The 288358-nt window shown below is 35.0% G+C and overlaps 6 protein-coding genes and 1 non-coding gene across 9 annotated transcripts in view; 4 read left to right on the top strand and 3 right to left on the bottom strand.

Annotated features, from left to right (window-relative positions):
• Window positions 1-50134, bottom strand: part of LOC136035671 (pentatricopeptide repeat-containing protein 2, mitochondrial-like) — a 52064-nt gene extending 1930 nt beyond the window's left edge. The window contains exons 1-6 of the mRNA XM_065717588.1: window positions 49979-50134; window positions 33911-34145; window positions 29994-30096; window positions 17697-17891; window positions 14519-14704; window positions 9029-9256 (exon numbers count right to left, since the gene is read on the bottom strand). Coding sequence (XP_065573660.1) covers window positions 9029-9256; window positions 14519-14704; window positions 17697-17891; window positions 29994-30096; window positions 33911-34145; window positions 49979-50033 — 1002 coding nt within the window. The 5' untranslated portion in view covers window positions 50034-50134. The remainder of the gene's footprint in view (window positions 1-9028; window positions 9257-14518; window positions 14705-17696; window positions 17892-29993; window positions 30097-33910; window positions 34146-49978) is intronic.
• A 1586-nt stretch (window positions 50135-51720) lies between these two features.
• LOC136035670 (isocitrate dehydrogenase [NADP] cytoplasmic-like) lies at window positions 51721-119407 on the top strand. Its single transcript, XM_065717587.1, has 9 exons — window positions 51721-51854; window positions 75408-75641; window positions 78449-78609; window positions 86889-87040; window positions 93404-93532; window positions 99711-99868; window positions 104936-105070; window positions 110789-110951; window positions 119144-119407. Exons 1-9 carry the CDS (start codon window positions 51839-51841, stop codon window positions 119223-119225), a joined length of 1230 nt encoding a protein of 409 aa, XP_065573659.1. The 5' UTR covers window positions 51721-51838; the 3' UTR covers window positions 119226-119407.
• Window positions 119408-128154: 8747 nt separating this feature from the next.
• On the bottom strand, window positions 128155-233486 carry LOC136035669 (conserved oligomeric Golgi complex subunit 1-like). The gene is made up of 10 exons (XM_065717586.1): window positions 233407-233486; window positions 200180-200337; window positions 182504-182659; window positions 170538-170683; window positions 159839-159975; window positions 158512-158713; window positions 147762-148827; window positions 139900-140056; window positions 135677-135994; window positions 128155-130519 (listed from the first exon to the last, which is right to left on the bottom strand). The coding sequence occupies exons 2-10, from the start codon at window positions 200323-200325 to the stop codon at window positions 130430-130432; spliced, it is 2418 nt and encodes an 805-aa protein (XP_065573658.1). The 5' UTR covers window positions 200326-200337; window positions 233407-233486; the 3' UTR covers window positions 128155-130429.
• Window positions 223696-224724, bottom strand: LOC136035798 (protein Mo25-like). The gene has a single exon (XM_065717769.1). The coding sequence runs from the start codon at window positions 224722-224724 to the stop codon at window positions 223696-223698; it is 1029 nt and encodes a 342-aa protein (XP_065573841.1).
• A 5850-nt stretch (window positions 233487-239336) lies between the features above and the next one.
• On the top strand, window positions 239337-272138 carry LOC136035676 (UDP-N-acetylglucosamine transferase subunit ALG13-like). Of its 2 annotated transcripts, XM_065717598.1 has the most exons (4): window positions 239337-239395; window positions 239459-239571; window positions 261401-261521; window positions 271693-272138. In XM_065717598.1, the coding sequence occupies exons 3-4, from the start codon at window positions 261432-261434 to the stop codon at window positions 272092-272094; spliced, it is 492 nt and encodes a 163-aa protein (XP_065573670.1). In that variant the 5' UTR covers window positions 239337-239395; window positions 239459-239571; window positions 261401-261431; the 3' UTR covers window positions 272095-272138. The 2 variants fall into 2 exon arrangements, with proteins under 2 accessions (XP_065573670.1, XP_065573669.1); XM_065717597.1 differs by having other exon boundaries at window positions 239375-239571.
• On the top strand, window positions 257787-257858 carry Trnaq-cug (transfer RNA glutamine (anticodon CUG)). Its single transcript has one exon. It is a non-coding gene; the product is annotated as a tRNA-Gln (tRNA).
• Window positions 272139-277270: 5132 nt separating the features above from the next.
• The window catches only part of LOC136035668 (cilia- and flagella-associated protein 20), a 20885-nt gene continuing 9797 nt past the window's right edge, over window positions 277271-288358 (top strand). The window contains exons 1-2 of one of the 2 annotated variants that reach the window (XM_065717582.1): window positions 277333-277351; window positions 287509-287589. The gene's annotated coding sequence lies outside the window, so the exon portion shown is untranslated. Of the gene's footprint in view, window positions 277352-287508; window positions 287590-288358 lie in introns of both variants that reach the window. The other variant, XM_065717581.1, reaches the window with a different exon arrangement.

Raw genomic sequence — 288358 nt, 5'->3', positions numbered from 1 at the left:
CTTTTTAAGTAACCAAAAAATTGGAGGGCACCTAGGCCCCCTCCCACGCTTAATTTTTCCCAAAGTCACCGGATCAAAATTCTAAGATAGCCATTTTGTTCATTATTGTCGAAAAACCTAATAGTTATGTCTTTCGGGACGACTTAATCCCTCATAGTCTCTGGGGGAGGGGATGAAAGTTACGAACTTTGACCATTGTTTCCATATAGTAATGGTTATTGGGAAGTGTAAAGACGTTTTCAGGGGGGACTTTTTCGTGTTGAGAGGGGGGGGGGGTGGAAATACGTGGGAGGATCTTTCCATGGAGGAATTTATTATGAGGGATGAGAATTTCCGCAAAGAGGATGCAGGATTTTCTAGCATTATTAAAAAAAAACAATGAGAAAATAAATAAAAACAAAATTTTCAGCTGGAAGTAAGGTGCAGCATTAAAACCTAAAAAGAACAGAATAATTACGTAAATAAGGAGGTTCATCTCCTCCACAATACCTCACTCTTTATGCTAATTTTTTTTAGTAATTTCAACTATTTATTCTACGGTCTTTGTGATTAAGGGGTCATTCTCAAAGAATTGGGACACAATTCAAGCTTTAGTGTAAAGAGCGAGGTATTGACGAGGGGGCGAACCCCTCATATACGTAATAAAAATTTACAAAAATAGAAGTTAGTTACGTAAGTTAATTCGTAAGTTACGTATATTTATTACTGATAAAAACATTCATAAAAAGAAGTTCTAGTTGCCTTTTTAAGTAACCAAAAATTGGAGGGCAACTAGACCTCCTCCCCCACCCCTTTTTTATCAAAATGGCCCGGTCAGAACTATGAGAAAGTCATTTAGCCGGAAAAATTAATATGCAAATTTCGTTTTAATTATTCATGTGCAGTGAGCCAAAATCAAAACAAAAATTAATTCAAAAAGTTCAGAAATTAAATAAAAATAAAAAGGTTTTTTTTTAACTGGAAGTAAGGGCGACATTAGAACTTAAAACGAACAGAAATTATTCCCGTATATGAAAGGGGTTGTCCCCTCCTCAACGCCTCGCTCTTTACGCTAAAGTTTCTTATTGTTTTAAGAAGTAGAGTTGTGAGAAAGAGTCAAAGTTGAGCGTAAAGAACCAGGCGTTGAGGAGGGGATAAACCCTTTCATATGCGGAACAATTTCTATTCGTTTTAAGTTTTAATGTCGCTACTTACTTGCAGTTAAATAGGTTATAACTTTTAAAAGAAAATATAATCACTAAACTGGCCGAACTTATTTTCTTTCACTTCAGGTTCAAGATTCCTGGTACATATAGAACGAAATGGAACGACCTATACGAAAAATTAAAAATCTTGAGATTTCGCGGGGTAAGGTAACTATGGACCTACAGTAATAAAATTATATACGTCACATTTAATATATTGTAAATAGAAGAATAACAAATATAAAATTTACTGTTTTCAATCAGAGTTCCGTAGAACTTTTTTTTCCTGGGGAAGGTCATAGAGGAAGGGGGGCTTGAAAACAATGATGTTCTTACAGCATTTTTTTTCAACTTATGAAAAGAACTCTGACACATATAAATTTAATACTAACTAATTTTCTTATTATATCCAATATGTTTAATTTAATGGGCCTGGTTCTTTTTTTGCGATTTACCCCCCTCCCCTAACACCACTTCCGAAAGAATTCCTGTGAACAAAACTATTGTACAGCTTTCACCATAGGCAACACTATAGCGTTGCCATTAGTAAAGGCCGTACAGCTCCAATGTTTCATTATGTTTTTTTTTTCCAGAGGCACTTCACATGGAAGGAGTCGTCACACAAGCTTCGGAAGGGGCGCAATCGACTGGAAATAGGAAGTTCTAGTGCCATTTTTAAGAGTCAAAAGTGATCGTAGGGCAACTAGCCCCCACACCCTCTTTTAACAATTGCATCCGATAAATTTTTTTAGATGGCCATAATATCATATAACAGAAAATCCAGTGTCGACACAAGCCCCCAGGACCCGCGGGCAGGCGCTGTAAGTCATACCCTCGGACATATACGGTTCTTACGAAAGGGATGCAAGTCTAAACTTCAGAGAGGGCTCATTTGATTGGAAATTCAAAGTTATAGTTCACTTTTTAAGAATCAAAAGATATCGTAGGACAACCAGCCCCCCTCCTCCGCACCCTTTTTCCTCAAACCCATCCGATAAGAACTTTGACCTAGTGATTTTTTTAAAATAGTTCAAACATCATATAACGAAAACCCCTGGGTCAACACAACCCCCCAGGGCACGGGGGTAGACGCTGTTAGTTGTGTCCTGGGGCCTTTTTTTTAAGAGTTAAAGGAGATTGGAGGGCAACTAGCCACCACACACCCTTTTTCTCCAAATGCATCCAATAAAAATTTTGAGAAAGCCATTTTGTTAAAAACATTTCGAAGGTCAGATAACAAAAAACACATGTGTCAACCCCCCCGGGCCCGGAGGAAGGCGCTCTAAATTATGCCTGGGGGCATATATGGTTCTTATGGAAGGGATGCTCGTATAAGCTTGAGAGAGGGCTAATTTGATTGGAAATTGAAAGTTATAGTTCACTTTTTAAGAAGCAAAAGAGATAAGAAGGCAACTAGCCCCGCCCCTCCACGCCATTTTTTCCTCAAACCCGTCCGATAAGAACTTTGAGATAGTTATTTCTTTAAAGGTAGTTGAAAGATCATCCGGTGTCGACAAAACCCTCAAGGGCCAAGGGGCAGGCGTCGTAGGTTATGCCCCGGGGGCATATATGGTTCTTATGAAAGGAATGCTCGTACAAACTTCAAAAAGGGCTCATTTGATCAGAAATTGAAAGTTCAAATTTGTTTATATTGTCAAAACAGGTCCAAGGGCAACTAGCCCCCCCCCACGCCTTTTCCCCCCAAACCCATCGGATAAAAAAGTTTGAGATAGCCATTTGTCAAAAATAATTAATAGGTCAGATAATAAAGCCTCCAGTGTCGATACAAACCCTCGGGGCTCGAGGGAAGGCGTTCTGAGTTATACCCTGGGGCATATATGGTTCTTATGGAAGGGATGCCCGTATAAACTGCATAGAGGGTTCATTTGATTGGAAATTGAGAGTTCTAATTAATTTTTAAAAATAAAAAAGATCGGAGGGCAACTAGCCCCCCCCAGAAATTTTTTTTGTCCCCAAACCTATCCGATAATATTTTGAGATAGCCAGTTTTTTTAAAAGCTCAAAAATCAGATAACAAACCCTCCGGTGTCAACACAACTTCCCAGGGCCGGGGGCAGGCGTGGTAAGTTATGTCCTGGGGGCGTATATGGTTCTTATGAAAGGGATACTCATAGAGACTTCAAACAGGGCTCATTTGATTGGAAATTGAAAGTTCTAGTTCAACTTTTTTAGACAAAAGAGATCCAAGGGCAACTAGCTCCTCCCAGCCTTTTTCTCCAAACCCATCCGACAAAAATTTTGAGGCAGGCATTTTGTTAAAATAGTTTAAAGGTCAAAAAAGAAAAAATTCTTTGTTGACGCAACCCCCAAGGGCTGGGGGGCAGGCGTTGTAAATTATGCTCTGGGGGTATTTATGGTTCTTATGGAAGGGATGTTCGTATAAACTTCGGAGAAGGCTTATTTGATTAGAAATTGAAATTTATAGTTAAATTTTTAAGAGTCCATAGAAATCAGAGGACAACTAGCCCCTCCCTTCAAGCCCTATTTTCCTCAAACCCATCCTATAAGAACTTCGACACAGCCATTTTTTAAACAATAACTTAAAGATTATATAACGAAAACTCCGGAGTCAACACAATCTCCCAGGACTCGGGGGCAGGCATTGTAAGTTATTTCCTAAGGGCATATGTGGTTTTTATGGAAGGGATGCTTGAATAAACTTCAGAGAGGGCTCTTTTGATTGGAAAACGAAATTTATAGTTCACTTTTTAAGAGTGAAAAGAGATCGGAGGGCAACTAGCCCCCCTCCCCTCCACGCTGTCAGAAGAGATCCAATGGCAAATAGCGCCCCCGCCCTTTTTCCCCGATAAAAATTTTGAGATAGCTATTTTTTGAAACAGTTCAAAAGTCAAGAAAAATCCGGTGTTGATACCACCCCCCGGGGTCTGGGCTGTTTTAAGTTATGTCTTAGGGATATATATGGTTCTTATGGAAGGGATGCTCGTATAAACTTCAGATGCGGCTCATTTGAATGGAAATTGAAAGTTCTAGTACACTTTTCAAGAGTCAGAATAGATTGGAAGGCAACTAGTCCCCCACAAGATCTTTTTTTCCCAAACCCATCCGATACAAATTTTTGAGGTAGCAAATTTTTTCAAGTAGTTCAAACATCAGATAACAAAAGATCGAAGTCGGCAGAACTTCCCATAACCAGGGGGCAGGTGTTTTATATTATGCCCCGGAGGTATATAAGATTTCGCACAAACGTCGAAGGTGGCTCATTTGACTAGAAATTGAAAGTCCTAATTCGCTTTTTAAGTCAAAAGAGATACGAGCGCAACTAACCACCCAGCCCTTTTTCCCCAAAATCCATCCGATACAAATTTTGAGATACTCATTTTCTAAAATGGTTCAAACATCAGATAACAAGAGTCCAGGGTCGACACAACCCCCCCAGAGCCCAGGGGCAAGTTTTTTAAGTTATGCCCCAGAGGTGTATAATGTTTTGATGTAAGGGGTAGTCGTATAAACTTCAAAGATGGCTCATTTGATCGGAACTTGCAAGTTCTAGTTACCTTCTTATGAGTCAAAAGTTAACGGAGGGCATCTACCCCCCCCCCTGACACAAAAATCCTCTTTTCCCCAAATGCGTCAAATGAAAATTTTTAGATAGCCAGTTTATTTGAAATACTTCAACGATAAGATAACATAAACTTCGTTGTTAACGTACCCTCACCCCCAGAGGCAAGGAAAGGGTTGTAACTTGTGCCGCAGGGGCATATAAGGTTTTTATGGAAAAGGTGGTCGTAAAAACTTTAGAAAGGACTAAAACGATTAGCAATTGAAAGTTCCAATTCACCTTCTAAGAGTCAAAAGTGATCTGATGGTGACAGTTCCCCCCTCCCTCCCAAACTTCTTTCCACAAATGCGTCCAATCGAATTTTTTATATAGTCATTTTGGTAAAAATAGACCAAAAATAATGTAACAAAAACTCCAGGGAGAAATAGCCCCCCCCATAATCCTGGGGCAAGTGGTGTAGAATGTGCCCTGGGGGTATACAAGATTTTTATGGAAGGGGTAGTCGTTTAAACTTCGGAGGGGGCTTATTTGATTGTAAACAAGAATTTCTAGTGCTCCTCCTAAGAGTCAAAAGTGATCGGAGGGCAACTAGCCCCCTTCCAAGGCCCTTTTTCTCCAAAGGCATCCAATCAAAATTTTGAGATAGCCATGTTGTTCAAAATACTCTAAAGATCAAATAACAAAAACTGAGGGTCGACATATACCCCTAGAGCCTGGAGGCAAGTGTTGTAAGTTATGCCTCGAGGGCACATAAAGCTATATATCAGGGGTGGTCGTATAAACTTCTGAGATGACTCGTTTGATTGGAAACTAAAATTTCTAGTTCGTAGAAAGTTCTAGTTCTTGTTCGTTTCAAGCTGGATCTGCATATTCAAATTGAGTTTCACTAGTTTTAAGATTTATTTGCTCGTTTATAATTGCAACTATTGTTTGTTTGTTTGCTATGATTGTTTATTTAATTTCTGTTCGTTTGGTTTCATTTATGCCTCAATACCAAAATATTTTTATTCGTTTTAAGCTTGATTTGCATATTCAACTTAAGCTTTATTTGTTTCGAGGCTTATTTATTCATTTATATTAGTACCTGTTGTAATTTTTTTTTTTATGGTTGTTTATTTAATTTCTGTCAGTTTTGGGTTTCATTTATTCTTCAGTAGTAAGTTCTGGTTGTCTTAGTTTGAGTTATTATAAGTTCCTGTTTATCCTGATCTTAAGTTTCATATGGCCTTTACTTTTCTTTAGAAAAGTTCTTTTACTGGCATTTTTTTTTTTTTTAAATTAATCACACAAAAAGTATATAATTGGCTATTGAGTGTGTGTATGTGTGTGTTCGTGCGTGGGTATGTGCTGTGCTTGCGTTTGTATGTGTGTTTTGCGTTCCTCAGTTTAATGCTGGTAAGTAACTCAGGTGACGAATCTTCGTAGCTTACTGCGAAAAGGAGCAGCAGTGATTTCAGAGTCGGAGTCTAAAGGCCTTTGCCCATCGTAAATGCCCCATGAACCATCGAATTGCACCATGAACCATTTCACCATGAACCATGAACCATTTCAATGCACCATTGAAAGAAAAAAGTTTGCGCATGAACAAGTAAACTACCATGAGAAAAAGTGGAATATGAAAGGGCTTTCCACTCTCAGAAATCATGTACACCAAGTTGAGCATGCCAAGCGTGGCAAAACTTTGCCAAGCGTGACTAAACTATGCCGAGAGGGGGGGGGGGGGTACGTATGCCAAACAAGGACACAAAGTTAATCATCACAGCAAATCTAGAATGTACATTACATTCTTATTGAGTTAAGTAATTAAAATTAAACAGTCATTTAAAAGTTAAGACGAACAAAAATAAAGCCTGATAGTAATCTAAACTTAAAACGATCAGAAATTACTGTCAAAGAATAATTGAAATTGAAAATAAGCCAACATTAAAATAGTAATCACATCAAAAAAAGTAACGGGTACTGATATGCACGAATAACTAAATGTAAAAATGATTAAAAACTAAAATGATTGCTGAATTTGAACCAAAAACGAGCATAAACTACTACACATAGGAGTTTAGAAACTGCCCCCCCCCCTCCTAACCGTTTTCCAAAATAATAAAAATTACCACTGAATGAAATATGAATTCTTGAATTGTTAATACTCCCTGTAATCAATATTATGATACATAAAATACTTCATGGTAAAAACTGTAAGTAGGAAGCGATGCGGCTCAATAGTAACAGAAACTCTAAAACAACAGAATTGTGATATCACTAGCATATCAAAGCAATTGGCTTATTATTCTGATTCTAAATATATAAGATTCACTAAGTTTAGTGTTACTCATCAAAGGCTTCGAGCCTAAGAAAACTTGCCTAATTTTTGAAAAAGGAGGGAGGGGCAAGAATATTAATGAAAACCAAATCATCAGATTCAGCGTATCAGAAAACCCAACTGTAGGGGCTTCGAGCTCTTATCCACAAAAATGCGGAATTTTGTATTTTGTGTCAAAAGAAAGACTACGGATGCGTCTTTATAATTTTTTTTCCAAGGATGATCGTAACGAGCAAATGGACCTGGAACATCAAGAGAGGGTTCATTCGAACGTAATTCAAAAGTTCTAGTGCCCTTTGTAAGTGGCCAAAAAGATTGGAGATAAACAACACCCCTCCTATGCCCCTTTTTCTCATAAATCGTCTGATCAAAATATTGAGATAGCCATTTTGTTCGGCACAATTGAGCACAGTTGAAAATTCCGACAACGATACATTTGGAGATAATACTCCCCATAGCCCCTGTGGAAAGGTCTTTAAGTTACAAAGTTTGCCCATTGTTTACGTATAATATTTGGTAAGCTTAAGAGTTCTGTACAGTTGGTAAACACTTATTATTGGTATTCTGAAATCTAAATGAGTGGAATAATTACTAACCCCAATTTCAATGTGTATAAATGGCATCCATCATAATCATCGCTTTTTTTTTATCCAGCCTTATTGAGAATACAAAGTCATAAAAAGCAGAGGGAAGGCTCATTTGCAAATAAATTAACTGTTCTTAAGCCCTGTTAGAGATGCCACTCATTTTGTGATACCGTACGCGTTAGTGTTAACGAATATTATTCAAAAGTATTCAGTACCCATTCCCCAAAAGTATTCTTTCAGTACCCATCCATTATAAATCTATACAAACTTTGGATGGATCCCTATCTATTTTTATAAATTATTCTACTAATCCTAAAATAACTTGCAGTAATCATTATTTTTGCATGCCATGTTTTGCAAATTTTTTTAATTTTTATGGGTAACTTTATGCACGAATCATTTTGTTTTTAATGTTTGTTCGTTGGTTTTGTTGCTTCTGTTTTTACATAATAGATGGATGGATGGATCCAATGAACAGACTAATATAGGAAAAAACAGGAAATAATGTGTTGGAAGGTACAACTATTTGTGCTGCGTCAACCTTGAATTAGCTGTGAAATAAGTTGTACATGGGCTATAGTTGTGCAGAGGAGACTGAGGTGGTTTGGCCACACAATGCGCAGACAAGATGACCATAAAAGCAAAACATGCCTCAAATGACTACCACTACCGGCATAGAAGAAGAGAACAGGTGGATAAAAGAAGACCTGGCTTGCGACAGTGAAGTTCAATCTGGTGCCAATCGGAGGGTACAGAATATACAGCCGTCGTTGGGAACGTCAGTGGCTGGAGATAGTAGAGGTAGAGCCTGCCACCCTCGAGAAAAACCTCTGGAAGGAGACACGTCATCGTCTGCTGGGCGCCGCGATGAGCCTGGATGCGGCTTTAACATGCAATAGGTACAAGTAAGTATAGCTGTGCCGTAAATGGACTATTCCAGGATCAGTAGGTCAAAATCATTTCGGTCACTCATGGGGCCAATCACGAGGGAAGACCAAAAATATGCTTTGTCGCGGCTACAACAACGACCTACAATACTGTCAGACGTCTCTGCAATTAAAACGGAAGAAATTATCGCAGCTGCAAGAAGACTGGATTCTCCTTCGAGTTCCTGGCCACAGTTCTAGTCACGTTTCTTTAACGCCAGGTTTAAATTTCTAACTATTTCTGAAAGCAGCTAATAAGGACATAATGCACTTCATCAATTAACTTTTTTGGCATTATTTGCGCATATGATAATAGGGCAAAATAATCTTAATATATGAAGAGTCTATTCCAAACTATTTCTAAGACCGAAGAAAAAGAATTCAGCACATTTTAGTAAAGAAAAAATTCCAAAATTCCAAATTCCGCCTTATGTTAATTTGATTGATTATGTCCCTTGTTTTGGGTAACATACCTTGTCTGTAATTCTATTGGCTTCTTTCATTGCTTTTTCTATTTTCTGGAGTTCACTATTCAGCTCGTCTTTGAGGACAGAATCTTCAACTCGGTTAATGGCCTCATGAAGTTCAGATAGGACATCAGAGCCTAGCTGTGTCCTTTTGTTCTGATCTTCTCGTCCCAAAGCTCTTTTTATAATCGGAAATGTATCTTCAGGACGATTTAATTTACTCAAAGCTAAAACCTAAACAAGAAAAAAAAATATATATCAAATATAAATACTAAGAGGCAAAGAATCCACATTTTGAAACGTTTAGCTAGCGGTCCAAGAAATAAGATGAATTAGAAGCACCCATCAATGGGTTAAAGGAGGTGCATCTTGTTTTTCTACCTAATGAATGGCCAGAGGTGTTTTCATGAAAACCAGTCAAATCGTTTGAATTTGGAATTGTAGTCACCTATGTGAGCTTCCTTTCCAACTAATTTTTTCGTGACTAAATCTTAAAGTACAGATAATATCAAATATCTTGAATCTTTTAATTTTGATACATCATGATAAATCTTGAAACACACGAGTGTCCAATATGGAGCAGATGAAAAGACAAAAAAAAAAAAACAGCAAAAAGAAAGAAAGAAGGTTTTTTTTTAATTATCAATCAATCAATCAGTATCTTTATTGCCCAAAAAACACACAAGGATTCAATATGGAGTAGATGAGAAGACAAAAAGAAAGAAAGAAGAAAATTTTTAATTATCAATCAATCAATCAATATCTTTTTTGCTCAAATAAAACACTCAAGGGTTCAATATGGAGTAGATGAGAAGAAGAATTTTTTCAATATGGAGGAGATGACAAAACAAAACAAAAAAAAGAAAGAAGGAAGATTTTTTTTCATTATCAATTAATCAATCAATATCTTTATTGCCCAAAATCACACGAGTGTTCAATATGGAGTAAATGAAAAGACAAAAAAAAAAAAAAAAGAAAAAAAAAACAGCAAAAAGTAAGAAAGAAGACTTTTTTAATTGTCAATCAATCAATCAATCAATATCTTTATTGCCAAAAAAACAGACAAGGGTTATATATTGAGTAGATGAAAGAAAAATAACAAAAAAAAAAGATTTTTTTAACTATCAATATCTTTATTGCCCAAAAAACACACAAGGGTTCAATATGGAGTAGATGAGAAGACAAAATCAACAAAAAGAAAGAAAGAAGAATATTTCTAATTATTAATCAATCAATCAAACAATATCTTTATTGCCCCAAAAAACACACAAGGGTTCAATATGGAGTAGATGAGAAGACAAAAATGAAAGAAGGAAGAGCACACAATTTTCAATGAATCAATCAATAAATATCTTCATTGCCCCAAAAAACACGCAAGGGTTCAATATGGAGTAAATGAGAAGACAAAAACAAAACAACAAAAAGAAACACAGAAGTTTTTTTTTTTTTATTATCAATCAATCAATCCATATCTTTATTGCCCAAAAAATACACGAGTGTTCAATATGGAGTAGATGAAAAGACAAAAAAAAAACAGCAAAAAGAAAGAAAGAAGATTTTTTTAATTATCAATCAATCAATCAATCTTTATTGCCAAAAAAAAATAAGGGTTCAATATGAAGCAGATGAAAAGACAAAAAAAAGCAAAAAGTGAGAAAGAAGACTTTTGCTAATTATTAATCAATCAATCAATAACTTTATTGCCAAAAAAAAAACAGACAAGGGTTCAAAATTGAGTAGATGAAAGACAAAACAACACCAAAAAAAGAAGAATTTTTTTAAATTATCAATATCTTTATTGCCCCAAAAACACACAAGGGTTCAATATGGAGTAGATGAGAAGACAAAAAAAAAGAAAAGAAGAACACACAAATTCAATGAATCAATCCATTAATATCTTTGTTGCCCAAAAAAAACGCAAGGGTTCACTATGGAGTAGATGAAAAGACAAAAAAAGAAAGAAAGAAGAACACCCTCACAAAGAAGACTATACTACCAAGAATAGATTCAAATATTCCTACTAGCACATAGCAGGATGGAGGCTGTTTGTCATATCAAGCCTAGAAAAATAGCGACCGCGACATTGCTCAGCCACTATTACTGGTTCACTTAACCCGTAGGCTGACACTAGTCTTTTGTATCTAGTCCACAGGGGTATAAACAAGAGAAATTTCACAAAACAAAAATATACGGATCTAATAGTATTTTTATCAGTAGCCGTAAACGCATTTCAAAATAGAGATAATGCGAGTACGTGAGGCATCGCAAAAGCGTTTTAGACACGGGAGAGAATACACCCGCCTTAGCAAGCTTTACTGTGAACTAGCAAACTAAACGCTTTTCTAAATTTCTCACTTCGATGAGAGATAAGGAGAGCCCTTGTCGTTTTTACTCTGTACCCTATCGCGAGACCGAGATACTTAATACAAGAAGATAACTGAACACTCTGATTTCCTTATTGTAAGCATCCAACATCACCGACAGATTAGCCGAAAGCAAGGACCTCGCTCTTCGAAGCATTAAAATTGAGACCTATTTTGGCATATTACCTCCTAAGCACAGAAAAATTCTCCTCAACAGATGATGCAGTACTACTTAAAGTCAGGATGTCGTCAGCATAATTGAGTATGGAGAGGTCCAAACCCTTAAAAACAGAACTAATTCTAGCTTTTTCTGGGATGTAACCACACTACGACTATACAATGGTGGCGAAACTACCCCGCCCTGGCGGATTCCTTTCCAAACTCGAGTTACACCTTTACACATCACGTGACCATGACGAGTAGGTAATTTCACGACAACACATAATCTCGCATACAGATTTTACAAATACACGCACAACTGAATGATTAAAACTTTGCTGCTGCACGCTGTGCAGCAAATGGGAATGCACACCAGAATCGAAAGCAAGAGAGACATCATGAGCCGCAAGGACGAGAAACTCGCCACTATGGTCTATATCCAACAGAACGTTGGCAAATATATAGTGCACGGTATCCCGACTATAGCCTCCTTAAATCCACACTGGTTGTCCGGAGTTAAACAAGCCTTATTTACATCGTTAATCACTAGTAACTCCAGCAATTTACATAGAACAGAAGAAACTGTTATAGCCATATAGGAACAAATTGCCAGATATCTTTATGCTTTTCGGGAGTCAATATACTAACACAAAAGGAATCGGGGACAAAACCAGAATTAAAAATGATTTGGCAAAACAAATGTACATGCTTAAGCAGCTTATCACTTGCATGTAATAAATAAAAACCACAAAATTGATCATAACCACACGAGGACTTTTTTTAAAGGTGAATGATAGCACTATAAATATCAGAGGCCGTAACTACGAAACCAACATCTATATCACTATAAATATCATCTATAGCACTATAGCACTATAGCACTATATATACATCTATAGCACTATAAATATCATCTATAGCACTATAGCACTATATATACATCTATATCACTATAAATATCATCTATAGCACTATAGCACTATAGCACTATATATACATCTATAGCACTATAAATATCAGAGGCCGTAACTACGAAACCAACATCCGATTCGGTATCAACTAGACAGTCCACTAGTAGTGATTCATAGCGGGTTTCTAAAACTGGATCTGGCGGCGAAAATTCGCTGGTGAAATAGTTGATCTAGTCACTCTCACTTGGAAGCTCTGAAGTGACACCTTTTGACCTTTTCCCCTAATGAATCTCCAGATTTCATTTGTATTAGTTGCAAGATGCTTTCTCCAGCAGTCAACAATCTCAGCTTTATGATTGGCAAGACGCTTAGCAAAACAACGTTTGGTATATAAGTGTATGTCATTAACATACGAAACGAGGCCATAATATATAAGTGCATATAATTAACATACGAGGCCATAACTACGAAATCAATATCTGATTCAGTATCAAATAGACTATCCACAAGTAGTGATTCATAGTGGGTTTCTAACACTGCATTTTGTGGCAAAAAATTCGCTGGTGAAATAGTTGATCCAGTCACTCTCACTTGGAATCTCTGAAGCAACACCTTTTGACTTTTTCCCCCCAATGAATCTCCAGATTCCGTTTGGGTTAGTTGCGAGACGCTCGCTCCTGCAGCGAAACAATGTCTTTAACGATACTTTAGGGATACCGGAAAAACTTATTTGAGCCCCATTTATAATAAAATAATTGATTCATATTTTTCTCTTCTACATTATAATATATTGCAACCTACCAATATATTAGATTATACCAGAGCTTGTCAGCGTTTTGCTTTTAAAAAATTATTAAGTAAAAGTTCTCAGAGAGGACGTCAAAATCAAGAAATATATGCACCAACAGTTAACCCTAAATAGAGAATCAGAAGACACTTATTTGGCCCCCATTTATAATGATATAATTAATTCATATTTCTCTCAACTATACTACAATATATTGCAACCTAGCAATCTGTTAGATGATACCAGACCTCGTCAGCAATTGGCTTTGAAAAAAAATTAAATAAAAGTTTTCAGAGAGACAGTCGAAATCAAGAAATATATAGACCAAAAATTAGCCCTTAATAGGGCTAATTAAAATGGTGTACTAGTAAAATGTTATACCAGACCCAAAAATTAGCCATTAATAGAGATTTGGAAGATACTTATCTGAGCTCCATTTTTAATGAACTTATTAATTAAGATTTTCCTCTCGCAACCTAGTAAAATGTTATACTAGGCGAAATGTTGTACTAGAAAAATGTTATACCAGACCCAAAAATTAGCGCTTAATAGAGTATACTTATCTGAGCCCCATTTATAACGAACTTAATAATTCAGATTTTACTCTTTTACATCATAATATTTCGCAGCCTAGTAAAATGTTATACTAGGTAAAATCTTGTACAAGCAAAATTTTATACCAGACCCAAAAATTAGCTCTTAATAGAGATTTGGAAGAAACTTATCTGAGCCCCATTTATAATGAATTTATCAATTCAGATTTTCCAAAACAAAGGCTAAAGTGGAAATAAAAATAACACGAGTAACTTCACATTTTATCACTTAAATTAGCAACAAATTCAGCTTCGTATTCACTGTTCATCTTTATCGACGGCTCCATGCTTCAGAATCCGAGTAAGTTCAAAGTAAATTCAGACCTGGCAAGAAATTGGTTTTTAAAAAAAGCATTAAGTAAAATTAACTCGAGTTTCTCGAATTCCCATTCATTGGTCGACTTTTATTTAGTAACCCTTTCATTGCTGCTCAGAATTTTTCTGCAATTGTGCTGGGAATTTTAGCTGGAAATCTGTAGCACTAAAAGATTAATTATATTTATTAGATTATTTACTTTTTTGTGCAGTCGCACAGTAACGCTAAAAGTTTTTAATCCCAATATATATCTAGTGCTTGGATAAGGTTGTTTTGTCTAATATAGGGCCTATTTAGATTTGGCCAATTTCGTCTTAAACAGGTTGAATTTATCCAATCTAATAATTACAGCATTAAAAACACTTACCTTTATATTTACAACACTATAATGAGACGATGAGTTGGTACTATATATATCTAGTGCTTGGATAGGATCATTTTGTCTAATCGCAAGGTCAGCTAAGAATGCAAAAGCCTTTTGTGACACAACACCTCCAGCATTCAGAATTTCGTCAACTATTTGCTTTCCCCTTTCGTAGCTTTCTTTTGTATCCTAAGAAGTAAACAAAACTTAGGATTTATAAAAAAAAGAACACACACACAACTGGTTCATAATGCTTGATAGTCAAAACTCAAAATTGAAGAAAACAAAATTAAAATAATCAAAATAAAAGTTTGAGATTTGAAAGTTGAAAAAATAATGGCTCTGTATACTAAATTGATAGAAATGTCCGAAGCTTCAAATAAAGCTTTAAAGAAGGCAATAAACTGAAAGAAAGCAATAAAGAAAGCAATAAACTATGCAATATTTAAGCTTTACGAAAATATAACAGTTCAAAATAGGGATGAAACCTTTTAATCGACAGCGTATTGTCCCTTTTCAGCGTATGTCCTGTTCAATTGTGCGAAGTTTCAATAAAATAATTTTTTTCTTAAAATTTGAACACTAGCATGTGGGTAGGGGAAGGAGGTGGGCTAGGGGAGGTAAAAGTGGGTTGGCTAGTTATATAAACATTCGCACGGCTGCAAACCGTTCTAAGATTTTCTCCAGCGCGAAATTGTTTGCGAATTTTTTTTATTTGATTTATGATTTTTAAAAATTTAAATTTGAATAAATGACCAAGGGATATGTGGAGTGAATTAAGAGGCAATTTAAGAAATATAGTCCTAGGTGATATTCAGTTAAAGGGGAATATTTTCAATAGTAAGTTAAGACCAGTGTTTAGTTATGAATGTGGAATTTGGGGACTTCACAAAGTGAATACGTTAGTGAGGAGCAGGGCCAAATCCAGCGATAAATTTGGGAGGGGAATAGATATTTTGGCTGAAGGATGATAGTACTGGTTGAAAAGGAAAAATATCCCATTGTATGGATAATAAGGCGAAACCATTAAGCCGTTCCTGACCTGAGGCACTCCTGGTATAAGATTTCACTCTTCTCAGGGTAGTAAAAGAACGCTCGCGCGTAGCCGTAGTGACAGGAACTGTTCTCGTCCGTGTCTACAACGATTTTGCGATGCCTCATGTCCTCTCATTATCTGTATTTTGGAATCCGTATACGGTTACTGATAAAAAGACTATTAGATCCGTATATTTTCGTTTCGTGAAATTTCTTATAACAGGCATGTTGTACAAATGACTCGGGGCTAAGTTTAAAGTGTGACTTGCACAGAGAACATAGCCTACCTGGGGAAAAATTTGACTGAGTATAGAAGCCCATCCCTGAAATCGACCACTCATAGATGAAGCTCCGTAATAACCTTGTCCCCTAAGGTATTTTTATTGCTTCCCATTCCAACTGAGGTTTGTATCAACCAAAGTCTGCTATCAACAAATTGTTTCTTTTTGAAAAAGTCTATAATTTTTTATTTCCGTTTTGAAATGATGGACGACCAATTAACAAACAGAAGCATAGACTTCTATATAAACACTGAAAAGCACAAGCGTGATTAAATTTAATTCAACGATTTTAGGAGCCCGAGGTTATAACAGCACGTGGCTTACTTGGCACCAGCCTGGCATTGCTCCCAACTGCATTTTCGTAAAACAAAAATTCTTGTGTGGAGATTGTCACATATTATCTACTTGTTGCGCATACATTAATCTACATCAACAGGAATAAAACCCATAGAGAATTTATAAGCTTTTAAGACAATTATGTTTTAAATTTTATTTTATAAAATGAACAAATCATTCAGTTTTTATCCTCATCACGATAAGATTTACAATGTACATTATCCTTTTGATCTACAAGATTATTCAAAATCTATAAGGAAGTCGACCCCACAGGAAGGATTTCCCACATTTCTGGGAGGGGGATTTATCCCCGTTATCCTCCTAGGTTCAGCCCTGGTAAGAATTCAGTTAAGCTTTTATTTAGAAATTATTAAGTCTAAGCGATAAGTTTAATAATTTGGTTTTAATGGGTGATGTGGGGCTGATTAATGCATGAGTAGATAGACTAGTTAGCATGGATAAGCATTAAGAAAAACTAGGATATCTACACATAAAGAGGCTATCAAAGGGAGCATACCAATAGTGCTTCAAAACGATACAAAGAAATTTATTAAACGAAATTACTTTTTTTTTCAAAAAAAATAAAATGTAATATAAAGAGACGTCTGTCTTTATTCGTCAGTCAAAACACAAAGAAGCTTACTTTACGGCCATTTCTAAGAGTAAGGGGGGAGGGACATCGAGACCAATGCTAGGAGAACAATGGCATTGGTGTCTAAGAAGTAAAATCATTCTCTCTTCTGAAGAATTCAAATTGGTGATTTCTTTTTTCATTAAAAAAATTACTAAAGATTTTTTTTCATTAAAAAAAGAATGAAAGAATTCAGGCAAGAATTCTTTCTTGGTAATACAGCAAGAAATTTTTTTATTCGTGGGGTAGGAGGTTGGTGGACTGCTAGAGTATGTGAATATTTTATAAGAAATTAAAAATTTAATGCTAGACAGACAAAGACAGTCGCAATGGAATGTGCACTATTACCCTCCCCCCCCCCAAATCCAGTACCAATAATAAAGGCATTGGCCAACAGTATTCCCCGAAATCAAGAAGGAATAGATATCAATTTCTACCACCCTCCTCCCAAAACTGAGAGTTAAGATAACTGGGCAACCCCTACCCCCTTTGGGCATTAAAATATACTCTCGGGTGCATAGCGAAAGAGAAGTAGATTACATACTTTTATTGAAAAGGATGTTTTTTTAATGCTTGATTTGTTTATTTAACGTTAGTTTGAGATGATTTTTACATAACTTATCCCAACCAGGGGGAAAGGAATACTAAATTTTAAATAAAGAAAACATACCTTTCTAACACTTCATTAAGAAGCATTTTTTCTTCATTTTCTTTCTTAAATCTTTTCATTTTTATTTGTTTTATTTTTACTAAAATAAGAGCACAAGAAAGTACAAAAATTGGGATATTCATTTACCGCTTTTTAGGAACCGACTATTCCCAACATATATCCAAGAGAAATATATTCAAAAATAAATTAGAAGACAAGACAGATTAAAGTAGACAAATCCAGACTCACAAGTTTATAACAAGCTGCCAAAGCCAAAGTAGAGCAGTTGGTATGATACGAGTAGCCACCGATTTTCATTTCTTTTAGCACATCAAACACTCCCAATACCTCGTTGTACATTCCATTCTCAAATAATAAATCCATTAAAATTTTAAATGATGAGAATTGTAAGAATAGACCTTCTGACTGCGCATTAGTGAATACCTGTAAAAGAAGTAAAGTAAAATGATAATAAACAGTAAACTGTGAAATAAACAGTAATAAAAAGAATAAACAGTAAAATGATGTAAAATTTTAAATGATAACTGTACGAAGACCTTCTGACTGCCCATTAGTTAATACCTGTAAAGGAAGTAAAGTAAAATGATGTAAAATGATAATAAACAGTAAAATGTCAAAAATAAACAGTAATAAAAAGAATAAATAGTAAAATGATGTAAAATCTTAAATGATGATCACTTTAAGAATAAACCTTCTGACTGCACATTAGTGAATACCTGTAAAAGAAGTAAAGTAAAATGATGTAAAATGATAATAAACAGTAAAATGTGAAATAAACAGTAATAAAAAGAATAAACAGTAAAATGATGTAAAATTTTAAATGATGATAACTGTACGAATAGACCTTCTGACTGCGCATTAGTGAATACCTGTAAAGGAAGTAAAGTAAAATGATGTAAATTGATAATAAACAGTAAACTTTGAAGTAAACAGTAATAAAAAGAATAAACAGTAAAATGATGTAACATCTTAAATGATGATAACTGTACGAATAGACCTTCTGACTGCGCATTAGTGAATACCTGTAAAGGAAGTAAAGTAAAATGATGTAAAATGATAATAAACAGTAAAATTTGAAGTAAACAGTAATAAAAGAATAAACAGTAAAATGATGTAAAATCTTTAAATGATGATCACTGTAAGAATAAACCTTCTGACTGCGCATTAGTGAATACCTGTAAAAGGAGTAAAGTAAAATGATGTAAAATAATAATAAACAGTAAAATGTGAAATAAACAGTAATAAAAAGAATAAACAGTAAAATGATGTAGAATTTTAAATGATGATAACTGTAAGAATAGACCTTCTGACTGCGCATTAGTGAATACCTGTAAAAGAAGTAAAAGTAAAAACCAGTCGTGGGGGAAAAAAAAGAAAAAAAAAGATAAAAATACGATTCTACAACATAAAAATAAATTAACTCAATTAAAAAAAAGGGCAAAGAGGGTCAAAAACACCAATCATTTGCTGAGTTTTAAGACACAGATCTGTCTCTGTAAAATCAAATGTAAACTTCATACAACCTTTAGTTTATATAACAATATAATTTGAACTATATATTTGAATATTAAGGTTGGTAAAGCAATTGGACAGCACCCCTAACCTGACCTAACCTTACCCCCACCCCCTAATGTGCAAATATATAGCCCAAATTATTAAAGCCCAATGCATTGTATCACCCATCACTTGTCTTTGTGGCTATGAAACCGTTTTCTGAGATCTAACCTAGCCGTAATTATTCAGTGTGTTTTGTTTAAATAATAATAAGTACCAAAATATATAACACCTTAGTCCTGTTATTATATTTTTCATGTATACAGGGTAGCCAGATGGACAATGTTTACATAATGAAAGAAAATTTACATTCTGATACCAAATATGTCAGATCTTGACGTAAATTAGAAGCTTTATCTGTCACTGATTAGTGCTGGGCTATATTCAATATCGATATTGATATATCGATATCGAATATCCATAAATATCGATATCGAAAATGACATTGGGAATTCTTTGGTCAATTTTCTGACATCTAACGGTGAATGTCCAGCCAAAAAGATCCAACAACAAAAAATGATTCGTAAATGGCCGAGAAGAAGGGTAATAACGCACCCAATCACTTAACTCATACACACTGATATAAAGCCTGTTCTCATACTCAGATCACGCTTAGTCACAGGGGACTCTCAAATGTGGCTGACTGAGAACCTCCGAAAGGCTTTGCTGGATAAACGCCTTCTAGGTTGTTAAGGTTGTTTAGGTTGTTAGGCTGTTTCTAGGTTGTCAGGTCACACCCGTCACACCTTGATCTAAGTTTCAAGAAAATGTATATCTCTCTTGAGTCATCGGTAGGAAAGCTTAAGCGAAGGTCCTATTTGTATGGTATACCAGATAAATATACTAAAGTGATAAGTTCTATGTACGAGAATAACATAGCTGCGGTTAAGGTAAGAAATGAGGTTAGTAGCTGGTTTCGTGTTAATTCAGGAGTTTAGCATTTAGGTTCTATCCTATTTATATGGATATTTTGATGAACTCTGCCCTGAGGAGCACAGCAAAGGTAATGGGAGAACACGGAATCAATTGGGGAAGTAAAACTTCTAGACTTAGATTTAGCTGATGATTTGAGCCTCCTAGATGAAAATGATGGCAAAATGAGTGTGTTTTCATTGTGTAAGAACAAATTTGAAAATTAATGTTAAAAAGACAGTGTTGCTAAGATTGGAAAGTGAAAGTGAAGAAGTGATGTTGACTGAAGTATAGGCACCCCGAAAGATAGAGGAGAAGTTGCTGGATGTTTTGAGAGAAATTGCCAACGGATTATTTTGGGTACCCGATTGACCGAACAAATCCCAAACAAATCCCGAACAAATCCAAAACAGAAAGTTAGATAGAGAAATATAGAGAAAAGGTAAAGATAGAGAAAGATAAGAAAAGATAGAGAAAGATAGAGGAGAATTTGCTTGATGTTTTGAGAGAAATTGCCAACGGATTATTTAGGTACCCGATTGACCGAACAAACCCCAAACAGTAGACTGTGCGAAAATGTCGCTCAATCTCGCCTTTTAGGGCTGTAATAAGGGGTGTAACGCGTTCAGCCGATGAAAAAATTGTAGGTATGATATATTTATGCTAAAAGGAAAAGAGAGTAGTATATGTTCGTGTTTCTTTTTTTGTCGCTTAGTTTGCTGGGAGGGGAGAGTAGATTTACTTTATTATATTGTGATTTGATTTTTCGTTTTCGAGTACTTTGTTGTATGGCCTTGTTCTGCTTATAATAAATCTTTTTATGGTACCTCAGAAATACCACTATGAGGTTGCCATTAAATTAACTTTCATGGCCGCCGAACATCCCTTCTGAGAGTGCTTTCAGAGGCTGGTAGGTTAATCACTCAAAGGCGGAACCAATTCAAAGCATTGACGTGTTGCTGTTTGTTTTTCTTAGTCCTGAGTAACTTATATTTTCTGTTTTCGTGTTATTCATTTATGTAGTCGAAGTTTGTTTTTATTGTTTGATTTTACATTATTCAAAGTTGGAAAAAAATAATTCGTTTTTCGTTTTTGAAAAGTAACAAAAATGGCTCTTTATTTACAATTTTTTGTTACTGAACTTTCTCATATCCATGAGTTAATCTGGGTAGAAAAACTGTTTGGAAATATCAATATCGATATATCAAATATTGAAAGTAAAAATATCGATATATCGACAAATCAGATTATCGTCCAACACTATCATTGATTTAAACAATAATCGGGGCCGTATCCGTGAGGAGGGATTCAGTTTGAATCCCGTGTAAGTTTGTGAGAATTTTACAAAAGAGACAAAATATATGTAAACAAGCTAATGTTGCGTTTTGTAAAGGTTTTTTTTTGCAAAGCCCCTCTTGAACAAAAATCTCTCATAATGCCTTGGCAACAATGTACATTTTTTCTTTAGCTTACCTCTTTTAATTTTAGCGTTCAAGCCAGTCAGAAGTACAATTTTTTTTTGTAAAATTCAAAAACGAAACCTTAAAAAGAAGAGGCAAAAATTTTATTTCACACACTAACCGGTGGTAGACTTTAAGAAATACTTCTTCTAGGAATGTACACAGTAATCCTTTGATTGCCTGCGATCTGGCAATCACGGCAATCCAATTTGCTGCTTGATTCATTCAATGTGCAACCACTTCAAAAGAGCTCCAAAATTGGGCCCTCCCTGGCAACACTGACTTGGAGAAGATGTACTAAAGTCATGTCCATCTTAAAAGTAATTTATAGGTTCCTTCTTTAATACAGGCGTTATTAACAAATGAGAAATTTGTTAATACACGAGGGAAGAAATTGTCTTAAGTAATACCTATTAATTAAAAAATTAGATTACACAGTTAAATAAAATAAACAAAAAAACTTCAGAAAAATAGGTTAAAACAGGTAAAAACAAACTATGTTAACTACTGAACGTAGGCTTTTTCAACAAAATTCCCGGCTGGCTATAATTGGAATAAAAAGTAAGAAAAAAACGCATAAAAAGTAAGAAAAAAACGCATAAAAAGGCTTGACACAAACTTCTAAAGTTATTCGCTGGATTAACAAACTGTTAAAAACCAATCGATTGCCCATGAAAAGACAAGCTTTACATATAGAGAAGGGTAGAGGTGAGAGCTTGAAATCACCTTCCCGCGCCTGATTCTGTAGACCAATTTTCCAAAGTCTCACTCGCAGAATCAAAAAACATTTTAAGCTAGTAAAATCTTCTCTTTAGCGCCTTTTCCTCAAAGAAAACTGGGAAATGAAAGGGGTTAAAGCCGACACAAGTTTCAAAAATAAAACACCAACAACGTCAAATATGTTACGTTTTTTGCTGATTTCCTAATTCTTTTGAATTAGGCAATGCCTAATTTGAATTAGGCAATATAAACACCTTATTTATATTAATAATAACAATAATAATAATAATTTATTTCTTACCCACTTTACGAAAGGGAAAAAATGGAGTACAAGGAGAAAAAATGAAAAACTACAAACAACACAAAATACAAGAAAAACAAATAACAATTTAGCAAAAGAGGCGGATAAGATTATTGTTAAGACCAAGACGGATTGGCGCTTCGTCAATTGATTTTGAACTTAGTTTTTCCACTGAGAGAACAAGATCCGTTGCCTGATATTTACTAGTTAACCTTCGGTTCCGAAATGATCGTGGTAAATAAAGAAAGAACTTGCAACACCCATAGTAATCCGTCTTGACCCTCTTTACGTCACCTTTATTCCGAACAATATAAAACCCGGCACAAAATAACCCAGAATGGTCGTAGAAAGTCGAGTACAGCTTTGTAAGTGCTTGTCGCCGGAAATGTCCACGACTTCCAATAATTTTAGAATACCCCAGTATAAGCTTAAATTGAATATCCCGAATTGTCTGAAAACGAAAAGAACTTGGAGTACAAAAATCCCAAGCCATCGAAAAGAAGTGACTTATGGTACAGAAAAGGAACTGTAATCCAAAGGATGAGACAACCCCATTAAATAACCCCTTTAAATATAAGAAATTCACATTTATCTACATTTAGCAATAATCCAATTCTTGCAAATGCATCAGCGACGGATCGGACAGAACGCGCTAACCCGGCCTCAGTTAGGCTGATAAGAAGCAAGTCGTAAGCATTAGCTAAGTATGATACGTCTGTGAATCCTGTAATACAAGAACTACGTACACTAGACAAAACATTTTCAACAGAAGCATTAAAGATATGAGGAGAGAGAACTCCCCCCTGTCTAACTCCACCCTTGACTGGTATATGTCCGAAAAAATCACCATGTTAAATAAGAATTTAAATAAGAAGAATTTAAAGAATTTAAATAAATCTTAAGAAGAATTTAAAGAATTTAAATAAATCTTAAGAAGAATTTAAATAAATCTTAAGAAGAATTTGAAGAAATTAAATAAATCTTAAGAAGAATTTAAAGAATTTAAATAAATCTTAAGAAGAATTTAAAGAAATTAAATAAATCTTAAGAAGAATTTAAAGAATTTAAATAAATCTTAGGAAGAATTTAAAGAATTTAAATAAATCTTAAACACAAGAATTTGAGTATCAAAGCTTCAAAACCAGAATCACAACGCAATCACACCTCATAATTAATATAATTAATACACATAATTATACACCTCATAATTAGCCTCATAATTAACAAGTTCATCGATATGTGGAAATAGAACATACTCAAATAAGTTACTTAGAGTATAGGCGACGGTAATCAGCCTGTACGAATTACACTGATTTAGATCTTTTCCTTTCTTTAATATAAAAGTAACACTTCCACATAAAAATGAATCAGGAACAATAGACCTTGAAAGGTACATCTGAAATAATAATTGAAGATGCGATAGAAGTTCAGCTGACTTCGGATCAAGATGAGCCGCACAAATTTCATCAAGTTCACAAGACTTTGACTTTAACCGTCGAAGAGATTTCACTAAAAAGAAGAAAATTTTTCGAGTTTCGACGCATTCAGCATATTTTGCCACTGTTTACCATTAGTCGGAAATTCAGCATCCGAAAACCGAACTGCACGAAGATGACGCTTATAAGCCGATTTTGTTCTCTGCTTGATGCTAAAAACTTGCCCACTAGAAGGTTTACCGCAAGCAATCCACATTTTCAAAAAAAAAACTGCTTGGTTCTTCACTTTTTTAAGTTCTAGATCACACTTCCAAAAGGTTTTACGGGTGTTAAGTCGCACGCGAATCAATGGAACAGCGATTGCTTCAGCTTGTTTAATTGAAGAAACGATATTTCTGTAGTAAGAGTTTAACTTACCACTAGCATCACTGACAAAATAACCAGCGCCAAGAAGATGATAAGGCACCGAAATAGTGGATAGCAGATAAACGAGAGTCGAAAAATAGAGTGACCAATTTGCATTATCCCAATCACGTTTGCAAATCCAGGAGCACTAAAACTGATTGTAGAGCTAATAGATAGATCTATATTAAGAGGGAGATGGTCATAGTCTCTTTCCTCATCGTCGACAGAGCATCAGATGAATGAAGAAGGGGCAAACACACACAATGGTCCAAATCAGAAACCGCTCCCCTATTATGGATATATGAGAAGCTGCAACTTTAATTATAATAATATGCGCAGCTGGTAGAGCATTTAGCAGGGTCTCAGATCGACTGGATGATATGCAAATGTTGCAATTTAGATCACCAGCAAGAAGTCATGAATACTCAAGAGATTGAATTCCGCTAATTAGACCTTGTAGCTTATCTCAAGACATGGCAAAACTCTTGAACGATTGCACCGACTTCTTATCATGCAGCAGGTAAGCATTAACTAGGACAGAGTCACCAAGTCTTACAGCTAGAAAATGCTCAGATGAGCGGTAGCACACCGGTGATAAATCTCCGTCTAATATAACAGAGTCCGAAAGACTCCGTCTGATATAACACGCGAGGCCACCAGAAGGCCTACCCGGAGTCCGTCTAGCATTGGTACTAAACACAATGTGATCACGATTCCTTCGTAAAAAGTTCACGCTACAGGCAGGAAGCAAGTGTTCTTGTAGGAGAAGGACATCAAAACAGCTCAACTTTTCCTACATACTTGGCATTTTTTCTTTAGTCCCGTTAATATTAAATGAGCACACCGAAATTTTGCCACAGTTTATTTATGAAGGTGCCCTGTAACGGTCATAACAAGAGCCTGGAGACGAGGACAGCGAAAACTAAATGCCAGATGATTATCACCACAGTTTGCGCATTTTATCGGATCCGTACATGCGGTGTCTTTGCAATACTCATGAGGACCAGAGCATCTAGCACATTTATAGCAGGTACTAGGACAGTTAGGAATTAGATATTCAGGAGACTGGCATTTGTTACAGCATGTCGAGCTTTTCTTAAATTCATAGACATGGATCAGTTCATATTCAATTTTCAACCACCAGGAACACACTGGGAATTTCCAATCCGGGTGGCTTCAGCAACTCCAGAACAGTTCTTGAACAGAGATAAATCGAACGAGTCGCCAATCCCTTTTGCGATTCCATAGAACTTCCTTTCCAGAACCTTCCAATCCGATCCACGCAAGACCGATCGGGCTGAATCGCAAAAGCCGCTTGCCGCAACGCTGCCAATATTCACTATTATTCTGTCTCCAGAGGCGCGAATATTCTCACATTCTTGTCTGACAATTTTATCAATCACAGCTTTTCATTTCGACGGATTGTCAAGATCACGCGACGTCTTCGTGATAACGATTGTCGCTTGATTCTTTACAACTGGAATAGAAGCAGCACCATCCCTTGTTAATCCTGGGAAGTGGAGATCATAAGCAGTCACCTTATCTTTAATTTGCAGCAAGGTCTGTTTAATTTTTTCCGAGAGCCTAGAATAGACTACTGCAGGCAAACATGGAACCTCTATAGGGGAACGTATCACGAAAAAAGGAATGATAGGAAAAGGCTCAGTTTTCATTTTCTGAAACTGTTCAAGCATGTCCTTCAGGTGATTCCTTAGAGCATTTGGTCCCGTGCGTTTAGGACAAGCATTCTGTAATCGACAGCTTTTCCCACAGCAACTTCTTCCTTTTCGTAATATCAGCCAGCTCAAAAAAGTCAACAGCTGATTTCAAAATAACTACAATTTTTTACTCCTCTCTCCAAGTTATACTGAAAAAATTCCAGAACGGGGAAAAAAACTAAATATTCCGAGGGTTCAAGATTAAAGTCCATTTTGTATGCACATTCGTCAATCCAAACAAAAAAGACCAGGAAAGAGACGAGATGGAAATTTTCAATCTGGACTTTTATCACAGTCAATTGACTGATTTTTTGGGACTCAATTGATATCAAATTCCCACAATATCAAATGCTTTTGCTGATAAAACGAATATTATTGTACAAGGAAATCTAAACATGTGGGCGCACCAGCGTTGCCGATTGACTGAATAGAATGAATAAAGGAATCTAGGAACAAGGGAAGTGCAAGGACCCCCTCAACTATTCCCCGCAATTTATGGGTAACTTAATATCGGCGGGTACAATACGTCGCTTGTGGGAGGTTTCTTCCCCTCTTCTGCTTGTTCCCCAGTACGCTTCTTAATGACATGACATCAAAAAATTATCTATGATCACTGAAAGAATTCGAGTTTAAACCACTGAATTAATGCAAGTTTAAAATAATAAAAAAATATATTCACTCTGAAACTAGATCAAGTTGAACCATAGCAAATATTACGAAACAACAACTGACGGTCACTGAATTAAATCAAGTTTACAGAACTTAATTAATATAAGTCCAAAACGGGCCTTAAAAATCCAATAAATCCAAAGAGGTGTTCGCACTTTGAAGAACAATTCATTTGAAACAGTTTAACAAAAACTAACTATGTAAGCTGCGAAGCAGCAATTTTTATTCGTTTCAAGTTCCAATTTCACTTGACAACTATTTTTAAGATTTAATGTTTTTAAGCAATAAATAATAATTTATATGGTAATTGTGTATATGCTAAGGCCCCTAAAGTCATCAGGTGGTTGGTTGACGTTTTTTCTCAGTTTTGTCGTCATTGAAACCAACGAAGCATTTTCTACCAATTTCACATATGTATTAAGATCTCGTACCTCTTCGTAAACACTTTCTGGGATTTTGTAATGATTAACTTCAATTACCACTTTCAGTTGGATCACAATTTGAAAAAAAAAACACTCGGGAATAGATTCGCGACCAGATGTGGGAGTGTTGTCCAGATATTGTGTGAGAACTTCACAAGATCTATGTGAAGCTGGACAGGCTTATTATTTTCTGTCTTTTTGGCCGCAACTGCTTGCGTTTTGAAGCCATTAAACAATCTCGATAAGCCAGAATGCTTTACCATCATTAAAAGCTCAATAAATAAATGCTTTTGCAGAGAAGACGCTTCTGAGTGAGACACTATAGCTAACATAGCTTGACTGTAACGGTCAATGTTCATTCTTTTTCAACTATAATTGCAAAGTCTTTTCTTTTCTTCAAACGCACAAGTAATATGTCAGATGCATCAAGGTTTTCAAGTATTTTTAACTCTTTATACGTAAATCTTCTATTAGGGTTTATTTCTACACCTTCAATTGTTGCTTGTGGAAAGTCACGAAGTCTGCCGAAGGTTGATTGGACATCATTTCCTACTCCTCTTGAAAGCAAGGACGATCCCTTGTGAAGCACCACATTTTGTGTGCTCATTCCTGTAGTGTGTATATAATTGTGTGGTCTGTTTTTATTAATCCATATCTGTCAATAGTCACTTTACTCTCGTAAACCAACAGAAACAGAAAAAAAAATTTCTGTTACGTTGACCGCTTTTAAGTAAAAAACATGATGTTTATATTTTTTGTCAACAAAAATCGGAGAAAAAGAGACAAGATCCGTTTCTTTTTTACCGCTTCTGTTTAGGCTGAAAACAGAAACGGTGCAAACTCCTATCCCATTGTACTAATTGTAATAACCTGAGAATCTTTCAGCAAACTACCATTTTTAGGAGAGGAGGTTCAGGATAGGTATGAAACGTCTGGGGGTGGCCCTAAACACCGAATCCCTAGCTTTCCCATAACTCAATAAAAAAGACAAAAGTTGAGAAATAATACCAATTAATTGGTGATATCACTTAATAACAATAGATTTAATACCAATGTGCCATCCAATCTGCATGATATCAAAAAAATTATGGCTCTCGAAACATAACTACGGAAACCTCTTAGATTAAAAATTCCTGAAGTATTTCAAAATTGTAATTGTCACCAAGAGTTACATAAGAAATTATCAGGATGAGGTAGAGGGGGTTAGGCGAGCCGACCAAATTCTTCAAAAGGGACTAAGGCTTTGTAGAAATCTTTTTGGGCAAGCGCTACCTTGTTTTTACAAAATGTCACACTTTTGTGCTTTTGTAATGGTCTTCTCGGAGGGGAGTGGGCTCTGAAGCCAATCTCTGTCCAGCCCTATTATTCCTATCAAACAGTTTGTGGCAACGAACTGAAGCAAGAAGCGACCAGAGCTAAGAGTGGCCAGAATTCTGAGAAAAGGAATTTTGATAACGACTTCGAAGTCAATTCGAATCAGTTTTTTGTGCTGATTATTTATTTTATTAATTTTTTTGACTTTTGGACAGTATAATCAACTTTTTGGGCACGCGTTACCTTGTTTTTACAAAATGTCACACTTTTGTGCTTTCGTAATTCTCGGAGGGGAGTGGACTCTGAAGCCAATCTCTGTTCAGCCCTATTATTCCTACCAAACATTCTGTGGCAACGAACTGTAAGTAAGAAGCGACCAGAGCTAAGAGTGGCCAGAATTCTATGAAAAGGAATTTTGATAACAATTTCAACGTAAATTCGAATCAGTTTTTTTCGCCATTTATCTATTTTATTAACTTTTTGAATTTTGGATATTATAATTAACTTTTTGGGCGCACGTTACCTTGTTTTTACAAAATATCATACTCTTGTGCTTTTGTATTTCTCGAAGGGAGTGGACTCTGAAGCCAATCTCTGTCCAGCCCTATTATTCCTACCAAACATTCTGTGGCAACGAACTGTAAGTAAGAGGCGACTAGAGCTAGGAGTGGCCAGAATTTTGAGATAAAGAATTTTGATAACAGTTTCTACGTCAATTCGAATCAGTTTTTTTTTTGTCCTAGTTCTAAATACATAAGAGCGACTAAGCTGAAGTCACCTAATTTTCAAAAAGTGCCTCCACTGCTTTAAAATGCCATTGTCTATTGCTTTGTTTTAAAATATTATACCCGTTTTCACTATATTTTCAGTTGTTACATATTGTAGATGGAAAGGCAGTGTGACCCAAGAAACTATTAAAGATACTTCGTAAATATTCAAATTAAACATTGCTCCAGTGCGCGTTCGACAAAAATGGTGAAAACAAAGAAAAAAAAAATATTGTAACGTAATATAGAATTGAAAAAAATTGACTTCGATAGAATTGAAAAAAACAAAAAAACAAACGATTATGATTCTTTGTTAGGTAAAACTGGTCTGGTCTTATAGCGTATTTACATCAAGCTTACGGAGAGCATTTGACCAAAAATCCTTTAGATTTTTTCAATTCTATGAAAAAACGCGCAAATCTCATTTGCAAATACATTATGTATAGCCAATTATTATGTGAGTTAGTTTTATGGTATTATGTGTTTTTGTAATTGTGATGTTATTTTATTGTTATTGTTATATACTATGTTTGGATATTTTTACGTTTTTTTTCCATGACCTAAAGGGGTTTTTGCTGCAATAAAAATCTATCTATATGCATGTCTTTATATAATTTCAGAACGTGCTTGTTTTAGAGCTGAAAAATTTACCTGCAGGGAGCAAATTTTAATTTAGGAGATAAGGGTTGCATATCCAATAGCAAAAGCCGGATTACAAATTGCTTTAGTGTGACAGATCTGACCTACAACTTACAAAATAAAAAAATATGACGAAATTTAATTTAATTTTAAATTTAAATTTATTTTTTTTAAAATAAAAAAATGGTCTAGACACAAATTGCAGTACCTGTAAAGCTTCAGCTGGTCGTTGAACTAAGTGGAAGTATCTCATAATCACAGGCCCTATGGCAAAATTTGAAAATCGTGCTCCTTTACCCTGTGACTGGAACCTAAAAAAATGAGGAACATTATTTAAATAAAAAAAGAAAACAAAAATATAACTCAACTTATTTAAATAAAAAATAAAATAAAAATCAATACATCAGAAAAAAAGAAGAAAAAACTTCTCTCAAAACTCATTATTGGCAAATTCCTGAAAAAAAAACTTTTTAATACGATTTGGTTTTCTGTTTCATGAACGAAATTTGGAAACGAACTACAAATTGCTGGACCAAGGTCTCTAGTCAAATGACCTGCTCTTCTTGTGCTCCATAGCTCAGATGTATGATTGGATTCATAAAGTCTGGTATAAGAACGCTATAGCACTGAAATACAAAAGCTCCTATTAGACAATCTCTTATTTCACTAACTTTTAAATATTACACTTTTCAAAAACTGATTCGGTCCTATCTGTGCCATGATCACACCTACCTATAATCTTTTAGCCTTATTCTGCAGACCTTGAATTGTCTCCTAGAATTGCGACTAAAATGAATCACTTGAATCTAGCACCCATAATTTAATAAGACACTACTAAGGAATAATACAATAAAATCTAAATTTTGAAAGGCAAAAAATGCTTAAACATTGTTCAGAGCTCCAAGGCCTCTCATCAACTTGCATCCTAAGATGACACACTGTGTTCTCAAACTCAGATTTCGATCCCGAATGATTCCCAAATACCAGACCTCTTCCACTTGTAGAAGCAGTAGGCTTATACAAAACAACATCGAGAAGAATGGGAATAGGACCAGTCCTCTTAAAAATCATAAAATTCATTTTGGATGCATTGATATTGAGTAAGCAAGTGCAAACAAATTCGTGTAGATACTCCAGAGAGCCTTTACATCCCCTTCTCTCCCCACAGAGTTCAGATTCCAAAATGGCACGATTAAGAAACTGTTGCTTATTCTCGACCACTTTTCTTTAACCTCCTGGGATTGGCCGTCCAACCCGTTATACGTTCGCTTCATAATTTTTTTCGTCCAAGCTGAGTGAAGTCCGGTCTCAGCGATAGCTCAGCTCATAAGAAGACAATTCAAGGGCCATCTGCTTTTTTTTTCTTTCTCAGTTCTAAAAGTAATGGCGGAGATTTTCCAAGCAAACTCTCATATAAAGTCTAAACGTCAAAGAAGAGACCTAGGTAAGAAAATTTCAAAAAAAATATTTTAGTACGTTTTTGGGGCTGCAAAAAATCTGGCAAGTACAGCTGAGAGTAGGCTACTGCTCTATGCCAAGAATATTGACAATTTACGCATGTAGCCCATTTAATGGACGATGCTTTTGCTTATACAACCAACTAGGCGTACGGCCTAAACGCAGGAGTCCAATCAGTTGGACTGTTTCGTCTTTTTTTTTCAAGACGTTTGAGCTTCCTGCTGGTCGAAATGAAGGGCTGGAAGGCCAAGGCAGGGTCCATAACCCATAGGCATCGCCTTAGGATTGCAATAGTTCTTTTTAGCTTAAGAACAACCACGTTAACGCCCAAATCGTTCACGCAAATCGCTAACAGCTGCCAATCAGAGTCAACAGAGCCAGATAACGTATTTACTCGAAGCATGGGTGAGCAAATGTGCAAAAGCAGTTCCAATTAAAACGCCTTCATGAGAGATCTATTTTTGGTGGCTTTTGTATTTTGACAGGGTGGATGGATGTAATTTAGCTGAACCAGTTTTTGTTCTATTTGTTTTTCCTGATCAGTAATCTGTTCAGTTTTCTATCGTCTAAATTTGCCTTTTTTTTGTAGTTTCGGTTAAAGATGCACTGTCATTACTAGATGACAGAGACTTAGAAGACTGCAAAACTTCCAGGGCATTTACTCAAAGCATAGGTGGGCGCATGCGTAAAAGTACTTTAAAACATCGTCTTGAGAGATCTATTTTTGGTAGCTTTTGTATGTTGACAGGGTGGATTTATGTCACAAAGCTGAATCAGGTTTTGTTCTTGCTGATAAGTAATCTGAATCCTCTTTTCTGTCACCTAAATTTGCTTCTTTTTTTTACAGTTTCGGTTAAAGATACACTGTCATTACTTGATGACAATGACCTCAGTGACTTAGAAGACAGCGAAGACGATGAATCTGATCCTACCTGGAGTATCCTGTTAGGACACTCCGAAAGTTGAGGACGCGCTGAACAATCCCAGCTATTCTTGTGCTTTCAAGTCGGAAGACGTACGCGAGTGTTTTACTGTGATCCACAAGTAAAAAAAGAATAACAGCCGAATATTTTTACTTTTTTCTAGTATTTTGTAACCGACGATTCTGAAGTAAAATCATGGAGCTGGAACCCATTGTCCAATGGGTTGGACAACGCCCCCTCCCCTCTGCAACCCAATTTTTTTATTGGTATTACCTTAATCTGCGATTTTTTCGCCAGAAGAATCCGAATTTCATGAAGATTGAACGTCGGGAAGTATCACAGAACTCAAGAGGTTAAGGTCTGATAACCTCTTCTTGTAACGTCCTGCTGACAAGATTTTGAAGACCACTCCCCTATTTAGGTTGGATCAGGTATGAGCTTCCAAGAAAGAGAGCTGTTCTGGTAGATGCCACGATGACAAGAATTTATCGATACACTCCTCCTATAGAGGTAAAACTGGACACGGACTCTAAAGGGCACAGCTAAGAAATCGATAGATGTCCCCAGGAAAATAATTTAAAGACCCCTTCCATTGTCGTCTCCTAAAAAGGTCACATCGGATCTTGACCAAAAACAAATAGCTAGGAAATTACCTCTTACTCCCAACCCAAATAAATAAAGATTTGATAACCCTCTATTAGCATTAAATGAAAATTTTCTTCAAATGAAAGTACAGAGCAACAGTGGAAATTAAACAAACAAAAATTATTTATCTGCCACCTTCTCAACCTCCCTCTCTGCAAACTTAAGTCTAACAATAGCATATTTGAATTGAAGTATAGGAGGGAGGCCACTTGACTTTGTGCTTCCAATGCTTTAAGAACGACTGCTGAAACATATATATTGGGATAAAAATGTTGTTTCATAATTCATTGAGGACGGAAGAGCTTATTGATGTGTGGTAATACACTTTTCTATAGAAATGAAAAAAAGGCAGTCGATAATTAAACCGTTTGGAATGACTTAATTAACTATATTTTTTACATTTATACATGATATAAAGAATATTTTTTGGTTGTTTGAAGTTTCAATGTTGCTCTTTGCTTTCATTAAATTATAAACAATAGCTAAGAGCTCATATGGCATAAGCTTTAGAAAAATTCTAAGAATCAATAGATTGATTTAAAAGAAAAATCAGAGGCTTAATAGCAGTCGGAATTTAAAATCCCTCCCCAATATTCTAGGACCATTGTTTCAATACAAAAAAAATAACACAAAATTCCACATTTTTGCAAATGGAGCTTGAAACCTCTACAGTAAAGTTCTCTGATGTGCTGAATCTGATGGTACAATTTTCATTAGGATTCTTTGACTTTTTTGGGATTTCTTCTCCTTTTTGAGAAAATCAGGCAAATTATCTCAGGCTCGTACCATCTGACAGGTAACACTAAAAAGCTCAACTGCCTGAAAAATCTCACAACTTTGATGCAATATCACAGAGGTTTCACAGGGCTGGGAAGCAAAATAAAAGACACATGAGGAGAATGGTTACCTTCCAATTACTTTCTATCTTTTAGGAATAGCACAAGAGCTGGCAAGTTTCCAATCAAACAAGCCTACTTCTATTTTTCTGTAATCACCCTTTCTATACTAAGAGGGTGGATGAAAAAAAAAATGCATAAAAGGCACCAGAATATTAACTACAAGCAATGCTACAGCATTACTCCAAAAAATTCATACTTGCCTTTTACAGAGATTGACTACAGTATCAACGTCTTCTTGAGAACTTGAAGCCAGATGTAGAAAATTCTTGAAGTCATCAACATAGACAGTTTGTTGTTCAGATGCCACTGTGTCTCTAATCCGACTCTTAAATTTGTCAATCATTGTGCCACCGCTATACTGGATAGAAGTTCTTTCACATTGTTCTTGAAAACGAGTTATACCAAGTGCTTCGGCAGTGAATAAAGGTCTTTTGACTTAAAAGAAGTAAAATTATTATTTATTATTAAAATAAGGTAATACACTTCTAACAAAAAAGCTAGTTGTCCCAGTGGCACTTGTATCAATGTGCTACCTACAGCAAAAAAAACCTAAAGTTTCTTAATGTTTCTTAAAAATATGGTTTTCAAGTTTTTTGGAAGTGTTGGTTAGTAGTTTACTGATGAAATCTACTTTGGAGAAACTTAAAGTTGACATTTTTTATATATTATTTTTATATTTATTTATTTGAAAACCCGTCAATCATACGAAATGAAAAAGACGGAGCACGAACATATAAATATAAGAAAATATATAAGAACATATGAGAAGAGACATAACTAGAAAGAGACTCAACTAATAAAAGGGCAAACAAAATAGCACTAAAATGAATAAAACGAAAACAGATCTATTGTAAAAGGAGATTATACCAAGCGTGATCTACTATTTTGATATTGTGTGTTTTGATTAAGTTTTCAACTGCAACATGAGGGACGGTTATGTGATACTTTTTAATGAGGATTGAGTTTCTGTACCAGGGAGGAAAACGTAGGAGGTATTTAGCAAAACGAAAGAAAAGCGCACGGATTTTAGACAGTTCAGCCTTCGAGAATAGTTTCCAAAATGGTGCCAGGTACAGAATAATGAGGTAAAACAGTAGCGCTGTATAGGCTGGCAAGGAGGGGGCGGCTAAAACGAAATTTAGCAGAGACTTTAGAAGCATACGAGCCGGAGATTCGTCGATTGAGATGTTTGATCAGAAGAAGACGTGTATGCCTTAGAGACGAGCCAATAGGGACTCCGAGGTAATTTATGTGATCAGCAGTATTCACGAGATTTTCACCAAAAAGCAGTGAAGGCACGTGTGGTGTTTTTTGCCAATTGAAGAGAACTATCTCGGTTTTCTCAGTGTTAAAACTGAGGCCAAATTTTAGATATTCGGTTTTAAGCGTTTCGAAAATGTTAGAAGCCTTTTGCAATGTTCTACTTAAGTTCAAGACGTCGTCGGCGTAGCATACTAAGGAGGTGTCTATAGAGGAAAGAATGCATGAGGTTGGGCATTTATCTTGTGCTTGAAGAACATAATTACTGAACAAATGAGGGGAGGAGACAGCTCCCTGGCGGGCACCTTTCAAAACGGGGATTAATTTTTCATGAGGCCGGGGAGGCAAATTTTTGTCGGGGAGAAGCTTTAGGCAAATGGAAAGCCTCGAGTACATATCACGCAGGGATCAAACTATGCAGGGATTCAGACCTCGTTGTGAAGCTTTTAATAACATTGCAGCGTGTATGAGGGAATCGAATGCATGGCTGATGTCATGACTAGCTAAGGCTATGCTCTCTCCAGAAAGATCCGCATCGAGTAGCACACTCACTACAGCCGTCAAGGCATCGGCACAACCAGTGCGGCGCTTAAATCCGAATTGACGTGGCGGGGTGTAGCATTTAGTTTCCAGTTCATTAATGAATAGAAGCTCGAATAGTTTACATAAAGATGTGGCGACTGTAATGGGGCGGAAAGACGAGCATTTGATGTCATTTTTCCCTTTCTTCGGAATGGGGGTAAGATCCCCTACGCAGAAGGAGGAGGGAACAACACCTTGCGTGAAGATCATCTGCATAAAAAGCGAAAGATGCATAGCGAGAACCGAACCACCATGTTTAATATGGATAGCGCTAACACGGTCAATTCCGCAAGAAGACTTATTTTTCAACCGACGAATTGCTTGAATAACCGACTCCAAACTGACAACAAAATCACCGTGCGGAAGCTTATCAAGGAACTCATCCAATTCTCTCTCGTACATGTCTTCAAGCTGGGGGTTAGGAGCAGCAAATTCACTCGCATGATAAGAATACCAGTCCTTGACAGGGATTTCAGACGGCGACATCAGAGTGGTAGGCTTTGCCAAAGATACAGACTTGAAAAGAAAATTTCGATCCTGTTTTGCACGGGCGGAATAGCTATCAACGAGAGATTTGCAGTGGAGGGACAGCTCCTTCGAGAATTTAGAAAGCTCCTATATAGAATCTATATTTTTATATATTGTTTATATAGATATTTTTTCATATATGGAAGTAGCAAATTCTTAAATCGCCAATCTGTGACCTTGACAATGGTATGAACTTCTTAAACTAAAAGGGTTGAAGCTTTAGTATTTAAATCTTTAATTCTTAGTTTGCCAACATTTTGCGAAAATACAAGATTATGGTGAAAGACAACTTCCTTCCACTTTTGCCAATACTGTCCAATCCATATATCTATTATTTTTTTAGTGTCAATTTCAAGAGGACTACCAAAATTAGAAAACTGAGCATACAGATGGTTGCCCATTTCCGAAATCTCCATCTTGGGAAATTATACATCCTGAATGTCATCGAAAATCACTTCTAAAGGACAAGTCGTACAATAAAGATTAATATGAAAGTCACCTTTTGCCAATAATATGTCTAAACACTTTCTTAAACATATCCAAGCTTCTGTGGATGGTTCAGTAAAAGAATAAAGGACGGAGTTTGCATCACGGATTTTTTCATAGATACATGCTCAGTTTTCCTATCCAATACATCTAATTTATAAGTAGAAATTAATTGCAATAAAAAAGCACTGGCAACCATGATCAGACTCAATCCTACTTTAAAGAAACTTTTTTTCCTGACAAATTCCGAGTCTGTAATCTAGCTAAAAAGCATAATAAATTACAAAGCTCATGGTTCGGATTTAAAATTGACAAGAGCTCTCCATCAAAGGTTAATGAAACTTGGCATTTCAATTTCCTTTCAGCATGTTCCAGTCATATCTGACTGCCAATTGCTGGTAAAAGAAGCACTAAATGTTTACCCTTCACGAGAGTTAAATCCAGGGAATCTATGAGATATTACCAAACAATATGGACAGCAAAGGTGTTTACTATGTGGAAATCTTCCATTCTTGTTATATTATGAAGATGTAGTGTGCTACTATGGATTAAAATCACAATATATTTTGTTGAATTCAGTCTGGTTCTAATGGAATTCATGCCATTTGTCAATTTGTCAGTGGTGTTCAGCAGCACCTCAAAATCTTTTTTTTTAAATCCTTTGCACCTCAGATTCTTCTTTGAATTTGTTAAGCTTGCACCACACCATACCAGGATTGAGATAAGTTGTCAAAGATTAAATACCCTGAATTGAAAAATATCTAGAATTAATTTCCGGCATAATACCTTAAACTAACACACTGCCTTTCTATTTGAACATTTATTTATTCATCTCGAATTAAATATCCCAAAGATTAAACAAGAAAATCCTGGACTATGAAATGAGACCCTTTTCATCACTAAGGAATCAATCTTCAACTTAAGAAACTTCAATCCAACCAACCTAAAGGCCTAGATAGGATAGATGTACTATGGCTTAAACAGCATGTAAAATTTATTGTAAATCCTTTGCGCTCTTTAGACAAAGGTACAATAACATCGAAGTGGTCTTAAGCCATTGTTGCCCCTATTCACGACAGAGGTGAATAACTAAAACCCTAAAATTAATTAACTATGTGCCTGATACCACTATGGTAGTCTTTAAACTTTTTAAAGAATGCACTAGGGATAGGACAGTGAATCCCATATTGTAAAGCAATACTCATAATTCCTAACCAATGTAGGTTCCTACTTAACAAAAACTGCACAACACAACTCCTAGAAACTATTAACAACTGGACAAAAAACACTGTAAGAGGGTCACAAAATCTTAGGAGTATTATTCAATATGGATTAATCTTCAAAAGCGTATCACAAGCAAAGGTAATGGATATTTCACTTGTTGAAAGGTGAAATAACTATATCAATTGGAATGAAATAGACCCCCAGAGCTTTTTAGAGCTGCCAAACACACACTGCATGCATGCTGGTTGTCAAAAGGCCATCAGTAATATCTTAGGAACAGCTGAGGGTATTCAGTTTAACTCATCAGGGCATATCGAGATGGATGTTGAAGAGTAATTTGAGGGCAACCAGCCTCCCCCTCCCTTGCCCTTTTACGTCTCCTTCCTCCAGACTGATTACTACTACTACTACTACTACTAATAACACACTGCAGCACCAAGCCGCCTGAGGCCAACACAGCTACGCACGCTCCTCCTCCAACCTAATCTATTTCAAGCCTCCCTCTTTACACCCTCCCAGGAGGTTCCCATTTCCTTTAAATCTTTATTTATGACATCCTCCCAACCCAGACAAGGACGACCTGCTTTCCGTGTAGCCCCAGACGGTTGGCCAAAAAGGACAATCTTCGGTAATCTGTCATCCTTCATCCGTAGAACGTGGCCTAGCCATCTCAACCTTTCTTTCATTATAGCCCTAGAAAGTGGGATTGAACCACATTTTTCGTACAGCCTACTGTTTGAAATACAGTCAGTCAGCCGGGTGCCCGGGTCCAGACTGATTATAATTTTGCAAAAGCGATTTTGTTCATAATAGTGAAAAGATCTAGTAACTATGCCGCTGAGGATGCAATGCCACACACAGCCTCAGTACAATGACTGTCAATTATTAAATTTGCCCATTTTCCATGCAGGATTTATCATTAAGAAAAGAGAAAATGTTTGATTCTGGGTGTGTTTGAGAAGGATAACGGTATCAAGGTGAAATTTTGAGGAATGTTGAGAGGCATGTTATACTAAATGAAAAGATAGTATGTGTATCCTGTTTATAAAACAATATATCTACAATATCTCAAGAACAGCTGAGGGAATTCACTTAAAACTTCCAGGGCATGTTGGGGGGGGATACTGAAAAGTGGTATGAGGATAATTAATCCTCCTCCCATTTACTTTTTAGCTCCACTCCCCATAAAGATATTTGATCAGAATTTTAGAAAATCCATCTTGTTCAAAATAGTTGAGAGGTAGAGTAACTACGTCTCTAGGAATAACATAACCCCTACAGCCCCCCGGCATGCGTTGCAAGCTATATATGTTGAGCATTGCTGATATATAAGGTAAGTTATTGGGAAAAGCAGCAAGTTTGATCCTGAATCTCTGAAAGGCTAAGGGTAATAAGGTAGACCTTTAGAAAATGCTGAGAGACGTCAAGCAAAATCAAGCACCTTATATGTGGGAGGGTTGTCAAAAGGGCACAATAACAATTTCTAAGGAATAGCTAAGGGTATTAAGTAGAAACTTTATAGGCATCTTTTAGAAGTATGCTAAAAAAAAGCTTTGGGGGAACTCCCCCCTCTTGCCCTTTCAGATGCCCCCCCTTAACACTGATAGAAATCACGAAAAACCATTTTATTCAAAATAGTCACAAAGTCTAAGAGCAATGCCTGTGAGGATGCAATGTCCACACAGCCCCCAGGGCAAGGAATGTATATTATGCTATAGGTCAATTTTTTACATACGGGGTTTATCATTGGCACAGGGGGTAATATTTGATCTTGGGTTAGTCCAAAAAGACTAAAGGTCTTAAAATGAAAATTATGGGGAATGTAGAGCAACATCAAAAGAAAATATCTGCATCCAAATTATCCAACAAACATATCTGTAATGTCCAGCTTGTAACTGCTACTACATCTGCTTGTGACTACTTTCAGGGAATGTAGAATCTGATTTTAAACAAAATCAAAACACAGTGTCTATGTTGATTGTTAAAGGGCACGTCAGTAATATCTCATGAACAGCTGAGCCAACTCTGTTGAAACTTTCAGGACATGTTAGACATTGCTTGTGCTTGTTAATAGTGCTTGTCAGACAGTGTTAGCTTACGTAGTTCTTGTCGACGATTTATTTTACCAAAAGGATCTTCTACAGCAGCCCAGAGGTCTCCTGTATATCAATCAATTCTATTATGGAACTCTATCCCTTCGGATGTCCCTCTATTTCTTTCTGCAAAGGCTTTATTTCGTCAGATTTTTCCTGTTTAGTAATTTCTTCCCCGCCCCGCTCTCTCTCTCCTTTGTTTTTATTTTTCTGTTTCCTCTTTTCCTATTGTTTCTCTTTTTTTGGAATTCTTCCTTAACTCATATATCTCTCTCCCTTTGTTTTCAGGAATCTTCTTAACTTTTAAAGTCCTTGTTTATCTCTCTTGATGTCCCTCAATTTCTTTCTGGAAAGGTAGTTTCTTGTTGGGTCTTACCAGTTCAATAATTTTTCCCTCTCTTTTTTTTTTTTAATTCTCTCGTAATCTGTATGTCTCTCTTCTCTTCTTTTAAAATCATTTTCAGCTTTATGTTTAAATCTCCTTGTAAATCTTCTATCTGTTAAATATCCTATCTGTTAAATATCCTTGTCTTGTTCCAGTGTTTTTTTTTGTTGTTTTTTTTTCTGTATATATTTTATAAAAGTGTTTTATTCTTGCTTTCTGTGGTCCATTACAAGCAATGCTTCTTGGGCCTAGTAACCGCTTTACTTTGTAATAGTTTTTCTTTTAGTATTAATAAATTGATTGATTGAGGTTCTCAAAGCAGCATATATGCAATATCTCAGCACCCGCAAAGGGTATTAAGTTGAAACTTTCAGATAATTTTAAGGGAGATATTAAATTTAACTGATAGAAAACTATGTACATCCTGGCTGTCAAAAGGGCACAGGTAAAATATATCAGGACTGGCTAATGGAATTTAGTTATAACTTTCAGGGGATGCTGGACTCAATTAAAAGATATCATGTATATCCATCTTGTTAAAATAATGTGTGCAATAGGCCTATATGAAATTTCTCAGGAAGAGTTAAGGGCATCAAGTTGAAACATTCAGGTAATGTTGAGGGGGGGTATTGAAATAAATCAAAAGAAACTAATTACAACTAATAAATTAGGTTCAAATATTTTAATTCTTAAACAAGTAAAAATTAAATTGAATATTCATGTTGAACTTAAGAAAACAAAAATTCATTAAAGCAGGAGTTTAGCTTATGCTCTTCCTTCTCTGTTTTCACAATTCCAAGGCTTATTGTATCATCTTTACTTTATTGAAAACAAATCATATGAAACACATATTTTATATATTAATAATTTTGAAAATTAAAAAAATTTAAGTACAAAAAAAAATCCTGAAGTACTAAGCTTCTAGAGATGAATATCAGTATACATTCCATATTCATTTATTTTAATTAGTTCTTTCCAGTCACCTTGATAATTAAAGTGATAAGTTTGTATTTGTTATCAATATATTGAAAAACAAAGCATGGTTTTCAAAATATAAATACTTTTCAATAAAATGCAAATGATTTAATAGGCTTTAGAACTTTTATGATTAGAGGAGGGCAGAAGCTAAACTCCTGCTTAAAGTAATGTGTTTGTTTTAAGTTTGAATTAAATTTTCAATTTGATTTTTGCTTGTTTTAAGATTTACTTATTCATCTATATCATTATCTGTTATCTTTATATTTGATATGATCTTTTATTTTAATTGCTGTTTCTTTTTGGTTTCATTTATTCTTTAATTGCAACTCCTGGTTGTTTTGAGTTTGGATTATTATAGGACTTTATGTTTTTGTTATTCTTAACTTTGATATGACTCTTTACTTTTTTTGAAAAAAAAAACAAAACAAAAATAAACAATAAAACTCAAATCTTAACAATGTCCAATATAATAAAGACAAGGTAAATAAATACATATCTTCATATAATTTAGCTAGGAAAAAGTGAATGATTCACGTTTTTATGCTCTTTCTAAATTCAATAATTGCTTCTGGGGCAAATTCCATGTCGAGCCCTCAAAACAGCCCATAGCAACCAAAAACTTAAAAACGTGTTTGTAAAGACACTGTAAGTGAGAAAAAAATGCCATTTGTAGCTGGATTAGGAATTCTAATTATTATTTTCTTTGGTCTTAATAGTAAATGTTATTTCAAAAACAAATTTGAAGGAATTTTAAGGAGAGTCTGATGCCCCTTAAAATTACATCATAGCAAAACAAAAGTACATGACTAGAATCACCATTATGAAAACATAGAATAGGAAACTTACAGATCTCACCTTGAATGGCAAGGAAAAACACATGCATGCCACCACCACAACCACACAGACACAATGTGGTGTCCACCACATGGACACCACACAACCACTCTGCATGGACAGCACTAATGTATCCCTTTTTTTCTTTCTTTAATTCTAGCATGGCACTGAAGCATCACACAAAGTTGTTTAAGGCCTTGTTTAAAAACTGGTTTTTATATTTAGCCAGTTTGTAAATAATTTTTTACTTTATATCATAGCCTACTTTAAAACTAGAGACTTGTTACTTTATGGGACCCAACTAAGGGCTCAAAATGGAACTTGCCCCAGAAGAAATCATTCAATTTGGGAATCAAGTGAAGTATTCAAGTATATTGTACCTTAATTATGCAAATATGTATATATTTACCAATGTTCACAGGATAATGAGCTGAAATTACACAGTCATACACAAACCCACGCCCAAGGTACTTCAAAATACCTTCCCAGGGGATGGTTAATGCTCTAGATTTATTCCTGGGAGTGTCATTCACCTAGCTGAATTTTCTAAGAGGAATAAAAATAGAATCCCCTATCTAGAATCTTACCAATGCTTAGGCTGCATTTGTATATCAATGAAAGATGGGTTATTTTATAATATTCTTACCTTTCTGTTCTAGATGACCAGGGTTTCTATGTCTATAGAATAAACGTTCAGACTTTCTACATGGTGTCAGAAATCCTCTAAAACAACATGGAAACCAATGTCCCATACCTGGCAATGAATTGGACCAGGGTTAAATCTCAAAGAAGCATGGACAAGATTCAAGAGTCATACAGAGCTGATGTTCCAAGGAGCCCTTAGTGGAGAGACAGAAAAAGTGCAATGCACCTTACTGCTAATCTGGCTTGGAGATAAAGGGTGAGACACTTTTGGCAACTTTACACTCACAGCTAAAGAACAGGACAAAATTGAACTCTACATGGACAAGTTTGGTAAATATTTCCTTGCACAGTGCAATACAATGTTTGCAAGATATCTCTTTCATGAACATGATCAACAAGATGGTGAACCAGTGGATCAATAACTGATCTGAATCTTTTGGCTTGCGAATGTGCATATTCCACAACAGCCATGAGAGATGAAAAGGTAATAAACCAACTCGTACAGGGCTCCTTTTCAGCAAAAGTTCCAACCCAACTCTGTCACAAGCAATTACTACTGTGGGCACATATGGAAACCTAGGCGCAGCTCAGTACAATGTCCAGCCTGATATATGTGGCAGCCAAGCTTATCAAGAAACACACATAAAGCATGAAGTGGGTTTTGTCAGGAGGGCAAAGAAATCAAACCATGCCCCACCAGTAAGACAATACTATTTCTGTGGAGAAGAGTATTAACCTTCCCAAAAATGTCCTGCAAAGGAAAAAATATGTAGTTACTGTAACAAACCCAATCAATTTGCAAAGGTAGGCATAAGGAGCAAAAAGGAGGTGAACATCATTACCTTACCTTAAATTACCTTAAATCGCAGCTTGGAGCAATATAAGGATTATCCATCCTTGTGATGCTCCATGAGAAAAAAGAATTCGTTTGGTGTAGATTGTGGCTGTTAGATTAGACTCTTGTGGAGGACTCTGCAGCTTCCCAATTGTAAAGCAACTCCTGGCAGAGCCATTCCCTATCAAGGTGGGACTTGAACATGTCAGTTGAAGTAGCAGAAACTGTTTCTTCAGAGAGCTGGATCCACATATTGATGATTCTTTGGCTGAAGAAGTGGCTTCTATGTCTACTCGTGGAACGCTGCATGGAGAGCTTCAAAGAATGTCCTCTAGTACCAGAATGCAAGGGCAGTGCAAAGAGACTGGGAAGGGTATTTTTAGAGAGGATTTTTTTGGTTAAAATAATGTCACCCCTTTTCCGTCGGTATGTCAGCGTCAGCAGCTTCAAACGACGTAGCCTTTCTTTGTATGGAAATTTATTCATGTTGGTAACCATCTTAGTGGCATGACGCTGGACATCCTCAAGTAACTTCCTATCTTTTTTGAGGAAAGGGGCTGCCAATGACATTCCAACCTCCAGGCGTGGACGTACAAGCGCCTTATATAACTTCATAAGAACTCTAGGGTGTCGGCTGGAGATGGTTCTTTTTATGATACCGAGGGTTTTATTTGCAGGAAATGAAACAGACTTAGCATGGATGCTAAACTTAAATAGGTGATCTACAATAACCCCAAGATCTCTTTCATTGGAAACAGCAGAAAGGAAGTTGTCTTGAAGGAAATATTTATGATGCTTGTTATTTTTGCCAAAATGGATTACATGGCATTCGTCAACATTGAAAGTCAGAAGCCAAATGTTAGCCCATCTTTCTAGACTATCAAGATCTGTTTGAACTGATTGCTGGTCAGAGGAAGTAGCCGCTTTTCCAACTAGTTTTGAGTCATCAGCATAAAGGGTAATAAGATTTGAAAGAAGGGTGGGTAGTTTGTTAACATAGAAGTTGAAAAGTGTTGGTCCAAGAATAGTGCCCTGGGGCACACCACTTAATACAGTTGTGGGAGAAGAGAAATAAGGAGTTCCTTGCAAATCAAAAACTCTGACACTCTGTGATCTTTCAGAAAGGAAGCCCATAATCCACTGTACAACACCATCATTGACACCTGCAGCCCTCAATTTGATTATGAGGAATTCATGACAAACTTTGTCAAATACTTTGGACAGATCAAGAAGAATCATGTCGACAGGAAAACCCTCATCAAGCAGTGTAGTCACTAATTCATATGTTTGGATAAGGTTAGTGTCCACAGATCTACCAGATCTGAATCCATGTTGTGATGTGAAAAGGATATTATTGACCTCAAGATGTTCAATTAAGAGTTTTATTAACAAATCTCTCAAGCACCTTAACAACTGCAGAGGTGATGCTTATAGGACGGTAATTTTCTGCTGAGTCTCTTCGTCCCTTTTTATGGATCAGGGTATCATAAATCAACCACATCAAGCATACAAACATCAACCTGACAGCAATGATGAGCTCTTCATTGACACTATAAACATAGACAAAGGTGATGATCAGCCATATGTGAACCTCAAAATCAATGAACACGTCAGTTTCACTTTCAAAATTGGCACTGGTGCCAAAGCAAACAACATACCTGAAAGACTTTTTAATACTCTCAAACCATGGCCCAAAATCAATAAGATGCTACAAATCCTTACTAGTTTTGGGGACAGAAGATCCCAATGCTTGGTGTTAGCAGGCTTAACTGTACATACACCAACAGATGCACTGAGACACAGCCCTTCTTTATAGTGAAAGATACCTGTCCTAATCCTAGGCTTCAAAACCAGCCAGAAACTGAAATTAATTAAACTGATACTGACAGTTGAAAACTCAAAAATCTCAAAATCAACCCCAGTCATAGTGGAATTCCAAGACATATTCTGAGGTATTAGACAGCTTGAAGGTGAGTGTCACATAACACACAAAGAAGGAATCAAACCTAAGGCTACACCAGCCAGGTGCATCCCAATATACCTCCAAGACAGGTTCAAGAAGGAACTAGATAGGATGGAAGCACTCGGGGTCATTGAAAAGGTTGCTTACCACAACAATTGGATAAATGCTGCACTTACAAGCCTACAGGTCTGCATTGACCCACACGACCTGAACAAGGCCATAAAAAGACCCCACCACCTGATACCCACATTTGACAAAACAATACTGAAACACTCCAGTGCTAAATTTTTCACAAAGCTGGACACCCATCATGGATACTGGTTTCTTGCCCTTGACAACAAATCATGTCAGCTAACAACATTCAACACTCTATACAACCAGTAGAAGTTCAAATGCATGCTGTTTGAGTTGATTTCAGTGCAGGATGAATTTCAATGCTGCCTGGAAGAGGCATTTGAAGTCATCAAGGTTTTTATATTTGGGGAAACCATAGAAGAACATGACAACAATGTTTGCAGTGCATTAACCAGATCACGTGCAAAGGCTGTGAAATTCAACCTGAAAAAAAATGCATGTTTGGGTGCAATAACATACCATATTTCAGACACATAATATTGGAAGGTGGCATCCATCCAGACCCACGAAAGGTCCATGCACTGAAAGAAATGAGAGTCCTATCTACCAAGGATGAACTACAGACTATACTGGGAATGATGACATACTTAGCATCACTAAATCAGCCACTACATCATCTGGCAAAACAATGACAGCTCAAGTGGGAGCCACAACACAATACATCATTCAACAACATCAAAGAATCAATTTGCAGCTCATTGGCATTCTTTGATCCAAAAGCAGGGAACATCAAGCTACAAACTGACGCTCCAAAGTTTGGCCTGGGAGCCACCCTTCTTCAAAATGGGAAGCTAATCTCCTTTGCATTGCCCTTGTCAAACGTCACCAAGCAGAACTACTTGCAGATAGAAAAGGAACTATATGCTATCCTCTTTGGCTGCATAACTACCACCAGTACCTCTATGGCCAGAAGGTAATAATTTTATCTGATCACAAGCCTCTCAAAGTTACCCTAAATAGGCCAATGTCAAAGTTGTCACTAAGACTCTAGGAAATGCTATTGAGAATCCAACCATACAACTTCACAATAACATTCCACCCAGGTAATGGAATTCCAGTTGCCAATGCCCTGCCACACATGCATCTCCCTGAAGAAGATGGAGAGATGCATTCTGTGCAATATGTGCATTCTGTTATGTTGATCCAATCAATCAGCAATGGCAGACTTAAAAGGCTCAAATAAGAGACAGCAGCCAACACTCGATTGGTTGAGCTGCTTAGATAATCAAAAGTGGTTGGCCAGCATCTAGAAGAAATCTCCTAGCAACCCTCACTCCATACTAGAATTTTGGGCATGACCTAATGGTCATAGATCAAATTATACTAAAAGAAGATCTCCTGGTCATTTACAAAAACTCTTGCAAGGACATCCTCAACTGTATACATACATCATATCTGAGTATAAAAAAAACTAAACAGCAAGCTTGGTCAGTCATTTTTAGGCCAGGAAAGACAAAACATATGAAAGGATATTTCAAAGACTGCTATACATGCACCAGACTCCAGAATTCCAACCAGAAAGAGCCCTTGATGCTGCATGACATCCCTCACTTACCATGGAAGAAAATCAGTTGTAACCTCTTCTACAAAAACAGAGAATACTTCCTCATTACCATTTACTATTATAGTTGATTTTTTTTTAAGTTGATAGAGTGGGAAGCAGTGTATGTGCATACCAATTCATACCCTGTCTGAAAAAGCACTTTGCACATTATGGAATTCCTGGTGTGCTCATTTCCTGCAACAGACCACAATTCTCATCATATTTCTTCCAAAAATTCATATCACAGTGGGAAACATCTCACACTACATTTCTCCTAATCCCAGCCACACTCAGGCTCAGGTTGCAAAAGCTAATCAAGCTCTCTGCCTCATTAAGCACTCTTTTGTAACCAGAAAGTCATGTGTGGTTACAAAACTTTATAAATCCCTTGTCTGTCCCCACCTTGAGTTTGGCTTGACTTTGGCCTTTCCCCAAAATAAAATGGACACAAGAGCCCTTGAAAGTGTCCAAAAGAGAGCAACCAAATTGGTCCGTGGCTTAAATAATGTCTCTTACCAGGATCACCTAAGGTCTTTGAGACTTCCAACCCTTACATATTGAAGATATAGAGGAGTTGTGATCATGGCATGCAAAATTTTCAAATCCAGTCACCTGAACCAGATCTTCACCCCCTCCCTAGCTAACAATTCAAAAGGTCACAGTCTAAAGCTTCACCTGCCTGGATGTTGGAGAAGAGAACAACATGGCTTCTTTTCCATTCAGGTGGTCCCCCTCTGGAATAGCCTATCTGAGTCTACCATCCAAGCTGAGACTCCCCACTCCTTCAAGGCTGGAGTTGACAGGGCCTGGGAAAGGGCTGAGTGAAGGCTGGACTGGGAAGTTAAGCCAACATAATTACATCACTCACCACCAGCAAGAACTACAGGAGGACCTACCACCCTATCTTGCTGGCAAATGCAATTTAAGGTAAAGGGATTAGCAGAAAAGTCTGTACAGATGGACAAAGATATCCTAAGGAAAACCAATATTGCTGTAAACAATTTTGAGCTGATGCTGCTAGAGTACAGGGACACCCAAGTTGATGGTCTGGCTTCCCTATTCCAATTGCTAATGAGCAGAAACTTCAGATCAATAGTCCTATGCACCAAAGACCCTTCACCCCAAGCATTTTTGACAGAATCAAATGAAGCAAGAGTCATGCCAGAGCAAGTAATATGATTGATAGTCAAAGCAACTGAAACCCCTACGAATTGGAAAACCAGTACAGGTCAAAAGCCATAGCAAACTCTGGCAGGCAGGCATCATCATAATAGCAGATTTGAATTCAAGTTCCTACAAAGTAAAGACAAACAACAGAGCAACCTACAGAAGAAACATGGTATAAATATTGAGCTGCCAGACACTACTGAAATTCCTCATGCAGAAACACTAGCCTCAGACTAAGTCTATAAGAAACTCCCCCTGTAAAAATCTACAACTCCTTACTCATGTTCACAGCCTAACATTTCACATGCCCATACCTGTACCAAGTATCAATCACATGACCCATACAGAACTCCATGATACCCCCTATATACCCATATTGGTTGCTCTGTGAAGCCAGTCCAGAGGCTGAATCTGTGAAAAGAAAATCAGTGAAATAGAGGAGTAAGTCTAGCCTCTCCCTCCTTTTATAGCAAAGTAAATATTGTGAATTATTAGTAAAAAAAAAAGAAGAAGAGCAAGCCTAGCACCTCCTCATAAAGAGATACAACAATATATTATGGCAGTGTGTTTAGTAGTTTAAAAGGGACTTTGTTTTCCATTAATTTTTGTACTAGATTGCTAGTTCAGAAAAGTGGAAGGATGTAATATTCTTACCTTTCTGTTCTACATGACCTGGGTTTCTGTGTCTAAAGAAAAACATATAAACTTTCTATAGTTGTAATCATTACCTCAAAGATGATATGCTCTGGGGTAGTGAAGGATCTATTTCTCCCTTCTTTCTCAGACCATATGAGCCTAGAGTCAAAAGATAAAACTCAAACTCCTTTTCTTTAAAAGATAATTTTTATGTCCAATTAGTCTAACTAATTTTTTAACATTATTTTAGTTTAAAAACTAGAGACTAAGTTGCTTTATGGGACCCTATTAAGGGCTCAAAATGGAATTTGCCTTAGAAGCCATTATTGGATCTGGAGAGATCATAAAAAGGCCTCAAAATGTATTCAATTATATTATAGTTAAATCATCTGAGATTTATATCCTATTTAGCCTATAGTATAATGAGTTGAATTACATAACCACACACAAACCCAAGCCAAAGGTACTTCAATTTACCTTCCTGGAGAAGATTAATGAATCTATTCCTACAAATTTTATTCATCTAGGCTAATTTAATTGTCTAAGATTAATAAAATACATAACTAGAATTTTACCAAAGCTTAGCCTGTCCTCGTATATCCATGAAAGATGGGTAATTGTAATTGAAATCTGACAGCTGATAGACTCTGGGGTATTGATGCATCTATTTCTTCCTTCTTTCTCAGACCTTAGCCTACTAGGCTAGAGTCCACAGAAAAAAAAAACCTTGTCACAAAGACAAAAGTAGCAAATCTTTCTCTGTCAGAACAAGGTGACATAGTTCCTCTCTATCCATATAAAGTGGTATTCAGCAAAGATAGGGTCAATAGGCCTAAAGACTGTAAGCTAAACTGGAACTCAGCAATCAACTGAAGTTGACTAAGCAATTCCACTCAGAATCTTTAGCAGGTTGAAAAACAGCTTATCTAACTGTAGATTAGCGTAGGCCTAATATGAATACAGCTAAATCTTACCAAGTGAATTAAATCTACAGCAGAGTCTGAAGACCAAGTTAACTTTTCCAGACATTTTCGTTTTGAAAATTTTCGCCTAATTTTCACTTCAGTATGCTCTTCGTGAGTTTGAACAGAACTGCCGTGGGTGCCTTCGTCGTTCCAATCATTAGGACTGACTTAACTTTTCTGCCAAAATGTTCAAACAGATCCTGGACTTTGAAAAAATAGGCCACTGCCATCAGGAATTTATTTCTATGTTTTTAAACTAATCAGCTATTTTTAACTGCCAAAATATACTTTTATAAATATACTAAAATATTCAAACACATCCTGGACTTTCAAAAAAATAGGCCACTGCCATCAGGAATTATTTCTATATTTGTAAAATAATTACATATTTTTATTTATAGTCAAGATTCGCATTAAAATTAAGAGAATACTAACAATTTGTAGCTGAATAAAAATTTGATAGAATTTTATTCTCTTAATATATTTGATATTTTTGAGATCATTGTTTAAAAACATAACTAATCATATGTTTTGCTTGATATTTCTTACTTATTGACGAGAATTAAAATTGAATGCAGATATCTACTATAGGGATATCTCCAAAACAAACCCCATTACTTGACTCAAAGTAAGTTTATTAGCTTATCACAATAAATATTTTCTGATGTTAGCCAACTTGAGACCAACGGTGGTTTGAAGTATGAAGACCTTCATTCATTGAGGTAATCAATAAGTTTTGGGGGCATTTAATATAGTATTTTAAATGAGGAGCTCACTGTTAAACTTACAGCTATCTTGGAAAAAAATTGGATGAAGGTAGGCTACTTGGTAAGCCTAATATAGTGAATTTTTAGTATATTACACAGTATCTAGAATAGTACAAGGTTATCACACCACTTAGTATGTGGATTGCTTAAATTGGTTTTTGGCTACTTTTTATCATAGGTGTCATTTTGACTCTGAGGGGGCAAAGTGGATACGTGCTCCCGCAACAATTTTGAAGATGTAATTTATTCATTAGGTAAACCTAAATATTAGCCAATTTGTCACTAAAGTTTGTTTGAAATAAGAAAACACTCAATAGCTACCAAATCAACATTTGCATTTATCAAAAAAGGGTGGGAACACAAAATCATAAAATATAAAAAGGTAAAGGTAAAGGATACGGCATTAGACTTTACAGTCCCTACCGGCGGTGCTGATCTCCTAAAAAAAAAGAAAAAAAAAATCAACATTTACATTTGTCAAAAAAGGGCGGGAACACAAAATCATAAAATATATATCTCCTCAATTATTTTTAGTGGATTGTGAGCTTCGTCATACTTCTATTGATAGCTTGCTGTTAAAATAGTCCAGTATACTGCTCACCACATCCTATCGGGCAAATTTATCTCTCTCCAGATTTTCTTAAATTACCTTAGATCGCAGCTGGGAGCGACATAAGGATTATCCATCCTTGTGATGCTCCATGAAAAAAAAGAATTCGTTTGGTGTAGATTGTGGCTCCCGAACCTTCCTCCCAAAATCTTCTAAATTAAATAGAATCTTTTATACTTAGTATTTGATGTATTTAAAGCTGTATTAAAAGCTGAAGTCTGCCTTTTAACTACTTCCATGATCTTCCCTTTCACAATCTCCAGGCGTTTTAACCGTTTTGCTTTGGATTTTTTTCATCGCATGCGTCTTGTGAAAAATCGCAAGGATGATTGGTAAGAGTCTCATGTGTTCCTCCGCAAAATGCAACCCGCAGAGGTTTTTGCAGATCCCTGTTCTGTGTGAATAGTAGATTACAGTTTTTTCGAAGCAGGAAAGGAACGTACTAAAACTTTTCATGTAAAAGAAGAAGCACAAGAAAGACAGGCTTTTCAAATGGAAAAAATAAAAGGTTTGGACCTATGTAAAAGAAAGCTATTGTTACTTACTCATTTACTAATAATGTCTCTATGAGGACTGCTATTGAAGTCTTAAAAAAAGGACTTCCAACTCGTGCAAAATATGTTCCCATGGTAGCCTACATTCAGACTCTTTCTATCCACTGACTCCTTATCAACCTCCAGTTGAGGAACTATTTCCTTGGACGAAACCTCCAGTCCAAGGAAATACATTACCATGTTTGAAGGTGTTGCAAAACAGATCTCTGATCTAATCCTGTTTGTAATATCTACTTGCAAATTGATTTCTCAGAACTAGACATTTTTGGCAAAATTCTAGTTTAGCTACTTTTTGCTATCTTGGAAAGTGGTTAGGTTAGGAAAATGGGTATAATTGTAGTTGAGTGACTTCTTGCTGTCTCAGAAAGGCTTTAGGTTAGGAAAATGAAACTTTCAGGGATGGGTCTACAGGCCAAAGTATATCCTTGGAAGGTATTTTAAAGTACCCACCTCTACTCCTTATCCATTTAGAGAGGCCTGAAATTCACCTACATGACAGGTCTATACCTGTTAATATTTTGACAAAACAACATTTACCTTAATTTTCAGTTACCAGTTGCTTTTTCTGTGCCTTTAGTTCTGACAAGGCAATTCCTGTTATTTGAGCAGAATTCTGAGCCACCTCAATGTTTTTTTCAAAATTTAGGAAATATATTTGTATATCTTTAAAACCTTATAAATTGGGATTGAGCAAAGTTTTGAAGCTGAAAACAATTTTGTTGTACTTCATGCAAGCAGAAGATCTATTTTGCTAGATTTCACTTTTATAACACACATATTTTTCAAGGTCATCAAAGGTCAAGGCCATCTAGAGGGAGAAGGAGTAGAGGTAGGTACTTGAAAATACCTTCCTGGGACATACTTTAGCCTATTTTTAGTTCTGAAAAATGCAATTCTTGTTATTTTGACTAGAATTTTAAGCTATAGCCTACCAATATTTTTTTTACTAAATCTAGGAAATGTATGTATAGAACTGTGAAACCTCATAAATTGGGATTGAGGAAAGTTGTGAAGGTGAAAACAATTTTGTTGTACTCTGAAAGGTCTCACTTTCATAAAACAAAGATTTAAAGGTCATCAAAGGCCAGGGCCCTCTAGAGAGAGAAAGAGTAGAGGTGGTTCCTTCAAAATATCTTCCCAGGACATACTTTAGTCTGTAGACCCATCTCTGAAAGTTTCATTTTCTTAACTTGACCCCTCTCCAAGATAGCAAAAGTAACTAAACTAGAATTTTACCACATTTTCAAATGCAGTATGTTGCCATAATGACTCAGTTGAAAACTAAAATAGACAAGGTTCAAGCCTTCCTGCAATGTCATCAGTTCCCAGCAACCTTGGCAAAACAGAAAAGAAATCTAAACAAAAGGGGTCTATACCTAGCCAAGAAGGTGCTAAAACTTACAACTGAGACCTAGGTTAGCCCATTCTCAGACAAATGACTAGATCTCTCTCCACTATTTTTCCATGAATTGGGGCTGGATGACTAAGCACAAACTTATTAAGTAATTTGGTTAAGACTACTGATTGGTTCATTCTGTATTTTCTGTTCTCTCTGTATGTTTATTTTTGTGTTCTTGTTTGTATTTTATTTGTTTATATTTTTATATCTGGATTTAGGTGACAGACTACAAGTTATTTGTATTATTTATTACAATCAAGTTGTATACACATTATAATTGATTTTTGATAAAGCAAAATTACATTATTTTGGTTCCTGTTTATTAATGCTGGCACTTGTTGCTGGTGAATAAACCATACAAATAGCAAGATAAGCAGTAAGTGGTTACATAGCATTTTAATCTTGCTGGCCCTGACACCCCGTCTTTCATTATTCTATTTTAGAGTTATCCTATGTACTGTTTTGTTTTTATTATCCCTAATTTATCTACTTAAATTTTTACATCTGGAAGTGTATGAAAGGTTATATTGTAAAACTTTTATTATTTATTAAAATTGTGTTGTATATACATTTTAATTGCTGTATGATGAAGCATAGTTACATTATTTTGATTCCTGTTTTTCAATGTAGGTAATTACTGCAGGTGATTAACCCCCTACCAATAGCAAGTTAAGTGATACATGATCTAGTTCAATGAATATTAACTGAATTGAAACCCAAGCAAGCAAGTGGTTACAGAAGGCACAGATAACTCAAGTAATACAAATGCATATGACCTATTGGTCAAACCCAAACAATAACAACACCATCAGGCCAAAAAATGAAAAAAATTCTAAATTGTTGTAATTTCTAATTGTCTTTCTAATCTGTCTAAATTTCAGATTAGAGGCTTTTGTTAGTCTTGAAAGGTTAAATTTCTAGGAAAGTGCCTCTCCCAAAGGGGACATGCTAGAATGAAAAGAGGGACATTTAGATGGCTTATTTGGTAAATTTGAAGTTTTCAACATAATTTAGCAAAGATGAAAGTGGATGTATGACCTGATGTCTCTTCTTATGCTATTTTGTTATTCAACAAAGGTTTCTGGGGCAAATTTCATTTTGAGTCCTTCATTGGGCCCCAGAAGGTAAAACAGTCCATAGTAACACACAATTTTAAAACACTTTTCTTAAAATATGTGGAAAAATTGTCATTTGTAGCTGATTGAGGAATGGTTATTATTATTTTTACTAGTATTAATAGTAAAATGCAATTTGGAAACAAATTTGTAGGAATCAGAGGCAACACTAAAGTGTTGCCTATAGTAAAGGCCATATGGCTCCAATGTTTTATTTTTTTCCCCAGAGGCACATTGTATAAAAATCATTGTATAAACATTGCAGTGGGCTCATTTGATTGGAATTAGAAAGTTCTAGTGCACTTTTAAGCATTAAAAGTGATCAGAGGGCAACTAATGCCCATCCCATCTTCCTCCAAAACCTATTCAATAAAGATTTAGGTATTTTGTTAAAATTAGTTCAAACATCAGATAATAAAAACTCCAGGGTTGACAAAACCCCTGGGACCTAAGGGCAGGCATTGTAAGTTATGGCCTGGGGGCATATTGGTTCTTATAGAAGGGATAATTGTATAAACTTCAGAGAGGGCTCACTTGTTCAGAAATTGAAAGTTCTATTTAACTTTTTAAGAATCAAAAGAGATCAGAGGGCAACTAGCCCCTACCCTTCCCAAGCCCTTTTTTCCTCTAATACATCTGATAAAAGTTTTGAGATAGTCATATTGTTAAAAATAGTTTGAAAATCATATAACAAAAACTCCAGGGTCAACACACCCCCCAGGGGGGGAGACATTGTAAGTTATGCCCTGGGGGCATACTGCCCCAAAAATCAACTAGCTCTTTCCCCCCACACACCCTTTTTTCCCCACACCCATCTGATAAAAATTTTGAGGTAGCTATTTTGTTAATTTAGTTCAAACATTGGATGATAAAAACTCTGGGTTGACAAAACCCCCCAGGGGCAGGGATTGTAAGTTATGGCCTGGGGCATATATGGTTCTTATAGAAGGGATGCTTGCATAAACTTTAGAGAGGGTTTATTTGATTGGGACTTGAAAGTTGTAGTTCATTTTTAAGAGTCAAAAGAGATCAGGGGACAACTAGCCCCTCCTCCATGCCCTTTATTCTCCAAATATATCCAATATAAATTTTGACATAGCTATTTTGTTAAAAATAGTTCAAAGATCCTATAACAAAAACTTCAGGGTTGACACAACACCCCAGGGCCTTAAGACAGGTGCTGTAAATTATGCCCTGGAGCATATATGGTTTTTATAGAAAGGATGATTGTATAAACTTCAGAGAGGGCTCATTTGATTTGAAATTAAAATTATCTAGTTCACTTTTTTAGAATCAAAAGAGATCAGAGGGCAACTCCCACCCCCATATGCCCTTTTTTCCCCAAATACATCAGGTAAAAGTTTTGAGATGGCCATATTATTAAAAACAATTCAAAGATTGTAGAACAAAAACTCCTGGGTCAACACAAGCCCCAGGGCATGGGGGCAGGCATTGTAAGTTATATCCTAGGGTCATATATGGTTCTTATAGAAAGGATGCTTGTATAAACTTCAGAGATGATTCATTTGATTGGAAATAGAATGTTCTAGTTTACTTTTGAGAGTTGAAAGATATCAGAGGGCAACTACCCCCTCCACACATCCTCCCCCCAAACCCATCTGATGAAAATTTTGGGATAGTCATTTATTACAAATAGTTCAAACATCAGATAATAAAAACTCCAGGTTGGCAAAACCCCCCAGGGGCAGGCATTGTAAGTTATGCCCTGAGGGTGTATATGGTTCTCATAGAAGGGGTGCATGTATAAACTTTGATTGGAACTTGAAAGTTCTAGTTTGCTTTTAAGAGTCAGATTGATCAGAGGACAACTAGCCCCCCCCCACACCCTTTTTCTCTAAACTCATCTGATAAAAATTTTAAGATAGCTGTTTTGTTAAAAATAGTTGAAACATTGGATAATAAAAACTCTGGGCTGACAAAATCCCCAAGGGGCAGGCATTGTAAGTTATTCCCTGGGGGTATATATGGTTCTTTTAGAAGGGACTCTTATATTAACTTCAGAGAGGGTTCATTTGATTGGAAATCTAGATCTAGTTCACTTTTTAAGAGTCAAGAGAAATCAGAGGGCAACTAGCTCCATCCCCCGTTGTGCCCCTTTTTCCCCAAATATATCCAATAAAATGTTTAGATAGCGATTCTATTAAAAATAGTTCAAATATTGGTCAATATTCCTATTACCTGAACAATTGTTTAGGATCATGAAACTATTGTTAATAGATGCATTTTGACTTTTTAAACATCTTTTCTCTCTTGCAAAATTACTGCAAACTCACCGTTATGGAGTTATTATATATTTGCACATTAGGGGGGGGGGGGGTAGTAAAGCATAGCATATATTAAATACAGCAATGGTTAGTTTATGTATTTAATTTATGCTATGCTTTACCCCAACCCCCCTAATGTGCAAATATATTGCCCAAATTTGTTTCTAAACTATTACAGATTCATGATTTCAAATATCCAATCAACAAAAACAGAAATGATTACAATTCTATATGTGTAAGTACAGGATATTTGGGCTGGAATAACTCCATAATGGTGAGTTTGTGGTAGTTTTGCAAGAGAGAAAAGATGTTCAAAAAGTCAAAATGTATCTACTAACAATAGTTTCATAACCCTAAACAATTGTTCAGGTAATAGGAACATTGACCAATATTTGAACTATTTTTAATAGAATGGCTATCTAAACATTTTTATTGGACATATTTGGGGAAAAGGGGCCACAAGGGGGGAGGAAGCTAGTTGAAACTTTTTGCAATGAAAAACGAAAAAAAGTTAACTTAAAAAAAACTTCCAGAAAAAGAAGTTTTTCAAAAAAAAACAAAGATCATATTAAACTTCAGATCAGCAGGTTCAAATACCTGTTAAAGTTCAAACTAGAAACAACAAGAAATTACTATTAAAGAATAAATAAAACCCAAACCAACAGAAATTAAACAAATAATCATAGCAAGAAAACATACAAGAAGTACTAATATAAATGAATAAATTATAAGAAATTACTATTAAAGAAGAAATGAAACCGGAAAACGAACAGAAATTAAATAAACAATCATAGCAATCAAACATATAATAGCTACTAATATAAATGAATAAATAAATCTTAAAAGGAGTGAAACTTAAATTGAATATTCAAATCAAGATTTAAACAAACAAAAATCAGTGCAAACAAGAGTTTGGCTTTTACCTCCTTTTCTCACTGTAAATTTCTAAAACCTACTGCATCATTGGTGCTTTACTGAAAACTATATGTGTCTTGAACATTCTTAGAAAGTACAAATAAAATTAAACTGAACATTTGATATATAATGATATAAATTGTTGAAAGATAATCAGCTCAAGATTTTTTTTGTTGTAATTTTATTTTCATTTCCAATGTTGTAATAAGTACAAAAAAATATTTGTAATATAATTCGTTTTCAGTAAAGCGCCAATGATGCAGTAGGTTTTAGACTTTTATAGTGAGAGAAGGAGGCAAAACCCAAACTTTTGTTTGCACTGATTTTTGTTCGTTTCAAGCTTGATTTGAAAACTCAATTTAAGTTTTACTCGTTTTAAGATTTATTTATTCGTTTATATTAGTAGCCTACCTATTGAGTGTTTGTTTGCTATGATTGTTTATTTGCTTACTGTTTGTTTGGGTTTCACTACTCTTTAATAGAAACTTTTTGTAATTTATTCATGTATATTAGTACTTTTTGTATGTTTTTTTGCTATGATCATTGTGTTGCTAGAGCAACATATTGGTTTTGTCCTGTTTTTTTTTTTTTTTTTTTTTTTATGCCGCCGATCTCGGCTTATTCCTGGAAACTGGTAAGGGTCTAACCTGTGCGGTTTTTACGGAAAGTGTGGACCTCAAGCTGGATTGATGAATATGACATTACAGCTTGGAAAGGTCCACAGAACTCTTGCCTGGGGCCAAAAAGGATGGGTTTTGCTTGTCCATGAGCCAGAGCCTATGGTGTGCGAAGTGAAGTGGAGTTGTATAGCCTATGTCAGAGAGAAGTGTCTGAATTTTTGCAGCCAAGCTTTTGTTTCATCAAACCATGTTTCTGCTTTCAAGTGGAAAGTGCTGTTCTAGCAGGCAAGCAGGCAGTCACTACTTTCAAATTGAAAATGGACTAAAATCTATAAGTGTTAAATATATGCGGCAGTTACTCGGCCCCACAGCCAATATATCTTCTTTGAGTGATAAATAGAAAAATTAACAGAAGCAAAAAAGTGGCATTTTCTCACAGGTCCAAAAGTGCTGCCGTGATTTTGGCTGGGTTTATCATTTGTTTTTTTTTTGGACTTGGGATTGAGGTAGAGAAATATTATCAGATGTACCTCTTGAACTTTAAAAGTTCTGTCATTGCTAAAGAAATTGGAGCTTATCCTTTGCTCCTTTCTAAGTGGTGATGTTAAAAAGTTGGCCTATGGCAAAAAAAATCAACTTTTGAAATAAGACAGATAATTTTTTTTTTCGACGGCAATTGATAGCTCTTGATGAGCTGATCAAAGTATATGTCATCCATTTTTTTGTACAAAAACTCCTTCATGAGAATTACTAGTTTGAAAGTTTCAAGGCCAATACCAATTGTGAGACAAGTAGAGGACTTGTAAGCAACAGTCGGCTGTTAGACCATAATCATCTTTGGCAATAAGGGGTTTGCAACTTTGGCTAGTTGGTGTACCTATTATTTGTTTCCAGTGTATTTGATGGTAAGACCAATTTGGTTCCAGTGGTAAGACGTGCAGGGGACTTGTAAGTAATAATCGTCTGTTAGGCTACAATCAGCTTCAGTGAAGGAGGGTCTCTAACTTTTGCTAGTTAGTGTAACCTACCCATACTCACTGTAACCTAGAATTAAGTGTTTGCACAATGAGTACAAACAATAATGTAAAACAATGAGGTAGTTTCGTAATAATTAGTGTCACCTATGGTATTTTAATCCTGAAAAGTTACGGATAGCTTTATAATACCAACTAGGTTATATAAGATATTGTTCCAAGTTTTCATCCATCACGATGTCTACAATTGAAAAGGATAAATTTCAACTGGCTACAAAGTCAATTTAGTCCCTTCTTTCGATATTCTTTTTTATTGTTTTTTTTTTCAATGCTGAGGAATAGCCTTTGATCATGTGATTACTGATTGTGTTCTTCTTTGAACATAACGTTTTAATTCTTTGATAGGCTGACAACTTCAGCGTTTAACCGATAGCAAAGAAACAAAACCAAAGTGTTGCTCTTGCAACACTTTCTTTGGCGAAGCCGGAGAAAGGTTGCTGCAACACTTCACGTTGCTCATGCAACATAGGTCTAATTTATTTTATTTCTGTTCGTTTTGGGTTTCATTTGTTCTTTAAAAGTAATTTCTTGTCGTTACTAGTTTGAATTTTAACAGGTATTTGTATATGCTGATCTGAAGTTTAATATGGCCTTAACTTTCCTTTGAAAAACTTTTGTTTTTGGAAAGGTTTTTTAAATTAATTTTTAAAAGGGGCTTGTTACTCCTTGAAAATAACATCACAGCAAAACTGACATCATTTTTGAGGGTTTGTTTTTAAAATACCCTTTTACTATTAAGACCAATGGAAATAAAATTACTGTTCCCAAATCATCTACAAATGACAATTCTTTTTCACAAGCCAGTTTTTTTTAATATGTTTTAACCTTCTGGTTACTGTGGGCTGTTTTGAGCCCTTTAAGGTCACAAAATGTAATTTCCCCACAAAGCAATTTTTGAATTATGAATGAGCATAAAAAAGGCAACAAGGAATGTATTTAATCCTAGCTAAATTATGCAGTAAACTGCAAATTTGCCAATAGCCTTACACTATATAGCCAATCAAACTAAAAAAAATAAAATAATAGGCAGACTATGCATTAGTGTAGAGTTAGACCCACTCAAAAGAAAACGCTAACAAGTTGTAGAAACAACTTTAAGAAATTTTAAAATACTTACATATATCATTCCTAGATGTCCTTCATTTTACTTTATCCTTCCCCTCTTTGCAAATATATATCCCAAATTATATATATTCTATGAATTTTACCATAGGTCTCCTGTCTCCCTTTTCTTCAAATTGATTAAATGGTAAACTCGCCCAGTAGGGGGGGGGGGGGGGGTAAAGTGAAGTACCTTACCTTAGTTCTTCCAGAGGCACACTGGGCATCAGTGAGTAGTCTCAAATTTTCCCTCAAGTGGGATGCTGTATAGATGTTCTTCCGCTTTTGGATATTACTCATCTGGAGGGTTCCTCCTGTCCTGTTTACATGTTCTTCAGAGCACGTTCTTTGGTCTTTCTTGATGACGATGCATTCTAGTTGCCAGTAGTGGAGTATTTTAGGAAGTCCATGATCTGGTATACAGAGTATATATCCAAGGTGTCATCATCTTTGTTGCCTCACAAGAGAGGTGATGTCTGGTTGGCATATGCAAGTACAGATCTTGATGTGGCTGACATGGTCCTTCCAGTTGATCCTTAGAATTCGACTTGATCCTCAGGAATGAGTTCTGAGCCTGCATGATCCATTGGGAAGGTATTTTGTATTAGGGTAAGATGCCCTGTAGTCAGACAGCTAAGTACTATTTTATGACACTTGGTATTAACCAAGTGACATATAGCAATCATAAATTCTGTTGGTCTGTCGGTCTGTCTGTCGGTCGTGGTTTTGCTACTTTAGGCACTTCCAGGTAAGCTAGGACGATCAAATTTGGCAAGCGTTTCAGGGACCAGACCAAATTAAATTAGAAATAGTCGTTTTCCTGATTTGACCATCTGGGGGGGGGGAGTGGGGGGCCGGTTAATTCGAAAAAAATAGAAAAAATGAAGTATTCTTGACTTATGAGCGGGTGATGGGATCTTAATGAAATTTGATGTTTGGAATGATATTGGGTCTCAGAGCTCTTTATTTTAAATCTCGACAGGATCTGATGACATTGGGGGGAGTTGGGGGGGGACCTAAAATCTTGGAAAACACAGAGTGGAGGGATCAGGATGAAACTTGATGGGCAAAATAAGCACAAGTCCCAGATACATGATTGACATAATCGGAACGGATCCGCTCTCTTTGGGGTAGTTTGGAGGGGGGGGGGTTACTTCTGAAAAATTAGAAAAAATTAGGTATTTTTTAACTTACGAATGCGTGATCAAATCTCAATGAAATTTGATATTTAGAAGGATATCGTGTCTCAGAGCTCTTATTTTAAATCCGGACCGGATCTGGTGACATTGGGGGGGAATTGGGAGGGAATTGGGAGGGGGGAACCTAAAACTTGGAAAACACTTAGAGTGGAGGGATCAGGATGAAACTTGGTGGGAAAAATAAAGACAAGTCCTAGATACATGATTGACATACCGGAACGGATCTGCTCTCTTTGGGGTAGTTGGGGGTGGGGTTAATTCTGAAAAATTAGAAAAAGTGATTTTTAACTTACGAACGGGTGATCGGATCTCAATGAAATTTGATATTTAGAAGGATATCGTGTCTCAAAGCTCTTATTTTAAATCCTGACCGGATCTGGTGACATTGGGGGAAGTTAGGGGTGGGGGAACCTAAAATCACGGAAAACGCTTAGATTGGAGGGATCGGGATGAAATTTGGTGGGAAAAATAAGCAGAAGTCTTACATACGTGATTTACATAATTGTAACGGATTCGCTCTATTGGGGGGGGGGGGGGTTAATTCTGAAAAATAAGAAAAAATTACGTATTTTTAACTTACGAAGGAGTGATTGGATCTTCATGAAACTTCATATTTAGAAGGACCTCAAAACTCAGATCTCTTATTTTAAATCTCAACCGGATCAAGCGTAATTGGGGGGGGGGGGCAGTTGGGGGGACCAGAAATCTTAGAAAATACTTAAAGCGGTGAGATCTGGATGAAACTGGATGGGAAGAATAGAAACCTGTCTAAGATACGTGACTGACATAACCGGACCGGATCTACTCTCTTTGGTGGAATTGGGGGGGGGGTAATTTTGAAAATTGAAGTATTTGTAACTTACAAAAGGGTGACTAGATCTTAATGAAATTTGATATTTAGAAGGATCTTGTGCTTTAAGTTCTAATTTTAAATTCCGAGCAGATCCTGTGACATTGGGGGGAGTTGGAGGGGAAACCGGAATTCTTGGAAAATGTGAAAATATGGGGTATTTTTATCTTACGAATAGATGATCGGATCTTAATGAAATTTGATTTTTAGAAGGGATTCATGTCTCAGAGCTCTTATTTCAAATCCCGACCAGATCTCTTGACATTGGGGGAAGTAGGAGGGGGAAATCTTGGAAAAACACTTGGATTGGAGGAATTGGGATGAAGCTTGGTGGATAGAATAAACAAATGTCCTTGATACGTCATTGACAGAATCGTACTGGACTCGCTGCCTTTGGGGGAGTTGGGGGAGGGGTTCAGTGATTTGGCGAGTTTGGTGCTTCCGGACGTGCTAGGACGATGAAAATTGGTAGGCGTGTCAGGGAGGTGCACAATTTGACTTGATGAAGTCGTTTTCCCAGATTTGACCATCTGGGGGGCTAAAGGGAGAGGAAAAACTAGAAAAAATGAGGCATTTATATCTTACGAGTGGGTGATCGGATCTTAATGAATTTTTATATTTAGAAGGACATCGTGACTCAGAGCTCTTATTTTAAATCCTGACCGGCATTAAGCCTCTTATTTTTCTTTTTAAATCAATCTATTGATTCATAAAATTTTGTTAGAGCTCATACCATATGATCTCTTGGCTCTTAGCTCTTCTCGCCTCGTCACAAGTGCCATATGAGCTCTTAGCTCTTGAAAGTTTTAGTTTTAATGTTTCTATCTTTATGGTATTTAAAATTTCTGTTACAAACTTTTATTTTGAAGTTTTGGTTTTGCAGTTTTAGTTTAAGGCTTTACAAATATTTTTTTGCATTAAGTTTTCAGTTTTAAGGTTTTGATTTTACAGTTGCAATTTTAAAGTTATTTTTATAAGTTCTAGTTGGAAATTGTCAGTTTTAAAGTTTTTGTTTTACAATAGCTTTAAAAAATAAAACTGTTAAAACTAAACCTTTAAAAGTATAACTCACATTAAATCTGAAAAAATTTAAATTCAAAATTTTTACATTAAGAAAAAAGAACTAAGGCCTAAACTTTAAAACTGATAATTTACAACTTTTAAAACTAAACTTTTAATACTGAAACTTTTGTAAATAATTTCAAAGTTACAACTTCTAAAATGAAAAACATTAAGACCTAAACTTTAAAACTTGTAATTTGAATCCAGGACTTTTTTTTTACTAAAACCTTAAAACCAACACTTTTAAAACTAAACCTTTGTAACTAAAATTTCATAACTGAACTTGAAAAGTAAAACTTCAAAGATAAAAGTTTAAAATTAATACTTCAGAACAAGAAAACATTAGCATTAAAGCTGTCTTTAAAACGAAAACCTTCAAACCAAAAACTTTTTAAAACTTAAAAAGTTAAAATTTAAGTTTGAACCTTTAAAAGTAAAACCTTAGAAAAAACCTTTAAAACAAAAACTTTAAAATTCAAAGAAACCTTAAGATCCAAATTTTATTACTAAAATCTTTAAAGCAATAAGCTTTAAAATAAAAAAAAACTATTAAAATAAAACTTTATAAATAAAAACGAACTTTTAAAACTACCTTTTGAAACGGAAAATTTAAAACAAAAGATTGAAACGGAAAATTTAAAACAAAAGATTGAAACATTAAAACTGACAACTTAAAACTAAAACTTCTAAAAATAAGTTTAAAATTAAAACTTCAAAACAAAGTTTATAAAAGAAAGTTTAAATGCCGGAAAAAAATTAAAACCTTAAAACTAAAACATTAAAGGTAAAACCGAAAACTTTAAAACAATAGCTTCAAAAATAAAACTTTTAAAACCCAAACTTTAAAACTGTAACTTTCATATTAAATCTGAAAAAAATTTAATTCAAAATTTTTACATTAAAAAGGGAACAGCTTTAAAACTTATAATTAAAAAAATTTTAAACTGAACTTTTAATACTGAAACTTTTGGAAAAATTTTCAAATTTTAAACTTCTAAAATAAAAAACATTAAGACCTAAACTTTAAAACTTGTAATTTGAATCCAGAAAACTTTGTGACTAAAACCTTAAAACTAATGCTTTTAAAACTGGAATCTTTGAAACTAAAATTGTATAACCAAACTTTAAAACTAAAACTTGAAATTAAAATTTTAAATCTAATACTTAAGAACAAGAAAACTACAACATTAAAGTTGACTTTAAAACGAAAGCCTTCAAACCAAAACCTTTTTAAACTATTACTTTAAAACTAAAAACTTTTAAAAGTAAATATTGAAATTCAAATCTTTAAAGGTAAAACCTTAGAAAAAACAAAAACTTTAAAATTCAAAGAAATTTTAAGATCTAAACTTTAAAACTAAAATCTTTAAAACGATAAGCTTTAAAATAAAATCTTTTAAAACCAGAATTTTAAGAATAAAATAACTAAGATTTAAACTTGAAATCTGACAGTTTGAAAACAAAAACTTTATGCCTAAAACCATTAAACAAAAATTTTAAAACAAAACCTTTATAAAAATAAACATAGAAATTAAACTTTAAAACGAAAAATTTAAAACAAATATTGAAATTTTAGAAATGACAATTTATCACTAAAATTTATAAAAATAGTTAAACAATTGAAACTTTGTAATTAAAGTTTAAAACTGAAAATTTAATGTAAAGAAATTTTGTAAAACCTTAAAACCAAAACTTAAAAATGGAAGTTTACAACAAGAATTTTAAAGGATAAAAAAGTAACTTTAGGACCTAACCCCTAAAGTTAAAATCTGTAAGACTATAAAGTGTAAAATAAAAAATAAAAACTACTTTTTTAAGTTAAAATCTAAAAAGCTATAACTTTTCGAAACTAATCAATGACAAGTATCCGCTGTCCAAATAAAAATAATGGTAATTTTTAGTTTACAAAGTTATTTTTATGGGAAAAAGGTTGAAAACCCCTTAAGTTTGATAATATGCGCCAAAGGATGTCGTCCAGCTGGTGCATCGTGCCACGCTGACTTTAATTGCCTGGAGTCGTTAGAAGAATCGCTATCGGGGGTTTTTTCATTAGGTTTAAACGATCGATTCTTATGTAAACGGATATTCTTGCAGAAAAATACCCAAAAAGTGTCATATGTATGATAGTGTGTGCCAGAGGGTCAGGCATACTCTGGCACGTTGATGTGAAATGTCACGGTGTATCACGGAGGATTCTCTGTAAAAAATGAACTACTTAAAAAGATGGATTTAAGGTATGATTTATAACGAGAAAATATTTGGAACATGTCTTAGGAAGGATGAGGGGTGCCAGAGGGCTAGTCATAGTGTTGCACGTTGACGTAAAATGGCATAGCGGATCACGGAGGGCTGGCTTGCAAAAACACGAACAAATGGATTTAAACCATATTTTTAACAGGAAAAAACCTGAAAAGAATGTCGTAGGAATAGGGGTGCGAGTGGGTGTCGTGTGCCATCCATATTTTACCACGGTGGCGTGAGTGTTCATTGGGGGCATCACGTTGGGGGTGGAGTGCTCACAAATGAATGGACTTAAGGCATATTTTTATCATGAAAATATCTGAAAAATGCCTTAGGAGTGATGAAGTGTGCCAGAGGGTGCCGTGTATGATTCATAGTTTGCCATGGTGACCTGAAACGCTTGGACATGGTGACCTGACTCGGCGCACACCCACGTTTGCGCCGTCATTACGTAACACCCACGTGTGCATTGTCATTATGTAACATCATACGTATCCGCCGCCATTACGCAACACCCATTATGTCCTCCTCAGTTACAAGCGGGAAATCCCCACGGGTCCTAAAGAAATAAGTCACGCGAGAATACCTCATCCTTAACACAGTAAACATTTCCTTTAAATAACATACAGGTGTACTATAGTATTGCATAACATCCCATGTGTTCCCTGTCATTACGTAACAGTCATGTATGTGCCACCATTACATAACACTCAAGTGTGTGCTGCCATTATATAGCACCAACGTGTGCATCGTCATAATGTAATACCTACTTGTGCGCTATCATTGCATAACACCCACGTTTGCGTCTTCATTACGTGATATCCCACATTTGTATTGTTGTTACGTAACATCCCACGTGTGCACCACCATTACGTAACATCCAAAGTGTGCGCTTTTATTACGTAATAGTCACGTGTGCGCTGCTGTTACGTAATGTCCCAGTGGTGCACCGTCATTACGTAACAGTTACGTGTGGGCCATCATTACATTACAACCATGTGTTTGCTGCCATTACTTAACACCCACATGCCCCTGAAGTCTAGCATGTCACGCGAGATTACGTCATCTATATATATAAAAATAAGTTGTCTGTGTGTGTGTGTGTGTCTGTCGAGTGACGTCATGTTTTTGTGTCGACTGACGTCATGTTTTCGACTGACGAAATTACAGACCGGGACATCGGGACACAAATAACGACCGGGACACCGGCACATAGGGAATATAAATGACGACCGGGACAATCAAAGAGAAAGCAACCGGGACACAAGGAATGTTCGATTAGCAATCACCATCAACAAAGCACCGGGACACAAATGACGACCGGGACACAGGGAATATAAATGACAACCAGGACATAAGTAAAAAAAAACTAAAAAAACTAAAAAAAAGGTAAAAACTACAAAAAAATTAAATAGAAAAAAGAAACTAAAAACTAATAAAAAAAAAAACTAAAAAAGCTAAAAAGCTAAAAAAACTAAAAAAGAAAAAAAAATAAAAAAGAAAAAAAAATAAAAAAAGGAGAAAAATGAAAAATAAAGGAGAAAAACAAAACTAAAAACATAAAAATAAAAAAACTAAGAAGAAAAAAAAACTAAAAAAAAAAGTAAAAACCAAAAAAAAACTAAAAAGAAAAAAAGGCGAAAAGTAAAAAAAAATATTTCATCATATACCATTTCAAAAACGAATATATATACAGACCGGGACACCGGGATACAAATGACGACCGGGACAGGGAATATAAATGACGACCGGGACACAGGGCCACAACTACAACGGGGACGCCGGGGGGCACAGGGGGATATATAAACGACGACGGGGACACAGGGAATGTTCGATTAGCAATCATCATCAACAAAGCTCAAGGGCTGGTACTTCTTGGTACTGAAACTTGGTGCTGGTACTCAAACATGCTGGTATTTCTTTCTTCGCAAGTTTTTTTAGTAACCTATTATATCCCCCCCCCCCGCTAGGAAAAAATCCTGGATCTGCCCCTGCTTAGAGGGATCCTTTTGTAACCGTGTCTTTTAAGGTAAAGAATCACATTTCATAAAGAAGCTCTAAGATTTCAAAAAACAGTTGTTTTTAAGTTTTAAGTCTTACAAAAACAAATTTCTCGTACTTTGTTCTGCATCTAAAAAGCATCATGAATTTCAAAGTCTATACATGCTATATATTGCATAGATTGATACCACTTTTTTATTAATGTGTCAGACTTTTTTTTTCACCCGTGAAATTTCAGATTCTGTTGTGTCTAATGGTTGTTTACGAGCTTTTATTAAGGAAAGGAAACTTTTTTATGATTTTTTAATTTATTCGTATTTTTTTTTAATCATACCATACATTCAATTGTAATTTTTGTAAGGGTGACATAGCCTTTGTTTTGCCTCTGATAGATTGTTCAAATTATAACTAGATTCCTGGCAATTAACACTTAATTTGGTGAATAAAGGTTAATTCTCAAAAAGCAAAAACCACCAGAAAAACCTAAAATTCGGTCACAGAACATATCTATATTAAGTACTATATCTTGATGATTCCTACTATAACGTTATTTTGTTTCTTACTCAATAACAGTTTTTATTAATTGTAGTAATTTTGCAATTGCTTGTTACACTAATTTTCCTTTGACAAGTGCTTTAATTAAAATTCTAATGGGCAATTTTTATATTTGATTTTCAGTGGAACGTGTTGACGGTCTCTTTATAATTTACTGTTTTTTTTTTTTTTCATCTCTCAGTTTCATTCCTCAGCCTTTTTGGCTTTTTGTGTATGTGTGTGTGGGGGGGGGGGGGTTCCTCATTTCAGTTTCATTAGATTGGCACCTTTTAAACGGTTTTAAATTAGCCTAATAGCCGACTGGCTGTTGCTAACTTAAAAGCTAACATCTTAACTTATGTATAAGTAACTGGAAATTCTATCATTTTAGGTTTTTTTTTCTGATGAATCATTGACTCTGTCAATTCGATGGACTTTTTTCCAATTACTAATTGACCCTGGTAAACCAAAAATAAAAATAAAAACATCTGAAAATAAACGTTTATTTTATAATTTTTAAACAAAGTCAGAATTTTCTGTGTTTTATATATAACACAACAGTTGTCCAAATCAGATTTATGACTCATGTTTTGTGCTTTCGAATGTGAAATTTCCAGGGGTAAACTTCCTTCTGTTCAACGAAACCTATGAAAACCTTTTTGAGGTGTCCTTGTTATTTGAAATTCGTCGCTGACCCTCGTTTTTTCTTAAGTGATAAGATGTACGTGATCCCGTTTTCTGTGCAGGGTTATGATAGTATCTACATTTATCTCCATACTGACAGCAGCCTTTTTCGTAATACCGACAAAATACTCTTTTTTCATCTGACGATTGTTTCAACTGGATCTTGGATTTTTCTATATTCTGCTGAATTTGAGTCTGCTTTAAGTCGTCTCCGGTTTCTCTTCTTAAGTGAGGCGGGGTATACGCTTTTGATGGTGCTCCACTTCTCACAGAAGTCTCATCTTTAGGAATTCCGCAGATATAATTGAGTTTAAGAGTAACAATTTCTTTTGCATCAGTTTGTGCCTCAACGAAAATATTAAAGGACACTTTTTTGTCTTGTTTTTGAGTTGGCTTTGTTTTTGGGTTCTTCATAGCTGATTTCAATTGTCCTTTCTCGCTATCAGCTGATGCAGTCGGTTGTTTACTACAACACATACAGTTGTCATCTTTCTGGCAATTCCCTTCTTCACACTGGTGACAGTGTCCTTGTTTTGCCTCTGATTGATTATTCAAAAGAATTTTAGATTCCCTGCAATTAAAATCTGGTTTTGCTGCAGAAGTTTCTTCTTCTTCTTCTCTGAGGGCATTTACAACAGGTTGAGATGGCTGCTTCGTGTCTGAAATCTCGGTAGAATCGTTTTTTGATTCCTTTGTAGGTTGGCTTAGTGTTAGTATTTTACTTGAATCTATTGTCGCGGCTGGCTTGAGTCCGCTGTTTTGCTGTTTGCTATCGTCTTGGTCAGTACCGTTTCTGTGTAAAGATGCATGTTTTTCTTCGATTGATTTTGTTTCTTTTTCATTTGTACGCACATCTCGGCTACTATATCCAGTGCTTCTCAAAAATTTCTTTACCGGCATTATAAGGATATTGTTGCTTTTAAGATCTGGCACAGTATTAACAAATGGCCTCACTTGTGGCACTATTTTAGCTAATTTCTTCGTCCACACTGCCTTTCCGTTGCAGAATTTAATAACTGGTTTCAGTGCCGCTGAAGACTCATAGAAGTACCCATCTTGCTGGTATTCATCTAGATAATATTCTGATTCCTCAGGATAATAGCAATTTTGATAGCTCATTTCTGTAAGCATTTTGTCAAATGTTGTACATGTAATACTTTTATTCATTCTGATACCATTCCCTTTAGTGCAAGTATATTTATACCAAAGATGACGTCATACTTAGTCTCATTGTATGTTCTATTTGAGTGACGTCATTAATGATGTGACGTCATGTATCATGATCCAAGGACTTTTGATGGGGGCACCGTCATCCATGGCCGATACTGTCTCTATTTTATCATATCGTTAAGGATCTCGAACCTTATAACTTACCATTGAAAAATTATCTTTCCGGACAGCGCTCAAATCTAGAATTTGGTTTCGCTTATCTTCTTCCTTTTTTATTGTTTTCTATTGAGTTTGTCTGTAGTTTTTTGTTATTTTTTAAAAAAGAATGTGAAACTTTACAAACAACTAGTTTTGAAAATGTTCCCCAATAAGCCTGACAAAAGAAATTTGTTGTAGTATTTGTAGCTCAAAGATGAGAACTGGTAGCTAGATGATATTTGTAGCTAGATGATAGCTAGCAGTGGACACTGTTTAGAGTTAGTGGTGGATCCAGTCAAGGGTGCAACCCCCCCCCCTCCACTAACGTAGTAATGGATTTGGGGTTGGGACTGCTTACTCTGGTTGGGGTTGAGACGATGTAATACTTTGGCGTTATTTGTTGTAGTTGGTTTTTAGTAGTGGAGTTATAAATAAGTTTTTAATTGTTAAGAGCGTTTCTTTTTCCAATTAAGTATGAAACAAAGTTTCAGATACTTTATGTAGTATCTGTTAGATTTTACTGATGACGCATACTGCCTAAAAGTATTTAATTAAGTTTAGGTTTATCAGGGGAAGTCAGAAAATCTTCATTTCTTATTAAAAAGGAGGGAAAACTTAAAATCATAAATTTTTTAAACTGTTGAAAAAGTATTTCAGGACTGAATTGTCACAACAGGGCTGAAAAAACTTAATATTGAAACTTCTTTTTCCCGTCAAAGATTTCTTTTCGAGTCTTGGTATGGCACAGAAGCAAAGAAATTGATATCATTACTTTTTCGGGCTCTCATAAAATTTGGGTTTGCTTTTTTTTTGCGAAGCGGGGTGGTTTTTACAATACTGTTGTTCTCTTGAGGGTTTGTATAATAGAAATTAAATATGTGAGAATTGCAAAGATATTATTGATTCGCATTTTGAATTCCGATTAGCAAATAGTGGCCACTTTGCTGTGTATTTTCACTTAATTAATGCTTTGTGTTATATCACCGCCTGTGTTCATCATAAACATTTAAAAAAGGCCAAACTCTTTAGAAATATCTGGCCTTTAATAAGAGTTCGTATGCACTTAGAACTAAGTATACGAGTCAAAAAATATCCCTTCAAAGGTCGGAGTAATCAGTTAAGAAAAATTGATTTTCAAGAAATCGTTTATAAAAAGAAGGCAAATAATTATGTGTTTATTTTTTTTTTTAGCTAGCTATAGATGGGTGTCTGAATTATCAGTTTAAGTCAGTGGAATGGTATTGATTTTTTTCAAACATTCTCTAATAAAATGGATGAAAAAGGGGAAAATCACACCATTTGAACTAACCACATATTGCTTCACCAATATGTAATATTGAGGATTTTTGTACTAATTTTGATGAATGCAATCTCATCATATTTCCACGATTAGTTGTTTATAAATCAAATTTTTTCAGGACAATTCTCTTACTTAATAATGATTCTAAGCTGAATATCAAATTTTTATGGCACTTGGTATTTGCCAAGTGACATACAGCGATCGCAAATTCTGTCGGTCTGTCTGTCCCGGTTTTGCTAGTTTGGGCACTTCCAGATAAGCTACGACGATGAAATTTTGCAGGCGTATCCGGGATCAGACCAGATTAAATTAGAAATAGTCGTTTCCCCAATTCGGCCATCCTGGGGGAGTGGGAGGACGGTTAATTCGGAAAAATGAGAAAAATGATGTATTTTTAACTTACGAACGGGTGATCAGATCCTAATGAAATTTGATATTTAGAAGGATATTGTGTCTCAGAGCTCTTCTTTAAAATCCCGACCGGATCCGGTGACATTGGGGTGAGTTGGAGGGGGAAACCTAAAATCTTGGAAAACGCTTAGAGTGGAGGGATTGGGATTAGGCTTAGTGGGAAAAATAAGCACAAGTCCTAGATACGTGATTGACATAACTAGAACGGATCGCTCTCTTTGGGTTAGTTGGGGGGGGGGGGGGTTAATTCTGAAAAATTAGAAAAAAAGGTATATTTAACTTACGAAGGAGCGATCGGATCTTAATGAAATTTCATATTTAGAAGGAATCTCTTATCTTAAATCCTGACCGGAAACAGTGTCATTGGGGGAGTTGGGGGGGGGGGGGCGGAAATCTTGGAAAACGCTTAGAGTGGAGAGATCAGGATGAAACTTGGTAGGAAGGATAAGCACAAGTCCAAGATACGTGACTGACATAACCGGGCGGGATCTGCTCTCTTTGGGGGAGTTGGGGGGGAGTATTTCGGAAAAATTGGAAAATTGAGGTATTTGGAACTTACGAACGGGGGGATCACATCTTAATGAAATTTGATATTTAGAAGGATATTGTGCTTCAGAGCTCTTGTCAATCCTCAGGATCTGGTCAATCCCGATCAGATCCGGTGACATTTGGGGGAGTTGATAGGGGGAAACCGGAAACGTTGGAAAACGTGAAAATTGAGGTATCTTTATCTTACGAATTGGTGATCGGATCTTAATGAAAATTGATATATAGAAAGAACTTATGTCTCAGATGTTCCATTTTCAATTCGAATCGGATCCGGAGACATAGGGGGTTGGAGGGGGACAGAAATCTTGGAAACCGGAAATCTTGGAAAACGTTTCGTTTAGAGTGGAGAGATCGGGATGAAACTTGGTGGGAAGAATAAGCACATGTCCTACATACGTGATTTACATAGCTGGAATGAATCTGCTCTCTTTGGGGGATTCGGGGAGGGGGGGTGTTAATTCGAAAAAGATTAGAAAAATTGAGGTATTTTTAACTTAAGAACGAGTGACCGGATCTTAATGAAATTTGATATTTAGAAGGAACTCATGTCTCAGAGCCCTTACTTGCTTTAAATCCCGACCAGATCTGGTAACATTGGGGGGGGGGGGGTTGGAGGGGAAACCGGAAATCTTGGAAAACGCCTAGAGTGGAGAGATCGAGATGAAACTTGGTGGGTAGAATTAGCAAACGTCATAGATACGTGACTGACGTGACCGGACTGGATCTGCTCTCTTTGGGGGAGTTAGGGGCGGCCCAGTGCTTTGGCGAGTTCGGTTCTTCTGGACGTGCTAGGACGATGAAAACTGGTAGGCGTTTCAGGGACCTGCACAAATTGACTTGATAAAGTCGTTTTTCCCGATTAGACCATCTGGAGGCTGAAGGGAGGGAATTTTTTTTTTTTTAATTAGGTATTTTTAACTTACGAGTTGGTGATCGGATCTTGATGACTTTGGATATTTAGAAGGATCTCTTGTCTCAGAGCTCTTATTTTAAATCCCGATCGGCATTAAGCCTCTGATTTTCCTTTTAAATCAATTTATCGATTCTTAGAATTTTGCTCTTAGAGCCTTAGAATTAGTTGCTCTTAAAGACTCTTAGAATTTTGCTAGAGCTCATGCCATATGAGCTCTTGGCTCTTCCGACCTCGTCACAAGTGCCATATGAGCTCTTAGCTCTTGTTCTTAAAATGTTGATGATAATGCAAGTTGCGAATTTGGGAGGGGGTTGGGGACCCCCCCCTCTCAAGATTTTTCTGGTACCCTCTTTCCTCGTTTTTATCTTTTTTACTCTTTTTTAGTATGAATTTGTCAGTATGGTCAATTATTGGCATCTTTGTCACATTGCCCCCCTCCCGCTAAGATTTTCCTCATTGACGCCTTTGTCACATTGGGCCTCTCCCAAGATTTTGTTCTGGGTCCATCCCTGGATTAGTGTAGATTTGTCCAGAAACAAGTGGTGATTTTGTTATTTTTAAGCATCCCAATGATTGACTTTTTTTTGCTTTGACAATGTCAATGATCTCAGTGTTGGTCCAGTTTGCTCTTCTTATAATGTTAAGCAAGAAATTCCTGGCTAAGGAATATCCTGACAGATGCAAATCTTTTGATGAACTTGATTGAAGCTTGCCATAGAAATTTAATGAGCAACCCTGTGAGCATCATAAATGACATTGCACAAGATGTCCTAAACTTGCTCTCCCCACTGGGGGTCAATTCTACTTGTTCAAATAATGTTTTTTACCTGATAGCCTTAGGTCTGTCAATGATAGTCACTAATTTGATCCAGGAACTCTTAACAAAAGAACATAGTATAGTGACAATATTTGATCAATCATTATTTATTTAGAGGTTTTGTATTTAGTTAAAGTATAAAGTCATTGTTTGCTAGAATTCCAAGGTTAGATAGTCTTTACACAAAGTTGTTTTAGGGAAGTTAAAGGGGAAAACCTGTTAGAAAAAGATTATCATTTTATTAGGAAGCTAAATGGTTGTAATTAAATCCTGAATGACCAAAATATGATTTAGTCTTGATAATAAGCTTAAACAAAATAAGAAGCAAAAATCCTGGATATTTTCATCCTTGGAGATTAGTGCTTCATCCCCATGTTCTTGGGAGAAAAAAATGATGTGTGATGCATCCCATTTGGAACCTCATTAATGAATAACTTATCCTTTTTTTTTAATGTTGAATAAAATGGAATGGATAGTTTCTTTTTAGAAATTGCAAAGTAATTTGTTTATCCTTCCCATACTTTTGAGTATTTTTTATACAATTAATTTTGTTTGGATCCCCCTCCTCTTCTCCCAGTAGGTTTAGGTTTCTTAAACAAAAAAACAAACATTTTTTTACAAATTACATATATTGCGTGTTTACAAATTATAAATGCTGCACTTGCAAAGAAACTACGTTTTTGAAAGCTTGTAGCAGATACCAAAATTAATCAAAAAATTAAAAAAAGCAGACAAACAACGAACCAGACTCTTTTAAAAACATTGTTTCTATATTTACAACCCTCCTACCACCCTTCCTTATCACTCACCTTCCTCCCTGCCACCCCAGCTCTCTTCCTTCTTGCTACTCCTCCTCCCTGTCATCCCACTGCCGCTCTTTATCCCTACTACCCTCAGTCATATCAAACCATCCAAATCAATACTCGAAAAAATGAGCTTGCACATACACACCTGATTCTCTGAGTATGTTTAACTTGCTTGCAGTTTTTTTTTGCAATCTTTGTTCAGAATAAATGCTTTAATACCCCTAGTTTTAGATTGGGAGAGGTTGAGGTGGTGTACTGGTATCTGCATGTCACTGTTTAATGGTATTATTCATTTATTTGTAGCTGGTCCAGTTGTTGACATCCTTGGGGATGAAATGACACGTATCATTTGGGATCTCATAAAGGACAAGCTTATATTGCCATTTTTAGATATTGAGTTACATGTCTATGATCTTGGTATAGAGAATAGGGATGCCACAGATGATCAGGTTACAATTGATTGTGCTGCAGCAGTTAAAAAGTACAATGTTGGAATCAAGTGTGCAACAATTACTCCTGATGAGAAGAGAGTTGAAGGTAATGTTTTTTTTCTTTTTATTGTAGTGTGATTTTATTTCTTCATGGTACTCTATAGCTATTTAAAACGTTATAGCTATTATTTCTTTTGTCTTTTCCTCTGTAATGTTTGTCTTATTTTTCTATTAATCAAGGTTTCTATGAGTGATGGCATAATATTTGGCCTTCTATTAGTTTCAGAAGACAGTAAATAAGAAATCTACTTATTGTTGGCCCACACAGATACAACTGCCCTCTTCAACCAACCGCATCCCCATTCAACAAACAATAGAAGGTAACTTTGTAGCATAATTTATCCATCAACGTTGAGAACTAGTATCCACTACTACTACTGCTAACAACTCACCATAGCACCAAGCTGCCTGAGGCCAACAGCTATACTCGCTCCCCCTCCATCGCAATCTATTCAAAACCTCCCTCATTACACCCTTCCAGGAAGTTTCCATTTCTCTAAAATCTTTCCTTATAACATTCTCCCGCCTCAATCAAGGATGACCTGTTTTCTGTTTAGCCCTAAACGATTGGCCAAAAAGAACAATCTTTGGCAATATGTCATCCTTCACGGAACCTGCCCTACCCATCTCAACCTTTCTATCATTATAGCACTAGAAAGCAGATTGATCCACACTTTTCAAAAAGGCTTCTGTTTAAAATGCAGTCAGTCAGTTAGGTACCCAAAACAACCTGAAGAAAATTTCTCTGGAAAGCATCTATCAAGTCTTGGATTGCCCATGCTTCAGAACCATATTTGACCACTGTCATCACTGTAGCTTCCAATATTTTGATCTTGATTTGCAAGAAGTCCCTTGGACTTCCAGTTGAATGGAGGTTTTGTGCATCCTAGGCCCATCTTGGTCAGAACATGGTTTTCAGCAATGCTCTTCAATTAACAAGAGATGAAATCCTGTACAGATGATCTCAAGCCTATTACCTCCGATTCATTGTATATCCATGCCTATAAATATTATGCTAGAAGATAAATCAGAAGAGGTTTAAGGATAAATTAGAAGAGGTTATTCAGCCCAAAAACGTCCACCAAAACAGACGAAGTCCAGAAAATCTGTATAAATTGAATCTCCTTGAACAGTCAGAGGCTTGCCGAATATCCTAAAATTATAAAAAAAAATTTTTAATTGTATTTACTGACAAAATGCTCTAACTTAAAAATACATTTAAATTTATATACATTTTAATCTATTCAAACTTTTCAATAACAAACCAGCAGTAGACTTGCTAAGCACAGTTGTAGCAGTATCATCAGTAAAAATCATGACTAAACACTCAGATGAGTAAAAACGCATCAAAACAACATACACAAGGTACAGAGGTGGTCCAAAAACGGACCCCTGAGGTACTCCACACTTAAATTGAAAAGGAGAGGGAAAAGTATATTTGTTGCAGCTTGAATTGGTCCACCACTTAGACAAATATCAAACCACTACAGATGGTTGCTTTGAATTCCAATAGACTAGAGGTTTGGTATAATTTTACAGTCTTTTTAGATGCTTCCTAAAATCAATAAAAATCTTCAAAGGAGTTCAACCGCGTTCAAACCATTTATTAACATCATCCCAAAAGCACTGCAGGGCCAATGACGTCGAGCGTCCTTTTTTAAAGCTAAAGTGGGTATCAGTTAGCATGACTGTTTTCATAAGGTAATCATAAAGCCTTTATGTACAACTTCACAAGTATTTTTGAAAACTGGGGAAGTATTAATTTTAGCCTGTAATTTTATTATTTAGATTAGACCCACCCTTATGAAGGGGAGTGACTTCACCTTTTAGGTGCATTAGGTAGTACACCAGTTTGAAGTGTCAGATCAATTATGTGGGTGAGATGTGGCTCTAAAAGCACATCACTGATTTAAGAGACTTTAGATTGTCTCTTGATTCTTGCTGTGCCTGAGTCTTGCCTTTGCTCCACTCCTTATGACGAAGTCCGTCAAAATGGTCCATTTAAGTGAGATAGAACGCAACCCCGTTTAACTCCTGATCTAATACAAAATCAGCTACTAATCATACTTTCTACCTTAACCGCAGCAATTTTATTCTCGTAACTAGTACTAATCACTTCAATGTATATATCTGGTATGCTATACAAGAATAGTACCTCTTCTAAAGCTATTCTATCAGCTGAATCAAACACCTGCTCATAATCTATAAAACTGAGTTATAAAGGGTATTGACGACCCTGGTAGGTCAAATCAAACGCCGGATTCAATTAATTTTCTTTTATTTTGGACCCAAAAGGAAAAAAATGTCAGCATTCTTGTCATCAGGGAAAATCTTTTGATGTATCCAAAATCGATACATAGCTAACTAGAGGCCAGAATGCTTTTTTTTTCTTGAAACATTACTCAACAGGTTATACTCCATATTTTTTCAGATTCTTGTATAATACTTCAGTATTATCATGTCGAAACTTGTCCTGTTAGAGTGACTTAGGTAATAAGAGTAGATCCAAGGAGAGAGGACCTTACACTCTAGGCTAGTTAAAGTTCCTTTTCTGCAGTTTTTACTGACATTTGGGACGATTACCTATCCATGCTTGATCTATCCTCTTATGGATTCATCTTATCGATAAGAAACTTGATTTTTTAGGCTACTGTCTTTTCCAATGAAAGAAAAAAAAACAAAAAAACAATGCGTTAAATCTTTACTTGGATTAGTCAGTCAGAAATTTTCAGCTTGAAGTAAACATGGTTCAACTCGACATGGGGTATCAGGCTGAATGTGTACTTGTGCCATCTGTATCTTATATATTTTATTCACTAAAGGTGCTATTTTTGAACCATATTTTTGTTTTAGAATTTAAATTAAAGAAAATGTGGAAATCGCCTAATGGAACCATAAGAAACATTCTCGGAGGAACAGTATTTAGAGAGCCAATTATTTGCAATAACATTCCTCGACTAGTTCCTGGCTGGACAAAACCTATCATAATTGGTCGTCATGCCCATGCTGATCAGGTAAGCAATTTGAGCCAATTAAAGAAAGTTATTTGTGTACCGACTAGCCAAACCAGTTTAGTTTCCGTCAGATATTCTCGACTTGCGCAAAGTTGCCAGAGTAATACCTTGAGAGAATTGGTTAGGATAGAAAGTAAATTAATGCCGTTTTTAGAAAGGCTTTCTGATTTTTAGAGCCAAATTTAAAATTGTAATCATTTAAAAATGTATAAACATCAGTCACCAATTTTTTTCCTTTACTTTCTTTTGTGAATCAATGACTTCTTGAAATAAATAGTATTTTAGAAAATATTGGGAAAAATCGTAACTGAGACACAATGAGTGTTGTGGATTTATTAAGATAAGTCGATTGGGATAATCAAAGCACACAGGAATGTCAATTTACAAAAATCTAAGGGGGAAATGTATTTTTCAAAACAGAGGGGGGTGGGGTGTTTTTTTTTTTTTTTCTCATGATAAAGCTCTGATAAAGATCCTGACCGTTAGCAAAAAGGGTTTCTGACTGTTAGCGCCAAATATAAAATTGTACTAATGGTTTCAAAACTTACAAGCACCAGCCAACAAATTTTATTTTTATATGAATCGATAATTTCGTGAAATGCCGTCCTGGCCGAGTGGGTTGGTGCGCTGGATTCGGGATCCTTTGTCTGAGAGGAGGCGGGTTCGAATCCTAGTGTACCCAATTCTTCAGTTTGGGATGGGGGTCAGTGGCGTGACTCTGTAAGCTTAGCCAGAGTCGACCCAGCTCTAAATGGGTACCTGGAGAAATCTGGGAAAGGTAAACAGGAAGGGTGTGCGCAAGCACAGGATGGCTTGCCCCCAACCCCCCATTGCACTTCCTGGCTGAAGGGCCAAGAAAAGGAGATCAGCACCGCCGGTACGGACTCTAAAGTCTAATGCCGTATCCTTTACCTACCTTTTTTTTAATTTCGTGAAATATATAGTATTTTTGCAAATATTGGGAAATTCGTAATTGAGACACAATTACTATTACGGATTTATGGGAAAAAGGTTGATTAGGTCAATCAATGTATGCAGGGGTACCAATTCACGAAAATGGGGGAATGTACTTAGGAAGGAGCATCGTCAGTTATCAAAATGCTTGGTGGTTTTCGCTATTTGTACTATTTTTCACTTATTGGTTTTATAAACCAGCTTTACTTTCTGTCCTATATTGGACCATTTTAGGTGCCGAAACATGGCTTGCTGAGACAATCATCCTTAAAGGTAATGTGGTATGAACATAAATGCTTCAGCGACAAATCTAACTAAAAAACTCCAATGTGATGCATGAATGTGTAATTCTTTACGATTTTCGAAAATAATTGGAGTTTTAGTGGAATAATTTGAATTTTCTTATTTTTTCGGTTGGGGACCCTCTTCTTCCTCCTTGAATAAAAAATTCTATGATTCTTCCTAAGGATGGGGCCTGTTTTCAAATATAATTGGAAATATTGATCGTATTAAGATTTTTCTGACCATTACTTAATAAAGCCGTCCTATGTTAAGTTATCTATCTCAGGTTGCAACTATCTATTTTTTCCTCAACTTCAATGTTTTTGTCTTCACTTGTAAATGAGGGGATTAATTCAGGAGTGATTTTGAGTTATAATTCCCTTGAAAATATTGAAAATATTGCGTACTTGGTTCAAATTTATCCATATGAAACTGCAGGAGGGTTCTGGTGTAAATTACCTGCCCCTCTTTATCAAAGAGAAGGATATTTTCCAAAATGCTGAAAATCTGTTACTATAAATACAATTTTGAGGCTTCAGTCATTCTCATGTTGTAACCGGGTAAGGTTTGGTAGTTTCGGTTTTTTAGGTTGTATTAGACGACCTCGGTAAACGGGTGTCAAAATTTTTTGTAACTGTATCCACACCTGCGTTGTCAGGTGATCCAAATAACCCGATCCGATCAATTTGATCCATGAGTTCGGGTACAATTTCTCTGAATCAAATGCTGGTTATCTGTATGCAAGGCTGTTTAGAGGGGAGGCTAACACTTCTCTTTTCCTCTCGGAAAATACGAAGAAAATGGGAGAAAAATTGGTAACCATGGTAACCAAGCGGTAACCATGCGCTCTCCCAACTTACTATCCAATATATTTCTCAACTATCAAATATTTTAGAAAATTATCCGTTATGACGGAAATTTCCCATTATAATGGAAGAACCGAGCATGCTGAACCTGAAAGAACCTCAACAGATTGACTCTAGTTCGGCATTGTGGAGTGACATGAGAGGTGTAGCATAAGTGGAAGATGGTAACGTCGGCAATGAAGGGGAGGGATTAATGCCAGGTTTTCTTCTCTCTCAATTGAACTATCTGTCTCGGCTTTTTCTACAATTAGCCATGAATTGACGCCCACAACTACTCCATTTTAATTCAAAATTTACGAAATTTACGAAGAAAAATTGTCTCTACATCCTGGGAAAAGCTTGCACTCTTTGAATTTTTTTTATCAAACTTAGTTCCCTCCTCCGCCTCCCACCTGAAAAATTTAGACTTTTAGTGATATTTAAGTTTCGATCTGCTCCTTTTTGTGCTTTTACAGAATAAAATTATCTTCTTTTTTTACATGATTCTTGTAAATATTCCAACTTTTGTCTCAAGGTTTACTTTTGCTAATCTAGATTCCTTATCGGGTGTATAATAAAAGGTATTAAGATTGAGCAGTTGCCAAGCTGGAAATGATAAGTCTTTCCGTAAAACATTTCTTAGAAGTTATGAAAGGTTCTTTTCTAACTGAAACTTTGACATTTTTTCGTTATATTTTACGAAGTCTAATTTTGTTGGACACCCGCAGAATACCTAAAATTTTCTCTCCCTACGCTTTTCTGGTTTATTTGGAATGCGCTGTGGACGGTGTGATCCTTTAGGATTCTAAGATTTTTAAACCAAATCCAAGAACAATACAAAATATGGAAAAGTTTGTATGCCAGACTCTTGACTTTTTTTTTTTTTTTAATTACATGAAAAATCTATATTTGAGCATCGTGCTAGTCTTTTAGACCAAACAATATCTAGGTATGTTGTGAGACTGTAAGTTTTTCTTTTTTTTTTTACATATATTTGATTACATGAAAAATCTATATTTGAGCATCGTGCTAGTCTTTTAGACCAAACAATATCTAGGTATGTTGTGAGACTGTAAGTTTTTCTTTTTTTTTTACATATATTTGATTACATGAAAAATCTATATTTGAGCATCGTGCTAGTCTTTTAGACCAAACAATATCTAGGTATGGTGTGAGACTGTAAGTTTTTCTTTTTTTTTTACATATATTTGATTACATGAAAAATCTATATTTGAGCATCGTGCTAGTCTTTTAGACCAAACAATATCTAGGTATGTTGTGAGACTGTAAGTTTTTCTTTTTTTTTTTTTACATATATTTGATTACATGAAAAATCTATATTTGAGCATCGTGCTAGTCTTTTAGATCAAACAATATCTAGGTATGTTGTGAGACTGTAAGTTTTTCTTTTTTTTACATATATTTGATTACATGAAAAATCTATATTTGAGCATCGTGCTAGTCTTTTAGACCAAACAATATCTAGGTATGTTGTGAGACTGTAAGTTTTTCTTTTTTTTTTTTTACATATATTTGATTACATGAAAAATCTATATTTGAGCATCGTGCTAGTCTTTTAGACCAAACAATATCTAGGTATGTTGTGAGACTGTAAGTTTTTCTTTTTTTTACATATATTTGATTACATGAAAAATCTATATTTGAGCATCGTGCTAGTCTTTTAGACCAAACAATATCTAGGTATGTTGTGAGACTGTAAGTTTTTCTTTTTTTTTTTACATATATTTGATTACACGAAAAATCTATATTTGAGCATCGTGCTAGTCTTTTAGACCAAACAATATCTAGGTATGTTGTGAGACTGTAAGTTTTTCTTTTTTTTTTACATATATTTGATTACATGAAAAATCTATATTTGAGCATCGTGCTAGTCTTTTAGACCAAACAATATCTAGGTATGTTGTGAGACTGTTCTTTTTTTTTACATATATTTGATTACATGAAAAATATATATTTGAGCATCGTGCCAGTTTTTTTAAATCAAACAATATCTAGGTATGCTGCGCCACTTTGTATGTTGAAGCACATTTGTCGTGGGACATTTTTCAAGTGACTATTTCATTGATTCCTATCCTTCCTGTTGTATTAAACAAAGAAATTTTTTTACTAAATAAGTTTTTCAAAGAAGAGCAGAGAGCCCTGCTAAACAAAAAATGAGCAAAAATTAAGCGAAATAATTTCCCAAGTGTAAAACTACCACAAATTACCATCAATAAATAAAAGAAACACAAAACGAACAGAAATTAGAATTAAGAACGAGTAGGGTTGACAACCCCCATACTTTCGGAAGACCAGAACATAATTTGCAATTTACCGAAAACAAAATATATTTTAAATGTTTACACTTTTTTAGCTTTAATAAATCCGAAATTATTCAGACTCTAAGGAAAAACATCAGTATATGTAATTAATCTGTCAATCCGTTCTTTTTTTAAGTAAAGTGCAAATTATGTTCTGGTCTTCAGAAGGCATGGGGGTGTCAACCAGCCACCTTTCGTAATATCGGGAATTTAATAACAGAAGCTGTATTCTTAGTATCCTATGTTAGTTTAAAATCGCCGCTAAAAAGAATGATATTTGATGTGGGAGTTGAATGCCAGTTTGATCCCTTAGTTTGGTAACATCCTCTGGAGTTCTCAGAGTTCAGAATTTTTTTTATTGAATAAATTTTCACAAAAAACACCCACCCCTCCCCCTAACGGCTTCATGGCGAGGAAAATAGGAAAAAGAACCCCCAGCCAATAATCCCATCCTTATAACACCAAAATATAATTAATAATAATTAAAATACACCACACAATAACAATAATAACATCAGCATTTATATATGAGTACATCTATACATCAACATCTATATAACATCAACAAAATTATATCAACAATAATAACAATAATTTTTTTTCATTTACTATTAGACTTAAATTTTCATTTTCATACAGTAAATTAAACTCTTCTGAAAGAAAATCCAACACCATGTTTTTCAATCAAACAGTTCGTGGTAACGAACTGTAGTAAGGAGTGACCCGGCTCAATAGTAACCAAAACTCTAAAAATGGAATTTTGATTTTTTTTCATTTACTATTAGACTTAAATTTTCATTTTCATACAGTAAATTAAACTCTTCTGAAAGAAAATCCAACACCATGTTTTTCAATCAAACAGTTCGTGGTAACGAACTGTAGTAAGGAGTGACCCGGCTCAATAGTAACCAAAACTCTAAAAATGGAATTTTGATTTTTTTCATTTACTATTAGACTTAAATTTTCATTTTCATACAGTAAATTAAACTCTTCTGAAAGAAAATCCAACACCATGTTTTTCAATCAAACAGTTCGTGGTAACGAACTGTAGTAAGGAGTGGCCCGGCTCAATAGTAACCAAAACTCTAAAAATGGAATTTTGATACCAATAGCTACATCAAAAGAATTGCATTTTAATGCTGATTTTAAATCTATAAGTTTCATCAAGTTCAGTCTTACCCATCAAAAGTTACGAGTCTGAGAAAACTTGTTTTATTTTAGAAAACAGGGGTAACACCTCCTGAAAGTCATACAATCTTAATGAAAATCACACCCATCAGATTCAGCGTATCAGAGAACCCTAATGTAGAAGTTTCAAGCTCCTATCTACAAAAATGTGGAATTTTGTATTTTTTGCCAGAAGGCAGATCACGGATGCGTGTTTGTTTGTTTGTTTTTTTCCCAGGGGTGATCGTATCGACCCAGTGGTCCTATAATGTTGCAAGAGGGCTCATTCTAACGGAAATGAAAAGTTCTAGTGTCCTTTTTAAGTGACCAAAAAAATTGGAGGGCATCTCGGCCCCCTCCCACGATTATTATTTCCCCAAAGTCAACGGATCAAAATTCTGAGATAGCCATTTTATTCAGTGTAGTCAAAAAACCTTGTAACTATGTCTTTGGGGATGATTTACTCCCCCACAGTCCCCGTGGGAGGGGCTACAAGTTACAAACTTTGACCAATGCTTACATGTAGTAATGGTTATTGGGAAGTGTACAGACGTTTTCAGGGGGGTTTTTCGGTTGGGGGAGGGGCTGACAAAGGGGGGATATTTTGGGGGAACTGTCCATCGAGGAATTTGTCACGGGGAAGAAAATTTCCATGAAGGGAGCGCAAGATTTTCTAGCATTATTTAAAAAAAGAAAACAATGAAAAAATAAATATGAAAATTTTTTCAACTGGAAGTAAGGAGCAGCATTAAAACTTAAAACGAACTGAAATTATTACGCGTATGAGGGGCTCACCTCCTCCTAATACCTTGCTCTTTACGCTAAAGTATTTTGGTAATTTCAACTATTTATTATACGGCTTTTGTGATTCAGGGGTCATTCTTAATGGACTGGGACAAAACTTAAGCTATAGTGTAAAGAGCGAGTTACTGACGAGGGGATGAACCCCCTCATATATGTAATAAAAACATGAGAATACAAAAATTCTTTACGTAAGCTAATTTATAAGTTACGTATATTTTTTACTAATAAAAAATTAGTCAAAAATTAAAAGTTCTAGTTGCCTTTTTAATTAACCAAAAAATTGGAGGGCAACTAGGCTTCCTCCCCCGCTCCTTTTTTTCTCAAAATCATTCGATCAAAACTATGAGAAAGCCATTTAGCCAAAAAAAATGAACATGCAAATTTCATTTTAATTATTCCTCTGCGGAGAGCCAAAATCAAAACACGCATTGATTCAAAAACGTTCAGAAATTAAATAAAAAAAAACAAGTTTTTTTTAGCGGAAAGTAAGGAGCGACATTAAAACTTAAAACGTACAGAAATTACTTCGTATATGAAAGGGGCTGCTTCCTCATCAACGACCCGCTCTTTACGCTCAAGTTTTTTACTGTTTTAAAAAGCAGAGTTGAGAGAAAGAGTCAAACTTTAACGTAAAGAGCGGGGCGCTGATGAGGAAGCAGCCCCTTTCATATATGAAGTAATTTCTGTTCGTTTTAAGTTTTAATGTCACTCCTTACTTTCCGCTAAAAAAAACTTGTTTTTTTATTTAATATCTCAAAATAATGACTTACCTCATGTCGTGGTTGCTAGTGAGTTATTTTCTTTTACCAGTTACCGGATTTTGGTTTGCGCTTTGCGGTTACAGGATTAAAGTCGCATCGAACGAGTCGTCTCACTCTCAAGCTGGACGAATCTAAAGGGAAATATTATTAAATTTGGTTTGAACATAGTTCGTAAGCATCTTTATTATTGAGTAATTGTGAGATATTTAAGAAATAAAGAAAGATACAAAGAATAATTGCACCGAAGTTTGGAAGAATGTAAGAAAAAGCGCATGAAATATCCTAAGAGTATAAGCAATTTCCTCAATTGCTGTGTCCAACATCAAACAGCACAGAAATACGTCTTAGAAAAACAAGAAAGAAGAAAAGAAAATAAATTAAAATAGTAGATTGGGACAAAAAGCTTCACGACAACCGAATAATTACCATCATTTAAAAGTTTTTCAACTCTCAACATCATGTTCAAGTTCAAGTTCCTTTTAATACCAATATACTTCCATTTGTCAACAAAAATAACCCCAAGCGCTCAATGTCCCGTTATTTGGAAAAAACATAAATAAATATTAAGTATATTCCTACTTAAATATTTTTAGATTCTACTCACCAATCTCCACCCGAGTACAACCGTTCTCCGCACCACCTACATTAAAAAAAATGCTAAAAAAAATCAATACTGAAACATCATAGACCACAATCTTTTTTAGTTTGTCATAGGGGTCTATTGTAAAAAGTGAAGCGGTCTCCATATATTACTCTTCTCCCTGACCACTTCATAGGAACATGGGGGTGGGTTTGCTTGATTCGTAATTAAACGTTCGAGTTCCCTATTTGAGATTCGAAAATACTTTGCATCACTAAAATAAGATAAAATATTTCGGAAACTTGCATCTTTTTTTTTTTTAGATCAGCCATTATTCATAATATGAATCATTCTTTACAAGACTCGAGCTAAAAAAAAAATAGTAGACGGGTTTTTCCCTTAACATCATAAAAATATCACTGGCATATAAGAAGGAAATTTGTCTCCCAGGTTAAACTTGTTAGAAAAAACATGGCCAATATAGTGAATTTAATTTCTTGGAGTGTATAATTAATAGATCTAACTGGGAGTCCACCACAGGAACTAACATCTGATTTGATTTCAGTATAGAGCCACTGATTTCCTTGTGCCAGGTGCTGGAACTTTAGAAATAAAATGGCGAGCTGCTGATGGGAGTGAAACTATATCTCATGTTGTCAACGAATTTGAAGGTCCTGGCATAGCTATGGGAATGTACAACACAGATTCTTCTATTAGGTAATTTGCTGGCTTATATTTATTAACTTGTTTAAGCTGTGGGAATGTACCACAAATTGTTTAAGCTGTGGGAATGTACAACACAGATCCTTCTATTAAGTAATTTGCTGGCTTATATTTATTAACTTGTTTAAGTTGTGGGAATGTACTACACAGATTCTTCTATTAGGTAATTTGCTGGCTTATATTTATTAACTTGTTTAAGCTGTGGGAATGTACCACAAATTGTTTAAGCTGTGGGAATGTACCACACAGGTTCTTCTATTAAGTAATTTGCTGGCTTATATTTATTAACTTGTTTAAGTTGTGGGAATGTACTACACAGATTCTTCTATTAGGTAATTTGCTGGCTTATATTTATTAACTTGTTTAAGCTGTGGGAATGTACCACAAATTGTTTAAGCTGTGGGAATGTACCACACAGATTCTTCTATTAAGTAATTTGCTGGCTTATATTTATTAACTTTTTTAAGCTATGGGAATGTACAACACAGATTCTTCTATTAGGTAATTTGCTGGCTTATATTTATTAACTTTTTTAAGCTATGGGAATTTACCACACAGATTCTTCTATTAGGTAATTTGCTGGCTTATATTTATTAACTTGTTTAAGTTGTGGGAATGTACAACACAGATTCTTCTATTAGGTAATTTGCTGGCTTATATTTATTAACTTTTTTAAGCTATGGGAATGTACCACACAGATTCTTCTATTAGGTAATTTGCTGGCTTATATTTATTAACTTGTTTAAGCTGTGGGAATGTACAACACAGATTCTTCTATTGGGTAATTTGCTGGCTTATATTTATTAACTTTTTTAAGCTATGGGAATTTTCCACACAGATTCTTCTATAAGGTAATTTGCTGGCTTGTATTTATTAACTTGTTTAAGTTATGGGAATGTACAACACAGATTCTTCTATTAGGTAATTTGATGGCTTATATTTTTTGACTTGTTTAAGCTGTGGGAATGTACCACAAATTGTTTAAGCTGTGGGAATGTACCACACAGATTCTTCTATTAAGTAATTTGCTGGCTTATATTTATTAACTTTTTTAAGCTATGGGAATGTACCACACAGATTCTTCTATTAGGTAATTTGCTGGCTTATATTTATTAACTCGTTTAAGTTGTGGGAATGTACTACACAGATTCTTCTATTAAGTAATTTGCTGGCTTATATTTATTAACTTTTTTAAGCTATGGGAATGTACCACACAGATTCTTCTATTAGGTAATTTGCTGGCTTATATTTATTAACTTGTTTAAGCTGTGGGAATGTACCACAAATTGTTTAAGCTGTGGGAATGTACCACACAGATTCTTCTATTAAGTAATTTGCTGGCTTATATTTATTAACTTTTTTAAGCTATGGGAATGTACCACACAGATTCTTCTATTAGGTAATTTGCTGGCTTATATTTATTAACTTGTTTAAGTTGTGGGAATGTACTACACAGATTCTTCTATTAGGTAATTTGCTGGCTTATATTTATTAACTTGTTTAAGCTGTGGGAATGTACCACAAATTGTTTAAGCTGTGGAATGTACCACACAGATTCTTCTATTAAGTAATTTGCTGGCTTATATTTATTAACTTGTTTAAGTTGTGGGAATGTACAACACAGATTCTTCTATTAGGTAATTTGCTGGCTTATATTTATTAACTTGTTTAAGTTGTGGGAATGTACAACACAGATTCTTCTATTAATTAATTTGCTGGCTTATATTAACTTTTTTAAGCTATAGAAATGCACCACACAGATTCTTCTATTAGGTAATTTGCTGGCTTATATTTATTAACTTGTTTAAGTCCCAGCCGAGTGGTTAACGTGCTAGACTGGAGGCCCTTTGTCCGTGAGGACAGGGGTTTGAGTCCTGGTGTCGCTGGTTATTTGGTTTGAACGGGAATGAGTGACGTGACTCTTTAAGCTCAGCCAGAGTCGAACCAGCTTTAAATGGAGAAGTCTGGAGTAAGTAAACAGGAAGTGAGTTGAAAGTAAAGAATGGCTCCCCCCCCCATTGCACTTCCTGTCTGAAGATCCATCAGCACCGCTGGTAGGGGCCTTAAAATCCAAGGCTGTATTGTTTTTACCTTAATTTTTTTTGCCTGTTAAGTGTATTTTATGCAAAGGTATTCTGTACTCAATGATGTCTGACCTATGATGACATGTATCTGTTTTTAGGGCTATGTAAGAAAAATGGACGAGAGGGGTAATGGATTTCCTCCAATCATTTTTGACTCTCAAAAAGGGACAAAAAGCAAATGAGCCCCCTTCGACGACTCTCTCTTCTATACCAGAAAAAAAGAATACATAGGAACCATATAGCTTTTTAATGAATGATCTTTACTTGATAATCTTCTTCTTTTATTATTTTATGTTGTTTTTTTAGTTCAAATTTTTGTGCATTAGTTACTGCTGTACCTAAACTAGCGCTAAACAGCGTTGCCAACGCTTTGAGATAAATTGTAGTGGTTACCTTGCCAAACTGTACCCAAAAGTTTCTTTATAGTACAGTTATACCATTCTAAGTCAGTTTTCATTTAACGAAAAAAATATATACTAGAATAAACTGAAAGGGAAGCAATTCTTTTCAATAATTTTCTTCCTCTTCAAAAAAACTAATTTTAAGGACTGTTTTTCGTGAGATAGTTGAAGTTCGCGGATTGTTTCCTTTTATATCCTGTTGACAGAAATTCCTTTTTTTCTTTTTCTTTTTTTTCAAAAATCTCTTAGAGAAGGAGCGTCGAAAATTTGGAAAAGATAAAACTTGACACCGCAAATACAAAAATGTATTAAAAACTTTGAATTGTACCTTGAAATGTCCAATGTACCACATTGTACCGGTACTTCACAATTGTACCTAAAACGGTACAGTTGTACCTTGTTGGCAACGCTGATACTGAAACTATGTTTTGAACTAACTTTACACTGGCAGAAGTCCAATTTGAATGCCCTGACTAAGCATGTTTGTGTTTTGACAACTGAGGCTGCTATTATATAGCAGCCTCTATGAATAGCAGCCTATATAGCAGCCTCTTGAAATATCTTGAAAAGATATTTCAAGATAGCTGAAATATCTTGGTATTAATGTTGCAGTTTTGCCAATGTCAAAAATGCACTGTTTTAGCAACAACAATCTTAATTTGTTTATAAATTGGCTAAGAAAAGGTTGTTGTGATTATTTCAACACCATCGGCTCTCCCCTCTTCCTCATAACAATCGTGTGTACTTTCCTACTCTTGGTTTGATTTTGGCTGAAATTTTATGACGAATGTATTGAAACTCCAGAAATTCAGAAACCGGAAATGGAGTTTGTTATTGACGATTTTTTTTGAAAAATTCAGATTGTTTCATCACCTGTAACGAAGATCCATCTAATGCTCCATTACCTGTAACGAACAGTTGCGTAATTTCGTCAAAATCCCGGTGGGGGCAAAATTGGAACCAATTTTCCCAAACCAATTGAAAATGACAGTGAAAACTTTAAAAAATGAGCCATTTAGTAACATAAAGGTGAAGATATCCTAAAGAAAACCGAACCGTTTCTATGGATGCTTGAATTATGCTGGCTCATCTTAGTTTTGACAAGAATTTTGAAGAAACTTAAGTTTCAGCTGGGGAGGGGGCAAACTGGGGTCTTGGGGGGATCGAGTTCTGAGAGAGGCAGTTGCCCCTCCCCCTTGCCTCATAGCAACTTACGCCCCTGGTAGCGAAGGGTGCGGAAACTTATGAGAGAGAAGACTCTGGGTTTACGTACATACGGAAAACATGGTTTTAGCAGAAAAAAAGAATCGCGGTCTCACTGACAATACAAGTCTAGCCAGAAGAACTAAAACAGGTCTTGTTGCATTAATGGCTTTCTTGGAGAAAGAAACGGTTTACATGAACGGAAGGCTGGAAACACTTATTGGTTTCTTACAGTGTTTGGAAAGTTACGCATATGGACAAACAGCTTTTTTACAAAATAGATAGTAATTTTTTTTACTATCAATAGTCCAAGGAAATTATAAAAGTTGTTGCCCTTACTTAGTAAGCGTTTTGTATTTATGTTTAGTAAATTTTCAATACTGAAAAGAGATAACGTTAGTTACTGAATCTACCAATAAAAAGAAGGGCAGTCAAATGCAGGGGAATGACATCTGGCATGAAGGTCATTGAAGCTCCCTTGGGGTGTTCCTCTCTTATCCGTAAAAGGGGTATACTACCATCAGTGTTTTAAATTTGCACAAGATTGATGCTCTACAATAAAAAACTGAAGGCGTCAGTAAGCATTATCAGTATGACTAGAGAAATTTAAACCTCTGCACAAAGCACTAAAACTAGTCCTGTTCATCTAATTTTATTTAAATTTAATTATTTTATTTAATTTTATTTAGGTTTGATTATTTAAATTGTATTACTTGTAAGGTTTCTGGTCACACCAGTTACAGCGTAAAGTGTCCGTTCAATCTAGATAGTGAAAAAGAATTTGTAATGCACCCACCAGGGCTCTCTACTAAATATTACTTGAATAAAATATCAGTATTGATTGGTATGCTGCTGAATGATGATTTAATCTGTATTTTTTTGTGAGTTTGTATATTTTAATGTAGATTTAATTTTTTTACCTGCTAGACCAGGTATAAAAGAGTTTAGTTGCCAACAAAAATGACTATAAACTTCTTGTTTTCACGTGTTTTAATCATTATAACATTTTAGGGATTTCGCCCACTCATCCTTTCAAGTTGCGTTGGTAAAATACTAATTTTGAATCTATTAATTTGAATACATTAATTTTGAATCTATTTTTTAACCAAAAAAATTTGCTCTTGACCGGATCGAACCAAAGACCTTCGCGTTATTAACACTACGCTCCACTTAGCTGAGCTTACGGATATTGTTAATGTGAATAATTATTATTATTTGTAGATAATAATAGTTTCAGTTAGATTTTGAGTCTATTTTTCAACCAAAAAAAAAAAAAACATTTTAGAGATTTCGCCCACTCATCCTTTCAAGTTGCGTTGGTAAAATGCTAATTTTGAATCTACTAATTTGAATACATTAATTTTGAATCTATTTTTTAACCAAAAAAATTTGCTCTTGACCGGATCGAACCAAAGACCTTCGCGTTATTAACACTACGCTCCACTTAGCTGAGCTTACGAATATTGTTAATGTGAATAATTATTATTATTTGTAGATAATAATAGTTTCGGTTAGATTTTGAGTCTATTTTTCAACCAAAAAAAAAAAAAAAAACATTTTAGAGATTTCGCCCACTCATCCTTTCAAGTTGCATTGCTAAAATGCTAATTTTGAATCTATTAATTTGAATACATTAATTTTGAATCTATTTTTTAACCAAAAAAATTTGCTCTTGACCGGATCGAACCAAAGACCTTCGCGTTATTAACACTACGCTCCACTTAGCTGAGCTCACGAATATCGTTAATGCGAATAATTATTATTATTTGTAGGTAATAATAGTTTCAGTTAGATTTTGAGTCTATTTTTTCAACCAAAAAAAAAAAAAAAACATTTTAGAGATTTCGCCCACTCATCCTTTCAAGTTGCGTTGGTAAAATGCTAATTTTGAATCTATTAATTTGAATACATTAATTTTGAATCTATTTTTTAACCAAAAAAATTTGCTCTTGACCGGATCGAACCAAAGACCTTCGCGTTATTAACACTACGCTCCACTTAGCTGAGCTTACGGATATTGTTAATGTGAATAATTATTATTATTTGTAGATAATAATAGTTTCAGTTAGATTTTGAGTCTATTTTTCAACCAAAAAAAAAAAAAAAAACATTTTAGAGATTTCGCCCACTCATCCTTTCAAGTTGCGTTGGTAAAATGCTAATTTTGAATCTACTAATTTGAATACATTAATTTTGAATCTATTTTTTAACCAAAAAAATTTGCTCTTGACCGGATCGAACCAAAGACCTTCGCGTTATTAACACTACGCTCCACTTAGCTGAGCTTACGAATATTGTTAATGTGAATAATTATTATTATTTGTAGATAATAATAGTTTCGGTTAGATTTTGAGTCTATTTTTCAACCAAAAAAAAAAAAAAAAAACATTTTAGAGATTTCGCCCACTCATCCTTTCAAGTTGCATTGCTAAAATGCTAATTTTGAATCTATTAATTTGAATACATTAATTTTGAATCTATTTTTTAACCAAAAAAATTTGCTCTTGACCGGATCGAACCAAAGACCTTCGCGTTATTAACACTACGCTCCACTTAGCTGAGCTCACGAATATCGTTAATGTGAATAATTATTATTATTTGTAGGTAATAATAGTTTCAGTTAGATTTTGAGTCTATTTTTTCAACCAAAAAAAAAAAAAACATTTTAGAGATTTCGCCCACTCATCCTTTCAAGTTGCGTTGGCAAAATGCTACCCACTTTACCTCTCGACCAAGAATACAATTTTGAAGAAATATGACGGAAGATTCAAGGATATTTTTCAGGAGATTTATGACAGGTAATGCTCGTCTTTCTTTTTTAATTTATTGGCCTTATAAGGATTGTGAAATATTGACATATAGGAAATTTTTAAGGAAACAATTTGTACAGTTAAATCTTTGGATACAGTTTTTATTTTTGGGGAGAGGGGCTGATGCAGTAAATTAGTGCATGAACTTAAACGTAATTTAATTTGGTGTATGAGCTAACGAAAGAATTATGGAGGGGGGCATTGTATTGATTCGTGATTTCTGAATTCTGGCGTAAGTATCCCTTTCCAAATGAATTTCAACTTGTCTTTCAAATATTTCACCTTCAAGCTTGAACTTTTCGATTTATCCATATTACAACTTTACAATACAAATATTACAACTTTACAAATATTACAACTAACTTTACAAATATTACAACTTTACAATTATAATTTACAACAATTACAATTACAACTTTACAATTAATATTACAACTTTACAAATATTACAAATATTATAAATTATTACAACTTTGTGAGGTACTGCCTGTGTATTTAGTTACTAATTAATAAAAATTAATACTAATTAATAAAATATTTAATTACGTTGATTCTGATTAATTTTAATAGTAAAAGTTTATTTTGAAAACATATTTATGGGAAGTTTGGAAAAATTACCTAAAACCCCATAAAAAGTATGTCAGATCGGAATAAAACTGCACCATCGGAATCACCATAGCCAAAAACCTTATATTGGAGAATTACAGTCCTCATTTTGACTTACAGTCCCCAAATAGGCCCTTAAACATTGAAAGCAAATTGTTGTATCTAGTGCCTTATGTAAGTAATAAAAGAAAACATTAAAATAAAATGCAAATTTTGCCAAGAACTGTATATTTATAGATTAATTTTAAATCTTTTTTTTTTACAAAAAAAAGCTCTTGGCCAGATCGAACCAAAGACCTTCGAATTATTAACACCACGCTCTATCTAGCTGAGCTCACAATTATTTTTAATGCGAATAATTTGACTAATTAACACTATAATTGACTAATAAATTGGCGAATAATTTGACTAATTAACACTACGCTCTATCTAGCTGAGCTCACAATATTGTAAATGCGAATAATTCGTAGATGATAATAGTTTCAATTAAATTCTGAATCTATTTCTTGAACCAAATAAAATTGGCTCTTGACTGGAGCGAACCCAATTCCTTCGCGCTATTAACACTACACACTACCAAGCTGAGCTATGAAAATTGGGAATTCAATTATTAAGGAAGAAAACTTTCCTCGCAGTTTGGCAGGTCTGGTAGTGGCGGGTAAAAAAAAGAAAAATGGGGGTGATTATTCATTTAAAAATAAAAAATAAATTAAAAACATACAGCACGAAACAGCTTGAGAAGGTGTAGTCGTTTTTGGAAATTAATTAAAAAATGTTTTCCACAAAATATGTTTTTCAAAGAAAAGTAGAGAACTTTATTAAACCAAAACATGAGCAAAAATAAAATCAAATAGTCTACCAAGCGTACAACTCACAAATCAGCATCGATAAATAAAAGAAACCCAAAATGAACAAAAATTACAATAAATAACCGAGTCAAACTCGAAACGAGCAGAAAGTAATATTTTTAAGGTTCAAAAACCTCTAAGCCTTCCCAAGGCCAGAACATAATTTGCATTTTACTGAAAAAATACAAATGGATGTGCATTGTCAGTTTAATGTACATATGCCGGTATTTATTCCTTAGAACATTAATAATATTTGATTTATTAAAGTTATAAAAATGAAAACATTTAAAACTGATTTTTTTCAGTAATATCTTTTGTTAGTTCGAATTTGCCATCAATATTCTCTCAAATTTTACCTTCGTAAAAATTTAGCCTTAAAAGTACTATTATTACACTAGTTTCGGTGGTAGTAAAAGTAGTTGCAATGTTAATGTTGTGTTAGTAGTGGTAGTAGTAACAGGAATAATAGCGGTAGTAGCATGTGCGTATTGCCTTTTGGTCAGTTGAACATCGCTTTCATGATGCCCCGGAAGTTTCACCTTGACACGTTAAGCAATTCCAAAAATATTGTTGAAATGTTTTTTCAACAATAATTTTACTATTGTTGATATTTTTTCAATATTTCAATTTTTCAATATTATCAACAATTTTTTTTCAATATTACAACAATATTACAACAATTTTTTCAACAAGGGTGCTTTTGACACCTTTTTCACCTTAATACTCTAAGCCTTACAAGTTGTTGCGATTGAAGAAGTAATTAAAGTAGTTTAGTAGCAGTAGTAGGATAAGGAAAAATAGCAGTGGTATTAGTGTTATTAGTGGCATGCATATATTACCTTTTTGTCAAGTGATCTTCCGCTTTAAGTATTCTTCGAAAGTTTCAACTTAATACCGAATCCAATTCCTGAGATACCCCCTTTTGACAATCTGCATGCGCAAAGTGTGTTTTGATTTAGTTCCAATTCACCCTCAATATTCTGTCAAAGTTTCACCTTCATACGTATAGCCTTTACTGGTATCATAGTAGTAGTGGTAGTAGTAGGACGGTAGTAACAGTAATAGTGTATAATTATTAGCAGTAACAGTAGTAGCAGCAATAAAAATAGCTGTAGTTACAGGTATATTTTGCCTTTTGATCAATTGAACATCCCACTCATGATGGTCAACTGAACATCCCACTCATGAAAACCTTATATGCCCTCGCGGAATTACTTACAATCCCATCTCCAGGGCGCTGGGGGGTTTTGTCAACCGTAGGGGCATTATTATATGTTCTTTGGATTATTTTGAACAAAATCGCTATTAATCAATCACAGTTTCAATCAGATGCGTTTGATGAAAAGAAAGGTTGTCGAGGGGGAGGGAGGCTCAATACCCTCCATCACTGTTGAAGCTTAAAAAGGAACTAGAACTTCCAATTTTCAACCAAATGAGCCTCTTCTGAAGTTAAACAACCATCCCTTCAATAAAACTTTAAATGCCCCGCAGCATAACTTACAACCCTCACCCTTAGGCTCTGGTGGTTTGCATCAACCCCAAAAGCCTTGTTATATGATCTATACTCTATTTTGAATAAAATGTCAGTCTCAAATTTTTTTATTCGATGTATTTCAGGAAAAAACGACGTGCTGGGGTGGGGGTGGGGGGATAAAATGACAGTCTCAAAATTTTTAATTCGATGTATTTCGGGATAAAATGACGTGCCGGGGTGGGGGGGATCAGTAGCTGCCTTCTGATCACTTTGACTCATAAAAAGGGCACTAGAAATTCAGGTTACCAATCCAATGAGTCCCCTCCGAAGTATATACAACCACCCTTTATATAAAAACCTTATATGTCCCTGGGGCATAACTTATAACCCTTTGCTTGAGAGCTGTTGGGGGGGGGGGTCTTTCTCAAAGATATAATTTTCGGATCCTTCAACTACAATGAACAAAATGCTATCTCCAAATTTCGATTGGATGTCTTTGGGGAAATGATGAGCTTACGGGGGAATGGTTGCTCTTAAATCACTTTTGACTCTTAAAATTGCACTATAACTTTCAACTTCGAATCAAATGAGCCCTGTCTGAAGTTTATGCGACCACCCATTCTATAAAAACCTTACATGACCCCACGGCATGACTTACAACCCTATTCACAGGGCACTGGGTTTTTATTTTGACCCTAAAGGTTGAAATTGTTATAAGTTATTTTGTTCTTTGCACTATTTTGAGCAAAATTGTTATCTCACAGTTGTAGTCAGATTCGTTTGGTGAAGAGTTGTAGTCGGGGGTTGAAGGGGGGGGGGTAGCTACCCTTCATCACTTTTGATTCTTAAAGGGAACTAGAACTTCCAATTCTTAACCAAATAAGCCTCCTCTAAACTTTATATAACCATTCTTTCCATAAAAACCTTAAATACCTCTTGGGCATAACTTACAACCCTTCACCCCAGGCTCTGGGGTTTGTTTCAATCCCAAACGCCCTGTTATATGATATTTATATTATTTTGAAATAAAATGACAATCTCAAAATTTCTATTAGATGCATTTCGGGACAATACGACGAATGTGTGGGGGAAGGAGGGTTAGCTACCCTCTGATCACTTTGACTCTTGAAAAGAGCATTAGAGCTTCTGATTAATAATCCAATGAGCCGTCTCCGAAGTTTATATGACAGCGTTTTCTATAAAAAAAAACTTATATGCCCCCAGGGCATAACGTATAACTCTTGCCCTGAGGCCTGGAGGATTTTTTATCCTCAAAGTCATAATTTCTGGGCCTTTCAAACACGTTTTACAAAATTGTTATCTCAAAATTTTGATTGGGAATGTTATGGGAAATGACGGTTGTGGGGGGGTCACTTGCCCCCCCCCCCGATCACTTTCGATTAATAAAAAGAGCACTAGTCCTTTCAATTTCCAATCGAATGAGCCCTTTTTGAAGTTTCTACGACAACGCTTTCTGTAAAAACCTTATATGCCTCAAGGACATAACTTATAACCCTTGTCCTGAGAGCCGTAGGGCTGGGGGGTTTCATCCTTAAAGACATAATTTCCAGACTTTTCAACTACGTTGAAAAAATGGCTATATCAAAATGTTGATCGGAAGTTTTGGGGGAAATGATCGGCGTGGGGGGGGGTATCCACCCTCTGATGACTTTCGACTATTAAAAAGGTCACTAGTCCCCTCAGTTTCCAATCGAATGAGTCATTTTTGAAGTTTCTACGCCAACGCTTTCTATAAAAACCTTATATGCCCGAGCGGCATAATTTACAACCCTCGTCTTGAGGGCTGTGGGTGGGGGGACATCCTCAAAGTTATAATTTCCGGACCTTTCAACTTCGTTGAACAAAATGGCCATCTCAAAATTTTGATTAGATGTGTTTAGGGAATAGTGGACGAGGGAGGGGGGTTAGTTGCCTTCCAATCACTTTTGATTATTAAAAACGGCACTAGGCCTTTCAATTTCCAATCGAATGAACCCTCAATTTCCAATCGAATGAACCCATTTTAGAGGTTTTAGAATTATCTTTAGATACAAAGTGCCCTGGTCGAAGACAAACCAAATAAACATATAATGGCATTGTGCCAACATCGTTCTTGACATAAGCAGCTCTGTTGTGCTAGTTTGCATGGACAAAAAGCGTTGGCAAATTTAACAAATTAACTTTACATTGCTTTTTTAATTATATGTATTTTTGATTAATTATATATATTTAATGGCATTAATTTCAAATAATGGCAAAACTAATAATGGCAAATAATTTTATTTTAATTACATTTAATGGCAAATAATGGCATTGTGCCAACATCATTCTTGACATAAGCAGCTCTGTTGTGCTAGTTTGGCAAATTTAACAAATTAACTTTGCATTGATTGAGCTTTTTTAATTATATGTATTTTTGATTTAATGGCAAATAATGGCATTGTGCCAACATCGTTCTTGACATAAGCAGCTCTGTTGTGCTAGTTTGGCAAATTTAACAAATTAACTTTGCATTGATTGAGCTTTTTTAATTATATGTATTTTTGATTAATTATATATATATTTAATGGCATTAATGGCAAAACTAATAATGGCAAATAATTTTATTTTAATTACATTTAATGGCAAATAATGGCATTGTGCCAACATCATTCTTGACATAAGTAGCTCTGTTGTGCTAGTTTGGCAAATTTAACAAATTAACTTTGCATTGATTGAGCTTTTTTAATTATATGTATTTTTGATTAATTATACATATATTTAATGGCATTAATGGCAAATAATGGCAAAACTAATAATGGCAAATAATTTTATTTTAATTACATTTAATGGCAAATAATGGCATTGTGCCAACATCGTTCTCGACATAAGCAGCTCTGTTGTGCTAGTTTGCATGGACAAAAAGCGTTGGCAAATTTAACAAATTAACTTTGCATTGATTGAGCTTTTTTAATTATATGTATTTTTGATTAATTATATATATTTATATTATATTTAATACACCAATACATATAATTTAATTTTTAATATAATTACATATTAATTTAACAAATTAATTTTATTTTCATGATCTAGCAATTTGTAGGTGGATACGTCCCGTATTTTGGCCTCCCTCTTGAGTTTATGTGTTTGTTTATTTTGTTTGTTCTTTACATACTGGAAAAAAGGTCTAAATGTTTTATAACATAAAAACAAGGTTTTAATAGAGTTTTAATGCACAATTTTTTTTTTTTGCAAGGGATTACAAAGATCAGTTTGAAGCCAAGAAAATTTGGTATGAGCACCGTCTTATTGACGATATGGTTGCCTATTGCATGAAAGCCGAAGGTGGTTTTGTTTGGGCCTGTAAAAACTATGACGGGGATGTTCAATCTGACACCGTTGCCCAAGGATTTGGTAATTATTCTAATTTTTTCCCCCCATTTTATGCAGATCACAATCAATTTTTTAAGAGGTAAATACTGATGGTATTGGTAATGGAAATACCCGGTAATGGTAAACGGTAAATACTGATGGTAATTGGTACTTTCTTATTTTTTAAGAGGTAAATAGTGAAAGTTCCTAATAACAACGAACCTTTCCATCATAAGAAAAACACGTTAGTGAGGATTTTTTTTTAAAACATTTGTTACGAAGAAAATGTTTCGACTGCATGACTGATGGCCGTCTTCAGCAAAATTTAATACAAGACTGAAGCAAAGAAACCAGAAAAAAAAAACCAACTCACTCAAAAACTCTTTCTAGGTAAAATTACTATTATATTAACAATTAGAAAATAGAAAATTTGAATGAGCGTCAGCTTCATAACCTGTTGAGTTTTCAGCTGAAGGTGACAAAAATATTGTTGATTCATGCTACACAGTTTTGCAAATAATTAAATCGTTTGAAATTTAATATTTATTTAATGTATCTAAAAATTATTAAATTTAAGTCTAAATATTTTTATTGCTTAAGTAAGCTTAATCTGTTATGCGATTGGCCTCCACGTTTTTTTGTAATGTTACTAAGGAACTTTAGTACCTCTAACAAGTGCTGATAGAAATAAATTCAAAAGTTTTGCCATCGAAGTTTTCTCCTCTCTCTACGGGGTTTCTTTTATGTTGTTTGCATGATTGCACACGGGTTTGACACTTAGGGGAGGTGGCGAGGGGTAAGAGACTTTCTTCGGGGTGGGGGGGTTGAAGCATAGAAAGCGTGCATGTTTCAACTTTTGTCAAGGCTAAAAGGATCAATCTTTATAAAGAGGGGGAAATTACTTCTACTCTGTCCTACCCTTCTGCAGGTATGGTTGTGTCACGGAAACTATTGCAAAACATTATATACAATTATGTTTTTTTTTTCTGTGTAACATAAAGAGACTGGGAAATCTTTTTTTATTTCTTCTTAGATCATTTGAAAAAATTGATCTAAATCTCATAATTACATCTGTTAAACTTTTAAAGTTGTATTATTCAGGTTTTACCAAAGATTTTGTCGTAATTCAATTATGCCAAAGACTTTTTTTTAATTAAAAACTTTTAAACTTTTTTTTTTATTTGAAAAATTTGAAAACTTTTTTTTTAATTAGATGAACTTTTATCAGACAATGAAGCTAAGGCTCTGTCAATTTTTTTCGTATCTACTGAAGAGCTGTGTGAGTTGAATTTTTTGTTTCTTTTTTATTTTATTATTTTATTATTCTTTATTCTTCTTATTATTATTCTTTATTTATTTTCTTTATTTTTGTTTCTTTTAATTGTCTTTTTCCTCGAGACGGCTATTAGCCATAGAGCCGAAATATTTTCTTAGCTTGTGTTTTGGCAACTTTTTTTTTACAGATTTAATTATTAAATTTTTGTTTGTTCAGTGGTTTCCTTGGTAAGGAGCCCCTGATAAATAAGAATATAAGAAGTCACACTGTTTGTGAAGTTGTGTTTTCGATAGGCTTTTTTTTAGATTTTTTTTTTTTGCAGTAAAAATTTTGGTTTATTATTAACTTCTTGTTTTTTTAATGATTTTCTTATTAAAGCATTGATGAAACATTGATAAATGACAATATAAGAAGTCACATTATTTGTAAATTTGCGCCTTTGATGGGCTTTTTTCGTCAAAAGTAGCAAAATTTCGTTTTTTTAGTATTTTTTTTTTTTTGTAGTGCTGATTTTGCTGTGCATATAATATAATTATTATATAATAAATAGTATAATTTTTACCTTGTGTCGTTAACTTTAGATTGATTTTCTTGGCTTTTGAAATTTAGTAAGGAAATGGTTTCCTTCGTAAGGAGACCATTGATAAATAACAATATAAGAAGTCACATTGTGTGTGAATTTGCGCCTTCGATAGGCTTTTTTTTGCAGTGCAGATTTTATATATGGATAATATTATTTTTTCCTTTGTCGTTAATTTTTTACTGGCTTTCATGGCTTTCCAAATTTTAGTTTTTTGACTTGTCAAGGATTTATCCGGGGTTTCATTGGTAAGGAAACCATTGATTAACTATTGATAAATAACAATGTATTAAGCCACATCTTTTGTGATCTTCGCCTTCGATAGGCTTTTTTCATCAAAACTAGAAAAATCTCGTATCTTAAGATATTTTTTTTTTTGGAGTGCAGATTTTACTGTGTAATTTTAGCTTTTTGAAACATTTCTCTATGGAAAATATAATTTTCTTCCTTGTGTTGTTAATTTTAGATTGGTTTTCTTGGCTTTTCGAATTTTAGTGTTTTGACCTGTCAACGGTTCAACAATGGTATCCTGGGTAAGGAAACCATTGATAAACCACTGATAAATAAAAATATAAGAAGTCAAATTGTTTGTGAATTTGTGCCTTCGATAGGCTGTTTTTCTACAAAAATAGATTTTTTTTTTTTTTTTTTTTTTTTTTTTTTTTTTTTTTTTTTTTTTTTTTTCATTTTTTTTGCAGTGCAGATTGACTGTGTATTTTTAGTTTTTTGAAAGATTTCTCTATGGATAATATAATTTTTTCCTTGTGTCGTTAATTCTAGATTGGCTTTCTTGGCTTTTCGAATTTTAGTTTTTTGAGTTGTCAATGGTTCATCAATGGTTTCCTTGGTAAGGAAGTCATTGATAAATAATAATATATGAAGTCACATTGTTTGTGAATTTGCGCCTTCTGTAGGCTTTTTTCGTCAAAACTAGCAAAATTTTGTTTTTTTAAGATTCTTTTGATTTGCATTGCAGATTTTATTGTGCAATTTAGTTTTTAGAAAGATTTCCCAATGGATAATACAATTTTGTCCTTATGTCGTTAATTTTAGATTGATTTTCTTAGTTTTCCGAATATTAGTTTTTTAACTTGTCAGTGGTTCATCAATGGTGTCCTTGGTAAGGAAACTGTTGATGAACCATTAATAAATAACAATATATGAAGTCACATTGTTTGTGAATTTGCGCTTTTGGTAGGCTCTTTTTTCATCAAAACTTGCAAAATTTCGTTTTTTTAAGACTCTTCTTTTTAGCAGTGCAGATTTTACTGTGCACTTTTGTTTTTTCGAAAGATTTTTCTATGGATAGTATAATTTTTTTCCTTGGCTTTTGGCTTTCCAAATTTTTCGAATTTTTTTTTCACTTGTTGAAAAAGGTCAATTACTTGCTAAAAAATACTTATATCTGTGAAAATCGTAGATTTATGTGCTGTATGCATGGGGTCTGCGTATTTTTAAGTGTATCTTTCAGACCAGCACTTCGAATCGCTGTTAAAGAAATTAGGTTTAAATATTCTGCCATTGTATTGAAGTTTCCTATGTTCTCTCTCCTATTAATTTATGTCAGCTGTATCTATGTACATCGATCCGGCCCTTGGAATAGAGGCTGGGTGTTAAGAGGATATTTTCTGGGAAGATGGGTAAACGTTGAAAAAGCGATTTTTTGTTAAATTTTTGTTGGGGTTCTTTGGATGGATTTTCAGAAAAGGGTGGGTAAAGCCACCACCCTCTCTTTCCCTCTGTGGGTAGTTATGCCTATGTAACATAAATAGCAGCAAAATGGTACGCTCGTTTTTTCTATTTAACATATGAAAGATATACCAAATTTAACATATTACCAAATATTACCAATATTTATACAATATTTATAAATATTTATAAATATTTATAAATATATAATATTTTTATTACCAATATTTAACATATACCAAAATGGTCTCGTTTTTTCTATTTAACATATGAAAGCTGTTTATATGTCATTCTTTTTTTTGTGTTTCTTGTTTCACCTTTTGAAAAAATTAATCGCGTAATTGTAAATGTTTTACATTTGTAGAGCTTTATTGTTCAAATTTTCAACAAAACTATTTGACATGAATCAATATTCTTTTTTTATATATATAGATGAACTTTTATGGGGTAACGAAGCAGTGTCAGTTTTTTTCCTTTTGTTTAGTTTTTAGTTCATCTTTGAGTTGGATTATTTTTTGGTTTCTTTGGTTCTGATTTTTAGTTTTATTATAATGGATGTATTCAAACCCTAGATGGCTTTGGTAATTTTTGTCAACACTAACGCCTTTTTTAACTCTTATAAGTTATCCCTTTGAAATGATATTATGATTTCTTCTCTTCAGGTTCCCTAACATTTCTTTTATTTTTTCTAGCGCAATAATAAGAAAAATTAATATAATTAGTTGTGTAGTAATCGTCTGATCTTAGTTTCTGATAGAAAAGTTAAATAAAAAAACAAGTTTTTTAACTGAAAGTAAGGAGCGACATTAAAACTTAAAACGCATAGAAATCATTCCAAATATGAAAGGGGCTGTCCTCTTCTCAACGCCCCGCTCTTTAAGCTAAAGTTTGACTCTTTCTCACAACTTTACTTTTTAAAACAATAAAAAACTTTAGCGTATAGAGCGGGGCGTTGAGGAGGGGACAGCCCCTTTCATATACGGAATAGTTTCTGTTCTTTTTAAGTTTTAATGTCGCTCCTGACATCTTTTGATACCAAAAATTAGTATCAAAAATTCCATTTTTTGGAGTTTTGCTTACTATTGAGCCGGGTCGCTCCTTACTTTCAATTCCTTACCACGAACTGTTTGATGATTACAAAGCTTGAAGAAAATGCCAAGAGGTGTCAAACGCTAGTTGGTGTCTGGAGTTTTTATTGAAACTAACACTAATTTTCACTCATATAATTTAACCATACCCTCTGTAATGATCTCTTATAACTCTTAACTCCTATAAATTAACCATACCCTCTGTAATGATCTCATATAACTCTTAACTCCTACAAGTTAACCATACCCTCTGTAATGATCTCTTATAACTCTTAACTCCTATAAGTTAACCATACCCTCTGTAATGATCTCTTATAACTCTTAACTCCTATAAATTAACCATACACTCTGTAATGATCTCATATAACTCTTAACTCCTACAAGTTAACCATACCCTCTGTAATGATCTCTTATAACTCTTAACTCCTATAAGTTAACCATACCCTCTGTAATGATCTTCGATTTCTTCTATATAGGTTCATTGGGAATGATGACTTCAGTTTTGGTTTGTCCCGATGGTAAAACAGTAGAATCTGAAGCAGCTCACGGAACTGTCACCAGACACTACCGAATGCATCAACAGGGCAAAGAAACATCAACTAATCCTATCGGTATTTTTTCAATTTCATTATCTTCTATTTTGAAGTTACCCCTATACCCAGGCCTATTTAACTACAATTATTCTGCTTCGCAACAGTTGTGTTAGATTAAATCCGTTCAAGGTTTAATCTAACACGGCTGTGTTAGACGCATTCACAGCACATTTTAGACCGTGCTGCAACACGGCGGTTTTGTAATTATTCTGCTTTACAACGGCCGTTTTTGATTAAAAAACAGTCGTTTTTTTTAACATTAAAAAACATTAAACACAGCTTCAAAAACAGATTAAAAAACAGCTTCGCAACAGTCATGTATTAAATCCGTTCAAGGTTTAATCTAACACGGCTCTGTTAGACGCATTCACAGCACGTTTTAGACTGTGCTGCAACACGGCGGTTTTGTAATTATTCTGCTTTACAACGGCCGTTTTTGATTAAAAAACAGTCGTTTTTTTTAACATTAAAAAATATTAAACACAGCTTCAAAAACAGATTAAAAAACAGCTTCGCAACAGTCATGTATTAAATCCGTTCAAGGTTTAATCTAACACGGCTCTGTTAGACGCATTCACAGCACGTTTTAGACTGTGCTGCAACACGGCGGTTTTGTAATTATTCTGCTTTACAACGGCCGTTTTTGATTAAAAAACAGTCGTTTTTTTAACATTAAAAAACATTAAACACAGCTTCAAAAACAGATTAAAAAACAGCTTCGCAACAGTCATGTATTAAATCCGTTCAAGGTTTAATCTAACACGGCTGTGTTAGACGCATTCACAGCACGTTTTAGACTGTGCTGCAACACGGCGGTTTTGTAATTATTCTGCTTTACAACGGCCGTTTTTGATTAAAAAACAGTCGTTTTTTTTAACATTAAAAAACATTAAACACAGCTTCAAAAACAGATTAAAAAACAGCTTCGCAACAGTCATGTATTAAATCCGTTCAAGGTTTAATCTAACACGGCTCTGTTAGACGCATTCACAGCACGTTTTAGACTGTGCTGCAACACGGCGGTTTTGTAATTATTCTGCTTTACAACGGCCGTTTTTGATTAAAAAACAGTCGTTTTTTTTTAACATTAAAAAATATTAAACACAGCTTCAAAAACAGATTAAAAAACAGCTTCGCAACAGTCATGTATTAAATCCGTTCAAGGTTTAATCTAACACGGCTGTGTTAGACGCATTCACAGCACGTTTTAGACTGTGCTGCAACACGGCGGTTTTGTAATTATTCTGCTTTACAACGGCCGTTTTTGATTAAAAAACAGTCGTTTTTTTTAACATTAAAAAACATTAAACACAGCTTCAAAAACAGATTAAAAAACAGCTTCGCAACAGTCATGTATTAAATCCGTTCAGGGCTTAATCTAACACGGCCGTGTCAGACACGTTTTAAACCGTGTTACAACACGGCGGTGTTGCAATTATTCTGCTTCACAATGGCCGTTTTTGATTAAATCTGTTCAAGATTGAGTCTGCCTGGGATTTAGATAATTTGATCTAACTTTAAGATCCTGTATCCAAGATTGGACTGTATTCGTGTAATCTGTAATCTTGGCTCTTTTTCACATTCAGGGTTTGAAGAGAAACGCCCTTGTTTACAGGGAAGGGGTGTTAAAACATGATTTAAAAGCCTCTTTTAGGCCCCACCAAATTACCCTACAAAGTTTGATAGGTTTTTATGTTGCCTCTTTTTGAAGACACCGATAAAACAGTGTCTTTACTGTGATCGAATTTTCTGGGTTTTCTTCAGATGCCCCTCAGCCCTCTTTAAAAAATAACTGTGAAATTTCTCCAACAATTAATGTTCGTAAGTACACGAAAATTAACAGTAAATATAATTCGTTAATTTTTGTTGATAATTATGAGAGATATAGGAGAATCCAATTACCTTTCGGGAAAACTTGCGAGTAGTAGTAGCTTTATTAATAAATTCAGTTTTCCAGAGATTTTAATGCGGTACTCGAGTGCTCTGGTCCTGTAGTAACAGCGGTATAATACCTAATAATTTTTGAATTCTTCCAATTTTGTTTTCTATCAGATACATTGCAATTCCCTCTCTTCATTGGGCGATCTTGATAGTATAATTAATCAATACCGTTGGTAATGTTAAATATGCTAGAAGTTAGATTTGAAATAAAGAAGGACACCAAACTGGTGCAGATACCAAATCTCCATTGAAGATTTATAATGGAAGAATTGTAATCTCAGTCCAATGTATTACTGCAAAATACATCCCTACATTGAGTGAAAAACAAAAATCTTATAGCCTAATAGCCTTTTATGGTCTCCATGAAAAGACCTAGCCCACAAGGTTTACAAAAAAGGCCTTTAATGGTAAGTAACAAGAAAGACCCTGTCCACAAGGTCCTCAAGAAAGTCCTTTTATTGTGTGGAGCAAGAAAGACATAGTTTACAAGGTCCACAAGAAAGGCCTTTCATGGTGTGGAACAAGAAAGACCTAGTTTACAAGGTCCACAAAAAAGGCATTTTATTTTGTGGAACAAGAAAGACCTAGTTTACAAGGTCCACAATAAAGCATTTTATGGTGCTAAAAAAGAAAGACCTATTCCACAAGGTCCATAAAAAAGCCCTTTTTTGGTGATGAACAAGAAGGACCTAATCCACAAGGTCCACAGAAAAGGCATTTTATGGTGTGGAACAAGAAACTAGTTTATAAGGTCCACACAAAAAAGACATTTATACTGTGGAACAAGACAGACTTATTCCACAAGGTCCACAAGAAAGGCCTTTCATGGCGTGGAACAAGAAAGACCTAGTTCACAAGCCCACAAAAAAGTATTTTATGGTGCGGCATAAGAATGAACAAGTCCAGTAGACTCGTCCTGTTAGCAAAGTGTCATACGGCACTTTTGTGCCATTTCTGTAGCTGATTAAATAAAAAAACAAGTTTTTTTTAACTGAAAGTAAGGAGCGACATTAAAACTTAAAACGATCAGGAATGATCCCGACCCGGAATCATTACCCTAGACACTACTAGATGGTGATCCTTACTTTTAACGTCAGTAAGAGCACTCCTATTACCTTAGTATCTTGTATTGACCCTGCCAGTCTTTGGTTTACAATAACATAATCAGTAGGATTATCTGTCTTACTTGTCTTACAAGTCCATCTTATGATCAATTTTAGAGTTAACATTTTGTCCCAGTTCTTTAAGGATGACTCCTGAATCACAAAAGCTGTTTAATTAGAATAAATAGCTCTTTTAAAAGTATTAGAAAAGCTTTAGCGTAAAGAGCGAGGTATTGACGAGGGGGCAACCCCCCTCATACGCGTAATAATTTCTTCTCGTTTTAAGTTTTAATATTGCTCCTTACTTACAATTGAAAAAACTTGCTTTTTTATTTAATTTCTGATCATTTTTTTAAATAATGCTAGGAAATCCAGCTCCCCCTCTATAGAAAATTCCCTTCCGCCATGAAAAATCCACTTCTTCATGAAACATTCTTCCATGGAAAGATCCTCCCACGTAAAATGCCTAATAAGCCCTCTTCCGAACTTCTGCGATCACTGATTCGATATATATATATATATATATATATATATATATATATATATATATATATATATATATATATATATATATATATATATATATATATATATATATATACACGCATCCGTGATCTGGCTTCTGGCAGAAAAATGCAAATTTCCACATTTTTGTACACAGGGGCTTGATACCTCTACATTAAGGTTCTCTGGTATGTTAAATCTGACGGAGTGATTTTTATTAAGATTACTTGATGTTTTGGGAGCAAAGGTGAAAAAGGTAAAGAATACGGCATTGGACTTTGCAGTCCCTACCGGCGGTGCTGATCTCCGTTTCTCGGCCCTTCAGCCAGGAAGTGCAGTGGGGGTTCAACTATTCTGTGCTTTCGTACACCCTTCCTGTTTACCTTCCCCAGATTTCTCCAGGTACCCGTTTAGAGCTGGCTCAACTCTGGCTGAGCTTACAGAGTCACGTCACTGACCCCCGTTCCAAACCAAATAATTGAGTACACTAGAATTTGAATCCTCGTCCTGTTGGACAAAGGATCATAAAACAGCGTACCAATCCACTCGGCTACGACGGCTTGGGAGTGTTTCCCCTTTTTTAAAAATTGGGCAAAGTTTCCCAGACTCGTAACTTTTAATGGGTAGCATTAAATTTGATGAATTTTATATCTTTGAATAAGCATGAAAATTTGATTTTTTGGATTTATCAAGAGTCTGTTTTTTAAAGGTTCGGTTACTATTGAGCCGCATCGCTCCTTATTTAGAGCTTGTTACCTTCGAAAACTAAATGAGACTTCGCAACTTCCTTATTCATCATTAGCCCTACTGCATGTCTATGTACCCTATCCTTCCTGAGTAAATAAATTCTATGAAATCTAATTTATTGTTTCCTACCCAGGGATATGAGTTTGTGAAACTCGAAGAATTTGAACTTGTCAGTAAAAATTTCGACATAATATTTTTTTTTTTTTTTTTTTTTTTTTTTTTTTTTTTTTTTTTTTTTTTTTTTTTTTTTTTAATGTTGTACCATTCCATAATGCAATTTTATATTTTTAATTCAGTAATTCTTTAATTAACAATTTTGGTGTCGGGAAATGCAATGGCCTCAAAACCTATGCATGACTTGGACTAAATATCTTCTCAAGTCTTCACGAAGTTAAGCCGGCTTAGAACTGGACAGCAAGGAGTCCCTGGGACCTCTAGTTGGATGAGACTTTGCAATCCGTGGCCCATCTTGGTCACAGCATGGTTTTCTACATTTGGCGATGCTCTTCTATCAACAAGAGTCGAAATCCTGCACAGACAATCTCAAGCATATTACCTTCGACTTATTATATAATCATGGCTACATATATTATGCTATTACGAGGAGTCAAACCATGTAGATAAATTAGCCAGTCTGCCAAAAAAAGCCCACCAAAACAAAACAACCCCTAAAGAATCATCCAATAATCAGATATAGAATTGAAAAAAAAATAGTGCTTTACGGAGAACTAAGTTTGCTTAGTTTGTAGAGAATTAAGATTGCGCAGTTAGATTAAAATTTTTCGATTTTTGTCTGGTAAAAGACTATTGAAAGTTTTATAAATTAGTTTTTTTTTTTCCCTTTAGGCCGCTTAACAATTTTGTGCTTCTATTCCTGTTTTTCTGCGTCAGTTTTGTGTTTTCACTAAAGTATAGTTTTTCAGAATTGCACGAATAAATGGGAATATCACGACCCATTTTATTTGCCACTATTTTTTCTTTTCTTTTTTAAAATGTTGCATAAACTGCGAAGCAGCATTTTTTTGTTCTTTTAAGTTTCAACTTCGCTATCTACTTTTATCAGAAAAATATATTTTTAGAAATAAATTTAATAATCAAAAGTATTCAAAATACTGGCATAAACACCACCCAAACCAAATATATAAGCTAAACATGAGTAGAGCAAACTTTAAAAACAAAATTAACGATTTGGAACAAAAAAAAAAGAATAAGGATTATAGACTATTTTACTCATTGTCAGTGACAATTGGTTTTAAAATGGGAGTCGCACTAAGTAGCCTCTACTTATGTTGAATTTAGGTCGTGTCCGGGATTTTTTGATTTGTCGTTCTGTTTTGTTTGTTTTTTTTCTATTTAATTGTTTGACTCGAGTAATCAAACGGGATTTTTGCAAAGATAATTTGTCTCTGTTCCCTGTTTTTAATTCACTTATCATTTTTAGCCTCTATTTTTGCCTGGACTCGTGGTTTAGAGCATCGAGCCAAGCTAGATAAGAATGAAGAATTAAAGCGTTTCTGTTTAACCCTTGAACGCGTTTGCATCGAAACAATTGAATCTGGATTTATGACCAAAGATTTGGCCATTTGTATCAAAGGAATGAATGAGTAAGTTTTTCGCTGGTTTGGTTATATTTTGTTCGTTTATTCTTTTAATTTATTTATTCTTTTTTTATGTGTAATATCACTACCGCTACTAATAAATCATTTTCTTTCAAAGCTTAACTTTTTACTCTGTGCCGCGAAGTCCGAATTTCCTTTCAATTCTTTTGTTTTATCCTTTTATATTTTTAGATAACTTCGAAGATCACACTGCCTTTCCATGACGAAAGTAAAACAGTTCAAAATAGGGATGATACCTTTTTATTGACAGTGAATAGATATAAAATTATTTAACTGGATAGTTTTACTGCTAGTGATGAACACTGTATATGTGTTCGAAATATCCAGTTAAATAATTTTATATCTATTCACTGTCAATAAAATGGTATCATCCCTATTTTAAACTGTTTTACTTTATATTTTTATTTTATATTTTTATCCTTCTATATTTTCAATCTTCTTCCGACTTCCTTCTTCCCTATTCATTTGGCCCCAGATTGATCACCATAAAGCTCGATTTTGGCAATCGATCATCCTTCATCCCTAAAATATATCCTAACAACGTTAGATCCTCTATAACGTTATCCTAGCAACGTTATTCACGTCATAGTTTTTATTTATCTTAGGTTTTATTTTACTTATTCCTTTTGTGTTATTTATTTATTCATACTGTTTTTCTTTTTCTTTTATGAATTGATTTTATTTATTCTTTTGTTTTGATGTGATGCTACTGATACTTGATGGTATCAGCTACTGATGGCCAAATCTGATTGCCAATCAGATTGGCCATGATTGGCTGATTGGCCCCAGATGGCTGATTGACTAATTGACCTATGAGGCCAACACAGCTAATTATGTTTCTCCACTTTAATCTCTTCAAAAATTAACTCTTGACCTTGCCCCTCTCCCATTACCTTCTAATTTTATTTGAATGGTTTATTATGACCTCATCCTTTCCCATTCAAGGACAAACTGCTATTCATTGGGCTTCAAATTAATGGTCAAAAATCATCTTTCATGATTTTTGACCTGTAATCTTTTTCTCTTTTTTTAATGAGGCAGTGTATTATGCTTCATCCATTGAATATGGCTTCGTCATATTAGTATTGTTTCCATCCTGTCCATCATAGCCATCACGAAGTGGGATTGAACCACTTTTTTCGTATGCTTTTTTTATATATATGGTCAGTCAACTGAGTACCTAAAATTATCTTTAGACTTGTTATTATATAAAATTATATATTTAAGGCAGGGCTTCTTAAACTATGGGTCGCGACCCCATTTGGGGTTGCTTAGCAAAATTATGGGGTCGCGAGTGATAAAAATACAATTTAACAAAAAATGTTTTTTAACTTGTAAAATTATTGTTATCAAGAAAAATAACGGTCATCGTAGATAAATACATCATAAAATCTTCTGGTTCGGAAAGACTGCTTATACCAGCATTTCTATTCCGATCATTATAATATCTTGTATAAATTTACTATGAATCAGAAGATGTTATAGAAATTTATAAAAAATGTAGATTTATTTTTGTCAATCTCTTAAAACCGAAATAATCCTGATAAATATTATCAACAAAATTTCTAAGTGTTATTTCGAAGAAACTATAATCATTTCGTGTTATTTTCATTTAGCCATTGTATGACTGTGAACGAAGTGCATGTTATTCCGAATTAGTCAGTTTAACCCTTTCGCGACCGACGGGACCTTACAGTCCCGGCATGTAAAAATCCTTTGGGCGCTTCTTAATTGATTGATAGCACCAGAATTGAACGATGTGCTTCAGGATGCTGTTAAGGTCATACATTTTATTAACAGCCATGCCCTTAACAGTCGCTTATTTTCAAATCTCTGTAAGGACACAGATTCCAACAACACAACTTTGTTATTACATGCCAAAGTAAGATGGTTGTCAAGAGGTCAAAGTTTAAAAAGATTATTGTTATTAAAGGACGAGATCGAAATATTTTTAACTGAACGAAAATGTGAATTTGCTGTTTTTTTTAAAAAATGACTTGTGGCTATCCAAGCTGTGTTATTTGTCAGATATTTTTGCGAATTTAAACGATCTTAACTTGTCTCTTTAAGGAAAAAATTGTGATATATTTACTTCAAAGACAAAATTGAAAGGTTTGTTAAAAAGATCAGCATTTGGAAAAGTAGGGTTGGAAAAAAATTCGATCGAAATGTTTTCCAGTGTCGACAATTTTGTAATTGAGAAAATTCATCGTAAAGTTTTTATTGCAAAAACTATTGTAGATCACTTAAAAGCGCTAGAAATACAGTTCCGGACATATTTTATATTAAACATTGATTTATAAAAAATAGTTTGGATTCAAAAGCCGTTTCGGATTGGCTTAAGTGAGATTGATCATCTGCCACTTAAAGCTCAAGAGGAATTTGCTGAGCTTTTGTGTGACTCAAACTTAAAACTACAATTACAAAAAAAGTCCTTGACTGAATTCTGGATCGGAACTAGAACTGAATTTCCCACAATCGCCGATATGGCGTTAAATGTACTTCTGCCATTCAACACTACATATTTATGTGAAGTTACTTTATCAGCTATAACACACATTAAATCCCAATATCGTTCAGCGATAAAAAATGTCGAAGAGGTCTTACGTCCAGCAGTTTCAAACATTACACCAAGATTTGATTTGTTATGCAATAAAAAACAGGCACATCCATCTCATTAAATTTTTAACGTAAACTTTAATTTAATATTTACTTCTACTTGGATATATTCGAGAGAATTAAGACGGTCAGAATCCACTTTTGTTTTTGAAACTATAATAAAAACATTTCTATAACATTTTGTGCAAATTTCAATTTCAGATTTTTCTGTGTTTCAAAACGAATTCTAAATTGATATATTTTCATATGCATATGTATATTGTTACCTAATAAATATATCATCAGAAAATATTAATTTATTTTTCTTTTATATTTGTTGGGATCGTTAAGAAACTCGCAATCATAAATGGGGTCGGGAATCACAAAAGTTTAAGAAGCCCTGATTTAAGGTATTATTTTTTGCTTTTTTTTGCTCACAGTTTTTATTATTTTGCTCACAGTTTTGCTCACAGTTTGATATTATTTTGCTATGTTTCAGAGCTATACTTACTATTATACTTTTATACAGTATTTACTACTTACTACATAATACTTTACTCTACATTACGTTCTTCACTCTAGTGCTCTAGTTACTTAAGTACACTTACTATTATACTTCTGCACAGTATTTACTTTCTTACTACATGCTATTTTACTCTACTTCACTTTTTTCACTCTAGTGCTCTACCTACATAAGCACACTTACTATTATACTTTTATACTGTATTTACTACATAATACTTTACTCCACATTACTTTTTTCACTCTAGTGCTCTAGTTACTTAAGTACACTTACTATTATACTTTTATACTGTATTTACTACATAATACTTTACTTCACATTACTTTTTTCACTCTAGTGCTCTAGTTACTTAAGTACACTTACTATTATACTTTTGCACAGTATTTACTTTCTTACTACATGCTATTTTACTCTACTTCACTTTTTACACTCTAGTGCTCTACCTACATAAGCACACTTACTATTATACTTTTATACTGTATTTACTACATAATACTTTACTTCACATTACTTTTTTCACTCTAGTGCTCTAGTTACTTAAGTACACTTACTATTATACTTTTATACTGTATTTACTACATAATACTTTACTTCACATTACTTTTTTCACTCTAGTGCTCTAGTTATTTAAGTACACTTACTATTATACTTCTGCACAGTATTTACTTTCTTACTACATGCTATTTTACTCTACTTCACTTTTTTCACTCTAGTGCTCTACCTACATAAGCACACTTACTATTATACTTTTATACTGTATTTACTACTTAATACTTTACTCCACATTACTTTTTTCACTCTAGTGCTCTAGTTACTTAAGTAAACTTACTATTATACTTCTGCACAGTATTTACTACTTACTTTATGCTACTTTACTCCACTTTAACTTTTTCACTCTAGTGCTCTACCTATATAAGCACACTTACTATTATACTTTTATACTGTATTTACTACATAATACTTTACTTCACATTACTTTTTTCACTCTAGTGCTCTAGTTACTTAAGTAAACTTACTATTATACTTCTGCACAGTATTTACTACTTACTATATGCTACTTTACTCTACTTTAACTTTTTTCACTCTAGTGCTCTACCTACATAAGCACACTTACTATTATACTTTTATACTGTATTTACTACTTAATACTTTACTCCACATTACTTTTTTCACTCTAGTGCTCTAGTTACTTAAGTAAACTTACTATTATACTTCTGCACAGTATTTACTACTTACTATATGCTACTTTACTCTACTTTAATTTTTTCACTCTAGTGCTCTACCTATATAAGCACACTTACTATTATACTTTTATACTGTATTTACTACTTACTACATAATACTCTACATATTGCTCAACTTATATATTCACACTTACTATTATACTTTTATACAGTATTTACTACAATACTCACTACTCTTACTACTTTCTATACAGTACTTACTACATACTACTTTAATTTTTGAGCTCTTCTTTCGTAACATCTCTTTAAAGGTATTATAATTGATAATTGTCTATCTTGCTAGTAGATCTGCTTGAAGTCTGATGGCGGGGGGTTTGAGTTTTTGGAACCGTTTCAAACAAAAATCGATCATGAAACAGTCCCTTTTTAGTCTTTTATTAGGTTGCAAAATAGATAAGCTTTTTCTAGTTCACAAAATAAACCTTACCCAAGGCACTTCAATAGAAATTGCTATATAGCAATTAAAAGACATAGACCCACTGGATGGCCCTCAAGGGCACTATACCTGCTGAAAAAGAGCGCTTTTTATTTTAAAGAAAATTTTATTTTTAGAGAAATTTTTAATTTTAAAGAAAATTTTAATTTTATTTTTGAAGAAAATATAATGCACTATTTTCAACTTACTATCAAACAATCCCCTTCTTTTGTCTGAGAAAAAATGATGGGGAGTGCATAAAATGAGAATGGGGCTTTCAGGAAGGATACTTTCTTTTTATATACAGAAGAGGGCAGAAATGGGCCAAAAAGAAGGGCCTCCAGGTGTCTTTAATTTAATTTACAGGAACATTTAAGCATTTCCTTCTGGACGAATACGGAAAGTAAATGCAATTCACTGTCAGAATCTGCTCTGTATGAAAAAAATATTTATTTTAACTATAAACCGAATTTGGTGGTCCATTTAGACCCAATATTGCTATTTTAGCATTAATGCTATGTTACTTCTCTTAGAAAAAATCGCCAGACGACATACGCAAAACCATTAGGATTTACTCGTTTGAAAAGGAAAATTTATTGATCCTCAACTCAGTATGTTAATTTGGCCTCCCCCCCCCCAAAAAAAAACAAACAAACAACTTTACCTTGAAAGTTTTTGCTATTTTACTCTACTTCACTTTTACAAACTTTGTCTCATGATTTTTTTTTTTTTTTTTTTTTTTTTTTTTTTTTTTTTTTTTTTTTTTTTTTTTTTAAGGTAATATTCGAAAAGATCAGGAATTTTTTGCTTTGAGTTGCACATTTGAGTAATCAAATGTGCAACTTTTGATTAAAGTTGCACATTTCAAATTTTTCAAAAATTATTCAAATTTTTGAATATTCTAAATAACTTAGCGGGAAGAGCGAGGTATTTTGGATTGGGTATCCTCCCCACATCGTAATAAGTTCGTTTAAGTTTTAATGTTGATCCCTACTTTCAGTTGAAAAAAAAACCGCTTTTTGTTTAATCACTCAAAGACACAAACAATTCTCAGGGTAAAAACTTACCCTGACAAGGTAAAAACTTACCTTGAAAGTTTTTGCTCAGTCATCCAGCTGTAAAATAAAACAGGACAACGACTCACCTCTTGAATCTTCATTTAGGAAGAGAAATGTTCCCTCCTCTATCCCCTCCCGTCTCCTGGGAGGGGCTCGAGTTCTTATCAGAAAATCGAATTCTTTATCAATCTGTACCCGCAAAATGCTCTATGATTAATATATTACTTCGCAAATTTAATTTTTACCTAAAAAATATATTCACAACATTTCTACCTTTTATCAAACAGTTTGTCGTAGCGAACTGTAAGTAAGGAGCGACCTAGCTCAATAGTAACCGAAACTCTAAGAAAGTGGATATTTTATACCAATACATATATCAAAAGGATTGGATTTTTATGCTGACTCCAAAAATATAAGTTTCATCAAGTTTAGTCTTACCCATTAAAAGTAAAGAGCCTGAGAATATTTGCCCTATTTTCGAATAAAGGGGGAAACAGCCGCTAAAAGTCATAGAATTTTAATGAAAATTATACCATCAGATTCTGTGTATCAGAGAACCATAGTGTAGAGGTTTCAAGCTCCTATCTGCAAAAATGTGGAATTTTGTAATTTTTTTTGCCAGAAGAAAGATCACGGATGCGTGTTTATCTGGTTTTTTTCCAGGGGTGATTTCATCGACCCAGTGATTCTAGAATATCGTGAGAGGGCTCATTCGAACGGAAATTAAAAAATCTAGCGCCCTTTTTAAGGCACCAAAAAATTGGAGGGCAACTAGGCTCCCTCCCACGCTCATTTTTTTTTACCGAAGTCACCCAGTCAACATTTTGAAATAGCCATTTTGTTCAGCATAGTCAAAAATTCTAATAAATATGCTTTTGAGGATGACTTAGTCCCCCACAGTCCCTAGGGGAAGAACTGCAAGTTGTGAGCTTTGCCCATCATTTACATATAGTGTTGGCTATTAGGAAATATATAAACGTTTTCAGAGGGAATTTTTTTAGTTGGAAGGGGGGGGGGAAAGGTTACATGGGAAGATCTTTCCGTTGAGGAATTTTTCATGGGGGAAGGGAATATTCCATGAAGGGGACGTTGGATTTTCCTGCATTGAAAGAACAAGTTTTTTCAGCTGAAAGTAAGGAGCAAAGTAAGGAAAACGAACAGAAAGTATTATGTTATGAGGGGGTTCGCCCCCTCGTCAGTGCCTCGCTCTTTACGTTAAAGTTTTTTAGTACTTTCAAAAAAGATACTTGTTCTAATTAAGCCCTTTGTGATGCAGGGGTCATTCTTAAAGAATTGGAACAAAATTCGAACTGTAAGGCAAAACCTGTAACTGTATATGGTAAGGTGAAAGTAAAACCTATATGAGTGTTGTACCCTGGAGTGGTTCCTTAATATAAAGGATGTCCATATATAACGTCTTTCTGATTTTCCAAGAGCGCTGCTGAAAGCATTCAGTTTTTAACAGAGTTAGTATTTTCTGTTTATATCGAGGTTTTTAATTTATCTGATATGCTCGCAAGCTTTTAATGTATTCAATATATTTATCGGTTTTCTTCCATATTGTTCAATTTCTTAATTAACCTATTAATCCTTTTTTAATGTTGCTCACCCTTTTCGTAGTTGTGCAAAGGTTGTATGTAGTTGTGTGCAAGTCGGTAATGTTTCAATTGAAAGCCATTTTAAAAATAGATCTTCGTTTTGTCAACTGAAAGTGCTTTATGAGGACGCAACAAAGTTTTTTTTTAAATTAGTCTGCTATCAAACAATCACGCCGGCTCGATGAGATAGTATTTGTAAAATTTCTGAAATTACCAAAGTTTTGTGTTTTTAAGTAAATGTTGATAAATGAAGGAACCGCGAGACTTTTACGTCCCCTTGCATATTCTTACACATCTAAAATATCTACAATGATTAAATATCATTACACATATTTTGGCCGGTTTGGTACTCGTTAACAATCAAAAATTCGTTCAACTAGAAAATTTCAAATAAAAATCAGTTTGTGGTAGTCCCTCATCCCTCCCTCCCCCCTCCTTTCTCTCTCTCTCTCTCTCTCTCTCTTTCTTTCTTTCTTTCTTTCTTTCTTTCTCTGTTTGTGAGGATTTGTTGGAATTCCTTCTTTTTTCAGGCCAAAAGTTTTGTCAGCGAATTTTATATAAATTTAAGTGAAGTTTTTCAACAATAACTTGCAGTCAAAGCTGGGGGAGATCTTCCCCTCCCTTTGGATTAGCTACTTTTCCAATTAATTTTAACTGAACAATTCATTTTTCCTAATTTAACTTCCCTGTATCTTCCTTTCTGTTGAAATCGATTTATAAATTTATGCTTTTCTTTTTCAGGGTGAAAAGGGGTGATTATTTAAACACATTCGAATTCTTGGACAAAATTGCCGAAAATCTCAAAACGAAGTTGTCTCTTTGACTGAAGAAGTACATTTTTAATGAATATGCCAAATTATGATATTTTCTTCTCTCTGATCACGATTTGTTCTTATGTCTTAAGTAATTTTGTTTTCTTTTCTTAGTGTGGTTATTAATACATTCCACGGGATTTTTGGTTTATTTTGTTTTGTTACAGGGTTCTAAATAAATTTTGAAAATCGTTATTTTTTACATTTGGACACATGCAGTATAGTATAATATTTTCATATTTAAATTAACTATGGTCAAACCACAGTGACTTGGCACGAGTAGCCTACTATTTCCATAAAGGGTTATGAAGAGATGTGTCCTTTTCCTTAAATTTCAAAAAAGTCGAAAAACAAAAAATGCTCTGCCATAAAACATACACTTGACTACCCAATCCCCTTTTCTGTCTCGATAACAGTTAAACAGAGGACAACTCTGTTAGCACAATTTTAATTTCTAATGCTTTCATTTCATTTTCAACCAATTTAATTCATTCATTTCAACCATTTAATTCATTTCATTTTCAACCAAAGTGGCTGTCCTATCTTATTTTTCAGAGTGGAGAGAGGCTGTTTGGATAAAACTCGTTCTTAAGGGAGACTCCCCCAAAGCTCAGAAACTGAACGCTTTGTCAAAATAAATTTTTTTAAATAAAGGGTGGTTTCGAGGCAAAAAGGGCCTCCGTTTAATATTGACCCTGTGGTTTATTGTTGGCCGTCTTTTCTTGGTGTTTCTCATTTGCTTATATTTCTCTGGGGCTCCCTAGACGTTACAAAGGTAAGCTACTAACTGGTCTGTCTGAAATGTTGCTTCTTTTTACTTTGGGTAGAAACAAGTCTTCGCCTAATGATAAATGAAAAAATTAGATGAAGAGCACAATTCGAGGTTTGATTAAATTTACGCCTGCCGCCCCCCCCCCCCGGATACGGCCTATGCTCTAGCGGCAGCTGCAAGCTACCAAAGAGTGGACCATGGTTCATATTAACCAAAATAAAAAAAAAACACATGAAAGAAAAGTCTAGTTAGAAAAAATTTACTACACCGATTTTGCAAAAAAAAAAAAACTGCCAAGAAACGTCCCTTGTATCCCATTATTGTCCAGAAGATCTAAAAATAATCAAACAGTAAACAAAGTTAAACAGTAAACAAGTAAAAGTAAACAAGAAACAGGAGGCAGAAGCCCTATTGAAAAAGATCAATATTAATTGTTCATTGGATGATAGGCACGTCATTGCTGAAGGTGGTCGTACGCTCTGCTTCAGATGACAACCATTTATTTACTATCGCCCGTCACAGCGCAGAAGTACCGTATGGAAATGATTTCTGAGGGTCCACTTGATGATGAAGCTGCTACGGGTGTTAAGGGAAGCATACGAGAATATGGTCCTAATAATGTGTGTAGCAAATAAGAATAGAAACTGGTCATCTATCAACGCAAACATTTTGGACGCCAAATTACAACGCCATCTAATATTTGACGTTTCTTCGCAGATTTTTTTGCAAAATCAGTTTAGTAAATAGTAGCTGATGTCAGTTTTTGAATAAAAAAAAAGTTATATGAGTTTAAAATAATTCCAAGAACCACACAATGCTAGGTGACATTGCTAATTTTTTAAGGGTATAGTAAAGTATGGAGTCAAATTGGAAGGTAAAACTGTACGAGACTTAGAATAGGCAGATAATTTAAGCAATCGAAAGAAGAATGTTTTCATAATGAGCGAGTTTTTGGAGGTTTTGAAAATTCAGTGTGTAAGATTTAGCTGTTTTTTCACGGTTGAAAAATGTTTGGAAGAATTGGCAGATAAGGTGGTGAACCGAGATTATAGTATTTTAAGCTATGGTAATGACAGTGGTCAAGTATAGTTCTGATATTTGGATACTTCAAAAGACAGAGGAAGATGTTTTAGATATTATTCAGAGGGACTATCTACGAATAGGTTGCCGAAAATTGTTAATTCTAAAGATTATAGATCCATCCGCGGCCTAGACTTAGTCTTCTTAACATTAATTTTCAAACTTATTCTAGTACCCTAAACTCATAAAACCTCCAAAAACTCATTCGTTTTGCTCACACTTTCATCTAGGATATAAAGGGGGATAGAACACAACCCTGATTAACTCGTGATTTAATAAAAAAAACAGCTACCTAACCTCATTTCCTACCTTGACCACAGCAGCGTTATTTTCGTATAATGAACTAGTCACTAATAACTCTAATGTATTTATCTGGTATACAATAAAAGGATAAGACTCTACAAGGATAAAGCTCTTCTATCAACAGAATCGAACGCTTGCTCATAATCTATAAAACTGAGGCCCGAAAGTGCTTGACAACTCAAGCACTTTCCAATTATTAACCTAAGAGCGAAAATTTGGTCGACACATCCTCTACCTTTTCTAAAACCGCACTGTTCTTCTCTTAAACTTTGTCTACAGCATCTCTCAGTCTAATAAGTACCATATTACCAACTAATTTGCTACCTACAGAGACCAGACTAATGCCTCGATAATTACGACATTCACTCTTATCACCTCTGTTATACAGTGGTTTAATTAAGGTTTTTCTAAAATCATTAGGTACTTCCCCTTTTTCAAAAATCGTATTAAAATCATATTCAATCATCTTCAGTAACTTTTTTCTAGCCTCACAGCCGCTACATTTAAGAAACTCATTTACCACGCTGTCAGCACCTGGAGCCTTATTATTTTCTAATCCTTTGAGTACTGTCGCTAATTCTTCCTCACAAAAAAAAATCTTCCTTCACATCCAAGGTATCACAGCCTTTTTCATTTTCCTCTATATATTTTCCTGCAACTCTATCTCAGTTTAGCACATTCTCAAAGTGTTCTGCCCATCTCTGTTTAACTTTTTCCTTATCACTGATTGTGGCCCCGTTCCTGTATTTAACTGGGACAAATCGGGATCGACTACTCCCGCTCAATTATTAATTGAATTGAAATTAATGAATTGAAACTCAATTCATCCATGGCCTCCGCTACACACCTCCTTAGTTCATATTTTAATGTTTTCTCCACTTTCTTTACATTCATTTTTTTTCTTGTGATCTATCATTCAGATAATTCTTGCATAAGCCTCTTCTCCTTTCTATTAAACGTAAAGCTTTTTCACTAATATTCCTTGCTGCAGTCCTGACCTTCTTCCCTAAGAGACCATCAGCAACTTCACAAATTGTTTTTATAAAATTATTCAAACCATCTTCCACATTGTCAAATTTTAGACTCTCAAGCTAAGTATACAACCGTTCCTGGAAAGTTTCTCTCAAATCACATCCTGGAGTCTAACAACATCATAACTTCCCGGGAGGTAGTTACACTTCTGAAATTTCAGCTTTAAATTAACCCTAGAACAACTATATGGCGATCTTTACTTCTAACATGAATAACAGCACTCCTATATACCCTAGTATCTTGTATTGATCCTGCCAGTCTTCGGTTTACTATAATATAATCAATAAGGTTTGCTGTCTTACTATTACGTGAATACCCTGTTAACTTATGGGCCATTTTTTAACCAAACACTGTACCGGTTATAGCTAAATTGTAATACCTAAAAAATTACAAAAGCCTTTAGCCATTACTGTTGACTGTTCCTACACCATATTTACCTAGGCGAGGATACCCTCTGTACCTGGGCTTTAAAATCTCTTAATGATAACACCATATTTCTACCTGGGACCCTGTCTATTTGCCCCTGTAAACTGTAAGTAAAATTCATTGGAGTCACTGGTATCTCCGTCAGTCTGTAAAGGAATAAAGCCGGGACAGAATTCTGGGCACGAGTGGAAACACTTCTCGTTATTACTAAAACTGATTTATGGTGGCGTTGGTAAATGACGCATTTAAATTATAGTATTATCCAGGAAGCGATTATCAACAACAATTGGCAGTAATGGCGTTATTTGGGAGGGGCAAGGGAGGGGGGCAGTTTCCCTCCCAATAATTTGAAGAAGAATTGTTATATAGTCCATGCCCCTCTTGCCCCTCCCCCAACAAATTTCTGGAACTATGCCCCTGGTTGGCAATGTTGGCTCCTTTGGTAAGAATAGCCCCAGCTAAGAGATCTCGCTTAGAGAATAATCCTTGTTGCAATATGATAGGAAAATATCCTTTTAAACGCAACTACCTTACAGGCTGCACACTGTTTCATTCCAATTCTGGGATAAATCAATTTTAATGCGTACTAGATTGTTTTCTACATTTTGTTTCCTGGTTGACTCCCCGTGGGCTTCTAGTTCATTCCAGATGCTACAATGAAGGTCGTTTTCCTCTTCAGTACTGTTTCTCGACCTTTAAGGCAGCGTTGTTCGGGGAAGGTTTTTGTTCGATTCAAACTTGCGACAAAAGTGTAAAGTGCAAATTCCTCTATTTTACTTGGACTTGGTAATAGTAGTAGTAGTAGACAGGTTTAATAGCAAAAACTTGACAGCTGTCGCTGATTTGTGTTTTTTTTTTTGCAACATATACAAAATCAAGCTACACTTGTAAATATAAATAAAACTATAAATATTAACTCTTATTATACATTTTGACGAAAGCCTGGACGAAAGAATTACCATATCGGTTTGTTCTTGCTTTAACGGGAACTAACTTATCTTGCTTTCTCGTTCTTGATGGTAGAGGTTGATCAGGTAGAATGTCACAGTGCTGAGATTTAGAAAGCAAGTACTTTCCAAAACTCATTATCAGAGTTTCGTACCGGTTTTGGAGTGACGGCAGTCCTAGCACTTCCAGAGCCTTTTCATAGGGGACGTCACGGCGGCCCAAGATGATCGATACCGCTCGCTTCTGAACCGATTCAAGCTCCTGACAAAGATACACTGTTTTCAGTGCTGAAGGCACCCAAACAGGACACGCATATTCCAGAATGGGACGGACATACGCTATGTATGCATACTTAATACTCTCTGTGTTTGCACTGAACCTACGCATACCGTTTAAAGTCTGTAGACTAGCGTTTGCACTTTTAACCACGTTTTCAACATGTGTGGCAAAGCTGAAGTCATTGGAAAAAGTAACTCCAAGGATCTTGATACTGTTTGCTAGAGGGAATGGAACATTTGGCTCCATAATATCAGTTTTTAGCGGGTTAAAGCGCACTATCTTCAACTTGTTCACATTAATCTCAAGATTTAGCTCCGCGCACTCTTTTGTGAAAACACTGAAAAAATTTGAACTGAACTGTGGCGTCACAACTCCTTTTTGTACTAAATATTTCAGGATAAATGACAGGTCATCCACGAACTTGTAGCGGTCGTCATAGTCAGCTATGAGGAAGTTAATTACAGACAAGAATACAATAGCTGCAAGCTTAGTGCCCTGAGGGGCTCCACAGGTGGATGAGGACCATTCGGAATTGGTGTCACCTTCGTAGAGAGCAAACACATGATGCATCCTCTGACTGAGAAAGTCCAACACGAGCGTAAGAGTCTTTTTCTTAGCCCCCATTAGCTTGAGATTAAGGGCAGCTACAATATGTTTGATTAGATCAATTGCCTTTCGGAAATCAATGGCACCAAGGTCTACAAAACTGTGACCTTTTTCGACCCACTTAAGGAGACTATCATACATCCTCACTAGGTAAACTGAGGTATTACAGTCTTTCAGTGCGCCGTATTTTCTCTGGTCGATAGATCCCTGGATTTGATCAAGTAAGACCCTCATGATAAAGGTCTCGGCCACTTTCGCCAGGCATGGTGTTTGCGAAATAAGTCTAAGTTCGTCACAGCTCTTAGGGTTGGTAACCTTCGGAATTACTCTAACGTAAGCTTTCTTCCAAACAGCTGGAAAGATCCCTATACGAAAGCAAAGGTTTATCAGCACTGAGAGTGGTTTCGCAATGAAAGGGGCGTATTCTCGAATCAGTTTGGGTGGAAGTTCGTCTGGATAAGCTGAACAGTTTACTTTCACCTTCATCAGTGTCTTATAGGTTGTCATCTCATCGATAACAACTTCACCTTCATCTGCACAGGAGTGCAGAGTATTTCAGACTTCTGGGCTTGTGAGGGAGAAGGAAATGAGGTCCAGATGCGGGTGAAATATTGATTAACCTCATCAGCAGTTGTGTAAGTTCCGTCAGGGTGGCTTATTTTTATGCTGTTATGAATGGACTTGCCAGTGATCTGCTTGACCGCTCTGTGCCATTTCCTGGGATTAGTGTGCCTAAGACTGTCCGAAAATTTCTCACGCCCGTAATCTTTCTTCGCACTTCTCGTGAGAGAGGTAATGTGATTTCGCAGTTTTTTCGCATTTTGCAAATCTCCTTCTTGGAAAAGCTTGCACTTTTTTCGGATTAGTTTCTTGATTTGGGTATTGATACATTCCAAAACTAACATAGGCGATTTTTGTGAGTGAAATTTGTTCTGTGTTCCAGCGAAAGAAAAATCGAGTAAGCCGATCAATACAATTGAACGATTTTTTTGATTTGAATTGTTGTTTTTTCATATTTAATATCGTTTTGTATGTATTTCTTTTGTATGTTTTCTTTTTATTTCTTTCGTTACTTCACCTTATTATAATGTAAATGGGTGAAAAATAAATTATTGTTATACGCAAGGAATCTTTACAACCAAGTATTAATAATACTTAGGCTAATGGGATTAAGGTGAAACTGTCGGATATTATTGGGGGGATATTGGACTAAATGAAAACATGCTGTATGCATGCAGCCTATCAAGTAGTCACAGTCGGAAGCAGTCGCATCAATAAATAATTAGCAGTCGCAATTATTTTAAACTTGTTTGCTAAGAACTTTGTTAATTTTTTGGATTCATTAAGGGCTCAAAATGCAATTTTCTCCAAAAATATTATTGAATTCTGGAAGAGCATAAAAAAGGTATCAAGAGAAGTATTCATTTTTTAGCCTTGCTAAATTATCGTGGAAACTGTAAATTTACCGAAATGGCAATTTTTATCCCTAGATAGTTTTTTTATAAAATTGTGGTTACTATGCGTTATTTTGAGCCCCTTTGTTCCCTTTAAGAGCTCTAAATGTAATTCTCCAAGGAAAAAATTACTAAATTAAAAAAGAGCATCAAAAACGGGATCGATTGGTGTATTCAACTTCATTCTAGCTAATTTATGTTACAACTGCATACATACCACAATGTCATCCTTTGTTGGTATGATAGCCTAGAAAAAGAACATCACTCCCGAAATAACCTTCCACGAAGTAACTGAATAACTGAAATAACGGCAATATGCAGCAAAGGAGCCTAATACTGACTATATTATAGAGACATGACGATATGAGCGCGTAGGTCGCCTAAAACTTCATTCTATTCAACTTCATTCTAGCTAATTTATGTTACGACTGCATACATACCAGAATGTCATCCCTTTGCTGGTATGATAGCCTAGTAAAAAGATAATCATTCCCGAAATAACCTTCCACAAAATAACCGGTTTACATGTAAAATCTTTATCTCTTTTCCCAGGAACCAAAATGATATTTCACTTTAACCGTTTATTTAACAATTTCATTCATAAATTCAGCTTTATTTTACATAAATTGAGTTTAGTCTTATTAAATTCAGTTGAGCAGCAAAGGAGCCTAATACTGACTATATTATAGAGACATAACGATACCAGGCGTAGTTCGCCTTAAACTTCATTCTATTCAACTTCATTCTAGCTAATTTATGTTACAACTGCATACATACCGGAATGTCATCCCTTTGCTGGTATGATAGTCTAGTAAAAAGAACATCATTCCCCCAATTTTAATTGTCGTACAAAGCTCAAAGTTTACAATCACATAACAACTAAGACTGACATAGCTTTCACGTACTAGTAGTACTTAGCTTGTAGCCTACTAGAATTTTTTATCCAAAGCTTAAAAAAAACTTTTCTAAACATTCTTGTCTCTCTTCTTTTGTTGATACTTACTTCGTTCCATGATTAAACACAAGATTAGGACGAAATTCACTGCGGATTACTTAATCTCAATTTCAAACTTTCAGGTAATTTCTTTTTGGCGAGGATTCTTTGTTCTTCACCAGTTGATCAACGTGCTTGAACTTTCATACCGTCAACAAATTAGAAGTGACGCTATATTCTAGCCACAGTGCAAACACAGAAAGGTCACTGTTGCCAAATTGTTGTTTTTTTTCTTTCAAATGTTAAAATTAAATTCAAATAGACAAGGAAATTGTTCCACTTTTGTGCGACACTTTCTGGCTTTCTAAGGGAAAGTGCGGATTTCTGTGTCATACGCACTACAGAACGAAAATGACCGAAAAAGTGTGACAGTTGGCAACCTTGGATTACTATGACATTTTTTACAATACAATCTTATTTTATATTAAATCATTATAGCTGTAGGCATGGCCAGCTCGAAGTCTTAACAGCATTGCTTCGTAAACAACCTTCAAAGATGTTATTGACCAACTTAGGCATGTCCTGCCCAGAATTATAATAGTTCAATCTTTCAACCGAATAAGCTGTTTTTTTCATTCAGTATTCAAATTTTCAAATGAATAAACGATTTTCAACTGATAATGTTTTTGTTTATTCAGTATTCAAATTTTCAGCTGGATAAACAATTTTCTACTGAATAAACTGAATTTTTCAACTGAATAAACTGTTTTTTTTTATTCAGTATTCAACTGAATAAACAATTTTCAACTGGATTTTTCAACTGATAATGTTCTTGTTTACTCAGTATTCAACTGCTTGACTAAGCAGTTCAAATTTAAGTCGACAACTTAAGTCCCATAAGTAAACATTGCTCCTGTGGGAACGTCCGTGTGATTACAAAGTCATTCCCATCGCAGGAACACTTGTAGGTATGTTCTTAAATGATTTCTAAGAGGAAGGGTATACTTTGGAAATACTTTTTTTCTGACACACTGGATATCAAACAAAAAATTTCTAAGCAGATTTCCTGCCAAATAACACCCATTTTAAACACTAAAATTAGCAAATTGAAGTATAAGTATCAAATTTATTTGAATATTATAATGTGGTTACTTCAAAGCGTTAGTTAAAAAGACAATTATAAAAGACAAGAAACTCCCTATTAGAAGACATTTATCAATTTCCATCTATAGGAATATCATTGAATATGAGGTTGAACTTATAAGCTGAACAAAGTCTTGACCAAGTAACATTCTAGAAAGCGGTTTCTAAAGCTATAAGACTGAAACAGATTTTAAACTTTCTGCTATAACGTTTAAATATTATCTACACCAATTTTTTTTAAGCCGAGTAAATACTTGTAAACCCAAAGTTCTACAAGGGTTAGGAAAAAAACTCCAATAAAGCCGCGAATCCAAACTGAATCAAAAAGGATTTTATTCAGTACGGCTATGAAAAGAAAACCAGAAATTCTTGGGTTTAAAAAACCTTAATAATATAGCTAAGGTAAAATCTCAAAAATAAAGAATAATTCCAATAGTAAAGTCCCCAAAATCCCAATAACAAAGAATAAGCCCAAAAATCCTAACGATAAAAATCCAAATAATATAAAAGAGGTAAAATCCCCAAAATAAAGATAAATCCATAAAAAGAAAAATAATTCCGATAATAAGGTCCAAAAATGCCAATAAGTAAGAATAATCCCAAAAATCCCAAAGATAAAAACCTTGCAAAGATAAAAATCCCCACACATAGTCGTAATAGAGTCAAGTCTTCATGAAATGAATCGAAAAGAAAACAAAATGAAAAGAATGAGGAAAGACAGAATGGAAAGATATTAGGACCTATTAGTATTTGCCCCTTTAGCAAATCCCCTAGTATTCACCGCTGTTCTCACCTTACCCGTTCTTATTAAAGTTCTTATTAATTCTTATTATTAATTTATTATTATTAATTCTTATTATTAATCCGTTCTTATTAATTTCTAATTATTAGTTACGAGGAAACTTAGTCTCCTTATAAAATTCTAAGAAATACGTGACTGCTGTAAGATTTGAACTTGAGATCCCATGATCAAAAGGATGGGATTAGCTAATCCCCTGGTATTCACCGCTGTTCCCGTTACCCGTTCTTACCCGTTTTTATTAAAGACTCAAGCCTGGAAATGTCTTTCCAAATAACATTATGGATGCCACTTGTCATTACATTTTGGTATGGACATTAATAAGCAATATTTCAGGTCAAGGGTATTAAAATTATAAGAAACTAAGGCATACAGTAACTTATTGGGTAAATGTTCAAAGTGCTAAACAGTAGCCTATATTTTATTTTAAATTCATTTTGGTGTTGTAAGGGGGAGGGAGCTTCAGAAGGGCGTAAAAAAGATAAACATATGAAACTGCATAAAATGCACAAATGAGCAGAGGTAAAATCTCAAACGCAACGAGGCAACTCAGACCTTAAAACTCCAGTAAATTATAAAGCATCTTGACTCATTAATTACGTAAATAAACTCAGTCCAAAACAAGCGAATTTCTGAAAGTAAGCCTCCAAGGTCAAGGGACTGAAAGCTAATTTGAACTTTCTTACAATTTTTCAAGACCCAATCAATACTTGTATGGCCATATGAAGAGCATATGTCCAAATACCTAAGAGAAGTGTGACAGTACAACTGGGAACAATAAGAGCATGTAAAGACATGTGATTTTGATTCAGTGGGGTTTCTTTTCAAAAAATTTCTTAGAATATACTTCAGCAAGTGCTAAATATCTTATCTCACGGATGAACAGAAACTTATATAAAAAATAGACAGACAAATTGAAGAATTCCAGATTGTTTGGCTAATAGTAAACGATGGATAAAACAGATTTTGTCAAATTAAAAAAATTCTCTTCAAGATTATCAACATTAATTACCACACTAATGGGTTTTGTTTAAAACAAAACCCATGATTGTAAAATACAAATCGTTTGGTATTGCAGAAAAATATAATCAGAAATATATCCTGTGTTTTAAGAATGGAAGTTTAACAAACCCACAGTCATGCAAATTATGTTTGAAAAAGAAAAAATATTGTCATTGATTGGTCATAATTTACCCCGATTTTCATGCTAAGACCCGAAAAAGAAGTTTCAAGACAATGCTATCCCCCAAGAGCTTCAATTTTCCGTCAAAGTGGAGATAAAACGTTCAATCAGTTTTTAATTCCACAATCAGTTTTCAGTTCCGCTATCAGTTTTCACTACCTAAAATTTTAGACTACGTTTTGTTTGTCTTTCGAATTTTGGGAGTTTCTTTTCATTCTATCATTCAATATATATGATAAAAACACAACTGCACAGTTTACTTCCCAAACCAGCTTGAACTCATTGCACCAAGAAAAGAACGGTTGGATAGAGCCACAGGTGATTGTTCCATCTTCGGTTTGGTGGCCTAAAAATTAAAAAGAATAAATTTCAAAGGTAAAAAAACTTGTATAAGAGACAGCAGGAATATAGAGAGAATCAAAGAGTATGTCAAACTAATGAAGGTGTAAACTGCTAAGAAAAAACAACGAGCGGCCATCTAGCGTTATCCAGAAAAAACCGTCGAGCTAATAATAACCCTCTAAACGAACAAAATATAAATACAAATAATAGAATAAAATAGAATAATAATTGAAAATAAAATGGAAAAAGAAAATAATAAATCCTATAAAAGAACATTAAGGTTGATTCAGACGCATGGGAAAACCAATCAGAAAAAGCGATCGAAACAAAAGGGAGATTTTCCCTAAAAGCTCAGATAAAATGTGCCTGTGTGCAAACATTATAAAAAAAAAACATTTCCATCGTTTCAGGTGTCTCTTTTTGTGTTGTTGCTTCAGCTAGTTCATCTAGTAAACCTTCATCTATCAGTGACCGCCAAATCTTGCGCTTTAAAATGCTTTACAATTGATATGCTTTCAACTATCAAAATAATCTGCTCATTTTTGGCTGAAGACGAACAAAAAACCTATTGGTACCACAAAAGAACTAGAAAAAAGAAATCCCTAGCACCAAACACGACCGGTGGCCATGGGAAAAACAGATTGGTTTTATCTGTATTGATCTGTTGCCAGCAACTATTTTTAGCAACAAGAAGGTCGTATAACATGCATTAGACAAATAATGAAAACATAATTATAACCCATTAAAAAAAATATAAGGACTGTTTTTCAAAAAAAATTTAATTTTTTTTAAAAATTAAAAAAAATTTAAATGATTTATAAAAATAAAATAAATATAAAATATAAATATAAAATATAAATAAATTATAAAATAACATTAAAAATAAAAATAATATATATATATATATATATATATATATATATATATATATATATATATATATATATATATATATATAGCCTATATATATATATATATATATATATATATATATATATATATATATGAAAAAAACATATAAATAAATATAATATTTAAAAAAAATAAGGAAAAAAATGGGTATCTGGGTTTGGAGCCAAATGCATCATTTAGTCTATTGGTCTTGTTTGCCGATTGATGACGTGTGATAAACTGGCTGTCATCTCCATTTCGGATTTTAATGGGTGAAACATTATATGAGCACTACAGTCCATTTAACCTACAAATTTTAGCCTAGAATCGCTCGTTTTTTTTTCGTTTTTTTTTCTTAACGTAGTACAAGTTAGTACACGTAGTAACGTAGTATTTAGACTATTATTTGACCTTATTTTTTGCCGTACACCAACTGCCCTAATGATACATCTAGCCCTAATCCCAGATAAATATATATTAATAAAATATTTTTCGTGCGTTTCATGTGTTTTTTCTACTATTCTGAACGGGTCGTCGTGAATTAGTTAATTTTATTTTGTTGTATATTCTGCCAAAGAAAACAGAGCCACTTTTGCTGAAAGTGCATAATAGATATATCTGCAGACACATTCTTTACTGTCACATCACTAGAACAAGTCTAGACTTAAATACAGAGAGCACCTTTAGGAAAGAAAGCTGCTGTTCTTAAACCCAGCTTCACAGAAGAGTTTACCACGAGGAAATATTTGATGAAAATATTTGAAATCTGCTTTGACTGTCGAATATATTTCTTCTAAAAGTAAATGATACTATTCTGTGAGTATATATTAAGAAACACAATAATATCTTTTTAGGGCAGCACTTCTCCTTTTCTTTATTACATTTCTTTATTACTTTTTTTTATTACTTTATTATTACATTTTTTTATTACATTTCTTTATTACTTTTTACTTTTTTTTATTACTTTATTACTTTTCTTTATTACTCACAGCAACCCTTGGACTTTTTTTTATTACTTTATTATTACATTTTTTTATTACATTTCTTTATTACTTTTTTACTTTTTTTTATTACTTTATTACTTTTCTTTATTACTCACAGTAACCCTTGGACTTTTTTTTATTACTTTATTATTACATTTTTTTATTACATTTCTTTATTACTTTTTTACTTTTTTTTATTACTTTATTACTTTTCTTTATTACTCACAGCAACCCTTGGACTTTTTTTTATTACTTTATTATTACATTTTTTTATTACTTTTTTACTTTTTTTTATTACTTTATTACTTTTCTTTATTACTCACAGTAACCCTTGGAATTTTTTTTATTACTTTATTATTACATTTTTTTATTACATTTCTTTATTACTTTTTTACATTTTTTTATTAGTTTATTACTTTTCTTTATTACTCACAGCAACCCTTGGACTTTTTTTATTACTTTATTATTACTTTTTTTTATTACTTTATTACTTTTCTTTATTACTCACAGCAACCCTTGGACTTGATAAACTAGAAAGTTTCGGTAGAAATGCTGGTTGGTGATTAACTTTAAAAAAATTATGATTGACAGTGTTTTTTCAATAATTTAGGTTGCCACATTGTTATAACAAGTGCACCACCATGACTGAACAAGACATCTACTGCGCCAAAAGCCACAGAGGCAGGTGGTACATCCCTGACGAGCCATGATTGAAATTACATTATCTTTTTCTTCTTGTTTTTTTAGCCGAACAAATAAAAGTTCAAATAGGGAATAAAAAGTTACTTCCGGGTCAATTTCCGGGATAATTACATGGAAGTAATTATTTTCTGTATAAATAGAGCTAGTTTAATTGTAATATTTTAGTTAATCTACTGATCACGATCACTGATGTATGTGGTCGGCATATCCAGTACTTTTGTATTTGTTTTTCAATGTCTAATAAAAGGACTTATCCCTATTTGAACTTTCATTTGTTTGTCATAAAAAGGCAGTGTGGTCTTCGAAAAACACCTATGTCGTATCTATTTTATCTCTCGGTAGTGGTTTTTTAAGGAATTTTTTTTTTTTATTGGTGCTGGATAATAAGCGTAAACCTTCATTTAAGAGCATGCTCAGTAAATCACTATCAGCAGAGCCATGTTTATTAGCAGTGTGTTCTAGGTTTAAAAAAAAGTTTAGAATATTTAAAAAAATATATTTAAAAATATTTAAAAAAATATTAGATATTCCGTTCCAGGTAAAAGAAAATTGACAGCTGAAACGATTGGAAATAAACTCTTTGTTAAAAATTTGTGAATATGATTAACTATCATCTTAGGATATTAACTTCTTCACAATCATCATCAAATTGGTAAAATGGAGGCCAATTTCCAATCTCATGAAAAATTAATGAATATTAAGGCATCAACAATCATTCTTGTCATATTTCACTCATTACTCATTAAAATCACTTAAACTACTTAAATCATTAAAAATCATTAAATCACTTAAAAATACTTGTCATATTTCACTCATTACTCATTAAAATCACTTAAACCTAATAATCAAATATAATGCGTATTAAGGTGCGTAATTCATCTTGAATTCAAAACCCAATTAAATCACAGTTAATACACCTTGAATTTGCAGTAAATACGAATTAAAGTGCAATTTTCGCCAGGAACGCAATAAAGTAAAAAGAGAAGCCTCTCCTACGTATTTTCGGCCACGTCGTATAGAAGAAACAGAAACTTGGAAAGGGGACTGTTTCATTCACATGTTAAAAGTTCTTGTATTATAATTAAAAGGCGAAAGGAATTGGATGGTAAACAGCCGCCTTTCCATTCCCCCTTTTCATCTCGAGCGCTCTCAACATCCAATGACTTCAGATCATGGTACTAAGATAGCCATTTTACTCAGAATAATTAAACAGGAGTGAAAATGCATCTCCAGAGAGTAATTTCAGATGTAGGTCCAAAGAAAAAGCCAAAGTTTATATGAAATTTCACTCAAGACCAAATCCAGAGGGTTAGGGGGCTTGAATCCCCCCCCCCCCCAAAAAAAAATGTTTATCCGACTAATAAAAACGCATAAAAAATTAATAAAAACCAATTTTTGATACATTTTTAAAGTTATTTTGTAAGGCTTCCCCCCTTAAAAAATCCTGGATACATCCCTGGTTTTACTATTTTTCACGAGTGCATTTCACAACAAAAAGGCAAGCATGTTGCACTTTGTAAAACAAAGAGTCGGGATCGGTTGGACTGGAGCTTCATATTTAACCAGTGACCACATTTTACCAGACAGGTTTGAAACGCAGGGTTGAAAATATATATTGTTTAAGCTAGAATTACACTCTAGCTTTAGGGGATTTGAGAAGGTCGTAGCTCCTTTAACTTCCCACAAGTAATATATAGTTTTTGGAAGGCAATAAGATAAAACTTACGGAAGGTAAGTACTGCTACTAATAAGAACTCACTGCAGCAACAAGCCACGTAAAACTAATACAGCAACGCACGCTCCTCCTCCATCGAAAGTTTCAAAGTTTTGGACCAAGTGGCTATCTCAAGATTTGGAACCGTTGTCATTGGATTTACAGGGAGAAGGCGTGGCTGGCAGTAAAGGAAATATGAGCAATTTTAAGTTAGGATTGGAGATTAATATTCATTGTATTAATATTGTATTAATTGTAATATTGTAATAATATTAATTGCATTAATTAATCCATTAATTGTAGTTGATTCTTGTTGTATACAAGCTGTATGCATAATTTACAGCACAACGATAACCTTAAAGAAGGTACTTCACAGCTATATTAGCTTGTACTAACAGGATCGTAAGAAGTTAAAAGAGGGATCAGTTGATAGCAAAATAAGGGATCTATCAGATTTCTTACGTGAATCTCCTAGTAAAGAGCAATACAACTACTTCTAATGATAAATCACTACAGCATCAAGCCTCCGGGGGGGCCAACACAGCTACGCACGCTCCTCCTCCATCCCAATCTACTCAAAGCCTTCCTCTTTATACCCTCACATTAAGAACTCTTTTCCCTTAAATGTTCCCCTACGACATCCTTGCAACATATTCAGGGACAACCAACATTTGGAGGAGGGGAAGATAAGTAGAAAGCTAAAAATCAAAGATATGAAAATTCTGAAGTAATAATTAATTTAAAATAAATAAAATTAATTAAATGAAATAAAATAATCAGATAAATTAACTAAATTAAATTGTAAAATAATTAATAGAAGCAATTAACCAAATTCAATTAATTGAATAAATTAATAATTAAAAAGGCTTACGGAAACCATTTGTTCTTCAGTTGTTTTCATCTTATCTGGGACAACAGACACTGCCTTGCCAGGTTTCGGCATTAAGGTCAGGGGCTTAAAAGCAGGACGCGTTGTACAAGTAGCAATCCTTGAATAATGACCTGAAGCTATTTTGAATTCTTGAATACCAGCTTTTTCAAATGGTGTTAAACAATGATAAAGAAGTTTCATACTGTTCACTGCAATGCTAACTTGGGACTGCCAGTGTGGAGAAAGAATTTCAAGGTCGATTGGGTCAATCCAGCACTCTAACTGCTTGAAAAGGTCAGTAGCCCTTGCTTGGAGTTCCTAAGAAAGTATTTAAAGAGTAAATACATCTTTAATTATTTCATTATCATTAATCGTTCACAAATCTAGGTTAAAAAGAATCCATAAAAACATCATGTTTTGTTTTTTAACTCACACACAGGAAACTAAAATGGCAACACATTACTCAAATTTAATTTGTTGTCAAAATTACCCTACATTCTAGCTACATAAAGAGGTTAAAACTTTTGCTTTGACCTCCTAAAACACAGAAAAATACAAATTTTTATTGACCTTAGACTAGTTCAGCGCTAGTGAAGATTAGCTCTCCACCAGCTTTTTCACCGAGAGCTAGGCATATTATTACACCTTTTTTTTTAAATTGGAATATTTTAAGGATTTTAAGTTGGCTAAGATGGATAAAAACGTCTTCCAGGACCCTTTAACACATCCTTCCCCAGCCACGACCCTCCAACGTTTTAGGATAAAGATGGGTATTATATACTCTATTTGAACAATTATCACACAATAAATTTTAGTTCGCATGATTTAATAGCCGAAGTCGTTCAGCGACACATTGAATACCCTCTCTGCCACTTTCACCACCAGCTTTTTAGCTCAAAGGTGGAAATGCTGCACCTTGACTGAATCAGAAAAACGCAGTGATTTTCAATTGTGGGGTTGCATAATATACAGCATTCAGAGGCCCCTTGAGTACTCTCTCACCCCTACCACCATCAGCCCACCAGAGTAGCCCCACCTTTGGTTGCATTTTGTTTGGACCCAAATCACACAAGAACTTCACATTCGTGTGATTGGAGGATAAAAGTAACTCATTTTAATTTATGCTAGTTCTCTGTTCGATTACTAACAGCAAATGCTGTAAAACACCTGTAATAAAACGTTACGCTTTGATGCAAGCAATTTGAAGGAAATTCGTAAAATTCGTGACAAAAGAGCTATAAAAACATTGTGCAAGTGAAAATAAAAAGGAGAACAAAGGAAGTAAAAATAATGATAAAGAGAGTAGGGTTGGGGCGTCATCAAGGTTGTTCCATCCTTCAACTATTTTCTACCATAAGTTACAAAATGTACTAAATTCTTCCCGACCTTCGATTTGCGGATGTTTGACCGGACCTTTCTTCCTATTTTTGTTTCAACCTTCTTACTATAGAACCATAACTGTTGTTGGTACCATAACCATATGATGTTAACAGTAGCCTACCATACAGTCAATTACAACTAACCCTAATAATAACTGATATTACTATTGATATCACAATGATCTTTTTTCCGTAGTGCCTTTTTTCAGTATTCTTTAGTGCCTTTTCAGTATGCCTTTTGAGTAATGCCTTTTTTCAGTATTTACAAATGCCTCTTTTTTCAGCATTCTTTAGTGCCTTTTCAGTAATACCGTTTTCCAGTATTTACCAGTGCCTTTTTTCAGTATTCTTTAGTGCCTTTTCAGTAATGCTGTTTTCCAGTATTTACCAGTGCCTTTTTTTCAGTCTTCTTTAGTGCCTTTTCAGTATGCCTTTTTTCAGTATTTACCAGTGCCCTTTTTTTCAGTATTCTTTAGTGCGTTTCAAGAAGTGCCGTTTTCCAGTATTTACCAGTGCCTTTTTTCAATATTCTTTAGTGCCTTTTCAGTAATGCCTTTTTTCAGTATTTACCAGAGCCTTTTTTTCAGTATTCTTTAGTGCCTTTTCAGTAATGCCGTTTTCCAGTATTTACCAGTGCCTTTTTTTCAATGTTTTTTAGGGCCTTTACAGTATACCTTTTCAGTAATACCCTTTATCCGTTTTTACCAGTGCCTTTTTTTTAGTATTCTTTAGTGCTTTTTCAGTAATACCTTTTTTCAGTATTTACCACTGCCTTTTTTTCAGTACTCTTTAGTGCTTTTTCAATATGACTTTTCAATAATGCCGTTTTCCAGTATTTACCAGTGCTTTTTTTTCAGCTTTCTTCAGTGCCTTTTCAGCAATGCCTTTTTTCAGTATTTACCAGTGTCTTTTTTTCAGTATTCTGTAGTGCCTTTTCGGTATGCCTTTTCAGTAGTGCCTTTTTCCAGTAATTACCAGTGTCTTTTCAGTATGCCTTTTCAGTAGTGCTTTTTTTCTGTATTTACCAGTGCATTTCTTTCAGTATTCTTTAGTGCCTTTTCAGTATGCCTTTTCAGTAATGCCGTTTTTTTGGTATTTACCAGTGCCGTTTTTTTCAATATTCTTTAGTGCCTTTTCAGTAATACCGTTTTCCAGTATTTACCAGTGCCTTTTTTCTAGTATTCTTTAGTGCCTATTCATTAGTGCCTTTTCCCAGTATTTACCACAACCTTTTTCTCAGTATTATTTAGTGCCTTTTCAGTATACCTATTCAGCAATGCCTTTTTCCAGTGCCTTTTTCCAGTATTTTTTCTGTATCTAAGTTTAACCCTTCGTTTTTCTGTAAATAATCAGTGATATATTAATATGAATACTCGACTTTCTCCAGGGGCAACATTTAGGCCTTAAGGATCATTGATCAGCCCCTGGAGTTGTGTTTTATTTGTGTGTTTATATTCAATAAAGTCAAAGTCAAAAATATTACCCGGATACTGATATTACCATTAGCTACTGGTGTATACCCAAAAGTTGAAAAGAAACTACAAACTAGCTGTTAATTTGTGTTAGATTATTTAAACTTACTTGTCCTGAGATGAAAAGCTGGAACAACCCCATTTCCAAAAATAAAACAAAAATGTTAACATTAAATGCAGTACCACCTTAATTTGTAATACCATCTATCATGGTAGCCTAAGTTCACGAGCTAAAGATGAAAAACAACTACGTTACAACATAAAAAAAGGGGATGTTAACATTAAATGGACTACCACCTAAATTCGCAGCACCACCTTCTTGGTAACCTAAATTCATGTGGTAATAATAAGAAATAGCCTCGTTACAGTATGCAGTATAAAAAAAGGAAAAAAAAACATTAAAAATAGTAAAAATTAGGGCAGTGACAGTGGTAGTGACAGTACTATTATTAGGAAATTAGGACATTAGTAATAACAGAATTAGGAGAATATTAAGGACATTGTTTTTTGGTTTTTTTTTGGTTACATGGAAACTTACTCCACCATATATATCTAATAAAATACTAAAACCAGGAATTGAATTAAAAAAAAAACTTATATAAGCAGACAGGTAGTTTGGGGCAGAAGGGGGATCCAAATTTAAAGAAAGATACGGGGTTGAAAAAATCAGCAAGAAAAATAAGCTGAAAACATGTAACACCAAATAACTTAAGAAGGTGTAGCTCTCTTTTGGAGAAATAATATCTTTGGACATCAGCAGATTGTTAACATTTCAATTTTTATGAACTAAAAAGCATCTTGCTTATTTATTTTCACAATTCAACTTGGCAACATCGACGAAAATATAATACTGCCCTAAAAATTTTAAAATGTCGAAATAACCAAAAGAAAATCCCTGTTTTCAGGCATGAATGTACCTAAGATCGGTTCGAAGGCAAAAAAAATATTTTGGATTCCTTGGTGCTATAAAAATAAATCAACTAACAGACTACCTTCCCTTGACGTTAAAATTTAACGCTACCATAGGCGTTCCATCCATATAGTAGCTCGTGGCGTGACTTACTATGGTAATTTGTAATTGGAATCTGTAGCGCGGTGTACCTAACTGGATCGAGGCTCAGACCTCAAAGGCCCATTGATTTCACATTCCAGACGTTAGTCACACCACTGACTCCCAATCTATGACAGAACTCGATATTAGCGACACCAGGACTCAAACACACGCCCCAATGTACTTGGGAATTCAAGCCCAGTGTGCCATCCACTCAACTATAGTTACTCACTAACTTACCATGGTAACAAAAAACCAATGAGAGGTTAGAACAGCCACATACAAATATAGAAGAAATATTATCATTAAATGGACTATTACCTTATCTTCTCTTCCTAGTAGCAAGGTAACAACAAATTGAATATCAAAATAGAATTGCAAAGCCAAAGTCTGGCTTAAATTAGCATCGGAAATGCACTCAGCATAGGCAGTGGTTACAGAATCACCAGTCTGGGAAGTGATTTTGTGCACAGCAGCCCTAGAAAACGAAAATAAATTATGGATTATTAAATAGCATTAAGTTATCCGGGTTGCAGTGGTAAGAATATATATTATACTTATTATTATTATTATGTAAATTTAGTTGAATTTATTTAGTTATTTAGTGAATTGAAGTTATTTAGTTTAATTTATGGATAGTAATTGTTGTAGTCGTTAGTCCTCAGAACTTCGTTTCTTCTTGGACTAATAATAAACTTAATTATTAATTAATTATTAATAATAAACTTATAATATAATATATAATATAAAATATAATATAACAAGCCCCCCCGCGCGCGTATGTCATTACGCGCCATATTAGTTACGCGCCATTGTAGTTTTGTCCCTGTGTCCCACCTGTGAATATAGATAGATATATATATATTGATGTTTTTAACTACGTAAAACTTGCGAATATACAACATTCTTCGCTGTCCCATTGTCTGTACATATAAATAGATTGTCAGCTTTACCGACTCTTGAACATGCAACATATAATTGTCCAAGGGAAAAACAATCCGTATTCAGGTCTATACTTCATTATTCTAATGATTGAACTTGAGCTTTGTTGATTGCTAATCAAACATTCCCTGTGTCCCCATCGTCATTTATATATCCCCCTTTGCCCCCCGGCGTCCCCGTTGTAGTTGTGTCCCTGCTAAAGCCAAGGTTCGAGCCTGGAGCCTCTCGGACCTAGAACCTGGAACATAACGCTTTACCAACTGAGCTACTCTATTTGTATCGGATTAACGACGCTTCTTGACTACTAAGGTCCCTGCGTCGGCCCTTTAGTGCATTCCTGCAGCATGGTTCGATCTCTGGGTCCCGTATTACCACGCTAAGGTCAAACCCACTGCGCCAACACTGGTAGTTATATAACTGAGCTACTTCGGCTTGAATACATTCGTTTTTGAATTGGTATGTGATGAAATAATTCAGACGTCATATGCGGACAGTGACGTCACTCGACACACCGACAACTTATTTTTATATATCTATATGTGTTTTACAATATACTAAGCATCGTCATAACAAAAATGACGACAACTAATTTCATGACGTCAGCCGACACAGAAACATGACGTCACCTGATCCACAGATCCACAGACAGACAACTTATTTTTATATAGATAGATATATTATATATAATAATATATAATATATAATAATATAATATAATATATATAATATACTTATGATTTAGATTTAGTTATATTTATAATTTAGTTATTCTTAGAATAACTTAATATAATATATAATATAATATAATATATATAATAAATTAATAATAAACTAAATTAAACTTAATTATTATGTGATTAAATTGTGCATTGTTTTTTTTTTCTAAATAAAGTTTAATTTAAATTCAAATTCAAGGGTCGTTGATTTAATCATCCACAAAATCCGCTTTGGCAGAAAATGTTTCAGTATATGCAGCATCCCAACTCCTCAGGTAGTTTTGCAGAAACAACATCACTATCACGCTTTCATGAAAGATTAAAATCTATGAAAATCCAAAGTACCCCACGATCTGAATTTTTGGGGCCCTATAAAATTCTAGCGTAACAAACAACAAGTTGAAGAGATGCAACCTAGTAAAAGACAATCACGTCCCATGCTAAGATTAAAAACAAAAACTCTAAATATTATGACAAATAACCGCTTTCTTACACAAGGCAGCTAAAATTGTAACACTCACATAACATTCAAATCAGTAATATTAAGAAAATGTACAATACAGAAATCAACAATACAGAATCAACAAAATACAGAAATCAACAAAATACAAGAATCAACAAATACAGAAATCAACAAAGCCGTCAAAAACAAAGAAAGAATTATGTCATAATGATCAATGACATTAAAGAAACGAATATTTAACAAAATACAAAGAAACTAGATAGTATCCTAAAAATAAATAAACAGCGAAACAAAATACCACCCATAAGTTAGCATAGTGCGATTTATCTTAGAAACTGAATATTAGCATGCAGAACATACATTACTATAAAGTAGAATGTAAAGTAGTATACGATAATCGAAATAAAGAACATATAAAGTAGAACAGAGCATATAAATTAGAAAATAAATTGCTATAAATTAGTATAGGATAAGGGAAATAAAGGACATGTAAAGTAGAAGAGAACGGTAGAATAGCATATAAAATTACATGCTGTGAATTGAAATTTGACTAGGATAATTAAATGCTTTGAGCAATGGACACCCATAGTCATTCACCCCATATTTCCAATTAAATAATCAAATAAAATAAACAAAGTCGACCAAACAATTAAAGAGTAATAGGGGCTAAATTTTAATCTATTGAGTAAAGTAAATATTTTAATCAATCAGATAGATTGATTTGGCAGTAAGGAATTATGAGCAACGTCATATAAGAGCTCTTAGTTTCACTGACCGTCAGTTTTACCTTTTCTAATTTAGCTTTTAGATCATGATAGATTTCGATAAAGTCAGACTGTTCAGTAGTCGGAGGGCTTAGTCGCAGTGATAAAACAGTTAAATCATCAGCAAATTTCAAACGCTCACGAATTGTTGTTGAAATACGGTTAAAAACAATAAGCAAGGAAAGCGGGCCTAATCTAGTCCCTTTTGACGAACCACAAAAAATATTTACAAATTCAGATGGCTAAGGATCAGGAAGTTGGACACACTGAGATCTGGCACCATAATGGACGGGCACCCATAGCCTTTGCTTCTTCCACAACTACATATGATCAAGACTATCAAAAGCCTTAACTATGTCTGCAAATAATGCATCGACATAGGCCTCATTATTTTCTCCACAACTACATATGATTAAGACTATCAAAAGCCTTAACTATGTCTGCAAATAATGCATCAACATAGGCCCCATTATTTTCTAAGTGCTAAAGGATAGTATCCAACAATGCAACCAAATAATAAACAGTACTATGCCCAGATCTAAACCCCAATTGTTGGGAATCAGTATTATCATTTATGTCCTCAAATAAACAATCAAAAATAAAACTTTCAAATACTTTTGAAAGAGCTGATGTTTTCAAAATCGGCCTCATATCGGTAATATATTTAAGTGCCTTGCATTTGGGGATTGGCGTTACATACGCCTGTTTAAAAATACATGGGAAAACACCGTCAATAAAACGTTGGTTAAAAATTGCCGTTAAAGGAGTAGATAAAAAATTAGCACACACAAATCAATTCAATCGGTTTCTCACTAGAATAACTAGATTTACGAGAATCAAGTGCCTTCAACTTTTTAGCAACTGAACAAATGTCTAGAATAGGGATATTTGAACCTGAATCATTCGGTGGTAATTTTCTTAGTTGCGGATGAATTTTACAAATTGATGCAAAAAAGTCATTAATTTCACTAGGTAACAGAGGTTTACCATTGACATCTCTCACTTCAATTTTGGTTACTTTTTGCCGATAATGTTCTGAACTAAGTCATGGAACTTCCTTGGGTTCGATTTATATATTTTGCTTATTATTTTAGACCCATACTGCTTACGTGAACTTATTATTTTATATACAATTAAATTTCTTGCTCTTTTGAAATCTTTTACGGGTCCAGTTAAATGAAATTCATTTCTCACTTTTATCAGGTTCCGAATCTCTTGAGTAAACCATGGTTTATCATTAGATTTCACATATATTTTTTTTTGTGGGAAAACTTCACAGTATTTTTCGAACAGTTCCTTACAGAATAAACTTGCCATTTTGTCACCGTCAGACAATTGGAGAATATCACGCCAGTCACGATCTGTGAGCCATTTCTTGTAGAAATTTACTAGTTCAGTTGTGAAAGGCCTGTACAACACACTATTTTTTGTCAATTTGGATAAAATCATTGGGTGCCCAAGCAACACACAGGTGATCACTCAAATTTAATGAGGGTAATGTAACTGTAATATTATAATATTCAGGACAGTTGCTAAAAATGAGATCCAACATACGGTTACCACTTGTTGGCACATTGACAACCTGCTTAAGTGATAGCGAATTGCTTAGCCATTTGGTATCTAAGTCATTAAAGTCACCACACATTATTGTACCAGCGTTAGGATACAAAGATCGTAAATTGTCAGTGCAATTTTGCAAGTAATTCACAAGGTCTTTACGATAGGGGCCATGGGGCGGATAGTAAACAACACATATCACCAGTGATGCCACTTCCTTGGAAAGCTTCTTAGGCCTGCACCACAGCCATAATACTTCACAACCATGCTTATTTGGTATATTACTGAAGGTGAGAACTCGATTTCTTATAGACGATCGACAAATAATACCAACACCACCACCATGTGTTACTGTAATGTCATTGGGTGTCATTCTAGGTTTGAAATAGGTAGCATATCCCTCAAATACTACATTCTCTTCAGTCGCGGACCATGATTCACAGATACAAGCAATACCAACCAGTTCATTCTTCAAGCAAAGTTCAACCTCTTCTAATTTGTTCATAAGTGACCGGACATTTGATAATAGTATTTTTGGAAATATATAGGGATGAAAGAAGGGCTTTACACTGCGGTCTCGAATCTCCTTGCCAGCACATTGAATCGGTTCCAAGTTGGGATACTCGGAAGACATGGTTTGAGGGGTGGGTGAATCTTTGATTTCTTTGAAATTCCAAACTGGTTGGTTGTTAGTACCGGATATATTGTCGGAAGGCTGGCAGATATTGGTTCTTGCCAGTGTCTCCAAGGTTTCACAAGGAGTGGTTGGTATAAGGGGGGAGGGATCTGCATTGGCTGATTTAAGACAGGTGGTTTGAGCTTCAAGCTCATAAGCGGGACTGTAAATTGTTGTCTTTGGCAACCATGTTTTAACAGAGGTGGAATTTTTCGCTCCCCGTTTTTTGAACTTCGCAATTCAGTATTGGAACGTAGCTTTTTCCTTCTGTGGGAAGTGAGGTGCACATTAGGACAACAGTTCATGAAACAAAGGCCATGAGTAAATTTTTTACACAGAGATCTGTGAGGCAGAATACAACACTCATCACGGCAGATGCCTTTGAAATAATCCACGCAAACATGGAGAAACTTGCAATTCTCCGCCTTTCTACAGCCTCGCCTTATGTGAAATCTGCAGACACGTCGTTCAGGAATATGATCTGTTGTATGACCCTCTTCATCTGTATGCGGAAACTGAGAATACCATAGGTCGGTTTGTGCGGTTTGACTAGTGTCAAAGCTACTGCGTTGAACAGGTAAATTATTACTGAGAACTTTAGAGCTGGATATATTACCCTGGTTTAAGCATTTCTCAAAAATTAAAAGAAAGAAACGTCCCGAGGGTTTCTGTAGAGCAAGGACTATGTATGCATCAATTGCAGCGCAGGCCACATGCATGCGGTGTAAGCAAAGATGACAATCGAACGAAGGGCTGTCTTTTGTCGGTTCGTCACATATGAGGCAGCTAAGATCAGGACCTGAGCAGTCATTTCTTTCCACGGTGATATTTTCTATAGCACCCATAAATCTCAGTGCACCGCCAGGACTGCCTGGAGATTTAGATGACAAGTTGTCTATGGGGAAGATAGTGCTCTTTTTAAGTTGATCCTGGATTTTTTGTTGTTACTTTGCTGTTTCGGACTATTATTATTTTTCGACCCCAGTTTTTTCAGAGTAAAGGTTTTTGGGGAATCTTTTTGTGTACAAATTACGCACACAAAGGTCTTCTTCAAGTCATTAGAGTACTTAGTTTTTCCGCAACTAAAATGAGACCATTTATTACATTTGATACACTGCACGCCACCTGTTTTGCTTGTAATTCTTTGGAACAGATACCGCACTGTTCCCAATTCATAATAAATATCGTTACTGAGTACACCGAGTTCAAATTGCAAAAATGTCAAAAGCAAATAAATCTAAACAATCAGATATTAAATGACTCTAGGGAAATCACTCAGTTTAAGTCTTAATAAAAGTTCCCAAGGGAATTTTCACTCAAGAAGATTAATAATCCGCTTATTCAAATTAATGGTTATTAATAGGTTACATCGAAAAAAGGTCCTCACATCATGAACTCTGAATGAAGACTGACTAAAAAAGGCGCCTCGCTTTTATATTCATTTTCCAACCTAAAAAGATTTGGTATGCCAACTGAGGTTTTAAAGTCTGTATTCTGCAGCTATGTTAACCTTCTCTTGAGTATGCATGCCCTGCTTGGCATCCGGGATTGACAAAAGATCAAACAGATAGATTTGAGACGATACAAAAAAGGAGCTGTAAAAATTATACTTGGACAGAACTACTCAACTTACGAGGATGCACTGAAACAACTCAATTTGGACTCACTTGATAGTCGTAGACATGGGTTAACATTTAGATTTGGACTAAATTGTTTGAATTCCCCAATTCATTGTCGTCTACTATCCAGCCTTGAGAGCCCCCCAACTGAAGGACCAGTTACTAGACTCCGACAAATAAAGAAGAATTGTCCACAGCTACATTTGTCCCATATTTTACCCGTCATTTTAATAATAATGACATGACTAATATTTAATGTTTGATTAATATGTGTTTGATTAATGTAATGTTTGATTAAATACTCCTGTGAGTGTTTTTGAAGGTACAAATTATTTTTGTCATGACATGCTAATGTCATGTCTCCGGCTATTGTAGTGAAAAAATATATTCTTTTCTATAGATGGAGCACCGAAAGTAATTAAATTGTGAAGGTAGATTAAACATACAGAGTAATTAAATTAAATGTGTCAATTAGACATTCGAATATGAGCAGCATTATCAAATAAATGATTAAATAGTAATTAAATTAAATCTTAAATTTTATGGTAAGTTAATTCAATAAAGTAACTATTTTGCATTGTCGAGATAAATGGAACATCCAAAGAACTTGAATTAAATGTTGTCAATCAGGTAATCGAATACATTGAGTATTGTAAATTAAATAATGAAATAGTAACTAAATGAAATCTAATGGTAAATCAATTAAATAAACACCTAAAGTAATTAAATTAATTTTTTTCAATTGGATAATCGGACACATTAGTATTGTCAATTAGTTAATTAAATAGTAAGTAAATTAATCCTAAAATCTAATGGTAAAGTAATTAACGTAAAATTAAATCAAGTAAGTATTTTCCATTGTCAAGATACATGAAATATACAAACTAATTAAATTAAATATTTTCAATAAGACAATCGAGCATGAGGAGCATTATCAATTAAATACCTAATAGTAATTAAATTAAATCTTAGTTATAATAGTGAGTTAACAGAATAAAGTAGCTATTTTGTACTTTCAAGATAAATGTAGCATCCAAAGTACTTGAATTAAATGTTGTCAATCAGATAATCGGAAACAATTAGTATTGTTAATTAAAAATCACACAGTAATTAAATTATATCTTAAATATAATAGAATGTAAATTAAATATAGTAGGTATGTTGCATAGTCAAGATAAATGGAGCATCCAAAGTAATTAAATTAAATCTTGTCAGTTAGATAATCAAATATATGTATTGCCAATTAAATAAATAAATTAAGTATATTAAATACGATCAATGAAGTATAGTAAATATTTACCTCTGTCAAGACAAATGGACACCCATAGTAGTAATAAATTTTGTCGATTATATAATCAATTAACTTGAATAAAATCGATTGAATAAGCAATAAAGTTAAAATTAGTAGATATTTGTTGTACTATAAGAATAGAAAAAGATATATACCTTCCTAGGGTATGCCCCCCAGCTTTCGACAACTTCTCTTCAAGGTTTAAAAGTGATTCGAGCAAAGGAATGCATATCCCACATGGGATCCTAGCAGAAACATCATTTAATTCAATGGTATTCCATCGAAGACCTAAGCTGGAAGAGCCATCTTTAATCAAACTCGAGAGTCTATCTTTTAAATTCTTCTTAAAATCTGAAGATACAAGGTCTATCCAGACGTTTAACTGTGCTTCGTGAGATTTGTATAATTCGATTTTTAATTCTTTCCAGTCATGAGGACCATAAAAAAGAGCTTGTTGTATATTTCCATTGAGCTCAGCGACAGAAAACAGGAATTTTCCGTAGCTCAGGCTTTTAATTGAGGCTGATTTTTTCAATAGCTCACCAATGAGTGCGAAGGCAGCATTAGAGACAATTTCTTTTACTTTGCTCAATTCAGCATCATTTTCTTCGAGTTGTTTAACATAATAGCTTGCATCGTTTAATAGTTTTCCAAGTGCCTCGTCCATTGATTGATACACATTACGGACAGATGTAGGTATGCCACGTGATTTCAAGGCTAAGTCATTGGTATGAGAAAGCACTGCCACTTGATAAGCAGTTTCGGCACTTTCTTGCCACAACCACTCGTCAAAATCGTTTTTGTCATCCAAGTTCTGTTCAAATGAACTAAAGCAAGCATATAATATTTCTGAAATACTTTTAGCAACTAAATTTTCAATGCAGTTTTGGACCACAGTAAATAAATAGTCTTGCCAAAATTGACAACACTTTCCCTTAACAGACAGTTTTTGGAAAGCTAATATTCTCAATTTTGCACAACTTTTTACAGAAGTCACATTTTTGAAAAAGTTTTCCAGCACAGCAGCAACAGAGCTTTTGGCTTCACGTTCCCAAGAATCAATTATTTCCTCAACTTCCTCTGGGGATAGATCAGTAGCAATATTCAATGGTAATGAATAGTTTTGTACAGCAACAGGAAAATACTTCTTCATCTTAGTATCTAAAGTAGATTCTTCTATTTGTCTTAGATGCCCAAAAATACTGGCTGGATCATTATTACCTATTAGGAGAAAAATATTAGTGGTTGACTTATATGACCTGGCAAATGGTAGAAAAATATGAAAAACAGATGAACTGATAAAACATGATAAAGCATGTACTTTTACAAAGGGTCATTTGAAAACGTAGGCCACTGAGGCAAGCTGTCCCGGGTGCTGGGGCAAAGGGGGACGGCCAAGACTTTTTTTGAAACGATTGTGCTAGTCATTTGCAAGTTCATATATTGATTATTCAGAATACCTTTAGCTGTGATCATTGATCAATGGAACTTTCTGTATATTAAAATGTGTCTCTCATAAAGTAATAAGTATAGTTGTTTATACATTTAATTTTGAATATTGATTAAAAGTGAATTATTTGATAGGGATGGTCAACTTCAATCCTTGAAAAATAAGGAATTGCTCATCTAAAACTTAAAAGTATCTCATATGTACCCCAACATGAGCTTCACGAACTAAGCTACAAACAGAGTCGACAAGCTTTTTTTCCCCCTGCGCATACCTTTCTTGGAGCACACATAGAAAAGAATCTGTGTTCTTGCAAGATATGAAAATGTGTAAGAAAACTGGAGATCAGCAACCTTTTCCAATGGAATAAAGTCTTATAATAGATACTTAAAAAAAAAGCACAGAAAACCTAATAATCTGACTTGTATTGCTACTCAAAAAATGAAACTACTAAATGTTTTTCTAAAAATTCTTATTTTTCCAAATCGATACATCTAGGTATCTGTAGCACCAAAAAGTGAATATGGGGTAAAGAGAGAAATTAAATAAATAAATGCTCGAGACAAAGACAAAACTAACCAAAAATTTCAAAATTCACAGATGACGCAACGTCACACCTATTGGAAAACATGCGGAATAGAGAAAACAGACATCGCATACACTCTAATAGGCCTCTTATATTCACATGCCTATCCTATGCAATCCCCATCGAGATCAGCAGTTGCCTTAAGCATATTATGAAAACAGCTTGCAGAAATAGTATAAATAATATCACCCATCAACTGGAGGTCATAAAACAAGAGTAAGAGTCCCAAACACGGGTTATATATCATTAAAATGATAACTCAATAATCTAATAAAACTCTCAAATGATAACCCCTTTGACCTTCAGCGCCTTCTCTTCTTCCCTTCTTATAGGAATAGACTACTGAAGAATAGAAAAAAAATATATAAGCCGATAATGAGCTAATAAGCAGACAAACCCCCAGACTCATCTCTCAAGCAAATTTACCACCAAACGGTCCATTAACAAAAAAACACAAAGAGCACCACAACTCAACAAGTAGACTTTTATAAATATAATAAATTTATGTTTTATCATTTCTTTTTCTTTTATTTTATATTTATTTTATATTGATTTATTTTTGGCATATAGTTTATATTCATATAAATTTTTTATTTATTTAACATAAATAATCTATTTAATAATAATATTTTATTTATAATTTATTTAATAAATAATGTATTAAATAATTTTTATTTATTTACATTAAAAAAATGACACCAAGGAGCACCACGTTTCGACAAGTAGGCTTTATTCATGTGTATTCATTAACGAAAATTTATAAGTTTATATTTTCCATTTCTTCTTATTTTATTTTTTATTTATTTTATATTAATTTATTTTTTAGCATATAGTTTATATTCATATAATTTTTTATTTATTTAACATAAATAATCTATTTAATAATACTATTTTATTTATAATTTATTTAATAAATAATGTATTAAATAATTTTTATTTATTTACATTAAAAAAATGACACCAAGGAGCACCACGTTTCGACAAGTAGGCTTTATCCATGTGTATTCATTAACGAAAATTTATAAATTTATGTTTTATCATTTCTTCTTATTTTATTTTTTATTTATTTTATATTAATTTATTTTTTAGCATATAGTTTATATTCATATAAATTTTTTATTTATTTAACATAAATAATCTATTTAGTAATAATAATTTATTTATAATTTATTTAATAAATAATGTATTAAATAATTTTTATTTATTTACATTAAAAAAATGACACCAAGGAGCACCACGTTTCGACAAGTAGGCTTTATCCATGTGTATTCATTAACGAAAATTTATAAACTTATGTTTTTGATTTCTTCTTATTTTATTTTTTTTTTATTTTATATTAATTTATTTTTTAGCATATAGTTTATATTCATATAAATTTTTTATTTATTTAACATAAATAATCTATTTAATAATAATAATTTATTTATAATTTATTTAATAAATAATGTATTAAATAATTTTTATTTATTTACATTAAAAAAATGACACCAAGGAGCACCACGTTTCGACAAGTAGGCTTTATCCATGTGTATTCATTAACGAAAATTTATGAATTTATGTTTTATCATTTCTTCTTATTTTATTTTTTATTTATTTTTTATTTATTTTATATTAATTTATTTTTTAGCATATAGTTTATATTCATATAAATTTTTTATTTATTTAACATAAATAATCTATGTAATAATGACAATTTATTTATAATTTATTTAATAAATAATGTATTAAATAATTGTTATTTATTTACATTAAAACAATGACACCAAGGAGCACCACGTTTCGACAAGTAGGCTTTATCCACGTGTATTCATTAACGAAAATTTATAAATTTATGTTTTATCATTTCTTCTTATTTTATTTTTTATTTATTTTATATTAGTTTATTTTTTAGCATATAGTTTATATTCATATAAATTTTATTTATTTAACATAAATAATCTATTTAATAATAATAATTTATTTATAATTTATTTAATAAATAATGTATTAAATAATTTTTATTTATTTACATTAAAAAAATGACACCAAGGAGCATCACTTTTCGACAAGTAGGCTTTATCCATGTGTATTCATTAACGAAAATTTATAAATTTATGTTTTATCATTTCTTCTTATTTTATTTTTTATTTATTTTATATTAATTTATTTTTTAGTATGTAATTTGTATTCATATGATTTTTTTATTTATTTAATTAAACAATCTTTATTTTATTTCTTTTTATTTTCTATTTTATCAATTTTATCTACTCTTTGTCTATTCTTCGATTAATCTATTATTTTTCTTCTTGATTCTTTTGATTTTAAAATGTAGTTTGTTCATCATTGAGTAAACATAGCGTGACAGTTCTAAAATATTCTAACTTCAAATCTCAACTGAGTACAAATTTTTCCCCAAAAGAAGAACTATCAAGAACTAGGCAATATTCAAGAAGACAATATTTTCAATGTTCAAGCAGCAATCTGAACAGCAGACAACGATCTTTTTCTCTTCTAGAGTCCGGCAATATCGGTATTCACCATAGATTTATTACCTGAATAGATACCAGATAAAGTAGAAACAATATTGCAATACGCGTGTAGGTAAATAACCACCAATCACCGATCACGAGCAGATGCAATGAAAGGTGGCAAGACAGAGGAAGACAAAAAAAACTAGTTTTGGCTGCTCGATACATCTTAGGAAACCTTACCTGGCGGCATGGGAGAAAAGGTTTCAGTGAGCAAAAAGCTCGCGAAAACCAATGGTACATGCAGTTAATTACAATTTATAAAACTATAGCACCTACCCTGTGGTAGCCAAGTGGAATCATCTCCGCCTGGCAATCCAGGGCGCGTGGTTCGATCCCAGCTTCCACAACGATGGATGACAGGCTTGCTATCAGTCCCAGTAAACGAAAACCAGCAACGTAAAAGTCAACAAATACATGCGCCACTCCATGTGCCACGGGGGACCTTGTTGTGAACCTTTTCCCAAAGAAACATCCAGCAAAGACGATGATAAATGCGATGCAGAGTAAAAAAAGTGTGGCTACAGCATCCCCGTTTTTTCGCGATTTGAAGAGAAAAGTGAGCCAGCTATCATTATATTTAAAAGACAAGGCTTAGAAATTGGTTGCTAGAATCTATATTCCATAGAATTCCCTCTGACAAGAGCAGCATAATTTCATACTTATGATCGGGATATCCTGTGCATTTTTGATTAGAGGCTTTATAGACAAAACACCGTTACCCTAGAAGCACCGTCCGGGAAGAAGGTTATATAATACAACTGAGGACCCCATCAGGAGTAGGTCGTTCCCTGAATCTACCACTAAGCTCCTCTAATATGAAACAGCATTTATGAGAATTTTGTAGGCAAATATCATTTGCTACAACAACAGCACAACTATCGTTAGCGTATTCACTTCAAGCTGAAGTCTTTAACTAGAGATGCATCTGAACAGCAAAAATACCACTTTCGTAGTACAATTAAGACTGTCATTAACAAGATTCTCCCCCAAAGAACTTTTGATTGGAGGCAATTTTAATGCAAGTATCAGTTGCAAGTTAAATAGCTATGAGCAATCATAGCCTCTATGGAAGATGTTACAATGGAGACAAACTGCTCTTGTTCGTATTGACAAACAGTCTTGCTACCTGGTTTAGACATAAGCCCTGCCACATACATCATACCAGGGCGGCCTATGATGGGTTCACACAGACGTTGGCAAAATGGCTCAAAAAAAAAGATCCGACCGATTCTTTTTAAAGACAAGGGTAAGATACAGACTCAGTGCAATGAAAGCGTCCATGCCAAGTCAGAAAATGAGATAGAGAAAGCCATGTCGTGCAATGATACGAGGCAAATTTACCATATTCTAGGAGAATATACCAAGAAGAAGAATCCATCATCCCTTTGATCAAAGTCAAAGACAAGAAACTGCTTTCAAGTAGCGAGGAACGCATGGAGAGGTGGCGGGTACAATTCCAAGAGTTGCTGACGAGAGGGGTTATTAATGGAATAAACCAATACCCCATACCCTCCAGAGAACTTTTCTTATGAAAATGCATGTAAAGGACCCACCGACTAGAGAGGAAGTCGTCCAAGAATTCCAACTCCCCAAATATCACAAGAATCCTGGAATAGATGACGCCCCTGATGAAAGCTCTACCAGACGTGGCCTGGAAGCGGAATTGCCGCATTAGGCAATTTTAAGCGAAATCGAGTTACCAGTACCAACTAGTGTGAAATTTTGTGCTCTTTCTGAATATAGACTCCGTTTTAACATATCGCACTCCTGCGAAATACTACGAGTCGAAACTGTTTTGACGTAACTTGCATTATTTACAATCTGTTGAAAGCGTAATTGACGCATCAGAGGACTTTTTGACGTTTCTCTACATTCGCCTTTGCTTTTTAGAAGAAAAGATTTAGAAAACGTACACAAACAAAAATGAGCAACAGAAGATTAAATGGAAAATTGTTTGTTACTGTTGCAAATGTGGAGAAACTTCTTGAAGGTAAGTATGATATAGGAGGCTTCAAGTTTGGGCTAAATAGGCCGGAGAACTCCCCAGCCTGACCATTCACATTACGAAAGTAATGAAACTGGGGCAGACATGCCCTTAGACAAAAGTAATTCCAGTCTGTCAAGCTCAGAATTGTCAGAGGACGTGTCATCCTTTCAACAGTGCCTTCAGGCAGCTGAAAAAAAAACGAAAGGCATAATTATGACACTTAACTGTCACCGTTTCTTAACATTCTTCTGTATCCATTTGTTAATATATTATATCTGAATTTCTTTAAAAGGTTTACTCAGTTTTCACTCACGCCTTAGAGGTTAGTTTTACCGTCAGTCGCATGTCTGGTGCTGAAAACGCTCCAACCGGTATTGACGTATCTGACAAGTTGACCAACTGTTAAAACCCAATTGACATAACAGTATTTTCCCATCCAAAATGCTAAGTGCCCCCAGTGACTCTTGCCATGAAGTACTCTGGGCTGAATGTAAGCCTTCCCAATGCTGAAGAAGTTTTCGTGCCTGATAGTGGCATCAGAAGGGAGCTTGTGATTTACTTGCAATCCTACCTTGATAAGTTTCAAGGTACATATACCTTTCGACGTGCGGCTCCTGCCTTTATTGTTGGAGGTGACTTCAACCAGACCAACAAAAAGTGGCTATCCAATGCACCTTGATCTGACATAAGTAGTGAGCACTCCCACCCATCAAAGCGGCAGTACCTTAGACCTGATATTTACCAATGCCAGTGAACTTTACCGTCCTCCCCTCTCAAAGGGCCCATTGTAAACTGCCGATCATTTTGTAATCTTGTTAAAAGCGAAGAACAACATGCCGAAACAGAAAATAAGCAAAGTGACAGTTCGTCCACTGAACCGGGACTCTATATGTGCCTTTGGTCAGTGGATTCGTAATTTGCTCATTCGAAGAAATATGCCAAATCACTGACTTGAACCTTAAGGTTGATACTTACAATGCCCTGCTGCTCGAAAAGTCCCATGAATTTTCCCCGACTAAAGTAGTGCCAGTTTTTGAATCTGACAAGTCGTGTATCATGAAAGACCTGAAGCGATTGATCCAACTTAGATGCCAACTACATAGTTCCGGGTGTATTTCAGCTGCGAAAAAGTTACAGAACTGCATTGTCAGTGTAAGTAAACATGCTAAAAAGAAGTTTGTTATTGATATAATTGCCCCCCCCCCCCCTGCTTGAAAGTGATTCAAGTAAGTGGCATTCGGCAGTCAAAAAGATGACCAGAAAATCTGTTAGTAGTGAGCTACGGATGCTGAAAACAGATGGGACTTTGATATCAGCACAAGAAGTCCATTCTTTCTTTACCGAAATCTGTACCACGTACCCATCATTGAGTGAAGTCGAGTTGAATACTCTGATAGAAGACTACGAATGCGATAAAATCAAGCAAGTTTTTGAATACGAAGTTTACATGAAGATGCGGAAACTGAGAAATAACTGTTTTTCCTATCATGGCGAGTTGCCAATAAATCTTTTGCGTGAAATCGCTACATTTCTTGCGAAACCTCTAACTCCCGTCTATTATCAATACTTCAATAATCAGTCGTTCCTCTTGGAAACAAGGTTATGTACGTGTCGTTCCAAAGGTGAAGCATCCCAAAAGCTATGATCAGTTATGACTCATTTCAATAACGCCGATCCTTGTCAAACTCACTGAGTCTTTCATTTACCGTGAATTTATGCCGCAAGTCGCAGATTCACTTGATCCGTACCGATATGGTTGTTTTAATGGGTGCGGTGCGGTACCACAGTGAATTTAGTTAGGCTTTATCACCTGACAGTAAAATGGCTCGCATCTGGAGTCACTTTCGTTGATTTGCCATTCGTTGGTTACAGGAAAGCATTTGATTTGATTAAGCACGTCGTGGCTGCTACGAATCTTAAAAAAATGGGCGCACGTAAACATATCTTACCGCTTGTCATTGATTTCCTACGTTCCCGGTACCAGCGAGTCTACACCCTCTTTCCCGGTGATCTCGACACTGACTGGGAAGAGATTACATGTGGAGTCCCTCAAGGCACCAAATTGTCCACTCTACTTTTCCATGCGGTAATTAGTTATGTTATAATTAATATACAACCCAAGCTATGCCCCAATTCAGCCCTGATCTTTTCACCGAATTCAAAGAAGAATTTAGTACAAATAGTTTGCAGATCAACAAAAGCAAAAACAAAATCGTAAGATTTAATCCGCTGAAACGAGACCTTGTTTGCCCAGCTCCCTGGTTGGTATCGTCAGCTACAATCCTGGGAGTTAGTTTCAGTGCCGTTTACTCATTTAGTACTCTTCTTCAAGGGCTAGTCCAGAAAGGCAACTGTGCACTATGTTCTTTGATTTCAATGAGCCGCTTGGGATTCCCAGTAAATCAGCCAAAAACGGCATATCTAACATACATACGTCCCGTATTAGAATATGCCTGTCCCGTTTGGGGGACTCAGATTCATAAAATTGAAGTGATGATGTGGAAGGAGTCCACAAAAGAGCAGTTAAAATCATCCTTGGAGAAAAATTCGTAGATTATAAATCTGCTCTTGAGTCTTTAAAGATTGAAACTCTTAGAGATCGAGGGTTTCAGCAGATAATGTGTTACGGGCAATGTCTCCTTGCTAGCCCCTAGCACCGACATTATCTAACCCCTGATGCCGAATCTTTAGTTAATGCCAGAAAGAAGACCAAATTAGTGCCAGTGTTTTGTAGAACTAATCGATTCAACAATTCATTCGGTCTGATTTTTACCAATGCCTACAACAACAAAAAAATCCCTTAGGACTAGGTTTGTAAATGACATTTAGTTTGAGATTTTTATCTACGACAATAAATGATTTCTTACAATGCCATGGTTTTCAGTATGCAATTTTTTGGCTTTTTTTACACCAACCATTCTGTTCTGCAAGATTACAAACATTCAACCGCGTTTTTCTCGAGATTTTACTTTCTTCACTTAAGCCCATTCCTCTTCCAGGCGACACAGAGTCGGCCGTAGATGAGCCCTAAGAACCTTTTAGATGTCAAGAACAATGAATGCATTCCCAATAAGTGGAAGACATCAACCCTTGTCCTTATCTTCATTAAAAAGAGACCGAATAGAACAAAAAACTACCAAGGCGCATCTCCCATACCTCATTGATACTAATATCTTCACAATCATACTTTTAAATAGGTTCCAAGACACTAGAAACTCTCTAACGTGACTCAATCAAGCAGGATTTATATCACGCATTGACTACTATGATTAGATTATTAGCCTACGACAAATCCAAGAATATTGTTTCAAACTCCAACATGAGACTATTCCGATCTTCATTAATTCCATCGCTGCTTTTGATCTAGTCAATCTGGATGCCATTTAGCAACATGAGGAGGGCGTCTCTGAAAACATCATCAAGTCAGAGTCGATGGCAAGCTTTTGAATACGGTCGTGACTGAGGAGAGTAAGTGTCAAGGGTGCGTCGTCTCACCACTCTAACTCAACTTCGTCACCGATTGGATTCTCACAGCTTTTGCCAAGTATAAAGGCACAGTAGTGTGCCCGTCCTTCTCTGTTAATGAACTGGACTATGCTGATTATGTGAACATACATTCTGAGCCTGCTACAGATACCTAAGAGAAAAACAATGTGGACAGCTGGAATGGATAACACCCCCCGTGAAACTAAATGGTAGTGAAATTGAGGAAGTAAAGTTATTTAAAGCCTTCGCTTAATGATAAACTCAATTAGGAAATCTCAGGTGAGATCCAGAGTCAAATATCTTCTGACAGGAGAGTGCAAAGCTTTTTAAGGTTTTCTGTCCCTTAGAAAGGTTCTGATTCACAGGAAATTGTTTACACAATTCTAGTTTTACAACAGATCATAAAACAGATCTGTTTTCACTGATTTCAGGACAGTTGATAATTATCATTGACTGTAAATGGGAAGTTTTGTTTGCTGCATTTTAAAATTTCGACAGAACGGGGAGGTTGCTAATGAGACGTATTTTACAGATACCTCACCGCGGCTCTGTTACTCAGTAGATAAAGTTACTGAGACATAGCTCAGAACTATTTATAAACAACAAGTTTCTGTCTTTGTTAAAAAAAGTAATACAATTTCGGAGGGACTCGTGTTTGAACGATAGTGAGGAGCGACCTACAAGTGTTCCCAGATAAAGACCCAAGCATACAGATAAGCCCCAGGGATCCAACCTCACTCATAATTAATTAATTTTTACGAATGTTTTTACATTCAGTACAGACTTTCCTGTTTATTTCCGTTTCAAAAACTTTGCCCGATCCCCGATGCAAATTCACGCGTACGTGACTGTAGCTAAAGCCCTGTATCTGCCATAAAAGAAAGCTTACCAAAAATGCTCCGAGCACAATCCAGCGTTGTCATAACGTAGTTTTCCCATTCTGAAAGTATGTTCTTGAAAACAGAAAAAGTAACAGTCTGTGCACAAAGTTTCTGAAATCCTTTAAGTCTCAGTGACAAAAAATCTTCAAACATTTTCCTCAAAGAATTTTCCTTGAGCACTAACAAAACGAAAACACTTTCAGTGGCAACCTATAAATAAAACAATATTAAAAAGCTCAGTGGACCATAAATAGTTACACTTTTCAAAACCATTATTAGTTCGATTGATTGTAACCATATCACCGACAGAGAATTTCACCTTCTCTTTTTTCCACTTTTATAATCCAATGTCATCGAAGCTTCCAGACGTATTGTTTTAAAGCGCTGGCAAGTACTAAGACGTTTATCCACGCTTCATACTCTACACCGCGTCCTCAAATTCCCCCAAATTCCCCTCGATAGGCATAACTATGAATTTTTTTAAGATTTTTAATCACCCAAAGAGTTTCATTTAGAATACTTTATTATCGCAATATCGTACAATTCTGGATGTCCTTAACCGACTTTAAGACAAGACACGAAACTGTACCCAAAAAGAAATGAAAATCTTCCACTCTCTCTTTTCTTCTCGTTCCTCCCTCTCTCTCTCTCTCACTATCTTCTACCGTCTTCACGAAATGACTATTTTTCATAAGATATAAACGAAGAAGAAGAAACATACTTACCTTTATTTATTACCATTATTTCACGAATTAACTCCCCTCCTGCTTTCTCTCTCTCTCTCTCTCATTCTCTCTCTCTCTTTCTCATTCTCTGTCGTTCTCTCTCATTTTCTCTCATTCTCTCTAATTTTCTCTGTGTCCGTCTGAGTACAGTTTTCCACCTGTGTCTGTCTATGTATATCTGTGTGTGTCTGTTTTTGTGTCTGTGTTAAGCAATCTTACCATCAACTATTAACGATTGCTGCATTTCTTTTCCAACTGTCATATGGGTTTGACTGCTTACGACCGTGACTACTTTGGAATGCAACCATGACTGCGACCATTTCCAACTACGACTGCTTACGACTGCGACTACTTGTGATAGCGACTACATGCCACAGTGACTACTTGTGACTGTTATCGAGTACCATTTTTCTAACTGTTTATACTACCATATTCTAACTATATTCGCCTCTTTTTTTTAAACACGACTCATCCAAACTGTGGAGCTAAAGAGACCTGAAGGTAAGCAATACTCAATCTCAGTAGATCTATGTCTATTTTCTATCGTTATTAAGCAGTCACATTCTTTGATAAAACAAAAAAGAAGAAGAAGAAGAACATAGGCACTTACCTCTTTTTTCAAACTGCATTCATTCAGGGATTCAATAGCAGAAGTAATAAGAGCCGACGGTACGCAGTCTAAAGTCAAACGTAATTTACTGGCAAAGGTTTTTACCTTTTCTGAGCGGATACTTTGAAAAAACGAACCTAAAAGAGATATGATAAATCTGCAGAAGAAGAAGAAGAGATACATCAGTCTCAGTTTTCTACCTACAGTGTCCTCGTCCTCTAGCAACTGCCTCACATTTCCCTCGTAAGAGTAATTTCGCAAGAGTAATGCTGGGAAACCCGGCACCCCTTTCATGGAAAAATTATCTATCGTCCCCAATGAAAATGCCTCCATGAAGAGATCTTCCCATTTCTAACTTTTCATTTTCCTAAGTTATTACTTAGTACAACTACAGCCACCAGTCAAGGCCAGAATCACCTCTGCTGTGATTGACCTCTGTGAATCACAGGCCAGAATCACCTCTGTTTCTGCTGGTAGAAGTAGACCCACTTGATTCTTTTGCGTCGCTAATTTGCAGACTATTTGCATACTATTTACATAGATGCGGTGCAGATGACAAGAATGTAGCGCTTATCTAAAAAAAAAGTTCGATGAAGCACATACACCCGATACCATAACACTATGACACTGACATCGATCATTGTTGGCCCAGTTTTAATGAATAAATTCTATCATCCTTTTGCAAATTGCGAAAATTGATTTAGTGTTCCAAACTGTTCAAACTCCTACGCCAAAATTCCCCCTTTCCTTGCATATTAATAACGATCGTATTTTTAAATTTAAAAGCATTTGAAAATTCTCCCCGGTAAATGCGTCGTGATCAATTTCCCCCTCTCCTCGGAAAACTCCTACCTGGAAAACTATTCCCTGCCCTCCACTGAAAATTGGAAGCTTTTGCTTCAACTTGAAACGGGTCAGTTTTCTTCAGTTTATTTGGTAATTTATGGTACTATATGGCTCACTTCTCAGTCTTCACTGTCATTTTCACTTGATTTGGGAAATCAATTGGTTGCGATTTTCCCCCCCCCCCTTCCTGGCTAATATTTTGACGAAATTACGCCATTACTGTTCTAGATTTTTTTTTTTCTGTAAAACCTTTATGTCGGACCTTAAGCCACCTTGATCGGTCTTAAAAACCAGAGTAGGGGCTTAAGTTACCAGAACACATTACGACAGAGGGAGGGGGTCCCTAAGCCCTTATTATGGAGAAATATATCAGAAGGAATTATTGGATCTCATCTAAACTCGATGATATAAAAGACGCAGTACCAAAGCTATTTATTTTATTAATTATTTCTTAATTTAATTAATTTATTATTTAATTTTAGTTATCTGTTAATTCCAACTTTTTAAAGTATAAAAGGGGTCTGAACCTATGAAATATCTAAAGGGTCATCTTCTTTCTAAATAGAGGCAACATTGAAAGGTAATAAGGGACCTTAGTCTACTCCGTAATTTGACTGAGGCGGTGAGTTTAAGCGAAAGTGTCTCCATAACAACCCAAACAAGAAGAAGAAGAAGAATTAGTCTATCTTTAAGTGAATGTAAAGGTATTAAGTTATTAAGCCCTTGAATGTCTTGTCTCAATAGGAAGTCAAATGGTTAATTAGGTCAAATAGCTTAATTTGACTATAATTTGACATTTGACTTAATTAATTAAGTCGAATAGGCTAATTAAGTCAAATGGTAATTTAAGTCAAATAGCTCATGGTAGGATAGAACACGGTATTGAGCTTTACAGTCCTTACCAGTCACGCTGATCACCAGTTCATGCCCTTCAACCCGGATATGCAATGGGGGCTTACGGTAGCTCCTGGTAATAAACTGTAATTAAAAAGGGACACGATCGAATAATAAAAGAACTAAATAATAATAATTAGTGTTGATACTAATGTTGATGTGTTGATATTAATTTGTATGCATAAAATGAGTCAGCTTTTCACGGTACCACAGAAATGTTAAAATTTACAATAAAAAAAAAGAATAATCAGAATAGGATAATTTTGGGAAAATGTGGAAATGACCTCGAAAATGGGGAAGGGACGAATCTAATGAGAACCACGCCAACAAATTAAATTTGGTAAGCTTTCAAGTTCATATTTACAAAATCAAGTTCATATCTACAAAATACCAATATCTTTTAATCCAATGCTAAAAAGACGTGTTTATCTCTAAATTACTAAAAAGAAAGAGAGAGAGAGACTTTTATTATAAATATCATCAATATGCAAAAGAACCACATCAGCCACTTTAGAAAGTCAAAGACTTGTTAGTAGTGGCTGATACAAATTCAATGAACAACAACACCGACAACAATAACAAAACAAAAAAAAACGAAATGAGACAAAAAAGTGGGAAAAAGAAAACAAAAGTAAAATAAAGAAGAAGAAGAGAGAGAAAGGGAGAGAGAAAAAATAAATCCCCAAAACTGAAAATAAACCAAAAATAAAACATGAAGTAGTCGTGATATAAGATATTTGGATGAGTTTCAACATCATTACATTCACATGCTTTCACCTTTAGTTTTGAAAGTTCCGTTTTTGAATTTGCATTCAAATTTGTATTATTCACGGTACCACTACTTAATAACTAAATAAATAGAACTTAATATTAAGTACTTAATAACTATTAATTAATTATAAAATACTTAGTAACTAAAATTCTTTTTATGCAATATTTTTTTCTAAAAAAATATTGGTATTTTGTAAATATGAACTTGATTTTGAAAATATGAAACAGAATAATCAGAATAGGATAATTTTGGAAAAACGTGGAAACGACCTCAAACATGGGTTGAATCAAATAAAAAATACTTATAAATCCATCTTTTTCAACCCTTCTCCTAGGGGGAGTTCTTTGATCTGCCCCTAAGGATAGTAATTGCGCTTAATTCAGGGTACAAGCTTCTAAGGCAAATAAAATTGGGTGAGCTTTCAAGTTCATATTTACAAAATCACTGAAGTTTCGCGTTTTCCCCTGAAGGATTACCAAGAATTTGCTAATATTTTGGTTGATTTTTTTGAAGGTGTGATCGTAATATTCAATACCATAAAAGACGACACCCCCACAAAAAGAGGGAGATTATGACCCTAAATAACCCTCCTCCCCTTAATATTTCTTCAAGAAACATTTTAAGTGGTGGAAATTTGAGGGACAATTATAATCATTCTTGAAACACTGTCTTAACAAAAAATAAAATAAAGGTAAACAGTACGGATCGAAAAGGGTGGAAGGCCAAAAGACATTTCAGAGAGCTCTTTATAAAACAATCGGTAGTTATGAAAGACTCTTCTTTGTTAAACACCTCCAAAAGGGCTTCAATCTTGGTGAGAATTATTTCATGTAATCTTCGTCTTCTTCTTAAGATATGAGGTCCATGAATTCCAATGAAGGGTTCTTACACCTCTTTATTGAACTGGCTACAGTAATCAGACCTGATTAGACCTTATACTTAATTCAGATACCACAAATTTGAATAAAATTTGAAGAATAGTAGATTAGTTCCTTCATTAGTATAAACAGAAAAATTCTAAAATATTTCTTCAAAATAGAGAGAGGAGGGGCTTCACAATCTGTAAATTAGACTTACATTCTGTTGGATGGTTCTTTGAAGACGGTCAGTACCTCTACCTGAATTCCAGATAATCAACATAAAAACCAATGTGAATGTGATACGTGAAGTTCAAATTCATATATATATTGAATAGGAGAATGCTCAAGATAGCTCCCTGGGGAAGCCCGTGGTAATGGGAATAAACTCCCCTTTCGATTATAGAATAAAAACTTCCTTCGGTTAAAAAGATAAGATAAGATCAATTTTATTTTAAAAATATATACAAAACACCTTGCAGTACCTGCTAAAGCCCCAAGGGGTTTGTTAGCAGCAGGTGGCAGTCTTCTTTACTCTACATTAAATAAAAAAACAAGTTTTTTTTTTAAATGAAAGTAAGGAGCAGCATTAATACTTAAAACGAACAGACATTACTCCGTATATGAAAGGGGCTTTTCCTCTTCAGCGCCTTGCTCTTTACGCTAAAGTTTGACTCTTTCTCTTAACTCTATTTTTAAAACTGTAAGAAACTTTGTGTAAAGAGCGGGGCGTTGAGGAGGAAAAGCCGCTTTCATATACGGAGTAATTTCTGTTCGTTTTAAGTTTTAATGTTGCTCCTTACTTTCATTTAAAAAAACTTCTTTTTTTATTTAATTTCTGGACATTTTTGAACTAATGCATGTTTTGATCTTGGCTCTCCGCACATAAATATTTAAAACGAAATTTGCATATTAATTGATTGCAATTAATCGGAAGATTCTGAGAAAAAAGGAGCGAGGGAGGAGGCTTAGTTCCCCTCCAACTTTTTGATTACTTAAAAAGCAACTATAACTTTTAATTTTTTACCAACGTTTTCATTGGTAAAAAAAATATACGTAACTTACGATTTAATTTACATAACGAACTTCTATATTCGTATGTTTTTATTGCGTGTATGAGGGGGTTCAACCCTTGTCGATACCTCGCTCTTTACCCTAAAGCTTAAATTTTGTCCCAATTCCTTAAGAATGAGCTCTGAATCACAAAGGTCGTAGAATAAATAGTTGAAATTATTAAAAATACTTTAGCGTAAAGAGTGAGGTATAACGAGGAGGTAAATCCCTCATATGCGTAATAATTTTTGTTCGTTTTAAGTTTTAATGCTGCTCCTTACTTTCAGTAGAAAAAACTTTTCATATTTATTTTTTCATTGTTTTTTCAAATAACGCTAGAAAATCCTGCGCCCCCTTCATTGAAATTCTCTTCCCCCATGACAAGTTTCTCCATGGAAATATCCTCCCACGTACCCCCCCCCCCTCAAATCTCCCCCTAAACAAAAAAATCCCCCTGAAAACGTCTGTACACTTCCCAGTAACCATTACTATATGTAGACACAGGTCAGAGTTTGTAACTTGCAACTCCTCCCACGGGGACTGCGGGGGAGTAAGTCGTCCCCAAAGACATAGTTATTAGTTTTTTGACTATGGTGAATAAAATGGCTATCTCAGAATTTTGATCCGGTGACTTTTGGGAAAAATGACCGTGGGAGGGGGCCTAAGTGCCCTCCAATTTTTATGTCACTTAAAAAGGGCACTAGAACTTTTAATTTCCGTTAAAATGAGCCCTCTCGCGACATTCTAGGACCACTCATTCGACCGATCACCCCTGGGGAAAAAACAAACAAAAAAGCAAAAAAAAACAACAAATAAACACGCATCCGTGATCCGTCTTCTGGCAAAAAATGCGAAATTCCTCATTTTTGTAGATAGGAGCTTGAAATTTTTAAAATAGGTTCTCTGATTCGCTGAATCTGATGGTGTGATTTTCGTTAAGATTGTGTGACTTTTAGAGGGTGTTTCCCCCTATTTTCTGAAATGAGGCAAATTTTCTCAGGCTCGTAACTTTTGATAGGTATAACTGATCTTGATGAACCTTATATATTTAAAATCAGCATTAAAATGCGATTCTTTTGAAGTAACTATTGGTATCAAAATTTCATTTTTTAGAGTTTCGATCACTATTGAGCCGGGTCGCTCCTTACTAAAGTTCGTTACCACGAACTGTTTGATAGTACTAAATACGAACATATAAACTACATATATATTCATACAAATATAATCTTCTTTTGCAAGGAAAAACATCTTAACTGCAGCCTTGAAGGATGTCAGACAACTCGAATTTCTTATGACTTTAGAAAGAATTTAGGACATCATAAAATAAAGAAAAAATATGGAAAGTCTAGGCTATTTAAAATTTCAAGTAGTTTATCATGAAGAACAGGTACTTAACCAATCAAAAAAGACAGGCATTGTGATATTGACGCTTTTCAAAGGAGTGCTATAAATTGAAGAAGGGATTGAATACAGAGTGATTGAAGAAGTGTAATCCTTAAAAGAAGTAAAATAAGGTTAAGATTCAGTTTCATGTGGCTTAGCTGGTCTTGTCCAGGTTTCAATTGTCAGAGACAACATAAAAAAAAAAAATAAAAAAAAAATGTGTAAGAACTGACCAAGACAAAAATCTTTATCAACCGGATATCCTATAGTGACAGTTCAATCTTACCCGTCTAAGATGTCAAAGCTTAGAGGTGCACAGACAGAGAAACTTGACATTATATTTGAGAAGGTAAGTGGAGAAACTTGTTATATTTTGATATATTTTGATACTTGTTATATTTGAGGTATATTTGAAGGTAAGTGGATGTAAAATAGTGCTAGCTCCAGTTTCCAGGCGAGTATTTTTAGTAATTTCAACTATTTATTACGTAACGAACACCCCAACAGCTAGTATATATATATATATATATATATATATATATATATATATATATATATATATATATATATATATATATATATATATATATATATATATATATATATATATATATATATATATATATATATATATATATATGTATAACAACAGTTCGTGGTAACGTAATAATTTCCGTTCATTTTAAGTTTTAATGTTGCTCATTACTTTTAGTTGAAAAAACTTGTTTTCTTATTTAATTGGCTCAAAAGCCGTCTGGGTACTTGTTAATTACCCCCACCATTTAAAAAAAACAAGTTTTTTTTAAATGAAAGTAAGGAGCAGCATTAATACTTAAAACGAACAGAAATTATTCCGTATATGAAAGGGGCTTTTCCTCTTCAACGCCTTGCTCTTTACGCAGAAGTTTGACTCTTTCTCTTAACTCTATTTTTAAAACAGTAAGAAACTTTGTGTAAAGAGCGGGGCGTTGAGGAGGAAAAGCCCCTTTCATATACGGAGTAATTTCTGTTCGTTTTAAGTTTTAATGTTGCTCCTTACTTTCATCAAAAAAAAAACTTCTTTTTTTATTTAATTTCTGGACATTTTTGAACTAATGCAGGTTTTGATCTTGGCTCTCCGCACATAAATAATTAAAACGAAATTTGTATATTAATTAATTGCAATTAATCGGAAGATTCTGAGAAAAAAGGAGCGAGGGAGGAGGCCTAGTTCCCCTCCAACTTTTTGATTACTTAAAAAGCAACTAGAACTTTTAATTTTTTACCAACGTTTTCATTGGTAAAAAAATATACGTAACTTACGATTTAATTTACGTAACGAACTTCTATATTCGTATGTTTTTATTGCGTGTATGAGGGGGTTCAACCCTTGTCGATACCTCGCTCTTTACCCTAAAGCTTAAGTTTTGTCCCAATTCCTTAAGAATGAGCTCTGAATCACAAAGGTCGTAGAATAAATAGTTGAAATTATTAAAAATACTTTAGCGTAAAGAGTGAGGTATAACGAGGAGGTAAATCCCTCATATGCGTAATAATTTTTGTTCGTTTTAAGTTTTAATGCTGCTCCTTACTTTCAGTAGAAAAAAATTTTCATATTTATTTTTTCATTGTTTTTTCAAATAACGCTAGAAAATCCTGCGCCCCCTTCATTGAAATTCTCTTCCCCCATGACAAGTTTCTCCATGGAAACATCCTCCCACGTCCCCCCCTCAAATCTCCCCCTAAACAAAAAATCCCCCTGAAAACGCCTGTACACTTCCCAGTAACCATTACTATATGTAGACACAGGTCAGAGTTTGTAACCTGCAACCCCTCCCACGGCCGGACTGCGGGGGAGTAAGTCGTCCCCAAAGACATAGTTATTAGGTTTTTTGACTATGGTGAATAAAATGGCTATCTCAGAATTTTGATCCGGTGACTTTTGGGAAAAAATTACCGTGGGAGGGGGCCTAAGTGCCCTCCAATTTTTATGTCACTTAAAAAGGGCACTAGAACTTTTAATTTCCGTTAAAATGAGCCCTCTCGCGACATTCTAGGACCACTCATTCGACACGATCACCCCTGGGGAAAAAACAACAAAAAAACAAACAAAAAAGCAAAAAAAAAAAAATAAACACGCATCCGTGATCTGTCATCTGGCAAAAAATGCGAAATTCCTCATTTTTGTAGATAGGAGCTTGAAATTTTTAAAATAGGTTCTCTGATTCGCTGAATCTGATGGTGTGATTTTCGTTAAGATTGTGTGACTTTTAGAGGGTGTTTCCCCCTATTTTCTGAAATGAGGCAAATTTTCTCAGGCTCGTAACTTTTGATAGGTATAACTGATCTTGATGAACCTTATATATTTAAAATCAGCATTAAAATGCGATTCTTTTGAAGTAACTATTGGTATCAAAATTTTATTTTTTAGAGTTTCGATCACTATTGAGCCGGGTCGCTCCTTACTAAAGTTCGTTACCACGAACTGTTTGATAGTACTACATACGAACATATAAACTACATACATATTCATACAAATATAATCTTCTTTTGCAAGGAAAAACATCTTAACTGCAGCCTTGAAGGATGTCAGACAACTCGAATTTCTTATGACTTTAGAAAGAATTTAGGAAATCATAAAATAAAGAAAAAATATGGAAAGTCTAGGCTATTTAAATTTCAAGTAGTTTATCATGAAGAACAGGTACACTTAACCAATCAAAAAAGACAGGCATTGTGATATTGACGCTTTTCAAAGGAGTGCCATAAATTGAAGAAGTGATTGAATACAGAGTGATTGAAGAAGTGTAATCCTTAAAAGAAGTGAAATAAGGTTAAGATTCAGTTTCATGTGGCTTAGCTGGTCTTGTCCAGGTTTCAATTGTCAGAGACAACATCAAAAAAAAAAAAAAGAAATATGTGTAAGAACTGACCAAGACAAAAATCTTTATCAACCGGATGTCCTATAGTGAAAGTTCAATCTTACCCGTCTAAGATGTCAAAGCCTAGAGGTGCACAGACAGAGAAACTTGGCATTATATTTGACTAGGTAAGTGGAGAAACTTGTTATATTTTGATATATTTTGATACTTGTTATATTTGAGAAGGTAAGTGGATGTAAAATAGTGCTAGCTCCAGTTTCCAGGCGAGTAATGTTGTCTAAGGCCTTTTAGGCAATTTGCTATTTTAGAAGAATATTATTGATTCCCACAAACCATTCAATCTTAGATAAAAAAAATCCTTTCTGGGAATTTACTGAGGGAAGGTAGGACAGGAATGGGTCGGTAAGAACTAGGACCACTGGAGGGCTTGGAGGGTTTTAAGACAATCTCTCAATCATCTGGAAGCAAAGCATTCCGTAAAATCAATAAAGTAATGTAAATAAAATTATAGTGCTTACATCTGATTGGTACTGATGGGATAATTGCTTGCAGATTTATATATAGTGTGAAGTGGTTATAACTACTTCCAAAATCCGTTTTGACAGGCAAAACATAAGTTTATATATAAAGTAAGGTTTAGTTTTAATTGTGCATAGATTAAGGCTTAATATTTAATTTTTCTAAAACTAAGGTTTATGTATAGAGAGAGCAAGTATAGAGTACAGAGTAATATAGAGTAAGGTTTGGTTTCGAGTGTGCATAGACTAAGGCTTAATTTTTCAAAGAATAAAATTTATATATAGACTTAAGCAGGTATAGTTACTTACAGAATCAGTTTTGATAGGCAAAACGTAAGTCAAAATCTAGAAGAAAGTAAACTGTAAACAAATATTCATTGGTTTAATACACCCCCCCCCCCTCCCAAGAACCAAAAATAACACAAGGACATAAAATACGTCTACTTCAATGTATCCATGAGTGCTCTAGCAATGGGAAATACAAGAAAAGTTTCACAAGACCTCTACCCTAAGAAATGAAGTTCAAAAATATCTGAACTGAAATCCTAAAATCTAATCTAATTAAAATCTAATTTATTAGAATACTAGCACTAGTACTAATACTAGCAATCTGCTGTCCCGTTTATTATATTTATTTTTGTCTTTGGGTTCTGAGATTAGAAAACTGCAATCCCAGGATTTAGACCCCAAAGAGCACTAGCCTGGGTACCGAAGACCTAATGTTATAGAGAAACTTTTTGCTTTTTGCAGATGAATTAATTTTATATCGTTATATTAACAAAAAAAATATATTAAAACTGTTTACCAACAAAACCTCATTAGGCTAAAATTTAATTAACAGGATAATGAGCGTTGCGGAAGATGAAGATGTATTTACTTTACTTTATATATTTTTTTGCATTTTTTTTTGAAGTGAAAAATTACTCAATAGATTGTTTCAATTAGTAAAAATACAGTATATCTACTTATCCCATGGGTAACTTGATCCATATAAACTTCATGTTAAATTCTAAATATTTAACAGATAAAAATAAAAAAAAACCACGGATAAGTAAAACGAACCTAAAAACAAATATACAATAGTTGCATATAAAATTTAACAATTTAATTTACCTGTCACATGTAAAACCATTGTATATTTATTTATTGCTATATCTTACTCACCTTTAGCTTTCTATTTCTGAACTTTTCTTTTTACTGTCCATTTTGATCCACTTTTTTAGTCTCTTCTTGTTGCTGCTTCCGTTTCTTTTTATTTTCATCCAAGTCCAAGGCACCTTGTCTGGTACATTTGAAATATTTACATTTTTTCTCTTTTTTTGTGTCTGTATCTAGCCTCAGAACTTTTTTTTCCAATACTTGTTTTTTGTTTTTTTTTTCCTTTCTTCTCATGGTTGGGTTTAACCTAACATTGATTACCACATCATAGTATCATTTACTGATACCTCATTACATCCTAAAGCAGTTCCATTGCTTCTATACTAAATCTTTCAGGCAATAGTAAATATATCGTACCTTCAATTACTTCGCAACACTGTTTATACTTCTTAACAGCACCTGGTAATTCCTGTGCTTCTATACTTTGCCAAATTTGAGGAATGACTTCAACCAGCCATATCACTGTGTTTACTGCCATCTTCAAATTGTCATCGCAGATTCTCCTGAGAAACAAATCGTTATATAGAAGAAATTATAGAAGTATAAGACAGAGCTTCTACCTCAAGAATGCACACAGAGTTTTGCTTTCAGGTCCCAGGGTTTGAAGCGTGTTTTGACAAAAATCGGTTTCAGGTTCTGCGTGTTCAACCCAGCGAAATTTTAATGGCGTTTTCATCTTGCGAGTTCCAAGCGTGTTGGACATGGGTTCCGCAAAATTGTAACGCACCAGAATAGCATGGTTGAACACGGGTTCTGAGAAGAGATTCGCCCGTATTGAACACGGCACTGAAAACTATAAGATGCACAACCCGAGTTGAACTCCATGTTGGATGTGAGTGGGCTGAAAACAGAGCTCAGGGTATGAAAGCGTCCAGTTTTCCCCCATATTTTTAGACTTCATTTATTAAGGGTCTTCCACAAATTTCTCTTTCTTCCCCAGCCCAAAAAGAAAATTCTGCAGAAAATATGAAACTTTGTCTTAAAACAACCACAGTTTACCACAGACATGCCACTGTCAGTTCATCTTCCATTTTGGAATTGACTTTCCAGTCTAGTGTCCAAAAGTGCTCAACATAAAACTCATCGACTGCTGTCAGCTGCACTTCCTCCGTTTTATAAGTGAGAGCACGATCACGTACTCAACATAAAACTCATCGACTGCTGTCAGCTGCACTTCCTCCGTTTTATAAGTGAGAGCACGATCACGTACTCAACATAAAACTCATCGACTGCTGTCAGCTGCACTTCCTCCGTTTTATAAGTGAGAGCACGATCACGTACTCAACATAAAACTCATCGACTGCTGTCAGCTGCACTTCCTCCGTTTTATAAGTGAGAGCACGATCACGTACTCAACATAAAACTCATCGACTGCTGTCAGCTGCACTTCCTCCGTTTTATAAGTGAGAGCACGATCACGTACTGCAGGCATGTAAAATAAAAATTCCTCGATTGCACAGTTTTCAGTTTGTTATTATTCCAGTGGCGTAATCTTCCATTTTGGACACTAGACATTTCTTTAAATTCCAGTAAGCCACTATTCCAGTGGCGTAATCTTCCATTTTGGACACTAGACATTTCTTTAAATTCCAGTAAGCCACTATTCTAGTGGCGTAATTTTGTCAAAATCCTGGGAGGAGGGGGCAAAGCTGAAGCCAATTTCTCAAAACCAAGTGAAAACGATAGTGCAAACTGAAAATGAGCCACACAGTATCAAAAAAGGTAAAGATATACTAAAGAAAACTGAGTCGTTTTTGTTGATGCTTGAATTATGCAGGCTTATCTTAGTTTTCACGGGATTCTTGGAGAAACTAAATTTCATCTGGGGGAGGGCAAACTAGGGTCTGGAGGGAGCCGTGGTCTGGGGGCATATATGCCCTTCCCCCTGCTCCACTGCAAATTATACTGCTGCAGTGTTCATATTTATTATTAACTAGCTAGCCTCCATACCTCTGTACGCGTCTTACACGTCTGGGCAGACTTTCCAGACAGCTCCTGTTCACATGTCAATGTACTGTAGCATGTTAAAGCCAAGAACTTAGCTCAAAACTCAAAAACTTTGTGTGACACATTTAAATTTAGTTACTCAGGATATCTCTTCTGTCACCCTGCTGACAGGGTAACTAAGTTTAGAAATTTTCAGTTGGGTGTGTTTCCAGACAAACTTTCCAGCTGGGCAAATTTATAACTGATTTAAAACATTTGTAGGAAAAATATGAGGAAGGGAACTTAGGTAAACAGAGGGATCTTGGAGCGAGTTAAAAAAAAATTGTTTTGAATTTTTGCCATTTTGGTGCAAACGTGGAACAGTTGCCTTGTGACAGAAAAACAGCCTGCAAAACAACTGGCCAGATAGTTGGCAAAAGTAATTGAATGCAAAATCCCCTAAAATTGAATCTCTTCAACTGCTCACATTTAAACACTAATTACAGAGACTTTAACTCGCAAAATTACAGAAAGGGTGGGGCAAAGTATATTTTTACAAAATGTAGGGGGGATACATTGTTGCTTTTTCGATTTTATTCAATAGGAATACCAAAAAAGGGATTTTTTAATAAAATATCAAAGAGTATTTTAAAAATCTAGCAAGGGGTTAAAAAATCTAGGGAGACAATGTACGCATTCACAGAAGTCTCCCATGGAAGCCTAGCTGGACTTCTGTACTGAGCTAGACTTGAAGCTCTAGCTAAACTTGAATGTTAAGTCAGCTTTCAAGTCTATATTGGTTTCTTTAGAGTAATTTGGATCTTTTAGGTGGCAGCCGAATCAAGTATTTTTTTATGGCGACTAAATTCCATTACCCATAGAAACGAATTAGGATATTAAATGGAGTAGGTAAGGTAAACCTTTAATATCACATCGGCTATGCCAATTTTTTTCCTACTTTAGCTAACAGAGAGCGACGTTCGAATTGTTAGCTTAATAAACTGAATATAAAGGTCAATTTAACATTTTAAAGTAATACATATTCAGACAAAAATAAGAATAGATCAAGAAAACAAGCAACAAGAGGCAAAAAAAAACAAGATAACGAAAGAACGGAAAAAAGAGTAGAGCCCAACCCAGCACGAGTTTAAACTAAACTTAGATTAAAATGAATCCAGCATTGTCAAGTCCCCACATTTCGACGAAGAATAATCGTCAAAACAAACGTTTTTATTGATAAACGATTCTTAGGAATTACTTCATCCAGGTTAAACTTATTTGCAATATAGGGCATCTGGTACCTTAAGGAAGATATAGCCCTTTCTGAGTTAACTAGAGGAAGATGAGTAAACAGGAAAAACAAGAAAACAAGAGAAAAAATACAAAATACAGAAAAAAGCGCAAATAAATGATAAGCTAGATAGTTATTACTATCTACTCAATAACTATCGGGGAATATTTGCGAGACTTATCAGGGATTTTCCAAAGATTTTGCGCAGGGACTCTCAGGTGGAACCAGGGGTTAAGCTAAACCCTAAGTGGCGACCAGCTGCCTATTTCTGGATCAGAGAGGGACTCATAATAGAAACTTTGCAAATCTAAAATCCATACCGAATTTTTAGATTACTAAAATTTCACGGAAACTGAGTTTTCGGTTTATTTAAACAGAAATTAAGAGGTGCAACTTGTTTTGTTTGATAGTGAATGTAGTATTTTGGGCATAGCAATAGACGGTCTTTGAAACCGTCCCACTAAATCAGTTTCATCAAAATTTAATCCAATTTTAAACCAGATTGAACGTGAATTGAAAGCATACTTCGCAAACTTTGAATCTCTAGGACCAAATCAAAAGAGAATGGAATGCGCGTGCAGGGGGAGGGGATCCTTGCCCCCTCACAAAATCAAGCTATATACAAAATTTTCCGAATAATTTCCAAAAAAACTGTTTTTTGTGTATTTTCCAATTTGTATCCCCTTCCCCTTAGAAACAGGTTTATGCAAATGTACCTAGTTGACCTACACACCTCTTTGCAAGATACTCATAAAGAGAATATAATCTACTCTCCAGATTACTTTGAAATGGTAATATTTAATCCCACCCTCCCAATAGAACAGGAAATTAAATGTGTTTACTACCTGGATCGACTGCCTCAATTTTGAGGAAAATCCCAGATTTCAGATAATTTTTAGGCCAACAGTACTTATTTTCCCATAACAAAGCAATCAAGATTATTATATCCTTACTAATCCTAGGGAATACTTAACCTGTGTTTAACTCAAAATTTAACTAGAAATAGCAAATTGAAAAGCTTGAAATCAAACTTGACAATATCATCAAAGAAAAATTGCAAGATTGTCAAATGTTCAGCGGCCAAACAGCACGGCCAAACGGCTAACATTTTCAGAGGTTATTTAAAAGCATGTGTTCTCACTATTTTATCCTCAAAGATGGGTATTACTGGTGTATACCAAGTGATACTTCTAGCATTTTACACTCCAAACTGAACGGGTATCCTAATAGCTCTAGAGATAAAGCTGCCCAGTGATGGATAGCTTTCGTGGTAAAGAAATAGATGGAGAGTTTTTGCACACAAGGCTAAGTTATCTGGATTAGGTATATTTGTGTGATAATCACTTTTAAAACGACGTAGAAATGTTTTGGACGCAGCGAGGGATCCGTTTGAAATTGAACATGTATGAACAGACTGCGGAAACACGCTTTTGGAACTACCTGGAGAAACGTCTGCAAGAAAAATAAGATGTCTAGTATAATACGTGTAGCCTACAATTTTATTGTTGTTATTTGTTTTTGTCTAATATTTTTTTTCTCTCTTTATTCTTAGTACACTTTATTTTCCTACTAAATTGTTTTTTAGTTATTTTGTTTCTTTTTCTCCCTTTTTTCTTTCGCATAATTTTTCCGCGTGGGATTTTATTTGCTTTAATTTTTCTTAATTTTTATTCGGCTTCTCTGCCTTTCATTGATCCTTGTTGAATTAACGCGCCGACCTTTCTATCTTGGAAAGTTCTGTCAGCAAACACAGCAAGAGATAAACAGCCTGATTCGTCTCAAAAGCCTTCGACAACTTCTTAGTAGTGCATATGTTGCTTTCGCATAGTTTTCCCGGGTGGGATTTTTTTTGCTTTTATTTTTCTCTTTCAGGGATGTCAATCATTGAAGTTTGTTCGGCTTCTCTGGCTTTCATTGATCCCCAGATGAATTAACACGCCGACCTTTCTATCTTGAAAAGTTCTGTCAGCAAACAAAGCAAGAGATAAACACCCTGCTTCGCCTCAAATAAGCCTTCGGCAACTTCTTAGTAGTGCATATGTTGCTTTTGCATAGTTTTCCCGGGTGGGATTTTTTTTTGCTTTTATTTTTGTCTTTCAGGGATGTCAATCATTGAAGTTTGTTCGGCTTCTCTGGCTTTCATTGATCCCAGATGAATTAACACGCCGACCTTACTATCTTGAAAAGTTCTGTCAGCAAACACAGCAAGAGATAAACAGCCTGATTCGTCTCAAAAGCCTTCGACAACTTCTTTGTAGTGCATATGTTGCTTTTGCATAGTTTTCCCGGGTGAGATTTTTTTTTGCTTTTATTTTTCTCTTTCAGGGATGTCAATCATTTAAGTTTGTTCGGCTTCTCTGGCTTTCATTGATCCCAGATGAATTAACACGCCGACCTTACTATCTTGAAAAGTTCTGTCAGCAAACAAAGCAAGAGATAAACACCCTGATTCGTCTCAAATAAGCCTTCGGCAACTTCTTAGTAGTGCATATGTTGCTTTCGCATAATTTTTCCGGGTGGGAGTTTTTTTGCTTTTATTTTTCTCTTTCAGGGATGTCAATCATTTAAGTTTGTTCGGCTTCTCTGGCTTTCATTGATCCCAGATGAATTAACACGCCGACCTTACTATCTTGAAAAGTTCTGTCAGCAAACAAAGCAAGAGATAAACACCCTGATTCGTCTCAAATAAGCCTTCGGCAACTTCTTAGTAGTGCATATGTTGCTTTCGCATAATTTTCCCGGGTGGGAGTTTTTTTGCTTTTATTTTTCTCTTTCAGGGATGTCAATCATTTAAGTTTGTTCGGCTTCTCTGGCTTTCATTGATCCCAGATGAATTAACACGCCGACCTTACTATCTTGAAAAGTTCTGTCAGCAAACAAAGCAAGAGATAAACACCCTGATTCGTCTCAAATAAGCCTTCGGCAACTTCTTAGTAGTGCATATGTTGCTTTCGCATAATTTTCCCGGGTGGGAGTTTTTTTGCTTTTATTTTTCTCTTTCAGGGATGTCAATCATTTAAGTTTGTTCGGCTTCTCTGGCTTTCATTGATCCCAGATGAATTAACACGCCGACCTTACTATCTTGAAAAGTTCTGTCAGCAAACAAAGCAAGAGATAAACACCCTGATTCGTCTCAAATAAGCCTTCGGCAACTTCTTAGTAGTGCATATGTTGCTTTCGCATAATTTTCCCGGGTGGGAGTTTTTTTGCTTTTATTTTTCTCTTTCAGGGGTGTCAATCATTTAAGTTTGTTCGGCTTCTCTGGCTTTCATTGATCCCAGATGAATTAACACGCCGACCTTACTATCTTGAAAAGTTCTGTCAGCAAACAAACCAAGAGATAAACACCCTGATTCGCCTCAAATAAGCCTTCGGCAACTTCTTAGTAGTGCATAGGCTGCTTTCGCATAATTTTCCCGGGTGGGAGTTTTTTTTGCTTTTATTTTTCTCTTTCAGGGATGTCAATCATTTAAGTTTGTTCGGCTTCTCTGGCTTTCATTGATCCCAGATGAATTAACACGCGGACCTTACTATCTTGAAAAGTTCTGTCAGCAAACAAAGCAAGAGATAAACACCCTGATTCGCCTCAAATAAGCCTTCGGCAACTTCTTAGTAGTACATATGTTGCTTTCGCATAATTTTCCCGGGTGGGAGTTTTTTTGCTTTTATTTTTCTCTTTCAGGGATGTCAATCATTTAAGTTTGTTCGGCTTCTCTGGCTTTCACTGATCCCAGATGAATTAACACGCCGACCTTACTATCTTGAAAAGTTCTGTCAGCAAACAAAGCAAGAGATAAACACCCTGATTCGCCTCAAATAAGCCTTCGGCAATTTCTTAGTAGTGCATATGTTGCTTTCGCATAATTTTCCCGGGTGGGAGTTTTTTTGCTTTTATTTTTCTCTTTCAGGGATGTCAATCATTTAAGTTTGTTCTGCTTCTCTGGCTTTCATTGATCCCAGATGAATTAACACGCCGACCTTTCTATCTTGAAAAGTTCTGTCAGCAAACAAAGCAAGAGATAAACACCCTGATTCGTCTCAAATAAGCCTTCGGAAACTTCTTAGTAGAGCATATTTTGCTTTCGCATAATTTTCCCGGGTGGGAGTTTTTCTGCTTTTATTTTTCTCTTTCAGGGATGTCAATCATTTAAGTTTGTTCGGTTTCTCTGGCTTTCATTGATCCCAGATGAATTAACACGCCGACCTTACTATCTTGAAAACTTCTGTCAGCAAACAAAGCAAGAGATAAACACCCTGATTCGTCTCAAATAAGCCTTCGGCAACTTCTTAGTAGTGCATATGTTGCTTTCGCATAATTTTCCCGGGTGGGAGTTTTTTTGCTTTTATTTTTCTCTTTCAGGGATGTCAATCATTCAAGTTTGTTCGGCTTCTCTGGCTTTCATTGATCCCAGATGAATTAACACGCCGACATTACTATCTTGAAAAGTTCTGTCAGCAAACAAAGCAAGAGATAAACACCCTGATTCGCCTAAAATAAGCCTTCGGCAACTTCTTAGTAGTGCATATGTTGCTTTCGCATAATTTTCCCGGGCGGGAGTTTTTTTGCTTTTTTTTTCTCTTTCAGGGATGTCAATCATTTAAGTTTGTTCTGCTTCTCTGGCTTTCATTGATCCCAGATGAATTAACGCGCCGACCTTACTATCTTGAAAAGTTCTGTCAGCAAACAAAGCAAGAGATAAACACCCTGATTCGTCTCAAATAAGCCTTCGGCAACTTCTTAGTAGTGCATATGGTGCTTTCGCATAATTTTCCAGAGTGAAATTCCATGCTTTTATTTTTCTCTAGTAGGGATGTTAGTCATTAAATTTTGACCTTTTTATCTTGAAAAAGCTCTGTCAGCAAACACAGCAAGGGATGAACACCCTGATTCGTCTCAAATAAGCCTTCGTCAACTTCTTAGTAGTGCATATGTTCAAGCTTCTAACGTAAACCTTGGAGAAATTGAGCCATTGTTCTGTTGCGCGTTGAATTGTCATCTGACAGATGGATATGACGATGTACAGTGATTATATATTTAAATATAATCTAATTATAATTTAAATATCTTATATATAATTATATATTTAAAAAAACAGGTTTTGTTACTATATGTGAAAATCTTGGTCACGAAAGCTCTCTCTCGGTGTATTCTTTTCCTGATTGTAATTTCAGCAAATTCAGAGAGGGAGATTCTATGTTTGATAAAGGAATCTCTGAGTGTCTCGTGCAAGATTTGATTTCAACTGCATGGGTGATTCTAATCTTCATTTGTTTGATTTGGGGAAGGTAATTTGGAAATTTCACGTTGAGGGTAGATGACCAGTGTCAACTCGCAGCGTTTGGAACTAAATGTCTCCCCTGCATTGCTGGTATTATCTACCTTCATCAGACCTCAAAAATCTAACTCATTGAGCGCCTTAATATCCAATCTACAATCCTCACCAAGATTCAACTCCAGCAACTTCAGTTGCTCGGTCACGTACAAGAGACTGATCAGTTCCGTCTCCCGAAAATCATCTTTGCAGGCTAAATTCTCTATTCTCATCCTCACTAAGATCAACAATCCTCACCAAGATCCAGCTGCAACAACTTCAGTGGCTCAGTCATGTTAAGCGGATTAATTAGTTCCGTTTCCCGAAAATCATCTTTGAAGGCTAAATTCTGTATTCTCGACCTCACCAAGATCAACAATCCTCACCAAGATCCAACTCCGGCAACTTTAGTGGCTCGGTCAGGTAAAACGGATTAATCAGTTCGTCTCTCGAAAATCGTGTTTGAAGGCTAAATTCTCTATTTTCGTCCTCACCAAGATCAACAATGCTCACCAGGATCCAACTCCAGCAACTTCAGTCGCTCGATCACGTACAACGGATTAATCAGTTTTGCACCTCATCGTTTTTCCAACTTTCTTCACCTATCAGAAGACCATGAGGCTTGCAGAAGACATATTGCCAAAACGAAGAAAGAGGCCCCAAGACGACCTCCAGGGACGGGTTAGACTTAAGTCAAGTAAGTCAATTTGGACTGTTACTAAAACTTGATTGTTGCTAATAATTTTTTCCCTATAACATCTATTCCTTCGCGTCTAACGTGTCTTTCAGCAAGTTTAATCAACAATATATTTCTTCATTCGAAGTTTTGAGTCAGAAATTTGATGATGTAGCTCTGTCCTGCTTAAGTCATTATTAGCTGTAGGTGCCGTCCATGTTGGGTTGAAAAAACTGAACTTGACAAAAAAGACAATAACTTGTGAGCTAAAAGAAAGGATAATCTACGAAAGTCGGGGTATGAGTTAAAATACATTTGTTTCGATGATGTTTTGAGTATAGCGGATGATGTCTCCAGTGCATTGGACTACCTGATGGAAATCATTCAGTCAGTGTACTGCAATACATGCCCAAGCGAATATGTAAATCTCAAAAATAGCAAGTTGAGGAAGCCTTGGATCACCAAGGAAATATTTGAAGCGTCTTCTTTAACAAGCAGGCTTCATGAGGAATATCTAAGTGCGGAATATAAAAGTAAGTTTGGGAGTTTAAAGCAACTCGAACTCATATCAACTCAATGAGAAGAGAAAGAAACAACAAGGAAATTAAATTAAAAAAAAAAATTCTGAGAAGAAAAGAACAACAAGAAAATTTTGCCAATAGACTGAGCCAAAATGATGACAATACCAGAGAGTATTGGAAGCTATGCCTCCGCTCACGCAGATACAACATTTTTACGATTAGAGGAAGGCGTCAATGCGCCATCTGTTACCCGAGTCATAAAGATTGAAAATCATTGTACGCTCTAAATTGAAACAAGGAGCAACAAGCCAACTTTCCACTTCAAAGCTGGTGGTTTGAGGGATTTGGTATTTTGAAGGATCAGCTGGCCAGCTTTAGCTCTTGGGGTCAATCTACGAAAATTTAGGGGGAAGGGGGCAAAATATACTTTACAAAATCTAGGGTGGGGTTATTTTCTTTTTTAATTCAAATTTTACCAATGAAAATTAAAAAAAAAATTAAATTTTAAAACGGAAATACCCCAAAAATGTTATTTCAAATGTATTGGGGAGGGGGGGTACAATTTTTCCAGCTCTTCGAAATATGACACTGTTACTTATATTAGAGACTGAAAATCCTTTCAAAACTTTTTTAAGAAAATATGCAATATAGGTACCATTCGGCAATAAAGTTGGTATTGCAAGTGGCAAAGTAAGCTTGGACACAGCTAGAAATTTTAATTTTTCCTCCCAGCGCTTTTGCAGGTGTCCCAAGGCCTTGTCTTCCGCTGCTGATTCAATGAGCTCATGGAAAAAAATAGCAACATTATTTATCAATCGTGAGAATATGAATGACGGGACTTCAATCACGAACCACTTCGATAAGCATTCTGCTAAAATTACAAGGCACATCCCTGCTAAAGGGGTGCCAAGCCCTTGATGACGATTTATTAGATTTGGAATTTGTTAGCAATCGTAAGACTGTCTGTGAAATGAAATTTCGCTTCTGCATCAGCAAAGGAGTTCTAAAGATGGTAAAAAAATCAAGTCTGACTCGGCAGGCATTGACAGTATCAATTGAAAGTCCTTAAAAGTCGTCAAGTTTTTTTTCTTGACTTGTAGCACCATCAATTTGTCACTTAGAGTCCCATAAAGAAGGTCCCAAGTCAGATATTGAGAATAACACAACCATATCTATTCTTCCTCTTTTTTCATATGATCACCTTATGAATCCGGGACTCGGGACTACTAAGCGAAATTAAATCTGACTTTAGAAATTGCCATTTAACGTTACAGGCCGTATGTGATAGTGTGAATATGTGCTTTCTATGCCGTGGAATTCCCCTTATTTATTGTAGTATATTTTGATACAGTTGGATTAGTATTTTAATACTACATATATGCATACATACGAAAGGCATTGAAAAATACAAGGATACTGTGTCGTCAGTGTTATGACAACCGTTTTGTGGGACCCTGAAGGGACCCGTTTGTAAATGCAGACTTTACTGGAGGTAAAAGAAACTGTCCCAGAAGTCAATTATGTCGAAATCCTGAGAAAACAGAGAGCAGATCTAGCTAACAGTTTCCAGGAAAACACCGTTGTGGAATTCTATAGGCCCATGACGACGCTCAAGCGTATTCGTCCCGCGTCACGAAAGAAGTTCTGACAGAATTTTAGTCAGAACTGTAGACGCATCTCGGCAACAGAAATACAACAGGCGTTACATGGACATTTTCCAAGATGTTAAAGAGAAGCGAAAACTGTTGTTGACGGTTTGATGGTTTAAAAGGCATTATGTTTGACTACGGAAGGGTCATACATTTAACACTTTTTGGTATGCAAACTGGTCGAAATTTGGGTATAACGCATTTTGAGTGGACTTTAAATTGAAAAAATCTCGAGAACGAAATAGGATATGCGCATTTAACCAATGGATCGGGTGTGTCTGATTTTAGTATGATCGATACATAACTCATTTTTGACCGAATCACACCTTAATACCTTTCGTATTTCCACGGCCAATCCGTCTTATAGCAGAAACCTACTCTCATCTGACTTTTTTATTCCGGATACCCAAGAAACAGTTGAAAGGCATCCATTTTGATGGCACTGATGAAGCAGAAGCTTTATCAAAAACGGCTCATAAGGAAGTCACCAGATTTTCAAAAATAGCTTAAAGGCATGAAAGCACCATGAGGCAGAAGCTTTATCAAAAACGACTCATAAGGAAGCAAAAACGGCTCATTAGGAAGTCACCAGATTTTCAAAAATAGCTTAAAGGCATGAAAGCACCACCTTCAGAACTTCAAGAAGTACAGAACTTAAGAAATGCATTGAGCTTGAAAGGGATTGCGTTGAAAAAATATTCGTTGCAATGGAATAAATAATAAAGAATTAAGAAGTTCCTTGTATTTTCTGCGGCAGGATATTTGTAAGATAGAGGCCTGCTCTCAGCAATGTAAATTTACTAATGTATTCATTTTTAACATCTGCTTTCTTTTAATTTTTTCCTTTTGATTTCTCCCTCTGTTTTATCATTCCTCGTTTTCTGTTGTAATTACATTGTCCTCACTCTAATAAATTCGGCACTCTCCTTTATTAGCAGGATTTCTTACCTCGTGGAGTTGATGTTCTGAATGCTATTGGCAGAATCGGATATTATCTTCAACGAGAGCTTCCTACAATTTTCTAATCCATTAAACACATTGAAGCTGCTCTCCTTCATCATTTCAAAAGTATCTGCAGCCTCAATTAGCTCATGGTACTTCTCCCTGCAATAAAAGCAGTAAAATGTTAACGAATAACCAATAAACTCATGTATAAATTGGTACAAATTGGTATCGATCGTGCTTATTCGTCATACCCATATTCTCGTGTACCATGATCCCTTTGTCGTCGTGCACCACAAACACATATGATATGCACCATTTCATTATACCCAAAACAAAAAGGCGTGTACCATGTACCGTGGTACCATGTACCATATGTACCCATACCGTGTACTATGTGCCCTTTGCCGCCGTGCACCATATACGCATACGATATGCACCATTTTATTATACCCAAAACAAAAAGGCGTTTACCATGTACCATACCGTGTGCTATGTGCCCTTTGCCGTCGTTCGCCACATACACATACGATATGCACCATTTTATTATACCCAAGACAAAAAGGCGTTAACCATGTACCATACCGTGAGCCATGTGCCCTTTGCCGTCGTTCACCATATACACATACGATATACACAATTTTATTATTCCCAAAACAAAAAGGCGTTTACCATGTACCATACCGTATCCCATGTGCGCTTTGCCGTCGTTCACCATATACACATAAGATATACACCATTTTATTATTCCCAAAACAAAAAGGTGTTTACCATGTACCATACCGTGTACCATGTGCCCTTTGCCCTCGTACACCATATACATATGCGATATGCACCATTTTGTTATACCCAGAACAAAAAGACGTGTACCATTTCCAATGGTACAACGTACTATATGTGCCATGCCGTGTACCATGTGCCCTTTGCCGTCGTGCACCATATAAACATAAAATATGCACCATTTTGTTAGACTCAAAACAAAAAGGCGGATCTATAAAGTTAACGTAGATGTATCAGAAAACATCTTAAAAGGAAATAAAAACTTTAAAGGTCTTCATTTGAAAAACCGCTTCGAAAAAAACTAGAAATTTTATCAATTTTAAACATTGTTTTCCCGACCGGAAAGATCAGATTTGAGAATCTGATCTTTCCGGTCGGGAAAACAATGTTTAAAATTAATAAAATTAAAAAAAAAAAAAACAGGTCGAAGTTACAAGCTGTAAGTAAGGAGCGGCTTACAATTATTACTTAAAGAAATTCTTTAAAAAAAGGTACTTTTATAGCAATTAATTTAAAAAAACTTTTTCCACCAGACATGTTTTTCAGAAAAGTAAAGAGCTCCATTAGGCCAAGAATGAGCAAAACTAAAGTCAAATAATCTTCCAGGCATAAAACTACCTTAAATCACTGTCAATAAATAAATGAGACTCAAACTGAACAGAAGTTACAGTAAATTGCCTAGTCAAACTCAAAACGAGCAAAAATTAACATGAGTAGGGATGATAACCCCAATGACTTTTCAAGATAAGAACACAATTTGTAAATTTACTGAAAAAAAAAAACAACAAACAAACAAATTACCATGGATTGTCAGTTAAATTGACATAGTAAGAAAGGTGAAAACATTTCAAGCGTATTTTGTTTTCAGTAAAGCACAATTTGTGTTCTGATCCCTCCGATCACTATGAGTCGTAAAAAGTGCATTAGAGATTCTGACTAAAAATCAAATGAGCCCCCTCCGAAGTTTATACAGGCGCCCTTTCTATATATACCTTATATGCCCCCAGGACATAACATACAAATCTTGGCATGAAGGCTGTGGGGAGGGGGTTGCCATCCTTAAAGACATAATATCCAGACCGGATCTTTCAATTACGTTGAACAAAATGGAAATCTAAAAATTTATATTGGATGTGTTTGGGGAAATGTTGAATGTGGGAGGGGGGTTAGTTGCCCTGCAATCACTTTCGACTATTAGAAAAGGCACTAGCCCTTTCAATTTCCAAGCAAATGAGTTGTTTTTCAAGTTTCTTTGACAACAAATGACCTTCTTAAATTATTTATCAGACGCATTCGAGAAAATACGAGGTGTTGAGGGTGGGGGTTATCACGCTTTGATCACTTTGAATCTTAAAAAAGGGCACTAGAACATCCAGCTACCAATCCAATTATCCCCCTCCGAAGTTTATACGATCACCCTTTCTATATATATATATATATATATATACTCGCTGTTGGGGTGGCGCTTCGTGCCAACCCAACACCTAGTTGGTGGGGCGCTTCACACACCCCCAAGCCCCCCCCGCGCGCGTAAGTCGTTACGCGCCATATTAGTTATGCGCCATTGTAGTTGTGTCCCTGTGTCCCACCTGTGAATAGAGATAGATAGATAGATAATATATATATATATATATATATATATATATATATATATATATATATATATATATATATATATATATATATATCTATATATACATATATGCATATATATACATATATATATATATACATATTTATATATATGTATATATACATATATACATATGCTATATATACATATATATATATATATATATACATATATATAGTATATATATATATATATATATATATATATATATATATATATATATATATATATATATATATGTTTTTAACTACGTAAAACGTGCGAATATACAACATTCTTCGCTGTCCCATTGTCTGCGCATATAAATAGATTGTCAGGTTTACTGACTCTTGAACATGCAACATATAATTGTCCATGGGAAAAACAATCCGTATTCAGATCTATGCCTCATTATTCTAATGGTGTGTCCCTGTGTCCCGGTCGTCATTTATATTCCCTGTGTCCCGGTCGTCATTTGTGTCCCGGTATCCCAGTTTGTAATTTCTCTTTGAGTGTCCCGGTCGTCATTTATATTCCCTGTGTCCCGGTCGTCATTTGTGTTCCGGTCTGTAATTTCTATTCGAACAATCCCTGAGTCCTGGTCGTCATTTATATATCCCGCCTGTGCCCCCAGCGTCCCCGTTGTAGTTGTGTCCCTATGTCCCGGTCGTCATTTATATTCCCTGTGTCTCGGTCGTGATTTGTGTCCGGGTATCCCATTCTGTAATTTCTCTTTGAGGTTCCCGGTCGTCATTTATATTCCCAGTGGCCCGGTCGTCAATTGTGTCCCGGGGTCCCGGTATGTAATTTCATCAGTTGACAAACATGACGTCAGTCGACAAACAACTTCATGACGCATAAAGCTCAATCCTTATAATGACGTCAGTCGACAAACATGACGTCAGTCGACACAAAAGCATGACGTCACTCGACACACACCATTTATATATATATATATCTTATATGCCCCCAGGACATAACATACAAACCATGCCCTGAATGCTTTGGGGGTGGTTGTCACCCTCAAAGACATAATTTCCAGATCTTTCAATTACATTGAACAAATTGGCTATCTAAAAATTTGGATTGGATGGATTTGAGGAAAGGGTGGGCGTGGGGAGGGGGGAGAGTTCTCTTAAATCACTTTCGAATAGTAAAAAAGGCACTAGCCCTTTCAATTTCCAATCATAAGAGCTCTTTTTGAAGTTTCTAAGACGATAAATGGCCATCTCAAAAATTTTATCAGATGTATTTCAGGAAAATGAGGCGTGGTGGGGGGGGGGTATTCACCCTTCGATAGCTCTGAATCGTAAAAATGGCACTAAAATTTGATTACCAATCCAATGATTCCGTTCCGAAGTTTATACGGTCACCCTTTCTATATATACCTTATATGCCCCCAGGGCGTCAGTTACAACCCTTACCCTGAGGGCTGTGGAAGTTGTTATCCTCAAATACATAATTGCCGGCCCTTTCAACTACGCTGAACAAAATGGCTATCTCAAAATATTAATTGGATATGTTTGAGGAAATAATGGGCTTGGGAGGGGGGTTGGTTTCTCTCCAATCACTTTCGACTATTAAAAAGAGCACTAGCCCTTTCAGTTTCCAATCGAATGAGTTATTTTGAAGCTTCTACAACAACAAATGGCCATATCAGAATTTCTATCAGATACATTACGGGAAAATACGAGGTGTGTGGGGAGGGTATCCACACTCTGATCACTATGAATCTTGAAAAGGGCACTAGAACATCTGATATACAATCCAATGAGCCCATTCTGAAGTTTCTGCGACTACCTTTTCTATAAAAACTTTATAAGCCCCCAGGGCATAACTTACAACACTTGCCCTGAGGGCTGTGGGGTTGTCATCCTCAAAGACACAATTTCCGGACTTGTTAACTGTGCTGAATAAAATGGCTATCTCAATATTTTGTATTGGGTGTGTTTGGGAAATGGTTGGCGTAAGAGGGACTATTAAAAGGGGCACTAGCCACTTCAATTTGCAATCTAATAAATCCTGTTAGAAGTTTCTACGACAAGAAATGGCCATCTCGAAATTTTATCAGATGCATTTCGGAAAAATACGAGGTGTTTGGGAATATCCACCCTTAGATGACTCTGAATCTTAAAGAGGGCACTAGAACTTTTGATTACCAATCCACAGTTCATACGATCAACCTTTCTATATAAACCTTAAATATCCCCCGGTCATAGCTTACAACCCTTGTCCTGAGGACTGTGGGAGAGGGGTTGTCATCCTCAAAGACATAATTTCCGGATCTTCCAACTATATTGAACAAAATGGCAATCTCATAATTTGGATTGAATGTGTTTGGGGAAATGGTGGGCGTGAGTAGGGGATTAGTTTCCCTTCTATCACTTTTGACTATTAAAAAGGGCACTACTCCTTTGAATTTCCACTCAAATGAGCCCTTTTCGAAGTTTCTACGACAACTCCTTCGATACGAAATGCCCTGGTCTAAAATAAATAAATAAATATATAAATAATATATTGTGCCCACATAGCTCTTTACTTAGACAGCGGTATTGCGCTGCCTATTATATATAGAAGAAAAGATTAGGTTATTATGATTATTTTAGGCATATAAAATTCATTAAGTTTAAAGCAGCCCACATGAGGTTCTGAGCTAGAATCTTGATGAAAACTGCACCATAAATTTTAAAATTAACTGAGAAAGATTTTTAAGTCCCTTTGAAAAAAAATCTAGATTTTGTGTTTGTTTCCAAGTAGGATGGTTGTGGATACTTTTTCTTCTCTCTCTCTCTCTCTCTCTCTCTCTCTCTCTCTCTCTCTCTCTCTCTCTCTCTCTCTCTCTCTCTCTCTCTCTCTCTCTCTCTCTCTCTCTCTCTCTCTCTCTCTCTCCTCTCTCGCTCTCTCTCTCTCTCTCGCTTTGTTTTTCCAGGGGTGGTAGTTTCGAATAGCTAGTTCTAAAATATTGAGAGAAGGTGCACTCAAACTGAAATTGATAATTTTGGATCCTTTTCAAGTGGCATTTCCAGTTTATTTTGTGGCACAAAACAACAATTTCTTGCCCATGGATGGCCAAAATACAATAGAGTCAAAATTTCGCAATAGCCAAACGATTCAGGATTGCTAAAGAAATATATTTTCAAAGACCATTTTTTCCCCCAAAGACCTCCATATTTTCAAAGACCATAACGCTGCGCAGTTGAACGTAAAGCACATATGGCTGATCCTTCTGGCACAAATCAACAATTTTGGTCCGTGGAGGGCCAAAATACTACGGAGTGAAAATAGTCAAGCAATTCAAGATAGCCGAAGAGCTACAACACTGCGTGGGGGTGGTCCTAAAGACACGCCCAGTCAATTCAGACAATCCGTTAATGTAAACAATTAAATATTTGCTTCATTTAACCGAGCTGCTTATTTCCAGGCTTCATGGGAGCTGAATTGAGGTACTTTAAATGAATCAAATCAATAATTATATAATCATGTATCTCCCTTCCCTGGAAGAATATACATATATATATATATATATATATATATATATATATATATATATATATATATATATATATATATATATATATATATATATATATACATATATATATATATATATATATATATATATATATATATATGTATATATATATATATAATGAAGCATGGTGCAGTAGTCGTTTGGAAGGGTTGAAAGCTCTTACTCTAGAAACTATAGTTTATTTTGGAAAGTTATTATTTGTTTTGAAAAGCAAATGCACCAAATAGCCTACGCCAATTTTTCTCAAAGAATTAATAAACAAAAATTGAAACTTAAGGCCGTTTGATACCATAAAAAATCACCCTACTTCGTCCATTGTATACTTCTTTAGCTTGTGCGGTCAACCTATTCAGAACTGATTGGGCGGTTTTGCCACAACTTGTAAAGCTTTGAAAAGAGATCCGAAAAAACGACATAAAACTAAAAAGCGACGCGTATTTTCCGGATTCCTTCCATTTTATGCCGGAGATAGAGATATTCAGATTTCTTGAAACTTGTATCATTAGAAAGCGTGAATTTCTTTTTTCTGAACGGAGCAGAATCTTCTTTTTAAAGTTCAGGAAAGGACAGTCCTTTTCACGAAAAATTCACGAAATATTCAGATTTCATGAAACTTATATAATTAGAAAGCGTGAGTTTTTTTTTTTTTTTTTTTTAACTGAACGGAACAGAATCTTCTTTTTAAAGTTCAGGGAAGGACACTCCCTAAAAATTTACTAGTATACCTGGTCGGAAAAAATCAAAAATGAGCTGAAAAGAAGCATCATTGAATAATTTCACGGATTTAGATGTTTCCTTTTGTGCAAACTGCTTTGATTATGATCTCCTCACGACTTAGGATGCATATTATTTATGCTGTTCGTACATTAAAAAGAAAGCATTTTGCACAACAATTAGCAAGAGATTATAGATTTTTGTTTTGTTTTAAACTAGCCTTTCGTTAACTTTTCATACTGTTGACAATTTAAGATCCCCTATTTTTTTTTTACCAAAATTGCTTCAGAAGGTCCCAGTGGTGCTAGAAAAATTTCCTAATAGACCCCTTTGTCTTTGAGACTGTCAGCCGACACTGAGACTTGCAAAATGAGATGTACTATTTCGAACCTAACGCGATGAGCGGCAATCCCGTGATGGGATCAGTGATCAAGGGGCAACAATCCCCCTCATATTTAGGGTAGTACAGAATATAGTATTAACAAAATTATGAAAAAGTAAACAAATTTAACATGAAGTTAATTTCTAATAATTAATAATTTCTAATATTCTTTTCAAATGAAACTAAGAGCAACATTAAAATTTTAAAGAACTTGTTGTGACATTTCAGTCAGTAAAACTGCAGTCGGTATAAGTAGTGACAACCCAATTACTTCAAGCGGGGCCCTATCCCTTCAAATCCCGATCAAGACGCAGGCGTTTGTTAAGACATAGAGAATGTTTTCTAAGAGAGGCAAATGTTCATTACCTAGAAAACCTACAAGGGCCAGGACTTTTTTAGTTCAAGATTTATTTGGATGTTATGTAATAGGGTTTAGTGGTTAATAAAACAGTTTTTTCTTAAAAACCTGTGAGGGGTAGGAAAAACCTTCACGGCTCGCCAGTGGGTGACCTTCAAGACGCCAGACCTTTAGCTAGCAATTCCACCAGCCGCTCCGATTCCAATTCCAATAGAACCCTAGCAAGCAATTCCTACAGGGCCCTAGCATCCGATTCCATTGCAGGGCCTAGCATCCAATTTGACCAGGTCCCCTAACCTAACCACTGGGGCCCCTAGCATAACCTAACCACTGGGGCCCCTAGCATCCAATTTCACTGGGGGCCCTATTCCAAGTATCCAATTCCATCGGGGGCCCTAACTTCGATTTTCATTGGGCCCCTAACCTACCCACCCACGGGCCCCACTCAACCAATTCCAATGGGGCCCCTAGCATCCAATTCCATTGGACCACTAACATTCAATTTCGTCGGAGCCATAACCTAACCACCGGGGGCCCTGTCATCCAAATCCAATGGACCCTAGCATCCAATTTCATCGGACCCCTAGCATTCAATCTAATCGGAGGCCATAGCATACAATTCCAACGGGGGACCTCCACCAACCCATTTCACCGACAAGAAGTTTCAAAATTTCTTTGGTTGTTACGTAATGAGGAAATGTTTGCATAAGTTAAGGATGACACATACACTCGTGACATGTTTTTTCGGGCCCCGTGGGGATCCCCGCTTGTAACTGCAGAGGACACCCACGTGGGTGCTGCGTAATGACTATGTAAAAGGGGGATGTTACATAATACTTTAAGAAATTTCATTTTCTTTCAATGAGTGTTTCTCAGGGAACCTTTACTAACCAAAGATTTTTTGTCCATATTGGGATTAAAAAGGGATTCCCTCTCAATGGAATGGAGCGCTAACCAGTTAGAATATGACAGTCTTTCTAATATTTTGATTCGGGTAATATATTCCACATGATAACCTATTGCACGCAAGAAGAATCCCCTGTTCGCGCAGTCTAGAATGGTTAAACGAATTACGTTTTCCCATTTTGCTGCAATAATTGACACGCAGAAGGGAAAATCGATTACTAGAAATAGCTTACATTTGGTATGACCTGCCTATTAAGTAATACTTTGGAGAGTATTATCAGATAATATTGCGGCGGGTCCATACCATATTTTTTAGTAAAAGAGTCTTTAACTCAATTGAAACTTGAAAGTGCTATCAGAGATGAAATAAAAGAGAGAGTACCATTATGGCTAAAATATGCTTCACCTTCATACGTGATCAAAAGTTTTTCCTCTTCCTCTTTACTACGCACAACTTTACACTTATTTTAAGGACATTCTTGAATGAGCATACCTATGTGCATAGGCTACAAGATGCTTGAATTGCAATAGTGAAATATATTTAAGTTTTATACTGGATCAATAAGTCTAAAGGATACAAACTTCTGTACATACAAATTTTACAAATAAAAAGAAATTTACAAAGCATTATTAAAACACAGAAGAAGTAGTTAAAACTAAGCAACAAAAAACAAAACGTGGAAAAACCTGACATAGGATAAAATTATAAGCAAAAAAACACGAATTAAAGAAAGGTGGTGGTCCTAGCAATCAATTCCAGAGGGGAGGGTTGATATTAGAGGTAAATTTAAGCCCCATTAAGAGCTATTTATGAAATCTTTTAATGAAAATGCCACGTTTCTTTGGGCCAAGACTATGGACACCCGGTTGACAAGTGCACATTTGGATAATTTTCTTCAATTTTCACGAGGTCTCGTTAGATGTAAATTTAAGCCACATTAAGATACTTTTGAGGGATTTTAATGAAAATACCCCGTTTCCTTGAGCCGAGACTATTCACCCCCGGTGGACAAGCGCACATTTGAATAATATTTTCTCTTCAAATTTCGCATAACCTCGTAAGAGGTAAATTTAAGCCACATTAAGATGTTTTCGAGGGCTTTTAATGAAAATACCCCGTTTCTCTGACTGAGCATTAGATTTCACCCCCCCCCCGGTCAAACCAAATTCTTTTAACACTCCTCAGCTTTTAGAAAATGTTAGTTCGAACAATTCACGCAACCGTGAAAATATATGGTTAGTCCATCCTATCAGCCAATTCCAGAGGGGGGTGGGATTGCTATTAGAGATGAATTTAAACCTTATTAAGAGTTACGTCTGAGGGGTCTTAATAAAAAGCCCTCATTTCTTTGACTGACTGTTATACTTTAGTCACCCCACCAACGAAAAGTTCATTTTAACACCTCCCACTTAACTTTAAGCTGTAGAACATGTTACTCAAAGCAATTCGCACTACAGTGGCAATATGTGGCTGCCCCATGCCCCCCCCCATGTTAAATCCTAAGACATATTATGATTCCTAAGACATTTTCAGATGTTTTCATGATAAAAACATAATCTCACTGATTCATGTTTTTCGCAAGCCAACCCTCCGTGACACACCATGTCTATTCACGCCACCGTGTCACACTATAACTGGTGCCTGGCACCCCCTCATCATCCTAAGACATTTTCCAGATATTTTCATGGTAAAAAATAAGATTTAAATCCAATGGCTTATATTTTTAAAGCCAGCCCTCCGTTATGCACCATGTAAATTCACACCACCGTGTCACACTATGACTGGCCCACTGTCACCCTTCATTATTCCTAAGATATTTTGCAGATATTTTCTTTTTAATAAGCATGCTCTAAATTCATTGTATCGTGTTTTCGAAAGCCAATCCTCCTTGCATTTTAGATGTTCCTCTTAAGTTTTTAACATCTCTCCTTACCCTTAGCAAAACATTTGATCTATTGCAATCGTCTTTACTTTTATATTTGCTTATTGTCTAAAAAAGAAATAGAATATAAAATATTTGTTTAATGAGCCTGCCCCTTGATATTCCTAAGGGATTCTCAGATATTTACTGGCAAAAATATTCAATGGCTAAGGACTACTAAGAATCTTTATATCTACCATAAAATATACTTCACTCTTAAACAAAACGCAGGTACAAGAAGAATTGTAGCCCCTTAACTTACGGAATCTGGCTGTTTTGTAATGGCGAAGGACTGCTAAAATCTTTATTTCTACCTTAAAATACACTTCATTCTAAACAAATAGTAAGTACAAAAAGATTTATAGGCCCCTAAATTTAGGGGTTTGGCTGTCTCGTGATGGCTAATGACTGCTAAAACTCTTTATCTCTATATTAAAATACACCTAATTCTAAACAAAATGTAGGTACAAAAAATATACATGCCCTTAATTTAGGGGTATGGCTATCTCCCTTGTAGAAATGCACAACAATCATTAGAAATCAAGACCAACACACAAAAATCAAGACCAAACCATAGAGATCAACAACAAACTGTAGAAATCAAGACTAACACATCGTTAAAACATAATCCAAAATAATTCCAAAAAAAATGTTCTTAAGAAATACAAAAGTACTTTACAGAATTCTAAAATAGCTCTAACAGAATAAAAAATACTTGTTATTGAAAACAAAATACTTGCTGCAAAACATGAAAATTCTAACAAAATCCCAAATACTTCTTTCTACAAAACTACGAACACAAAATAATTGCTACAAAACACAAAAATTCTAACACAATCCCAAATACTTCTTATAGAATACAAAAAGTTCAAAACTAACCCAAATAATTCCTAAAAAACAGAAATAATTCTTACAAAATACAAGAATACTTTACACAATTCTAAAATAATTCTTACAGAATGAATAATAGTTGGTGCAGAAGACAAAATACTTACTACAAACAGAAAAATTCTGACAACAGCCCAAATGCTTCTTACCGAATACAAAAAGTTTATACATAAGTCAAATAATTCCTACAAGACAGAAAATTATTCTTACAAAATTCAAAAATACTTTGCATAATTCTGAAATAATTCTACCAGAAAGAAGAACTGTTGGTCCAGAACACAAAAAATTGAAATAAAATCCCAAATACCTCTTAAAGAATACAAATAACTCAAACATACCCCAAAACGATCCTATAAAACAGAAAAAATTCTTACAAAATACAAAAATTTTACTCAGTAAAACTATTTTAGGATTGTGCAAAGTATTTTTATATTTTGTAAGAATTATTTCTTTGTAGTAATTATTTTTGATTATGTTTGAATTTATTGTATTATATAAGAAGTATTTGGGATGTTGTTCGAAATTCTATGTGTTGTAGCAAGTAATATTGCGTTCTGCTCCAATTATTTTTCATTCTGTTAGAACTATTTTAGAATCGTGCAAAGTATTTCATAAAAATGCTTGTTTTGTAGGAATTATTTGAATTATGTATGAACTTTTTTTTTATACGAAGTATATGGGGTGTGGTTAGAATTTTTGTGCTTTGTAGCAAGTATTTTGTATTTTACACCAGCATTTTGTGTTTTGCACCACCATTTTGTGTTTTCCTTCTGTTAGAACTATTTTAGAATTGAGTAAAGTATTTTTGTATTTTGTGTGAATTATTTATGTTTTGTACGAATTATTTTTGGGTACGTTTGAAATTTTTATATTCTATAAGAAGTATTTGGGATTTTGTTAGAATTTTTGTGCTTTGTAGCAATTATTTTTCATTCTGTTAGAACTATTTTAGAATTGTGTAAAGTATTTTTGTACTTTGTAAGAATTATTTCTGTTTCGTAGGAATTATTTTGGATTAAGTTTCAATTTTTTGTATTCTATGAAGTATTAAGTAATGAGAAGTATTTGGGATGTTTTTATAATTTTTTTGTGTTTTTTAAAAAGGATTTTGTGTTTTGCACCAACTAGTTTTCATTCTGTTATAACTATTAGAATTATGCAAAAAAAATTTTATATTTTGTAAGAATATTTGTTTTTTGTTTTGTGGGAATTATTTGGATTATGTACGAGCTTTTTGTATTCTATAAGAAGTATTTGGGGTGTTAATAGAATTTTTCTGTTATGTAAAAAGTATTTTGTGTTCTGCACCAACTATTTTTCATTCTGTTAGAACTATTTTAGAACTGTGTAAAATATTTTTGTACTGTGTAAAAATTATTCCTGTTTTGTAGAAAATATTTGGGATGTTGTTAGAATCTTTCTGTTTTGTAACAAGTATTTTGTGTTCTCCACCAACTATTTTTCATTCTGTTAGAACTATTTTAGAATTGTGTACAGTATTTTTGTATTGTGTAAGGATTATTTCTGTTATGTAAGAATTATTTTGGGTTTTGTTTGAACTGTTTGTATTCTATAAGAAGTATGTGGATGTTGATAGAATTTTTATGTTTTGTAGCAAATATTTTGTGTTCTACAACAACTATTTTTCATTCTGTTGGAACTATTTTAAAACTGTATAATTTTTTGGAATCTCCTAAGAATTTTTTTGTAGGAATTATTTTGGATTACGTTTAAATTATGTATTAATCTTGATTTCTACAGTTTTATGCTGATTTCAATGGTTTGGTCTTGATTTCTACGTATTGGTCTTGATTTCTAAAGATTGTTCTTGATTTCTACAAGCAAGATAGCCCGACCCCTAAATTAATGGCCTATAAATTTTTTTTGTACCTACAATTTGTTTAAATGAGGCCTATTTTAAGGTAGACATGAAGATTTTTAGCAGTCATTAGCCATTACTAGATAGCCAATTCCCTAAATTAATGAGCCTATAAATCTTTTTGCACCTAGTATTTGTTTAGAATGAAGTTTATTTTAAGGTGGAAATAAGGACCTTTTGCAGTCGTTAGCCATTAAGAGACATCCAGATTCCATAAATTAAGGCACTAAAATTCTTCTTCTACCGACGATTTGTTTAGAGTGAAGTTTATTTTATAGTAGATATAAAGATTCTTAGCAGTCTTCAGCCATAGGTTGTTTTTGCCGAAAAATATCCGAGAATCCCTTAGGAATGTCAAGAGGCGAGTTCATTTAAGGAATATTTTAAATTCTATGTCCTTTTTAAAAAATAAGGAAGTATAAAATTAAAGACGGAACATATTGCAGTAGATCAAATGTTCCGCTAAAACTAAGGAGCGATGTTAAAAACTTAAGAGGCATATCTTAAATGCAAGGAAGATTGTCTTACAAAAGCACGATCCAAAGGTTTTAAAGCACGATTGAAGAATGATGAGGGGTCCCAGGGGGCCAGTCACAGTGTGACACGGTGGTGTGAATTGACATGGTGTATCATGAAGGGTTGGTTTGCGAAAAACATGAACTATTGGATTTAAATCATATTTCAATAGCGGCAATATCTAGAAAATGTCTTAAGAATGATGAGGGGGTTCCAAGGGGCTAGTCATAGTGTATAACTGTGGTGTGCATTGACATGGTGTATCACGCAGAGTTCGCTTGTGAAAAACATGAATCAATGGATTTAATGCAGGATTTTTAACAGGAATATATCTGTGAAATGTCTTAGGAATTTTGAGAGGTTGCCAGGGTGCCAGTCAAAGTGTGACACGGTGGCACCAATTGATATGGTGCATCAGGGAGGGTTGGCTTACGAAAAAAATGAATCAATGGATTTAAATCATCTTTTATCATGATAATATCTGAAAAATGTCTTAGGAATGATAATATATAACATCAGGGTGCCTGGGGCAGCCATATATTGCCAAGGTGTCGTAAATTGCTTTGACTATCATGTTCTAAAACTTAGAGTCAAGGTGGGAATTGTTAAATGAATTTTTTGGTGGTGAGGTGACTGAAAACCCAGCCAAAGAAATGGGGGATTTTTATTAAGACCCTTTAGAAACAACTATTAATAAGGTTAAAATTTATCTCTAGTAGCAACTCCCCCATTTTCTAGAGCTTAAAGTTAAGCTGAGAGGCGTTAAAAGAATTTTGTTCGACAGAGGCGGCGAATGAAGTCAAAGAAACAAGTGTATTTTCATTAAAAGCCCTAAAAATATCTTAATGTGGCTTAAATTTACTTCTGACGAGATTTTGTGAAATTTAAAGAGAAAATATTATTCAAATATGCGCTTGTCAACCGGGGCTGCATAGTCTTGGCTCAAAGAAACGAGCCATTATCATTAAAAGCCTTAAAAAAATTTATTGTGGCTTAAATTTACATCTAACGAGATTAGGTGAAATTTGAAGTGAAAATATTATTCAAATTTGCGCTTGTCAACCGGGTGTGCATAACCTTGGCCAAAAAAACGTGGCATTTTCAAAGCTCTCAGAAACAGCTCTTAATAGGGCTTAGATTTACCTCTAATATCAAATCACCCCTCTGGAATTGGTTGCTATGACCCCAACATCTATTTAATTCATGGTTCTTTTTACTTATATTCTAACCTATGTCATGTTTTTTCACGTTTTCTTTTTACCGTTGTTGGATTTTAACTGCTTTTTCTGTGTTTTAATGATGCTTTATAAATTTGTTTTTATTCATAAAATGTGTATGTATAAAAGTTTGTATACTTTAGACTTATTGATCCAGGATAAAATTTCAATATATTTCACAAATGCAATTTAAGCACCTTTTAGCCTATGCACATAGGTATGCTCATTCAAGAATGTCCTTACTATATATGTAAAATTATGTGTAGTAAAAAGGAAAAGCAAAAACTTTTGATCATTTACGAAGGAGCAGCATATTCTAGCCATAATGGTACTCTCGCTTTTATTTCATCTCTGACAGTACATTCAAGTTCCAAAAGAGTAAAAGACTATTTTACTAAAAAATATCTTAGGAACAAGCCGCAACATAATCTGATAACACCCTCTTAAGCCTTACTTTACATGCAGTTGAGTGCCAAGTGTAAGGAATATTTAATAATCGATTTTCCCCTCTGCGTGCCAATTATTGCAGCCATATGGGAACACGCAACTTATTTAATCATTGTAGTATTCGTCTTGCGTGCAATAGGTAATCATGTAGAATGCATCAGCCGAATTAGAATATTAGAAAAACTTTCATAGTCCAAGTGGTTAGCGCTCCATTCCATTGAAAAAGAATCTCTTTCGAATCCTAATGTGGACAAAAAAAATCTTAAGTTAATAAAGGTTTCCTGAGAAAAACGTATTGAAAGAAAATGAAATCTCTTTAAGTATCATGTAATATCCCGCGTGTAAATCATCATTACGTAAGACCCACGTGTGCATCCTCCCCAGTTACAAGCGGGGGTTCCCCATTGGGCCTGAAGAAACTAGTCATGCGTGAATGTGTCATCCTTAACATAACATTTCCCTGTTACGTAACAACCGAAGAAATCTTGAAGTCTTGTCGGTGAAATTGGTTGCTAGGGGCCTCCCCAATCGAGCGTACATCCCATGTATCCTTTCTCTGAAGAAGACGCGTGGCGGATAATAAAGAAAGAAAAGTCAGGGTTGCCACTCCTAGAGATAAATCATTATTTCTAGTGAGTTTTTATATTGTGTAAACAAAAAAATCAGCACATGAATCAATAGATTATTGAACAAAATCACTAAATCAATCAAAAGATCACCAGAATCTAGTGTTTTTTTTCACCGGTTGGAAACCCTGACAAAAGTGTAATTTGTGTTCTTTTTAGGCAACTTTAATGGATATACATGGGTCGAATAGGATACATTTGGCCCAGACAAGAGAACTGGGATGGTTGTACCATTTGATGGTTTAAGGAATTTCGAGATTTAGGGGATTCCACAGGGGACAAGTAAGATCGTCTCCAACAGTTTTTCAGGTATGTCTCCAAGTGTGATTCATTATTTGGCTGCGAGTAATAAGATGTTCCTAATATGATAGGATTGTAAAGTTCTGGATACGCAGGGGCTCAGACCGTTCGGGGCTCAGACCTGCTATTTTCATCCTGACCTGCTGCGAAACGAGCTAAGACCAAGCTGCAGACTTACTTGGTGCAAATACAGGGCAAGTCTCAACTTGTCGCAAAGGTAAGCTGTCTTGATTTATACAAAAATAAGGATTCTATTGAATCTGATTCATTATCAACGGGGATGAAGGGGGTGCAGCCCCCTCATTTCTCACTCTTTGCACTTAGCTCTGATCTTTTCGCAATATTTCAAGAGTGAATGCTCTATCAAAAAGAGTTACTTGGCAAAGGGTTTTACTTTTTTCTTCTTCACTATATTTTTTTTAAAAAGGAGGGATTATGTTCATTCGTATTCGGGGTAAACAATGAAATTTTCAGTTGAGATGAATTGAAAAGAGAACCGGAAAACAAACTTTCGTTCATGCAAATTTCCAAAACTTTCAATGACGTAAAGCATAAACAAGACTTATAAAACTTGAGTGGAAAATTTAAAATCCATATAAAATACGAATGAACAAGGATTTTCATAATGAAGGCATTCTCATAAATTCTTTAAGCTTTGTATGGCATTGCTCTTAATTAGACCAAACATTTTTCACGAATAGAATCAGAAAACTGAAACTTTAGTGTCAACTGCAAGATTTGATACGAATAAACAAGGATTGCATCAAGGGCAAATCCTTATTTGTCCTTTGCTTGCTTGCTCTGACACCTGCAGTGTCAGAGCTGACACTGCAGATGTCAGCTCTCTCCGAACTGAATGATTACCATTAGTTTTAAGCTTTGATGTCACTTCTTATTTTCTTTTGAGAGAAGACCACTTTCTTTTTTTTTTCTTTTTTTTTTTATTCAAATTATAGGATTAGCCATACAGAGGGGCCTCAAGGCCCCTGTGAAAATATTAGGAATATACTTCTTATTCTACAAGTTCTTAAAATTATCATATGGTTCTTGTATTTGGAAAAAAAACCTCTTAAACACAAAAATAATCCTCAAATGTATATATAGATTAACTTCCTAAAGTAGTTTTAATTAATAAATCGCAAGATGTCTAAGAATAGGCACGGGTAATATTGAACACAAAAAGAGTTGCATGACATTTTTGGGATCTTGTCGGAGATGACCAGTCTGACTTTTTAAACAATAGATAGGTATTCGACTGTTTCGGCCCGAGTACAATATATATAAGTAGGCTATATATGAATAGTAGAAAAAAATTCTGTCAAAAATAACACACATCATAGCGCGCTGACTGGGAAGTTCCCAACAAGTCACAGCAATTATTACAGTTGCTTATTGGCATTCTGAGAGATCACAGCTTATGTAATGCACTAAAAATTTGTCATTGCGCGTGTTTGAAGAGGCGGAATCATGAAGAGATGGTCTAGACTGATATGTGTCAAAAGTCTTTAATGGAGAGTATAGAACTTTCATTACTATTCATATATACTTATACTGTGGGCCCCAATCAGCTTAAAACTACAGCGAGTTAGCATTTGTGTCTTACCCAACAACCAATCGTAATTCTTCTCTATGCCTCTCTGCGTCTTTACAGAGCTTTTGTCTTACAGTTTGGATGTCGGCAAGTGATTTTGCTCTGAACAAACTTGCAGCAAAATTTACACAATCGTCGTCAGACGTCTTGACATCCATGGGTAGGTAAACCTGTAAAAAAAGAAGAAATTCTTGGTGTTAGATCATGTTCAGACCGTCAATGATCAAAATAGGCTGTGTACATTTAGATCAATCTCATGGGACACATCCCGGCTTTGGACAAACGGTTTCATCAATATAACCTATGTTAGCACAAGAACACAGCAAAAATATACATAAACAGCAGCGAAAAGTTTCTTCAGAAATGAGACAAATTAAAGGGCACGGAATCCATCTGCGTCACAGCACTTGGCATTCAATGCACTAAACATTTGCCATTGCGCGTGCACAAAGGCGGAGTCGTGCAAAGAAGTCTAGACTGATGTGTGCCAAAAATCTTTAATGAAAAGTATAGGATTTTTCGCTACTGTTTGTATATATTTATACTGTACATAGGAGCCAAAACTCACCGTATCACAGAATCTTAATAAAAATCACACCAGCATATAAGATCACATTCAGATTCAGCATATCATCAGCAATATCAAATCAAATCACAGAAATCAAATCAAATCAGCATATCAAATCACATTCAGCATATAAGCGTATAAGAGTTTCTAGCTTCCATCTGAAAAAAATGTGAAATTTCGTAATTTTTGCCAGAGGAAAGATCATGTATGCATGTTTATTTTTATCAGGGTGATCACGTCGAACTAATCGTCATATAAGATCGGGAGAGGGCTTGCTCAAGCGGAGGTTACAGTTCTAGTTCCCTATTTTATGACCAAAACGATTGGGGGGATAGCTAGATCCCCTTCAAACGCCCATTCTTTCCCAAAGTCGTCCGATCAGAATTTTGAGACAGCAGTAGTGATCAGCATAGTTGAAAAGTCAAGTAATCATGTCTTTGGGGATGACATAGCCCTGAAAATACCGGGGGAAAGGGTTGTAAGTTAGGAAATATGTCTAGTGTCTACATTTAGTATTGGGGAAGTAAACAGACATTTTAGGAGGTTGAATTTTCTTTGGGGGGAACTTTCTGCAGTGGGAATTTTTCAAGAGGAGATTTATCCATAAGAAGGGAAGTTTCCGGGATGAACTTATTTTATCATCGGATGATTTTTTTTTAGATAGGCATAGCAGATATATGCAACCAATATAGTTCCAAACAATGAAAGCGCTGTAATGAAAAATCTTTTGAGATGGCTAGGCCATGTTTTCCAGATGAAGGATGACAGATTGTCCAGGAGTATGCTTCATGCCGATCGATCTGAGGCTAATCGAAAAACAAGTAGACCCAAACACGTTGAGAGGAATTCACAAGCTAGGATTTAAAGAAGGATCAAAAGGAAGTTCAACGAGTGAAGCTTTAAACACATTAGGGTGGAGACGGCGCATGCACAGCTTTTTCTGCCTCAGGTGCCTTGGTGCTCCAATTATTTGCTAACAGTAATAGTAGTAGAAGCATTTATACAGTCTAATATGCAATAAATTTGTATCAATGGTTAGGAGGAATAAGAACCCAAATCTCAGAAAGAAAAATTGGGATATTACAAGGCATGATGCTGATCTTTCGCGAAAGCTTTCGCTTTTGAAAGGTCAGAGATGATATGCAAGATGCTTTCCAGAGGAGCCGCATAAGATAGCTAACTGGAATGCTGGAATGCAACTTGCTGGAATGACCGTATATAAAACAGTCAATTGTATAAAAGATATTATTGAGCTGACTTTTCTTTGCTTAGCTGAAAGAAATGTAGAGAGCCTAAAGTACTGCGTAAGGATAAAGAACGATCAGTTGCGAAGAATAAATTGATATGGCTATCCAGCAGGGACGAAACAGAAAGCGTACTGTTCTCAATTGGAATGCGAAGCGGCACCGAGGCATTTAGAACCTGTGGAAACTTCTGGATGGCAGCAAATAGTCTTCCAAAATTTCAGCTTTAAATTTACCATTAACACTATCAGATGGTGGTCTTAACTTTTTTGGTCTTTAACATTAATAGCAGCACTTTTATATATCCTAGTATCTTGTATTGATCCTACAAATATTCGGTTTACAATAACATAATCAATAAGACTTGCTGTCTTACCATCATGTGAACACCATATTAACATATGGGCCATTTTATGACCAAACACTGCATTGGTTATAACTAGGTTGTTATACCTACAAAATTGCAATAGTCTATACCCATTGCTGTTTTCTTTTCCTACACCAAATTGACCTAGGCTAGGATACCATCTATCCCTACTTTTACCAAAATGGGTGTTAGAATCTCCTAATAAAAACACTATATTTCCGCATGGGGCCCTGTCTGTTTGCACCTGTAACTGTAATTAAAACTAGACTTACGTTGCCCCGGAAACGTGAAGTGTTGCGGCAACCTTTGTCCGGCTTCATCGGCTAAAGTGTTGCTAGAGCAACACTTTGGTTTTGCTTCTTCGCTATCGATAAATAATCACATGATCAAAGGCTATTCCTCAGCGTTGACAAAAACAACAGCAAAATAGTATCGAAAGAATAGACTAAATTGACTTTGCAGCCAGTTGAACTTTATCCTTTTCAATCATAGACATCGTGACGGACGAAAACTCAGAACAATATCTTATACAATATAGTTGGTATTACAAAGCTATCCCTAACTTTTCAGGATCAAAATACCATAGATGACATTCTATTAATTATTACGAAACTATCTCATTGTTTTACATTCTCGTTTGTGCTTGTTTTTCACTATCGGTTAAATGATGAAGTTGTCAGCCTATCGAAGTTTTTAAAACGGTATATTTAAACAAGAACGCAATCAGTTATCACATGACCAAAGGCTATTCCTCAGCATTGAAAAAAAAACAACTGCAAAATAGTATCAAAAGAAGCGACTAAATTGACTTTGCAGCCAGTTGAACTGTATCCTTTTCAATCGTAGACATCGTGACGGATGAAAACTTGGAACGACATTTTATATAATCTAGTTGGTGTTATAAAGCTATCCGTAACTTTTCAGGATTAAAATACCATAGGTGACACTAATTATTACGAAAGTACCTCATTGTTTTACGTTATCGTTTCTACCCGTTATGTAAACACTTAATTCTGTCAGATTTAAAGAGATCGAATACAATGTGCACCAATTTACACAAATTTCTAGTCCAAAGTGAACAGATTCTTGCTTACAAGTCCCTCTCCCGTGATAGACATCAGGTTCACCGGAAACAAATAAATGGGTACACCAACTAGCAAAAGTTGAAAAACCCTAATCGCTGAAGATGACTGTAGCCCAACAGCCGATTATTAGGCTACTTACAAGTCCCCTACATATCTTACCACTGGAACCAAATTGGTTTAACCATCAAATACACCGAAAACGAATAATAAGTACACCAACTAGTAAAAGTGACAAACCCCTAATTGCCAAAGATGATTATGAGCTAACAGCCCTGTCTCGCCCAATGTGAACCGATTCTTACTTATAAGTCCCTCTCCCGTGATAGGCATCAAGTTCACTGGAAATAAATAAATGGGTACACCAACTAGCATAGTTACAAACCCCTCATCGCTGAAGTTGATTGTAGCCTAACAGCAGATTATTACTTACAAGTCCCCTACATGTCTTACCACTGGAACCAAATTGGTTTTACCATCAAATATACTGGAAACAAATAATAAATACACAAACTAGCAAAAGTTCCTAGCCCCTTATTGTCTAAGGTGATTATTACCTAACAGACAACTGTTGCTTACAAGTCCTCTATATGTCTCACAATTTGTATCGGCCTAGATTTCGTTTCAGTGTGTACCTTACTACTGAAGTTGTCAACCCCTTGAAATTTTCAAACTGGTATACCTCATGAAGGAATTATTGTATCAAAAAATCGATGTCATATACTTTGATCAGCTCATCAAGAGCTATCGGTTGCCGTCGAAAAAAAATTCTATCTGTCTTAGTTCAAAAGTTGATTTTTTTGCCGTAGGCCAAATTTCTAACGTCACCACTTAGAAAAGGAGCAAAGGATAAGCTCCAATTTCTTTAGCAATGAGAGAACTTTTAAGGTTTATGAGGCACATCCGATACCATTTCTCTACCACAATTCCAAGTCCGAAAAACCGAAGGATAAACTCAGCTGAAATCATGAACAGAAATGGATAGAAACAATAGATGGCAGCATTTTCGGGACCCGTGTGTAAATGCCACATTTTTGCTTCTGTAAATTTTTCTATTTATCACTCAAAGAAGATATATTGGCTGTGGGGCCGGGTAACTGCCGCATATATTTAACACTTATAGATTTTAGTCCATCTTTCATTTGAAAGTGATGCCTGCCTGCTTGCCTGCTAGAACGGAGCTTTCCACTCGAAAGCAGAAACATGCTTTGATGAAACGAAAGCTTGGCTGCACAACTTCAGATACTCCTTTCCGACATAGGCTATATAACTCCACTTCACTTCGCACACCATAGGCTCTAGCTCGTGGACAAGCAAAAACCATCCTTTTTGGCCCCAGGCAAGAGTTCTGCGGAGCTTTCCAAAATGTAATGTCATATTCATCAGTCTGGCCTGAGGTCCACACTTTCCGTAAAAACCGCAAAGGTTAGACCCTTACCAGTTTCCAGGAATAAGCTAAGATCGGACACATAGGAAAAAAAAGGGACAAAACCAAAGTGTTGCTCTCGCAACACAATTCATCTGAGTCACTAGTATCTCCATCATTCTGTTCTACAGGGGCATATACTACTATAACTGATACCCTGAACTTTTTTGTCATATAATGAGCGACTAGTATTCTATTATTAATGCCCTTCCAGCCTAAACTAGACTTAGCAGCTTCCTTTTTCATCATGAGCCCTACTCCCTGTCTATGTACCCCATCCTTCCTGCCAGAGTAAACAAATTCTACATCACCTAGTTTCATCCTACCTATCCCTGGGATATGAGTTTCTGAAACCCCTAACAAGTCCAGTTCAAATTATCTGAATTCGTCGGTCAAAATGTCGATACGATAGTCATTTTTAAACGTTGTATATTCTAAGTCCTGATTTTAAAATTCTTTAAATCATTGAAATTATTTTGGCCTCAGGAAAAGGAATAGTTCCGGATACCAGTGCAGGATGGGGGCCAACACATCTTCGTAAGTCTACACCGAAGCACTTAAGCCGGTTTAGAACCGGAAAGCAAGAAGTCCCTGGGACCCCCGGTAAAAATAGAGGTTTTGTGCAATCCTGGGTCCATCTTGGTCACAACATGGTTTTCAGCAACAGGCGGTGATCTTCTGTCAACAAGAATCGAAATTCTGCACAGATAGTTTCAAGCTTATTACCTCCGACTCATTATATATTCATGCCTACAAATATTATGCTACTACGGGCAGGCAGCCCATAGTATATAAATTATCCAGGAAGAGATTTTTCAGCTCGAAAACGCCCACCAAAACAGAAAACACAAACAAATATCAATTAATAAAAATTATGTGCGAATGCTGCGTCGTTTACTAGGCTAAAATTTCCTCGAGAGGCACCACTCCTCACGTGGAAATAGAGTTGGCCGCAAGATCCCTAGTCTTGCAGGTACCCAGAAAGGGTCGAGGAAGCCCTTTGCAGAAGTCAGTGTCCATAGATCTGGATCAAAGTTGGAGTTGTCCTCCTAGAGAGGATCCTCCCACAATAGTGCTCTGAATCACCATGCAATTTAATCCATCACTCGAAGAAGATTTGTAACTCAATCGACGTTTGCCCACGCCGGCAATAAGTGCACATATGAGGGACTTTCGTCCTCCTCCAACTTTATTTACTCTCCAGGGAGGGGTACTCACGTTTGTGTTGCGGATAAATTTCCATTAAATTCTTGAAAATGATCTAGCGTTGCCAAGGATATCAGACACATTTTGACCATATACATCCTTATTTCTCAAAATTAAACGCTAAGTTCCTCAAAATGATCCAACATTGCTAAGGATATCAGATGTATTTCGACCATATGCATCCCTGTTTCTCAAAACTAAAAGCTAAGTTTTAAAAACAAATTGATGAACAAAATTTTATTACGAATACTATAGCAGCTGACCACCGCTCCTCTCTCCATGCCCCCCCCCCAAAAAAAAATAATAATACCCGGGAACATATAAGGCTTTTTATGGAAGGATAGGTCGTACAAACTTCGGAGGGGGCTCATTCGATTGGGAATTGGAAATTCTTCCAATTAGATAGGAAGTTCTTTCTATTTAAGAGTCAAAAGTAATGTTGGGCGATAATGAATATCGATATGCATGTATCGATATATCTCACCAAATATCGATATAGACATATAAATATCAATATCGAAAACGATATTATTTCGGCTTTTTTTTTTTGTATCTACCGGTGAACATAAAGCAGAAAAGAACCAACAGAGAAATTTGTTTCGTAAATAGTCGAGAAGAAGAATAATGAATTCGATCCGTTGACTCATCTATCGTGATACACAGCATGCACGGCTGTATCCAGAAGTTGGCAAAGCCTGTCCGAAAACTATGCTTAGTGAGGAGTCTCAAATGTTGCTGAGAACCTCCGAAAGGCTTGGCTAGATAAAATACGTTCTAGGCTTATAGGCCTTGTTCAGATCGCAATCGACACGATTGCCACATACTTCAATATACGTTTCAAAAAATTATATTTTACCCCTGACGATCTTCTCCAAGTTGAGAGTAAAATAGCAAGTGACATGGAGTGACGTAGATTAGACCTTTCTGGAATCTGTATCAACAGATGTGTGCCACGACAGACCCTGCTATTCAGCCACTACAAAATCAAGGCAGTTACTGCGGATTGCATGACCAAATTTCAGTAGTCAATGCAAGGCAAGATTCGTCAGCAGTTGCATCTGTCACGGCGATTTTCAGTAGACATTCTTTAGTTCCAAGAAAAACTAATCCACTCAAGTCACAAAAGTCTTGTAATATGGATATCTATATAAATTGGCCATAAAATTAATGTCTATACCAGCCACCAATGCCCTTTCTAAGAGTGAATTCAAAGCCCGATCAATTAATCATATAGTTCGTCGCAGCAAACTGTAAGTAAGAAGCAGCTCGGCCAAATAACAACCGAAATTCTAAAGCACGAAGTTCTAATAGCAATAGGTACATCAAGTGAATTGGCTTTTACACCGCCCTCCTGACATATAAGTCTCAATACCCATCACAAGCCATGCAAGTCAGAGAAAAGTTGTACAACTTTTGAGAAAGGGCGATAACGCCCCTAAAAAGTCAAAGAATCTTAATAAAAATCACACTATCAGATTCAGCATATCAGCATATAAGAATTTCTAGCATCCATTTGAAAAAATGTGGAAGTTTGTAATTTTTGCCAAAAGAAAAATCACGTATGCGTGTTTTTTTGTCAGGGTGATTGTATCCAACCATTCGTCATATAAGATCAGCGGAGAGCTTGCTCGAACGGAAGTTACAGTTCTAGTTCCCAGTTTTATTACCAAAATGATCGGGGACGGCTAGATCCCCCTCCCACGCCCGTTTTTTCCCTAAGTCATCCGACCAAAATTTTGAGACAGCCATATTGATCAGCATAGTAGAAACGTCGAGTAATCATGCCTTTGGGGATGACACGGCCCTGCAAATACCGGGAGAAAAGGTTGTAAGTTATGAAACATGTCTAGTGTCTACTTTTTGTATTTGTTTTGGGGAAGTAAGCAGACATTTTTTGGGAGGGTGTATTGTCTATGGGGGGGGGGGAAATTCTCCGCAGTGGGGAATTTTCAAGAGGAGATTTATCCATGAGGAGGGAAGTTTCCAGGATGAAGTTTCAAAGGGAAATTATACACGGGGAATTTACCTGAACTCTTTATGTTAAATTCTTTTTACTTGACTTATTTTCTCTTTGCAAATTTAATGTTACACGTGGAAATATATAGAGGAAATTCGCCAGGGAAAAATTTTCAAAAGAGTTGAAATTGTCTGGTGTATTTTTGTGTGGATGGGGGGGTATCTTTTACGATAGGGATTCTCTAAAGGGGAATTTTACGCGGGAGAAACTATTCATTGAGACATTGAGAGAGGAGAATTTCCAGGAAACATTTTCCATGGAGGGAGGATTTCCAGTATGATTTGAAAAACGATTAAATAAAAAGCAATTTTTTTCTACTAAAAGTAAGGAGCAACATCCAAAATTAAAATGAAACGAAATTATCTCGTGTAGGAGGAGCGGGCCCCTCTCCTCAATACCTGGTTTTTTACACCAATTGTAACTTTTTTCCCAATTATTTAAGAACAGCTCCTGATAAAAGAGGCGCTTAATTAGAGTAAGGAAATTTTTAAAATACAGGAGAGGTTATCCCCCTCATGCACAGAACAATTTCTCTTTTTTTAGTTTTAACGTTGCTCCATACTTTCAGTGGAAAGAAAAAAAACAATTAAATGGCTGAAAGGCAGGGCTAACTCTTCGAAAAAAACTATTAACATGCGGCTGATTTTGAATAACCAAAAATAGCCAGTATCTTATTTTTCTTTATTCCGAGTCAGAGTAATTCCGAATCAGGTTTTTGGAATATTCATTCATATAATGAAAGTTTTTTGAATTTTATTCAAAATTTGGAAAACAATGCAGAAAATACTCTTTAATTACAGTTTTTACTATTGAATTCTGGCAAAACCTAAAGTTAATCTGAGCAGAAAAAAAAAATGATCAGAAATATCGAAATCAATTTATCTATTATCAAATATTGAAAATAAAAATATCAATATATCGATATGTCGTTTATTCGAATTATCAACCAAAGCTAGTCAAAAGGACTGTAGGAAAACTAGCCCCCCCCCCCCCCCACGCTCTTTTCTCTAAATTTATTTGATCGAATTTTTTAAAACCTATTTTGTTAAATTAAGTTCAAAAATTAGACAACAAAAACTCCGGGGATAAACACAACCTCCCAAGAACCTGGGGTCAGGTGTTGTAAGTTATGCCCTGGTGGCATATCGGTTTTTATGGGAGGGTTTTTTAAATAATTCAAAGATTATATAAGCCCAGCGCCACTAAAAAAACTTATTAACAATATTTTATCCCAAAACATCGTTATACATCAAATATTCAATTTAATTTTATTAGTTCTTTCCAAGAATATTCAAGACACATATAGTTCTCAGTAAAGCACCAATAATGCAGTCGGTTTTAGACTTTTACAGTCAGAGAAGGAGGCAAAACCCAGATATGTTTTGTAGGGATTTTTGTTCATTTCAAGCTTGATTTGCATATTCAATTTAAGTTTCGCTCGTTTTAAGATTTATTTTCTCATTTTTATTAGTACCTAATAAAATGTTTTATTATAATTTTAGTACCTAAAAGTTTGTTATGATTGTTTATTTAATTTATGTTCGTTTTTGGTTTCATTTGTAATTCAATAGCAAAAAATTTATGTTCATTTTAAGCTTGATTTGAATAATGAATTTAAGTTTTACCTCTCTCAGATTTATTTATTAATTTATATTAGTACCTGTTCTATGTTTTTGGCTACGATTATGTCTGGCACGTACTCAGGGGGGGGGGGCTTCGGGCCCGGTGCCGAAATGTGAAATGTTTAATTTCACCCTGGTTTCTTGGGATTTCTGGCAAAAATAGGACATTTATTAAGAATCTAGATACATTTGTGAAGCCTTTTTTGAGGGATTTTACAGCATGCAATTATCCGGTCAAGTCACTGCTCAATTATTAACCCATTTTCTGTCTAACTTTTTACCCGATTTGAAGTAATTAGCAATTGTACTGTTATTTTTTTTATAAAGAGAGTTTGCTTTCCACAGCAAAATAAAATTATCCTTGATATTAGGGCGTTTATCCCCCCTTTTCTGGATAAAGTACAGCTTTTAATGGATCAATTTTGGAAACTATCATTTTTCATTAAAATCAACGTTTTTGCAATTGAAGAACTACCCCCCACAGCACCCATATTGCGCTGCTAACCCCAAAATTTCCCTTTCACTGGGATATAATAGATTAATCACAGGTTCTAAATCGCTATGAATATAACCTGAGCCTAAAACGTACTTTTGAGGCTTCAGTTTTCTTCCCCCCATCCGCTACAATATTACAGATTAAAGTTAATCTGTATTTTCCGATACACGTACTTTTTGCATTACTAAATAAAAAAGGTGCCACTTTTTATCTACTGTTTCGAAGGTTTTGCCCCCTCCCCCCGAAAAAAATTCCTGCGTATGTGCCTGGATTGTGTATTTAATTTCTGTTCATTTTGGATTTCATCTATTCTTTATTAGTATTTCTGGTCGTTTCGAGTTTGAGTTATTGTCAGGGGCGGATCCAGGATTTTCTTTAGAGGGGGGAGCATAATAGGTTCCTTAGATAAACTTGCAAACAAAGAAATACCCGTAATTAAAAGGGAACCTCGACAATTGTGTCGTAGGTAGCTAGTGGAAATGGTCGTAAATTTAATCTAAAATCTGGTGAGGGTTTAAGTTCTAATAAATCTGAAGAAATTAAAATGGTATAAAAATATTGATACAAAAAATATTAAGTTTAAGAGCTCATATGGCACTTGTGACGAGGCAAGAAGAGCTAAGAGCCAAGAGCTCGTATGGTATGAGCTCTAACAAAATTCTAAGAATCAATAGATTGATTTAAAAGGAAGATCAGAGGCTTAATGCCGGTCAGGATTTAAAATAACAGCTCTGAGTCACGATGTCCTTCTAAATATCAAAATTCATTAAGATCCGATCACCCACTCGTAAGTTATGAATACCTAATTTTTTCTAATTTTTCCTCTCCCTTTAGCTTCCCAGATGGTTGAATCTGGGAAAACGACTTTATCAAGTCAATTTGTGCAGCTCCCTGACATGCCTACCAATTTTCATCGTCCTAGCACGTCCAGAAGCACCAAACTCGCCAAATCACTGAACGCCTCCCCCCAACTCCCCCAAAGAGAGTGAATCCAGTACGGTTACGTCAATCACGTATCAAGAACATTTGCTTATTCTATTCACCAAGCTTCATCCCGATTCCTCCACTCCAAGCGTTTTCCACGATTTCCGATTTCCGAATAGATCTGAGACATGAAATCCTTCTAAATATCAAACTTCATTAAGATCCGGCCACCTGTTCTTAAGTTAAAAATACCTCAAGTTTTCTAATTGTTCCAAATTAACACCCCCCAGCTCCTCCGAAGAGAACCGATCCGTTCCAATTATGTCAATCACGTATCTAGAACTTGTGCTTATTCTTTCCGTCAAGTTTTATCCCGATCTCTCCACTCTAAGTGTTTTCCAAGATTTCTGTTTCCCTCCTTCAACCCTATGTCCCCGGGTCCAATTCGAGTCGAAAATGGAGCACCTGAGACATAAGATCCGTCTATATATATCAAGTTACTTTAAGATCCGATCACCTATTCGTAAAACAAAAATACCCCAATTTTTACGTTTTCCAAGAATTCCGACTTCTCCCTCCAACTCCCCCCAATGTCACAGAATCTGATCGGAATTTAAAATTAGAGCTTTAAAGCACAAGATCCTTCTAAATATCAAATTTCATTAAGATCTGAACACCCGTTCGTAAGTTACAAATACCTCATTTTTCCGAATTACCCCCCCCCCCCCCCAACTCCACTAAAGAGAGCAGATCCGGTCCGGTTATTTCAGTCATGTATCTTAGACAAGTTTTTATTCTTTTCATCCAGCTTCATCCTAATCTCTCCGCTTTAAGTATTTTCTAAGATTTCCGCCCCGCCCCGCCCCCCAACTACCCTCCCCTCAATGACGCTGGATCGGTTGAGACTTAAAATATGAGATCTGAGTTTCTAGGTCCTTCTAAATATGAAGATCCGATCACTCCTTCGTAAGTTAAAAATACGTAATTTTTTCTAATTTTTCAGAATTAAGCTCCCCCCCCCCCCCAATAGAGCAGATCCGTTCCAATTATGTCAATCACGTATCTAAGACTTCTGCTTATTTTCCCACCAAATCTCATCCCGACCTCTCCAATCTAAGCGTTTTCCATGATTTTAGGTTCCCCCCAAACTCCCCCCAATGTCACCAGATCCAGTCAGGATTTAAAATGAGAGCTTTGAGACACGATATCCTTCTAGATATCAAATTTCACTGAGATCCGATCACCCGTTCGTAACTTAAAAGTACTTCATTTTTCTAATTTTTCAGAATTAACCCCCCTCTCCCACTACCCCAAAGAGAGCGGATCTGATCCGGTTATATCAATCATGTATCTAGGACTTGTGCTTATTTTTCCCACCAAGTTTCATTCCGATCCCTCCACTCTCAGTGTTTTTCAAGATTTTAGGTTTCCCCCTCCCAACTCCCCGCCCCCCATGTCACCAGATCCGGTCAGGATTTAAAATAACAGCTCTCAGACACGATATCCTTCCAAACATCAAATTTCATTAAGATCTGATCAACCATTCGTAAGTTAAAACTACTTCATTTTTCTATTTTTTCCGAATTAACCGGCCCCCACTCCCCCCCCCAGATGGTCAAATCGGAAAAACGACTATTTCTAATTTAATCTGGTCCGGTCCCTGATACGCCTGCCAAATTTCATCGTCCTAGCTTACCTGGAAGTACCTAAAGTAGCAAAACCGGGACCGACAGACCGACAGAATTTGTGATTGCTATATGTCACTTGGTTAATACCAAGTGCCATAAAAACCAGCCCGCCGTAAAAAAAAAAAAAAAATAAAAAGCTGTTCACCGTCTATAAAAAAACATTATATCTAATAATTTCTGTATAATTTTTTGCCTTTGCACTTCTGACCACTATAGCGAGTGAGTTAAGCTTTTTATTGTATATATATATATATATATATATATATATATATATATATATATATATATATATATATATATATATATATATATATATATATATATATATATATATATATATATATATATATATATATATATATATATATGTTTATATATATATATATATATATATATATATTTATATATATATATATTATATATATATATATATATATATATATATATATATATATATATATATATATATATATATATATATATATATATATATATATATATATATATATATATATATTATATATATATATATATATATATATATATATATATATATATATATATATATATATATATATATATATATATATATATAGAAAAAATGGTCTTGAACCATCTTTTGGGGTCATGCACTCTTTGTGACAATTTGTATAAAAAACGGTTTAGTATGTCGCCCAACTTTAAGGCATCGCTTAGTAACTATGATAGTAATGAAGAGTGGAAAATGAGGATAAAGACGCAACTCGTATATTCGTAAAATATATATTAACGTTAATTACTATTAATGTTGAAATAGGCAGTAAAGTAGCCACCATTCGCTCATCGAAATCGAACCAAAACAGAGAGCCAAAAATAGTAATGATATCAATTTATTTGCATCGGTGCCATAGCAACGCTCGAAAAACAAATTTTTGACAGTAAAAAGAATTAAATATTTTGCTTTTCAGCCCCATTGTGATAGCATAATCCTGAAATATCATTTCGACAGCCTAAAGTAGTTAGGATTTTAAATTTCCCCACCTTGTTATTACGAAATGAAGATGTTTGCCTCTCAGTTGCCTTTTGTGGACTGATTCCCATGATAAACCTATATTTAATTGAATACTTTTTGGTATAATACGTCATTAGTTAAATCTAACAGAGACCGCACAAAGTAGCTAAAACCTTGTTTCAAATTTTTCTGCAAAAAGAAACAGTCTTAATAATTAAAAACTTATTAAAAACAAAACTATTAAAAACCGATTACAAAAAAAAAAAAATCGTCCCAAACCAAACCAGAGAAAGCGGACCCAACCACAAATCCACTACGTCAGGGAGGGCAGGCACCCCCCTCCTCGCGCCTCCCCTCTTGGATCCACCACTGATTATTGTACGTTTTCATTTCTTCTGATCCTAAGTTTAATATGGCCTTTGCTTTTCTTTGAAAAACTTCTTTTTCGGAAAGTTTTTTTTTAATTAATTTTGAAAATGAGGTAGTATCTGTAACGCAATATTACTTTGATATTCTTAGACTATTCTGAAAGTACAAAATAACTACAGAAAGAGGGACAGAGCAACTCACCACGCTTGATCCAAAAGGTTTTCCACAAAAAGTCTCAGCTAAACTGCATCTATTTTAGGCATCAGATAGCCCATTTCCCTATTCCCTGTTTTTTCATCTCCTTGTTCACTATTCACTATTTCTCCATTTCCCTTTCCTATTCCCATTTCCCTAACCTGCGTAACCTGGATAGGTGTTCACCTTGAAGGTGATCACATGACTGAACACAAACACATGAACAAATGATCAAAAAGGTTTTCCACGAAAAAGTATCAGCTAAACTTCGTCTATTTTAAGGATCAGATCACCCATTTCCCTATTCCCTGTTTTTCAATTTCTCTGTTTTTCCATCTCCTTATTCCCAATTTTTCTATTTCCTATTCCCTATTTTTCCATTTCCCTATTTCCTATTTTTCCATTTCCCTAGCCTGTGTAACCTGGATAGATGTTCGCCTTGAATGTGATCACATGACTGAACACAATCACATCTATTTTAGGCATCAGATCACCCATTTCCCTATTCCCTGTTTTTCCGTCTCCTTATTCCTTGACCTTCCCTATTCCTATTTCCCTAACCTGTGTAACCTGGATAGGTCTTCGCTTTGAAGGCGATCACATGGCTGAACACAAACACATGAACAAAACTTAAAGCTATGATATCAACAAACTTTATTGAATCAAATTTTTGAACTTCACATACATCTTCCTATACCAAATAATGACACGTTTTTAATAGGACACAGTGCATATACCATTACTTTAAAAAGCGGATGGACTAATAACCAAGTGCAATGACAAATGATAATATAGAGTGTTTCACAAGGATCTTCAAACAGCAAGCTGAATCAAGGCCAAAAAATCTCGACAGAGACCAGGGTATCGCTGGTCTCTAGACCAGAGCATCAACATTCAGTTTAAAAACAAATACTGAGCAATTCATAATATTTTAGCATTTAGTGTTTCTCGTATTTGATTTATTTCATTCTTTATGTAGTCAAGTTTAAGTGGCCTGACATGAGTTCCAGTCAAATAGCTTCTCCAGAGCGTCTTCGGACGGCAGGCTGGATCAAGGCCAAAAAAATCTCGACAAAGAGAACAGGGTGTCGCTAGTCTCTAGACCAAGGCTTCGACATTCTGTCTAAACATAACAAATGGGTAATTTACAATGTCTTAGCGTTTAGTATTCCTGGCATTTAATTCATTTTATCCTGTATATAAGTAACCTTAAGTGACTAGTTTCAATTAAATGGTCTTTCACAAGGGTCTTCAAAATACAAGCTGGATAAAGGCCAAAAATCTTGGCAGAGACCAGGGTAGCCCTGGTCTCTAGACCAGGACATCGACATTCAGTTTAAAAACAAATACTGAGCAATTTATAATGTTTTAGCATTTAGTGTTTCTGGTATTTGATTCATTTCATTCTTTATATAGTCGAGTTTAAGTGACCTGACATGAGTTCCAGTCAAATAGCTTTTCCCAAGCGTCTTCGGAAGGCAGGCTGGATCAAGGCCAAAAAAATCTCGACAAAGAGACCAGTGTGTCGCTAGTCTCAAGACCAAGGCTTCGACATTTTGTCAAAAAAAAAACAACTGGATAACTTACAGTGTCTTAGCGTTTAGTATTCCTGGCATTTAATTCATTTTAACCTGTATATAAGTAACCTTAAGTGACTAGTTTCAATTAAATGGTCTTTCACAAGGGTCTTCAAAAGACAAGCTGGATAAAGGCCAAAAGTCTTGGCAGAGACCAGGGTATCGCTGGTCTCTAGACCAGGGCATCAACATTCAGTTTAAAAACAAATACTGAGCAATTCATAATGTTTTAGCATTTAGTGTTTCTGGTATTTGATTCATTTCATTCTTTATATAGTCGAGTTTAAGTGGCCTGACATGAGTTCCATTCAAATAGCTTTTCCCAAGCGTCTTCGGACGGCAGGCTGGATCAAGGCAAAAAAAAAAATTCGACAAAGAGACCAGGGTGTCGCTAGTCTCAAGACCAAGGCTTCGACATTCTGTCTAAACAAAACAACTGGGTAATTTACAGTGTCTTAGCGTTTAGTATTCCTGGCATTTAATTCATTTTAACCTGTATATAAGTAACCTTAAGTGACTAGTTTCAATTAAATGGTCTTTCACAAGGGTCTTCAAAAGACAAGCTGGATAAATGCCAAAAATCTTGGCAGAGACCAGGGTAGCCCTGGTCTCTAGACTAGGACATCGACATTCAGTTTAAACAAAACTATGAGTAATTTACAGTGTCTCAGCGTTTTGTATTTCTGGCATTGAATTCAATTTAATTTATACAAGCAATCTTAAGTGGTTAGTTTCAATTAAATGGTCTTTCACGAGGGTCTTCAAAAGGCAAGCTGAGTCAAGGCCAAGAGACCAGGGTGGGCTTGGTTCCTACACCAGGACATCTACATTCAGTTTAAACAAAACTACTCAGTAATTTATAATGTCTTGACTGTTAGTGCTTCAGGTATTTAATTCTTTAAAATCTTTATATAAACAACTTTTAGTGGCTAGACGTAAGTTTAATTTACGATGAATCATATTTATGTCTTTTTATAAGAATCTACCCGGCCATAGTGGCCTACTCGTTTGCTTTAGTTTCTTGTTCTTTCTGTTTTGTGAAGTATTTGTTTTGTTTCTTTTATTGGTACTCCGCTTTGATTTTTTGTAGCGGGTCAAAAATAAATTATTATTGTTATTATATTTTAGGGTGTAACACTTATAAGGCCGAATTACCCAGAAAGTACTTCAGCCATTACTTATAAGGCCGAATTACCCAGAAAGTACTTCAGCCATTACTTATAAGGCCAAATTGCCCAGAAAGTACTTCAGCCATTACTTAATCACATTTTTGCTCTGATACTTAAGTACAAATCTGAAGTTTCGTACTTGTGTGACACACAAATCTTAAAAAGACTAACACATATTTTGATACCCTACAGTAGGGATAAATACCCCAGTGAAAAAATGAAAACATAAGAATCTGTTGGCAAAGATGTATAATATAAAGAAAGTATCAATTTAATTTCTTTATTGTGATTAGTTGTTATACAGAATTTTGTTGTTTTTTTGTGAAATATTTTTTCCTATCTTAATAGTGGAATGTTATATTCAAGATTTTTGAAGAATGTGTGATATCCCAGCCCGATGGTGGAGTTTAGATATCCCTGGCCTAACACATTTTTTTATATTGCATTTTCTAGTGTCTCGAATTATTTGAAAAAAAAAGCTAAAATTATCAAAACGTTCCAGCTGGCCAAGTTGAAGTACGTTGACAGCAAGACACAACAACTAGGATATAGTTTGTATATGCGTGGTCCAACACATCTTTAAACATCAGTTTTAAAAAATAACTAATTTTTTCAATCTATCTGAAGCTAAATAACAGAGTTAGAACAGCACTAAAACAAAAACAGCAGAATCAAGGAAACAAAATGTAAATCAAATATTCTACATTTCTACAACAAAAACCACACATAAAATCCATGGACGTTAAAAATTACAATTTGGAAAACTGCAACAATCCCAACAAAAGATCTTAAGGCTCATTCGCACCAAGATTAACTAAAGCCAAAATTTACCTCAGATTGAGACTTTGCTAACGTCAAACCCACTCACAATATGATTTACTATTCCAAACTAGCTAAGATAAAAAATATTCCTGTTCCTATATGGTTTCCTTCTATATACTTAAGGATTGATAATAATTTTGCTAGCCCTTGCTAAATTCCACAGAAGTTTCAGATAAACTGGACTTTAACACTGGCTTCAAAGAGTCTAGAGGAGTGGAAAATAGTACTAGCGCCGAAAATAAAAATAACCAGTCCCATCTATCAGACGGTTTTGTTTCATTTTTTAGTCTATCTTAAACTGATGCATATTTGTCCCTTCTGGTGTTTCAAAATGAAAGAAAGCAGATTTTTTTACTAGTGGGCCTACTTGCTTAAAATAAACTTCTCTGCTTAACCTCCCAGGTTTATGTCAAGCTAATCTTGACTTATTCTGTGCAGTCAAGATTTGAATTTAAAATAAACTTGGGAACAAAAGCGATTAGTTATCAATAATAGAGGAATTTCAGCTTTAATCCCCAAACATTTAACATCAATTATCCAGTTATGTAATTTTTTATTGAAGTGGCCAGACGCAAAATATCAATGGCACTAATAGTTTTTAACCCCTATTTTCCGTAATAAATCGCCAAAGACACAACTAATGTACATTTCCCTTCCGGGCGCCTCTAGCCAGCTCCAAAATTTTACTAAATCTTAATTTGAACGGGTCCAAGGTAAGCTAAATCTCGGCGTTTAGCCAATTTTCATTGCGAATCATTTTACGTAAATCATTCTCCTTATAGAGAAAAATGCTGCATTTTAAAGAATGCCATCCCTAACATCTACGTTTCTACTGATACCGGGGACTTTGGCAGAAGAGAAGGAAGGGGCTGGAGTTCAAGGCCCCAAACCCTAAATTAACTTGAATTCCTGAGCACCTTTTATTCAAATTACAAAATGAGTTGTTTTTATTATTCCCCTCTCCCAACTTTTTGTTATTGTCCTCTCCCCCATCCCTAATAAATCCTGAGTATGTACCTGACTGTTATATTTCATTTTTGATTCCATTTCAGTTCAAGCGTGAAAACCTCTCTTTTTTAAAATTAACCTTTATGTCACCAATTTGTTGAAATTCTAAAACGAATGTTCAGTTTGTAGGAATACCCAGTAACAAATTGGGAAGTTTGACCAGTGCAAATTGGGATAATTCGAACATAGCAAAATCAGAAAATTATATTTTGGATTTCTTAAATAAAAGGAAAAACGACTTTTTAAAAGGGATCTGAAAAACAAAATAATTTTAGCGAAGGAATTGGGAAAAGTACTGCTCCTTGCTGGTTTAGATGTACAGGGAAACAGCTAAATTTCATTTTTTTAGAAATATGATTTTACATATGTTCAACAACAAAAAAGAAACAGATATTTGCTTGCTATTTGGTTTATTGGACTAAATGCATAAATATATCTGCAGCGCATGTGCATTTTACAGTGCTATTTAGCAGAAGCAGGACAATTTTAATATATCTGCAGCGCATGTGCATTTTACAGTGCTATTTTGCAGAAGCAGCACAATTTTAATATATCTGCAGCGCATGTACATTTTACAGTGTTATTTAGCAGAAGTAGCACAATTTTAATATAGCTGCAGGACATGTGCATTTTACAGTGCTATTTTGCAGAAGCAGCACAATTTTAATATATATACAGCACATGTGCATTTTTCAGTGCTATTTTGCAGAAGCAGCACAATTATATCTGCAGCACATGTACATTTTACAGAGCTATTTTGTTACTATGGAATGTGACTGACATCACCATGTCCACTAATTCTCCTTCAAGCACAAAAATGTGCTAAAAAAGAGGTTATTTTACATATTAGGTTATTTATTTATATGAAACATAACATGTAGTACTATTATCCTTAGTTATTTGTAATGCTTTAGTACGCAAGGAGACTAAATTCAAAAGTGGTCACTCCAAAGTTTTCGCCCACGTTATTTAGTTGCTTTGAAGATAATATTCGGCTTTTTTTCCAGAGAGCGACGGTAAATTACGGGAAGTGGCAGGAGAAGGTTGAGACAGAAAATTGGTTGAAGAGGGGGATGGGATGGACAAAAGTATATTTTTTTGAGCTCACTAACTTTATTTGAATAATTTTTTGTAATTTTAGTGTTCAATAGGCAATTGCAATTACAGAGTTGTGTTCAAAAGAATTAATTGAAAACCTATTTCGACTTTTTGTGGCCAATATTCGGCTTTTGTGGCAGAGAGCGGCGAAATATAATGGAAAATAGCAGGATAAGGTTGAGAAAGGGAAGGGAAAACTTTGTTGAAGGACGAGGGTATTTTGTGGCAGGGAATGGCAAGAAACAATGGGAAATGGCAGGGGGCAGTCGAGGGAGAGAGACAGAGAGAGAGAGAGAGAGAGAGAGAGAGAGAGAGAGAGAGAGAGAGAGAGAGAGAGAGAGAGAGAGAGAGAGAGGGGGGGGGACAAACTTGTTGAAGAATGAAGGATTTTGTGGTAGAGATCAGCGGGAAATAGAGGGGAATGGCAGGAGAGGATTGAAAGAGGGAGAGGAAAAGTTTATTAAAGGCAAGGGGGGTGGCTTTGTGTCAAAGAGCGAGTTGGAACAGAGATAAATGGCAGGAAAAGGTCAAGAGGGAGAGGAAAGCGGGATAAGGTTGGGAAAAGGAAGGAAAAACTTTGCTGAAGGGGGGGGGGTTGTGGCAGGGATCAACGGGAAACAATTGGAAATGGCAGGGGATGGTCGTGAGAGAAAGAGAGGAAAAGCTTGTTGAAGCAGGAGGATTTTGTGGCAGAGAGTGGAGGGAAATGGCAGAAGATGATCGGGAGAGGGAGAAGAAAATTTTGTTGAAGGCGAGAAGGGGAGAGGGTAAAAATACATTTTTTCTGCATCCAATAAGCTGATGGTAATTTATTTTTTTCTAAATTGGCATTCAATAGGCAATTGCAGTTGTTAAATTGTAATTCACAGACAGTTATTGAAACCTACTGCAATTAATCATATGTGTTTAGCATTATTATTCAACTCCCGCATCAGCTGTATACTACAAGAGTGGAGATTCGAAATATTAAGAAATTGGTAAGAAAAGCTATTATTGACACTAATTTTTCCCAAGTACTGCCTACTAGTACTTTGTGTTGCTATCTTCTACCAGATTCACTGTGAGATATGATTCGTAAAATACGAAAGCTACGAACCATAAGATACGAAGCTACTACCTCAGATATGAATCTACCAGATTCCTAAGATATAAAAGCTACTGGTCCAAGTTTTCATCTTTATCTTGTCTTAAAAACATTGCGTCTTCAATCTGAACTTTTAGTGGCCAGTTAAAAATTTTAGGTTTGAACATCATTATACTCTAAAAATTCCAAACAACGTACCGACTTCCAACTTGGCACTGTAGTCGTACTTAGTTTAAATCGTATCAAAGAGTATGGCTATAAAATGGGCCAAAGAGTACTGGCGACTTAAAAGAGTGGAAACTATCGCCAATGCTGGTTTTTTAAAAACACCATCAACGCCATCGAGCATTGGCACCTTTTGCCACTTTTTTAAGCTTCTTAATTTGGTTTTTTACAAAAACTGATTTCAGAGATTTATTACTACAATAAATTTGCCAGTTATACTCATCACACTGATTTACTTTAATACTGCACTGGAAAAATGCCAAGAAATAATAGATGGTGCTGGTGGTTTTTATCGACACTAGCACCAATATCTAATCTCATAGACTAAACATATTCTTTGATATTGGCATTAAACTTATCCTTATTAAAGAAAAATTTATCTGTTCCGTATCCTTACTTTAAGCAGTTAAAAATGCTCAATGGAAAGGTTATTTCATCTTAAGAATCGAATCACGTGCACAGCAGTGGCATATAGTATGGAAACTATATCCAATAATTAAGGTAATGAAGAGAATCAGACTTTGCTACCCAAAAAACAATTTTATTGAAAAAAAAAGTGTAAAGTCAAAATATACAATCTACCCCAAACCGAGCCTACCCGGAAATTATATTTAAACTTCCACAGTAAAACAAATATAGCTAAAATTTGGAGCAATGAAAAATAAGTGATGGATTTGCCCCTCTCCAATTATTATGAAAAATACCACCACATAAAGGTTTTAATGACACTTTTGGCCTGTGTATGAGTACACAGAATAAGACAAAAAATACACAAACACAAGGCGTAACCAGGGGGGTTAGCGGGTTCAAACCCACTCTTCCTGAAATAATTCTCCTGCTTGTAAATTGGTCGTAAATTTGCAGATAGAAAACACACCCATCCCCTTCCAAAAGATAATTTCTGTCAATCTCTGCCTATATTTTGAAAAAATACCTCTTTTTGTAGGAATTTCATGGGAAAACACTTTTTTGATTTTGTCATTGAAAAGAAACACCAAAATTACCCCCCAGATTTTAACCCCCCCCCCCCCCCTACTGCCTCACCTACGCTAGATTAATAGTGCTTTTACGAAAAAGCCAAAAACGATTTAGGGCTCATTTAAACTGTACAATTAGAATCTTGCAAATGCCTTCATTTCTCCTTAAAAGAGAAAAACACACCAAAAACAACCATCCCTCAAACACAAAATCAATAATAGTACTTCTGTCTACTATCATACAAATACAAAAAATAGTCACTCAGAAAAATTACTTTATAGTAACAGAAAGGCTACTCTACTCTAACACTTTTGAAGAGCAAATCCTCAATTTAATCAATCAAAATCAGAGCCAACTAAAAATTATAGAGCCTACCTAAGCACGTTGTGATTTTATTTAACCTCCTCCTAAGTAGCCTATGCACTAATTACCCCAATGAAACAATGAATGGAAATAAGACACAAAGTAGGCCTTGCTAGCCCCTTCTAAATTTATAACAGTTATGTGAATGGAATAATAGACCAAAAAAGATAACAAGTAAATGTATCTTTACCTTGCTTAACTGAGAGAAAAGATCTTAGTTGTAGGTTATTAAGAAAAACACACAAATAGGCTTCAGTGGTAGTTCTACCATACGTACACAAGGAGGAACAGAATATCCCCCAAAACCTGTCCATATAACCCTCCCTCCCAGAAGTATTTGTTAACTCTTCCACTCCTTAGTAGGCCTACAGGTTTATATCTAATATGGGTATACTGATTTCTTGGCAATGATCAGGCAAAGGAAACACAAGTCTATTTGAAAGAATATAAGTATTAGCTTTTTGGCTTGCTTACTTTTGCATACAGCCACACAGGGCCTTATCCAGGATTTTTTTTTGGGGGGGGGAGCGGGAACAAAAGCAAACTTTAAAAAACGCATCAAAAATCTGTTTATATTCATTTCTGTTATGTTTTCACGAATCAGACAGACATTTCGGGGGGGGAGGTTCGAGCCCCCCAACCATTCCCTCCTGGATAGGACCTTGCAGCTACATGACCATCATCTAACAAAATGTAGGACGGAGGGAGGGAGGAGATTTTTTAATGGTCTAATGAAGTTACAAAGTATTTTCCAAAATCAAGAAGGGATGGGTAATTTTGTTATCTTTTTCAATATTCTAGAATGAAAATTTCAAAATCTTAAGGGGGATGCATATAATTACGCCTGACCACCTCTCTTCCTATTGACACTCCTGAAAGCCTATCAATCTTTGTTTATAATAACAGATTTAATTTAGTGAATGCTTTTCCCTCTTTAATAGCAAGGTGAAGCGGTGAAGACATTAAACCCTAAGGACATGACTACAAGATAAACCTATTAAATAGTACACTAATTATCACTGGGACGCAGATCGCGAATCTGGCGGATAAGGTATGATTTCTCATCATTAAACTGCTCATCATCAGAACGATCAGTGTGGAAGTTGGACAGGAAGTCGACAAGCTTCTCTTGGTTGCGCAACAAGATATCCAATATTGGCTTTGGCTTATTTGGATTAGCAACAAACACCTTAAACACGTGAAACGCTTCAAATTGTATATTTCTTGACTTATCTCTCAAAATATTCATCATCAATTTTAGATTATCTGGGTTTGATATATAGCGAGTCATAACTGAAAAATTGTGGCGATCAAGCAACAGTTCCCCCAGCAGCTTCAAACTCTGTCGGCGTGTTGCATAATTTTCTGAATGCAACAAGTGTTGATAAGAATCAAAAAATTTGTCATAATTATTTTCAAGATAATCAGCAGACAATATCTTGTGCTTAGTGATCAATTCTTTGAAAGTCATAAAGGCGTCAGTTGCCATTTCAAAATTCGAAACTTCAACAAATTGAAAAAAGGTATAAAACTCATCTGAAGTAATAATTATACGAGTAAGTGCTTCATGACGAGCACACTCACGTAGCATGGATCCACAAATAAGGGATATCTCTTGGTATTTATAGCCGTTAACAAGTGTAAATAGAATCTGTGGCTTTGAGACAAGATAGTCAACAGTGGGGTGTCTAGACCCAATTTGTCTTCTCAATAAATTGTTGAAGATTGTACAAACGTCCTTTTTTGATTCAAAGTCTACTTTTGGCAAATTATTTACAAGCATTATAAGCAAATCCGAAGTATACATCTCCTGTGCCAAGTTTGAAAGCATTATATCATTTGAATCATTATAATCAGCTCCCATGAGCAAGTTTTTCAAAGCAGTCAGGTGTTTTGCAACATCTTCTTGTGCTTTATCAACTCGTTTCTCACCCTTTTCAAGGGCAACTACAGCATCTTTTAGCCCTTTGACTACCTCTCCTGGACTTTTCTGTGATTTGGCAAAAAGTGGCATTCTAATTTTCATGAATTCGTTCATTCCTTCCGTAAGAGTCGTTCAAGGCATCAATCGCATTGATATACTATAAAATACAGCATTTTTAGTTTCAAGAAATCGTCTCCTAGCTTTTTAGACTTGACTTAAAAGAAAATTATTTTGCAGTCCCAAAAAAATGTAACCTTTTTAAAATCAAAATGGAAAGGTAGTTTCTCAAGAAAGAACTAATTTGATCAAGGGTGTATCATGTTTTTTTTTCCGGGGGAGAAAACATATTTACAAAACGCATCAAAAACTCGTTTATATGCATTTTTGTTAATTTTTAAACAGGTCAAAAAATTTTTGGAGGAGAAAGGTTCAAATCCGACACCCCCCTTTGGATATGGCCTTGATCTTAATACTATTTTTCTCAAAAGTGACTGTTTTAAATCTTAGAAATAATTTAAACAAATTTCCGCCTATGTTTCAGAATTGAATAGAATAGAAAATTGTTTGGCAGGTTATATAAGAAGTAACCTTTTTTAAAATCAACTACTTATATGCCTTTGTATACATATGGCGTTTTGCAGGTTTTTAATGGTGACCCATTGGAAATAGTATCAAAGTTTACCATTTTAAATTAAAAAAAAAAAAAGTGAATTGGTTTTGACAATGCCTAGGCCTTCAGACAAAGGGACTATTTCTTTAATTATGATCTATTCCAAAGTAGGGTTCAGATAGCACCCCTTAAAAATGCTAAGTATTTGAGATAAACAATGAAAAAAAACGTTTCGTCTCCTTTTATTTTTAATTTCTCTCATTTCAATTCTGCTCAGAGAAAGCAGCCTCATTCACCTGCACGCCGCAGTTTAACATGCATTCTTCTTAATCAAACAAGTAAAGGGGGAAAACCTGCGAAAATCTATTGTTTATCGTTTTAAAAATGTTAATATACGCTTTCCAGTATTGTAAAATAGTGAAATAATAATATGGAAATTTTTCATTCATGCCAGAGGTGGGGAAGGAGAGGGGTCGCATATTAATTATCCAGCAAAACCTGCACATTGTTTTGCTTTCTATTCTTTTAATACACTTTAGCAAACAAACATTTCTAAATGTCAAAAACAAAAACCTCAATTATGCACATTTTTTTAACATCAGGCAAAAAAACTTCCCCCCCCCAAAAATCTCCCTCAAAAAGTTTCGTTTCTTGCTGCTCTTCTCTGAATATTTGATTTCAATGGCGTACCAAGGATTTTTGTTCAGGGAGGGGGGGAGGGGGTTTAAAAAATTACAAAAGCATCAAAAACTGGTTTGAATATATCTTTACTACTTTTTCACTGTCGGACAAAGAATTAGAAAGGGGCTCAAATCAGCACCCCCACCCAAGATACAGCCCTGTTTTGACTGGCACAGATTTTATGTTACTTCCTTCAAGTTGGAATATTATACATTTTAAGCCCATAGCAAACATTATGGCCAAAAATTAAAAACCTATGCATTAAAAAAGAAACTACTGATTAGTCTTCTATGTTTTATTATTTTTTAATTCTCCTTTAATAAACGTAAAGTGGAACTCTAAAAGGCAATACAGGGATAGAGAAAAGTGAAATCTCCTTCAAAATCATATTCTTACTGTTACTTCATTGGCAAGGTGCTGCCCAAGGAGTAGTCTTAGTTCGAGGGGCTCATTTGATTGGAAATGAAAAGTTCTTGAATTCAGAAGTGATTGGCAGGGCAAGCAACCCCCCATGCCACGCCCCTTTCTGCACTATAGAATCTCATCAAATTTTGAGATAGCCATTTTGCTCAGCATAGTTTAAAGATCCAATAAGTACGCCTTTGGAGTCGAAATGACCCTCCAAAGCCCTTGGGGCAAGAGTTGTAAGTTATTGTTTACACATAACATTTGTTATTGAGAGAAGGGAGTATGTTTGATCCCTAGTATCAAAAAGGCTAGGGGGATTGCAGTGATTTCCTTTTTTTCTTTTTCCTTTTTTTTCTACATCAGTTGACATTTCATAAGAATTCCAAATATTAGAACCAGCTAAATAGCTTCACAACTGGGTATGATTGCGATCATGAGATAAAAAATAACTAAAAGTAATACCAAAAAACATGTTTGCATACAGGATGGAAGCACTAAGGGAAAATCATTCCTTTCTTATTGGTCTTAGAAAAACTAAATATCTGAAAAACTAAAATATCTGGCAAAAAATATAATTTATTTATGTCATAACTCTTAAGGAACATATCAACATACTTTATCATTCAGCAATGGATATAGGTGCAAAAATGACCAATCCTTAAGAAGGGTATCAGACTAGGGGGTTGGCAAAAAATGTAATTTATTTGTGTTATAATTCTTCAGGCACACATCAACATACTTTATCATTCAGCAATGGATATAGGTGCAAAAATGACCAATCCTTAAGGAGGGTATCAAAGTATTTCTACTAGGGGGTTGGCAAAAAATGTAGTTTATTCGTGGGGCTAAAGGGGCGTTTGATCTGAGATAAGAAGTTCTAATGAAAAATTAAATCATCAATAGCAATAAGAAAGGGTCTAGTCAATTTGTAAAAAGAGACTTACTTTTGGACAAAAAGACAGTCATTACTGAAAAATCATCTACAAACATATCCAAGATGAAAACTAATGACTGATTATCTTTACACTTACAGAACCTCAATAACAGATATACACTTTGTTTTAAGAAAATTCCAACATCTACTCCAGCAGAAAAAGGAAACTTTATTAAAGCACAAGCAAATACAATACACTGGAAACAAACTTTATATCACAACCATAATCAAACTATTCACGTTGATGTCACAATCAAAGCCACAGAGACAGAAAGTTTATTTAAAAAAACTTCCTCTTATTGGCTCTAAACTTTATGCATAAATTATTTAGTTTATAATAATTTCCTGTCAATCAAAAAAATGTAATTGGCTTGAAAAAATACCACAGAAATAAAACAATGGAAATAAACAAAACTGTATAGCAAAGAAGTCTAGGATGGATCTCTCCTCTTCTCTATCCCAAAACCATATGAAAACAAAGATAGAAGTACTATATATTTTACCCTATGTACTTACAACTAAAGAAATTTACACTCATCAGTAAGGAGAAATGAAAGCTATTAAAACATTAAATCCAAACTGTAAAAAATATAGGAGCATCCAATCTAGAGCCCATACATGCTGATGCTTCTGACTTCATTTAGCCATTAATTAGGCTGTCCCATTTTAAATTAAACCATCAGAAAACTCCATTTCACATACATCCTTAGCTAGACATAAATATCTAGGCATAATCATTGCTGAATGATTTTTGTGAAAAATATATATGTTGAATAAATAGGTAATATATATATATAATAAATAAATATATCTTAATAAATAATATATAAATATATAAACAAAGTAAACAAATAAAAAACATATATATACAAACATATATATATATATATGTAAATATATATATATATATATATATATATATATATATATATATATATATATATATATATATATATATATATATATACATATACATATATACTAGCTGTTGGTGTGGCGCTTCACAAAACCCAACCCCCCAAGCTCCCCTGTGCGCGTAAGTTGTTACGCGCAATATTAGTTACGCGCCATTGTAGTATATATATATATATATATATATATATATATATATATATATATATATATATATATATATATATATATATATATATATATATATATATATATATATATATATGTGTGTGTTTTCAACTACATAAAACTTGCAAATATACAACATTCTTTGCTGTCCCATTGTCTGTGCATATAAATAGAATGTCAGGTTTACTGACTCTTGAACATGCAACATATAATTGTCCAAGGGAAAAACAATCCGTATTCAGATCTATACTACATTTTTCTAATGATTGCCCTTGAGCTTTGTTGATGGTGATTGCTAATTGAATATTCCCTGTGTCCCTGTTGTCATTTATATATCCCCTCTGTGCCTCCCCTGGTGTACCCGTTGTAGTTGTGTCCCTGTGTCCCGGTCGTCATTTATATTCCCTGTGTCCTGGTTGTCATTTGTGTCCTGGTGTACTGGTCTGTAATTTCTCTTTGAGTGTCCTGGTTGTCATTTATATTCCCTGTGTCCTGGTATATTGACCTTGATTCTCGATTTGGGCACATATACAAAGCCTTATATACTTATAATGATGTCATATGTGTACAAACAAACATATATATATATATATATATATATATATATATATATATATATATATATATATATATATATATGTATATATATATATATATTTATAAATATGTTGTATAATAATTTGCTTCCTCTTTAATCAGAAGCCCTGATTTGTCTGAAGCAAATATGATTTTAAGTCAAAAATGATGATGGCTAGCTAAGCAGACATGTCAACAGGGCTCAAGTCTACCCTAGCAGATGCTCATCTGTAATTGTAGTAAAATAAACTTTCCAGAGAAACACTAAAAATTATTGTAAAGTAGTGCTCATATGTAAGTCCAACTATGCACTTTCTGAAGCATGGAAGTTTGCCAAGATATACGTATGAATGCCACTATGCAGGCTTGTTCAGGGGGGGGGGGCAAACTTCCCTTGCTGTGGCTTTTTATGCTTGAGTTGGCAGGGATGTTGCAATTAATTTTGCTCTAGTTGCCACCAACCCTGGGAACAGCCCAGCCAGTATTAAGAGCAGATGATAAACATAATGCAAATGAGGTGGCCTTATTGAGATTAAATAAAAAAAAACAAATTTTTCTAACTGAAAGTAAGGAGCAACATTAAAACTTAAAACAGAAATTACTCCATATATGTAAGGGACTGTTCCCTACTCAACGCCCTGCTCTTTATGCTAAAGTTTGACTCTTTCTCTCAACTCTACTATTCAAAACAATAAAAAACTTTAGCATAAAGAGCAGGGCACTGAGGAGGGAACAGCTTCTTTCATATATGGAGTAGTTTCTGTTCATGTTAAGTTCTAATGTTGCTCCTTACTTTCAGTTAAAAAAAACATTTGTTTTTTTATTTAATTTCTGAACGTTTTTGAATTAATGCATATTTTGATTTTGGCTCTTGGTACATGAATAATTAAAACGAAAATTGCATATTAATTTTTTTGGCTAATTGGCTTTCTCATAGTTTTGATTGGACAATTTTGAGAAAAAAGGAGGAGGGGAGGAGGGCTAGTTTCCCTCCAATTTTTCAGTTACTTAAAAAGGCAACTAGAACCTTTGATTTTTTATGAAATTTTTTATTAGTAAAAAATATACATAACTTACAAACTAACTTAAATAACAAGCTTCTATATTCATATAATTTTATTACATATATGAGGGGGTTTGCCCCCTTGTCAATACCTCACTATTTACAACAAAGCTAAAATTTTGTCCCAATTTCTTAAGAATGACCCCTGAATCCCAAAGGCTACAGAATAAATAGTTAAAATTACTAAAAAAAATACTTTAGTGTGAAGAGTAAGGTATTAGGAGGAGGTGAACCCCACATATGCATAATCATTTCTGTTTGTTTTAAGTTTTGATACTGCTCTTTACTTTCGTTTGAAAAAAAAATTACATTTATTTTTGAAAATAAATAAATCACTAAAAACACTAAAAATGAAAAAACACTAAAAATGTATTCATGATCTGGCACTTAATACAAAATTTCACATTTCTGTATATAAGAGCTTGAAGCTTCTACAGTAGGGTTCCCTGAATCTGCTGAATGTGATGGTGTGATTTTTTTAAGATTGCAGGATTTTTAGGGGGTTCTTCCCCCTATCTTCTAGAACAAGGCAAATTTTCTCAGACTTGTAACTTTTGATGGGTAGGACTAAACTTAATGAAACTTTTATATTTAAAGTCAGAATTAAAATCCAATTCTTTTGATATAACTATTGGTATCAAAATTCTGTTTTTTAGAGTTTTGGTTTCTATTAAGCCAGGTTGCTCCTTAATACAGACCATTTTAAGGATTTCATTAATGACAATTGATTAAAAAAGATGGTTGAAAATCCAAAAAAAAAAAATATGATTATTTGATATGAAATGAATGCTGTAAAGATTTCTCAGCATTTTTTATATTACTTTTTTGTATAACCTAGAATTATATATGAGACAACTGGGGAAGGTTTGGAGAATATTGTCAAAATGTAACAAAAACTACAAAAACAGGCATAAAATTAGCAATCTATAAGTGTCTCCATTTTTTAGCATGCCTCCTTCTGGAGGGCCATTATTCTACAAATTTATCTAACCAGATATAGCTTAGGGCTATTGGTTTAGATAGGTCATGGAACTTATTGAAAAAAAAAACAAAGCACTGGCAAATGCCAAACCAAAGAGAGTAAATTAGCAGTTTACAACACATTTTAGGTGGGATGAAAGTTAATATGTCAGTATGGTATGTTAATAGTAATAGTATATTAATAATCATTATATATTAATAATATAATTATAAATAATTATATTAATAATAATTATATTAATATATAATTAATAATATCAATAATAATAACAATAATAATAATAATATCAATAATATCAATATCAACAATATCAATATCAATAATATCAATATCAATAATAATTATATTAACAATTAATAATAATAATAATTATACATAGTAATACGTTAATAGTATGTTAATAGTAATATGTCAATAGTATGTTAATATAATCAGTTAAGGTGGGATGAAAGTTAATATGAAAGTTAATATGTCACTTGATGCTTTTTTATGCTATTTCATAATCCAATAATCCCTTCTGGGGGAAATTACATTTTGAGACCTTAAAGGGCTTAAAACAGTCCATAGTAACCAAAAGTTTAAAACATATATAATTCCTGACATACAAAAGCATACAATTCCTGAATCAGTTGTAAATGGTAATTTTTTTGGTAAAATTCTAGAGAAGCTACTTTTTGCTGTCTTAGATAAGGGATAGGTTAGGAGGATGAAACTTTCAGAGATGGATCTATATACTAACATATGTCCCAGGAAGGTATTTTAAAATACCTACCTCTACTCCTTCTTTCTCTAGATTGCACTGGCCTTTAAAAATCTTGTATTTTGTGCAAAATGAAACTTTTATGTAAACAAAGTGAAATCTTTGTGTGTTTTGTATATAAGTGGAACCTTGTATCTTCTGCTTAAGTGAAGTACAATAAAGTTTTTCAGCTTTGCTTAATCCCAATTTATGAGGTTTCTAAGATCTACAAATATAATTCCTAAATTTAGAAAAACTCATTCATATGGCTTAATATTTTGTCAAAGATAGCAAAAATTAGGATGTCTAGCATTTTAAAATTTTTTCACTAGACAGTTTTTATTTTTTTAGACATGATTTTAACTTTTTATTAGCCTACTATGGACTGTTTCCTCTTTTGGGACCTCATTAAGGGATCAAAATGGAATTTCCCTAAGAAACAAATATTAAACTATGAAAGAGCATAAGAAAGGGTATCAAGTACTGTATTCACTTTCATACTACCTAAATTATTTTCAAAACTGAATATTTACCCAAAAGAGAAATAGGCCTAATTAGCTGAAATTAGGGCAATAGGACCATCAGGGAGAGGGTGCATTTGTAAGTGAAACAATTAGCCTATTGTATCTAAAAGTTGGTAAAATTCTAGTTAATTGACTTCTTGCTATTTCAGAAAGGGTTTGGGTTAAGAAAACAAAACTTTCAGGGATGAATCTACAGACTAAAGTAAGTTATGGGAAGGTATTTTGAAGCAACTATGTCCCCTCCTTCTCCCTCTAGAGGGCCCTGACCTTTGACAACCTTTAAAAATATGTGTGTTATAAAAGTGAAACCTTGCAAAATAGATCTTCTGCTTAATTGAAGTACAAAAAAATTGTTTTCAGCTTCATAACTTTGCTCAATTCAATTTTATAAGGTTTTAAAGATATGCAAATACATTTCCTGAATTTTGAAAAAAAAACATTGATATGGCTCAAAATTCTACTCAAATAACAGGAATTGCATTTTCAGAACTAAAGGCAGAGAAAAAGCAACTAATAACTGAAAATTATGGTAAAATGTTGTTTTATCAAAATTTCAATAGGTATAGACCTAAAATTTCAATTTTTAAATAGACTTTAAAATAGGCTACCTTCCTGGGACATATTTCAGCCTGTAGAGTCATCCCTGAAAGTTTCATTTTCCTAACCTAAACCCTTTCCGAGATAGCAAGGAGTCAACTAACTAGAATTTTACCTGAAAGTTCTACATTCAAGAATGACATAGCCTAGGCCTAAGTAAGTAGCCTAGGCTAGCCAATTTCAGTTTGTCTTAGTAATTTCCAGGATTTTAGTCTTTCTTAATGAAGTGGAATTACCATATGAATTTTGAATAATCATGGACAATTATTAGATTTTCATTTATGGGTCCATCAAGGGAATGGGGTGCATTATTGGGTGAGAAGTAATAGGCTATACTCAAAAGCAGTGACAAATAGTACATTTAAGGGTATAATCTTCATTTTAATAAAATGTTTTATTCAAATGGATAGTGTTACAAAAATGCTACTGTTTAAAATACCTTTCCAAGGCATGATTGAGGCTCAAGATCCATTCCTGAATGTTTGTTCTAGGCTACCATCTGTGATAGACATAAAGCAACTAGACTAGAATATAGCAACAAAAATCATTAAGCCTTAGGATAAAAAATTGCCTAAAAATATACAAACAAAGGAGTAGGCTACCTGTTATGCCAAAAGAATATTCAGAAAATGACAGTAACCAATCCTCTAAAAGACTGCAATTTTTACCCTTTTTCTATTTGAGAAAGGATTGTTAGATATATGCTTTGCATTTTAATATGAGACAGATAGCGCTGAGTACAACTTTTCGAACCAATAGATTTATTACTTGAATAGCAATCACTTGTGAGCAGGTGAGCCCCACCTTCTATTTAAACAGAAAAAACAACCAATCTCATCCACAAAAATTGAGGGGAAATTTATGCATTTTACTAGATAATCAGACTTTTTTATTCCTTTCAATGTCTTCACACATATTAGGCAATCTTGGCAAGTGGCATGGAAACAATAACGCAATAAAATCACAAAAGCATTTATTGTATTCAAAAGCAAAACAACAAACTTTGGTGTACCAATTTAAGAAACCCAATTAGATTAAATGCTGGTTTTTGTTGCTTTGACCTTGGTCCTGATTATTGTGCGTGGTGGGGGACAAAACATCCCAGGCCTCTCGTGTTCTTATCTGAATTTCTCTGGGTAACCATTAAAGGCTACATGGACATTTGACTACTCTTGCAGGGAAACACAACAAGCCCTCATCCTAACAAAATAATAATCATCATACTCCAATCAGCAATCCTTCTCTTGTGAGCCTATCGTTCTAACAATTCGGCCAAGACAGTTTGTCTGTATTTGAACTATGGAGATAGTATAGGTAATAGTACAGGTAATTTATGTTAGACCCAAAGTAGTTGGTGTCAATGAGGCAAACTATAACTGACAAGACTGATGGTGTGACTTATAAAAGACTATTTGGTTGAAATTTTCTTGTTTTTTTCTATTTGAATTTCTGGATATCCCAGTCAAAACTATTTCGCCCCTTTTCTGTTTTTTTGCTCCGCTGCATTGAAATTAATGTTTCATCTTATTTTTTACGCTTTAGGTCAATTTAGTCACACAAAAAGCAACTTTATAATGTGGCTTATTTATTCCGACTATATAGTTTGCTTAACTCCGGGGTAAAAAATACTTCACTACAAATTTTGGAAGACTTTGGCCCTTATTTTTCTCGCTACCACCTGACATATTACGGAGGACAAATCTGCAATTTCAAATGACAGTTATCATGTACTCTTTGCCCTTTTATAGAAAAAGCTCCTGTTCATGTTTCAAATGAGAACAAAATAGAAATAGAAAGGGGCATTTTTTTTTCCTCAACAAAACGACGCAAATAAAACTGTTTTTATGAACGATAGTTATTTTATTATTAGATTCCATTCCTTTTAATCCTAACTACAACGAATTATTTCTGAGACCACACTTGCTAATCAAGACAAAACAATAAAAACCGTAAAGAAGAAAGAAACAAAGATAATAACAACCAGTGAAAAAAAGCAGATTGTAACGCAAATATTTCGGTCAAGACCTCCGCTTGATCGTGTTTAGTGCAAAATTATATAAAAAAACACCGATAAAAATCCAAAGGATAATATAAAAATCGGACTTTAAAATATACGCTAAAACTAAAATAGGATAACCCTCTCCAAGAAACGATGAAAGGATAAATGAATAAAAAATACAATACTGAATGGCAGCTCAATCTTCTTCTTTTTTGGCAGAAGGCACTTGGACTCCATGCTCCGGGGAAAAACTGTCACGTGACCTTTAACGGGGGCCACAATGTATATGTTATCAGATAAAATGAAATTGTGTGGGTCGTTATAGAGGTGTTGAGCCAAGGTGGAATGAAAAGTCTCAGGCCTTTGGTGTAGCCCCATGGCTTTGCCGATTGACGACCTCTGCAACCCCTTCCCCAATTCTTATTGGGTTCTTCCAACATGGAAACAACCGCAAGAGCAGGGAACCCTATAAAGACCAATTCCAAAAATGGGGCTGGTATTACCTTTGCTGCGTTTGAAAAGGCTCTGTATTCTATTAGAATTTTTAAATTATGTTTTTTTAAGATTTTATTAAGATTATGTTTTTTGGACTCTTTTCAGTCTGTCACTCAATTTGGGAATGTAGAGTAAAACAGTAAAAATTTTCTTATCAGCCACCAAAGAGATTACATTTGTTGGGGGTTTTGGATTTGATACATCCCTGTCTACCTTTTTTTTTGTTGTTTTTCTACGGTGGATTCCAGTATTTTTATGGTATATCTATTGCAAAATAAAATTTCCGTAAGATAATTCAGTTCTGGCTCTATATGAGCTTCTGACAAAATTCTTAGTACACGGTCAGCCAAAGATAAAACTACTCCTCTTTTTTTTTAAAGAGAATGGTTGGAAAAGATATGCTAATACCTATAATTATGTGTACGTTTTCTTTAAATCGAAAATTCAAGACTGAGAGGTTTATTGAAGATTAAGACGTCTAGAAAAGGCGGTTTACGATTATCTTGTAATTCTAAAGTGAACTGAAGGTTAGAATCCAAAGCGTTAAGATGAGTTAAAAGGAGTAAAGTGACAACTCTCCATTATCCCACACAGAAATGATATCATCCATAATCAGGCCCCAGAAACGGTGTTTCAGAGAAAAGTTTTCAAAGCGGAGGTTTCAATAAATTCAATTTAAAAAGTAGCCAAAAAGGGTGAAAGGCTCGTATTCATAGGTAAATCCATAATTCGGAAATATAAGGAGGGCCTATTGCAAACGCGGATAAAATGCATAATAGTTTCAATATCTAGTATTTTGTCGTCCATTTGGTCAATATTATCTTCTAGTTTCCAATGAAGACCAAGTTCACGCTTTCTAATATCACAAGAAGTATGCATAGAAAAAGCATTGAAACTGGCCAAAATTGTATCTTTTTCACATCAAGGTCTTTTAATTTTTCAACAAGGGTAAATTGTTTGCCTCAAGCACGAGAAAATTTCATAGAGACAGTCTCTAGTGTTGAGAAGGGTATATTTAGTTCAACATTTATTGGGTAAAATGTAGATTTACTTCACGGACAGTTATTTAAGATTTTTTTTGGCTTTACTCCGTGTTCCTCAAGCTCAAAATATCAGCAAACACAAATTCTCGAAAATTTAAGAAATGACCCAGACATCATTATCACCAGGCCTGATAAAGGGAATGAAATTATTATTTTTGATAAATTTCTTAAAATAAAAAAGTTACGAATATTTTATCAGACACTCACACTTATAAGCCTAGAGATTCAGAACCCAACAACAAGTTCAACCGTTAAGTATGAAAAGAGCTAGGAATTTCACAAACTGAAAGACTCATTACTCCACAAATGTAGAAAATATTTCATCCTAAAGAGTGCTCCACTCCTAAGTTCTTTAGCTCCCAAAAAAATCCACAAAGATGGAGTTCCTCTACGCCCAATTGTGGCTTCTTGTAGTTCTGCTTTTACCAAATTGGGAAAACGGTAATCTAAAATTTTTCATCCTCTTGTGTTTACGCAAGCTTTTCACAATAAAAATTCAGTTCATCTTGTTGAAAAATTAAAACACCTTGATGTAAAAAAAGATACAAATTTTGGGTAACAATTTAGAGATGTCAAGTTTTCAAGGAGGCAGTTGAAATTAAAAAAGCGCATTCACCAATGGCTAGCTCTCAATAGAGATACTGGTGAAACCTATCTCAGCCCAATTTATATTAACGAGTCAAAGGCATGTTTGACGCCATGACTAGCAAGAGCAAGACATTTCCCCGCAGATTCTGCATCAATTAGAGAATTTCAAAAATCGTCTCTGAAGAGAAGTTCAAAAAGTTTGCAGAGAGATGTCGCAACAGCAATTGGTCAAAAGGGGAAACATTGAGGGTCAAAAAGGATCATTGAGAGTTGTTGTCATCTTTTGTTAAGTTCGATGTAAGAATTTGTTGCTATAGGCTATGCACTGATATCTGCCCCTTAGATCAGGGGGGAGACTGTTATTTTTATGTTTGTATTACGTGGGAGTTTTAGGGAGGAGATGTAACTTAGTCTGTAGGTAGCTTTAAAGTCTAGTTTTGAGATTACTGTGCTGATGTTGTAAGGTAGAGTGTACCAAAATAGAGGATCCAATTCAGAGTTGACAGGTCCTGATGGAGTTTTGTTACTTTTATCTTACTACGTTGCTTCTAAATTTGTTGAGGGGGTGAGGTAATCTCGCGGTCTTCTATTTATTAGCTAAGACTCCCACCAATTGATAAGAATTCAGACGGGTAAAGTTGTTGGAATTGCAAGTATACTCATAAAAGTTTCCTTTTTTAGGTATTTTCTGCCTCTCATATTACTGTTTATGCCAATGCAGATTAGAAACATTAAAAAAAAGCAAAGGGACGTCGGTGCACAGACAAGGAGAAAGCACTAGCTTTAACTCTGTACCTAAAATCCCCAAAAGTGTACACTTTTTACTGGAATCTTTTAATTCTCCCAAGTCAAAGCCTGCTGCTAAAATGGTGCCAGTTGATGAAAATAAATGCAGGACTGTGTGATGAGTTACTAAAGATTTTAGAAACAGTAACTAAAGACCTACCTGAAAATGAGAAAATTTTTTATTGTGTTTAGACGGAATGGCATTCAGAGAAACCTTTTATTACAATAGGTATATGAATAAAGTTCAAGGATATGAAGACTTTGAAGAGGAAAAAGGAGACAGTATACCTACAAATACAGCGCTTGTTGCCATGGTCTGTTCAATATGTGGTGACTGGAGTGTCCCAGTAGCTTACTTACTGAGCCAACACTCATGCAAAGCAAATAAGCTTAAAACATTTGTTAAAAATTTCATGATTAAGCTCCATTCCATTGGATTAACTGCCCAATTACTGACAACAGACCAAAGATAAAATTTTGTGAAATTGACAAAAATCCTGGTTGCTAGTAAAGAGAAACCATTTTCTCAGCTAATAATGATCTCAACACATGCTTCATGTTTGACACCGCACACTTATTGAGAAGCACCAGGAACAACCTTTCAAAATACAATTTTAAGTTCACTTATGGAACAGAAGCTAGTTTGAGTCATGTGTGTCAGACTTACAATTACACCTCCAAAAATAATATCAATATGATGCATAGGCTCCATAGAGGACATTTAGTGTTGAACAATATAAAAAAAAATCTTAGTCTTACTGTCCAGGCTCTGAGTCACTTTGTTACTAGTGCTATGATATGCTTATATGCCACTAATGTTCTGGGCAAGGGGCTCCTGGGGACCATAAAATTTATAAAGAACACAGACAAACTGTTTATTTAATTCATCTTCCCCATTAGATAAAAAGCGGTTTATTTGACCTTTGCATCTTTCGAGAGGAATGGAAAGGTCTGAAATGTTTTGTTTTTTAGATAACGTTTCAAAAGAACTGTCAACTAGGCATGTCTACAGACAAACATCACTATGCTAATACATCTTATCTGTGGGTGATACTTAACTCTTAGCTGTCATTCTTGGAAACATCTGATAGTTTAAAAGTGGCCACGGAGCCCATGCGTTTTTTTAAAATTACTTTTCTGTGAATAGTCAGCGCCGCGTTGGAGTGCATCTGGCACTTTGACGATAAACCACATGAGTTCAATTTTTGTTAAGAAAAAAATTATTCAGTGATACATTATTGTACCCCTTTGCTAGGACCTAATGAGACAATTGATGAATCCAGGTGTTCACCTGAGCTAACTTGAGGTCTGACCATAGACAAGAAATACTTCTTGTCGACGGGCTTAAAATCTGGCATCGGAAAGACTATTTCTATTCGCCGCATACGTATTCAGTTTTGTTCAGAAACAAATTATTCAGCGATAACTCACTGCACCCCTATTCTTGGAGTTAGTGGGACTATTGGTAAATCCAGGTGTTCACTTAAACTAACTTGAGGTCTGACCATAGACAAGAAGTGCTTCTTGTCCACGGGCTTGGAATCGGGCATCGGAATGACGAATTCTAGTCGCCGTTTGCGTCATCTCTTCGAGTTTATATTGACAGCCTTATGATTGTAGCAGCGGATTTAAAATGAAATATCGAGTTTCGGCAGAGTAAATGTTAATTTGAAGCCCAAAGAGGACCTGAGTGACCATGTAGTCAAGAGGAGTCCGAAATTCATCTCATCTTTGAAGCCCAAAATAAGTTTGGGTCGACTCAGTCCTAGAACGAAAATTTAAGAGAAACATTGAGGCTGTAGAATATTTTCTAGTTAGTTTTGAAAGAGCTATCTGAAGGAAGAAATGAAATCACGGTAAATTTTCTGATTAACCCACTAATGAAATAGGAAAGCTAAGAAAAAGACATGGCTTATCTTTAGAATCAGAATATTATCCTGAATCTAGATTTAACATTCATTTCTGTTGGAAATGACTTTTCCAATGCCTGCCTCCCCTAATGTGCAAATATAGTCTATGCCCTGAGTTGAGTTGGCTATATGCACTGAGTTTTCCATAGGTCACTTTCTTTCAAACTGATTTAACAGCTTGTCAAAATAATGGAAATTTCATTGCATTTATACAGTTCAGTGTGTATATTTGCACATTAAGGCAGAGCATGGGGTAAAGTCCATTTCTGACAGAAATCAGGTAGGCTAATGCTTAAATTTAACGAGTAGCCTATTCAGATAGCTTAGAAGTAAACTTGGTAAAATTCCAGTTAATTGACTTCTTGCTATCTTGGAAGGGGTTTAGGTTAGGAAAACAAAACTTTCAGGGATGGGTCTACAGGCTAAAGTATGTCCTGGGAAGGTGTTTTGAAGTACCTACCTCCACTCCTTCTCCCTCTAGAGGGCCCAGACCTTTAAAAATATGTGTGTTATAAAAGTGAAACCTTGCAAAATAGATCTTCTGCTTAATTAAAGTACAACAAAATTTCTTTCAGCTTCATAATTTTGCTCAATCCCATTTTATAAGATTTTAAAGATATGCAAATACATTTCCTAAAGTTTAAAAAAAAACATTGATATGGCTCAAAATTCTACTCAAATAACAGGAATTGTATTTTTGGAACTAATGGCAGAGAAAAAACAACTAGTAGCTAACTGAAAATTAAGGTAAAATGTTGTTTTGTCAAAATTTCAATAGGTATAGACCTGTCATATAGACAAATTTCAGGGCCCTCTAGAGGAAGAAGGAGTAGAGATGGGTACATTAAAATACCTTCCCAGGACATACTTTAGCCTGTAGACCCATCTCTGAAAGTTTCATTTTCCTAACCTAAACCCTTTCCAAGATAACAAGAAGTCAATTAACTAGAATTTTACTGTAAACTTACCTCTAGTTAAAATTGTACTCTGAATCAAAATGCAACATTCATTTGTGGGTCAGTGTTCCTATTGCCTGAACAATTGTTTAGGGTCATGAAACTATTGTTAGTAGATACATTTTGACTTTTTCAACATCTTTTCTCTCTTGCAAAACTACCACAAACTCACCATTATGAAGTTATTCCAGCCCAAATATCCTGTATTTACACATATAGAATTGCAATCATTTCTGTTTTCATTGATTGGATATTTGAAATCATGAATCTATAATAGTTTAGAAACAAATTTGGGCTATATATTTACACATCAGGGGGGTGGGGGTAAAGCATAGCATATATTAAATACATAAACTAACCATTGCTGTATTTAATATATGCTATGCTTTAACCCCCCCCCCTAATGTGCAAATATATAAGAACTCCATAATGGTGAGTTTGCAGTAATTTTGCAAGAGAGATAAGATGTTCAAAAAGTCAAAATGCATCTATTAACAATAGTTTCATGACCCTAAACAATTGTTCAGGTAATAAGAACATTGACCCATTTGTGTTGGAAGTGACCTTTATCCCCACCCCTATATATACCAATCCAGGGTATATATTTGCACATTTGGGGGTGGGAGGTTAAAGTTCATTTCTGACAAAAAAAACCATTAAATTCAGATTCAGGATGCAGTTCTGACTACAGAGGTAAGTTGAACTTTACCCCCAACTAACCCCTAATATGCAAATATATACTCTGAATTGGTACTTTAAGAGGTGAGGGTGAAGTTCCTTTCCAATACAAAAGAGTGTTAAATTTGAATTCATTGTACAATTCTGACAATAGAGGTAAGTTTGTTTCTTAGCTACCTGAATAGTCCATTGATATAAAACATTACCCCAGAGATCAATGTTGTCTCCAGATTCAAGATGAATCTGATTCTAAACATATGTATAGCAAACATATGTTCTGAAAAGGCAATTCCTATCATTTGAGTAGAAATTTAACCTAAGGTTTTTTTTTCTAAATTTAGGAAATGTATTTGCTGATCTTTGAAACCTTGTAAATTGGGATTGAGCAAAGTTGTGAAGCTGAAAATAGTTTCTTGTGCTTCATTCAAGCAGAAGATCTGTTTTGCAAGGTTTTACTTTCATAACAGAAAGATTTTAAAGGTTATCAAAGGTCACTGCCCTCTAGAGAGAGAAGGAGTGGAGATAGGTACCTTGAAATACCTTCTTAGGACATACTTTAGTCTCTAGACCCATTCCTGAAAGTTTTATTGTCATAGCTTAACCCCTTTCCAAGATAGCAAAATGTAGCTAAACTAGAACTTCACCAGAAAATCTACCAAAATCACAGTTGTTGATTGAAAAAAAACAAAAACAAAAACAATGCAAGGGAGATTTTCAAAAGGCGTTGGCTTTAAAAGTGAAATTAGAAAAATATTAAGCCTAAATGCTTCAGTTCTAGTTTAATGGTTTGCCTACTCAAAAGAAAACATTATAAAATTCAAAAAAATACTTTGAAAATTCTAAAATACTTACTGAGCTCATCTATATCATTCCTAAAAGCAGTTTACTTTACTTCAACTCCTCCCCCTCCCACTGATGATCCAATATATAGGCTAACCCAAATTAAATATTCTTCATGCATTTTTCTGCTGCTTGGTTTTGGTATTACCTTAATTACCTTGATTTGCACTTTGGAATTGCATGAACTGTTGCTCCATAGTTGATGATGGCAATCAATCTGGTTGCTCTGTTAAGGTTAAGCAACACAGCTTCAGGACTAGATGCAATTTCAGCCCACTTGGTAACAGTGATCAAATGGTAGGAATGGTTCAAGAGCCATTCTCCAGCAATTTAGAGTTAGCACCACCACACAAGAGCAACTTCAGATTGAGTGTGCAAGATGGTTGGGTATAACAAGCCACATCATTCTCCAAGCTGATTCTCTATTGTCTTCCAAGAATGTTATGGTAGTGAGGGCTGGGAGGAGTTTTCCCATTAGAATATCCATGGTTTGGCCTCCCATTCCTTGTTGAGCCTCTTTTTGAATTCATCAGGTAAGGTTGCAGAGAATGTCTCTTGGCTTAGTTGGTTCCAGTCATTTACCACTCAGTGGCTTAAAAAATCTAGTCAGACCTTGGTGTTAACAGTGGATTTGAATAGCTTTTTGGAAAGTCATTCTGCTCTCTTTGGTGGGGAGAGAAGGTGAACAGCTTCTGGTCTGCTTGATGGAGGTACCTGTAGGTGAGCATCATGTTGTTATGCCTATGCTGAAAAAGGATTGTTGGGAGGTTAGCAGATTGTAATCTACTGCAGTAGGTGTGACTGTGTAATCCATTGATGTATTTGGTGGCTCTCCTTTGTACACCTTCAACATGCTGAATTTCATTCTTGTAGAAAGGACCAGCAAGACATGTTTTGAAATCCAGGATCGGCCTGACCAGAGCTTTGTATAATTTCAGGAAAACTCTGGAAGATTGAATATTGATGGTTCTTTTCAGGAGCCCCAAATTTGTGTTTGCTTTCAAAACTGCTTTGAAAGTGTGCTCATGGAATTTTAAACTGTCATCCAACAGGACTCCTAGGTCTCTACCACTACTAGAAGTAGGAAGCAAGACTGTTGATGATGTTTTGCTGGTGTACATGATGTACTGGTGCTGCAGATTGCCATAGCTGAAAGGAAGAGTGCTGCATTTTGAGATGCTGAAGATGTTGAGAGACACTTTGAATTGCAAACATGCTATATTGCTTGTTTGCCAATTAATTCATTTTTAGAAAAGAATGACATATAGAAAAATGCATAGAGAATAGCCAATGTATTTTGGGCTTTATATTTTACCATTAGAAGGGGAGCAATAGTAACTGGTAAAGAATCTACTCTTAGAAATGAATTTAAGGACTAAAATATGCCCCAGAAAGGTGTTACCAAGCTCTTACATCTACACTTTTCTAGCACTTAGAGGTTTGCATTGATGACAGGTTACACCCATCCAAATTTTGACAAAAAATTCTATAGCTTAATTTTCAGGTTTCAATCTCTTTTTCAGTGGCTTTAGTTTTTGAAAATGTAATTATATTTCAGCTGGATTTTAAGATATATCAAGGGTTTTCCCTAAATTTATAGGCTAAAATATATTTTCAGACCCTTGAAAAATTCTAAATCAGGATGGAGCAAAGACATGAGGAAAACATTTTTCTTGCACCTCATTTGGGCAGTACATTTGTTTCTCAAGGTTTCACTTTTAAAAAACACAGATTATAAAAGGTCACAAAAGGACAGTGTCCTTTGGAGAGGGATGGGGGGAGGTTGGTACTTTTAGACACTTTCCCAGGGCGCTATTGAGACTCTGGATTCATTGTAGCTAGTGCAATAGTGCTGCCTAAGTAAAGAATGATGTTGGAATTTGAAGGAATTGGAAGGATATTGAAGGAGTTGTAATAGAAACTTCAAAAATGGTTCATTGTATTGGACATTGAAAAGATTAGTGCTCTTTTTAATAATAAAAAGGGATTGGAGGGCAAATAATCCCTTTCCCATAGCCACCCTTTCCCAAAACACATCCAATAAAAATTTTGAGATAGCCATTTTGTTCAACATGGTTGAAAGGTTCAGAAATAATGTATTTGAGGATGACACCCCAGGGGCCCTCAGGGCAAAGGTTGTTAGGTATGCTCTGGGGCTTATAAGGTTTTTATAGAAAGTATTATCATAGAAACTTCAAAGAGGGCTAATTTGTTTGGGAATTGAGAGAGCTATTGCCATTTTTGATAGTTGAAGGTAATTTAGTAATTATTATTAAATAATTAGTAATTAAAAAAAGGGGGACTCATTTGATTGGAAATTGAGAGGTCTAGTGCTTTTTTATTAGACAAAAGTGGTTGGAGGGATAATGTCTTTAAAAACTAGGAATACAATTTTAATTAAAAGGATCTCCAATTTTTAATTCATTTTTTTTTTACACTTGCATACACTAAGTTAAAAAACAAATATATGTGCGAAAAATTAGCAGAAAGTTAACAAAAAGATGGAGAATAAGGAAAATAAGCAAAAAGATATCATTATGGGGCTTTAGAAGTATAACTTTCATGATTGCTTTTGCAAAAGGAAATCACTTCTGTAAATCTAAGCAGTGAATTAATGTGAATATTGTTATCATTATTCAAGATTATAAACTTCAAATTATTAGTTATTTGTTTTACCAATAAAACCATCTTTTTAGAAACATCATTAGGATATTCTATTATATGTATCCCTTTGATTTACTCTTGACGCAGGGATAGAATCCTTATTTTCTGCTCCAAAAAATTACTTTTATTGCTTAATTGTTAAATGTTCCCTACTAACCAATGTTTATTCAACAGCCCAACTAAGCAGAATAGGTGTTTCATCATATTGATGTTGTATTAGTTGGCAATTATCTGCAGACAAAATGGGCATTACAAAGGTTGATAGTTTCTACAAGAGGAGTTTCTGCTTAAAATTGAATTGAACTTAAAATTGAATTGTGGCAACAACAGAGAGGACACAGCAACAATAATTTTTGTAGGTGTATAACATATATAAAAAAAAGGTTAAAAATCTTGATTTTCATGAATGAATAGACCAAAGATGGAGCCAAGGGAAAAAATGTTTTCATTTTGAGTACTTGATACTTTAACAAAATAAAGATAGCACCATTACATTCCTTATTTTATTCTGTGTTGAATTACCATATTCATGCTTCTGAAAATGCCCTCACCCCAACCCTCTTGATGGTCCCAGATGTAGCCATATGATATGTACGCAACTAAAAAAAAACTACTCTGAAAGGTGTGGATTTAGAGCTTCCACTCTTCCTAAAAAAACAGATTAAAACAAAAAGAGTAGTGCTAGTGGCATTAGGTTCCATTTACCCACTTTTAAATTACACTTTTTCCAATATTGTGGCTGCTTTTCTGAGAATACTCCCCACCCCCTTGATGGTCCCATTGTCAGAAAAGCAACCAGGATATTTGGAAAGAACATAAAATGAAGAATCTAATGATATCACTTTTATTTTTGTAGAGTATTTCTTTATGGAGAGTGAAACCACTAAACCGATACCAACTAAGACAATGAAATTACTATCAGATTCAAAATCCGAAAATCAATTCAAATCAAATCAAAATCAGATTCAAAAATTATTTATCAGATTCAAAATCCTGTGTCTGAGAGGACGTGGCTTCGAATCCCAGTGTACACAATTATTCAGATTGGGACGGGGTCAGTGGCGTGACTCTGTAAGCTTAGCCAGAGTCGACACAGCTCTAAATGGGTACCTGGAGAAATCTGGGGAAGGTAAACAGGAAGGGTGTGCGAAAATACAGGATGGTTGGCCCCCAACCCCCCATTGCACTACCTGGCTGAAGGGCTAAGAAACGGAGATCAGCACCGCCGGTAGGGACTGTAAAGTCTAATGCCGTATCCTTTACCTTTACCTTCTTTGTTTTCCAGATTTCAAACCATTTTTAACTATTATCTTGCCCAACAATCCCTTTGAAATCACTGTGGAAAAACAGGATTTCGTCAAGCACAAGCTACCTGCTCTGTGCTGCATCACAAGATGAAAAACAACAATGCAATAATGTTATTAGGGCTATATATGACGCCATTGGGTGAGGGGGAACGTGAACTAAGGTGAATTGTCGAAAATGCAAAAATGGTATTCACAAAGAGCATAAAATAATGAATCTAATGGTACTATTTTTATATTATTACGAACTTTTCCTCTGAGAAAGGAAACCTATAATTTATATAGGCTTATGATTTTATGAGAATCTTGGTCAATATAGCATCAACTATGAAACAATGCAGCAGAAACTAGATTAGAATTGCTATTGCTGACTGAATAATAAATTTCATATTGTGTTTGTAATAGTCAACAGCTGCTCTAGATATGGGAAAAACCAAGTCCTTTTGAAACGAAGGTGCCTGAAGAAAGCAGTGACCACTATGCTTTATTGGTATTGAGAGAAATTAAATAAAAAACAAGTTTTTTTAACGGAAAGTAAAGAGCGACATTAAAACTTAAAACGAACAGAAATTACTCCGTATATGAAAGGGGCTTTTCCTCCTCTACGCTTCGCTCTTTACGCTAAAGTTTGACCCTTTCTCTTAACTCTACTTTTTAAAACAGTAAGAAACTTTAGCGTAAAGAGCGGGGCGTTGAGGAGGAAAAGCCCCTTTCATATACAGAGTAATTTCTGTTCGTTTTAAGTTTTAATGTCGCTCTTTACTTTTCGTTAAAAAAACTTGTTTTTTTTATTTAATTTCTGGACATTTTTGAATTAATGCACGTTTTGATCTTGGCTCTCCACACATAAATAATTAATACGAAATTTGCATATTAATTAATTGCAATTAATCGGAAGATTTTGAGAAACAAGAAGCGAGGGAGGAGGCCTAGTTGCCCTCAAAGTTTTTGATTACTTAAAAAAGCAACTAGAACTTTTATTTTTTTTACAAACGTTTTCATTGGTAAAAAATACACGTAACTTACGAGTTAACTTACGTAACGAACTTCTATATTCGTCTGTTTTTATTGCGCATATGAGGGGGTTCAACCCTCGTCGATACCTCGCTCTTTACACCAAAGCTTAGATTTTAATTGATTAGATTTTAGATTTTAATTAATAAATAGTTGAAATTACTAAAAATACTTTAGCATTAAGAGTGAGGTATAACGGAGAGGTAAACCCCTCATATGCGTAATAATTTTTTTTTCGTTTTAAGTTTTAATGCTGCTCCTCACTTTCAGTAGAAAAAACTATTTGTATTAATTTTTTTCATTGTTTTTTCAATTAAAGCTAGAAAATCTTGCGCCCCCTTCATTGAAATTCTCTTCCCCCATGAGAAATCTCTCCATGGAAATATCCTCCCACATAACCCCCCCCCCCCCCTCAACTCTCCCCCTAAGCCAAAATAAATCCCCCTGAAAACGTCTGTACACTTCCCAGTAACCATTACTATATGTAAACACAGGTCAAAGTTTGTAACTTGCAGCGCCTCCAACGGGGACTGCGGGGGAGTAAGTCGTTCCAAAAGACATAGTTATTAGGTTTTTCGAATATGGTGAATAAAATGGCTATCTCAGAATTTTGATCTGGTGACTTTGGGGAAAAATGAGCATGGGAGGGGGCCTAGGTGCCCTCCAATTTTTTGGTCACTTAAAGAGGGCACTAGAACTTTTAATTTCCGTTAGAATGAGCCCTCTCGTAAGATTCTAGGACCACTCAGTCGATACGATTGCCCCTGGGGAAAAACACAAAACAAATAAACACACATTCGTGATGTGTCTTCTGGCAAAAAGTGCGAAATTCCACATTTTTGTAGATAGGAGCTTAAAACTTCTACAACAAGGTTCTTTGATACGCTGAATCTGATGGTGTGATTTTCGTTAAGATTGTATGACTTTTAGGGGGTGTTTCCCCCTATTTTCTAAAATGAGGCAAATTTTCTCAGGCTCGTAACTTTTGATGGGTATAACTGATCTTGATCAAACTTGTATATTTAAAATCAGCATTAAAATGCGATTCTTCTGATGTAACTATTGGTATCAAAATTCCAGTTTTTAGAGTTTTGGTTACTATTGAGTTGGGTCGCTCCTTACTACAGTTCGTTACTACGAACTGTTTGATCTGCATTGAACTCTCCTAGTTGTTTAGGCGACTTACATAGTTGGCTAACCTTACCAACTTACCTAGATTAACGTGTTTTAGCAGGCAAGTAGATCCAATTTTTTTTTCTGTTGAGAAACAGAAGTTGAAAGTAAAACTGAACTTGTTTTGTTTACAATGATCAAGGAGAAAATGAAGCTGAACTTGTTTGTGACTCCTACCAAGGAGTTGACTTTTGCTATTAGATCTGGATTAGACTTGTTATTGTAAAAAGTTTGTCAAAAATGTGGAAAGAAAATCCTTCTGCTGTGGTGTAAATCCTGTTTATCAGGCTCAAAGAACGATCTAGATAGAGCTTGGTTATATATTGATAATAAAGAAACCTAATTTGTTTTTCATTTATTAATGTACACACTGACTGGAAGCTCTGTAGTTACTGGGCAAATCAAGGACAAGGATGTGAAATGGGTATGAGGCATCACACCAAAACAAAATTTTGACTCTGCAATGACAGACATAGTAGCCGTGAGTTTGGAGTGACCAAGTCAATGACCCCCCCCCCCAAGAAAAAAAATCAGATGAAAAGTGAAAAGCACAAAATAAAAAAAAACTGGCTTGAGTTTAATAAAGATATATTCAGAAGTCATTTAAAAACTTCTGTTAAAAAATAAATTTGTTTCTTTGGTTCCTTGCTTTGATTTGAAACTGGAGTATCACTCAATCCTTATGCTGAAACCTCCATCAGATACAATATTCTATCATAGCCCATAATATAAAGCCAGAAGGCTTCAATGTATTCTCTTTTTTTTATACGGAGCCACTTCATATAGAAGGGAGGCCGTATAAAATTTGGAGGGGGCCCATTCATCTGAAAATTGAAAATTCCAGTGCCCTTTTTAAAAGTCAAAAGTACTTGGAGGGCAACCAGCCTTCAGAGACCCCCCCCCCCCAAAGACATCAAACCAACATTTCGAGATTGCTGTTTTTTAGAAAAAAATAGTCTTAAGACAAAATAACTATGTCTGTGGAGATGACATAACCCTCCACAGCCCCTGGGGCAAGGGTTATAAATTATACATGTTGCATACTGTTCTCATATAAATTTTATAATTGGTACTAGTGGGCATGTTGATCTTAGGTTCCTAAAATGGCTTAGGGTATTAAGGTGGAACTTTTATAGGAAATTGACAGGGATGTTAAAAAAAATCACCACAACATAATTTATCGTTAAGAAATAGGGGAATGTAAAATGCTAGGTGTTGGTATGAATATGTATGCTAGGTATGGTAATTTATACATGCATACACTACATTGAGGGTGGCTGTCAAATGGTCACAACAGTAATATATAAATAACAGGAGATGCTATTAAATTGAAGCTTACAGGGCATATTGACGGAGATGTTGAAGATTGACCAGGGGTTAATCCGCCTCCCTCCTTTCTCGGTTTAGATGCCCTTTCCCTCCCTACATATTGAAATTTTGAAAAAAGCCATTTTATTGTATAACTTTTGTTTAATAATCATTATGTTGAATAAAAGAGGTCTAATAACTGTTCTTCTGGGGATGCCATGGCCCCCACAAGGAAAAAAACTCCCCAGTTTTTTGCAGATCCTTTCTTTTTATCAGTCTTTAAGAACAACCCAGTAGTTCTTGTCTATATGACGAACATTTTGAAATATTTATTTTGTTCAAAATAATAAAAAGGTCAAATAACTATTCCTCTGGGATAATAACTTGTCTGGGAACTCCCATGACAAGGTTTGCAAATAATGTTTTTTTTTTTTAACTGTTTGCATACAGAATTTATCATTGAGAAATTACAGATAGCCACATCCTGCAGGTCGGTTAGAAATCGAGAAATTATGCTATTTGGAACATTCATAAGCAACAAAGTTCCTGATAGCCCCCCCCCCTCTTTGGAAATGTCTTGGCGGTGTTCACATCTCTATATATGCCTAGGGCTTTCTTTAGTATAAGGCTGCCTGACTCATTAATATTTCTAAAAAGAAAAAAAAACTTAGGAAAAGTTTGATGGGCCTACATCTTTTTCTGAGTCTTGCATACACAATTGCTCTTCTGGTCCCAGAAGATATGATGGGCCTAACCAGCGTTTTTACCTTTTTCAGGACAACAGAAAAACAAAAAATAATTCTATTTGCTGGTTGACATTTGAGAACGTCCTCCTATCTAGAAATTAATTTTAAAAATAATTCCACAAAATAAGTTTTTCAAAGAAAATTAAACTAACAATGAGTAGAATTAAAATCCAATTATCTACTAAGCGTAAAACTACCACAAACCGTTATCAGTAAATAAATGAAACCAAAACGAGCAGAAATCACAATAGATAACCGTGTCAGAATTAAAACAAGCAGAATTAACATGAGTAGACAACCCCAAGCCTCCTCAAGGGCAGTATGATATTTGTAATCTACTAAAAAAAAATACAAATGAATGTACATTGTCAGTTTAATATACATACACTGGTGTTTATTCCTTAGAGTCTTAATAATTTATTCTTTATTAAATTAAAAAAAATGTAAAATTTAAATCGTATTTTTTTTCAGTAAAGTGCAAGTTATTTTTCGGCCTTGAGAAGGCATGGGGGTTGTCAACCCTATTCTTGTTAATCTTTGCTTGTTTTGAATTCTCTCAGTTATCGCAATTTCTGTTCATTTTGGGTCTCAGTTACTTATTGATGGTGATTTATGGTAGCTTTGCGTCTGGTAGATTATTTGATTTTATTTCTGCTCATTTAGGTTTAATGGAGTTCTTTACTTTTTTCGAAAAACTCATTGTGTAGAAAATGTTTTTAAACTAATTTTTGTTCATTTTTATTAAAATAGTCTTTTTTACGGAAAAGCAAAATGATATTTTATATCTTTTCGATTTTTTCTGTAAGAATCCATAATTTATCTTGCTATTTGTATGCTGAAGAGACTTCTTCAACGATTTTCAATAATATGCGCCCTTTTGAAAATCTTAACACAAATAGTGTTGTTTACTTTTGTTTTACACCTCCTCTAAATGATCTAAAAAATTAACTTAATACCATTCCCAAAAAATTCTATGTATGTTTTTTGGCCATCTGGATTCACTCACTCTTTTGATTTAGTTAAACAGTAAGAGCAGAAGTAGTATTAGTAGTATCTTTGAGAGTTTCAACTTAATGCCCTCATTGTTCTTGGGATATTGCTGAGATGACTTATTGGCAATCTGCATAGATACAGTGCCTTTTGATTTAGCTTTAAAGCGACATTTAGTTTTAAAGTATAATGGGCAAATTGCGTAACTGTGGAGGTTTGCATACCCAATAACCCTAGAGACATAGTTACTGGACTGTTTAACTATGCTGAACAAAATGGCTGTCTCAAATTTTGATTGGAAGTATTTGGAAAATGGACCCCCCCTTTAAGATTTTTTTCTGGCGCCCTCGTATCCTTTTTTTTTCTTTTATTTTTTTTTACTCTTTTTCTTAGAATAAATTTGTCAATTTGATCAGTTATTGGTACCTTTGTCGCATTGCCCCCCCCAAGATTTGTTCATAGGCGCCCTTGTCACCTTGGGCCTGCCCGAAGATTTAGGTCTAGATACACCCGTGCATACAGATGGCATTGTGATTCAGTTCACCTTTCTCCCTACAAACTCCCTGAAAATTTCACCTTCATACCCTTAGATCTAAGTGTAATAGCAGTCACAGGAGTAGCATTAGTATTTTTTTAGTACTAGTTGAAGTATTAATAGTAATAACGCAAGTACTAGTAGCAGCAGTAGTATTAAAATATTTCTTTTTGGTCAATTGAACATGCCTCTCATCAAGTCCTGGAAGTTTCGACTTAATACAATTAGCCATTGCTATGACATTGCTGATATGTCCTTTTGATAACCTGTATATTCATAAGCTTTTTGAAGTAAGGTTCTTGGCTTTACATGTAGTTTCAATAGAAGTAGTACTTGGTAACACTAATAATACTAGTAATAATACTACTATAATAACAATAATAATAATAATAATAATATATATATATATATATATATATATATATATATATATATATATTATATATATATATATGTATGTATATGTATATATATATATATATATACATATATATATATATATATATATATATATATATATATATATATATATATATATATATATATATATATATATATATATATATGTATATATATAATATATATATATATATAATAGTAGTAATAAGGTAATAACATTAGTAGTAGTACAAACAGTAAATGTAGTATTAGTAGTAGTGTGCACATATTGCCTTTTGGTCAATTGATCTTCCCCTTGAAGCATTCTCTGAAAGTTCCAGCTTAATTCCCAGATCAGTTCTTGAAATACGCCCTTTTGACAATGCGAATGCATATAATGTCTTTTTATTTATTTGAAATTTGCCCTCAATATTCTCTCAAAGTTTCACCTTCATATGCTAGCCTTAATAGTACACAGTGATAGTGGGGGTAGTAGGAGAAGTAGTAGCAGTACGGGTGTTGTATTTGTAGTTGTAGTAGGAGCAATAGCAGCAGTATTAATAACAGCAGTAGTATGTGCATGTTGCCTTTTTTGGTCAGTTGACCAACCCCTCAGTATGCCGTGGAAGTATCCCCTTGATGCGGTAAGCCGTTCCAAAAATATTGATGATGTGCTTTTTCGACCCCCTTTTACGTCTTTTTCGTCTAAAAACTCTAAGCTTTACAAGCTGTTGCAATTGGAGTAGTAGTAGTAGTGGCAGTAGTAGTGGTAAATGTAGCAGAGGTAATAGTGTTGGTAGTAGCATGCACATGTTACCTTTTTGTCAATTGTTCTTCCCTTTAAGCATTCCCTTGGAACTCTAACTTGATACCCAAATCCATTCTTGAAGTACGCTCTTTTAACAGTCTGCGTGCACAAACTGTGTTTCGATCTAGTTCAAATTCCCCCTCAAAATTACCTCAAATTTCCGCCTTCATGCACGTAGTCTTAGTTGTACTAGTGTAATAGTAGTAGCGGTAGTAGTCGGGACAGTAGTAGCAATAACAATGTTGTACTAGTTGTAGCAGTAACAGTTGTGGCAGCTCTATTAATAGCAATAGTAGCAGGTACGTGCTGCCTTTGCTGAGTTGAACATCCCATTCATGATGCCCCAGAACTTTCCTCCTAATATGGTAAGCTGTTCCAGCTTATTGCTGATGCGCCTATATCAGCGATCTGTATACACATAGTATGTTTTGATTTAGTTCAAATTTCCCCTCAATCTCTCCTCGGATGATCATTTCAGTGTCCTCAGTCTTGGTAGTACTCGCTAGAGAAGCAGCAGTTTTTGCGCTAGTAGTAGTATCAGTAGTATTAGTTGCAGATGTAGTAGTAGCATATAAATATAATCTTTTTGGTTAATTGATCATCTCCCTTATCAGTTCCTGAAAGTTCCAAATTGGTGTGCTCATTCATCCCTGAATTACCGCCGTACATAATGGGTTTTGATTTAGTTTAATACTCCCCTCAACATTCTCTGAAAGGCGCACCTGAATGCCCTTCTTCATTTTGGAAAGTAAAGGTCAAACGCGCCCACCTTTTTCATCAATATATACGCCATATGTAATCCCATGGATCTAATTATTGGACCTTTCAGCAATGCTAAAAAAAAGAAGCTGTCTCAGCATTTTGATTGAATTTGTTTTTTAATGATGAGCGTGGGGGGGGGGGTGTGTGCTGTCTTCCAATCATGTTTGACTCTTAAAAAGGGCACTAGAGCTTTTGATGCTTTTTATCAAATATGCCCTATCTGAAGCTAATATAACTACCCATTCCATATAAACCTTATATGCCCCAGGGCATAACTTACAACTCTTGCCCTTTGGCTCTGGAGGGTTGTGCCAACCCTAGAGGTATTATTATATATTCGTTGAACTATTTTTGACAATGGCTATCTCGCGATCTCGATCAGATGGGTTTGCAGAAAAAAGGGCTTCGGGGGGGGGTTAGTTGCCCTCATTCACTTTTGACTTTTATATGGAAGTTAGAAACTTTCCTTTTCTAATCAAATGAGCCTCTAAAGTTAATACGATCATCCCTTCCATAAAAACCATGTAGGTCCCAGGGCATAACTTATAACCCTTACCCCCAGGCTCTCAGTGTTTGTTTCAACCCAGAAGGCCTTGTTGTATGATGTTTGGACTATTTTAAATAAATGGCTACCTCAAAATTTCTATTGGATGCATTTAGGAAAAAAGGATATGGGGAGAGGCTAGTTGCACTCCGATTCTGACAATGCCCCCTACCCCCTCCCCGAATGGTCCAGATATAATCCTGGACTGTCCACAAAACCTCGTACAAAGCTAAAATAAAACATACAACAATAAAATTCTTACTGTATAATATTCAGAGTATTTCTATTAATCAGATTATTATTTTTCTCTCAATCGTTATCCACATTTTCAAATCATTTTTAAATAATACGTTTATCCACCTTATCTGAAATATTTTGCTATGAAATATTTGCTATGCCACTAATTTTTTTTAGTGGCTCCTTTTCAAATTTTTTGTTTTGGGGAGAGGAGGTACAGTGTATTTTTCAAAATATAGGCGGCGATAGCGCTCATTTTCGATTTTTTCAAGAATATTCCAAAACGGTAGTTTTCAACAAAAATACCCCCCAAAAGGGGAAATTTTGAAATCTAAGGTTTGGGTGAGCTAACGATCCAGTGAGGGCAAGCTTCTCCTTTCCCTACCTATTGAGAAAGAATTGTGATTTTGAGTCCAAAATGAGGGGCTGCACAGCTTTCTAGAAACCCACAGCTTTCTAGTGAACTTGGCAACAAAATTGATTCGGTCCAGAAGCGTTTGCCTAGTAACGCTAGCACGGAAGTACTTCCATAGTATGGAAGAGGAGTATGGGCCAGAGGTTCGGAGGTGCAATTTTAAGGCCATATTTTTCAAAACATCCTGGACATTAGTGGAAGGGATAAGATACTTTCATTAACAGATATCTAATTACTTAATAAATGGGCCTCGCTTGATGTTAAAAGAGAAAACCCGAAATTGAGCGATTCATTCAAGGGGAAAGGAGACTTCGAACTTTCTCTTGGGGGTGTTAATCCTTTTAGTCCAATCCTCACAAAAGAATATGCTTTAAATATTTTTCTTGTTTACGCTTATTTTACGCCATGCCTCGCTAATAGTATTTTATATAAAGGTTCAATAGCTTGATGTTCAAGTTCTTTATTATTCTTTAACTATACATATTTAAAACTATTCACACAACATCCCCGGCAGGGAGACCACCCTCAAAATCCACCCTTATCTTGTAAACTTACTTACCGATCTATCCTTTAATTGAGACCCGAAAAATTTTCATCCCCTTTATCATGGAGTACAAAACCGTATCCACTGGGGGGGGGGTTGTGAGTAGTTTACCTCCCCCCAAAAAATTTCTGACTCGTGAAAACATAACAAAATTACATATAAAAATTGATTTTTGTGTTTTAATCTTACATTTGCCCTCCCCCCGGAAAACTTTTGGCTATGGCCTTGATGAAACACCTTAATAATTCTTGACATACGTCCTGAGCCAATTAGGCTTTTTGGACTTTAAATTAGACTTTTGGTGTGTGTATTAAAGCAATAAGTATTGCCGCTTTTTGTGTCGGCATTTTCTTTCCTTTTTTGCTGCTTTTGTGATGCATTTTTAACCCTAGCTTTATTTTGTTTTCAAGTTTTCAGTTGTATTTTTATTTTTATTTTTGACTAAAGTCTTGTTTTCCAGTTAACAATTGTTTCTGATTGTTTCTCTTGTTATTAGATTTTTGACCTGCAGTATGATTGTGGTTCTTTTCTGGTTTTGATGCTTTTTGACTTGAAATTTGAAATTGTTTTACGAAATATTTAATTTGTTAGTTTTTTGAGACAACATTTTTCTACGTTTTGTTTTACTAATTGATTTTTCACCGCTATTTGATGTACTAAGTTCTTTTAATTAGTTTTCAATATTATAGTACTGCTCTGGTGGTTTTTAATGTTTTTTTCTGGTTCTCCTTTACTTGACAACACACTGACGGATCCTGGGGGCGGCAAGAGGGACTCTGCCCTGCCCCCTATATTTTCCTCTGTTTTTCACTCTTTTTTAAAAATAAATTCGAAAATTTTGTCAAATTTTGATGCCCTTGTCACATTGGCCCCCAAAGATTTGCTTATTGCTGCCCTTGTCATATCTCCCCCTCCCAAGATTTTATACTAGATCCGCCCATGTGACTTCAGGAGCAAATTTGCCTGCATTCGATTTTATGACGGTCTTTTGAAAAAAAAAGATATTATCTTTCCTTTATCCTAGAACAGGGACGTAATTTGCTATGGGGTAGGGGGCAACTGCCCCTCCCAGAAATCGGTTTGCCTCCTCTGACCACAGTTTGCCCCTCCCCAGCTGAAATAAATCTGCATAATTTAATCATGAATAGAAGCAGATCAGTTTTTTAGTACATATTTACCTTTATAGTACTATAAGGCACCTTTGTTGTACTTTTATAGGACTAATCTTAATGGTACCAAATGGCTAATTTTTTAGTTTTTACCTTCATTTTCCCTTGATTTGGGAAAATCGGCTGTCCTAGAATAGTTTTACTTCTTCAGGTTTTACCATAAATTCTGCCCCATCCCCAACGTTTTTGAGAAATGGGACCGCTGCCAAAAATCTATCACAAGCTCTAATCTGTATTGTTAGTTCATGAAAATTGGAGGGGAAGGGTCAATGCATTTTTTCTGCAAAAATCAAAACCGACTCGTTACTTACGTCAAGAAAAAAGAACGGTAAAATTCTAGTTAATTGACTTCTTGCTATCTCAGAAAGAGTTTAGGTTATGAAAATGAAACTTTTAGGGATGAATCTACAGACTAATGTTTGTCCTGGGAAGGTATTTTGAAGTACCCACCTCCACTCCTTCTCCCTCTAGAGGGTCTTGGCCTTTGATGACCTTTAAAAATATGTGTGTTATAAAAGTGAAACCTTGCAAAATAGATCTTCTGCTTAATTGAAGTACAACAAAATTGTTTTCAGCTTCATAACTTTGCTAAATTCCATTTTATAAGGTTTTAAAGATATGCAAATACATTTCCTAAATTAAAAAAAAAAAAAACATTGATATGGCTAAAAATTCTACTCAAATAACAGGAATTGCATTTTCAGAACTAAAGGCAGAGAAAAAGCAACTAGTAACTGAAAATTAAGGTAAAATTTTGTTTTGTCAAACCTATCATGTAGGCAAATTTCAGGGCCCTCTAGAGGGAGAACGAGTGGAGGTAGTTGATTCAAAATACCTTCCCGGGACATACTTTAGCCTGTAGACCCATCCCTGAATGTTTCATTTTCCTAACCTAAACCCTTTCCGAGATAGCAAGAAGTCAATTAACTAGAATTATACCAAAAGAACAAAGAGCAAAGCAGAAATAGAACCGAAACCGAAATAAGAGAAAAATGAACCTTAAAAACTAATTAAAATGAAAAAAAAATTATATCTTGCTTGCGTTCATATTATTCGAAATTTCTTCAAGTTAATTTTATTTATGTTAATATTGCAAGGTCCCATGGTGTAATGGTTAGCACTCAGGACTCTGAATCCTGCGATCCGAGTTCAAATCTCGGTGGGACCTTTTTTTACAGTAGTAATTGTGTGAAGAAAATGTTGTGATGCGAAGAATATTGTAGCTCTTGGTCTTTGAAACTTTAAACTAAAGTTCATTAGAAAAGCAGCTTAAAAAAAAACTCCCACATTAACGGAAAGGATACCAAACAAGTTTTCTTAGGAAAAGTAAAGAGTTTTAATAAGTCTAAAATGAGCAAAAATAGAATCATATAATCTACCAAGTGTAAAACTACCAAAAATCTGCATCAATAAATAAATGAAACCCAAAACGAAGAGAAATTACAATAAATAATCGAGTCAAACTCGAAACGAGTAGAAATTAACACTATCAAGGCACACAACTATGTCTTCTCGAGGCAAGAACATAATTTACATTTTACTAAAAAAAAAATTCCAAACACTTTCAGCTTTATAACTTTAATAAATAAAATATTATTAACATTGTAAAGAATAAGTATCACCATATGTATATTAAACTGACAATGCACATTTATTTGAATTTGTTTCAGTAAAGTACAAATTATGTTTTGACCTTAAGAAAACATAGTGGTTGTGAGCCCCTGTCATGTTAATTTCTGCTCTTTTTTTGTTTCATTTATTTATTGGTGCTGATTTGTGTTAGTTTTACGCTTGGTAGATTATATGATTCTATTTTTGCTCATTTTGGTTGAGTAGAGTTATTTTCTTTTCCTTGAAAAACATATGTCGTGGAAAAAGTTTTTTAAATAATTTCTGTCCGTTTTATATTCATAGTCTTTTCAGGTATAGTCTATACCTGATATAGACTATACAATAAAAACGATATAGTCTATATCGTTTTTAGTCTTTTCAGTCTTCAGTCTTTTCATAGGAAAACAGGATTGGAAAGATTCAATCATTTTTTACTCATAAAAAGGGCACTGGAACTTTTAATTTCCAATCAAATTAGCTCCTTTAAAATATTAATGATATTATTAGTTATGGTAGAGCAGTGGTCCATATGATATTGTCTATATGCCCTTTTGATACCGACATGTATTATAGATATTTTGTTTAATTGAAACTCCCCCTGAATATTCCGCAGAAGTAGTATCAAAAGTATACGTAGTGTTTTCTGGGTAGTTTGAAATCTGCCGCGACTTAACCTTAATTATGTTAATAATTAACTTAATAATTATTAATAATTAACCTTAATAATGTAAGCCATTATTGTGATGTTTCTTTGTCACCCTTTTGACAATCACCCTTTTTGACGTGATCATAATTTGTTTCGGTTCAGTTCAACATCTGCCTAAATATTCCTTGACAGTTTCACTTTAATACCCTTGGCTTTGTAGTAGCAATAGTTGTAGTAGCAGTAGAAGCATTAGTGGTAGTATGCACACATCATTTTTCCTTTTTTTTCAACATCCCCTTCAACTCGCGATGTTCCTACTTAATACACAAATAAATTCTTAAGATACGCTCTTTTGACCGTCTTAATGCACATAATGTCTTTTGTGAGTTCGAATTTGCCATCAGTATTCTCTCAAATTTTACCTTCATAGTCTTAGCCTTAATAGTACTAATATATTAGCTGTTGCGGTGGTAGTAGGAGAAGTAGTTGCAGTGTTAGTGCTGCATTAGTAGTAGCAGGAGTATTAATAGCAGTGGTAGCATGCATATCTTGCCTTTTGATCAGTTCCCTGATCAAAATCCCTTTCGATGATGGCTTATTGAAACTTTTGGCATAAAAAAGTTTGACTATCTCTAAATTTTCATGAGGATTCGATACTTCAAACAGCATCTTGTGAACTTCAACGTCGGCTGACTGTTTGAAGGGCGAAGGAACCATTAGCAAACTCTCCCAGGGAACTATTTATCAGGAAACTTATCATTGAAACAATTTTCTGGTTAGAAGTCTAATTCCTAGGTGACCGAAAGAGGGCTTATTCGAACGGAAATCAAAAGTTCTAGTGCATTTTTAAGTAACCAAAAATATGTGAGCGTAACAAGTCCCTCTCCCACGCCTGTTTTTTCTTCAAAGACATCAGATCAATTCTTTGAAACAGTCATACGATTCAGCATAGTTAAAATGTTCAATAACTGTGCCTTATGAGGATGACAAGATCCCACATAGCCCATTGGAAAAGGGCTGTAAGTGACGCAATTTGCCCTTTGTTCAAATATAATATTTGTTATTGGGAGATGTTTGAAAAGAATTTGAAGGGAATTTTCTGCAAGGGTTTGTTCCCATCAGAAAAAAAGGTTTTAGGGGGAATTTTACACCTTGGAGGGAGGGAAGAGAATTTCCCGGTAGTATCTGAGAAACTGTCAGAAACTAAATAAAAAACAACGTTTTTGAAGTGAAATAATGAAGCAACGTTATAACTTCAAATGGACCCATGTTGTTCTGTATATGACGGAGCTGCCTTTTCCTCGACTCTCACTCTGTACGCTAAAGTTTGACTTCTTGTCATAACTCTTTAAGAGATGCTCCGGAAACATAAGGACTGATAAATTTGAACGAGAATTTTTTTTTAAGAACTTGAAGACTGTAGCGTAAAGACTGACGGTTGAGGAAGAGGCAGTCCCTCCTCAGATACGGAATAATTCTGTTCGTTTTAAGCTATAATGTTGCTCCTTACTTTCAGTTTAAAAACCTGTTTTATTTCAGTTTAGTATCAGAGAAAACAAAGCATTTTTTTATTATACAAAATACCAATTTCATGTAGCACAACTTACAAAGTTTGCTTAATGTCGTCTTATTCCTTATAGTTAGAAATATAATTCGTTAAAGGTTTCGTTTGTAACCTTCCAAGATATTGGCTAGTGAACTCTGGATGGTATTTCGACTTGTCAAATGTTAGTCCAACCTTCTAAATTTTCTAATTTCAAAAAATTATCCCCTAAATCTTTACTGTTTTTGGTCAGTTTGAACTTTACGCTTGAAAGTTGAGCATTGCTCAACTAAAAACAATACGAAAGGGACACAGTATTAGCGCTTTGTAATCGTCTGTAATTTTGATTTTTCCAAAAATCAAAGCATGATTTTTTCAAATTTTTTTGATTTTTCAAAAATCAAAGTATTAGCGCTTTGTAATCGTCTGTAATTTTGATTTTTCCAAAAATCAAAGCATTTTCAAGCATGACTGAAATATGACACAAATATTAAACAAAAAAAATTATTTTGGAGTTTGATGAACCTAAATTACGGGCAATCGTTACCAACTTTGCAGTCTCTCATTATTAAAAAGACAGTAAATATAAACAAAAGAGGGGAACAGATTTAATGAGGGGCACTTCTCACACTGAGTGAGGGGCACACTCAGATCAGGCACTTATTTGATGTTTATTCTTACAACTAATTGTCTCAATAGAATGTGGCCACAAACTGTGTTATCAAATACTTAGGTGTACAAAAAGGTATAAGGGGGTATTCTAAAGGTATAAGGGAGCATTCCTCTCCGATCAATTTTTGTCTGGAGGATCCCCACCCACCCCTCCTCTGAAAATCAGACAGAATATACTTTCTCTATGCAGAGTTTATGTGGAAACTATCTTTGTTTTTCAAATATAAGCTTTTTTTAGGTAGCACTGATACGACTTCAATGATTTTCCAATGGCAATGAAACAAGTTGTTTTTGTGACGGTTGGTACCACCAAGTTCGACAAACTTATCCAAGTTGTTGAGTCCGAAGAATTCAAAAAGGTGAATTTGATTTTGTTTTAGATATGTTTTCATTTATAATAAGACTGATAAGGTAAGCAAGCGTGTGAGAATGGTCTGGGTAATTCCCCCTCCCCACCGCGGAGTATTTTCGCCGCGGACAATTTCGTCCCTCCACCAAAAAAACACGAAAAAAATAAAAAAGACAAAATTATAAAAATTAATAAATAAAATTCATAATAATAAAAATAAAAGTAATTAATATTGGATATTTTATACCAACACCCTACATATATGTTGGCATATAGACCCTATCGACAATGTTAAAAAGGACTAGGCCTAGAACCCCCTTTATGCTTCCAATAATACAGACTGAAAATCCCTTGTCAGCTTTAAATAAGGTGCAGTGCACCCGCCTTTTAGCAAATGATTTGGTTGTGAGCACGCAAGGCTGTATCCAGGCGGGTAGGGGGTTTGAACCCCCCCCCCCTAAAATGTTTGTCCAACTAGTGAAAACGTAACAAAATGAATAAAAACGATGCGTTTTTTGAAGTTTTTTGTGCCCCCTCCCCTGAAAACAAATCCTGGATACGGCCTTGTGGGGATGAAATGAACTACCTCCGAGACAATTCGGTTCTTCGGTAATACTTATTGAAAATCTTTGTGTGATTCTATTTCCTTCTTAGGTCCTACCTGTCTACCTAAAATTTTGGTGGTTGTAGAGGAGGTATGTTGGAGGATCCAAGAGGCCACTCAATAAATTCACTAATATTCATCAAAAGTCCTCTTTGTAGATTAAAAAAAAATAGGCTGACTGTTCCAAAATTTCTTTTTTGCTTCACTCTTTTTATTTGTCATACTTTCCCTTTGGCTGCTCAATTTTACACGTGAGGGGGATTACCCGGGGGTAATCGTCTATAGGTGAGAGTTGTTGTTTTTTCAGCGGGAGTACTAGCCTAGAACCAATCTGAGGGGTGCTGGGGTAGCCATTACCTCCCCACTCAAGGTAAATCTATTACCATAAAATAAATTAGGATTCTCTTACATATTGTAGAATTTGTGCTATTTCTGTTAGAATCTAAAACATTGCCCCTGCAGCTTTACATGTGAAGGAATTCTTCGGGGGTAATCGTCTCTGGTTGGGAATTATCTTTTTCTGGGGGGGGGAGTGGTTTAACCTTGAACCATTTTAGGGGCTCTAGGTTTGCCACCACCATCCCCACTCGAGTTAAATCTGTCACAATAGAATAAATTAGACGTTTTATACATATTACTAGAATTTGTGCTACTGCCGTTAGAGTCTAAAAGTTGCCCCGCAATTTTAAATGCGAGGGGGATTCTCTGGGGAGGGGGATAATTGTTTCTGGGTGGAAATTGTCTTTTTCAGAGGGGGGTTATTAGCCTTGAACTCATGTTACGGTCTCCAGATTAGCCATCAGCATCCCAATCAAGGTAAATCTATCACCCTGGAAAATTAGAAGTTTTCAACATATTGTTAGTAATTGTGCTACTGCCGTTAGAATCTAAAAATTGTCCCCACAATGTGTTGTGCGAGGGGATTCTCTGTGGGGTAATCTTCTCTGGGTGGGAGTTGCTGAATTAGCATCGATCCCATATGAGGGACGGCTTTAGGGGAATGTCCACCACCCTGAACAATTGTTTTCTTTGTTCATTTTTTTTTGAGATGATCTGCTCTTCTTTCGTGTCTATTTCGTGTTCTATCTAAATATTCCATCTTCTCACTTTGTGACAGCTTAGTGGATAGAGCCAAGCCCTGAAACTTCTGGAACCACGGTTCGATCCTCAGTGTCGCAAAGAAAGGTTTCCCTTAATTTCTTGAATACAAATTTAAAAAAAAAATAATGAAAATTATGGTATATTCAAAAAAAATATGAAGGCAATGTCTATGTTTAGGTCTGTAGACTATAGGCCCTACTTGGCACTATGATTTTGCTTGGTAAGAGACCATTAGTCGAAATTTTTTTTTACTAAACGCGTCAAAATTCGCCTATACACAGTTAGATTTTTTGCGAGTCGGGCAAATTCCCCAAACGCATCCGATAAAAATTTTGGGATAATCATTTTGTTCAAAATAGTACAAAGATCAAACAACCCTGTGTCTGGGTCTGACCACCCCCCTTCTAGCCCCTTGGGCAGGGACTAAGCTCTGCAAGTTGCCCATTGTTAAGATTTAAGTTTTTTATGGGAAAGCTTCAATAAAATCAAGCAATCAATTTATGACTCACAAATACTTGTATATATTTGAACAGGCCCATGGGGAGAGGAGCTAGAAAAAATAGGCCTATACAAAGATTATATTACAAACAACACTGCAATACAAGTTGGTCGTATAAACTTTGGAAGGGGGCAATTCAATTGGAAGTCGAAAGTTCTAGTGTCTTTTTTAAGACTAAAATTGACCAGAGGGTAACCAACCCCCTCTCACATTCTTTTTCACCCAAATGCATTCTAAGATCTTTCTTTGGTAAAAATTATGACAAACATTTATTGACGTGAGCTTTAAACCTCTACAATATGGTTCTCTGATTGTTTCGTTGTTAGGGAGGGGAACTGATGCCTAACAGGGTACATTTTAATGGTGAAATATCCTAACTCTCATTTAGACTTCAGGTAAATACATAATTAGCTCTAAGGAAGTGGTAGGGGGATCGGTGGTGAAAATTTTATTTAATCTCTTCTTATTTCCGGGAATATTTTTGGTCCATTTATTATGAAAGTAAAGAGCAACAATCAATCCCAAAATTAGCAGAATTATCATGGAAAATTGAAAAATCCATATAGGAGGGGACTGCCCCTTAATCATAAACACCAAAAACAAGAAGAACAATAGGGAATTTCTCAAGACAGTGGAAAACAAATTAGAATGAAGATTTCGGCCCTATGTCCAAGGGCCGTCCTCAGCAATACAAAAATATATAAGAAGAAACAACTTATAACAGGATAAAATCAGTAAAACTAAAATGAAAAATTTTTCAAAACAATCCCAGTATCCTTACCTCAGCAAAGTTCAACCAGGACTGATAAATAAATTGTGACGAAACGAGGCAATTCATTGAAATGAAAGGGAATGATTTGAAAACACGTTTTTAATGCCAGCCTTGCTTTTTTGGCTGCGGATCTCATAGGTCTATTTGTGACTGGTTCTGTGTTAATATTCATCGGCTTTTTATAATATTTCGTAAGGTCATTTGTAATTAAATTTGTGTATAGAGCATTTAGTGAATATGTTTCCCACTGTCTTGAGAAATTTCCTATTTTTCTTCTTGATTTTTGTGTTTGTGATGGAAAGGCAGTGTGTTTTTCGTCGCTATTCGTCGCTATTTACTCCTTAATCATCCATCACCTCTCCTTTGTGGTCCTAGAAACTTCAAGGATTCTCATTCGATGGGAAACTGAGAGGTTAGTCCTTCTTTATAAGTCCTTTGTTACCTATTTTGAATTTGAACGTGGGGGAATTTTCTGGGGGGGGGGATGCTGGCTCCCAAATTAAGGAGATGTGAAAGGGATATCACTGTAATAAATTTGCAAAGGATTTGGAAGATTCAGCTATCCTAAGAGCAAAATGCTGGCATGTTAAGATTTTGAAAGAAAATGCTCAACCTGGCAGCCAAATGCTGGCATGTTAAGATTTTGAAAGAAAGTGCTCAACCTGGCAGCCAAATGCTGGCATGTTAAGATTTTGAAAGAAAGTGCTCAACCTGGCAGCCAAATGCTGGCATGTTAAGATTTTGAAAGAAAGTGCTCAACCTGGCAGCCAAATGCTGGCATGTTAAGATTTTGAAAGAAAGTGCTCAACCTGGCAGCCAAATGCTGGCATGTTAAGATTTTGAAAGAAAGTGCTCAACCTGGCAGCCAAATGCTGGCATGTTAAGATTTTGAAAGAAAGTGCTCAACCTGGCAGCCAAATGCTGGCATGTTAAGATTTTGAAAGAAAGTGCTCAACCTGGCAGCCAAATGCTGGCATGTTAAGATTTTGAAAGAAAGTGCTCAACCTGGCAGCCTGGGCTTGTATTAAAGATAGGAGTGGGACCTAGATTACTACTACTACTAACTCACCGCAGCACCAAGATGCCTGAGGCCAACACATCTACGCACGCTTTCCCCCATCCCAATCTATTGTGACAATATGATTCCAATCTATTATGGTAATTGCCTAATAATGAAAACCATTACTAGGTCATCCCAATAATGACCAAACAACTGACGACGGCATAGCCTAATAACGACAACCATTACTAGGTCATTCTAATAATGACCAAACAACTGACGACGGCATAGCCTAATAATGACAACCATTGCTAAGTCATCCTAATAATGTCCAAACAACTGACGATGGCATAGCATAATAATGACAACCATTACTAGGTCATCCTAATAATGACCAAACAACTGGCGACGGCATAGCCTAATAACGACAACCATTACTAGGTCATTCTAATAATGACCAAACAACTGACGACGGCATGGCCCTCAAAGGGAAATTGCAGAGCAATGTAAAATCATTGCGGGGGTACAATTGGACAGCGGGGGTAGGATGTTTTTTCCTACCCCCGCTGTCCAAAAAAGAATTTCGTCTTCAAGAGGACAAGGTACAAAAAGCACCTAAACATTCACTTCTTTACAAGTGAGAAAAGCTATACCCCTTTTTGAGTAACATCAGTAAGCTTTCCGAAATTAAAACTGAGTATTGCTGCAGCTCACGCTATTTTGATGATACTACTACTACTACTGTCAACTCACCGCAGTACCAGGCCGCCTGAGTCCAACACAGTTACGCACGCTCCTCCTCAATCCCAATGTATTCAAAGCCTCACTCTTTACATCCTCCCACCCCGACCGCGGACGACCTGTTTTCTATTTAGCCCTAGACGGTTGACCAAAAAGACTAGCTGATGCTGGGAAAGATTTGCGGTAGATACAGAGGTAAATTTGGGGTACAAGAATTAACAAGAAATTTGCCGATTAAAACTAGAATAATGTCTGAGAATTTTAACAGAATCGCTAAAGTTATTATGTAAAGTATAAAAAATATTTATGAGTCATATATTTAATTTTTTAATTCAAACTAGAAAAATACCAACATTTTAAAATTAGTTAACTGGCAAAGGTTTGATGCTGATGCTGGTAAAGGTTTGCGGCAGAAATAGAGGTAAATTTGAGTTACACGAATTAACAAAATATCTGATTTGTCAATTGAAACTAGAATAATTCCTGAAAATTTTAAGTTTAGCTATTATGTTATTAAATTTAGAAGAAAATTAATTTAATAAAAAGAAAATCAAAAAGATTAAAAAGATTAATTTAATAAAAAGATAAATTTAAAAGAAAATTTAGTTATTATGTAAACTGCAAAAATATTTATGGTGTCTGATTGATAATTTTATGTTGTCTAAGTGATAATCTTAGTGGTAAATTCATTAAAGTGATTTGTGCTATGTACGAGAATAATACTGCTGCGGTTAAAGTAGGAAATGAGATTAGCAACCGGTTTTGTATTAAATCAGGAGTTAATGAGGATTGTGTTCTATCCCCCTTCATATGGATCATTTTGATGGACTTTGTCTTAAAGAGCGCAGGAAAGGCAATTGGAGACCACGGAATAAATTGGGGAGCAAAAACTCTCCTTGACTTAGATTATGCTGATAATCTAAGCATATTAGATGAAAGTGTGAGCAAAATGAATGAAATTTTAAAGGTTTTGCGAGTTCAGGGTGCTAAAATAGGTTTAAAAATTAATGTTAGGAAGACTAAGTCACTAAGGCTAGGAATAAGTGAAGATGAAAAGGTGACGCTGAGTATCGAAAAGATTGATCAGGTGGGTACCTTCACTTACCTTGGTAGTATTATTAGTAAAGACGGTGGGAGCAGTGAAGGAGTTTTAAAAGTAGAATAGCTAAGGCTCAGGGTGTTTTTCGTTTTTTTTTCACAGTTAAAAAGAAGTTTGGAAGAATAGGAAGATAAGTCTGCAAAGCAAGATTAGAATATCAGAAGCTACAGTGATGACAGTGAAATATGGCTCTGAAGCATGGGCGCTCCGAAAAGCGGACGAAAATTTACTAGATGTTTTCCAGAGAAATTGCCTAAGGATTGTTCTGGGTATCCGGCTGATTGACTGTATTTCAAACAGTAGGTAGTACGAAAAATGTCATAAATAAAGATCTAAAGGAAATGGGAACTTCCTGGGAGGGTGTAAAGAGGGAGGCCTTGAATAGATTAGGTTGGAGGAGGAGCGTGTGTACCTGTGTTGGCCTCAGGCGGCTTGGTGCTGCAGTGAGTTATTATTATTATTATTAGTAGTACTAGTAGTAGTTAGTAATTGGAACTAGAAAAATACCTGAAAATTTAAAATTTGTTTGGTTTTCCTTTCACTTAAAGTGAATCGTTACGTCATTTCATGTGCTGGAATTCTAGTCTAGAATGATGATTAGTTTAATCTATAGGAAAGAAATACTCGAAGCGGACGAGAAAGTTGCTGTGACTAAAGTAGGAGCAAGAACCATAAACGAATCAAGTAAAAAGTGAAAACGAACTGATGTGACGGCTGTTGTGTTGGATTGTTTTCACCAGTCATGCCGATGTTCTTACACAAATGCAAGGGCCATTGACCGCACTTGCGATTCTTACTCAAGCAAAACGAGTCCCAGAGGAGGAGTTCAAATCGCCTGATTGAACAATTCGAGGTCAAAATTCGATTCGTTTACTTCGATTCGATGTCAAAATTCGATCCGTTTACCGAACAATTCGATCGTTTACTTTCTTCGCGCTGAGTGGTTTTTGAGAAGACTCACAAGAAGGACAATAGCTTTCCTGTGCGCACAACAGAGTTCAGTGAGACACTAGTTTGACTTTGTCAAAAGCGAAATGATCGCTGGTCTGAGAAAGTTTACGGCCAAATTCTTGCAGCGAATTTGGATCTGCATGCAGCAGATGTTGTATATCACAATACATGTTACTGCAATTTTGTATCTGGCAAGAACCTCCCTTTGAAACATTCAGGAAATTCGACTGACACACTCGAAAAAAGGGGGCTAGGAAAGTAAACATGGATCAAAAGCAAGCATTTGAAGAGGTGATGCGGTTCTTTGAAGCGAATGATGACGAACAGTTCACAGTTCGTGATTTGTTCAACATGATGAGTGAGTTTCTCAGTGATTCGGAAGAGCCTGTGTATAGCCAATGTTACATGAAGAAGCTCGTCGAAGAGAGGTTTGGTTATGGAGTAGTGGTTGCAAAAATCTTGAAGAAAATTTGAACTACCTGCCACAGATTCTGAAGTTCTTCCCGGAGAACTTGTTCGTGGGCAAAAATACTAAACTGAAAATAGCTGTCATTGGCCAAAGCATCATGTAAGCCACTCGACCCAGGGCTATTAAATCTCCTCTTCCAGTAGGACTCGCAGTAAAGGTTCATCATCAGCAAGGAAGCCGCAGTCTAGTTGATAGTCTCAGCGCTATGGAATTCCGTTCATCTTACTACGAGACCAGTTTATTTTAGCGAAATATGAGCTTCGCCAGGGAGGCACCGCCTTCCCTTCTCTCAGTGTATAACTGTAATTGCAAGAGTGAGTGTTCGACGCTGCGATGTTCTTATAAAAAGCATGGCTTAAAATGTACCTGGGCTTGTGGCAATCGTAAAGGAACTAACTGCGAAACCGTTGATGCAAGAAACCTTAAAGACGATGGTAGCGAAGAAGAAGACCAAGTTTTTGAATAGCTTTGCCACTATCCAATGAATCTCTGTGTTACTGGGATTTTTATCTGCCTTCTATAATTGATTTATGTGTTGCACTATATCTGAGTATATTGATCCCTTTTTCGGAAATAGTGTTTTGTCTCGAGAAGCTCTTTGACAGAATGTTTTTTGTTGTTGCCAAATATGCGTTTCAACTTCCTCTCCTTCTCCTCACTCTTACTCACTTTCACAAAACATGGACCCAGTCTTGGTTGTTACCAAGGCGCGAGGCTGCAAATGTTTTGCCATAGGCCAAGTTTAATACACACCTGCAGACTGAACCTCTCCCTCCACCTCACTCTCTCTCAAAGCTTTAAGCCCCAAACAACTCTTTTGACTTTAAATATTTAGTTTCATGTTCATCAGCAAAAAAGAGCATAAAAATGACATATCTAATCACATTTGCTGGTATTTATTTTATCAAAATATTTGCCTCAAATTCAAAACACTCAAATTTGTGAAAAAGATAGTGCGGCAAACTTTCCGGATCCGGAATCAGCACCTATTTTTGGTCGGGTAGTGAAAGAACCATTTGTATAGCAATTTTGTTGAGGTTGACCCCTTCTTTGCAATTTTCTTAGAACCTCTGCCCCAACCTTACTCTCTCTCAAGGCTCAAGCCACAAACAATTCTTTTCACTTTAAACATTTAGTTTTATGTTGATCAGCGAAAAACGAGCGTAGAAATGACATATCTAATCACATTCGCTGGTATTTACTCAATCAACATTTTTTGCCTCAACCTCAAATTCAACCACCAAAAACTCAAATTTGTGAAATAGCGGTAAACTTTTTGGATTCGGAATCAGCACATATTTTTGGTCGGGTAGTGAACGAATCATTTGTATAGCAATTTGTTTAAGGTTGACCCCTTTTTTTCACAGTTTTCCTAGACTGCTTCTGTAAGTTCACTTTTCATTCCTGCTACGGCGAGTCATATTTTGTCAAATATAAAGCCTGAATCAGCTCGATTCATCACACTCGATGGCATCCGATTAACTGATTCGTAAAAACATTAGACAACTTTGTGTCTTCTTAAATGTTTTTCTTCTTCTCTTTGCTTTTCTATTTTTATAGCACTTATCCGTTGGCCAAGTGCCATGTAGCTATCGCAATTTCTGTCCCTCCCTCGGTCTATCGGTCCCGGTTTTGCTAGTTTGGGCACTTCCAGATAAGCTAGATCGACGAAAGTTGGCAGGCGTATCAAGGACTGGGCCAGATTGAATTAGAAATAGTCATTTCCTCGATTCGATCATCAGGGGGGAGGAGGAGTAGATGGACGGTTAATTCGGAAAAATTAGAAAAAGTGAGGTATTTTTAACTTACGAATGGGTGATCGGATCTTAACAAAATTTGATATTTAGAAGGACATCGTGTCTCAGAGCTCTTATTGAATCCGGGCTGGATCTTGTGACTTTGGGGGGGGTGGAGGGGAAACCGGAAATCTTAGAAAGCGCTTAGAATGGAGAAAGATCAATGACACTTGGTGGGAAGAATAAGCACAAGTCCTAGATACGTAATTGAAATACCCAGACCGGATCCGGTCTCTTTGGAGGAGTTAAGGGGATGGGATTTCCAGTGCTTTGGCGATTTCGGCGCTTCTGGACGTGCTAGACGATGAAAATTGGTAGGAATGTCAGGGACCTGCACAAATTGACTTGATAAAAGTCGTTTCATCGATTCGACCACCTAGGGGGGGGTTGGAGGGAGGGGAAATCGTGAAAATTGAGGTATGTTTATCGTACGAATGGGTGATCGGATCTTAATGAAACTTGATATATAGAAAGATCTCATGTCTCAGATGCTTCATTTTCATTTTGGATCGATCCGGGGACATTGAGGGTTGGAGGGGGAAACGGAAATCCTTGAAACCGGAAATCGTTGAAGACGCTTAGAGTAGAGAGATCGGGATGAAACTTGATGGGAAGAATAAACACAATTTCTAGATACGTGATTGACGTAACCAGACCGGTTGCGGTCTCTTTGGGGGAGTTGGGGGAATTTCTAGTGCGTTGATGAGCTCGAGAATGACGTGATTGACATAATCGGGCCGGATCCGTTCTCTTGTCACAAGTGTCATATGAGCTCTTGGCTCTTGCTTGTTTTTGTGTATGTTTGATCAGGTCTATTTAATTTATTTATGTAGTTTACTTAATGTATATAACCTTTTTTCAACCATAATTTTTTCTTTGTGAGTGACGTTTTAATTCTGATGAATTTTTTGTTTTGATTTAGTGCTTAATTTAATTGTATGTTTTTCCTCTCCTTTGAATGCTTAGGAACCTTTGGGAAATTATTGCGGTGAATTAAATGCATGGTTAGTAAATGCGATTCGTAGTTTTTCTCGACTACCCTTTTTCTTGCTAATAAAATTTACGATTTTCTCGCCGCTCTTTCTTGGATATTAGAACTGCCCTTTATTTGATGAATTTCAAACTTTATGTAAATTTTGATTTATTTAGGTGTTGAAAGAAGAAAAAATTTCCAAAATTATTATCCAGTATGGAAGAGGCAAAAAACCGAATTTGGCGAATAGTTCAGAATTAGAAGTGGAAACATACTCGTTAAAAGAGGACATCACGGACGATTTTCGCTGCTCAGATTTAGTCATTAGTCATGCCGGTGCTGGCTCATGTCTGGAAGCCCTTGAGTGGAAGAAAAGATTAATTATAGTTGTAAATAACCAACTTATGGGCAACCACCAAATGGAACTAGCTAAAAAGTTGCAAGCAAACCATAATGCTCTTTGCTGCACCCCGAATACTCTTACAGAGGCCTTAAAAAGTGCCTCTTCCTTTAAATTCAGAGTGTTAGACTCCCCACAGACATCGAATTTTGTGAAATTTCTTGACTCGGTTGTATAAAAGTTGTAGACTGCTGTGTCAACTGGATTCGTTTTTTTTTTTTTTTTTTAAATAAATAAAAAAAACAAGTTTTTGTAGCTTGTAAGCAGCTACAGCTGCAGCTGCAGCTTTTGTAGAAAGTAAGCAGCGACATTAAAACTTAAAACGATCAGAAATTATTCCGTGTATGAAAGGACCTGTCCCCTCCTCAACGCCCGCTCTTTACGCTAAAGTTTTTTATTGTTTTAAAAAGTAGAGTTGTGAGAAAGAGTCAAACTTTAGCGTAAAGAGCGGGGCGTTGAGGAGGGGACAACCCCTTTCATTCACGGAATGATTTCTTTTCGTTTTAAGTTTTAATGTCGCTGCTTACTTTCAGTAAAAATAAAATTGTTTTTTCATTTCATTTCTGAACGTTTTTGAAATAATGTAGGTTTTGGTTTTGGCTCACCGTACATGAATAATTAAAACGAAATTTGCATATTAATTTTACTTTTTTGAGCTAAATGGCTTTTTCAAAATTTTAAATAATAAATTAATTTATGATAATAATAAATTATAATACATATTTAATTCATTTTTTTTTTTTCAAATCTAAATTATTGGGAAAATTATGCCACTAGATTTACTGAACGTTCAGATAGGCATGCGAATAGAATATATCTGTATATTCTATGATGTATTATGTAACAAATCTCTATATGATATGATGTAACAAATCTCTTCTACATTAAACCAACGTGTTTTTTTGTGTCCCTGGTTTTGGTTTTTTGGATTTGATTTGGATACTGAATTAGAGTAAATATTTTGAAAACATTTTTCGTTGAAAAGTGCTTTTTTTCATGTAAAGCTCGATATACAAAACTTAATAGATTATTATGGGTTTTCTTCTTTTTGAATGATTATACCCGTAAATTTTTACTTATATATTGAAGATAGGTGTGTAGTTACAAGCCTAAGAACTGCTAATATACCTTGATATAAATGTATTCGGTCTTTTTTTCTATTCTATCTATTTTTATTCTGATATTTTGTATATGTATCTTTTTTTATTTTTTGTTGTGCTGTAGGATAAGTCTGCGACTAAAGATTAGAATATTGGAAGCTACATTGGTTAAGTATAGATCTGAAGTGTGGGCGCTCCGAAAAACGGAGGAGGGTTTGTTAAATATTTTCCTCAGAAACTGCATAAGTTTTTTTGGGTACCCAACTGACCGCCCGTATCTGAAACCAGTAAGGTGTACGGAAAATACGGATCAAACCCGGTTTCTAGGGCTGTAACGAGAGAAAGGTTGAGATGGCTAGGGAATGTTCTGTGGATGAAGGATCTTGTCGGCCAACCGTCTAGGGCTAACGAAAAGTAGGTCGTCCCGAGTGAGGTGGGAGGATATCTTAAGAAAAGGTTTAAGGGAAACGGTAACTTCCTGGGAGGGTGTAAAGAGGGAGGCTTTGAATAGACTGGGATGGAGGAGGAGTGCACGTAGCTGTGTTGGTTTCAGGCGGCTTGGTGCTGCAGTGAGTTTTTAGTAGCAGTAGTATTAGGAATAACGCTTTGGTTTAGTCTTTTTTTTTCTTTTTGACTACCGATTTCAGCATATTTCTAGAAAGTAGTAAGCGTTTGACAGTTGCGGTTTTACGAAGAATGTGAACCTCATGCCTTATGATGAATATGGCACGTTATTTTGGAAAGCTACGTATAATACTTGCATGCTCCCGAAAAGGGGCCCTAGAAAGGTCGTATCCAGGATTTTTTCGAGGGGCGGAGAGCACAAGAATACAATTTACATGTTTGCATCAGAAATATGTTTGTGTGCATTTTGTTTCGTTTTTACGAGTTGCATAAAAATTTTGGGGGTCGGTTCAAGCCTCTTATTAGTGGGCCGCAGTTGCATATTGAAGTTGAACTAGACCTCCGTTGCCTGTGCAACGGGAAGTGTTGCAGCAACTGTGCCCTGTTCCTTAGGGCACAGTTGCGGAGCAACACGTGCAACTGTGCCCTACGGGACACAGTTGCGGAGCAACAGTCTCCATTATGTCCTTCAGAGGACATTTTTCTAATGCGGCTTCGATTGTTATCTTGAAGCATTTTTGATATGGTTTTATTTCGAGCTCCTACTAAACTGAGTTTGGTAAAATGTTTAGCTGGTCCAGAAATAAACGAGAACGAGATCTGTCGAACCGCGTTGGAAAAAAAATTCTAGCTGGCCCAGAACCGAAGTTACCTCTAGAACGTCGAAACTTCGGAAATTATTTCTAAGAGAACGAAGCAACTTGGTATAAAGAACACTTCACTTCTTCTTGCATAACTTTCATAGCACTACTCGATAAAAATAAAATAGACATCAAAATCGAAAATTTAAGAAAATTTCAAAAAATCGGAACGAGATTGACTTTTCCGGAATTATTTCCGGGAAATCTGTAAGAGCTACGGAATTTCATGCTTCAGTTCTCGAAAACATCAATAAAAGTTCTATATGAGTTCATAATTATTTTATCTCTAAAACGTTTACTTCCGAAACTAGGGCCGTCTTAACTTGACGCCAATTCGAAGTATTATGTTTCGAGACGCACATTTCGGGAATTATTTCCGGGAAATCTAAAAGAGATACGGAAATAACGTCTTATAGTTTTCTGCTTAACTTTTGATGGTCTAAACTAGGAAAATATAAAACAAACCAAATTCACCAAAAAATTTAAATTGTCCCGAGGGCATGACAAAACTTCCAAATAGAAAAACCCAAAGAAGGAATTTTATTTCGGAGAAACTATTGTAAGCTCCAATTGTTAGGAGATCGAGACCTGTCGAACCGCGTTGGAAAAAAAAATTCTAGCTGGTCCAGAACAGAAGTTACCTCTAGAACGTCGAAACTTCGGAAATTATTTCTTAGAGAACGAAGCAACTTGGTATATAGAACACTTCACTTCTTCTTGCATACTTTTCATAGCACTACTCGATAAAAATATAAGAAACATCAAAATCGAAAATTTGAGAAAGTTCCAAAAAAATCGGAACGAGATGGACTTTTCCGGAATTATTTCCGGGAAATCTGTAAGAGCTACGGAATTTTGTGCTCCGGTTCTCGAAGAGACAAATGAAAGTTCTACATGAGTTCAGCATAACTGTATTTCTAACAAGTTTATTTCCGAAGCTAGGGTCGTCTTAACTTGACGCCAAACATCGAACGCACAGTTTCTAAGAAAAAAACCGTTTTATTTTTTTTTATGGAAAACTGTTAGAAATTTTAGGAATTTCTCTGGAACTTTTTTACTCTGTTTCACGTTTCCCTTCCCTCTGAAAAATCTCAAATTTTTAATTCTTACCACTTCGGAGCTACAGGTCGCTGATCACGGTGAAAAGAAAACAAAAAAAAAACTACGAAAGCAGTAGTGTTGCTCCGCAACACAACTAAAACCAAAAAGTGCTTAAGATATGCGATGGCTGTTTGGTCCAATGGCCAAGGCAATAGGAGCTTTACCCTCGCTGCTTTCTTAGTAGTGATATTAGAAAGTTGACTGCAGCAAGAAAGTCTGCTTTTGAACCAAGACAGATAGTCTTTTATTATTATTATTATCATTACTCGTCATTAGTCCTTGATAAGGTGATCAGAGTATATGAGATCCATTTATATTTTTTGTATAAGACTTCATTCATATGATATACCATTTTAAAGGTTTTAAGGACTTGGCAACTTTTGTGTTGTAGAAAAACATAGCTGGTGTAGATTTTAAGACAAAGGAGGGACATATAAGTAATAATTAGCTCTTATGCCTGGGTAACCTTTGTAATGAGGGCTGGGTATCTTTTGCTAATTGACGAGCAGATTATTTACTTCTAATGCATTTGAGGGTTGGAAAGATTCGCTTTCGAATCTGATGCATGAAGGGGCGTGCAAGAGAACACTGTCACCTTCTTCGTAAAAAGGTTAGATAACCATGTTAAAAATTTTGAGGGGTTGACAACTTTTGTGTTGTGTTACATATTAGAAAACCGAATCTGGTTCAAATTGTAAAACATGGGGGGGGGGACAATTAAGAAACAATTAGCTATTGTACAGGGTAATCTTTGTAATGAGGGGCAGGTATCGTTCGGTAGTTGGTGTACCAATTATTTGCTTCTAACACATTTGAAGGTAGGAAACATTCGCTTTCATATCCGTTGCGTAATGGGAGGTCCAAGTAAGGATAGGTTGTTGGACCATGGTCATCTTCTTGGTTAAAGGGTTGGATCACCATTTTTTTTATATATGTATATAAATAGCGACGAAGACCACACTGCTTTTCCATAACAAACACAACTTAGAAAAAAGCCTTAGCATCCTTAGTTCAAAGAAGTTCAAACAGGAAGTCATGGTTCAGGTGTAAGCACAACTGAAACGACCCAACTTAGAACCAGCCATAAGCATGACAAACATACACAAGTAATAGTGCTTATAGTAGAGGTAGTATAGTAGTAGGAGTAGTGCTTATAGTAGAGTGTAAGCACAGCCGAAACGACCCAACTTAGAACCAGCCATAAGCATGACAAACATACACAAGTAGTAGTGCTTATAGTAGAGGTAGTATAGTAGTAGGAGTAGTGCTTATAGTAGAGTGTAAGCACAGCTGAACCGACCCAACTTAGAACCAGCCATAAGCATGACAAACATACACAGGTAGTAGTGCTTATAGTAGAGGTAGTATAGTAGTAGGAGTAGTGCTTATAGTAGAGTGTAAGCACAGCTGAAACGACCCAACTTAGAACCAACCATAAGCATGACAAACATACACAAGTAATAGTGCTTATAGTAGATATATTTAATCTCTAATCTAGCTTATAGGAGTGCTTATTTAATCTCAGTAAGCAATGACTGTAAACTATTCAAGCAGTTCTATACCCACGAAGCATGCACTAACAAAGAAGCAAACTTTCAGCGTTTGGTCATCATGAAAGCTATCCTCAGGAACATCATTCACTTGTCTGTAGTCAAGTTAATTACTTTAGTTAAAGTCCTGAACACTCCCAATGAACAAGAATTCATAATGTAGCTACTATCCGTCAACCTTACACTTGAAAGTGCTTGTTGACTGAGTAGGCATGAAATTTTTTGAAAGCTGATTTTACAGCTTGAATATTCTGTGGCTGAAGAAATGGCTTCCAGAATATGGGTTATAGTAATTGTCTAAAAAGGGCTTCTTATTTTCTTGCCTAAAATCTTTTTTAGCAGCGTGATAGTCAGCAACGTGATTTAACCGACTAAACTCGATAAAATTTGAATTCTGAAGTAGTGGTTTGAAAAATTTGGTAGTTTCCTTTTTTTTAAGTTGTATAAATGACTACCAGAGCAAAACATAAGATTAAGATGTTGTAAAAATGGGTTAAACAAGTGAAAATGCTATTATAACATAATCAGAATTGATTTTAGGCCAAAAGGAAGGCTGGGGATGCAAATAGGCTAGATCCCAAGGAAGGTCAGGCCAGTGAAAGATTGCTGCCCTCGCAAATACATCAAAATCCCATCAGTGGGTCCAGATAAGTCTAAAACCGTAGGCTATGTAAAACCTTTTTTGGAAAAACTGTTCTAGCCTAAGGGCACTTATTAAAAAAATAGGGTAAATGTTTAGTTTAGAGTGCCTACAAAGGCTAATTCTAGAAGCCCATCCATTTCTAGTTGAACCTCCTCCTGCATGGGCAAACTAAAAATGCATAAAGTGGCCAGGGTTTTCAAGCCAAGGGAAATGTTGGGGTTGTGTAATGGCAGTGAAATTATATTCAAAATACTATTTCCAGTTGTCACTGGTAATTTGATTGGTAATGTAAACTGGTAATGTACTAAGTCAAAGAATAATAAAAAAACTGACATATCCATTAATACTAATTATCCACTTTCTCTTTCCTGTTGAAACTAGCCAGTGAACCCATGAATCAGAGTGATTAGTTAAATATTAGCCGACATTTAAGCTGCATAGATTTGAAGAAATGGCTTCTGATGCAATGGAAATTATACAGTTTATCAGTTCAAGATTAAATTTGGTTTAAAAGTTTCTTTGGCTGTGGGAATGCCTTGGTGAAACAAATTTGGTTGAATAGTTATTCTTGCAAGCAAATATTACCTACAGACTGAAGCAAATTAGTCCATGAGCCCTGCAGGCAGTGGGTAAAGTCTGTATTTATTGAATAATTCTTTGGCCTGAAGCCTTAAAGAGTAAGCAAAAAGTAGAACATAAATATGAACTAACAATTTAACCAGTCAGAATACAGACCTTGCCCTACTGTCTGTAAAGGCTCACGGACTAATTTGCTTTGCTCTATAGGTAATTTTTACTCACAAGAATCACTATTCAACCAAATTTGTATCACCAAGGCCTTCCTGCAGCCAAAGAATCTTTTAAAACAACTTTAATCTTGAACTGATAAACTATATATTCTCCATTGCATCAGAAGGCATTTTTTCAAATCAGTGCATCATAAGTGTAATATTTAACTAATTGCTCTGATTTACAGGTTCACTAAAAAGTTTCAACTGGAAAGTGAAAGTGGATAATTAGCATTAATGATCCATAAGTTTTTTGATTATCTTTTGACTTTGTACTATACACAAATTAGCAGTGATGACTGGAAATAGTATTTAAAATATAATTTCATTCATATCATATACCCCAGCATTTTCCTTGGCTTCAAAACCCTGCCCACTTCATACATTTTTAGTTTGTTGAAGCGGGATTTTAGAAAGCTAAAAAATGGATTTTGGAAAGCTTAAAAATGGATGTACCTCTAGACTTAGCATTATGACAAAACTAAACATTTACCAAAAACAGTAAAATCTTCAATTAGAAAAGGCCATTAGAAAGGCCATTAGGCCATTAGAACTTCAAGGAATACATGAAGAACATTAATAATGGCCTAGGAAGATGTTTTGTGGTTTCCACTGCCACCCCTCTCCCCTTGATGAGGTAATAGGCCTAGTTAGTACCATTAGACCATTTGGGAGAGACCTTAAAAAATTATGAAAACTACATCAAAACAATCAGAAATGGTAAAGGTCAGAAACTGAAGCTCTTCAGAAGGACACATGCTAGAACAAAAAGAGATATTTTTGGATTGCTAATTCTATGCTCACACTTCTAGTTTTGTTTGTATTTTTGACAATTTATCCTCAGATCCCATCTAATGGTCTCATATAGCCCTGGGCTATATAAAGGATCTAACCAAAAGAAAAGATGGAATTATTATTTTACAATATGCACCAGGTATTGATGAATTATATTTCTTTATTTCTCTCTTTTATCTGTTTTTGAGTCAGGGTAAAATTCTAGACCTGGGTATAGCTCTAGCATTTCTATTGGGGGGCAAGAAGACTCTGTATCTGGATAGTCAAGGGGTTTGAGCTATATAATAATTTTTCTCCAAATTATTACAGTGGCAACTGCCTCCAAAATCTCACTCCCTCCCCCCCAAACAACAATGCCCCTGATTCTAGACAAGCTATTTTTTTTTATCTTTGAAAGGGGTTAGATTAGCAAATGAAACTTACAGTAATAAATCTTGGAACAGAAACATATCCCAGGAAATTATTGCCAAGCTTTTATGTTAATCCTCTTTTGATTTCTAAGCCTTTGAAATTTGCTGTCTTGACATGTCTATAAGTATTGGAATTTTGACAAAACAACATTATACCTTAATTTTCAGTATCTTTTTCTCTAGTTTTAGTTTTGGAAACCTATTATGTCCCTCCCCCCAAAGAAAATTCTGGATCTGCCCCCACATGTCATAGATTCTAAAAATTAATTCCTCCTTCCTGTCTATTCTGCACAGGCTCCCACCCTCTAAACTAACATGTTCCTTGAAAATGCAATAACATGCTCCTTGAAAATGCAATTCCTGTTATTTGAGTAGAATTTTAAGCCATATCAATGTTTTTTTTTCTGAATTTAGGAATTGTGTTTTTAGGTCTTTGAAACTTCATAAGTTGGGATTAAACACAATTTTGAAGCTGAAAACACTTTTCTTTTACTTTTTAAGCAGAAGATATATTTTGCAAAGTTTCACTATTATAACACAATGATTTTTAAAGGTCAGTGCCCTTTAGAGGGAGTAGAAGTAGAGGTAGATTCTTCAAAATACCTTTTCAAGACATACTTTTTTTCTGTAGATCCATCCCTGAAAGTTTCATTTTCCTAACCTAACCCTTTTCCAAGATAGCAGAAGTAGCTTGTCTAGAATTTTACCTGAATCAGTGTTAATCAATTGTTATGTTACTTTTTTCTATATAGGGCCTAGTTTAAGGCCATATGAAACCATTAAAAGGGTGTCGAGGATGAATTGTCAAAATGTAAACCAAACCATGGAGAAAAGCAGAAAATTTACAATCTAAAAATGTCTCTTTTTGTTCAAGTATATCTCTTGAAGAGGTCCAATTTTTAACTTCAAATTTACTTACTTACCTCATTCTTAAATGCTCATCATGTCACTTTAGCCTCTCCTCACGTAATAGATAAATATATAGCCCTTTTTATTGATTGCCATTATGATTTACAGTAGCAAAGATTGAACTCTATAATTTTACAATAGAAAACACTAGAAAAGTGTAGGCTAGTGCTTGGTGAACAGACAAGGTAACAGAAGTAACAAGGTAACCTTCATCTTGAACTTCATTGGAAACACTATAGAAGATGAATATTCCCTAATTTAGAATACAAATGCCCATTAACAAATAGGTACCATATGCAATAACTCAAGCAATGAGAATCAATGGGTAAATATACTATTTTAAGGAAAATACCCAGCAGTCAGACCATTAATCAGTGTGTCAACAGTTATATTACTATGGAATCTTTGTTGTGAAGGAATTGGATTGTTTCACCATTAAATCTGTCTAAATTTTTTTTAACAAGAATGTGATTAGCTTGAATGTTTTACCCATTCCACACAATCCACACACTTCATACAAATATAAATAAACACAACAACATAACATAAATTAAGCATAATTAAACATACAAACATAAATTAAGCATAATTAAACATACAACATAAATTAAGCATTTTAAACATACAAACATAAATTAAAGATAATTAAAAATACAAACATAAATTAAGTAGTGGACCCAACTTTTGCTGACTTATTTTCTTGTACTCTCACAGCTGATACAATTTATACAAGTTTTGTCAAGTGGTTTTGTCAAGCTTGAAAAAATCAGCACACTTAAATATTATCCACATTATCAGCACCCTTCATAATAAAGAACATATTGATCTGGTCAATCCTGTCCTGTCAAAACTGCAGGAAGTCCCAAAAATTGCAGAAAATAGAAAATTACTCAAATATGGCACAAATGTTGATGCCCCAATGTTGAACCTTTTCAATTTGCTGCAAGTCATGTGTCCATGTTGGAAACAGTATTCTGCCACTGGGCATACTATTGTCTTGTATAGTGTCATAAAAGTTCGAAGGTTAAATTCCCTGAAACTTCTCTTAATGTGAAGCAGACTATAACTAGACCTACGTTGCCTGAGCAACGTGAAGTGTTGCGGCAACCTTTGTCTGGCTTCGCCAAATAAAATTTTGTGAGAGCAACACTTTGGTTTTGTTTCTTTGCTATTGGTTAAACGCTGAAGTTGTCAGCCTATCGAAGCTTTTAAAACGTTATATTCAAAGAAGAACGCGATCAGTAATCACATGATCAAAGGCTATTCCTCAGCGTGGAAAAAACAATAACAGAAGAATATTGAAAGAAGGGACTAATTGACTTTGCAGCCAGTTGAACTTTATCCTTTTCAATCGTAGACACAATGACGGATCAAGACTTGGAACAATATATCTTATATAATCTCGTTGGTATTATAAAGCTATCCGTAACTTTTCAGGATCAAAATACCATAGATGACACTATTAATTATTACGAAACTGCCTCACTGTTTTATGTTATTGTTTATACCTGTTGTGAAAACACTTAATTCTAGGATACAGTGAGCATGAGTAGGCTACACCAACTAGCAAAAGTTACAAACCCCTCTTCACTAAAGATGATTGTAACCTAACAGACGATTATTACTTACAAGTCCCTTACATGTCTTACCACTGGAACCAACTCGGTATTATCATTAAAATCACTGGAAACAAATAATAGGTTCACCAAATAGCAAAATTTGCAAACCCCTCTCTGCCGAAGATGATTATGAGCTAACAGCCGACCTTTCCTTACAAGTCCCCTACATGTCTCACAATTGGTCGGCTTATTTTTGGTTTCAGTGTGTACCCTACTGCTGAAGTTGTCAACCCTTTGAAACTTTCAAACTAGTATATCTTATGAAGGGATTTTTGTACCAAAAATGGATGACATATACTTTGATCAGCTCATCGAGAGCTATCGATTGTCGTCGAAAAAAAATTCTATCTATCTTAGTTCAAAAGTTGATTTTTTTTTGCCGTAGGCCAACTATCTAACCTCACCAATTAGAAAGGAGCAAAGGATAAGCTCCAATTTCTTTAGCAATGACAGAACTTTTAAAGTTTAAGAGGTAAATCTGATAATATTTCTCTGCCTCAATCCCAAGTCCGAAAAAACAAATGATAAACCCAGACAAAATCATGGCAGCACTTTCGAACCCATGGGAAAATGCCGCTTTTTTGCTATTTATTTCAATATTAATTTCTATATCTAATTTTTCTATGTATCACTCAAAGAAGATATATTGGCTATGGGGCCGGGTAACTGCCGCCTATATTTAACACTTAATGATTTTAGTCCATCTTCAATTTGAAAGTGGTGCTTGTCAGCTTGCCTGCTAGAACGGAGCTTTCCACTCGAAAGCAGAATCATGGTTTGATGAAACGAAAGCTTGGCTGCACAACTTCAGATACTCCTCTCTGACATAGGCTACATAACTCCACTTCACTTGGCGCACCATAGGCCCTGGCTCGTGGACAAGCAAAAACCATCCTTTTTGGCCCCAGGCAAGAGTTCTGCAGAGCTTTCCAAAATGTAATGCCATATTCACCAATCCGGCCTGAGGTCCACACTTTCCGTAAAAACCGCACAGGTTAGACCCTTACCAGTTTTCAGGAATAAGCCAACATTGGCGGCATGGGAAAAAAAAAAACGGGACAAAACCAAAGTGTTGCTCTCGCACCACAATTAGCTTTTCATAAAATTATTGAGAATAATTTGTCAGCTAATCCCAACTAGCTTGTTCCTATCAGCCAATCCCTGCTTTTTGAAACTATAAACATTATGTCTAAGATTAAGAGCATGTCGTTTATATTTATGATGAATAAATTTTGACCCAAATATTTGTCTAAGGTTGGACAGTGTCTGAGAACTGGATGTGACTAGGAGTAGGCTATTTCTGAGATCAGCAGGGGTGATAGGCAAAAGCGAAATAATAACTCCCAGTATATTTGGAAAAAGTGTTGATTTGGAAAGATCAAATGGAATTACTCTTTTAATAATTGAAAAAAAAATTCAACTAAAACCAGGGAGCAACATTAAAACATCAATTGAACAAAAAATTATTCTATAAATGAGGGTGGCTGCCCCTTCATCAACCCTTGTTCTTTATGTTAAAGGCTTGAAGTTCTTTAAAATATACATCTCATTCAAATTCAACAGCCCCTGTGTTTGAGTATTCTCAATAACACAAGAATTATGATAAAATTCAAACTTAAGCATAAAGAGCAAAAGTTGAGGAAGGGGCAGCCCCTCTTATATATAGAATGATTTGAATTTGTTTTAAATTTTAATGTTGCTATTTGGAAAATACTATTAACAGCTTTTTTAGATAAAAGATTCTAACATAGGCAATATGTCAATTTTTGGATGAAAATGTCTTAGATATTTAAGATGAAAATATTTATCTATTCCATTTTATTTTAGAAATAGAATCTTTTTAGATAAAAGATTCTAACATAGGCAATATATCAATTCTTGGATACAAGTCTATGTTCCTTCAAAGAAAACACTATAGCCTACAATTAAAGTTGCTGCTGTGTTAAATTAGGAAACTATTTTTCTACATACTTGTCTTTTGTTGGATTTTCAGAATCACTTTCGGTTTAACTGCATATCATCCCCTTTTCCCAAATGCTTATATATAGTCAAAGGATATATAGTATAAGGAGCGACCCGGCTCAATAGTAAACGAAACTCTAAAAATCGGAATTTTGATGCTAAAAGATACATCAAAAGAATCGGATTTTCATGCTGATTTTAAATATATAAGTTTCATCAGATTTAGTCTTTGTCATCAAAAGTTACTAGCCTGAGAAAATTTACCTTATTTTGGAAAATGGGGGGAAACATCCCCTAAAAGTCATAGAATCTTAACGAAAATCACACCATCGCATTCAGGGTATCAGAGAACCCTATAGCAAAAATTTCAAGCTCCTATCTACAGAAATGCGGAATTTCGTATTTTTTGCCAGAAGACAAATCACAGGTGCATGTTTAGGCTATTTGTTTTTTTTTTTGTTTTTTTCTTTTTCCCAGGGGTCATCGTATCGACCGAGTGGTCCTAGGATGTTGCAAGAGGACTCATTCTAATGTAAATGAAAGGTTCTAGTTTCCTTTTTAAGTGACCAAAGAAATTGGAGGGCACCTAGGCCCCCTCCCAGGCTCATTTTTTTCCAACGTCAACGGATCAAAATTTTGAGATAGCCATTTTGTTTCGCATAGTCGAAAACCATAATAATTATGTCTTTGGGGATGACTTACTCCCCACAGTCCCTGGGGGAGGGGCTGCAAGTTACAAACTTTGACCAGTGTTTACATACAGTAATAATTATTGGGAAGTGTACAGACGTTTTCAGGGGGATTTTTTTTTGGTTTGGGGGGTTGAGTTGAGGGGAGGGGGCTATGTGGGAGGATCTTTCCTTGGAGGAATATGTCGTGAGGGAAGAGAAACTCGAAAAGGGCGCAGGATTTTCTAGCATTACTATAAAAAAAACAATGAAAAAACAAACATGAAAAAGTTTTTTCAATTGAAAGTAAGGACTAGCATTAAAACTTTAATGCTGATTAAACTTTCAAACTTTAAGGAGTAGATTATTAAGCATATGAGGGGTTTTAAAAATACTTTAGCAAAAAGAGTGAGGTATTTAGGAGGAGATAAATATATCGCTCTTTATGCTAAAGTATTTTTGGTAATTTCAACTACTTATTCTACGGCCTTTCTGATTCAGGGGTCATTCTTAAAGAATTGGGACAAAACTTAAGATTTAGTATAAAGAGCGAGGTATTAACGAGGGGACAAACAACCTCATATACATAATAAAAATATAAGTTACGTAAGTTAATTCTTTAAGTTACGCATATTTTTTTACTAATAAAAACGTTCGTTAAAAATTAAAAGTTCCAGTTACCTTTTTAAGTAACCGAAAAATTGGAGGGCAACTACGCCTCCTACCCCACCGCTTATTTCTCAAAATCGTATGATCAAAATTAAGAAAAAGCCATTTAGCCAAAAAGAGAATTAGTATGCAAATTTCATTTTAATAATTTATGCGCGGAGAGCCAAAATCAAACATGCATTAATTCAAAAACGTTCAGAATTTAAATAAATAAAAAACTAGTTTTTTTAACTGAAAGTAAGGAGCGACATTAAAACTTAAAACGAACAGAAATTACTCCGTATATTAAATGGGTTTTCCTCTCCTCAATCTCTCGCTCTTTACGCTAAAGTTTGGCTCTTTGCCACAATTCTAATTTTTAAAACAATTAAAAACTTTAGCGTAAAGAGCGAGGCGTTGAGGAGGGGACAACCCCTTTCATATACGGAATAATTTCTGTTCGTTTTAAGTTCTAATGTCGCCCTTACTTGCAGTTAAAAAAAACTGTTTTTTTATTTATTTAATTTCTGAACTTTTTGAATTAACTTTGTTTGAGGGGATCTAGCTTTTTAGATCTGAACAGTATATGGCTAAATTCTAGATAACATACTTTTTGCTTTCTTTGAAAGTAGTTTAGTTAGGTAAGTGTGACTTTCAGGAATAGGTCAATAGACTCAATGATGCCCCAGTTATCTATTCCTGCCCCCTTCCCCCCTAAAGCACCCTGATGTTTGAAGACATTGAACTATATTTTTTGAAACTAAAATCGCAGAAACCTTGGAGGATGCTCATTACATCCGAAATTGAGAGTTCAGTCTTTTTTTATAAGTAAAAAATGATTGAAGACCAGCAAGCCACGAGGGGTATTTTCTGGGTGGGATAATTTCCACGGGGGGGAGGTAAACTCCTAGACCCTTCAAAAACATCCCTGGCATAGTAGCTTAAAACCCCTCCATCATGCAAATTCTAGTCCCTAGGTTCATTCCAGAAATTTTGATTTCTGGAATGACTAACATCATTTAATTGACTCAACTAACTTGGTTTCTGAGTTAGGAATAATCTTAATCTAGAGTTTTACTGAACAGATACAAGAAGGTTACATAAGGGAAAAGGGGTAAACTTCCAGAAAGTAGTCTGGTTTCATGATCCTTGGGAGTGAGTCAATTTTAAAAAAGAAGCTGATAATTCTTCCATATAATTTTTACAGAATTTTGTGCTGCCATTTACAGTCTTACAGCACTTTACAGCACTAATATTTACAGCACTTTACAGCATTACAGTCCTTTCCAGAACTGGTACAGAGTGTCAGTTTGTGACTTAACAATGACAAAACCCCACTACACTCAATTAAAAACTATTTATTATTATTTGGTTGTCAAATGAGCAAACCCCAGCTCCTTGAAAATCCTGAATACCTTTGTAAAAAACAAGGCAGTGAAAACAAATAAATGTTACATGCCTACCCGCTGTCAAATTGATTAATGGTGCTTTTCTGCATGATCAAATATGTTTCACATTATATCTGAGTAAAATGTTAGTTTTAATGTGGAATAATTACTTTTTAAGATGTTGTCAGTTTTATTGAATAAAAAATATATTCTTTATTTACCCTTTACTTAAAAAATTGTTTGAGCTATGTCTATGACAAATTAAAGCAGACTTTGGTGGAATTTGACTAAACATACCCCGTTTACATGCAGCCTAATCTGTTTTATTCTTGCAGATTCTTGAAAGATTAAATAGATGTTCGTGCTGTTTTTGGCGGGCTGAGGGGAATATAATACTGTTGTTGTTGGTTGAAAAGGTAATAGACACACATGTATATTATATAGTACTGGAAGACCAGGCTTTGTTCAGGGCCCCAGCTATCACACAACAGGCTTGTATATATTTGAATCTCTTATTACTTGTTGTTTTAAACAAGTTAGTTTTAAACAAAAATGTTAGTTTTAATGTGGAATAATTATCTTTTAAGATGTTGTCAGTTTTATTGAATAAAAAATATATTCTTTGTTTACCCTTTACTTAAAAAAAATTGCTTGAGCTTTGTCTGTGACAAATTAAAGCAGACTTTGGTGGAATTTGACTAAACATACCCTGTTTACATGCAGCCTAATCTGTTTTGTTCTTGCAGATTCTTGAAAGATTAAAAAGATGTTCGTGCTGTTTTTGGCGGGCTGAGGGGAATATAATACTGTTGTTGTTGGTTGAAAAGGTAATAGACACACATGTATATTATATAGTACTGAAGACCAGGCTTTGTTCAGGGCCCCAGCTATCACACAACAGGCTTGTATATATTTGAATCTCTTATTATTAGAGTAATCACTGCATAATCCTACAGTTTTAAGTCACGAGGTTTCAAATCAGCTGAATTAACTCAACTGAATTAACTGAATCATCAACTGAATTAAAAAATTCTGGTTCGAATTCAATTCTTCCCGTCTAGTTCATGCATCAAAGAATCATCCATTTTGTGAGGTTTGTTTCCTCCTGGGAATTATTGTGATTGTCACTGTTGCTTTTCTTCTAATGGCAGATTTCATTTATGATTTGATGTGATCATCCTTGTTGCTTTTCTTCAAACTGCAGATTTTGTTGTTCATTATTTTCATTTGAGATTTGTTGTGACGCTTGTTATTGTATGTCTTCTACCCGCAGATCTTGTTTGTGATTCATTTTGGTGCATCATTACCTCAAATTTTTCCCATGCGTTTTGCTTTAGCTGCTTGGATCGATCCAAATCATTTGTAATTTCACATGATGTCATTGAACCGAAAAAAACTTCTTTCTCAGCTTGTACCCAGTGTAATTTTTGTGCTTACCTACGTTTTTATATTATTCAGTAAGAACCGGGAATATTCCTGTCCCTATGCCCTCTGAAATTTCTAGATTACACATTGATATAATCATCGTTTTACTCGTTGGTTTCAAGTTATAGGTGGCAAATAAGCTATTTCAGCCGAATGGAGAAATTCTAACGT

This window comes from Artemia franciscana, chromosome 14, assembly GCF_032884065.1.
Source record: "Artemia franciscana chromosome 14, ASM3288406v1, whole genome shotgun sequence".
Lineage (NCBI taxonomy): Eukaryota > Metazoa > Arthropoda > Branchiopoda > Anostraca > Artemiidae > Artemia > Artemia franciscana.
The sequence above is the reverse complement of the archived record's forward strand: the minus strand, read 5'-3'. Positions and strand labels throughout refer to the sequence as shown.

Bases quoted from the DNA above. Each gene is read 5' to 3' on its own strand.
- LOC136035670 (XM_065717587.1), top strand. The intron at 75,642-78,448 runs GTAATGTTTTTT...TTTTTGTTTTAG, and splicing joins TGATGAGAAGAGAGTTGAAG to AATTTAAATTAAAGAAAATG. The intron at 99,869-104,935 runs GTAATTATTCTA...TCTTCTATATAG, and splicing joins CACCGTTGCCCAAGGATTTG to GTTCATTGGGAATGATGACT.
- LOC136035669 (XM_065717586.1), bottom strand. From the start codon at position 200,325: ATGGATGTCAAGACGTCTGACGACGATTGTGTAAATTTTGCTGCAAGT. The intron at 182,660-200,179 runs GTAAGACACAAA...CTTTTATTGCAG, and splicing joins GAATTACGATTGGTTGTTGG to GGAGAAGTACCATGAGCTAA. The intron at 135,995-139,899 runs GTAATAGTCCAT...ATACTTTCTTAG, and splicing joins TACTAGGAAGAGAAGATAAG to GAACTCCAAGCAAGGGCTAC.
- LOC136035798 (XM_065717769.1), bottom strand. From the start codon at position 224,724: ATGAACGAATTCATGAAAATTAGAATGCCACTTTTTGCCAAATCACAG.
- LOC136035676 (XM_065717598.1), top strand. From the start codon at position 261,432: ATGGCAATGAAACAAGTTGTTTTTGTGACGGTTGGTACCACCAAGTTC. The intron at 261,522-271,692 runs GTGAATTTGATT...TGATTTATTTAG, and splicing joins AGTCCGAAGAATTCAAAAAG to GTGTTGAAAGAAGAAAAAAT.